This window comes from Notamacropus eugenii, chromosome 6, assembly GCF_028372415.1.
Source record: "Notamacropus eugenii isolate mMacEug1 chromosome 6, mMacEug1.pri_v2, whole genome shotgun sequence".
NCBI classification, from domain to species: domain Eukaryota; kingdom Metazoa; phylum Chordata; class Mammalia; order Diprotodontia; family Macropodidae; genus Notamacropus; species Notamacropus eugenii.
Window position 1 is genome coordinate 252,365,653 of NC_092877.1, and position 288,358 is coordinate 252,654,010.

Below are 288,358 nucleotides of genomic sequence, written 5' to 3' on the forward strand. Positions count from 1 at the left end.
AGAGAAAGAATTGACCATATCTGAATACAGATTGAAGTATACTATTTTTTTTTTTTTTACTTTTTTTCTTGAGACTTCTTCTTTTTTTGGTATATGTTTTCATTCACAACATGACTAATATGGAAATGTTTTGCGTGACTACATATATAGAAACTATATTGAATTGATTGCCTTCTCATTGGAGGTGGGAGGAGAAAGAATGAGAAAGGGAGAGTGTGGAATTGAAAGTTTTAAAAATGCATGTTAACAATTATTTTTGCATATAACTGGGGGAAATAAAATAATAAATCCCCCCAAATTATGGAAAAAATAATCACAAATAAGGACATCTTGTTTTTTACCTTGTTGCAGTAACTTTCTCCCAGAACATCCATACTCTGGACTTTGGAGAACTCTAGAGAATCTTGCAATAAAATTAGAGACATAATTTTACTAGTCAAATACAACAAAAATCTGTACATAATCGGAAAATGCGATTGAAAAATGAAGATGATGATTTATTTAAGCAGGGTTCCAACATCATATATTTTCCATTTTGGTCTATGTATCTTTGTGATTTATCTTTTTCAGCTATGACAGCCATTAAGACTAACATATCCAAATATATTACATTTAGAACCAGACATTTGAATCAATGTATCATAAAATGCAGAAAACCAATATTTTCAAAGGTAATCAAGCGTATTCATTTGTAGTGTTTTTACTAAAAATCTTATGTATGTGTACCTATAATGATATTTTGATGGTACAAAAATTACATTAATTATATTAATAAAATAAAATATCATCTATTTCATTTTAATGACAGTTCAACATTTCTATAAATTTGTTTCATAATTTATGTATCTACAAGTTTATGTTTCACAGTATCACAATGTATGTGATAATGTGTATTAATATGGTAAAATGGATATATAATTTCTGGAGAAATTATTTATGTGACTGTTACTAATTTTTTTTTTCCTGATAGGGTTCATGATTTAATATGTTTGGCAGTCAGTAGTCTAAAGAACTCATATTAACTAAATAATTTCCAGTTATCCTTTGTACTTTCTGTTGTCCAGAGCCATAGTTATAACGAGACATCTGGGGTTTCTCCAAAGGTTCCTAACCTCTGCTATTGGAGGAGTGAATCTTCCTTGCTTTTCCCTAGTGCTTTCTATGTCACTTTCAGAATCATAGTATCTTATCCCTCATTCCCAGGGTCTACCTTTCTGCTAAGATAGTCTCACAGCCCTTTTTTTCTCTCTGATTTTGTTGTGTGAGTACAACATGAAGGTCTTGTCCTTTTCTTTACTTCATATTTTTACAATAAGAGTTCCTTCTAGGAGTATGCAGGACCTACTTGAAGCAATCTGTACTATTAACATGTTCTCCATCATTTTCTTACATTTAGACAATTAACAAAATAGTAGGTGAAGCCTTAATTTGTAGTATTTGTTGACTTTGCTCACACTGCAAGTTTAGCCATCTCTCATGAGCTGGTACAAATGGGCTTCAGCACCACCCAGGTTCCAACTGTTCCCCTCATCTCCTGTTTACATATTCACTCAATCTTTATGCCTTTATACATGATTGAGCTTAATTGTCCTCTGTGCCTTGCTATTATTTACTTCCCCTAGAAGTATTGCAAGCTGCCATTTCTTTCTTCCCCCACTACCTCCATTCTCTCTCAACATTTCCAGATAAATTTATAGTATTTAGGGGAGAAAGAAGGGATTTCCTTATTTCACCACACACCCTCCCATCCTGCTTAAGGTTGTCCCAGGTTACTAGCCTGCAGCTGGGAACATTTTGTTGCATGCTACTAGGTAGATGTCATTTCATAAGCACATCTAGGGAGTACGGCCTATCTGTTTAATCAGCCTTTTTTGTTTTTAATTTTTACTTTATCACTAGAGTGAAGGATAAACTTCACTGTTATGTAGTAGATAATTTATTGATTGCATCTGGGTAGCAATTGTTAATGCATGAAAAAGCACATCTACATGATCTCTTTAAAATAAAATATTTCCCTCAAGAAATTAATCCAATTTCTAGAACTACAAATGTTAGGTACAGTTTAGCAGTGAAGGAATTTTGTTTGTTTTAATTTGCATGTGATGAAAAAATAATATATTTGCAGATGCAAATCAATACGTATGAAATAATATTTTTACTAAGGGTCTTATTTATTCTTCCTCTAAACCTGTATTTGAGTCAGCTGTTCAGAATTAAATTATATTTCTTAGTCTGAGCATACTCAAATATGATTATGTGATTTCAGTATCTTTTTGATACAGAATTAAAAATAAAATATTATTGGCTTACACAAACTATACAGAATAAAATCCCATTAATCTCATGTAAATACTTAAAATAATAGAATGTTTATGTAACATAAGTATGGTATATATTTTATATATTAAGTTTGAGAATCAGGTATCAAATTACTGTTGGGTAGTGGTGTATTATTTTCAAAGAAATAAGAAAAATTGATTAGCAAAATACAAACACTTGATTTTTGTTGTGGAGTGAACCATGATTTAATTTCTCATCTCTACTATGATAAAACTACATATAACTTGCCTGAATTTTATTATAAAAGTCAGCAACATCTTTTAGTTGTGGACTTTGAATTAAAGGAATTGTCATCTCTATGCACACATGCAGCCCTGGGGAAAGGACTTAGAGTTGGAAGGGGCCCATTTTATCTGTCTCTTAATTTTAGTGATAAGGAGAGATGAGGCTTAGGGAAGTTAAATGATTTACCCAAGGTCACACAGGTAATAAATGATAAGGGTTAGATTTAGACTCAAGTCCCTGACTTCAAACTCAGCCATCTTTCCACAGTATCACTATTTTAGGATATGAGTATTTAATGTTTCTCCTTTCAAACCAACAAGTACCTAGTTCACAAGTAAAATCCTGTAAGGTCTTAGGGTTATTATATAATATGGAAAGGACATCAGGTGTGCATATAAATCCCTTCATTCTATAAAATGTGGGAGACACAAGAAGTAGCTCTACCTTGCCCTGTCCATCTTTTCTTTTGGATACTCTTTTGTATTCATTTAGGACTGAGATGATGAAGCTTATGGAGGATGACTAATTTTTCCATTTGCTATATGGGTTTATTAAAAATTCTCCGAGCTATGATCTGCTGCGCTCCAGGTAAAATGAATTAAATGACTATGAAGAGATTTCAGTGAGAACTATAGCATGTTTTTAATGTATGACATCTTCCCTTTAAAAATATGGAAAAATATTTCAAAGATTCAAAGTAAAAGATTTACAATTTCTCAGTGATCTCAACAGCAGATACTTGAGGCCAGAAAGCTGAATCCAGCTTTCTCCTGCCCAACAGCACACAAAAGAAATAGATACTATTTATCCTTTCCAACAAAAACCTACACTAAAGGAAATAATGTTAGGAGTTCCAAGGCAGTTTGCAGCTCTTTTCCTACTATCATGGTCATATCAATTACTCACCTTACATAGAGACGTCAGAAGTGTATGCTGGATTTTCAGAATGCCATCTGAACAAATAGTCTCTGTCGCAATTGCTTCCATGGCTCTGATCAATAGAGCAAGAAATGATTTGATAATCTTGGGCACAGGAATGGCTATGTGCTTTGAGTTCTCACTCATTCAAAGGATTAGATCACTGGGGTGAGAAGTCTCATCTTTCTAAGTTGTGACATTAGAATAAACTTTATCATGGATACTATTATCATACTATCAAACATTATCATGATTATCATATAATTGGCATTCAAATGCTCATTCTATATTATTCAAGATTCAAAATTCCTTCACTTGAGGAATATTTATTAGGATTGTTGGATAGTAAAAGCTTTGTTTAATAAGTCTTTGCAGCCACCATAGTTCCTTGAACAGTGTTTTATACATACCTTATATTTCCATAATGTAGAGTTTGTATGGTACTTTCAACCAAATAATAATACTTTGGGATAGGTAGCATGAGTATTAATCTCTCCATTTTAAAGACAAAGCACATGAAATTAAGAGATATGAAGTGACTTCACTGATGTCACACCACTAGTAAGAGACAGCTTGGATTTAAATCTTCACACCATTCGCTGTTATCTTTGACACAGTAAGTATAGATGAAGGAAGATATAAAGAAGAGAGGTAGGGAGGAAAGGAGGATGCCTCTTCTGGAGATACGCTTATTTTATTTATTTCTAGTTAACTAAGAGTTTTAAAAATGCTTTTGGGTTATTTGCTTGTTGCCCAGGTTTTAAAAAACATCCTAATTTAGTATAAAGGATATTAGACTTAGATTAAGAAGGGTTCTGAGTTCCAATCCTTCCTCAATAAGTAAACTTTATTAAACACTTACTTCATGCCAAGCACTGTGCTAACTCTGGGGATATAAATAAATGCAAAAACAGTACCTGCTCTCAAAATGTATTCTAACAGAGGAGACAACATGGGAACCAGCAAAAAAACCCCAACTAATTGCAAATTATATCAACAGTAGATGAAAGTTGAATTCAGAGGTGAAAATACTAGGGAATAGGAAAGGCCTCCTACAGAAGGTAGGTATTTTGAAGGAAGCCTGAGAAGCTTAAAGGTGGATACAGGGAGTGAAAATATTCTACCCATGGAGGGGAACTGATTGTTAAAAGTCACAGGGCAAGGGGACACAGTGCTGTATACAAAGAACAAATAACAGGTTAGTGTAAATGACTTGGAGAAGAAGTGAAGGAGAATAAAGTCAGAAGATAGAAAATGTTTGAAAGAACCAGGTTATAAAAAGGATCAAAGGTCATAGAGGACTTATATTTAATTGTATAGGAATAGGGAGCCATTGGCTTTTTCTGAGTAGGGGAGTGGCATGGTTAGATCTAATCTACAGGAAATTCACTGTGATAGCTGAATAGAGGAGAAATTGGAGTGAGGAGAGATTTCAAGTAGGAAATGAAATTAGAAAATAATTCATTTGTTTTCAAAAGGAATTTACAGTTGTCTAAGAGAACAGATAAGAGTTTGATCATGATGGGGTGCTTGTGCTTGTGTCTCAGGTCTAAGACCATGTCTCTAGAAGTTTCCCAAATTTTCAGTAGGCCCTTGCCCTGTGAGAATTTTTTTTCCTTGTTGCAGGTCTGACAGTATAATTTTGTTATCAGAACAGACACAGGGAACAGACTCACTTTTTGTACCAGATCCCCAGAGTCCATGCCTCTGGAGGATAAACAAAAACTATCTTTTCTCTCTCAATATCTGGAATCAACAAAGTTATCTTGGCAGACTCCCTGAATTTTCCCATCCTTACATTATAGGCACCTGCTCCCAAAGACCCCTGGATCCCTAGTATATTCCCTTGAAGTCCTTAGATTACCTAATTAGCACCCTTGGCAATCTTTTTCTTTTTCCCTTTTCCATATAAGCCCACTGATGGGACTAATGGAGTGATGTGACCCCTAAAAAGGGTCCTTACACTTTCCCACAAATTTGGAGAACCCAGTCTCTGGTGTTCATTTGAGGCATCTGACCCATCCAAGTCTACCTTGATTACTTAATTATCTTACTTGGCACTCCTTAATCCCATCCAGGCCCCTTTCTCTGCTGCCTCCAGATCACCTCAGGCTATTTTCCTCTCCTTGATCCCATTCAGATGTTCCCACAGTCTTTTTGTATAAAAATTTCAATGTTATCCACATCAAAAGCTCATATTCCCAAGGTCTGGCCCTCCTGTATTCATGTCACAAATACTGCAAGCTCACTAGGAATCATGCCCACCCAAGTGATGACTTTTTGTTTTTTTGGCTTTTTTGCTGAAAGAAGGGTTGATTGGTTGAATTCTTTCAAGGCATACCCCAACCCTCTATTCTTGCATTTCTGGGTTCCTAGAATCCCTAGACCACAACACCAGCATCATGCTCACTAGCTTAAAGGTTCCCTGGGAATTTACACCTGTTTCCCTAAAGTGTTACAATAAACTTTGCCACTTGACTAAGAGATGACTTGAGTGTATGAATTCATTCTAGAGGCAATTCCTTGACATTCCCAGGGACCCAGCATTCCAAGACTCATCAATAACTTTTCATACTCTTATTTATTCCATTTTTAAAATGGGGACAATAATTCTAGTATTACCCAAACTTAGTCCATATCCTCTGTAAATTATTTCTTATAAATCATGTATATAATTTTGCTTTGTATTGCTTGTTTGCCTGCTGTCCTTACAATTAGATTGTAAGCTAGGGTATATGGGGTAATACAGGAGGACTGGCACCTCTGGTGAATAGACTTGCCAAGCACTTTTCAGGGCTGCTTATTAACCTTTGGTGGCAAACCAGCCACTTAAGAGAAATGATTATTAATAACCAATTGTGGGGGAGATCCAGGTTTTTACCCTTTTCTATTTCCTTACTCAAAGCCCAGCCTTTGAAGGACGTTACTGACCCCTACAAAAAACTGACTTCACGTAGACCATCTCATGTAAAGTAAATTCCCTCCCATTTTATTCCACTCAAGCAAGTTTGGGTCAAAGTATACCCTTAGTTTACCTTTCTCAAGGTGGGGGGGAGTCTGGGCTTAGAGAGAGTATCTTTGTCCAAGACATAGTGTCACTCTTTCCATTCCTTATTAGAATGAGCCTACTTTTCGTTGTAATATTCATCCTTTCATTAATTGTGTCAAGATATTAGTAGACATCCTATTTTCCAGAGCTAAGACTTAGGAAACAAACTATGCCCTGAGTTTAGCATAACAATGATTCTTTGCACTCAGCCTTTGGATAATCTCACCCTCAGCCAACAGCACCAGATGTTCTCTGAGATTGGACAAGCAACTTCTGTATCCATGTTCTGGACATGAAGTCCTGCTATGAATCAAAATTGTCCCACTGTTGCTGTTACTTTCCAACATCAGGGCTACAGCTCAATGTGCAGCCATTGTCATAAGTATTGAGATCTCCCAGCACTGCCTCGGCACCTTCAACTATGGATGGGGTTGCAGCACATGTGTCCTTGCTTGCAAGCCATTTTCCTCACTTTGAAATTAAACTTCTGTTTTATGCTTGACTCTCCTATCTCTTGCCTGCTTTGTTCATCTCTGGAAAACTGTAGGTTAAAGATCAGTTCTTGTCTGATTGACATTTAAATTGGTGTCAGAACTGGGACTGGACATGGAACAAGGCTAAGTGGACTTTCTGGTACCAGTAAGAGAGGATTAGGTAACACCAGAGATTTCTCAGGAGTCTGACAATCACCATCCTCAAATGGTAAATCCTCTGCCCTTATTTCTACTCCAATCCTTAGGCCTTGAGCTTTGGCTGAGTTCACCTTTGTGAGGTAAACTTCAGAGCCCCTCCTTTGATCTGGTTCATCACAAATCACTCTACTAAGGATGTCCTTTCTGCACAAGTCTGTTAATTGGGCTCACTTCCAGGGTCTGTAAATTTGTGATCCTGTGCCTCTGGCTGTCTATTTTTTCTGCATACATCACCACTGTGTACTGGAAATTTGAGACCCATGACTTTTTTTTTTTTATTATTCAGCATGTGTTTGCACTGTGTGCATTAGATCCAACCTGTTTACAATTAGAATTGAGTTCTTTCTTATGATTGTGTTGTCAGCCTTCTGTTTGTATTTGTCTTGTCATTTTGTCTGTGTTTGTGTTTTTGTAAAATGTCTGTGTCATGTTTGTCTTGTGAGCTAGATTTTGTTATCTTAAAAGATTTAAAATGCAGCCAATCATAAAAACTTCCAAGGGCTGTTGTCAGAGCATTTAGAACACTGGGAAAAATAAATGAATTTTCACAGTTGAAGCAGTTGTTCCAGAAAGCAGGACTAACTCCCACTTTAAGCATTCCATGGGACATAGAACATAAGAAAAGAGAAAAAAAACCCTGTAAGACCAATTTTTTTCTGCCATTTCACAATTGGTCAAATTGGAATTACAGAAATAAAGTGAGATAATAAAAGCGTAGAAGTCATATAAACATCTTAGCAGATTCTGGAGGTTTGAAGATTAATCATTTTTAAGATTTCAGGAGAGAACTCAAGAAACTTTGGGGTGAGTCCAAAAACTTACTCCCTTATGAAATATCTTAGTACATTTTGGGTAAAACTGTAGAATTCGTTTTAAGGAAAAATAAGGATTAGACTTTATAGAGATTTTAAAAAGTAAAATGGCATTTAGAACTTTTTTCCCCTGAAGATTAAAATGAACAGTTTCATTGTTCAAGGCAGACCTATTTAATCTGTAAACGTCTTCTGGCAGATAGGTTAGACTAGAGACAGACTGATGATGATTGGTTAAAGAAGGCCACATGACCAACAGGAGCGTGCACAGTGGCAAGCTTACATTTTTTGGGGCCACCTGAGGGTCATATGCTGCGCAGATCTCTTCTAGGGCAATGAAGGAAGGCAGCTAGTTTGAAAGTAATCCTAGAGTGAAGAAAGAAAAAAAAAAACAATAAGCAAACAGTTTGCAACTTATAGCACCTTATTAATCCTTCCTTGACTTTTCAGTTTTTATCCTATTTTGTCAATAATCTTCACCTCCCCATTTCTAAATAATCTCTAAACAATTAAGCTGACTACTTCTGACTGGGAACATTCTGACATTGGCTTCCTCCTTTAGACTGCAGCACAGCTAGCAGTCACTCTAGCAGAGGAGGATGGAATTAGTAAGAAAAGAGATACTAAAAATATATTTTTTTTCCTTGCAACAGCCCGTCTCTCCCCATGTCCCTTCTACACCATTATGAGAGGAAAGTATGGTCCCTTTAATCACTAAGAGATGTAAGCTAGGAGTTTGTTTCTACTTTCAAAAAAGGAAAACCTGGCCACTGGAAAACAGAGTACAAAGTAAAGGTTAGGGAGAATGCTGAATGAAAAATGAAAGCACCCCAGAGAGTATTAAGGGACCCTGCCCATAACGTGATCACTCAACCTGGCATGGCTCAATGGAGGATTAGTAGGAAGGGTGGCACAGGGAGGGGGATACTCAGATCTTGCCATCCGTCCCCATGACATGTTTTGGAGATGTCTTCTTGCTCATTCAGAAGCAAGAGGTACCCACTCTTGCTGACCTCAGAGCAAATTTTAAACCCCTCTGCCTTTCCCACTCCCTTCCCCACAGTCAGGACTGTATCTCAGTTGTGAGGACTGCTAAAAAGATCATTAAAGCCCATGTCTATTGGAGGGATTAGTGCCTTTCTTGCCTTCATCCTAGTCCCTAAGGACCCTTGTCATTTAGTACAGTGTGATCTACTGTCTCCTGTAACTGTCCCACATGAGAAATCTTCTTCCTCTCGGTTAACTCCTCTTATCTCAAACCAGACAATAATGCTGGAGAAATTTATTGAGACTTGAATTATGTTCTGTTCCACCTGATAGAGGGAGGGCCATAGCTGCAGTGTCCCCCCACTTGTAGTAATCCTAATGGCCCTGTGCCCAAGGTATCCTGCAGCCCACAAGCCTGGAGGTCACCCCAGTATAGTACCAGGAACTACCACCAATGGGAGGGTCCTGGCACCAGTCACTCCAGCCCCTATGCTACAGCTAGTGCCCTCCACTGCACCTCCCAAAGCCCAGTCAGCTTTTTTGGTGCACCCAACTCTTCAGCAGACTCTGCTCAGCTGCTGCCTAGGAAGATCCTGGTGCTCCTGCTATGCCTAAATTGGCAGTATGACATAGGGGAGCCAGATAGTCTCTGCCCTTGTTTGAGACCATCCTTCTCTGTTCTGGTTATAGAAACTTATTAGTTGTATAATCTTAGCTATTTTACCTCTGTTTCTCACAATTCCTTTATCTGTGAAGAGAAAAATAATAATGGTATCCACCTCCCAGGGCTGTGGTGAGATTAAAATAATATAATGATTGAAAAGTGCTTCATACAGTGACTGGCATATGATGAGCTCTATATTATTGCTATTTCGTTAATTGAATTTAATTGTTCCATACCTGATCACTCTAAAGTGGTTTTAAAATGTAAAAGATAATAAAATCTATGACTTTTTATATGGAATAATTTGGAAATGCTATTGATATCATCTCAAGTTTTGTTTCATGTTTTAAATACATGATATTGTTTGTGCTGTTATTGTACTTCCAAATTCTTTTATATTGTGAAATTTGAGAGACTATTGTAAAGCAATGCTGTTATAAAAAGCATTTTTTTTAAAATTTGGATGCCATTACACATGAAATTGTCATTTAAAAGGATGTGATAAAAATTAGATATTTTGTTATAAAATAGATGATGATAATAACATTTACTATAACAGCGAATTTTCATTTGAAATTCTTTACTATTATGAAAAACCATAAGGTGGTTTAAAGATGTAGCTCTGGGGGCTCAGGTTTTGGAAGAAGGTTTGTGTGCCAGATGAGACTCTGGGAAGTTGCTACACAGGCCCCTGGCTTTGAAAACCCAGATGTTGATGCTTCCCTCTCTGGTAATGATGAGGTTCAGACTCTGGGAGCCTCCTTGAACTCCCCTTGAATCTCCCCACTTAATCTGGCCTTCTTACTTAAATCTAATCTTCCCATTTGTTCTGGCAGTGTCAGGAAGCCCAAGGGCTTTTCATTATCATTCTACTCCAGTCTCTGTTGCACCCCCCCCACCCCATTCCCCAGGCTGCTGACCACTCCCATCAAGATCTGTTTCCATTCCCATACTGCCCCATCAAGATCTCTTGCCCCACCTGCTTCCCCACCTAGGCCCTCCATTGTCTGATATCTCCTGATAGTCTCCAGCTGTTTCCAGTTTTTGACCCTCCTTGGATTCCCTTCTTGGACTTCTCCTTAAAACCCTTCCTAAACCCTTCCTCCCATCACCCTGGACTACCAGACCACCCCTCCCTCCCCCCACATCCCTCCTATACTCTTTTCTGTATTTAAGTCCCACCTTGCCTCCATGAAGGCGCTCAGATTCAGTCCAGCTCAGACTCTGTCTAGCTGAGATCCTACCTGGCCCGCTTGTGAATACAAGCTTTACAAAAGCTTAGGCTCCTTAAGAAGCAACCCAATTTGGTGAATCTTTAATAAACTTTGTTTTCTTTGGCTTTAAGAAGGCTTGAGTCGAATTCATTCGAGCATGACCCGGACAGTCGGTATTTTGGGGTCCCCCATCACCCCTCAACCTCCTCAGTAACTATGTATAGTCAGGCAGTTGGATCTGTCTGTTGAATTGTGATGTATGTATTGCTTACTGTTAGACATTTTGGAAGAACTGTTTGGTGAGTTAGATTGCTCTGTATTTTCTCTGAAGTTCAGGGTATGGACCTTTTCTGCCTGAATATATTGATTAAAGTGATTGTTACCCCTTCAAAAGTTGCCTTTCCTTTTAGAGAAGCAGATCAAAGAATCTATGATAGCAGGCTCCCCTGTGTATGTGGAGGTGCTTACTGACACATTATGTTGATGAGGATGGGATCTGCATAAATTAAAAGGAAAGTCTGAGATTATGTGGGACTGGTATGATTATCTGTTGTTTCCCTGTTGTGCTGGCTATGATTCTGTGGAGCCCCAGGTGGTGGTGGTGACCAGAGCTGGGGCTTGAGTGGATTTGTCTGGCTCAGGACTGTGCTAGAGAAGTGAAGGTCCTGAAAGTGTATTGTATTCAGAAACAAGACCAGAGCAGTGAAAACTTGGAATGCAGCCCTGGAACCTGAGTGGAAAATTGCCTGCCAAACCACCCAGCAGAAGCAGAGAACGGCCTGTGTGCTGACCTTGGTGAAGTGAGAGGAAGGGGAGCAGAGAGCTTTCAATGCACAGACCCAGGCCAGAACTGGGAGTGGCTGGCTCCTGCTGGAGAAGGAGGAACCCAGGAGCTCAGAGTTCTGCCCTGGGGCAAGATTGGGACTGTGCATCAAGGTATTGATTGTGCTTTTTTGTAGAGTTCTCCCAGGACAGTTTCAGACCCAGGGGGTAGAGGTGCCTATGGTGGATGGGGAGAAGTGCCCTGTATCCCCAAAGACTCCACTTTCTTAGCTTTGTTGCCCAGTTATCCCTGAGGATGTGCAAGCAAGCGGGGTTGGAGCACTGTTAAGACAGACTTGGCTCGTTAGAGCCTGCACCTGAGAGTGCAGGGTGGGGAGGACACACCCCCAAGAGAACTTTGCTTGGACATTTCTGTTTGGGATTGAGGAAGGAGAAGCTGGTTGCTCTTTCTTCAAAGAATGATGCTATGTTTGGCGTATACCTTTGTGTTTCTTTAAAGCCATTTGGCCACTCTGGTAATAAGTTGCTATGTTATATATTCTGCATACGTGAGTTATGTTGTATTTACTTAAGAAATGTTCATGCCTATTTGTTCCAGGATTCATGGTCATTTAGATTGTAAGGGTGGAATGTGAGGCCAAGCAAAGTAGGATCTTTTGCTGTTTTTGTTTTAGTGTAATCAAGAAGTATAATGCCTGTATTTGAATGTGATTAAAGAAGATCTTTCCCACCTATTGATGATCCTGGGAAGATTTGTAGGAGGGTCCACACCTTTTGTTAATAAGGCCTTGGTTCTCAAGGAATATGATAACTTCTGGCTCTAAAAAGTGTATAAAGATTCTGAGATAAGGTTTTACTTTGGGGCTTAGTTTTTGGAAGAAGTTTTATGTGCCAGATGAGACTCTGGGAAGCTGCTAACAGAACAAATAAAAATGCTTTTGATAAAGAACAACACTCATTTCTACCAAAAAAGATTTGAAGATATATGTATGTTTGTTTTCTTAAATTGCCTAAAAGCATGTTTATCTAAAACTATCAGCAAGCATTATTTATAATGGGGATAAGCTAAAAGCTTTCCTAGTAAGATCAGGTGTGAAACAAGGATGCCCACTGTTACTAGTATTATTCAGTATTGTTTTGGAAATTCTAGTAGTAGCTTTAAGAGAAACAAAAAGAAATAGAAGGAATCAAAATAGGGAAGGAGGGGATGAAATGATCTCTTTATGCAGATAATATGATGTCTCTCATGTATCACAAACAAAACTCTGAAAGAGATGAGAGATGCCCCCATAGGTTCTCAAAATGAGATATAGCACCCCCCTGGGGGGTACTGGAAGGTTCAGGTTTGGGGAGCAATGGTAGCCTCGGGTACAACGGGGGGGTGTTGAATAAAAAATAAGTGGGCAGTGGAAGCATAAGGAAAGAAGATAGGAGAAGAAAATTTTGAAAAACTGTTTGTACATGTTTCATCTACTGTGTGACAGGGTTTAAGTTTTAGTGATTATGTTATTTTCCAAATAGTACACAAAATGCAAGTTATTAATGATCAGTGGTCAAGATGGCTGATAGGTCTTAACAAGCAAGCCTTGGCAGGTGAGCATGTTGCATATTGTCTGGAAGTCCAGCATACAGTCGAGGTGATATGTGAGTGTAATGAGTTGTTTACAATATGATATTATAGAGATACTTAACACAAATTTGTGTCACCAAAATTTCAATATAGAAAACACCTCACAAATTTACAATAAGTTATTAAATTTAAGATGAAACTAGAATTTCCTGAAGTTTCAAAATTTAAGAATCAAATTTAAATGGTTGTACTAAATTATATTGTCAGAATTACCTAGGAACCTCTGCATCTGGAACCAGAGAAGCAGAATCCCTATTAGAGCTGTCCTGAGAATAAAGCCTATTGTCCAAGAAAAGATATCTCTGGACCAGGTAACTGTGTGAGACCTCTGAGACTTAGAATGTGTTAATTAAATGGATACTGAGAATGGGTCACTAGGAAACAAGTAGACTTGATGTTAGTTAACAGTGGTGATCTCCTGGTATTGCTTTTGTTTTAAGATGTTTATGTTTAAGTTTTCTTGGTTACTTTGGCGATATGTAAATCTCACTTTTCAGTACTCCATTGTGATCTCTCTAAGTAACTTAAATAGTATTATATTAAATTAAGTAGTTTGATATGTATCTGACTTAATATAATTATGCAATTAATTATTAATTAACAAATTAAAATTTTGTTTGATTTCTGACTCCCCTGTCTCTAGCCTGTTTTGTTCATCTCTGACTATCCACAAGTCAGATATCTGTTCCAGTTGGTTGACAATTGTTAACTAATCAGAGTTAATTGCTAGGGCGTATAAATTTAATGGGTGTTGCCTCAGACATACTGAGACCTGGCAAAGAGTTTAGCTTAAAAAGTCCAAGGTCTTCCACTGTATCTGTGGTCATCTCCAGTTGTCCTGACATCTGGCTTGCCACTGGACTCAGAGGACTCTGGAAGAAAGAGTGAGGTGATGATGTTTCTCAGTCTTGATTCACTTCATTTGCAAGTCAAGACATCACCCTCCTGGTGTCATTTCATTAGTCCTCTTCAAGAACGAAGGACAAACCACAACAACTGTGAGTCCACTGCCATGAGAGAATCTTTGGCATTCAAGAGTGCCACTGACCCCATTTATTAATAAAATGCTAGCATCATTAATCAAATGATTAATTACCCAGAAACTGCATCACTTGAACTTTTTAAACCTTACACAGTCAAGGTAATTGAATTCTTTCTTTCTGGTTGCTTGCAGCATTTTTAAAAATTTTAAACCTGGAAGCTCTGAATTTTCTCTGTAATGCTCTTGGGAGTTTTCGTGTTGAAGTCCTTTTCAGGAGACGAATGGTGATAATACCCATAGGGACAATTTCCTTCTACAGTTCACTCCTAGTCTGTGACCCAGAACTCACTAGTGAGCAACAAAGCTACCCCTCAGTAGCTTTTAGGTTCCTCTGTCCTGGTTTTGAGACCTCTTGTTCTGGTACACAGTGTCTTCCTTTTCTTTTATATTCCATTCAGCTGTTCATGGCTATACTTTGTCACTGGTGTTTGCTGAACTTATTATTTTTTTTTAAATCTCCCTATATCTACATCATATAGATATATGATTCCCTGTACTTTATTCTTGAGTTTTCTGATCAGGACTTGGTCTAGAGCATTTTTTAGATGTTCAGAAGGACAGTGAGTTAGAGACTGAGGCACAGAAGGTGTTAACCAATTATTAACAGGGAGAAAACTCAGGTCTCCAGAATTCCAGCCTCAAACTCATTCCACTAAAGGCTTCTAAGAAACAATTGGAGTTGCCATGATTCAGTTAATAGTTTCTTCAGTATATCTAGCAATGTATTTTCTAAAAAAGAAATTACAGTTATAGTGCACTTAAAAGAAAAAAAAGTACTTTTCCATTCCCTTGCCATTAATTACTAAAGACATATACATGTACATATATACATATGTATGTGTGTATATATACACACATTTTAAGGGAAAAAATCAACTTGTTACAGTTGAGAGAATGGTAAATGATAATCATTTAATTGACTTAGGACAATTTCTGTGGGATAGTACAGGAATTTGTCTAGAAGATCAATTACAGGAATGCATAGTTGTTTTATTGGATTATATAAATTGACATAAAGTAATTTTACACCCTATTGGTTTTCAGAAACACACTATTACATATTGTAATTATATTCAAGGAATAAGAAAGGCAAAAAACCCCACAAAGGCACAACAACTCTGATTTGTAATTTACTTTCTTTTTTTATTAAGTATTATAAGTTTCTAGATAATATTACTACTTATCATAGTAGCATGATCATTAATTCTTTCAGTGGAGTCAAACAAAAAAAAAGACAAGCATAAAATTAAGTTAGCCTCTGTAGGATGTTTGATTAGCACACAGAAATACCACTTAATACCTCAGTGGCCAAACATAATTAATTTTACAAAGGCACTTAAAGTATCCTTGACTGTGGCTATGCCTGAACAAGGTGACTATAGTCATGTTCCCTGTGTAAGTTGTTCCAGGAGTATATATGTCTTAATATGGATTGCACACATAGGTCATCATGAAATGGAGTAAAGCAGGAATATGTCTCCCTACCCAAACATTTTGAGCTCACCTAGTAAGGAGAATTTCCTGTCAGAAGCAAGTTTTAATTCAATAGTTCTAAAATCGTGTATTGCAAATACTATCAATTGAAGGAACTACTAGATTTTGTGGGGGGTGGAAATGTGGAGGGAGTGTGTAGATAGAATGAAAAGAATCAAGTATTCTGGGAAATGAAGAAAAAAGAAGACTCCACAACACAGGGTGGACATAAAAGGACCTGGGCACCTCATTTTGCATGTCTGATTCTTCTACAGTAAATGTTTGATTAAAGTTTTACGTGTGCAGTGCATAGCCCGTTCCGTTTGACGTCTTTGCATCTTCCTCTCCCTGCCACCCTACCTCATGCATATATACAAACTAGTTTATTGGTGTTTGCACACTTATATTAAAATTTTCTATCTACAAACACATACACCTATGTAGTATATATATAAATTATACTATTCTTTCCCTTCTAACTTCTCTCAAGATTCCAATTTCTTTGTGTCCATTCTGGAATATGTTACTGTAGTACCATTGTCTCTCTCTGGAATCCTCTGGGCTTAGCATTTCATCAGGTTAAATTTCTGGGGTCTTGCAACATTATTAGAGACGTTTGTTAGAGAGATTTTGGTATCCATTTTCTCTCTGTTTTAATGTCTTTCTTGCTGTTTTATCTGTTTGTGCTTATTTTTAAACTGCATTTGTTTGCTCTTGATACCTTTGAGCTTTTAGCATTTGCCCTTTCTTTTCACTTTCTAACTATCTGCCTTGGTGAATTTATCCTTGTGACTGGACTGGGGAAATCACTTTTCACCGTCCTTGGTCCTTGATCCCAAGTAACTTCTGAGAGGACGGGATTGACCCCAGTTGAATGCCAGTCCCTTGTCTTTAACTCTTCTTACAGTCCCTAATTACCAACCTATGCTCCAGTTTCTTTTGTCCTTTAATCTTCTGGATAATAAAGTCAGTAGCTGATATTCTCTATAGGCTCTGTGGAGGGCACAGTGTATTCTCTGGCCTTGCAGTTCCCTGTCCCAGGTAGCTGCTCCAGGCAAAAGGGAAGCACAGTTACTCTACATTCTTTTGCTGGTGGCTGTACAAAGTTGAGGTCTTCTACTTTCTGCAACATTATGTGGGCATGGTGTATGTATGAAGAAACTGCATCAAGAAGGAAATTCCTAAGTGAGAGGCAAAGCACAAGGACGTAAGATTTTTCATTGTTATTTCCTAAAGCTATTACCTTGTTGAGCTTCTTGCTTTCTGGTTCTTTGGAAATAATTGTCATTGCTTTACCTTTGGTGCATAATTCCCTTTTGACTTTATGTTTCTATCTTTCAGAGTTAGTGAGGTTTGGAGAAAATGTCTCATCCTATTTCTTGTTCTTCACATGACTTGAAAGGAAGAAATAATGTTATTTTAAATAGTGAATTAAAACCAAATCATAGACATAATTATATTTAATAGAATAATAAAACATGTAGTAGGCTACAGTCAGGCTTTTAAACACAATAATGGAGTGAGCAGGCCTTCAAATACAGTTAGAATTTCTAGGTGTAAAATCCTTTGGCTGTGGAGCAGATAAGATTACAAGTCGCTTGGAAAGGGATTCTCTGCACTACTAACCCTTGTCAGTTGGATATCTAGAGCACAAAGTTATCTTTATTTCATGCGTAATTGAAAATTTTGCACTGCTGAATAATATCTGGAAGTCCCATAGTCACATAAAAATTCCAGTGACAGGGCCTTCAGGCTTCCAGGACTCCTCGTACCTGGTGAATTCTCCATACTGCACAGTCTGCACTTGCCTACGTTATGGTATCTCTGTGAAAAGAAATGACACAAATGGCCAAATGACAATGCTCATCATGACCAGTACCAGAACTGTCAATATGTACTCTTGTTCTGTGTTTGACAGTAATAAGCCTCTAAATTAAGTATATCTTTTATTCCACTTGCTTTTGTGAGTTCAGCCATAGACAATGTTCAGGGTTCTGGGTGAGATCCTACTAACACCCTTCCCAAGACATATACCCAAATCTGCAGGAAGCAGTCAAAGAAAATTGTAAAAGAGAGGTTTCTATATCTGAACACCCATACAAATAAATGAGAAGTAAAGGTGACTAATGAATTAAGGATCCAAATTCAACTAACAGAAAATTAAAACACTGACAAATTAAGAATGACAAAATAAGTAAAGAATAGTTGGAAATATCGCGACTTTGAAAAATTGAATAAGATATTTAAAATTAGAAATGAAAAGACTACTGAAATAATAAACAAGACCATAGATGTTTGTTGAAGCAACAAATAAAAAAAGAAATGTAAAAATGATTCACTGATTTAATTGCAGAAGAGAGAGGAAAACCTAATTGTCAATATAAAATATTGTGAAGGATTTCATAACAAATGGAGAGAAAGTAAAGAAAATTATCATAAATCCAATTATGTCAGAGCACACAATGCATTTATACAGTCCAAATGAGATTCATATAAAAATGCACAGATAAGTCAGAACTAGAAAAAAAAATGATTACAATTAAACATAGTAATAAAATAATAGTCATGCAATTCTATTGATAGATGGAGAAAAGGCCATTAATAAATTAGAGCACTCATTTATATTAAGTATCCTCCAAATCATATGAATAAATGGCTTTTACTGTTAGAATTATCTTTCCAAAACAAAATAATACAATTATTTTTCATGGAACAACACAAAATTATTTCCTAAATAGATTATAGGTGAAGTAACAATGCTATTCGTTCTACACTGCTTTTTAACACAGAATAAGAAATGCTAGCTGAAGTCATAAGACAAGAAAAATAAATGTCTGGGAGAGATAATAGAAGTAGAGACAGAGATAGATAAATATAAAGGATAGAGGTCTAGCTCTGAATGTAGGCCTCTAATGAATTAAGTGGATTATCTGCGGAGAATTGATGGAAAATCTCTTTCTCTAGAGCTATATCATCTTTACACAGAAATATAAATTTGTGAATTCATATTACATATAATCTTTTAAATGTCAATTCATGAAACATAGAACTAATGCTGGAAAGGATTTTTATTTTTAAAACCTATCAATTTTTAAACTAAAAACTTGGCTCTTACCTCATTTTCACTGGGTTTGCATTTCCCTAGCCATCGTAAATCATGTAAACTAATTAAATAATTCAGCCATAGATGAGAAGCAAGCTGCATTCTGCTGTCAAAATGCATCTTTTTAATAACTATTCTCTTGGTAATGATATATAGCTAAAAATCAGAGAATACCATCATCCCAGAGGAATCCAAATTATAGGTGACCAAAAGGCAATGTAACAACACAGTGGGGGTAAGTTGGCAGAGCTTATCAACAAGGCTGATTTACATAAAAGAGTAGGCATAAAAAAATCATGGACACATTATGGTGAGGAATAATAAAAGTATAGGCCTATGATTCCACTAGATCTGTGAAATGGCTTCCAGGACAGTGGTTAGATTTCCCATGAAGGATTTATGCAAACAAATGGATAAAAATATCAGAAAAGGAGGAGGCATGGATGGGTTGCTATCTGCACTGTTAGAGGAAGGAATGAAATCACACACTGACAGAATTATTAATTTGGCATCACTCTTTCATACTTTATGAAATGGTCATTTCTGCTATGTAGTGATAGATGCATCACATTTCTGATTTTAAGATATCTGCAGGTTAATAGCATGTGAGGGCAGGAAGTCATTTTAAAAAGATTTAAATATTTACGTAGAGCAAAATTATGGTATTTTAAATATAATTAATGTCTCATCCTGGTTTTAGCTTTTTTGAAGAAATTTTGAAAGTGGTCATCAGAGAATTAGATTACGAATAGATCTATATGTGCAGTGAATGGCACATTTCACAGAGTAGAATCTGCAGTCCCTATCAGCTTATTAAGATGGTTCTTTATATGAAATCAACCAAGGGGGCAGTTTTCAGGACAATCAGATGACAGAAAAGTGAAGTACTTGGAGGGACAGACAATGGAACCCTGTAGACATTCTTTAACTGGGGTTAGTTGACGAACAATGTGTTGAGCCTGAGGCTTGTGTGTGTGTAGACTATGAGAGCATTCACAAAGTCCTGTCAACTGTTGGTTATACTACCATTAGCTGGGTGCTACCAGGGGAGTTTAGAGATGAAAAAAGAGTGGAGACATTGTAAGTGCAAAATGTCCAAAGGGCTTGCCAGCAGCCATTTGTTCCACATTTTGCATGTGGCATCATCAGTGTTCTGAGGTATGGAGTGTGTAGCATCACACAGCATATGGTCTTTCCAGAATTAGAAATTCAGCCAGCAAAGCACTGTGGCTCTGAGGAGCAATTTGGGTGTGACTAAGAGAATCTCAGTGTAGTTATAGCTAAGATACAGATTAATTCAACAATACTGTCACATCTGGACACAAACTTGGTGGACTAGTGCTATATAAGAACCTAGTCAAATTGTGGACCTGATCACTCTTCTTCTACACACAAACCAAAAGAGAGTGGTATCAAAGGATTGCAACCCCATCTGTTCACAGTTTGTCTTGCCATATCTCTAAATAAATATCCCTTTGTAAAAGGTAACTAATGTTAAGTGGTTCCAGTGTACTAGGGTGCTAGTCAATGGACTCCTAAAAATGTCATGAAAGTCACCCGACAACTGTTTGGATCAGTATAAAATTATTATTTTGTTCATGATACCATAACAGTAGACTATTCTTTAAGTTGCCATATTAAATTCTTGGTTGTCTGTATGATAAATTGGACAATTGTAAATGAAAGCTCCTTGGGAATAACATTGGTTTCATTCTTTATGTTAGAATCTCCAGTACTGAGGATATTGTCAAGAGCAAAAGTAGGTACTCAATAAATGCTTGTTAATGGATTAACTGGTGAATATAATATTTCCCTGGAATATCCAAACAAACTATTTGCTTTGTAACTTGATGTTAATGCATCAACATCAGGCTTTACAATATTTATCCCATTAGGAAATTCATCAGGCAATCAAACTGGAGGATAGACTTGTGTTTTTTCCAGAAAATTTCCTACGGACATAAATTTAATTTTTTAAACAAAGTACATGCCCATTGAAATAATTTAGTTTAATGAGAATTAAAGTATATTTGATACTCCAAAGTTGATTCTTTTGTTTATTTTTAAATTTTATTATTCATTGTTAACATTCTTTTAAAAATTCAAGTTTCAAATTCTTACCTTTCCTCCCATCCCTTGTCACACACTGAGAAGACAAGCAAAATTATATATATATATATATATATATATATATATATATATATATATGTATATATATATATATATATATATATATATATATATACATATATATATAAATAAACTCATGCAAGATTTCCATATTAGCCATGTTGCAAAAAAAAAGCAAGAAAATGTACTTCATTTTGCACTCAGAGTTCATCAAGTTATCTCCCTGGAGATGGATAGCTTTTTTTTTCATCAAATGTCCCTTGCAATTTGAAACAAATTATTGTATTGATTAAAGTAGCCAAGTCTTTCAAAGATTATTATCATCACAATATTGCTGCTACTGTGTACAACAATCTTCCCAGTTCTTCTTACTTCATTTTGCATTGATCCTTTTTGATTTTGCCATTATTTTATCCTGAAAATAGCATGCTTATCACTGCTTATAGTGCAATGATATTCCATCACTATCATGTGCCACAACTTGTTCAGTCATTGCCCCACTAATGAGCATCCCTTCAATTTCCAATTCTTTGCCACAACAAAAACAGCATATATATGTATATATATATATATATATATATAAACACACACATATATACATGTTTATATGCATATATGTATGTATGTGTGTATGTATATATGGTTGTACATAATAGTTCTTTTCCTTTTTCTATTATCTCCTTGGAGCATAGACCTAGTACTGGCATTCCTGGGTCAAAGGTTTTGCAAAGTTGGATAGCCCTTTGTGCATAGTTCATCATTGTTCTCCTGAATAGTTGGACCAGTTCACACTCCATCAAGGATTTATTTTGTACTTTTCATTTGTTATGTATTACTGTTTTCTTTCCACTGGTCCCAGATGGCTCTGGAGAGAAAGTGAGCTTGGTGGTTTGCATAGTTATTCCTCATTTAAATCCAACTCACTTTCAAGTCATGGCATCACCTTCCTGATGTCATAGTTCTTTTTGAGAATGAAGGATAAACAATGACATTATGTACCTATTTTTCCTCATGTACTCCAGCATTCATCATTTCTGATAGGTATGAGGTGATACCTCAGAATTGTTTTAATTTTGCATTTTTCCAATCAGTAATCCTTTAGAGCATTTTAAAATGACTAAATAACTTTGATTTCTTCTTCTGAAAATTGCCTATTCATATCTTTTGAGTTTATCAATCATAGAATGGCTTTTATTTTTTATAAATTTGACCTGATTGACTAGACATTTGAGAAATGAGGTTTTTTATCAAAGGAACTTGCTGTAAAAATGTTTGATGTTACTTCATTATCTATGTTACCTTTAAAAAATATAGTTTCCTGGATTGTCTCTTTTAACCATGTCTATTCTGATGTTTGCTTTGTCTTAGGTTGCTACATCTACTTCTGTATATATGTCTCTTGTAGCCAACATATTAAATATGAAAGATTTTCCATTTAGATTACCATTACACCTTTACATATCCCTGAATTTTTATTCCCTTCTACTTTTATTTCTCTATTGGGTAAGATAGATTTCTACACCCAAATGGATATGTATGTATGTATACATACACATATGCATATATATATGTATATACAAACATACACATATATACACGTGTATATGTACATACACATATGTGTGTGTATTTTTTCCCTTTCCTCTTTGAGCAAATTTTAGTGAGAATGGAGTTCAAGCATGTCCCACTACCCCTTCCATTTTTCCCTTCCAGTCTCTTTTATTTGAGTTTTTCCCATTCTGCCCTTCCCTCCCCTCTTCTTTCAGTATCCCTTTTTCTCACCTTTGATTTTTCTTTTTCTCATTTTTGGAGATCATCTCAACATAATCATCATACACTCTAGTCCTCTGTCCATGTAGACTCCTTCTAACTCCTATAATAATGATAGAATTCTTAGGAGTTACATGTACTGCCTTCCCATAAAGAAATGTAAATAAATTAACTTTATTGAGTTTCATGATTACTCTGTCATATTTGGCTTTTTATACTTCTATTGAGTCTTCTCTTTGAATGTCAGATTTTCTGTTCAACTCTGGTCTTTTCATCAGAAATGATTAAGTCCTCCATTTCATTGAATATCTGTTTTCCTTCCTGAAGGATTACACTCACTTTTGCTTGATAAGTAATATTTTGTTGTAATCCTAGCTCCTTGGCAGTCCAGAATATGTTGCAAAACCTCCATTCCTTTTATATTGGAGATACTAAAACTTGTGTGATCCTGACACTAGCTCCACAATATTTGAATTGTTTCTTTCTGGTTGCTTACAATTTTTTCTTCCTGACCTGAGATCTCTGGAATTTGGCTATAATATTTTGGTTAGTTTTCATTTTTTTATCTCTTTCAGGATATGATGAGTAGATCCTTTCACTTTCTATTTCCCCTCTTGATCTAAGGTTCTGGGGCATTATTCCTTTCTTATTTTTTGAAATATGAGGTCTAGTCTCTTTGTTAGGTCATGCTTTTGGGTAGTCCAATAATTCTTAGATTTGCTCTACTGGATCCATTTTCCAAATCAGTTGTTTTCCCAGTGAGATATTTCATATTTTCTTCTATTTTTCATTCCTTTGACTTTATTAGATTATTTTGTGATGCCTCATGGAATCATTAGCTTCCTCTTGCTCAGTTCTGTATTTTAAGAAAATGATTTCTTCAGTGAGCTTTTGTACTTATTTTTCTACTTCTCCATTTCTTCTTTTTGAATAGTTCTTTATTCCCTGAGTTTTTTTACCTCTTTTCCTTTGTCCTATTCTGCTTTGCAAGGAGTTCTTTTTTAAATGAATTTTTGTGTCTCTTTTACCATTAGAGCAATTCTGTTTTTTGAGGTGTTAAATAATTTTAGGCCTCTTTTACTAGCTGCCAATTCTCTGTGCATGATTTTCTGGTATCTCTCATTTATTTTCCCAGTTTTTCCTTTAAAATTAATTACTTTCTTTAACTCTTCCAGGAATTTCTGTTGGGCTTACATCCAATTAGCGTATCTTTTTGAAGCATTTATTTTAAATGTTTTTTTACATTGTTGTCTTCTTTTGAGTTTATATTTTGGTCTTCCCTGACACCACAGTAACTTTTATGGTCAAGATTTTCTTTTGGATAATTTTTTCCAGCCTATTTCTTGACTTGGAACTTATCTTAAAATTGACCTCTGCTCACCTGGGAAAGGGGAGATACTGCCCCAAACCTTAGGCCTTTCTCGTTGCTTTTTTTTTTCAGAGATAGTTCTGGGAGCATACAAGTTGTCAATGTTTCCAAGATGGTGTGAACTGGAGAGGGTTGTGGTCATTCCTCTTCTGCTCTGTGCCAGAAAAGTCTTTGCCTGTTGTCTGAAGAAGAGTGCTCTTATCTACTCTGGAACTGTCACCCAGAATTGCTTATGGACAATAGAGCTGCCAATCAACATCACCTGCACCCTATGTTTTGTAATCTCTTTATGACCAGTTAGCTGACCCCCCTTTCCATTTCTTGGCCAAGAGCTTTCACAGCTGCTGCTACTGCTCTTTTAGCTACCTCCAAAGTCCACCTCAGCTGCTGCCTCAATGGGGACTCTGAGTTGGCTCTTGTACTGTTGTCACAGGCTTCTCCTGCTGTCTTCTTAAATTGTCTTGGGCTGGAAAAATGTCTCACTCAGACTTTTTTGTTGGCGCTGCAGCTCCAAAGTTTGATTTCAAAAGTTATTTTAAAGTTGTTTGGAGGGGAATGTTAGGGGAGTTCAGCTGAGTTGCTGCCTCTCCTCTGCCAACTTGGCTCCATCTTTCTGAATTGATCCTTTATCTAGAGTGACATTGCTAAATTTATGAACTGCTAAATCGACTTGCTCAGTTAAATGGCAAGGTTTTCTTTAGGCCACATTCTCATCTTGAATTACATTACTCCAGAGTTAAATTGACGTTAGTGCTTCCTTTAAATTCAGAGAGAACATTGCACTATGGGGAAACCAAAGAATTCCTTCCTTATACTTAACTTGTAATTGTTACAATGTTTATACTAATGAAATGGAATGTAATTGACTACTCCCAAATAAATTCAAAATCTGTTCCTTTTAAAGTGAATCTGTTACATTATATAGAATTCTCTCTTCCAAGTAATGACATAGCCTTCTTAATGAAAATTTAGATTAAAATTCAATTGAAATAATTTCTCCTACCAAAAATCCTCATGGTTGAGCTACATTATTTATTGAGCCTATAATTGTTCAACATGTCTTTGTACATGATTAAAGACCACTATCAAATACTTCTTAAACTTTCTTTTAGTGAGATAAAGAATCCCTAGTTCCTTCCATTGATCAGTGTATGGCATCATTTCCAGAGCCCTGAAGACGCTTAAGTTTATCAGTGCCTTTTAAAAATGCCATGCCCAGAACTGAACTCAATCTACCAAATATGTTCTGACTAGGGAAGAGAATAGAAAAGACACTCTTATTTTTGGACACTTTACTTAATTGGTTCAAAATAGTTTGGAATAGATCCTTTGGCTCCTATATCACATGGTTGTCTCATATTAAACTTAATTCTCTAAACTCTCAAATTCTTTTACACATGACTATAACATAACTATATCTCTTCTCTCCTGTTTATGTACTGATGATTTTTGAAAAGGTTGAGATTTTTCATTAATCTCCATTAATTTTTAACTTATTGACACTGACTTGACATTCCAAGATGTTAATAATTTTTGAATGATATTTCTGTTATGCAAAATAAGCCATCCTCCCCAACCTTCTCTTATTTGTTGGAGTTAGGTGTCCTGGGTTGGAATCCAGTCTCTATGACTTTAAAACACTGGAGTACTACCTTAAGAGAGTTATTTGATTTTCTTTTTATAGTTTTCTCATTTGTGAAATGAAAGAGTTTGGAATAGAAAATTTCTAAAGTTTCTTTTATTTCTAAATCCTATGTAAATATGATTCAAGTCATTGCTAAAAACGTTGAACAAACAGTGCCATTCACAGATCTCTGGTGTGCTTCTTTGGATGTTTCCTTCCAGTATACCAGTAGTAACCAGTTTTTGGATAATCATTCAACCAACATAGCATCTATCTGAATATACTTTGTTACAGGTCAGATATTACCATTAGATATACAAAGATAATATTAGAGACTTTATAAATCACCCTGTTGGTTTTTCAACATTTTTTCTAGTAAAAAAAATGAATCTATGACATCCTTCTGATTATAATTCTTATGATTCTGTTAAGAAGAGAATTTAGGGTAGTCAGCAATATTCTATTACTTGCTGAGTTTTAGTGATCACTATTCTCATTTCAAATAAAAACTCTTTGCATTAATAATACAAATTGGAATGCTTACAATAATTGCAGTTAATCAAAGAAATCTGTAGTTTGAAATATCATCCCCCAACTCCAAATTAGTGTAATATTCCTGAAAAATATTTTTCTCAATTTTTTTTTTAAAGATCACTTTTAAGTGGGTTGGCAATCAAATTATCAAGTTTTTTCATTGCTAAAAGTTGTAGTTCATTAGGTTTGATGATTTGAAATTAATAAGGACAGTTAGATTCTCCCTTAGTATTTTCTTCTTTGCTTCATTTCCTATGAACAATTTCATCCTTTCCAAATGCAGATCATTCTGTTTAGTAGAGAAGAGGAAGCAAATAGTTGAATAACTCTGTCTTTTCTCATCAACCTATCTTCCACAAGCAACGTTCCTGAATCTCTCCTTACTATTTTTTTATACATAAAAAAATATTCCCACACTGACTTATGATTATTAATAGTTGATAACATCACCAAATTGAACTGATTCTGAATTTTATCATTCTTTACAATATTGGTATAATACTGAGCCACTTTTTTGTATTCATTCACATTTACTTAATGTAACTTCTGACTACTGTACACATTTTTTTTCTTTTCAGATAGAAGTTGAGCACTGAGATTTCAGTGAATCTATTGGGGTCCCTCTAGATATCTCCCCAGTTTCTGGCTTCCAAGGACTAGTTTGTATAGTCAGTATTTTATTCCTAAGACTATCTCCATCTTTTTCTGCTTCACTTCTGTGGAATTTTAAATCTTGTTATCATACATGTCTATTTTCTGAACCCTTACAAATCTATGCTCTTTTTTTAATTATTAAATTTCCTTATTTTTTTTGTTTCATTTTAAATTCTGAATTGGCTCTCTCTCCTTCCATGCCCACCCAGAGAACATCACCATTTCACACACACACACACACACACACACACACACACACACACACACACACTTTTGTAAAACCATACTATGCATACATCTGTTTTTCAATGCTTTCTCTAGAAGTGGTTAGCATCATCCTTCATAGGTCTTTTGTAATTGATCTGAGTATTTTTAATACACAGAATAACTTAGTTGTTTACAGTTATTCTTTGAACAATATTGCTGTTATCATATACAAGGTTCTCCTCATTCTGCTCACTTCACTCTTCATTATTTCATGAAAGTTCTTTCATGTTGCTTTTCCCTAAAATGAACCTGCTTGTCATTACTTATAACACAGTATAATTTCATCACAACCATATACACAGCTTGTTTAGCCATTCCCCAATTGATGGGCTATAAATGTTTTAGAACATAAAGGTACCTTTCTTTTTTTTCCTGATTACTTAATTGTGGTATTGCAGGGTCAAAATGTATACGATTTTATAACTCTTTAGACAAAATTCTATATTGTTCTCCAAAATGGCTGAATTAGTTCACAGTTCCACCAAGACTGCATTAGTGTCCCAAAATTTCCATAACCTCTTCAATATTTGTCCTTTTCCCTCCTACAATTTTAGTCAATTTGATAAGTGTAAGACTATATTTCAAAGTTGTTTTAATTTGCATTTATCTAACCAATAATGATTTAGAATATTTTTATATGACTATAGTTTCATTTCTTGATTAGAAAACTGCTTATTCATATTTTTGACCATTTGTCAATTGGAGAATTATTCATGTTTTTATAAATTTGACCAAACTCTTTATAAATTTGGATGTGAGACTTTGAGAAGCTGTCTATAAAATTTTATCCAGTTTTCTGCTTTCCTTCTCATATTGCTCACACCAGTTTTATTTGTACAAATCCTTTTTAAATCTGATGTGATCAAAATTATCCATTTTGTGCCTCTGTGTTCTACATCTCATATTTATTCATAAATTATTTTTCTCTTCATATGTCTGATAGGTAATATATTCCATGCTCTTGTAATTTACCTATGATATTTCCCTTTATGTCCAGGTCATGTGAATTATGATCCCACAAGCTTAAATTTTATATTTGTCAAACACAAGGTCTTTTTAATGTAAAAGCTGTTAAATATTGTAAATCCTGATTACAGCTCTATAATGATTAAATTATTTCTTTCTAGTTGCTTATAGTATTTTCTCCTTGACCTGGAGGTTTTGGAATTTAGTTATAATTTTCCTGTGAGTTTTCAGCTTGGGATCTCTTTCAGGTGACTATGGATGGTTTTGTGTTGTTTTCAATTTCTATTTTAGCCTCTATTTCTAAAACTTTGGGAATTTTTTCTTAATATCTTAAAATATAGTGTCTAGACTTTTTCTTATTATAACTTTTAGGTAGTCCTAGAGTTCTTTTCTTTCCTCCATCTTTTCCAGATCAGTTGTTTTTCTGTTATGATTTTTCACATTCTCTCCTATTTTTTTATTCTTTTGATTTTGTTTTATTATTTCTTGCTGTCTGATAAAGTCATTAGCTTCCCCTTACCCAATTTTAATTTTTTTACAGCTATTTTCTTCCATAAATTTTTTGGCTCTCTTCATCCCCCACACACATTTACAGTCTGGTTCTGTATCTGGTCAGTGCACTTGTTCCCCAGGTCCAGAAAAAAATGAGAGCTCTGCAAACTTCCCTTGATCAGTCATCTGACCCCACTCTGTCCTAGGGAGAAAGTTCTTTAAGCTGAGGCTGCTGCCAACATAGCTCTTCCCAAGAGTTGTTGTTTGTTGATTCAGCTGTATATTCTTTGAGGTATTTGCACTTCAATCATTCCAGACCATGGTGAAGACTGGGGAAGCCGCTCTTTCCTAGCATCCTTTCCAGCTGTCTTAGGATGAACAAATGATTTACCCTGACTTTTAATTATTTCTCCCTCTCTAAATTAACTATGAGACATTTTTTTCTTAATGGTATTTTTTCAATTACATGTAAAAAGAGTTTTAAGCATTCATTTTTGTTAGATTTTGAGTTTGAAATTTTTCTCCTTCCCTCTCCAAGATAACAATCAGTGTGGTATAGATTATATATACATAAATAATCTTAAACATACTTCCACATTAGTCACATTGTGAAAGAATGAGAACAAAAAGAAAAAAATAGGAAAGAAAAACCAAAAAAATCCAACAAAGATGAAAATAATATGCTACAGTATACATTCAGATTCCATAAGTTTTTCTTTTGATGTGGTTAGCATTTTCCATCACAAGTCTTGCAATTGACTTGTATCATTGAATTGCTGAGAAAAACTATATCTATCATAGATGGTCATCTCACAATGTTGCTATTACTGTATATAATGCTCTGGTTCTGCTTTCTTCTCTCAGCATCAGTTCATTTAAGACTTTCCAGTTTTTTTCTGAAATCTGCCTGTTCGTTGTTTCTTATTGAACAATAATATTCCATTACATTCATGTACCACAACTTACTTTGTCATTCTCCATTTAATAGGAATACCCTCAATTTCCAATTCTTTGCTGCCACAAAAAGAGCTGCTACAAATATTTTTATATGTCTTTTCCCTTTTTCCCATTTTTAATGATCTTTTTGAGACACAGACCTAAGAATGCTATTTCTTGATCAAAATTTTTATGGCCCTTTGGGCATAGTTCCAAATTACTGAGGTGCTATTTTAAATTATTTGTGGAGGAATTTGAAGAGCAAGGTAATTTCCTGCTTTATTCTGCCATCTTCTCAGAAAATTTTTCTCTAAAACCATAATGTGTGTGCCAATTATGACCAGTCTCATTTGCCATCTTTAGCACAAACTCAAAGACACATAAATCTACATTGCTCTTGATCGTTATTTAATCTTCTTCCCCAGATTATTATGATTTTGTTTAGGGAAAAAGTGGATCTTTATTGTTCCTCTGTTATCTTCTATTTTTTGAGGAATGAAAATATCAGTTACAAACAATAAGATTTCATCAGAAGTACCACTTTTAGTAGAAATAAAAGTCAAGTGTCTTGGTAGTTTAGGGTTCTGATAATATATTATGTCCCTACATGAGTTTAATGAGTTGTTTCTGATCTCATTATTTATTTCCTTCCTCTGAATGAATGATATATAACGAATTACAAACATAATGTGTTCTTTTTCTGTCACCATTTATATTTACCCAGATATTCTGTACCAAACTTTGCTTTTTAATTTCATTATTTTATTCACATGAATATGGACAAAAGATCTTCACCATACCTTTTATTTAACATTTTGCTTTTTAACAAGATCTTCCTTGTCACAACTTTATCTCATGCAAGAGTTGCATCTTATCAAATCTCAGTAATACCTACATCAAATTGACTTCCTAATAAAATACTGCTCATTACTAACTATATTTGCATGGAACTCTTTTTTTAAAACATAAAATACAAGGACTTTTTTTATAGAAATGTTTTTTAGCAGGCAGGTCATGTAAGAAGATATCAAAGATCACATTTTTTAAGTACTTCCTTCATCACCTATAATTGTTTCTGCACATACATAACTTTCTTTGAGTGAAAGCTCTTAGGTAATTGTTAAATGTGCTTTACAAAGAAAGTCACATCATGGTAACTAATCCTTTGCTTTTATTTTTAATAAACATTCTAATATTTTGTACATCTACTAGTCTTTCCTTTCCTTCTCACTATTTCCAATCTGGAGTATTAAGTGTAAATTCTAATTACATAAGTAACAGTAGATGGAAAATGTTGCGAAGGAAATACATTTGTGCTTGAGATATGTATTGAACTTGAGAAAGAATGCCTTTCTTCTCTGTCCTGTCTATAATTTCAAGCTAATTGAGGATAAAAATTTGCACATCACTTTTGATTAACGTCAGAAAATATTGCAAATATCCTATGGACACTTTGGCTATTGCAGTCTCATGCTTCAGTGAACCATTTCCAGAGGAGCTAGAAGTCTGGCAAGATTACATGTGTCCAATCCACCCCTTGTTGCAAAATTATGCTTTCATCATTTTGAGGAATTAAAGACCTATAAAAGTGTAATAAAACCCTATGCCTAGAAATACTACTCTCAAATTGATGTGAATCAGTACATTAAGACTTCTTATAATTTAATTAAAAACAGTGTCTTTAATATATTGTTAATATTGAAAGAAAGTGAGTACTTTAGCTTAATTATAGTAATGAAAACAATATGGAATGAGTCGTATACCTAGACTTCAAAACTATGATCGATAAGGCCACTTTCACACTATAACAATTATGCAGTTAATAGTCTTAATGTAATCCTAGACATTTTGATTATGGCTAGGTTTATAATGAAGTAATTATCCGCTTAGCTGTTCTAGTGTGAACGTAGGTATAGTGATTTTCACAACTGTCTTGAAAAGTTTCTAAACATAGAAGATAAATCCAAATTATGATGTTACAATCTCCATGGAGCCAAAAAAAGAAGATATTACTTCTGAGTGAGACTACTGAAAGTTTTAAAATAGAATATATTGCATACTTTAAGAAAACAGGGTCATGAAGAGACACGCTAAAATCTGACTAGCTATCAAACCAAGAAATCCTTTGTGAAGAAGATTCTTTTCAAATTCAGATGCTTTCTGTATTACTAAAACTCTAAAGAAGGGAACAGAATCCATTCATATCATATAGAAACACCAAATAAAATTTTTACTGGACTTTATATGATCAATAAACAGGTTCTGAAAATAGTGGTTATACAAGCTAAATGTTCTTATTTGCTTGGTGCTTTCTAAGCTACTTGCTTGTTGTTCACCAATCAACAGAATATAAATTGTGTGCTAGAAAGAACACAATAGATGTAATTTTAATAATGATGGTTGGATGTAAGTATTCAATTCTATTTAACAGATATTTTATTTACCAAGTGCTGACTGTGTGTGAGACATGTTGCTAAGACTCAGACATATAAAAATATAAAACTCAGTTTCTTCCCTTGAAGAACTTAGATCATAATAATGAGTTCACATATGCACATGCACACACATACACATACATACACAATAGTCAGATTATGAAGAAAAAGGAGAGGTCTAATGTGCTATAAAAGTTTTGAGAGAGAAGACATTTAGGAAAGGAGATGAGTGGAGCTATTAAACAAGCATCTCGTAATCTTAGCTCTGAAGCAAGTGAGTTCTACAGGGAAAGATGTGGATAGAAGGAATTCTAGGCAAAAGGACAGCTTGTTCATAGTGATGGGAAATTCATAGAAAAAGAATGGGAGCTCCTATTTGCTTAGCTTGGCTTTATTATTGAACTCCTGAACCCACCCCAAGAAAGCTAATAATGATTAGTATTTATAAAATGCATTAAGATTTGTTGTTTGGTTATTTCAATAACTACTCTTCATTACTCCATGTGGGGTTTCTTAGCAAAGATACTGGAATGGTTTGCCATTTCCTTCTTCAGCTCATTTTACAGATGAAGAAACTGAGCAAACTAGGTGAAGTGACTTGTCCACTATCACAGTGCTAGTAAGTGTTTGAGGCCAGATTTAAATTCAGATCTTCCTGACTTCAAGCCAGACATTCTATCTACTGTGCTACTCAGCTAAGAGATGTATACTTTGAAATCAAATTTTGGCAGGGTTAGAACTAGCTACAGACAGCTGGAACTATACTCCAGCTGATAGCATCCATCTTAAAGAGTATGATTCTTCCCTCTACAGGGGATATCTTTCCCTTCTTCCTTTAATGACAGTCTTTAATGACAACTACCAGACCAGAACACTTCCTCTGTCTGCTGTGAGTTATTACCTTCAGGATTGTAGGACCAACATATCCTTGCCTGAGTGCTTTTCTATCATCTCAAAGTAGATTATGCTTCTCTAACCTTTTCTCCTCCTCCTCCTCCTCCTCCTCCTCCTCCTCCTCCTCCTCCTCCTCCTCCTCCTCCTCCTCCTCCTGCTTCTCCTCCTCCTCCTCCTACCCCCATAACTTTGGAGAAAATACTTGGTCTAGGTATATCCTCTCAGATAAGTAGAGTATCAGATCCATCCCTTCCTTTCAAAACTCATGCTTAAATTAACCCTCTAGTAGTCACTATCCTTCCCTGCCCCTTCCTTTATAATCTCTAAAAACTTTTCTCTGTTGTGGTGCAGTGGAATGATTGCTATGTTTAGAGTAAGAGAATCTCAGATTGAATCCAGTCCTTGCCACTGACTCTGAAGCTACATTCACCTATCTGGGCTTGATTTTCCTAATTTATACGATGATGAGGATGGACTAGATGACTTTCAGGTCCCTTTTAACCATAAATCTTCAATATATTCCTAAATTTCTTTCTTTTAGATTCCTTTGTATTTCTGACATTAATTAAAATCTAACTTTCTCCTGAAGATATCACATCTCTGTGACCATCTTCATGGGGTCCCAAGGGCACACTCTGGTTGCCCTTCACCCTGTCACAGAACCAGATGGAGGAGCTGGCATACTCTTTGTTCCCCAATATCCATTTAAGACTGACCCTTCCCTCTGCTACCATCAGTCACCTCTTCTCAGTTAAAGTTCACTCCATTCTACTTATAATTTAGTGCTGTCTTCTAAAGACTCTCAGATTGTAACACATCATCTTCAGTAAAATTGAGCAACTGGTACATAGTCTTCTTATTAGCTTTGATCAATGTATCAAAACATTGACCTCTTGCTTTCTTAACTTACACAAACCTCTGACCTGTCTCCCCAGTTCACTTCAACTAGAAATAATATTGATAATTTTTAATTCTCTGCCTTTCATTCACTTCCTTTAACCACCTGAATTTGCTTCAAGTGCAAAAAATTTTAATTGTAACTCAATAATAACCTTATATATTGAATCTGACGTTATTTTTTTGCCGATTACTTTTGTCGTCATTTATATTGCAACATACATGTTTTATATTGGTCTTTTGGTTCAACTTTCTTGATTGATTTAGGTCTTCTCATGTTTCTCAGAATTCTTTGCATCTTTTCTTCATTACATTGAGACTTCAGGAAGTCTGAGATTTCATCCATGTGGGTATTCCTTCCAGCTTTGCACATCATAGCTCATCCATGCCTTCTCATATTGTGTGATCAAGCCTTTACATTTTTTGATATTGGGTGAATACGAATGGAACATGTGGGCACATCTTTCTCACTATGTGATTCGTTTTACACTCCTTTTCAATAATAAATATTTATGTTGATATCTTTTATGTTACTTCTGTGCATTTATTCATTATTCATGAAAGGGTAAAACCACTGTACAGAAAGTCTGGTAAGAAATTTAATTAAGCAAAATCTTTCTGGTAGCATTTAAGGATGAAAATGGAAGGACAGCAAGGGAAAGAAAACATGGAAATGGTGGTTACAAGTTTCATTATGAAGTCAGGAAGGGATCAATTCTCAAAGCATCTGGAGCAACATAAAATTTCAAACTCTAGGAGGGGCAGGTAGTGAGGAGGAAAATATCCAAGATTATTAATGTCGGGAATAGCTGAACATCAGCAACTACCAACTTATATACGTATTTCCCATCTATACAAAACCTCTATAAGACTCTAGAGATTAAAATATATATGAATTGAGAATATTCTTAGGAAGATATTGGTAAGGCACAAACAGGCTTTTGTAACCACTATTAAACAGACCATAGGCTTACCTTTTCATATCTGACTCAATAGTGTAGACAGTATATGACCCCACTGTGCTTATTACTTGCTAATTATAAAAAAAGTGTATTTGATTTGGCTTAACAAAACACCACTTTAAAAGGCCCCTTTTATAAAATGTCTCAAATATACATCAAAATTACTCAAGATTGCTTAAATTTATGGCAATATACTTCTATTAACCCTTCCCATAATAAACATAAGGTTACCTTTAACAAAAGGAGAAAATTTTATTTATTATTTGGTCAGGGAGGATCCTTCAAGAAAGTATGACACTATTTTGCTAAAAGCAATTAAAAATCCAGAGGTGGGAGGAGCTTTCCTTTATATGATTAAGCTTCACATCATCATTCAAATTTGATACATACTCCATCACATTCAAATAATCAACAAAATAATTAAAGAACAAATAGATATAACGCTTCATTTAAGACTTCTCTCCATATTCAGACTGACCAGATCATTAATGGGCAGTTGTTCTTTGGGTCAAATCATTCAGTTGATTCTAAATCCACTTGAGTTATCTACTAGGAAGCATAAGAAAGTTGAAAAATTCTTTGCTGAAGTTCAGGTAAACTAAGTCTATGAAATTTCTCTTATTTGTGTGTGTAGCAAACTTGTCAAAAACTAAAATGAGATTAGTGGCAAGTGATTTCTATAGGATAAATCACCTTGCTTCACATTGCTGCAATGTGATTATTTGGTAATCATGGCATCTCTTCGAAAATCTCATAAATTAATATATTCTAGGAGTTTGGCAGAAATCTACAGCAAGTCCAATACCATGTATTATTTTATGCTTCAACCATTTGTCTCCCCCTTTGGAGAATTATGACAACTTTAGTCACTTTTCTATCCTTTCCTTTTCTGCATGATTATTCAAGGATTACCAATGATGGTCACAGTCATGTATATCATTTAAGAATGCAAGGATATAATTCACCCTGGTGAATTGAGCTCAGTGAAAGTCCTTAGGCACGTACTTATCTTTAAACTCAAAGAATACTGAAATGATCAAATGAGTTTATGCTTTCATGGTATTCTCTCCAATAACGCAGAACACAAAGTTTCTATAGCTGCCCATCTTATGTTATTCTTATCCATATCTTCTTGTGTTTGTGTGTTCATTTCCTCTCATTCTTTTTACCTTGTAAGGATAAGAAGATAAGCAGCTAAAGCAAAATGAGGTTTTAGTTCTGCCTTCTCTCTGCTATATACTGTCATAACCGTTTTGATCTCTGAACAGAGTACTTTCCTTTTCTATAATCTTCTTGGATTAAATTGAGCTGAGAAAGTCCCCAATTTTGGTAATTTTCATTAATTTCCCACCTCAACTAAATCAGAGCTTTAGTGTACCTGAAGGCATTCTTCCTAGAATATGCCATTTGCTTACATACATTCATCCTTCCTTACCTAATCTTGCTTCCATTTTCTACACATGCCTTTTTAAAATGCAGATTGATTGATGATTTGCTTATGCATTGACAAGCTGTTTTTACAATCACCAACTTTCTTCAGTATTAGAGTTATTTAATACTGGGATATTAAAATTATATTATTGAGAGATTTTCATAACTTTGGACTGATTTTCCCAGTAGAATTTTGGCCATAAGATCATCTAAAATTCACTGACATAGAATTCACTAATAAGCACATTATTAGATTAATTCTGTAACAGAAAGATTTTCGTATGAAAATTCTAGGCAAATGAGTCAAAACTTTCTAAAATCATACCTATGCCTAGGAGCATTAGGGTAATATAAAGGGGAAGAATAGGTGCAGCATTTTAAAGTATGTATGAATTTATTAATATCAAAATAAATTCCTTATGATACAACAATAAAATATTTGCATCAGAATGGAATTTTGTAGTTGTTCACACTTCTGGATACCATAGTTCCTTACTTTCAATTCTTTTATTTAAAATTATGTAGACATGCAGACATATAAATGTATACCTATACACATATGTAATTCCAGCATTTCTAGGATCCTTATTTCAAGTATGTTAGTAGATCTATCCATGTAGTATGCAATTTCCTACCATCACCATCATTATATTTACATGGTAGCATAATTTCTATCCCCACTCCAGTCAGTTGAATTTCTTCAATTTTATTTTTGTAGTCAGTCAATAAACATTTATTAAATTCTTACTATGTGCCAGATGCTCTAATAAGCATTGAGAGGAATATACACCATAGCTAGAGGCATATTAAAAATATTTCCAGTTAGCATATGCTAAAGTTCATATTAAATTTTAATAGCTCTTTATAAAATTGACATGATATAGATATGTAAGTATATACTATATATGTATATATACATTCATAAACACACATCTGTACATATGTGTATATGCACATGCATATATATAGCAAAATTTCAAATCCTTGTGTATATTGTTTTATTGGCACTATTCCATTTAGTCTTCTTCTTTTCATATAAACCTTCCAGTACTTCTCTGAATCACTCACTGTCACTTTTTCTTATTACATAATTACATCACATCAGGTGATGAATCACTGTTTGTTCAGTCAGTATTTAGATAATAAGCACCTTTTTTTAAAATTTGGTTTATTTGTTCCTTTGTTGCAAAGGAAGATCCAGTTGGAAGGGAGGGAAGAGGATGAAATTGGGAAATTATTTTGATTTTTTAAAAAGCATAAATAAATGTTCTTAATTGGGAAGAAGATGTAAGTACTGATCCTGTATTATTCAAGTTTAAATATGTGATTTGAAAAACATATGTCAAGTAAAAGGAAGAGTACAATGAAAAGAAGAGGTAAGAGGGCAAGAAAGGGACTCTTGAGAGACTTTCATTAGAAAAAAAGCAAAGAATAGAAATGGTCACAAAAAGCATTATCACACTGCTGTATCACTCCTTCTTTCAACGATTACCCAATGGAAAGATCTCTACTTTCATTATTTAACCTAAACCTATCTTTATATTTAACCAGAATTTCCACTGAGATTTGAAGCCAATTGCACAGACCATTTTATCTTAAATAATTTATGTGACTGTTTTGTTGTTCTGGTTACATAGAAGAGGTAGATCAAAATACAATGAGTAATACAAAACTATTTTAAATACCCAGCAGTTCAGTTAATTTTTGAGCAAGAAAGGACACAGTTACTTCAGCAAACCATTTAAAATAGGACAAGTCAATGAGCTTTTGAAATTGTCTATTATGTATAAATATTTAAAGTTAAGGCTCACTGTTACTAATCTGGCTATAATTCATCTGATATCTTGCAATGAAAGCCACATTTCTTTCCGGAGCTGTATCAGCTCTCACTTTCCCCTTCTTTGATGGTACCTGCAATATCTAGGTAGAGCTACTAAGGAATTCATGGGTTGGCCATGAATATTATCAGGGCTATTCTTAATTAACTTCACCCAGATAAAGTGTAGGGCATAGCTTGTAAAAATATTGCTGCTACTTACAGCACATTTTAATATATACTCTATCTTCACTCCTTTTCTCTCTTCCTCACTTTTTTTCTTTCCCTCTCTCTTTCTCTCTCTGTATGTGTGTGCCTATATGTGCAACAATGACTTTCATGTCACACTTTCAAGATCTCTCTCAAGAAATTTGACTTTGATTGTGCAACATGGCAGACACCAGCACAGGATTGCTCAGCATGGCGTGCCCACAGCAGAAAGGGTGCTGTGCTCTATAACTAAAGCAGAAGTGAGACAGCACAAAGGAAACGTAGGATTAGCAAATTTGGAATATCCACCCCACATGTTCACAAGGACTATCTGTGCCCAATCTATGGTAGAACATTCTGAGCTTGTATTAGTCTGATCAGCCACAGTCAGACACACTGAACTTGAGTTTATCATGGTGTTGTCATTTTAGTCCTCTTTGAGAACAAAGGACAACAGTCAATCAACCAACCAAGAAATCAACCAATTCCATTAAAAAGAAGGTTATGTTGCTGTTTTGCCTTATCACAATCTTACACCTGTGCATCTCTCTCACTCTGTCCCCAGGATTACCCTTCATTCCCCAGTTACTTACTTGCTCTATTTTTTTTTCTCAAGAACAAGTTAATTCCAGTGAAAATTTTTCAGAAGATGTAAAAAGGAATCAGAACATAAATTATTTGACAGAACTGTGCAATAAAAGTCTTGTCAACATAATCAGATGTAAAGAAAAAATAATATAGAGCAAACATTTTAATAAATTTCTATGGCTTTTCTTCAAATTTATTTATGTCTGGACTTTTGATTTCATCTCCTTAGGAAATTCTGTCCACAATGTAGATATGCATCTAATTATTACACAACTTATAGAGGTAGAAAGATGCTTGGCAACTAAGAGGTTTAGTGATTTTCCCAGTCATAAGTCATTATACGTCAAAGTCCGGATTTGAATCTGTCTGTCTCATTGAGGCCAACTCTCCTTCTATAAAGACGTTGCCTCTGAATATTTATTAGTATAATTTTCTGTATATTTAATAAAGATAACCTCTACAACTCTATATTTTGCATTGAATTAATGATGTTTTATTTAATAGGGTCTCTTAGCAGCTTATAAGGCAACCAGGCATCACAGTGATAGGAATTCAGTGAACTCAGAATCTAGAAGACCTGAACTCAAACCCTGACTCAGATATTTAATACACGGGTGACCAGGCTTAAGTCACTTTAGCTCTATTTGTCTCTGATTCTTCATCTATAAGATCAGGACAATTACAACATCCACTTTACAGGGCTATGAGGATTTAATGAAATTTTAAATATATATGTAAATATATATGTACTTATATATATTTACATATATAGATATGGTTATGTAAATCTAGCTATTATTATTATTATTATCTCAGATTCTAGCTCTGATGGGACATATATTTGATCCATATTATTCAGATAGTAATGATCAAGTGAGTATTATTATATATAATACATATATGGTATATATTATACATGTTTATATTTAGCATACTTCACAGTGAAAGTTCAAATTTCTGCTAATTTTTTTCTATATAAAGAACACAGGCTCTTTAAGAAAATTACTTCTGAAAAAAATTGTTTAAGAGAGCTTATAAACTACAGTTCTTGTTAGATCATCACTTAGAGAAATCCTTTAACCAATGATACCAATTAGGTCCAAATATTTTATTTAAATTATTTTATTCCCATTTAAAGGGGGAAATATTTTATGATGATGGATTTGGAGCTGGAAAGAACGTTAAAAATAATTTAGTATAAGTTCCTCATATTACACATGATGAAACTGAAGCATGAAAAAGTTAAATGACTTTTCCAGGTTACACAGCTACTACTGACAGAGATGGGATTTAAATTCCTCCTACATTGTTCTTTCTATAGCATTCTCATCACAGTATCCCCATGGCTCCTCACAACTCTCCTTATCTGGTACACAAAAGGCCTATTGAGGTAACTGTGAGATTTTCTTCCTCACATCTCTCAATGATTGGTTCCCAAACTTGTTGTTAATCTCAAAGAGCCATATCATACTAGTTACTACATCTCTTTGTTAAATTAGAGTGCATGAATTCCTTTTACTTTATATCTCAGAGTGCAGATAATGTGATCCTTCACCAAGATCAGTACCTCCCAGTGAGTCTTTTTTAGCTAGGATTAGGTACATGAAGACATTTCTGAATTCATTTTAAATCACAGTTGATCATCAGATAGCTAGCATTTAGACATGCAAATTGTCTTCCAATTTCAATAAGCCCCAAGATGTCATTAGTGACATTAGTGGAGAGAGGCATAAAATGACTGCTTTATGGCTGATTTTCTGCTCTCACAGCAAAATCTGCGTCCCTATAATGTAAGACATTACCACTTTTTGACTGGAAGAGAATAAAAAAGAACAGACAGATGCTTGTAGGTTCTTCATAGCATCATACTCCTATATGGATAATATAGTTAGTCTGTTACCTTTCTTTGCTTCATATAAAGAAAAGAAGCTGTATTTCTAAGAATAAGAGGATGGAAAAACAAATTAAGATCTTCCCTCTGTTTGATTTAAGAAACCTAGGCAAAGTGAATAATAATAGCTAATATCTATATATAGATATAAGGCTTGCCAAGCACTGTACAAAATAGTCTCTTTTCATTCTCACAATTTTGGGAGGTAGGTGCTATTGTTATCCTCGTTTTATAATTAAGGAAACTGAGGCAGATAAAGGTTAAGTGAATTCAATCGCACAGCTAGTAAGTGTATTGGGTCACTTTTGAGCTCAAGTCTTTCCAAATTCAAATTCCCATGAGACCATAAAATTTATAGGATTGTTGTGAAGAAAAAATGAGATTATATATATATACACATATATATGTATGTATATATATATATATATATGAGGTTTTCATAAACATTAAAATGCTGCAAAAATATTAGCTACCACTATCATTATTATTCATATTCAGCCTCCTAGCTATGGCTGATTCTCAGAGAATGAAGCTCTAGGCAGTTTGACATTAAACAACCACAGAGGAATACTGAAGACAAACCATACAGGAGAGTTTTTAACTTAGTATAAATTAATAAAGGAAAAGTAGAAATTAGTGATAGAAGGACAGTGGATCCTTAACAAGCTTACTGTGAAAGAATAGTCCGTTTTGCTAGCACCAGTAGCTTAGCCATTGTAATAGCTTTTTAGTGATAAAAATTGGAAGAAGAATATTGGTATTTCATCTTCTCACACGCATTGTATAGTTGAAGCTTCAGAGTTTGTATCTAAATTATATAATCTCAAGCAGTTGAATCTTGTGAAGAAGTGACATAGAGTGCTGTAAAAAGTAGTTGAACTGGGTTATATTCGATTTCTGAAATGAAATTTGATAAGTCACAGTCCTCTTCTGCATTAAGATTTCTCATCTATAAAGTGAGGGACAAACTAGATTATCTTTAAGGGCATTTCTAGCTTTGAAACTTTATGGTTCTCTAAATTTTATACAACACCATTACCTAGTGGTCATGTTCCTAAATTGAAAACTCATCATTTTGAAGAAGTAAATAATGCCTAGAATACTAAATCTGTAAGATCTGATGTCATAAAAGTAATAATAAATTGCCACAACTGTTTATTAGATTCTTTGTTAAATGCAGATTTTTCTAAATGTGATTTTATTTTGTTATGTACCTTATATTGACTATAATAGCAACTTGGTCATTGTATATAAAGTAGCAGTAAAACACAGGTTAATAATGACTGAAATTTACTTACAGTAAAGATGACCTGAAAATCTCCATAGTGATTAAGACAGATATTTCATTGAAAATATGTAGGAGTGATTTAGTCAACACTTTATCTGTCTTTGCAGAAAGAGGGAAGCTTATCACAAGTATAATGGTTTTTCTCCCTTTTTCCCCTTTTTTCAAGTAAAAGGTACCTACAATGTTTTTAAATTAGATTTTTAAAAAAATATTTATTTATATTATAGTAGAATGCCATAGAATCAGAATCTTAGAGAAAGAAGGAGGTAGTCAAATAAAACTTGCATTTACTCCTGAAATTATTAATCCCCTCAACAATATTTCTGGAGTACTTCATCCAAGACTCTGTTTCTCACTTTCTACATCCCTAAATATTAGGCACATTTCCCCATATTGAGCTGAAAACTTCCACCCTGTAAAACTTCAATTAGCCTCATAATTAAGTAAAACCAGTGAAATGGGAACTCAATTCAATTCTAAAATAAGGAACCAAAGCAGAGAATTAACTGCTGTCAGGAATTTAGGATCAGCACATATTAATCTTATGCTGATATATTTTCTAAAGACACAACTAGCATATATTATAATGGTAAATGATGCTTAGAATGATAAATCTGAGGCACTGTAAGATCCTCTATCACCAAAATAACTTTTTAACTAATGTGGGAATATAGACGAATGCACTTTAGAAAAGTTTTTAAGAGCAAGTGTTGGGGAAAAACAAAAAAACAACTGAGCAGGCTTTTGTTGGTGTTTGTTGTTTATTGTTAGCCATGAATTAAACATAATCTCCTGGATTCTAAACATTCTAGTTAATGATGGTTACTGAATTCAGATTATGTCAGAAGCATGAGAAGAAGTACTTGTATGGAATATTTTTCAAAAAGTACTTTATACAGAATATTTCATATAAGGTTCTGTGATCATGAGTATGCTCTACGTATGTTGCTAAGTATGGGACTGTTTTCATACAAAGTGACACTGATAATATATACAGTGGTCTATTGTTTCATTGTCATCAGGATTTTTTTAATGGTTGAAATGTTCTAATATTCTCATTTCTATCTTATCTCTATAAGAGAAATATTCTGGTTTTTCTCTCTATATAAATATTCTCTCTATGTATTCAGTATTCTGTATATTCTATGTGATAACATAAGACTATGTAATACTAATATATCCATGTAGAATAATTATGTGTATATATATGTATATATGTGTATATATATATATATGTATATATATATATATATATATATATATATATATATATATATATATAGAGAGAGAGAGAGAGAGAGAGAGAGAGAGACAGTTAATTTCTTTATACTGAAATTTAATAATTTAATGAAGGAAGACTTGATATATCTTTTTGACTAAGGGTCTTTAATAACCTTATAAGTACATTCCATATGTGTAAGCAAAAATTAGAACTGGGAAGGATTTTAGGAGTCATATGCTCTAGGTCCCTTATTTTACAGTTGAGGTAACTGAGTCTCAGAGAGTTTCAGTGACTTATTCAAACAACCTAGATAGTTAATAAGAGAGCCAGTATTTAAATTCACAAGGTATGATTCCAAGTTCAACTCTTTTTCCATTGCAACTCAGTTAAAGAACTTCTATGTTCTTTCATTGGACTTAGACATTAAATGTTTATAATTACAATTCAGATTATGCATGATACTATTTTAGTCCAGTTTAGCTAAATATATTAGGATCAACTTTTAAATAAACATAAAATATTCTGAACTTTATTCATTTAAGACCAAAATGAGAGATATTTAAGTCAAGGTATTATTATTATTACATGTGCAGAAAAAGTATAAAAATGAAAAATCCATTGCTGAAGTTATAAATAGGTACAAATGTATTTGAAATGTAGTAATTAAACAAATTATGGGCATGAATTAAATTGAAGGTGACATGAAGTACAAGATAATACCCTGTGATAATTTTGGTCACTGTTGGCTTATAAATCTTTTAAGTATCTATCATAGCAAACAAGGAATTTTCAAGTGTGTGACTCTTAAGGAACAGCTTAGAGAGGACACCAGGAAGTGAGCTGAACAGATTTTATTGAGTTGTAAAACAGGACCCCTGCTGTAACTAATTTGTAGTTAAGAGTCCTTTTCCAAAAAACCAAAAACAACAACAATAACAAAACCCCATCTCTTTCTTCATTTGTACTGAAATTGCTACTGAGAAATCAGGGTTAATCATGTTTCACAAATCTGAAGAAAGAGAAATGTTAGTAAGTTGTTGGAACACATTTCATAATACTATGTCCACCCTGGTATATACTGGGAAAGAATATTAGACTGAAACATATTTCTAACAAACACTTGGACTGTTATAGCTTTATTGAATAAATAAAGCTGACTGTTTAGAATGACTCTAGGGTGCACAATGCTGAGGTTTGGAAGAGGTGGTATTAAATGTTTCATCAGTCCCAGAGTTGCGATCAAGGAAGAAGACATGACCAATTTGAAACTATCCATGATATCTTTTTACTTTAGAAATAAATTACAGGAATTTAGAAGCCATACATTAATTGAGATCATATGATGAACTGAAAAAGTCCTGGCCTGGAATTCAGAGGGCTTAGTTTTAAATTTGAGTTCCTTTGCTTACTCCCTTTGTTAGTTTAGACAAGTCACTTAACCTCTCTTAGATTCAGTTTACTCTCCCATTTTGTTAAAAGAAGGGTTGTACTAGATCACCTGGCTAAGATCCCTTCTTGGGTTGTGATTCTGGGATACTCTGGAAAGAATGAAAGCAGAGACAAAAGAACAGCATTCAGATTTCCACCCTGTTACTTACAATATGTGAGAAGGTGGACAGAGTATTTCATATTTTTGTGTCTCAGGCTTTTTCCTTTACTAAAATGGATGATCTCTATAGCTTTTTCTAAATCTTCTGATGCAGAATTACGTATAGGACATATCTAGAATGATATTCTTCCTCCTTGCAACTTGTTGGAATCCCTAGGTCCAGGAGTATGCTAAAACCAGCTCAAATAATTTTCACTGTGAGCATTACACTTCAGAAATCATCAAGTGCTACAAATAATGGCTTGATTTATCATCTTGTTTATTGCTGGGACTTAATAAATGTTTAGAGAAAGTGTTAATAATGTGGATTAAGCATAAAAGTCTGCTGTGCATATACATATGTATTTACATGTATTTTCTTTTTTTTTTTTAATTTGGAGAACTGATTGCTAAACATGTTGTTTGAGTTCTACTTCTTGTGCGAGGCCATTCTTAGTGTTTTCCACTGGGACCTGAAATTATTGTATTAAATATTACAATATTAAATTGTATTAGTTCATATTTACTTATTTTATACATGTTGTCCCTCTCCTCCCCATCCCTCCAATAGAATGCAACGTTGAAACCATTTTGAGTTTCTGTCTTTAGGGCCAAGCAGAGCGTCTCCTTTGTGCAAGTGCTAGCTAAATCCTTTTGCATCTAATTTAGTAAGTACTATGTCAGCTGTAGCAATTTTCAAAGCCATAGGCTCATAAATTTTCTGCTTGACCATTTTACAGAATCTTAGACTTAAAAGAAATCATTTAGTCCAATGGATACCCAAATAAGAATATAGTCTAAAGTATATCCACTAATTGAACATCAAACCTGTATATAAAAACTTCCTAGGAAAGAGAACCCTCTGTGTTTCAAGGCAACTCGTTATGCTATTTATATAGCTCTACTGAAGTTATTAGGAAATTTGGAGAAGTTTTCCCCATGTAGGCAATTACTAAACCTGCCTCTCTGCAACTTCAACTCACTTCCTTTTTTTTTTTTTTTTGTGGCCAAGGAGAACAGGTTCAGTCTTTCTTTAGCTTGACAATCTTTTAAAATTTACAAACAGTTATTTTGTCTTCCTATACCTGCAACCCTTCTTTCTCTACCCCACAAGTCTTCTTTTTTCCAGCTAAACATTGCAGATTTCTGGGGGAGGAGCCAAGATGGTGGCGCAGAAAGACACACATATGCTAGCTCCGAACCCACAGCCCATAAAATATCTGTAAAGAAGAACTCCCAACAAATTCTGGAGCAGCAGAAGCCACAGAACAATGGAGCGGACAAGATTTCTGTTCCAGAGACCTGAAAACCAGATGCGAAAGGTCCATAGCGCACAAGACCCGGAGCAGAGCCTAGCCCTGCCTTGGCCACCCAGCACTGAGAGGAGCGGATCCGAGCAGGCTTCAGGGACAGAATCTCCAGTGGCCATGCAGGGCCCTCCACCCATAGGTGACAAGGGTCTGTGAGAGGGACTCTTTGGCTGATTGAGAGAGGAGTGGGATGTCCCCATAACTCAGGCCCCCTCGGGAGAGAGCAGTGGGGGGAGCAGCAGAAAGGGGCTCCCCAAGCAGGCAGGAACTCGGATCTATTGTTGAAGGTCTTCATAAACCCCCTGAGGGAACTAAGCCCTGTGAGGCAGCCTTGTCCCCCACCCGAGCAGCTGAACTTAATCTCACACTGAATAGCAGCCCTGCCCCCACCCAAAGCCCTGAGGCTGGGAAGCAGCATTGGAATCTCAGACCCCAATTGCTGGCTGGGAGGATCTGGAGACATGGTGGGTGTGGAAAGAAAACTCAGAAGTCAAGTCACTGGCTGGGAAAGTGCCCAGAAAAGGGGGAAAAAAAATAAGACTATAGAAGGTTACTTTCTTGGTGAACAGATAATTCCTCCCTTCCTTTCTGATGAGGAAGAACAATGCTTACCATCAGGGAAAGACACAGAAGTCAAGGCTTCTGTATCCCACACATCCAAAATAAATATACCATGGGCTCAGGCCATGGAAGAGCTCAAAAAGGATTTTGAAAATCAAGTAAGAGAGGTGGAGGAAAAACTGGGAAGAGAAATGAGAGAGATGAAAGAAAAGCATGAAAAGCAGGTCAACACCTTGATAAAGGAGACCCAAAAAAATGCTGAAGAAAATAACACCTTGAAAAATAGGCTAACTCAACTGGCAAAAGAGGTTCAAAAAGCCAACGAGGAGAAGAATGCTTTCAAAAGCAGAATTAACCAAATGGAAAAGGAGGTTCAAAAGCTCACTGAAGAAAATAGTTCTTTCAAAATTAGAATGGAACAGATGGACGCCAATGACTTTATGAGAAACCAAGAAATCACAAAACAAAACCAAAAGATTGAAAAAATGGAAGATAATGTGAAATATCTCATTGAAAAACAACTGACCTGGAAAAGAGATCCAGGAGAGACAATTTAAAAATTATGGGACTACCTGAAAGCCATGATCAAAAAAAGAGCCTAGACATCATCTTTCATGAAATTATCAAGGAAAACTGCCCTGAGATTCTAGAACCAGAGGGCAAAATAAGTATTCAAGGAATCCACCGATCACCGCCTGAAAGAGATCCAAAAAGAGAAACTCCTAGGAACATTGGGGCCAAATTCCAGAGTTCCCAGGTCAAGGAGAAAATATTGCAAACAGCTAGAAAGAAACAATTCAAGTATTGTGGAAATACAATCAGGATAACACGAGATCTAGCAGCTTCTACATTAAGGGATCGAAGGGTGTGGAATAGGATATTCCAGAAGTGAAAGGAACTAGGACTAAAGCCAAGAATCACCTACCCAGCAAAATTGAGTATAATACTTCAGGGGAAAAAATGGTCTTTCAATGAAATTGGGGACTTTCAAGAATTCTTGATGAAAAGACCAGAGCTGAAAAGAAAATTTGACTTTCAAACACAAGAATGAAGAGAAGCATGAAAAGGTAAACAGCAAAGAGAAGTCATAAGGGGCTTACTAAAGTTGAACTGTTTATATTCCTACATGGAAAGAAAATATTTGTAACTATTGAAACTTTTCAGTTTCTGGGTAGTTGGTGGGATTACACACACACACACACACACATGCGCACGCACACACACACACAGACCACAGAGTGAATTGAATAGGATCCGATCATATCTTAAAAAAATGAAGTTAAGCGGTGAGAGAGAAATATATCGGGAGGAGAGAGGGAGAAATGGAATGGGGCAAATTATCTCTCATAAAAGAGGCAAGCAAAAAACTTTTTTAGTTTGGGGAAAAAGAGGAGAGGTGAGACAAAAACATGAAGTTTACTCTCATCACATTCCACTAAAGGAAGGAATAAAATGCACACTCATTTTGGTATGAAAACCTATCTCACAGTACAGGAAAGTGGGGGAGAAGGGGATAAGCAGGGTGGGGGGGATGATGGAAGGGAGGGCAATGGGAGGAGGGAGCAATTTGAAGTCAACACTCTTGGGGAGGGACAGGATCAAAAGAGAATAGAAGCAATAGGGGGCAGGATAGGATGGAGGGAAATGTAGTTAGTCTTACACAACACGACTATCATGGAAGTCATTTGCAAAATTACACAGGTATGGCCTATATTGAATTGCTTGCCTTCCAAAGGGAATGGGTGGGGAGGGAGGGATGAAGAGAAGTTGGAACTCAAAGTTTTAGGAACAACTGTCGAGTACTATTCTTGCTACTAGGAAATAAGAAATACAGGTAAAGGGGTACAGAAAATCATCTGGCCTTACAGGACAAAAGAGAAGATGGGGAGAAGGGAAGGGAGGGATGTTAGAAGAGAGGGCAGATTGGTGATAGGGGCAATTAGAATGCTCGGTGTTTTGGGGTGGGGGGAAGGGACAAATGGGGAGAAAATTTGGAACCCAAAATTTTGTGAAAATGAATGTTAAAAGTTAAATTAATTAAAATAATTTAAAAAAAAGGTGTACTGCCAAAAAAAACCCAAAAAACATTGCAGATTTCTTCAGCCAACACTTCTATGACACAAACTGTAGACCTTTAACCATTCCATTCATACTCCTGAAATTAACAAAGTACTCCTGTTCTCATCCAACTATGTTAGAGAACATCAAACTGCTTCTTCTCTTTCCTTCACGATTCACCTCCTCCCATACTTATCCACTCATTTACCAAAATCTTCTCTATTTTTAATCTAGTACTATACTTTTGTCTGCACTCACATAGCCTCTAGCCTCCTTTATCCAACTTTCAGCTGGACTGGTGAAATCATCTCCTAATTCGTGGGTTTTTTTTTTTTGTTTTTTTTTTGTTTTTTTGCTCTCCTCCTTAATCTCCTATGCATTTGCCGCACAAGTGCTAAAATAAGCTTCCCAAGACACAAATTGGACCTTGATCAAAATTCCTCAGTGAACTACTATTTCCCTTATGATAAAGTAGTTTTCATCCTAGCATTTAAATCTCCTTGCAATCTTCTTTCAACCTACTTTTCCCTGACATTTAATATGCCTTCTATTTTAAAGGAAAAAAATTCCCTATTATTACACAGCTTTGAAATTCACTCTCCCTTCTTTCTTCCTTTGTGCAAAGTACCCCATATATACAGAATGCACTCCTTCCCAGCCCCTCCCTCTTTGAATCCCTGCATTTCTTTGAGGCTTAGGTGTCACTTTATACATGTAATCTTTCCCAATCCACTTCTTTCAATTTTATTATTCTCTCCCTGCTCAAATTGTGTTTTGTATATGCTTTATACCAGTTAATTTTAAGAATCACAACACAACAGGAATACTAAGTACTTTTGCTTTTCTTATTTATTTATTAATAGTACTAGAGTGACATGGTTTTATTTTAAAAATTAGATTCTCTTGTCAGATTACTTTGAAAGTCTTGCATGGGGCAAAGCATATTGTCAAACATAACTAGGTGGAGATTTCTCACTATTGGTTCACAGTTGCTGAATCTATTTTACAACTAAGTATAGTTTCATATTATTCAGCGTTCTCACACCATGCTCAATTGCACCATCTTGAAAAGCAAAGTTTTTATATTAGATTTGAATCTGACCCATGAGCTATTATTGACATAGCATTTCTATTATTACTCTCATTGTACTCTCCCACACATGGAAACAATCTGCCACTTGCTATTTCTCTATGAGGAAAGTCTTATCGCTGTTACTTCTGATCATCCTAGAATTGCAGCTATCACCCACGTGCCAGGAGCCACTTCCCTGAGAGCACCAAGAGTCTAGTCATTGTACCCCCGAAATATTGAAATCATATTTTCCCAGTTCCATAGCAGGTCTTGGACATAAATTAGGTACCTATCACTCTGACAGGATCCAATTATTGAGATGATAAGGTCATACAATTTAGAGAGAACTGTAACCATACGAATCATCCGAGTTCCATCCCCATTATTTTTATGGATGAGGAATATTTGGAAAGACTCAGTGACTTTTCCAAGGATATATAGGTAGGACTAAGAGAACCTAGATTCATATTCAATGTCCTTTATACAATGCTATAGCTTCTCTTTGCATCAGTCTTCTCCTTTGTTCTCTAGATTCAGTTGATGATCAAATCCTTTAAAAGCTGGTTGGAAATACTTTTTGAACAACTGGTCCTCTCATTCCTGCAGCCTCCACTCCAGTCCCCAATCCAGAAATTAGCAAAGCAGAAGAATTTGTCCTTCAGGATTTTTGCTGCCACTTTGATAAGAGAAGGATTGTGATGAATAAGAATTTCCATCTCAAACTTCTTCATATGATATCAATTTGTGAGAGAAAGCTATCTTTCCACTCCTTGTCTTCTGACTTAATCTGCATCCCTACATGTTTTGGTTCCAAATGCATGTCCAGGCACCTCCTTATCTCTAACATGATTAGATAAAAAATGATAAAAAGCCTTTCTATGTTATGAACCAGAACCATCCCATGCACTGCTATACTATTATAAGAAGAGGACACTGCATCAGTCTCTATTTTGAGTTTTTAGACATTGTTCCAGGAAACTCAAAGATTATAAGACCTGCGAAATCAAGACTAGGAAAGAAACTGCGGCTCTTGATTTGACAAACTGGTATATTTCCAAATTTTCTTCCTTCTGTTACTTGTTCCCAAACATGTATACCTTTATCATTTTCTCTTGATTTCTGTAAAACTCCACTTTTCTATACTACTTTTGTATTCAAATTCTACATAATGTTGCTGAAACTGATAGGCTCTCTAACTTTTCATACAGATGAGCCTGTTCTCTGAGCATAAATAAAATCTGCAGATAACTATCCCTGCATGTTGATTTGATGGCAACCATAACTAATCAATGGAGTCTGGTAATTCTGATTACATTAGGAATTAACAACTATATAAAGGAAAGCCTCCTAGTACCAAACACCATTCCTTGCTTGTAGTAGCTGTTTAATAATATTAATTTTTGAATAGTGTTGACTCAACAAATGTACTTAAGGTTGGGAGCGAGTATAAGAAAAACTGAATTTTTTGCCACATTTGCTTTTTTCTACCATTACCCAACCAACAAGACTCTCTCTCTTCTCCCAACCCTTATTTTCTATTTCCCATATTACTCTTAAGCTGGACCAGAGATAAAATCATGTTGGACGTGTCCTGATAACTTGCAACTATACATATAGATAGGTGCAAGAGTCAAAGAATTTAATGAATTAAGTGGCCAGGGAGTTTAAATTAGAAAGTGTAGAATAGAACAGAGGAACCATTCTAATGTATATTTCCTTAGGCAAGAGACAAAAAAGAGAAGGGAGGGGTAGCGCTTTGAAATTTCTTGCTAACTGCTTGATTTTGGAAGAATCAGAGTCCACCTGCCACAAAGGATTACTATAATGATTAAATTAAGTAGTTTTTATTATTTATCTTTGTGTCTAATCATGTCTACTAAGTTGGGAGCTCTTTGAAGGAAAAGATAGTGTCTTCTCTATATCTATATCCAGCTTCTCCTCACTCAAACATCCAGGAAAGATAATGATTAAGGCATGTCTTTGAGTTTAGATTGTTTTGCTTTGTTTTTAGGACTATGTCTCCCCATATTATTACACAGGCTAGAAGTGCAGTGAGCACTCATCAACTCAAGCCCAATACTGATAAATAGAAAAACTTAAACTTGCTCAGTTTTTTCTAACTAGCATAAGACTTGATAGCCCACTGCTCCTGGGGATTTACCATATTTATGCTAAATATATTGCATATATATTGCTAAATATATTGCGATCAATCTACTTTAGCCCTACTCTTAACTCTCAATTCAAGGGGACCCACTAGCCTGAGACTCCCAGACTATCTGGGATTATAGGTATGTGTCACCATGGCTGACTAAATAAATATGTTGTTGAAGTTAGAATGTTCAAAAATATGTATGGGAAATATGTTATTATTATTTATTCTTCCCCCCAAATAAATTTTCTTCAGGATTTTTTTCTTGATGTATGAGTGGGTGATTAGAGAAAAGGAGGGACCAAAACATATACAGATGTGCAACGAGTCAGAAGACAAGAAGTAGGTAAGTAGCTTTCTCTGGCAAACTGAAAACAGAGGACCAGATTGGGGACATTGGAGGTTTTCTAATTCCATTTAATATTTTGTCTCATACCTTAAGATCACATGAACACCATAAGGAAATGAATTCTCTCAGTAAATGTGTTTATTCAATTAAGGAAAATTTAACAATGACATTCCTGTGATTGGGTTACAGAATTGCTCAAGTATTTCAATAAGCAGAATGTCCTAAGATGTGTGAGGGAACGACATAAAGATAGACTGCTGAATCATACTGACAACCGACACAGATTTAATTTTGGGTGCTCCTGGCATGCTTGAAAAGAAACATGATCCTTCTGTTGGGTTTGCAGTCAGGCATCTCTCACGACATGTATTTTGGGAAAAATCAGGAATTAGAACAAATCTACTTGTACTTAGGAAAATTCAGAAGTTATTGAAATTCTCATATCCACTAAACTTCATGCAGATAGGAAAATGTCATAGGCAAATCATCCAGGCAGAGTAGTAAAATTGACTTTTCACTGAAATTTTGGAATGGCAATGGGACTCATACAGTCTCCAATCTCCTTCCCTAAGGATATGAATTATAAATCTTAAGGGGACCCTGATAACTAATTTAATATATACTTGTATGTCTAGGTAAGACTGCTTAAGGCTTCTGTCTGCTTTACCAAGGCTTTAAGGTTTTGATGGATTCCAGACTTTCCTAACTCAGTAATCTTTCTCACAGACACATATGTCTTCTTTGTGTGAATTAACTATCGTGCTTTTCTTGGGTTTTGCTTATATAAATAAATGCATTGAAAATAATGAAAATAACAATAACAGTACCTAGTAATTTTAGATCACTTTACAGTTTACAAAATACCTTCACATTTATGATTTTACTTCATCAATGGATCAGTAGCCTTATCAGACAGGTAGGTCAGGTAAGTCAATTTTGTTGATCAATCCAGTAATTAGCTAAAATATATTAGGTACCTCCTACATATCAGGCAATATACTATGATACAAAGATAAAATGGTACACTCTCTGCCCTGAACGAACCTAAATTCTAAAGGAGTAAAATACATATGCATTTTTGGTTTATGCAAAATAAATACACAGTAATTACTAAATAATTTCAAGAATGTAGATTTAGTAGAACTAGTGTACCAGGAAAGGACTTTTCTGGAATTTGTCCTTAAATTTGAAAGGAGTTCAGAATTTTAAAAGGTGAAGGTACATTCCAAGCACAGGGTTTGTTGCTGTTGTGTTCATCCGTCATTTTTGAAGAGGACCATGACATCAGAAAAATGATGACATGACTTGAACTTGACTTTGTTTGAGTGAAGGAGGGCTGTACAAGGTCACCAGCCCTGTTTTCTCCTCCTGAGCCATCAAAAAAATAAACACAGGGGACAGCTTAGGTGAAGGCTGATAGTATAGACATTGTGTAAAAAGATCAGGTTTTGACAAACCATAAATTTCAAGCCAGGTGAACAAACATAGCAAAAGAATGTAAGTGACTTCCTCAGAACCAATAGCCATCTTCAGCAAATTATGAATGACTGGAAATATTCACTGTTAATAATTGGAAAAATATAGACTAGAATCTCTCAGCTATAAGGTATTGTATTTAAGTATAAAAGTAGTGTAGCCAGATGAGAAATGAGATGTTATGAGCTCTCTCCTTAAATGGAGGCTTTAGAGTTCATAGTTCCATCCTCCAAGAGAGACATGGGATAGTGATGTGGTAGAGAGCCAAAAATAATGGGATCTTGCAGGGTTGTGATGTTTTCCCAGTAATGAGTTTCCTTGTTCATGGACTCAAAATCTATCCACCGATGTTGTTAATAATTTGACATTAGATGAAGTACATAAGTTAAAAGTCATTCAGAATATTCTTTTAGTGCTTAATATATTGGTCTTGTTTAAGATTGCCCAACAGAGAATTTCCAGGAATTAAGAGAGGTCTTAATACAAATGACCAATAGTTAGATGACTCAGGAATTCTTCTGCTGGAATTTCAGGTCTAAGGTAGATAATTTTCCATTTACACTCTACATATATGATATACATACACATATAATGCAGACACACATATACCTCCATAAAAATGCAATACATCCTTTTCTTTGATTCCTCTCATCCCCAACACTTGGGTCTATTTTATTGACTTATACCTTGTAATAACTAACAGTCACCTCTTCACCCTGGAGTCTTCCTCCCCTAGTACTAGCTAATCTCTGTATATGTCTTTTTACTCGTTAAGTGAAAAAATATTCCTTCCTCTTCTGTCCTGCAAAGAGTTGTCTCCCAGGTGATTGATTTTTCTACACTCACCACTAGTTATCATTTATTTAACCATCTATATTACCTCAGTCACTCCAGCCTTGGTATTCTCTACCTTGCCTTTCAGTTTACTCCTGTGCTTTGGACAAGAGATGAAAGCAAACTGGCTAGCTTTTCAAAGTTAGTAGAGGATAGGGTTGGTTTAGAGCATATTCATTTAATGATCTAGTATAGCAATAAAAGTTTCAAGGGACTATTCTCATAAAACTGGGGAATGTTTTCACAGAAATACAAATACCTTCCTTCAGTGGAAAGAATGGACACACATAGGGATCACATAATGCAGGTACATATGTAGGGAATGCAAATGACTAGCATACATGGGATGAAGCCATCATGTATGCCAAGGGCACATATATGTGAAACATGCATAGAAAGAATATAAGTTTGGAGTAATTACTCATTACTTCTGAAAATTCAGGACTGGACTGCTTTTACTTTCTGGTTTGTCACCATATTCCCTGATGGGTGTGCTCCATACTAGGTGTAATGTTGTATCTTTATTGCTTCCTTCTTTCTCTGTCTCTACCTTTCTCTGTCTCTGCCCTTCTCTCTCTTTCCTGCTTGTTTCACCTATTAGGCCTGTGAACTAGTCTCCAGCTGAGACACTGGTGCTTGCATTTAAGAAGAGTAGCTTATTTTAATATTTCTTTTATTTAACTTATATTCCAGATGCTAAACCATACATAGCTCTTAGTGAGAAAGGCAACTTTAACACAGTTTTCTTACATAAAACAGAGGTCTATCAGCTCCCTGTGTATTAGCTACAGGGTCTCATGTATTCATAAGACCCCTGATTTAGAGCTAGAGACCACCTTAAAAGCTACTTAGTCCAAAGGTCTCACTTTACAGATGAGGAAAATGAGGCCCAGAGTGGTGAAATGACTTCTCCAAAGTCAAATAGATAGAAAGTGTTATTCCTGATTCCAATCTAGGTCATTTGATGATAGATCTGGTAGTTTACCACATTTCTTTTTTCTTTGGGGCCCAAACCAGTCAGCTAGTTGACTAGAGGCCCTAAGTATTTAGTCTATCTCTAAACCTGTTTCCGTCTAATAGCAAGATCATTGTGTTATCTCTTCTTTTTTTTTTTAAAGGAGGGTTTTAAGAAGGCTAGTCTTTTATTCTCACCCCAGACCCAAACCATTTGATACTTCATCACCTGTGAGATGAGCCCAAAGACTCGAAATCCCACAATCCTGTGCAGATCAAACCACTCTTACTCAAATCTAGAGAAGGTGTTGACAACAAGATCAAAGGTCTAGGACTAAAAAAAGGTCTGAGAGTCCCTCCAGTCCAAACTCTTAATTTTACAGAACAAGAAACTGAGATTCAGAGAAGTTAAATGAAATATTTACCCAAGGAAATCTTTTTAATCTGATATTATCTACTTTGATATTTCTTTAAATTCTTCAGAATATTCTGTTATATTGTTAATACTGCTATGTCAACCTATACTGTCTTTTCTATCCAATATAATGACAATAACTCACATTCAAAAACAAAGATTTGGAAATCACATTCCTCATAATAACCTCATGAGACAGGCAGTGCAAAAATTATCACTCTCATTTTACAAACTAAGACTAAACTTAACAGTAAGACTTTATAGACTAAGACTAAACAGACTTTGCCAAACTAAGACTCTAAGAGGTTAAATGGCATGTCCATGATTGCTGCTAGTAAGATCTTGTGAACTTACTGGGATCAGTGAAAGAGTGTTATGGTGTAATATAACAAATAAGGATTTCTCTGAAATCTTTGTTTTGCAGACAGGTTTTTGTGGGGTTTTTATTTGGTGCATGTACAAACAGTTCTTGTTGTTGGAAAGCAAATATCATCATTACTCCAGAGTGAATTTTTTGAAACAATAAAAATGTTTCAAAATAACATTCTTGAAAAATGTATTTTGCCTGAGAATATAGTTTTCAAAGGATTTCAGAATTATCTCAGCTGGGCAGGGGTTATAAATAACATCTCTGGACTTAATGCCAACTCATGATAGGAACTGGCTTAAAATTGACCGCAAAGACATTCATTTGAAGGCTGAATGATAAATTTCACCAAAAACAGAAAGGAGATCATTATTTTCCCCTTCCCTCAGTCCAGCCTTTCCCTAACTTCCCTATTTCTGTCAAGGTCACAATCCTTTTTGTCTCTCAGGCAATCTTCATTTCTTCACTCTCCTCTTTCATCATATCCATTGAATTGCTAAGTCTTGTCAATTCTGCTTCCACAGTATCTTTCATATCCATCCACTTCTTTCTGTTCACACCACTCTAGTTTGGGGCCTCTTTAGCTGTCACTTAGATTACTGTATTATTCTTCTAATTGGTCTCTATGACTAATCTTCCCTATATCTAATTCATTCTCTCGTTAACTTTCCAATTGATATTTCTAAAGTATGGGTTTACTCATGCTGCTCCCCTTCTCCCAAACCTCCAAGCACTTTTTAAACATTGTTAACTAACATGAACATGCCCCCCACAAAGTCTCTATTTCTTTTGTTTCCATTTTGCCTTTACTATCTTTGTTTATATTGTTTACCCTTTAAGCTCATCAAATACAAATGATTAGTTTTTTCTTTTATCTCACAAAGTATTATAATTCTCCAGTAATAGTAGGTTCCCAATAAATACATATTGATAGAATGACTTATATAGCACTTAAGAAGTTATAAAATGTTTTGCTCAAAACAGTCCTAATTTGGATTATACTAGGGTTTCCAGTTTCCTAATGTGTGCATACACCTGCATGATTATCCCATTAAAATGACCCGTGGGAAGATAGCCTAGGTGTTATCTGTGTTAGTAGTTAGTAGTATTCCCCTACCCAGGATTTCCAGTATTGTGGTACTTATGCTTGACACCAGGTTTTGCAGTGGATAGAATATAGGGTCTGAGTTCAAATCAGCTTTAGACACTTTCCATCCATATGATCATGGGCAACTCTCTTAAGTCCCATCTGCATCAGTTTCCTGAGTACTTAGTACAGTGCTTGTCATACAGTAGGTGCTTACTATATCCTCCCTTCCTCCTTTCTACCTTCCCTCTCTTTCTTACCTTTTTCTTCCTTTCCTCCTTCCTTCTTCCATCCTCCTTTTCTCCCTCCCTTCTTTCCTTCCCTCTTTATTGACTAGATACAGGGCGGGGAACCTGTTTGGAAGAAATCAAGGAGACTCAAGTTGTTAAGTACTGAAAATAAGTTTCACAGAAGAAAGTAATTTGAAATTAGTCAATTTCAAAATGAAACCGATTGGTTTGAATGATACTGTGAAAGACTGCAAATGCCAGATGGAAGATATGGTCTTTTAGCCAACATTTATTAGGGAGATATTGAAACTTCTTGAGCAATAAAATAACATGATCAGATATTTTCTTTGGGAATTTCAATTTGCTTACCACAAAATTTGTAAATTGAATGGGATACAGAAGGGAGACAGGAAAACAAATTAAGAAGCTATTTTAATAGTCCAGGAGAGACCTTTAATAAAGAAGGTAGATGTAACTTCATTATAAACTGGCCTGAATCTCTGATATGGTAACTATATGAGACTCAGACTGTAATTTTGGGTGCTTATGAATGTCCTAGACATAGGAAGTGGCAATTAAAAATATTGTTATGCTCACAATGATTATCATTATCAATCAATGTTACTTGGATACCTATTAGATTGAAAACTATCCAAGAAAACACAACAAATTTATATAGTGATACTGTCAATTTTAGAAATTTTTGAGTTTAAATTTTTGTTCAGAATAATAAAGTGGCAAGTTTGGTCCAAGGAAAGATTGTTAAAATAGGCTATGTGTGTGTTTGATTTCTACCAAACAAATCCTCCTACTTCCTTTTCCTCTTCAACATGGTTTTCCCATCTTTCACCCTTATAGACATACCTCAACTGCTTCAGGTGACCCTTATTGGGTGGTCTCAGAAGTAGCACTAAAGGTATAATATTTTTCTGGTCATACTACCCTGCCATTATTCACTCTATTTTTTACTCCATCAAAGACCTGTCTCCACTTTCCAAGATGCTAGCTAGTTAATTGAATAAGCTAATCTATTTCATGTGTCCATAAATATTGAATTATTTCTTAAAGAGGACTAAATGCCCTCATGATCAGTAATGCAAATATATTTAATGGTGGCCTTCTGGTACAATGTTTTTAATTCAGATGATGGTTATTTCAGGTATGTTGACATTCAAAGGAGAGGAGGGGAAGTGAGAGGAAAGGAGATAGGGACTCTGGGTACTACTATCTCCAAATCACATTATGCTGTTAAAACACTTAGCTGTCTAACATGGTATAAAAATGACCTTATAGCCAATGACTTCTAAATTATAATAGTTTAGAGATGAAATTTTGAAAAGTAAATATTTTAAAAGCAAACTAACTTTTGCCTTCTAAGTACTTTAAAACACTGTCCAAAATAATTTAAAATTCTTCCACTGAAAAGTGTATTAACAAAAGGTAAAGAAAAAATGGGAATATGCATGATGTGAGATGACCTTTTAGTATGAGGAGGTTGTATGGTATAGATAACAACTAGGTAGAAAAGTGGGTAGAGTTCTAGACCTGGAGTCATGAAGACCAGAGTTAAAATTCAGCTTCATCACTTACTAGCTGTATGACTTCTAGTTGGGTCATTTAATCTCTCTTGCCTTCAGTTTTCTCATCTGTAAAATGGAAATGATAATACTACTTACATATTAGGGTTCTTATGAAGATCAAATGAGATACTATTTGTAAGACATTTTGTAAATCTCAAAGCATAAATGCAAACTATTATTGGTTAAATAATCCTGATTCTGATAATTATTACCTTTGTGATCTTGGACATGTCACTATTTCTTTGGGTTGTTTTGCCTCATTCGATTTAATGGATTGAACTAGATAATCTCTGAGGTCCTATGAGTAGAACAACTGAACTTTCCCTTCAGTACTATGATGCTATGAATTCTATTTAAATTCTAGTGGAGATGACATAGAGGAAGACACATAAAACATCTTCCTCTACTGAAATTACAGACCTGGGATCACAGTAAGAGAGGAGGTCAAAGTTATTGTAAATGTAAAGATCCCTGAAGTAGGTAAACAGAAAATCCAGTAACCTACAGATTTCCTTAAAAAATAATCTGACTTTTTCTCTAGAATGCACAGCTTCCTTGTCTTCTCATGGGATTACCCAAAGATATTGAGGGTAATTGAAGAGATGGTCTTTGAATTAGCTTGTCTAAATAATTGTAAAGGGAAAAGAAATGCCCTCCTATTAGGCTGAATTTGCATCATAAAATATATTCAGGTTACTTAAGGATTCTGCAAGCTCTGCACTCTCTTGTAATCACTGACATTGACTCAAGGACAGACACTTCAGAACCAGAAAAGATATTAGCCCCCTTTGGAGTATCTGAAAATAAGATGGCACCTTTTGGAGACCTCACAGAAGCTTTTATATGCTCAATTAACATCTTCTCTCTTCTTGAAAACAACCTTACTGCACATTTAGTTATCCTGGGTTTGTTAAAGTGGCTGGAGAGGACCCAGTGGATTTTCATATAAAAGCTGAGAGGGAATAAATGTGTATGTTTTCTAAGATCTGTTCATTCCTTCTAGAAATTCTAGATCCCTAAACTCCTAGGGTATTGTTAAAGGTAAATGAAAGGAAATAGTTCAAACCAGCAGGGCAGATTTCTCAAGTTGTAAAATGCTTTGCTAAAAGAAAGAGATTGAAACATAACAAGACAATCAAACAGGAGACTGGTATTACAGCCCTTATACTGCTACTATATTTGTATGTGACCTAGGAAGGTCAATTGACTTTCAAGGGCTTCAGGTAAAATCTGTAAAATGGGAATAATAAAAGCAGTAGTCCATGAAAAACAACCAGGGGATTTTAGGTGATCACAAACTCAGCAAGAGTCAAAAGTGTGAACAACAACAAAAAACCCCAAAACCCTGGCTTCAATTCAGCTAAAGTAGTGCAGTACACTACACCTCATACTGAGAATTTTATAACTGAAATGATGGAATTCTAGAACTGAAAAAAAAGCTCTTGGAGGATATCTAATTCAAAACACTGTGTACTGAAAATATTTCCTTTACAACATCCCCCCCAAATTATTCACGAAATCTTTTCTTGAATACCTCTAGTAATGAGGAATTTTTCATCTCATAGAAGAGTCTATTTCATTTTAAGACACATTTATGAAGTTCCTTTTTCCACCTCTCACCCTCCACTTCCTAGGAACAAGGTACAATCCAGAGATGACCAATCATGGGTGAGGAACAAAGGAGATTACTATTACCAAATTTTAAAGTACGTTTCACATTGATTCTAATTCTCTCTCCATACTGGCTGTCCTCATGTTCAATGAACAGTGATGTCAAATTCAAATAGAAATGCATTCCTACAGGTCACATATTAAATGAGATAATCACACATTAACAATGTTTTTGTTTTATTGTATTTTTATTGATTTTGTTAAACATACCCCAATTACATTTTAATCTCTTGGATTTCCCCACTCAGGAGGTTTGCCTACTGCCTGTAGTCCAGACTGGTTTGATACCTCCAATCTAGAATAATCTCTACATTTTATAGATAAATTGGAGAGATTAAGTGATTTTCCCAATATAATGCAGGCAGTAAAATGCAGAACTGGGATTCAAAACCATGTGTTTTGGCTTTAATCTAGTGTTTTTTCTTTCTTTCTGCAATGGGGTTTTCTATTGCTTCCTTTGTCACCTTGTTTAAGTAATCTTCAGTTAATTAATCCCTTTTTAAACTATGGTCTCTAGTGCAAATCATGGTATTCTATATATAGATCATTTGTCATGAGTTCTCTCTTATGCATTTGTGATCAACTCTTGATCTGTCTTCCTTTATTCTTCTTTCCAATGGATAAGTGTTCCCTCTCTTCACCACGGTGTACCCGTGATCTCATCTTCTCTCTAGCCTTCAAAATTCCATTATCAATTTGTTCCTTCCCTGTTCCCCATAAATATATTGACTTCTCCTTTATCTTAAAAAAGCTCTCATTTGACACTATCATCCTTTCATTTTACTATCCCCCCTTTATAGGCAAACTACTAGAAAGATGCGATCTATATTCATTGTCTCTGCTTCCTCTGCTTTTATTCACTTCTTAACCCCTTGCAATCTGAAATGTGACCTCATCACTCAACTTTAACTCCTCTCTACAAAATTACATGTTCTCTCTTGATTGCCAAATTTAAAGGCCATTTCTCAAGTTCTCACCCTATTAGATGTGTTCAATATTCACTACTTTGAAAACCCTCTCTTCTTGGATACTGCCTCCCGTGTGAGTTTTCAGGTCATCAATAATTCTTTGTTCTATTAGCTGCCTTTAATGATTTCAAAGTGTCTAGTCCAGATGAACTGCATGTACAGGTGCTCAATGAATTGATAGAGATGATGTACTATCAGCAATGTGTGAAAGATCATGGAAAATATGACAGCTGCTTCTAATATTGGAAATGAGAAACTGCTGTCCTACTTTTAAAAAAAGGAAAGAGAACAAAGCCTTCAAACTAAAGGCCAGCAAACTTGATTTCGATTTCTGGGAAAATTCTCAAACAAATCCTTAAAGAAATAGTTAGTGAGTATCTTTAGATAATTTTATGGAATTTCTAAATAAATCTATTTAAAGAGAATGCTGTAGATAGAGTTTATCTTTTAGGAAAGTTTATGATAATGCATCTTTTTTCATTCTTTTGAGGAATATGGAGAGATGTAGACTATATATTAATTGGATTCAGAACTGTTTGGGTGGCCTGACAAATTAATGGTTCAATATTGATAAGGAAGAAGTTAACCTTGGAGCAGACTCAGGAACTGTGATTGTACATGTGCTGCTGAACATATCTGTCAGTGACTTGGTTAAAGACATAGATTGAATATCCAATTTACAGATGACACAAAGTTGGTAGAGGTAAGTAGCGTACTGAATGACAGTGAAGGATCAAAAAGATCTTGACAGGGTAGAGTATGGGACCAAATTTAGTAAGATTAAATTTAATTGAGATTGGTGTAAAGTCTTGAATTCAAAAACTCAATTTCACAAATTGATGTGTGGAATCATTGAACATATCAACTGACTGAAAAGAATCTGTATATTATGATAGATTTCAAGTTCAATGAGATTCAGCAGTGGAACATCCTAGTCAATTAAGTTAATGTAATCATAGGTTGCATCAAGAGAGGCAGAATCCTCAGGAATATGAGTGAGAGTCCTCCTATATGATGATCTGGACAGACCTCATCTGGAATTGTGTGTTCACTTTTGGGCATCATGTAATATGGAAACTGTCCAGAGGGGGACAGTCAAGATGGCGAAGGGCCTTGAGTTCATGTCACCTATGGACAGTTGGAGGAAATGCGTATTTTTATCCAGGAAAAAGAAAAAAATCTAAGGAGTCATGAGAGCTAACTTTCAGTATTTAAAGATTGCCAAGTGTAGGAGGAAAAGCTATTGATATGTTTGGTCCAAGGACAAACTGAGACAGTGGATAGATGGAATTTACAGAAGCAAATTTTGATTAGATGTCAAGAAAATTTCTAACAATTAGAGCTTTCTAAAAGTGAAATGAAACACTAAAAGATGATTAGTTTTTACCCTCTACCTGCAACTTTGAGGTACACATGTTGTAGTTCCTTAAGCAAAAGTTAAAAGGCTAATTGTCATATGCAAATGTGCATATGTGTATATGCACATTTTGTACATATAAATGCATATAAACATGTGTGTACATGCATATGTATTTATGTCTCTGCAACTTTTTACTTCTGTGATTCTAAAAGAAACTCCCATGCCTGACCTATTGTCACTAGGATAAAATGCAAATTACTCTATTTGGAACTTAAAATCATAAACCCATTCCACAAATTATTCTCTTCAAGAAAGATTGACTTGATTTTCAACTCAAGGGAGAACAAGGAGTTTGACCAGGACACAACTATATTATTAATTTTTATAACATAATAAAAACATTAGTGAAATATGGTTCTACATATTTATGTGGATATTTTCCTTCTTGCTTATTTTCATTTCCAAGACTTCTTGGTCAAATTTGCAAATCATTAGTGAAAGGTTTTTCTCCCAGACCTCATTAGGTATTATCACATTTCATATTCTAGAAATTTATGCTATGATACAAAAAATCAAATTATTTAATTATATTCCACTTAAGTACAATTTTCCAACAGCCTGACTTTAAATTTCAAGGAGGGATTGAAAGTGAAATCTCTTCTCCAAAGTACTCCATTATAGAATTTCAAATTCATTAAGAGTATACCCCAGCCTTCTTCTAGCTATGTCATTTTTGCTTACTGACTCATCAACAGTATGTAGAAGTCTGTGGCTTCATAAGTTTTGGCAGATTCTTTGTCATATCTTCGATATGACACACTACAGGAACCAAATACACCTTCCTGTAATAGTGTCAGGTTTCCCTATGAATTTTTTGCTTGCTTTATTTTGTACACAATAGACATTACTATTGTGATACAATAACCCAATTGGACCCACCTCTATGACAGTGAAGAAGAAATAAAAATGACTGGCAAAATCACCGTATCTGAAAGCATATGCAACATTTTACTCCTCTATTTCCTTGACTTTCTAAAGAGAAAAGTAAAATAGGTTGACTTTTGGGATCAAGACTGATGTCTTTCTACAATAATCTGACTTTGCCTTTTAGTGATTTCATTTATATCATTGAAATCTTTGTCCATATTTCTTTTCTGGTTCTTGCCAAATTACTTTGCATCAGTTTGTATAAGTCTTCACATATTTCTCTGAATTTCTCATATTTGTCATTTTTCTTTGTGCAATTATGTTCCATTTCAATCATATAGTAAATTTTTTACCTGAATCTGTTTCCCAGTGGGAGCTCACCAAGTATAAAATGTCTCATATTTTTTGGATAGCGTATTAGGCTTTACTCATGAATCCTGTACTTATGAATCTTCCATGTATTTTGATAAATCTTGACCTTCCCACCTCTCAGGACTATAATGAGATAACATCGAAAAAATTATTTGAATAATGTGAAGAATGAAATTAAATATAATCAATTACAATTACTTTAAGAAGGCTAAGACTAAAGAAGGGGAGAATGGTATGGAGCAGTAGAAAAATACATCTTTGGAGTAAGAAAACCTGCGTTCAGATTTTACTTCTGATATTTCTGTGTATTTTTCAGCAAGTAAGTCATTCAGCCACCTAGGGTCTTCTCAGTTTTCTCATATGTAAAATGATAGGTTAAGAATAAATGTTCTTTAAAGTTACACCCAGCTCTGTATCTATGATCCTATGAGATTCTCAGGCCTCTGAGTTCTCTCCCAAATCTCTGTCTATAAATGTAGCACTTTCCATCACTTAGTAGATTTGGAATTGCCAATATAGCCACAGGAGATACATATTTCTTACTCTTATCTGTTGATGCATTTCTAGTTTATTCCACCAAGTGAAAAGTGTCTATATCCTTAGGCTTCTATTGGGTAACAAAACCATGGATGTCTAGAAGTCCATCCTTAATGTTAGAAAGTAGAAGCCTTAAAATAATTTTGGTACTAAAGCATTAAATATTGTCTTTATATTGTAAATACAAATATGAAGAAATCATTTTTAACTTTGTATTTTCATATCTTATGATAATATGATCTTCCTTTTTTCTAGTGTGAAATCTGACAAATGTTTTGAAATTCCCTATCATGGGCAAAGTGGAGCCAAGATAGCAAAGCATAAAAGCATTCAGGTAAGTTCTCCCAAAGTCTCCTTCAAATAGCTCTAAAATAATGACTCAAATACAATTCTGGAGTGGCAGAATTAGCAAAAGTTCAGGTGAAATAGTTTTCCAGCTCAAGATAACGTAGAAAATCAGAAGGAAAAGTCCAAATCACCATACTGGTGGCTAAACCTGGAATTCAATGAGGACCAAGTATAGTGTTCCACATTGCAGTGGCAACAACAGCTTCAGGAACTCTCAGCCCCTGCATGGTGCAGGGCATTGGACAGCTGGGCTGAAAGAGAATTGCAGAGGACCCTTTGTTGCTCCTGGGTTTAGGAGCCTGTTGCCTTACCCAGACACAGATCCAGAACCAAAAGGAGTAATACCACTTGCAAGTGAAGGGGACAAAGGACACTTGTCACAGATCCAGGGTGGAGAGGAATAGCTGTGGTTACTTATGGGGAGTAGGAAATCTAGTCAATTCCAATTCAAAGGGGATCACAAGTAATTGCAAGTACAGCAGAGTGAGGGGCCTGATCATGGTCCCACTAGCAGAGGTGCTAGTGCTGGTAACTATAGGGAACCAAGGTGTCTTGCTGGATAAATTCTGAAATACAGGAAAGGAGAGCAGTGACAACACATAACCTTAGATCATATCACCTTGGAAGAACTAATAACCCGCAGAATCCAAGAGCTAACTGTGAAAGCAATATTAAGAAACACCTGAGGCTAAGGACAGTGCTTCCCCCAGTCTGAAAACAGAGCCCAACTTTAAAACAATATAAAAAATAAATCAAGAAATAGTCTGGAAAAATGACCAAACAACAAAAAACAGAACCTGACTAGATAGTTATTATGGTGACAGGGAAGATCAAGACACAAATGTAGAGGGAAACAATGATGTCAAAGCAACTATATGCAAAACTCCAAAGAAAAATATGAATTGTTCTCAGGATAAAAAAACAAAAAAGAATTCCTTGAAGGTCTCAAAAAGGATTTTAGAAATTATATAAGAAAGTTAGAGGAAAAAATTAAGAAAAGAAATGAGACTGGTCTAAGAAAATCTTGGGAAAAAAAGTAATCAATGACTAAGTAAAGGAAGAAAAAGAAAAACTGAAGAAAATAATACCTTCAAAAACTAGAATTGACCAAATGGTAAAGGAGGCATAAAAATCCATTAAAAAAATAATGAATGCCATAAAAACAAGAATTGGCCAAGTCAGAAAATAGGTACAAATGTTCACTGAAAGAAAATAATTCCTTAAAAGTTAGAATTGGGCAAATGGAAACTAATGACCCCGTGAGATAGCTGGAAACATTAAAACAACAATCAAAGAAATGGAAAAATAAAAGAAAGTGTTAAATAACTCATTGATGAAAACAAAATAAAACAATTGATGAGGGAAAGAAATTGAGGAAAGATAATGTAAGAATTAATGAACTATCTGAAATCCATACTAAAAGTCTAGATATCATGTTCAAGAAATATCAAGAAAACCTAGATATCCTAGATCAAAGGGTAAAATAGAAATTGAAGGAATCTACCAATCACTTCCTGAAAAAGATCCCAAAATAAAAAAAACTCCTATCAATATTATAGTCAAATTTCAGAGATCCTAGGTCAAAATGAGCAATACCACTTGCAGGTGAAGGGGACCCAGGTCAAATAGAAGCAGCCAAAAAGAAATAAATCAAATATTGTGGAGCCACAGTTAGGTTCACAAAATATTTCTCAGCTTCCACTTTAATGGGTCTGAGGGCTTGGAACATGATATTCCAGAAGACAAAGGAGGTGGATCACAACAAAGAATAACCTATTTGGCACAACCTATCCAGTAATCTTCAGGAGAAATATAGATATTCACTGAATAGAAGAATTTAAGACTTTCTGATGAAAAAGCCAGAGATGAACTAAAAAAATTTACTTTCAAATATAAGACTCAATAGAAGCATACAAAGGTGAACATGAAAGAGAAACCATGAGGGATTCAATAAGGTTAAACTTTTTACATTCCTATATAAGAAAATGATACTTGTAACTGAGAAGACCTTTATCATTATTATGGCAGTTAAAAGAAATATACATAGATAGAGGATATCAGTGTGAGTTGACTATGATGAGATAATTTAGAAAAAGACATAAGGAGTGAGAAATAGGTATGCAATGGGAGAAAGGGGAAGAGAGAGGAAGAGTGAGGAAATTACCTCACAAAAAAGGTAGGAAGGGAAACATTTTTCTAATGGTGGGAAAGATGGGAAAGGCAGATAATATCTGAACCTACTCTTGTTGGTACTGGCTCAAAGAAGGAATAACACATTCAATTGGATATAGAAATCTGTCTTACCCTATAGAGTAAGTAGGAGAGGAAGAGCATAAAAGAAATTGAGTAGGCCTGATGGAATAGGTGGGGCACAGACAAAGGGAGATAATGGCCTGCAGCAAAACCTACTTTTCACGAGGAGTAGAGTTAAAAGAAAAAAAGAAGTACAAACAGGGGGAAAATGGGATGGAGTGAAATTAGTAAGTAATAATAACTTTGTTAGGGTAATAATAGTAATCATAACATTTAATGTGAAAAAAGTGAACTCACCCGTCAAATGGAAGCAAATGGCAGAATGGAACAAAAACCAGAATCCAGCAATATGTTGTTTATGAGGAGACACTTGAAAGAGACACACATAGAATAAATTTAGTGGCTGGAGCAAAATCTGTTAGGCTATATCTGAGGCAAATAAGGCAAAGAAAAGACAGATATAGCCATCATAATTTTAGCAAAAGCAATATTAAAAATAAACCTAATTTTAAAAAAAGAAAAGCACATTTTGATAAAAATGTCATGAATATTGAAGTAATATCAATAATCAACATATATGCACCAAATTACATACAATTCTAATTCTTGGAGGACCTCAACTCAATACTAGGTTAAACTAACCATAAGAAAATTAAGAGTGAAGCTAATGAAATTAATAGAATTTTAGAAAAAAAGAGAATTGAATGAAAATAGAACAGGAAGTATATGACACCTTCTCAAAAATTAACAATACATTAGAGCATGAAACCTCACAACCAAATGCAGAAAAACTGCAATATTAGATGCATCCTTTTCATGCTAAAATGCAGTAGAATTATATTCAATAAATAGTCATGAAAACATAAATTAAAAATTAATTGGAAAGTAAATAATCTAATCCTAAAGAATGAGCCAAATAACAAATAATCAAAACAGTAATTTCATTAAAAACATTACCAAAATTAGACAATACACCAACATTTATGGAATGCAGCCAAAGCTTCCTTTCCTAAGAGAAATTTCATATCTGTAAATGTTTAGATCAATAAAATAGAGAAAGAGCAGATCAATGAGTGGAGCATGCAGTTAAAAATAGAAAATGAAATTTAAAATCCTTAATTAAATACTAAATTGGAAATCCTTAAAATCAAATGAGAGATTAATAAAATTGAAAGTAAGAACACCATTGAACTAAAAAAAAAAACAAAACAAAAAAACACCCTCCCCCTGCCAAAAAAAAAAAAGTTAACAGTTGGTTTCAGGAAAAAGTAAAATACAATAATATAGATAAGCCAGTGGTTAAATTGTTGGGTTTTTTTTTTAAAGAACAAAACCAGGCTACCAGTATCAAAAATTAAAAGTGTGAAGTAAGAATTCCCATTATCACCACTAGTTCCCAGTATTGTACTAGAAATGCTTAGCAGCATAGCAAGAAAAAGAAATTGAAGAAATTAGAATAAACAAAGAGGAACTAACAAAACTATCATTATTTGCAAGTGATATGATGGTATGCTTAGAAAATCAACTAAAATAGTAGATCAAACAATTAACAATTCCACAAAGTTACAGACTATGAAAATAAAGTAACATAAATCATCATCATTTCTATATATGACCAATACAATCTAGTTGGAAGAGATAAAAAGAGACATTTCACATAAAATGACTGCAGGCAATATAAAATACTTCACAGTCCACTGCCAAGACAAACCCAAGGATTATATGAAACATATATTTATATGAATATTATAAACATTATTTGTTATTATAAATATTATTTATATAAATATTATATACAAATATATATTGATATATAATCAAAATTTACTTTTTACATAAAGTCAGATCTAAACAACCAGGGAAAAATTAATGGCTCATATATAGGCCAAGTGAAATAATAAAAATGGCAATTCTTCCTAAAATAATTTGCTTATTTAGTGCCATAACAAATTATCAAAAAATATTTTACAGAGCTACAAAAAAAAAAAAAAATCATAGCAAGTTTAAGAAACATAGAAAGACAAGAAAATAAAGAGAATCCTGGGGGAAGTGGTAGGGAGTGGAGCCAAGATGGTGCAGTTAAAGGACTGACCTGTAAAAGCGCTTCCCCATAGCCCATAAAATACCTGTAAAATTGACTCTAAACAAATTCTAGAGCAGCAGAAGCCCCAAAACTATACAGTGACTGAGATCTCCACCCCAAGACAGCCTAGAAGGCCTACAGGAAAGGCCTATTGCACCAGCACATATTGGAGCCCAGCCCACCTTTGGCCGTACACTCTGTGAGGCATGTATAGGACCCAAAAAGGCCTCAGAGCAGAATCCCAGGCAGTAGCTATGGTTTGCAGATTGCTTAACCCACAAATGTCAAAGACTGCTTCAAATGTCAGTGAGAAAGCTTTTTCATCTGAGTGAGAATGGAATGCACTCTGGCCCTGCTGGCAGCAACCATTACAGTGTAATGTACATTTATAGAGCCCTCTGCCTAAAGACTCCAGGGGAAATGACTTATTGATATGAATCTCAGGCTTGAGTGGCCACCCTAGGATGAGGAGTGCCTGCTTGGTGGAGCTGGAAGTGGTTGTACAGAGGGAATTCTATTTCCAGATTCTGGGCAGAAAAGGTTTTGGTGGCCAGTGAGCAGGCCAGCAGAGGAGCAAACACCTCTCCCTAGATTGTGCCACCTTGGAGGAACTGAGAACTTACAGGTCCCTAGAGTATATGCTCCTCTTGACAAAGGACTCAAAAGTCAAGCAACTTGTTGGGAAAATGATCAAAAAAGGGAAAAAAATAAGACTATAGAAGGTTAGTTTCTTGGTGAACAGATATTTTCTTCCATCTTTTTGGATGAGGAAAAACAATGCATACCATTAGAGAAAGACATAAAAATCAAGGTTTCTGCATCCAAAACCTCCAAAATAAATATGTGATGATCTCAGGCCATGGAAGAGCACAAAAAGGATTTTGAAAATCAAGCAAGAGAGGTAGTGGAAAGAGAAGAGAAATGATGGTAATGCAAGAAAATCATGAAAAATGAGTCAATAGATTGGTAAAGGAGACCCAAAAAACTGCTGAAGAAAATTACATCTTTAAAAATAGACTAACCCAAATGGCAAAAGAGGTCCAAAAAGCCAATGAGGAGAAGAATGCTTTAAAAAGCAGAATTAGCCAAATGAAAAAGGAGGTTCAAAAGCTTGCTGAAGTAAATAATTCTTTAAAAATTAGAATGGAGCAGATGGAAGCTAATGACGATATGAGAAACCAAAAAAAAAACAAAAAACAAAAGAATGAAAAAATAGAAGATAATGTGAAATATCTCATTGGAAAAAGCACTGACATGGAAAATAGATCCAGGAGAGATAATTTAAAAATTATGGGACTATCTGAAAGCCATGATCAAAAAAAGAGCCTAGACATCATCTTTTATGAAATTATCAAGAAAAATTGCCCTGATATTCTAGAACCAGAGGGTAAATAAATATTGAAAGAATCCACTGATCACCTCCTGAAAGAGATCCTGAAAGAAAAACTGTTTGGAATGTTGTAGCCAAACTGCAGAGTTCCCAGGTCAAGGAGAAAATATTGCAAGTAGCCAGAAAAGAAAAATTTAGTATTGTGGAAATACAATCAGGATAACATAAAATCTAGTAGCTTCTACATTAAGGGATTGAAGGGCTTGGAATATGATATTCTAGAAGTCAAAGGAATTAGAAATAAAGCCAACAATCACCTATCCAGCAAAACTGAGTATAATACTTCAGGGGAAAAATGATCATTCAGTGAAATAGAGGACTTTCAAGTATTCTTGATGAAAATACCAGAACTGAATAGAAAATCTGACTTTCAAATACAAGAGTCAAGAGAATCATTAAAAGATAAACAGGAAAGAGAAATCATAAGGGACTTACTAAAGTTGAACTGTTTGCATTCCTACATGGAAAGATAATATTTGTAACTCTTGAAACTTTTCTTAGTATTTGGGTAATTGGAAGGATTATACACACACACACACATACACACACACACACACACACACACACACACACACACACACATATATATATATATATATATATATATATATATATATATATATATATATATATATATATATATATATATATATATACATATGGAGAGAGAGAGAGACAGGTACATAGATACAGATATAGATATCTATAGATATATAGACAGAGGGCACAGGGTGAGTTGAATAAGAAGGGATTATATCTAAAAACATAAAATAAAGGGGTAAGAGAGGAATATTTTGGGAGGAGAAAGGGAGAAATGGAATGGGGCAAATTATGTCTCATAAAAGAGGCAAGAAAAAGCTTTATCCATGGAGGAGAAAAGCGGGGAGATGAGAGGGAAAAAATGAAATTTCTCATCACATTTGGCTGAAGAAGAGGTTTAAGATGCACATTTAATGTGGTATGAAAATCTATCTTACACTACAGGTAAGTAGGTGAGAAGGGGATAAATGGGGGTGGGGAGGAATGATAGAAGCAAGGGTAAATGAGAGGAGGGAGTAATTAGAAGTAAAAACTTTTCAGAAAGGACAAGGTCAAAAGAGAGAATAGAATAAATGATGAGCAGGACAGAATGGAGCAAAATCTAGTTAGTCTTATATAACATGACTATTATGGAAGTCTTTTGCAAAGCTATACATATACAACCTATACTGAATTGCTTGCATTCTCAGTGGGGATGGGTAGGGATGGATGAAGGGAGAGAAGATGGAACTCAAAGTTTTAGAAACAAATGTTGAGAATTGTGTTCACATGCAACTGAGAAATAAGAAATACAGGTAATGGGGTATAGAAATCTATCTTGCCCTACAAGACAGAAGATAGGGATAAGGTGGCAGTAGGGTATGATAGAAGGAAGGGGAGATTGAGGGGTGAAGTAATCAGGATGCACGGAGTTTTGAGGTGGGGAAAGGGGAGAGATGGGGAGCAAATTTGGAACTCAAAATTTTGTGGAAATGAATTTTGAAAACTAAAAATAAATAAATATTTAAAAAGAAAATAAAAAGAATCAGTATAAAAATGTGAAGGAAGTTAGTTTAGTAGTATCATATTTCTTTTGTTTCAAAGCATTAATCATCAAAACAGTCTGATACTGGCAGAAACAGAGTGATGTCTCAATGGAGTATATTAGACACATAATACACAATATTGAATAATCACAGTAATCTAATGTTTCTCAAACCCCCAAATTCAAGACGTTGGGACAAGAAATTGCTATTTTATAACAACTTCTGTGAATACTAGAAAGCAGTTTGACAGAAGTAGCTATGGTCTGAAATGTCATACTACATACCAAGATCAGGTCAAAATGGATATACGAGTTAGGTATAATGGGTGTTATCATAAGCAAATTGTCAAAGCATAGGATATTGTACCTGTCAGATTTAAGAGAAAATGAAGAATTTATGATAAAATATTGAGAGGAATATTAAATGAATTTTGATTACATAAAATTAAAATGGTTTCGCATAAATAGAAGAAATGCAGTTAAGCTTGGATAGAAAGGAAAAAATGGGGAGAAAATATATAGTCTCTGATAAAAGTCTCATTTTTGAAACATATAGAGAAATTAGTCCAATTTATAGTACTAGTCATTCCCCATTTGTTAAATTGTCAAATAATATAAATAGAATGTTTTTAGAAAATGAAATCAAAACTATCTATAATCTTATGAAAAATGCCCTAAGTTATTATCGATTAGAGAAATGAAAATTGAAACTACTCTGAAGTACCACCTCAAAACTTTGAGACTGTCTCATATAGCAAAAAAGGAAAATGGCAAATATTGGATGAAGGTATGGGAAAAAGGACACTGATGCACTATTAGTCGAGTTGTAAATTAATCCAACCATGCTGGAGAGCAATGTGGAATTATGCTGAAAGGGTCATAAAACTGTGTATATCCTTTGACTCAGCAATATCACTATTAGATATTATCCCAAAGAAATCAAAGTAAAATAAAAAAGACCTTTTGTACAAAAATATTTACAACAGTTATTTTTTTGCGTGTGTGGTAGCGAAGAATTGGAAATTGCGGGGATGTCCATCAATTGAGAAATGGCTAAATAAATAGTCATATATAATTGTGATGGCATATCATGCTATAAGAAGTGATGAGCAGGATGGTTTTAAAAACCACATGAGAAGACTTCTATGAATTAATACAAAGTTAGTAGAACCAGGAGAACTGTGTATACAGTACAAGTTATCTTGTATAATTATCAACTATGAATGATTTAATTATTCTCAGTAATACAGTGATCCATGACAATTACAAAGACCAATGATGAAAAATGCTACCCACCTATAGAGAAAGAACTGATGAAGTGCACATATTGAAGCATACCTTTTAAACATCATTATTATTTTCTGTAGTCTACATGTTTTCCCCAGCAACATGGTTAACATGGAAATGCTTGCATGACTGCAATGTATAATCTATTTCAAATTTCCTGCCGTCTCAAGGAAGGGGCAAAAGTTGTAAGGAAGGAAAAAATACGGAACTCAAATTAAAAAATATATATATATGTTAAACATAAGTAATTGAGGGATAGGATCCTGGGAAGATTGTGGAATTGGTCAGGAAATTCCAAGTTCTTAAGATTTTCTCCCACAAAGGAGTTGAACCTTCAGGCAAATAAAGGTGGAAATAAATAAGAATAGGGGGAACAACAGCATTTTCCTGAGACAATTTGAGAATATCTGAAAAAAAATCCCAGGAACAGGTTTGGTCCCTGTGAAGAGTAAACACCTCCAAGCTAGGTTCCATTTTAACAGCAAGCAGAACACCTTAAATAACAACTGCCAAGTCCTGTTTGTTTGAGAAAATACATCAACCCCAGCTACAGGAACTTTTACCCCTGGATAAAGAGAGGAGTTGAGTGTTTGAGACTGCAAAGATAAAGTGAACCTCTGCTAACAAGGAATGCCAGACACAGTAGTGCTGCAAAATGGAGGGGATAAGAAGGGACCATCACATGTTTGGTGAGTGCAGAAGGAGATGGGCAGAAAACATCTGCCTGTGGTTTCTTATAGGAGGTTGGAAGTTTGACTTTGGTCTCAGGAGAGAGGGGCGAACAGAAGATCTTGGCCAAGAGGCACCATTTCCCACAGTCGAGGGCTAGAGGTGATTACAAAAATTAAGCTATTACCATAAAAAAGAATGTAGAGGCAAAGGAGAAAGTAAACTACCATAGAAAGTTATTGTGGCAATAAAACTGACCAGTGTTAATCCTCAGAGGAGCATATTAAAGTAAAGAATCCCCCAAAGAGTAATGTCAAATGGTCCCCTGCCCCAAAAGAATTCATGGAAGATCATAAAAAATGACTTTAAAAATCGAATGACAGAGGTGGAGGAAAAACTAAAAAAAAAAAAAAAAATGGAAAAAAACAAGAAAAACAAGAAGGTTATGAAAGGAAAGTTAACCAATTAGAAAATGAGATCCAGAATCTTAAGGAAGAAAATGACACTTTGAAAATTAGAACTGGGCAAAGTGAAGCCAGTGAAATTATAAGAGATCAAGAAATAATTAAACAAAACATGAAAAATGAAAAAATAGAAGAGAAAGTGAAACATCTTATAAGAAAAACAACAGATTTGTAGAACAGATGAAAAAGAGAAAACATAAAAAGTAATCATCCTAACTGAAAGTTATGATGAGAAAAAGAATGTTGGTACAATAATACAAGAAATAATTAAAGAACATTGTCATGAAGCAATAGAACAAGGGGGGAAAGTAAAAATAGAAAAAAAAATCCACCATTTACCACTTAAAAGAAATCCTATGAGTAAAACTCATAGTAATGTCATAGTCAAATTCTGAAATCCCACCTTTGCAAGTCTCTAGGTTCCCTGTCCTGTAACCATGTTTCCCAGTTTTCATAGGATCCAATGTTTTTAGCCCATTCCCTTGTTAGCGAGGAATACAGTAAATTCTCCCATCTTGGGATATCTGTTTCTTCCTCTAAATCCTTTATGCCTCCAAATAGAGATTTTATACCCTGCAATCCTATTCATGACACCAAATGTAGTGCCCAGACAATATTTACAGCATGGAGGGTGACTAGGAATATGTTGGCATAGTTCAGAATTGCAAAGTATAACCGACTCTTCATATAGAAGACAGAAGAAAAACACTTATTCCAACACCAGAGAGCCAAATCTCAAATCCAAAAAGCCAAATCTATGATAGTAGCCAAGAAGGGAAAACACATTATCACTGCATGGGATAAAACCATTCTGAAGCCTCCCCCTACCTCTCCTTCCCGCAGACAAAACCTTAGGAGCTTGTTTGCCTGTGTTTTCACTCTACACCCTAACTACTCTCACTCACTTCCTCTCATTTCTGCCCCACCTTTGCTGTTCATCAAGTTCCTCTCCTCTACATATGACTTATGCTTCTATGTGATTTAAGCAGATCACGTAGGCCTATTAATGAACAGGAAAGATCATCCCACTTAAATTGCCATTGCACTAGCTTATAAGAAAGATTGTAGTAAATGTGAGTATGATTTGAATTTAAAAATAAAACCATTTAGGGACAGCTAAAAAGTAATTTTTTTTATACAAATGAGGTGCAAGAGGAGGAATAATAAAGAAGAATTAGATGGGGGAGGGATGGTAGTTCTGGTAACCTATTTTCATTGGGAATGCTTTTCAGAGGGAACAATATATGTATACATATATGCATATATGTATGTGTTTGTATACATGTGTATGTGTGTATATGTAGACATATATGTATGTGTATATATATGTATGTGTATATATGTATATAGTTAAAAGAGCATAAATTCTTCTAAATTCACAAGAAATAAAACAGTAGAAGCATAGGGAGTGGGGAGAAGACAAGAATGAATCTTTAGAGGGAGAATGAGGGAATAGGTAAAAGGGGGTATAGAATGGTGTTTAGATTTATGGAAATAGGAGGATAAGGGAAGGATCCTTGGAGGGGGGGTTGGCAAGTAATAGAAGGGCAAGGTAGTGGGTAGAAGTAGAGGAAGCAGGAGGGATAGGATACTAGAGATTTATACAAAGAGAAAAACAAAGATCAGGAGTAGAATATGTTTGGGAAAGCATATGTTCATATATGTATGTGTCAATGTATATACCTATAGCTGTAAAGAACCATATATAAAGTTTATTTTAGCTTCTGTGGGAATTGGGGAAGGGGTAAAAGAACAAAGTTAAAAAATACATAGTATAGAACAAAGGAAAACTCACAAGGAAGCAAAGATGGACAATTCCCAACATAATGTGTATCATTTATCTTACAGGCTTTGCTGAAAGGAAAATTTATTGTTACATATTTTGAATCTTCTCCTCCGTTCTGCTATGTATATGACATGCTTTTTCTCCTTTTCTTGCTTTATTAAATTCCGTATTTAGGTTGATGATATGTTTTTGTTTCTTTTCTCTCTTCTGTATTTGTGTCCTGGCCCAGGACACAAATTTTAAATAAATAAATAAAATTTAAAAAAAATGTAATGGAAGAGAAAAATTAAATAAAAAATAAATTCTCCATTATGATTCTTTCTCAGTCCTTATACCGACATTCTTTACTTTAAAAAAAAACCTAAAATGATTATCCAAACTTACACAAATGATTAATTAAGTTTTTATTTGATTGTGAAAATGTATATTCTATTTATAAAAGCATAAATTATAGGATTTCTTGACATAAGAACTTACCTTAATACATTTAAAATGTGATTCATATTTTCAAGACCACAAATAACTTAAAATAAGAATGAAAGCAAACAATGTTAAGTGACTTGGTCAGAGTCACACAAATGGCAAGGGTGTGAGGCATAATTTGAACTTAAGCCTCCCTTTCTGCAGATCAGGTACTCAATTCATTGCACCACCTAGATGTCCTAACTTGGATACCACTTTTTAGAGGCATTACAGAGGTGGTTTATTTTTACCTATAAAACTCTGAGACTTTGATTCAGTGACAAGAAAACTCTCAATGGGGTAGCTTTGGAATTCTCCAAACAGCAAAACAATAGTTGGAGCCTTTGAAACTATGCCCTACATGTACCCATCCATTCCATGAAGAATCAAAGTTGTCAGGAACACTGAATTACCTTAAATTTTGTCATTTTTTTTCAAAAAGGCTAGTCAATTTTGAAGAGCCACAACATAGTACATGGCTGCCAGATACCTCAGAAACATAACAATGAAGCTTATAAATCCTGTTTCTCACAAGTATGAACAGCTTTTTTCCCATTTACCCACTAAATATTATAAGAGGGTACTTTTTACCCTAGGAACTTTCCCTTTTTCAATTACACAAAGAAAGAGCTTTTTTCATATGAGGAAAAAATCAAGGCTATTTAGTAAGATATAGTTTTCATAGTTCCTAAAATATCTACGGGATAGAAAGACTGAAGAGGGAAATGGTTTTATAAACAGGTGATGGGGCAAATAGGTGGTGCAGTGGATAGAGTACCAGTGCAGGAGTCAGGAGGACTTAAGTTCAAATCTCACCTCAGACACTTGACACTCACTGGTCGTGTGACCTTGGGCAAGTCACTTAACCCCAATTGTCTCATCCTCAGTCATCTCCAGTCATCCTGATGAATATCTGGTCACTGGATTCAGATGGCTCTTGAGGAGAAGTGATGCTGGTGACCTGCACAGACTTCTCTCACTCAAAACAAAGCCAAGTGCAAGTCATGTCATCTTTTCTCTGATGGCATGGTCTTCTTTGGCAATGAAGGAGGAACACACATAAACAGGTTAGAGGTAAAGGAAATAAAAAGCTGCAGAAGTGACCAAAAAAGAAAGTGAAGAACTGATAAATAGATAAACAAAAGAAGAAAACTCAGACAAAGCATCAAGCAATAGTTTACAGTTAGGCAAGCTAAAGCTGCAGTATGACAGGCAAAAAAAAAAAATAGGGAAATATATTAATCCAAGTAATTGTAATCTTCCATCTATCACATAAAGGACCTTGGTCACCTTTGGGGATTTATCTGTTAAATGACTTAGTCTTTTTCTTTCAGAATACTAGGAAAAATTTCTGGCCTGGACTCTCCACATCTACCTTCAAAAAGAGGCAATTTTGTTATTGCAAAAACAGAAAGGAAAATGAATGAAAATCCCCAATGTTTTAATATCATCCCTACAATCACCATATTCCTAGATGAATGCCTTCTGCTAGTCATATTCTTAAAATCCTTAGTCTAGCTGAGGACATTCCTTTAGATACCTCTCTAAAAGCCTTGTTCTCCATCTAATCTCTAGTCACAAAACAATTTACTGTGGTTTTCTCCATCCTGTGGGCTTCCTTTGCTGAGAGTCAACATGGCATAGTGATGGACCTGGAGTCAGGAAGACTTGATTTTAGAATTATCTATTAGCAGTGTATTTTTTTGAAATTTTGTAACCTTTTAGAATATTAATTTCTTCCTCTACAAAAAGAGAGGATTGGTCTTGGTGGTCATTAAGACATCATATGCCTTTAATTTTGTCATGTTATACATGTCCTCTCACCTTCTAGACATTTAAGCAGTATCTTATCTTTACTATTTTTCTCTTACTTTCATCCCAAGGCTTCTCTTTATCCTCTGCCTTTCCCTTTGCAGATGCCTTAAATGAATTCCAAGGAAGGAACCTTAATTTTAAAATTTATTTATTTGTTTTCAATTTTCAATTATCACTTCTATAATTTTTAAATTTTCTCCACCTCCTTTCCCTGTCCCTCTCCAAGATGGTACACAATCTAAAGTGAACACATTTTTCACATTAGTTATGTTGCATAGAAGAATTAAAACAAATGGAAGCAAGCATGAATAAAACTAAACAAATAGAAACATAACAAAAGAGAAAATTGTCTGCTTCATTCTTCATTCTGACTCCATAGTTCCTTCTCTGGATGGCATTTTGTATCATGAGTTCTTTGGAAATGTTTTAGGTTCTTGCATTGCTGTGGAGGAATAATTCTATCAAAAGCAGTCCTTGAACACTGTGGCTGTTACTGTGTTTTCCTGGTTCTTCTCACTTCAACCAATAGTTCATATAGCTCTTTCTAGGTATTTCTGAAGTCTGCTTGTTTGTCATTTCTTATAGCACAATAACATCACGTTACATTTATATACCACAACTTGCTCAACCATTCCACAAGTGATAGGCATTCCCTTAATTTCCAGTTGTTGGCTACTACAAAAAGAGCTGTTATAAATATTTTTGTACAAATGGCTCCTTTTCCCATTTTTATAATCTTTTGGGGTACAATCCTAGAGGCAATATTGGTGGGTCAAAGGTTATGCATATTTTTATAGCCCTTTGGCTATAACTGCTTACAGAATTGTTGAATTAGCTCATAGCTCCACCAACAATGAATTAATGTTCCAACTCTCCCACATCTTCTCCAACATTTATCATTTTCCTATTTTGTCGTTAGTCAATCTGATAGGGATGATGTGGGATCTCAGAGTTCTTTTGATTTGCATCTCTTTAATCAATAGTGATTTAGAGCATTTTTATATGACTGTAGATAACTTTAATTTCTTCCTCTGAAAACTGTCTGTTCATATCCCAAGAAAGGAACTTTAAAATTCTTCAAATCCAACTTAAATTTGTACAGGAGTCATCTCTTTACCTTCAACTAAAATTTGTTCATTCAGATTTTGCATGGAGATTATCAAGACTATCAAGGAGGAATACCCTAGATCCCCCTTCCAATCTTAAATCCTTCTAATTATTTGGAAACCTTACACAGAGTCAAATTTTACTTGATTGAAAGTTTCTCCTTTTACATCTGATGTTGCAGTTTGGGGACAAGAAGAAAAAGTTGAATTATTTTCACAAGACTTCAGGAATTCAAGAAACTTTATCTATACCTCATTGATATCAGAGGAGTATAGAAGATAATTGAGGAAAGAATCCACAAAGTATTGCTGAGAAATGATGTTGTCCTAGACAAGAAAATGGAGACTCTAGGAATATAGATTTTATTTTCAGCACTAACATTGATCAAAATGTAGGGTTTCAGGAGGAAAAAGCAGATTTCTGAAGTAATGACTAAGAAAATGGAATCTGAAAAGCAGATTTATATTTCTAAACCATGATGCAAAATGTAAGTATGATAGTGGTCAGGTATGAATTTTAAGGGCTGGTAAGAATATATGTATCTGGAATCTCAAATTTTATGTAGAAGATTTCAAATGGTGAAGGAAATAGAAGGGAGAAAAGTGGTAATGTATATATCCACCAAGACAGATGCAACAGTTCTTAGCTAGAATGTAGAATGTTGAGTAGCAGAAGACATGCCAAGAAGTTTGCAAGATTTGATTTTAAAGCAAGCAATAAAACCTCATAGTGCCATATACAGAAATGAACAAAATCAGAGTAGCAAGCAAGGTGAACTAGAGATCTTAATTCAAAGAGAGCATTTGGCTTTATAAATAAGATGTGATGAAATAGTATTCAAAAGTGTATAAATTTTGAGAGATTGCATATTTTCTTACAATAACAGTCTTGGCAAAAGAGACAGGGCAGTGGAGTGCTAAATTTTATTAAGATATACTCATAGAAGGAAATTCAGGAGTTAAAGTAAATAAAAGCATTTGAATAAAAATGGTCGCTACTCTCTCCAAATACTAGTAAGGTGTTTCACACATATTTGAATATTTTGATGTCTGTGAAATCCCAATGATGTGGGAACCACTAACCATATGGACAAAAGAGGAAGTAGATAAAAAGTTTGGACAACAGACCACAGGCCTATCATGGAGATATATTATAGCTGTGATGAAGGTCTTCATTTATCCTACCTTTGGAAGCTTTCTCTGTAGCAATGATTTATTGATTTTGATGTAAGATAATTTAAAATCTTTACAAGGTGGAGAAATGAGTGATGAGAAACATCTAACAACAATGGAGAATACATATTAGCCAGAGTGGACATGATGGTAACCATCTTGATAAAGTAGGTTTCAAAGAGTTCAAATAAAGTTAGGTAAGAACATGTAGAAATAAAGTCCTAAAGGTAAATTCAGTCTAGAAGGAAGAGAAACTCTAAAGAATGGATCAAAAAAGGTAGGAAAAGCAAGAATTTGTGGAAAACCTCTGATGTGAATATGTAGTGAATACGTCAACAAACTTGAATTCATAAAATACCATGACAGCTTTCCAGTCAAGATGGGAGGATGAGAGCTTAGAATGGAGCCAGCTTTCTTATAAGCTACTTTCCTATTCAAAACCAAAACAAAACAACACCCCCCTCAAAAAAATACCTTAAACCACCACCAATAACCATAGCAATAACAACAAGTATAACTACAACAGAAAAAAAAAGATAAAAATGCCAAAAGGAGGGGAAAAATGGTTAAAACTATACACATACACACACACACACACACACACACACACCAAGCTAAGACAAAAATGAGCACAACAGAGAACTGGCACAATAAGTATCAGAAATGAAATAGGTAAAAAAAAATATGTTTCAATTTAAAATAGAAAGAAATTTAGAGAATATCTAGTATAATCCATCATTTTACAGAATAGGAAACTGATTACCCAAAGGTTAGGTGACTTATCATAAGTAAGAAAATTCTAAGACCCAATAAAATATGCACCTGAAAAACAGTTTTAAAAAGCACGGGAGCAAATAAACTCAGAATTTAAAGATATATTAAAAATATCTAGAACAACCAATGGATACAATAAGCAGACATGAAAGCCATTAGAATATATGAAACAGACTTAACACAATGGAAAACAGAATCCCAGCCAAGCTGGAATCAGCTGGAGTACATAAAGAGGGAGAAAGGCAACAAATAATTTAACATATTGGAACAGATACAGAATCGAGTCAAGATCTGAATGATAGATGATGACGCAGAAATCTCAGGATTGTTAACATTGTAGGAAGTTTGTAAGCATATAAGCTTCACATGTACATATGCAGATTTGAACATTATGTAATTTTAAAATATCTTCAGAGAACATTGCAGTTTGCACTGAATTATACAAATAAAGTGACAAGGAAGAGGTTAAGTTTCAGTTTTCTTAAATACAATACAGTTAAATTCTAATTTAGGAAAAGCAATAAAAATATTTCACTCTGCTAAAAGATAGAAATTACCTTATTAACTAACACTAAGATCATATTGTTTTATAGAACAAGGAAAATCAGATAATTTGGAGTCAAATATATACAAATTTACAAAGCATAAACCACGAATATAGCACTGGCGACTCAGCAAAACAAATATACTTTTCAAGACAAGAAATGAATATTTGCAAAGTCATTCAACTTTGAAAAATTTACAGGATAATGATATCTATTTCAAAAAAGTCTTTGAACAGCAGTGAAGTTTTCTAGTCAAAAAGACTAAGTTTCAAAACAAAGTAACACTTCTCAAATCAATATCACACAATTGCTAAAACTGTGATAGCTACCAACATAATACATTGGCTAAATCACTAAGCATTCACAAGGGTACTTCAGAGAGGCAGATGGAAAAAGAGGAGAGAAATATCTGAGAACATCAAGAAGAGGTGGAAAGGGAATGTGAGTAAGGAAATCTAAAAGTGAAAGTCCTATCCTTAATTAAAGATACCTATATTGCTCATAATATTCAGGGACCTTGTTTAGAGTGGTTTTTTTATGTTTTGATTAATAAAAGAAATAATTTGAAGAAAGTACATATTCTTTTCTAACAGAATGAATCAATACAAGATGAATTTTAAAAATATAGATGAATAAAAATGAACAAAACTCTCATAAAGTAAGGAAGGACAAAAAAATACAATTGTTTCAAACATAGAGAAAGAATAATTTTATCAATTGCAAGAAGAAAAGATAGGTTGTTACGTAGTTCAATTGTGTTTAAAATATTATTTTTATAACAAGAAGAAATAACTAAGACAAAAAAAGAAAAAATAGATTAAGGAAAAATAATATTACAAACAGATAAGAAATAACGCTAATTTCAGAATCAATAAAGATCAACTATGTATTTATAATGCAAATCCTGGAAGTTAGGGGGCATTACTAAAACCTTGTTGTCTTGACTAATAGACACTTGCCATTCCAACAAAAGTAAAAGATATGCAAAATTTTGAAGTTCGAAGTATAATAGTAGGCACAAGAAAAGGTGCTTCTGTCCCCTAATCACTGGAAAAATGCATATCAAAACTTCTTCAATAACATATGCCTACTAGAAAAGGAAAAAAAATGGGCGAGAAACAATAAAACAATGCTTATTGGTTTGGAGGTAACCATTATGGATGAGGTTGTGGATTGACATAGATATTTTGAAGAACATCTTTGCAATGACAGTAATTACAAAATTGATGTTACCTTTAACTATAGCTTTAATATTTTTAAAGCCTTAGTACAAAAATATTCACATCTACAAATGTGTGTAGACATATGTGTATACATATATGTATAGTAACTAGGTATAACAGAATAAAACTTGTAGACAACATATGCATCAAAGAAAATTGGAGAATGGATAAATAATTTGGGGTATATTAACATAATAGATGACATGATGTCATCAAAAGAAAAGTAGGTATAATTCCATAGAAAGATCTGTATGAAGAGATGTATAGGTCCAGAAATTAATGGATTTATCCACAATTCTACACACAAAGACAAAATAAGTATTAGAGAGACATTTTCTAGGGTGAGAAGGCTATTGAGGTGGAGACAGAGAAATCTGGAGAGTAAGAGAAGCCAGTTCTTGGAAGAGCTGATTATCCAGTTACAGAGGGAAGGAGAGGATAAAGGCTGGAACAAATGTAATTATCAAGAGTGGCATCATGATTATATACTTGCACACATACAAGGCAATGAAGTCCCTAGAAAACAACAATGTTGAAGTATAAAAAAAAGGACTCCTGCCTATTCATTTATTCTGTCTTTACTATGGCAATTAAAATTGTTTTACTCTCTTGATCATATCTCATCTCTATCTATTTGACCTTTTGAAGAGAAGAAAAAAACAAGGTGGCTTTTCTTTTATGTTAGTACTTAGGAACAGGAAGGATTGGTGGGTACTGAACAGAACGTGAAATAGTCCAGCTAGCGTTTCCACAGTAATCCACATGCTGTCAATGTACCTTAATTCTAATCCTTTTTTTTTCCTTTCCTTTTAAAGAGACCACCTGTGGTGAGGGGTTATGCTGAGAGCTTTATTATATTCACTCTTTTGTTATGTGATTAAGTGTACTCTGGAGATCAGACCAAGACTATGATAGCCATTTTGTATTCATATTCAGGTCTCTAGTGGTGTAAAGATAAAACATTATGTTGCTATAATATCAGTAAACCTGGAAGGCATTCTTTTTTTTTTTCCCCAGAAGTATCATGGAGCATGTTAAAGAGGTGGTACTCTAAAGACTCCACACCATTCACTATTTCCTGACAATATTTGGAATGGATATTTGACAAAAGCTCTCAGAAAAAGAGATTTTTGAACACTTTCTAAGTATCATTCTAGAAGCATTTCGGAGCTCTGGAGGATAGCATTTTGGCTCCCCCGTCCTGGAAGTGTAATATGGTGATCATTGCAGAGAAAATTTGCTTAACAGGAAAGCAAAATATAAGACATAACAAATCTGCAAACTTAATCTCAGATCTGCTCTGGTCCCCTGTTTTTCAGTCTGGATTTTAATGCTTAAAAAAAAAATCCTTTCACTCTATTTCTTCACTGAGATTTAGTACTAAAAATCTTATGTTGAAGTCAAAATGAAGATGCAATTCTTTAAAATTAATCTTCCTCCATCTACCTTTTTCTCTCTAACTGCAACCTGGAGGGAGCTAGATTCCCAATTTCAAAGTTAAATGTATTTAATATTTAGCAGAAATGCTAATAAAGATCACAAATTAAGAAAGAAATTGAAGCAAATAGAAGAAATTTAAATATTGACTATGTTAACCTGAAAACTTTGTTAAAGAAAAGATAACAGGCTAAATGCATACATTTTATGATTTAATTAATTAATTGATCAATTCCCTATTAAAGACAATGGTAACATAATGCATTATGGAGCCAGAAATGTTCTGGCTACCGATACAAAGAACTGGGCATCCTTAAATATGTTTTAGTACAAAGAAGTGTTCTGTGTCCTTCAGATTTATGATCTCCATGAATGATTAACTAGACTATTAGAAAGGAATTTCTTAATTGCATAGGTTGTAAATACAATAAGATAACAGAGTTTAATAAAGTTTTCACATAGAAATTACGACCCAAGATGTCTGTGTTTTCTTTACCATTAACATGCCATAACATAGTATATGTCTACAAATATTAAGATATGGAAAACGTCCCATTATTCAAGATAGTGTCTTAGGTTAAAGGTCTCTTAAGGAATGTTGTCAGCCCTGGCTGGCTTTTGTTGACATAGGAAGAGGCATTCTCTAAGTTTGCTTCAGAGAGAACAAAGAGATTATTCCAAAATTTTATATTAAATATTATCAACTATCAAGACCTTCATAAGGCATAGTTGGTAGTTTTGGTTTAGAAGCTTCTAATATGTGTATATTAAAGAAACATAGTGTGTGGGGTAAGAGACCCTTACTCAAACCAAACTCAGAGTCTTCTCAAAGCAGAAGGCAAAAAGGAATTTATTACAATCTCCTGAGAAGAGGCACTTCCCGAGAGACCATAGGTGGTGTAAGCAAGGGAGTGTACCCGAGCGGAGCAGAGTACAGCATTACATAGACCCTAACGTGCAAGCCCACTAGCCTATCTTCCCATTGTCTGGGAATCCAGACATACAGTCTAAGTGTGTGAATCTACTCCAGAGAGAAAGAACATGGAAAGCATACTTGCTCACCAATAAGGCTTTTTGTTACCAAATGCAGAACTTAAGGGAAGAAGGTTGTTTGGCAGTGGTGAAGGGGAAGGCTATGCCAGGTCACATGACCAGAACTTTGGTGGTTCTCCTCCATCCTGAAGCATTTAATTGGGTGGGGGTTTTGGGGAATTCTTGCCTGAGGGGTTTTCACTTAACCTGATTTCACTCAATAGTAACAGAAGAAGAAATGCATAATTCACCTTCCAGTCTCCACTTCTTTGTTCACAATATTCTAAGTGGAGTAATTTTCTCCACCATCTTCACCTATTGAAATCTTACCTGTTCTCCAGTTTACCTCAAATGCTGTCTTGCCTGAAGTTTTCCCTGATTATAGCAAAGTTAGACTATATCTCTACTCTCTGTGTATTCTAATAACATTTTTTTAAATCTCTTATGACATTTCAGTGTCTCATCATGACATGGAAGTGACCTTATACTGTTGAAAGCTATTTTACTGGGACAAAAGCTCTGAAAGATTTCACTAAGTTAGACAAGTATCAGGAAGAAATTCTTTCCCCTCAGTGTATTCTTTTTCTCCTCCCTTTCAATTCTTCTTTTAATATCATCAAAGCATGGAAGCACTTCCAACTTCTGTTAATTAAATGTCTGAGTCTGAGAGGACACACATCATCTCCCAATATCAAAATGTAAAGAGTTTACCTTTGTTTATTCTTTTATGATTGGGATTCATCTTTTATTTTTCTTTCAACTCATGTGCTTGAATTTATTTTGATATAGCTCTGGTCCTTTATCAGGAATGCTGGGAAAAGCTTATTCCCCCTCTGAAAGATGTTTATTCAATCTTGCTGGGTAAATTATTCTTCATTATAAGACTGTGTATTGTTCTGGAATAAAATATTCCATTCATCCCTCTCCTTTTTGATAGTGGAGGCTAAATTGACTGTGGTTCCTCAGTATTTGAATACTTTGTTTCTGACTACTTATGACATTTTTTTGTCTTTGACCTGGAAGTTCTGAATTTTGATTGTAAATTTCCTAGGAGTTTTCATTTGGAGGTTTCATTCAATGGTTGTCTTTTTTGTTTGTGCTACTTTTCCCTCTGTTTCTGTGAAATTTGGACAACTTTCATTTATGATTTCTTCAAATACATTGTCTAGGCTCTTTTTTTTTTCCTCTTTGATCACAGCTTTCAGATAGTCCAGGGATTCTTAAATTGTCTCCCATTGATATGTCTTCAGGCCAGTTTTTTTTTGTTGTTGTTGTTGCTGTTTCCTGCTATAAGATACCTTAAATTTTCTTTTAGTTTTTCAGTCTTTTAACTGCTAAATTTCTTAACACAAGGTGTCATTAACTTCTATTCCATTTTAATTTTCACAGTTTTTTTTTTCTTTTTGATCAGAATAAGGTTTTATTCCTCTTGGGTGAGGCTATTTATTGTCTTTCTGTTGTTTTCCTTCCAGAGTGCTCTTTTGTTTTCCATATCCTTCCCCGCCAAGTTAACCATTTGTCTTTTTTTTTTTTTTTTGATTCTTGCATCATCTTTTTCAGGCATTCTAGATCAACTTATACCCAAGCTACGGTTTGCTTTAGCCTTTAACTTATAAATATTTTGGAGTTATTCTTTTTTCCTCAATTTATGTCTTTGTCTATGTTACCATAGTTTTTTACAATAGGATTATTTTTTTTCTCTTTTTTTTGCTAATTCTTGACTTTGGACCATATCTTAGGTCTAGGGTCTGTCCATCCCTGGAGGGAATGTCTTAGCTGAGCTTATATCCTCTAGGGGCTAGTTACTGTTTTTTTGTTTGTTTGAAATGTGTTATTCTATAATCTTCAGTACAGTTCAGGCTAGGGATCTGCAAGCTTCCAGTACTCCCATGCTGATCTGAATCAGGGAAAAGCCTGATTGTTTCCTTCATTGTCTAAAGTCCACAAGTTCCTGACCTGTGTATGGATCTGAGCAACGTAACTTTGAACTTTACCCTGACTGATGTTCCAGTAGTCTACTGTTATATTCAGCTACTATCATCCATTTGGAAAATGGTACTGGTTCAGAGTGACAGAAGTGCAGCCTTCTCTTTGGTCTGGATTAGCTGCCTCAATTGTTGTGCCTCAGGCTTCAGATTTGACAGGATGGTGGAATTCAGATCATGTTCCATTCCTGGGCTCTAAGCCACACCGGTACCACTTCTTTTCCAGAACTTAGTGCAGTGCCTGGAGTATAGAAGGGACTTACTAAATGTTTATTCATTAATTCAATAATTCTCAACCACTCTTTCCCATTAGCTCCCCATCCCCATCAATATCAGCTTTTGGTGCCAGTCCTTTCCTCAGTTTGTCCTGCATCTGTAACTCAGAACCTGATAGCAAATTACGGACCTGCCATTTGGCAGGTATTTATGCACCGTTCACAAGTTCCCTCCTCTGTTCTGCCTCTGGGATTTTTCCTTGCCCTTCTACAAAACCTTTCTCTTTGCTGAAATGCTCTCCGCAGAGGTTCCCACCTAGACTCTGTTTTTAGTGTCTGCATACCTCTCTGTGTGTCTGAATTTGTGAGTGGGGCTAGAAAAGAGAACCCCTGTGATCTTTTCTTGTTTTTTTGCCCCTCTGATCAGAACTCAATCTGTTGTACTTACTAAATGTGTGGGGAGCAGTTGTTAATAGAACTTAGTTGCACTTCTTTCACTGCCATCTTCAATCTGCCTCCCTATATCTGTTTTTCAAAGACCAGCCTAGCTAATTCTTCACAGACATCCCTAAGAGGTTGGCCAACAGGTGTGAATTGCTGAGTGGAGTGACCCACATAATCTACAAAAATATAAGATGATCCTCCATACTGTGAAACTTTCTTCCTGTCATGATGACAAAAGTAATTTTCATTTTTATTTTTTTAAAATTTATTTATCTATTTTAAGTTTTCAATATCTATTTCCACAAAATTTTGAGTTCCAAATTTTCTCCCCATCTCTCCCCTTCCCTGATCCCATGCATTCTGATTTCCCCTTCCACCAATGTGCCCTCCCTTCTAACACCCCTCCCTTCCCTTATCCCCCTCTTGTCTCTTGTCCTGTAGAGCAAGATAAATTTCTGTACCCCATTACTTATATTTCTTATTTCCCAGTTGTACACAAAAGCAATTCTCAACATTTGTTCCTAAAACTTGGAGTTCTAAACTTCTATACCTTCTTCCCTCCTCATCCAACCCCACTGAGAAGGCTAGCAATTCAATATTGGCGATATATGTGTAGTTTTGCAAATGACTTCCATAATAGTCATGTTATGTAAGACTAACTATATTTCCCTCCATCCTATCCTGCCCCTATTTCTTCTATTCTCTCTTTTGATCTTGTCCCTCCCCAAAAATCTTTACTTCTAATTGCTCCCTCCTCCCATTTGTCCTTCCTTTCATCATCCCCCCCACCCTGGCTTATCCCTTTCTCCCCTACACTCCTGTAGTATAAGATAGATTTTCATACCAAGTTGAGAGTGCATGTTATTCCTTCCTTGAGCCAAATGTGATGAGAATAAGCTTCACTTTTTCCTCTTACCTCCTCCCTTTTCACTTCCATTGGAAAAGCTTTTTCTTGCCTCTTCCATGAGAGATAATTTGTCCCATTCCATTTTTCCCTTTCTTCTCCCAATATATTCCTCTCTCAACCCTTAATTTTATTTTTTTAGATATGATACTTTCCTATTCAATTCACCCTGTGATCTCTCTCTGTCTCTATCTCTGTCTCTGTCTCTCTGCTTCTGTCTCTCTCTCTCTCTTTTTCTCTCTCTCTATTCACCAAGGAAGTAACCTTCTATAGTCTTATTTCTTTTCCCTTTTTTGGGCATTTTCCCAATGAGTTACTTGACTTTTGGGTCCTTTGTCAAGAGTACAGTATACTCTGGGGACCTGTAAAATCTCTGTTCCTCCAAAGTGGCACAATCAAGGGAGAGGAGTTTGCTCCCTGACTGGGTTCTTGCCTGAGATACAGATTCTCATTTTCTCCAGGGGCTTTAGGTGGGGGAAGGGCTGCCACTCAGGGCTGAGGTTCAGATCAGGCTTCAACAATGGATGCTGGTTGCTGATCCTGCCACTGCTGCCTGGGGCCAGCGCTAAGGCAGGACCCTGCTCCCTTGTCCCAGACGTGAAAAAACTCTCTCAGTGACCTTTGAAATGTCTTTCTCACTTGTGGGTTTGAGGAATCTGTGAACCTCCACTGTTGCTAGTGGAGATTCTACCCCCCAAGCCTTCTCTGGTCCTGCTCTTCCAGGTGTCTTGCAGCCAAGTTGGGCTGTGCTCCGCTCTCTGCCTCTGGTGAGACAGACCTTTCCTGTCAGTCTTCCAGTTCATGCTGATCTGGAAATCTCCTCCACTCCGTCGTTTTGTAGCTTCTGCTGCTCTAGAATTTGTTGAGAGTCTTTCTTTACAGGTATTTTATGTGCTGTGGAGAAGGAGCTAGAGTATGTGCGTCTTTTTACTCCATCATCTTGACTGTGCCCCCTCCCTGCCAAAAGTAGTTTTTAAAAAGGGAAATAAAGTATGCACACAGTTCTTGACATAGCTATAAAGACCCCTTTGACTGATTACTTTCTAAGTGTGTAAACTTTGACCAGCAAAGAGGAAGACTGAGAAATGAACCACATAAATATTGACATTCTTTAAAAGAAATGAGAATATATACTTCAGTTGCAGTTCAATGAGAGAATGGCTCACTTTGAGATGTAACTAAAGAGTTTTGTTCTCAATGTTTAGCTGAAGGTGACTGGAAGTATTATTTTATGGTATCCTTATATGTCTCACCATCTAGTTCTAGTGAGCATTACAATAACAACATGAAAATAGCTGATTACGTGCAATGTGCACTGCAGGGGATGAAAATTATATGAGGAATTTGACAAAAACTTCCAAATACATAAGCAAAAATTTGAAAAGTACCAGTAAAGATTGCATTCTGGGAAGATGGCAGAGAAGGCCAGAAATTTCCAGCCTCTCTAAATTTCCTACACAGGCAGAACATCTTTATGAAACAAATGTAAAGCAACAAAAATTAAAGGGGAAAAGCACTTGTCTTCCTAGAATGTATTGAGAGGACTTTAGAGAAGGCTCCAGGATCTGAGGTTTTAGTCTTAGAAAAGTGTAAACACCTCTAGGCCAATTCCATTGAATCAGCAAACATTGGGTCCTGAGGGGAGTAAGTCGCAGAAATTTCACCTCAGGAACTTTTACACAACCAACTTTCATCTAAAGAACTGTAGACAGTTGAGTAAGGAAAGATTGAAAGATCCCCTGCTGTTTCTGGAAGTAAGGCCTAGTAGTACTGAGCAGACGGATCCCTGGGTTTGGCTGTGGGCAAGGACTAGTGATTGCAATGAGCCAAACGAGTTCAGGGAATGAGAACACTTTCTGGACTGCATTGCTAGAGCTTAGGAGAGGAAGAAAGGAGTTCCTGAGATTGAGTCATTTATAACTTTAAACAACATTAAAAGACTTAAGAATTCTGAACGATGGACATTTATCAGGATTCCAGAGGAATGATGATGAAATGTTATCTCCATACCTCCTGAAAGAGAGGTGATAGATTTTGGGTTCAGAACAAGACGTATACAATTTTGGACTTGATGAATGTGGAAATTTGTTTTCCTTGACTATGTGCATTCATTACAAGAGTTTTCTTTTTATTTCTTTTCTTTTTTTTCCAATGGAGGCAGAAAGGTGTGGGATTGAGAGGTAGAGAGAATAGATCTTTACTTATTGAAAAAGGTAAATAAAACCTTAAAAAGAGAGAAAAGAGAAAAAGTACTAATAAGTTTTATAACATTAAATTGTTAGAACATTCTTTAAGAAGAAATGTAGGATATGATTATTATATATACAAAAAAGATAGAGAGAGGGAAAGTGAGAGAGAGAGTGAGAGAGACAAAGAGAGAGAGAGAGAAGGAGGAGGAGGAGGAGGAGGAGAAGAAGAAGAAGAAGAAGAAGAAGAAGAAGAAGAAGAAGAAGAAGAAGAAGAAGAGAGAAGAAAGGACTGGTTAAGAATGTAACAGTCATTGAGGAAACATTTTTTTCCTATGCAAGAGCATCATTAATTGCTTAAATCAAACATTAAAGTGAATATTCAAATTAGAAAAAGATACACAAGAATCCCTGTGGGCCACATAATGCTTTCATTTTAAAATTTAATATTACCTATGTTATCTTGAACTTTTATCTATTTTATTAAATTTTTCCAATTACATTTTGTTAGTTTGCAGCACCCTTAAGCACTTTTAAAGTGCTAGATACATTACTAACCGGGGGCATTCAGGTGACACAATGGATAAATTGTTTGAATTGTACTTAGGAACTAAGAAATACTTATTTTCCTGGATTCAAATATGACCTCAGACACTTACTAGCTGTGTGACCCTGGACAAGTCATTCAATCCTATTTGGCTCAGTTTTTCATCTGTGAAATAAGCTGGAGAAGGATATGGCAAATGATTCCAGTACCTTTGCCATGAAAATCTGAAATGGAGTCATGAAGTGCTGTCCATGACTGCAAGAACTGAACAATAAATCATTACTAATTTTTGGAGATACAAATCAAAGCTAACAAGACATTCCCTGCTTTCAAAGTCTTTACATTCTAACAGAGGAAGTCAGTGATAAAAGGGTGCGTGAAAGTGGGGCAGAGATAAACATGGATTCGTGTGTCAAGGAGACTGCTGAAAGTAGCATTGCCCCCTGCTTCCTGACAAGATAAGTCAAAACACTCACCTTTGGGGGTTAGTGAGTGACAGTCTCTTTCTTTCCTGCTGCCCATCTGCTACTCCACACCACCGGCCTCTCTCCAGCACCCTATTCTTTGTCCCCACACCATCTCCCTCTGTCTCCCTCCCCTCTTTTTCACTGCTTGTCTATCTATTTTCTGTGCTGTTTTCCTTCACAGACTTTATGGTTATTAAAATGTGAATCGCTATCCCATTTCTTGCTACAATTTGTGGTATTTCCCTGACAAGGACCTAAAAAATGGCATACCTACCCCATTTCATAATTTCATGATTTAATTATTAATTCAGTATGGAAATGAGAAGAAATATTTGAGACCTGTAGTGACCAGCCATTGTAAGATCAGCCGTGCTAGTCAGTCTCATGGCATCCACTGGAGTCCACTTGAGCTCCATACCTGTTTGTATGGTCATCAATAAAGATGACAGAACACATGTGGTTGCTAATGATGCAGGTGACAGAGTCATGCCAGCTGTGGTTGCTTATTCAGAAAATGAAGAGGTTATTGGTTTGGCAGCAAAGCAAAGTGGAATAAGAAATATTTTCAATACATTTATGAAAATAAAGCAGATTCTTGGCCACACATGTGGTCTTTGGACCTGGTTCCACAGCAATTAATCCTGTGGAGGAAACAACTGGCTCTGAGAAATATACTGTAGCAGTAAGTACCCCAGCATACACAGGAGGGCATGCTGCACCACTTCTTAGAGCTACTTTTCTAAAAGGAAAGCAACTTTTGAGGGGTCAAAAATCACTTTAATCAAACACATATACCAACTGAGAAAATACAAGCAGGACCAACAGACAGGGCTTCCAACTGTCTGATCATAAGAAATAAAGCTGGACTTCTTAAAATGGGTGCCCAGATTCTCATCTGACACACAAACCTTCTTCCCAAAACTAAGCCCCAAAGAAAAACTTCACCTCAGACTATATATACTCTTTTCAGACTTGGAGGGCTGGACCCCTCCTGACATAGTACCGCATTAGCAATCAGTAAAAGGTGTGAGTTTTCATACCAAACAACTTTCCCCTAATCTATCTTCCCTTAATAGCTCCACCTGAGCCCTATTAGTGAGTGGAAAAGGTTTTTAACTTCTGTAACATTTACTGAGACCAAAAAGAGCTTCCCCCAAGTCTTCATTGTTGCAGCTTGATTCTCAGGAGCCTTTGATAGTTCCTCATTTCACAATGGCCACTACCAATAGTAGTGCAGGCATCTGCTGGTCCAGACAGGACATGCATACTCTTCTGGCCATGCTGGGTAAGGCAGAGTACACAGTGCCTCCAGACTGTCCACTATAATGCAGTTGTCTATCAGGCTGTGTTAAAACGAATGCATCAAGGTTTCCAACACAAAGAATGTCAGTACTGCTCCAGGTTTAAAGTTTTGAAAGCTTTATATTTAAAGGTTTATGTTGCCCAAGCCACCAGCATGGGTGACCATCCACACTGCCCATTTTATGATACACTGGATCAGCTTCTCCAAAATCAGGTATTGACTGACCCAGATAATTTAATGGAGAATGCTGTCTAGACCAAGTAATGTGATTAGAAGTTAGTAGCCTCTGACCTCTCAGGGGAAGAGCAAAACAGCAACTCGAAGGCAAAGAGGAACCAAACAGCTGATCATCAGACTATTTGCAGTGCAGCTAAGGAATCAGATGAGAATTGTTACCTAAGTGTGGGAATTGATAACCAGCTGCCTGAGATCAATGATCTGAGGATTCCTGGGATGAAGCCTCAGGGTCAGTTTGCTCTCAAGTAACCCCCAGCTTCCGCAGCTGCCATAGCCTTTACAGAGGTACAATTGCTCCCTGTCATAGCAACATCATGACCAGAATGGGTATGTCCAGTGGGCTGGATCCCTGGGCCAGTACCAGCTGCAATACCCTTGGTATAACCTGCACACAACAGCCCCAAGCCTCTTCCTCTAGAATCTTGTTTCTGGTGGGAATGAGACTTACATCAAATAACCACCTCCAAGGTGCGCATGGTGTAAAGGTGTCCAGTGGCCAAGACCATTGCTGTTGAGTTGGCAGAAAACAGGAGACTGACATGAGAACTTTCGTAGTGTGAGGAAGAAAAACTGGACAAGCTAATTGCTATTGGTGAGGCCAGTGCCCAGCAAGACACGACCAATGAGCTCCACAAGGATTCTGTCTTTGCAGTCAGATGTTTGGTTGGAGTAGTAAAAGAAGCAACTGGTTCTCTTCAGCTAGGACTAGAAAACTACTTCAAATGTTAATTTCGAGCACCAAAAGTTAGGAACCTCTTGTAAGAAAGTTATTTCCTAGATTAGCAGTAATAACATCTGCTTCCTAATGGCTGCCCTCACTGTTCCCCAACATCTTATCTTGTGCAACTGGCCCTCAGAAAGAGAGAAGATGAATCATATATTTGTGGAGCAACAGGAATGCATACACAGGTCAGTTCCTTTCCTGGAAGCCTATTAAGAATTAATGGATGACTACAGAAGTATGTGAGCCAGCATGGTATTCAGAAAAAGTCTGGGGTTGGAAGTCAGGAAATCTCTAGAACTTCTTCTGCTGCTGACTTCCTGTGAGTCCTCAATGTCTTAGGCAATTTAGATAATCTCCCTGTGCGTCAATATCCTGATATGTACAAAGGAGAATATCCCTGTCACACTTACCTTACAGGGTTGTTGTGAGTCTCACATGCATGGCAGCTGTGAAAGCATTTAGAAAAGTATATTGTGAAAATGTAAGGTATTATTCATAAATGTGATCTTGGCTGAGGTATGGCTGGGATGAGGCACATTAGACTGTCAGGTTTAACAATGTGTTTATTAGCAGTAATCTCTATTCTTTGAGCCCTGAATCCACCACTTTTTAAAAAATTCTACTTCACTGCTATATAGAGGGATTCCTTTCTTTTTTTAAATCCCTTTGCAAGCATACAACTAATATAATTGCAAACCATATGTACCCTTTTGAATACATTTTTCACTGCTATAATTATTCACATCTTGACATTATACAAACTGTAGTGACCAAATTCTTCACCTCTTCCCCCCTCTTTTTTCATTCAGCTAGTTCCTATTTTACCACTAAAATGGGTAAAATGAATGATTGACAGGAAACTGCTATAGTATAATATCATGTTTCCATATTGATTAATGATTTGTGGTGAAATGAAATATTGAATGCTATATGAAATTTTAAATGTAAGTAAATACTTTGCATTTCATATTATATAGTTACTTTATGTGCATAAGTAAATATTAGTAATTATCCTAATTTGGTTTGTTACCAACTCTGCTTTCTAGAAACAAATGATTTGGGTTGTTAGTTTCCCTGCTCTACTTCAAGCTGATATCATTTTTCTAGGCTAGCAGCTTTTCTGTCTAGTATGTGTTAAAGGACATGCCTTGGAAAACATGCCATCTAAGCAACCTGTCAAAATCATACTTTCTCCAAAGTTGGTTCACCTAGTTGAATGGCCAATAATGTATGAGAGCAAAGCATAATACCTCCTATACCTCTTAGAAATGAAGTGGTCTTCATTGGATACAGTCTGGAACAGATCACTGTTCTTTTGAAGCACAAACCCTAAAGCAAACTTTTTTTGTCCTTATTTTGAAATAATTTCTCTGTAATACTTAATATACCTTGAATTTCTGTCCAGTGTTATACATTTACAGGAGACCAAAAGATTGCAAAAAACAAAACAACACAAAACAGCAACAAAATATTTTGTGGTGATGTGCCTATATCTCTAAATTTGCTTTACAAAGGGAAACCTGTGATCATTAAACCTGCTAAAGCTGTTACATTTTATGAATTAAAAAAATTGTAATACTCAAAAATCTTTTGTAGCACAAGGGATTTGACTTATCACATCAGACAACAATTTAGCATAGTCAAAAGCTCTATTGCTCCATTACTTTACTCGAAACTGGTCCCTCTTTAGGTCATAACAAAGTATTTGCAATGTGATCCTCCTATGAAACATGGATGGTTTGTTATCCACATCATCACAGAGAGTACCTCTATCTGTGAGGTCACCATTCCATTTTAGTATCAAGGTATAACATTATCAACTTTTGACTTGAAAATAAGCAGATCAGTTTCTTAGGGTATGCACTTTTATTAAGAAGCCTCTGTTTTTCCCCCAAGTCTTTGTTAAGCATGTCAGATCTCTTGTGGATCACTTTGGAGACCTTATAGAATTTTGCTAACAGCTGAGACTACCTGATTCCCTCCCCAAACAAAATCACAGAGAACATTGCCACACTTAATAGTTTTCACTCATGTACATGAAATGGAGACTTGCTTTATTATTAACCATCTTTGTCTGTTTTGTTTTTCTCTTTCCATAAAAGCATGAGAAAGCATGAACTTTAAAAACAAAATGGCATTCTACTGCAATTTAATGAGTCTTCTTTATATATGTAAACTTACATGTATGAAATTATATGCAAATGTATATGAAAAGTAAAATATGCAAAATATGCATATATGATATGTGTATATACACATATGAAATCACACATGTGTGTATATAACATATATGCATGTGTATGTGTGTGTGTGTATATATATATATACATATATATATATATATACACACACACACAAACAAACATGCCACAAATCACCAACTAAGTCCTCGAACATTCTGCAGGGACCCCAAGGGAGTCTCTTCTGATAACTGCCAGTTAATTAACCTCATCCCTGCATGTTCCTCCCTTTCTTCCCCTGTCTTCTGATTTGGTTGAAGTCTAGGCTGATGGAAGTATAGATGGAGTTAGGGGTGGGAGTTAAAAAGGACTAAAGAACTCCAATAAAATCTCCAGGGAGTCAGATGAACATAAGGAGCTACAGATCAGCCTTCATTTATATATGCCATCTGTTCCCTAGGCTATCTGCAACACTACTAGATGATCATTATCTAGCAATCTTGGGAAAATAAATATGAGTAGAGCAAGGTCAATGTCTTCACATACCATTCTCAACCATAATAAAAGAGGAATAACTTTCTCTGTTATATCTCTGCAACTGCCAGGGTTGGGGGGTGGTGGGGAGCTCATTTCTGCTGCTCTGCTCCTATTTGATGATTTCCTTATCTTCCACAGGTTGAAAATGATTGAATCAAAATTTGTCCATGAATTTTTTTTTTATGCCAGTACTGAAGTCATTTGGTTCATAATACTATATTTGGCTAATTTCACAATATTCACCAGTAGAGAGAAGAGGATAATCAAGACTGAAAAGTGGAAACTAGATTTATAACTTTTCACAGTGCAAAAACAACAGAAATTACAGATACAAAATGATGAGTAGATGTGGTACTTTTGCCTTAAACTCTCCTGCACAATGGACTTCAATTTGTTACTAGAGAAATCCATTGACCAATCAAGAGGGCATGAATTGTGCATGAAATTGTGCATGAAATACAGAACAATGTCATGAGTAGGAAAATTCTCTCTCTCTCTCTCTCTCTCTCTCTCTCTCTCTCTCTCTCTATCTCTTTCTCTCTCCTCTCTCTCTCTCTCCTCCAACCCTACAATCCTATCATTCTTTCCTGATAAATGCAACCTTGGACATAACAGTGCAAAGAAAAGTTCAGCTGATATTAAAAGCAATACCTTCTACTCAATATTAGTGAAACATCTTTTTTGATTCTGAATGTCAAGCTTCCATCTCTCTTCTCTTTATGACAAATAAATTTTTCCTTGTCTATCAATGATTTATTTCTCCCTTTCATTTCCTTTTTTCTCATGAGCTAGGATTACTAATTGTGAGTGTTTTTACTATGCATCACTTGTGGAATTAATTTCCTTCACAATCATATCTCTGCCCTTTCTTCGTGACTTTCCTCTTACTTTTCCTGTATGTTCCCGACTAATCTCTTCCTCCTCTGATTTCTACTGACTCCTGCTCTTTTCTTTCTCTCTCTACCTTTAGGTAAAGTAATGAAGCAATAGATTTTTTTTTTACCTCACTATATCATTGTTTCATTGGAAAATCTAAATTTCTTGTCAATAATCTTTCAAGCAGCATTTTTTTTGTCAACAACTACCTTCCTTCATCTTATGTCCATACTCAGTCATAGAATGACAGTTTTATGACTATGGAAAGTACATATCCATGAGAAGGTACTGGAGCCTTTCTTATTCATCACATTTATTTACTTTTCAGTATTTCTAACAAAGTTTCACGTCAAATTTTTCTGACTCTTGAATCTTCAATTCTTCTATGAGTTATATTATCAGAAATTTGCTTGTGACATTAAGAGGTTAAGGTCATTTTTACAAACATAATGCGATAAAACATGGCCTTGAACTAGGGTCTTTAGACTCCAAGGACACCTTTGTACACATAACATTGTATCATGGTATATCCTAAAATTAAGTAAAACATAAATACATATTTTTTAAAAAAAACTTAATTAAAAATATTTAGGGTCTTAGGTTTAGAGCTTAAAGAAAGGTTAAGGGTCATCAATTTTATTCAACTGCTTCATTTTATGCATAAGAGAATTGAGTCCCCAAGAAAAGAAATGATTTCTCTAAGGTAGTATTTTGCCTAAGTAGCAAGTGTCAGAATTAGATTTGAACCAAGTTCCTCTGACTCAAAATCCAGTGCTTTTCTTAGTCTACCACAGTTGAAGACAGGAGGAAGAATAAACTAAATACAAGGCCATCACAGGTCCAAAGACAGAAGCCAAGGATTTGCCATGGTGACAGTGAAAGACAGACAATTTCCAATGAAGGGGGAAAAGCATCAGAGTTGAACTGAAAACTTCTCTATCTTAGTATAGGAGGGAATAGGTAGAGTGGACAAAAGGAAAAGGAAGTGAAAACATGATTACAGATTACAATTAGGTTTTGAAATAGCCAGATTTTGGGAGAGATTTCAGTACATATATGTAAAAACATAGAATTCTGTGCAAAAAGCAAACAACAAAAAGAAACAAAAAAAAACCATTCATAAGCACTCTGTAAAGACCTAACAACTTTTATATATCCAAAGGTGAAAAACATCAAGGCACTGAAAAGGACTGCAATTACCTGGACTGCAATGGTTCAATCAACATCCATATGTAATTATCCTGCCATTTGACCTATTGTAATCTTTCACAGAGCTGGAGGATAATTGTCCATTTAGATGCATCTCTTCCACAGAAAGCTTCCTTCTCAATATGGTGTGTGGAAAAATCAATTGTATTCCATGTGGTTTTCTGGAGAAAGATAAAGAAGATGGAATGATTAAGTACAAAGGTACTTTACACAACTGATATTCTCTATTGTCATTTCATATTTGTTTGCTAAACCAGCCAGGGGGTCTCCAGGTCCTGGTTGTTGCTCAGGTATTTCTTCCACACTAGCAAGGAAACTCAGTGCCATACACTAATATGGTCATTCTGGTTCCACTAAAACAACTTTATCAGTCCCAGAGTTGCTTTCTGAAGGGTAGATGCCAACTTACTACATCAGTGCAATTAATTAGCATGGTAATACCATGGATTCTTTGTATTCCAACTCCAGCTTCAGCAACATTCTCTTAGATGAGAGCTAAACTGGTGGTAACATACTATATTTTTGCCACCCTAGCACTCCTGGTCTTCTCCTATAAGCTCTCAGGTCAGTAAATCACTGGGAATCTTTCTATATTAGAGATTTTAAACACTATTAATGAATTATTTTCCTTGGACCAGATGTGTGATTTCACTGCTGTCATAAACTTCTAGTGAGAAAATTCCTTCTCCTAATGCAAATAGCTTTGCAACTAAATAGTTTTAGAGAACTGCCTCGTAACATTGAGGGGTTAAGTAAGTTGCCCAATATCACATTGCCATCCTATATTAGAGGAAGGACTTGAACTCATGTCTTTCTAACTCTAAGTCCAGTGATCTATCATTTAGACCAAACATTTTCTTATTTATATATTAAAAATGATAAAACTAAAAATTTAAATGTATATAGTGCTCAAGGCTTACAAAGAGCTATCCTTCCAAAAATACTAAATTAGATAGTTTATTATTTTCATTATGTAAATTATTACTTTAATTTTAAAGAGGAAACTGAGGTTAATTAATATCAGTTAACCATTCTGGTTAATTAACTTGACTATGATCACAAAGATAGTATCACTTCCTAAACCCAGGTATTGTCTGTCATATGTTTTGATATCTTTTCCTCTCTACTCTACTATTTTATTAATAAATAAACCAGTTCATTTCTGAGTGTCATTATATATGTATATGTACATATACGTGTGTTTAATAAGGCTATGCATTTATGCTCATATTCACATATTCATACACATAATATAAATATATATTTTTATACATGTTCCCCTCACCATATTCTCATATTATAGGAAAGAGACTGTAACGTTGAAGACATGACTGTTTGGGTTTTTTTTTGCCTTTGCATTTCCCAGCACCCAGTACAGTGCTTGGCATGTGGTAATTCCAAGAATAGTTTTCTTTCTCTGATATCATGCCACAAGTGAGATACAAACAAAATAATGTGCCATTTACAGAGGGAAGACAGATTATTTTTCAATGGGGAAAGCAAAAAAGCTTATGAGACTCAGGAATAAGTAAGGTCAATTGGAGAAGAGGTAGCAAACACACAACCTCACCATGGCTTACAGTAAATGAATTTCAGGCTCCTGATCAGACTAGAATACACTGAGCAAGGGGTAGTGATGTGTCTTTGTCTTAGAGGCTTAAAAATCTGATCAATAATCATCAAAATTATAACAATAACTAGAATTTATATAATACTTCTGTAGCACTAGCACAATATTCATAGTGCCAATGGTGACCATGAATATCCTGGTACAAATCTGAATAACGAAATACAACAGACTCCCCACATGGAAGACAGAAGCAAAACATTTATTCAGATACCAGAAAGCCAAATTCATCATAGTAACAAAAATCTATACAAAACAGCAATGCAAAAGACAATACCATCCCCAAGCCTTCCCCATGTTAGGGCCTTTCCAAAAACAAACAAGCACTCAGTAGCCCAGCTATCTGCCTCCTCCCTGTCCCTCAGTTCTGACTGCTCTCTGATCAAATTTTTCTCTCATCTCTGCTCTGCTCTACCTCTTCCTATTCCATATGACTTAGACTCATGTGACTTGAGCCTCTGTGTCACTTAAGCAGGTCACATGGGCCTATTAATGAATGAAAAAGATCTTCCCATTTAAATTACCATTACAATTTCCTACATGCCAGGAGCTGTGTTAATTATTTTACAATTATTTATTTGATCTTCACAATTCTGGGAATTAGGTGCTAGTACTTTCACCATTTTACAGATGAGGAAACTGAAGCTAAGTAACTTGCCTAGATTCCAACAACAAGTAACTATCAGGCCAGATTTGCTCTCCAGTTTTCCTGACTTCAGGACACACACTGTATTCACTCTGCCATCTAGTTATCTGATCAAGATGATGATGAGGACAGTGATAAAAAATATTTTAAAAGAAGAAAAAGGAGGTGCCCAAGTGGCATTGTGTTTAGAGTACTGAGTTTGGTGTCAGGAATGCTAGAATTCAAATATAGCTTCAGACACTTAGATTGTAATATGATTCTGTTTGTCTCTGTTTCCTCAAATGTAAAATGGTGATAACAGTATCTACGGGGTTGTTGTGAAGACCAAGTGAGATAATATCTGTAAAGTTCTTAGCAGTGTCTATCACATACTAGGCGCTAAATAAACACTTGTTCCCTTCTCCTCCTCTGAAAAAAAGGGAGGGAAGGAGAATTGGGAATCTGCTTATTAATGTTATCTTACAGAGCTAAAGATTTAACATGAAGAAGAAAAGTAATAGAGAGGATTGGAAATTCACAGAAAAAAATATCCAAGAAGAGAGCCAGCAATGAAAAGACATGGTGTCAGAGGTCTAGGCTCAAATTCACAAAGAAAGATCCTCATATAAGAAGGCAAACTCAGCTTCATAGGTATCCCTGAGAATGGGTATCAAGGAACTAATTACTGGAAGATGATTGTGGAAGGATATACTTACCTTAAGAAAGAAAGACTAGACAAAAAGTGTGGTGGATGAGAATTATACATTTCTCATTCATTACCATTCATGAACTAGAGCAGGACAGCATGATGAAGAATCTTTTGGTGTGGATATGTAGAAGAATAAAGAAAAGCAAGAATTGAGAATATATGAGAGACTGCAGGAAAACAGGAGATAAATGTAGAGTTCAGGAAAGAAATCACAATTCTGGCACAGAGCCATGATATAATAAGGATGAAGGACTTTAATTATGCAGACAGCTGCTCGATTTCTCTGTCTGCCAAAAACGAAGAAGCCTATAACTCCTTGACTCACCTTAAAAAATAATCTCTTTCTTTAAAACGTAAAGGAAACAAGATGGGGAAATGTTACTTTGAACCTGATTCTGACTGACATGGAGGAATAGGTTGCTTAAATAGAAATGATGGAAGTCTTTGAGGCAAGTGAGCACTGTATCTTAGAATTGGTCTTTGAAAAGCTAAAAGAAGGGAGGATTTCTCTCTCTCTCCATTTCTCTCTCTCTCTCTCTCTCTCTCTCTCTCTCTCTCTCTGCCTCTGTCTCTCTCCCTTATATACATACATACACATAACTATATCATTTTGTTTTTAAAAGTGCATAGAAATCAAGCATAATACCATAGCTTTAATGGTAGAAAACTTAACCATAAATGGCTGAGAAGCCCTTAGAAATGAAATTATGAGAACACCAGCAGAATCAAATCCAATACCAAAGAAAAGGAAAAGTCATCTAAAGAGATCACAATGGATGTAGAAAGAAATCACTAAGATTTTTAGAAGGCATATTCAGAAGTTGGAAACAAAGGGAGGACAAAAGAAGCCCTGCTATTTTAAAAGTAATGTCAGGAACACTAAAGCTCAGAATTCAGTAAATCTTGCAATGATTTATAAAGACAAGCAAAAGGGATTTGGGGACTATGCTGTGGGTACAATGAAGATCAAAAAGAGATAGGGTTTTAGATTAGTGAAGATTGGAAGATAACAGTTTCTGGACAGAAATCAGAATTACTAAACCCTTATTTTGTTTCTGTCTTCTCTATCAAGGAGAATGATTCTCAAGCTGGAAGGAAAAGAACAAAAATATTTATTAGCAAAGACCTGAGATGTAAAGTAAAAGATATTAAGAGATAACCTGCAGTTCTCAATGAGTTAAAAATCATCAGACCTGGATACACTATATCCCAGGGAATAGAAAGAACTGGCTCATGTTATTACTGAGCCATGGTATATTTGATTTTTCAAAGATCAGGAGTAAAAGGAGAAATAGTACAAAAGAAAGAATAAATGAGAGAAAGGGAGATAAAGGTTTATTGACAGACTGATAGACTGATAAACTAATAAGATTTAAATATAACACAGGTTTTGAGCCAGATTTGGATCATTTTGCATAAAATTCTCTTAATTTTTAAAGAAAATATGGACATGATTCTTGCTTGTCTGCTTGAAGAGGTGAATTTAACTCAAGAGTTTTGGATAGGATAGACAGTCTTGGAAAGTTACTCATGATTCCAGACTTCCCAGGACAAGCTCAAGGAAGTAGAAAGAAAAAGACTTTTGCAAGCATGAGGAACATCTTGCTCCTCAACATGTCCCTATTTTCCTTCTTGCTTCTCTGAGGACTTTCAGTATTTCCCCTTCGGTAAGATTAGTGCTTCCCTCTTGTTTGAGCTCAAATATCTTCCTCTCAGAGGGAGAGGTTGTTCACTCTGTATATTTCTTGATATAATTTAATCTCCATACTTTCTCTTTGCAATCTGTTTGCATAAATGGCCTTATTTGCCATTCACTATATATGATAATCATTGATACAATTAGTATTTGATAGGCTGCTACATTTGCCTTAAAACATTTTACTTTATAAGTATAGCATGGCGAGATAAGGTTAAAATAGAGGTCACTTAAAAAGGCAAAGAAAATTCAACAGATTATAATCTCAATATGACTCCACACTGTGCTATGATACCCCTCAAATACAATGAATTCTTAGACCTCATTGGTAGAGTAATTTTCAGAACCAGGGAAATGGTAGTCTTGCATTTAGTTTTATTCAAAGCATATCTGGATTGTCACTTAAACAATGTTCATCAAGGAAATCAACAACGGAATGCATCCAGAGGAGGGTGACCAATATGATGAGGGACACAAACAATGACATTTCAAGAGCAGTTGAAATACTAAGGATATCTGACAGAAGGTAACTTCAGGGGAAGGAACGAAAGCTGTCTTCAAGCATTTGAAGTTATTTGGGAATTTATTTGTTTAATAAAAAGGAATACATCTCAACAATGAAATTCACAAGAGAAGAAAATAATTAATCTTTGAAGACAAATGGAAGAAACCAAACTAAAGAAACCAATGTGGATAAGCAGGGAATTTTTTCACTTAGATTTTAAAAAAATACATATGTTAAGAAGGCATAAACAAGGAAAAGAAATGCAACATAAATATAAAATCACACCTAGTACTTGTGTAAAAATATGGTCAGGGACACTACAATTCGGAATAAGCTAGAACTGGTAAGAAAAAATCAAGAACTAAAGGCATTTTAAATCTATTTTTCTTTTTTTTTTTAACACAGTTTATAACAGATAAAGCAATTTCAACTTTTGGTCAGGTGATACTTCCTTTTAAAGCATTTACAATATGGAGCACAAAAGAAATTTTTTTTTTTAAACATTAACCAACTGAGACACAAATAATATTTATTTTGCTAGCTTCACAAGCTCTTGGCCTAATTGTCTCCAAAGTATTACTAAGAATTAAAGGACCCTAACTTAATGTTGTTGGTCTAAAATTCTATGCCTAATAGCTTAATTTTAGACTTAACCTCAGATGTTCCCCTACCCATCATCTATAATTGAATAGATCTGGTATTAAGCTTATAAACCTTTTGACTATAGGAAATTGTCACCAATAGTAAGGACACTGCAGGGATACAATATCTCCCCAGCTTCATGTCAATTCCAGGCAGGATTAGATTATCCACTTGCATTCAATCAGGCTTAAAGTCTGCCAGGTGTCATTGGGGAAATTTAGGAGAATCTCACTTCAGCCCATGCTGAACAGCCGCTCTCCCACCCTTCCTTTGAGATCACCTATGCAGTTCATACCAGCATCTCATCAGCTTATTGGCATCATGAATTGGAGGCTCAGATCACCTTTCTTACTACCCATACCTGGAGTTAGACTCAGAAGAACAGTCACTTAATAGTCCCATAGCATCTAAAAATGGCAAGTTCCAATAACCAGGTTTCAAATATGATTATAGTTTCACTTTGGCTAAGGAATATCTTTTGAGGCAAGTCTTAAGGGGCTTACATGCCTTTCTATACATGTTCTAGTTCCTGATTAAATGGCAATCATAAAATCAAATTTACCATTTAAACCTTGACTTTTCCATCAATGCCAAATTTTACCTGAGGTTAACCTCCTCTAGGAAATTTAGACTGAAATTCTTTTCTCCAAACTAAAGATGTCATTGATTTATTCTCAGTAATTAATTCAGTCTATTGTTTTAATACTAATTGCTTTTACCTCACTTTGCAACATGTCCAATTTTCCTCCCCATCACTCCCCTCCCCCTGCTCCCTAGTACCTTGCATTCTGATTACTCCTTCCCTCAAAGCACCCTCCCCTCCATCACACCCCACCCCTCTCCTATCCCCATCTTCTCTCTTTTCTTGCAGGGCAAGATAAATTTCCATACCCCTATCCCTGTAGTTCTTATTTCCCGATTATGTGCAATAAAAATTTTCAACATTCGTTTCTAATACTTTGAATTCCAACTTCTCTCCCTCCCCCTCTCTTTCCCCAGCCCTGTGGAGAAGCCAAGCAATTCAATGCAAACTAAATTTGTGTTGTTTTGCAAAAGACTTCCATAGTAATCATGGTGTATAATACTGATTATATTGCCCTCTGACCTACCTATCCCCTTTATTTTTCCTTCCCTACAATTGACCTTGTCCCTTCTTGTAAGTGTTTATTTCTAGTAACTCCCTTCTCCTATTTGCCCTCCCTTCTGACATTTCCCTCGCTCCACTTGTTGCCTCCTCTCCTACTTTCCTGTGATATATATAAATTTTCATATCAAATTTAGTGAGCATGTTATTCCTTCTTTCAGCCACATGTGGGGAGAGTAGCTTTATTTTTCCCCCTCTACCCTTCTCCCTTATCTTCTCCACTGAATAAGATTTTTCTTATCTCTTTTATGAGTTATAGCCTGCCCCATTCTATTACTCCCTTTCTCTTCCTGGAATTTTCCTCCTTCACCCTTAATTTTTATTTTATTTTATTTTTTTGCATGTGGATATCATCTCTTCTGATATAACATACCCTGTACTCTCTACCTATGTGTATGTGTGTGTGTATGTACAATCTCTCCAACTACCCAAATACTGAGAAAAGACTCAAGAGTTAAAATTATTTTCTTTCCATGTTGCAATGTAAACAGTTCAGCTTTAGAGAGTCTTTTATGATTTTTCCTTTCTGCTTACCTTTTCATGCTTCTCATGATTCTTGTCTTGGGAAGTCAAATTTTTAAATACAGATCTGGTCTTTTCCTCAACATGAAATCTTGAAATTCAACTATATCACTGAATAAACATTTTTTTCCCTTGAAGTATTATATTCAGATTTGTTTGGTAGGTGATTCTTGGCTTCAATCTCAGTTCCTTCGAATTCTGAAATATCCCACTCCAAGCCCTTCAATCCCTTAATACTGAAGCTGCCAGATCCTGTGTTATCCTGACTATTTCCACAGTACTCAAATTGTTTCTTTCTAGCTGCTTGCAGTATTTTCTCCTTGATCTGGGAACTCTGAAATTTGGCCACAATATTCCTAGGAGTTTCTCTGTTTGGGTTTCTTTCAGGAGGTGATCAATGAATTCTTTCAATATCCATTTTGCCCTCTGATTCTATAACATCGGGGTAGTTTTCCTTGATAATTTCACAGAAAATAATGTCTAGGCTCTTTTTTTGATCATGGCTTTCAGGTAGTCCAATAATTTTTAAATTATTTCTCCTGGATCTATTTTCCAGGTCAGTTGTTTTTCCAATGAGTTGTTTCACCTTATCTTCTATTTTTTCAAATTTTTGGTTTTGTTTACTAACTTCTTGGTTTAACTCATAGTCATTCATTTCACTGAACTCAGTTCTCTTTTTCAATGCATTATTTTATTCAGTGAACTTTTGAGCCTTCTCCTCCGTTAGGCTAATTCTGCTTTTTAAAACCTCCTTCTCCTCGTTGGGTTTTTGGACCTCTTTTTCCAATTGAGTTAGCCTCTTTTTAAAGCTGTTATTTTCCTCAGCATTTTTTTGGTTCTCCTTTAGTAAGCTGCTAACTTGTTTTTTAAGGTCTTCTATTGCCTGAGCCCATTTTAAATTCCTTTTGGAGGTAGAGACCTTGACTTCCTCTGACAGTGTGTCTTGTTCTTCCTCATTTGAAAGGATTGGGGGAGACACTTGTTCCCCAAGAAAGTGACCTTCTATGGTCTTATTTTTTTCCCTTTTCTTGGAATTTTCCCAGCCAGTTACTTGACTTCTGAGTTTCCTCTGCACAACCACCTTGCTTCCAGTTTTACCCAGTCAGCGCTTGGGGGCTGAGATTCAAATGGTGTTCCTAAGCCTTAGGGGGTTTCAGAGGGGGCAGGGCTGCTATTAAATGTGAAATTAAGTTCAACTGCTCAATCAGTTCCCTCAAGGGGTTTATGAGGAGAACTTCAACAATGGATGTGGGTTACTGCCTGCTTTGGGAGCTCTTGTCCACTGCTGTCTCTGCTGCTGCCTCCTGAGGGGGCCTGAGTTATGGGGACACCCTGCTCCCCTCTCAAGCAGCTGAAAAGACCCTCTCACTGACCTTTGGTGTCTATGGGTCAAGGGACCTGTGCTGCCCCTGAAGATTCCGTCCTTGAATCCTGCTCAGATCTGCCAGTGCCACATGGTCAAGGCAGAGCTGGGCTCTGCTCCATATCAGGTGCATGACAGACCTTTCTCATCAGTTTTTCAGGTCTCTCTGGGGTTTTTCAGGTCTCTCGGGAACCAAAATCTCCTCTACTCCATTGTTCTGTGGTTTCTGCTGCTCTAGAATATGTTGAGAGTTCTTCTTTATAGGTATTTCATGGGCTGTGGGGTAAGAGCTAATTGTATGTGTGTCTTTCTACTCCACCATCTTGGCTCCTCCCCCTTTTTAAATCTATTTTTCAAAAAAAAAAAAAAGAGGAAGATTGAAACTTCTCAGGCTGGATAGGATTATAATAATAGCTAAAAACTATCACTGAGAGCTAATCACTTCCTTGTTTGTTTTTTTTCTGTCTCAAAAAGAAGGATCTTTGTACTATAAAGAACAGAGTTAAAATGGTCAAAAGAAAGCTATTTCTAAGACATGTAGAAAGAGAGTAAAATAAAATATAGTTTCCTTGATGATTTCCATTCAGTAGTCTGAGATAACAATTTCCCCAAATACTGAAAGAACTTGATGGCTAAGTCACTGTTGGTGATCTTTGAAAGATTATAGAGAAGAAGAAAGGAATAATAAGTTTATTGTATAGATGTTACATCAATTAAAAATCAGGAAGGAAGTAAGGAAGGAAAGGAGAAAAAAAGGAAAATGTAATGATAGAGAAAACAGGAAAAAAAATAATAGAGTGTTTACTGCCAACTATAATGTAGTAAGCTTTATTTTTGTTCCTAGGATGGAAAATGTATCACATATTACAGAACGATAGTTATTAAGTTTGTAATAGGTGACATTTACTTGTTGATTTCAGGTTTACAAAAGTACTTAACATATGTCATTTTATCTCATTTAAACCTCGGGACAATCTTTTGAGCTCAGGGAAAATAGAAGCAGACAATCTAAAGAAGCCAGTATGCCTTCATAAAGAACTAGTAAAAGAAATTTAAAGAAGCCTAAAGGATCAACTAAAAGGTTATACAAACGCTGAACAAGTTTAGCAAAATTTCACAATACAAAATAAACCTATGCAAATCATTAGTATTTCTATGTATTACCAGCAAAACCCAGCAGGAAAAGATGGAGACATTCCATTTGAAATAACTGCAAATAATATAAAATACTTGGAAGTCAACCCGTAAGCACACATGTAGAAAGAATATGAATACAGTTACAAAACAGTTTCCATACAAGTGACAACAGATCTAAACAACTGGAAAAATATTAATCGATCATTGGTAGATTGACACAATATAATAAAAAATTTCAATATTCCCTAAAATGATTCACTTATTCCATGTTGTATCAATCAAACTATAAAAGAAAAATTTTTAGAGCTAGAAAAATAAGAACAAAATTCTTGTGGAGGAATAAAAAGTCAAACATATCAAGGGGATTGATTAAAAAATAAAACATCAAGGAAGTTGGTCTGGTAGTACCAGATCTCAAAGTATATCACAAGGCAGTAATCATCAAAACAATCTGGAATTGGATAAAAAAAAAATAGATTGGTTGATCAATGGAACAGTTTAGCCACAGCATACTCATAAGTAAATGACCACTGTAACATAGTATTTAATGAATCTAATAATCCAAGCTATTGCAGAAAGAACTAACAATTGCACAAAAACTTCTGGGAAAATGAAAAAGCAGTCTGACAGAAAATAGGTATAGAACAATCTCTCACATTATAGAAAAAATAAAAATGGGTACATGATTCAGACATAAAGGGTCATATAAGAACATAAGGGGAATATGGAAACTGTACTTGTCAGATCAATGGATAAGTTCAAGATCAAATAAAAGAGAGTATCATAGGAGATAAAATGGAGGATTATGATAAAAGATTTTTTGCACAAAGCCAATGCAGCCAAAATTAGAATAAAAACAGAAAATTGGGAAAAATTTATGTTTTTCTGATAAAAATCTTACTTTCAAATATGTAGGGAAATGATTCAATTTTATGAAAATAAGAACCATTTTCCAATTAACTGATAAAAGATAAAAGGACATGAACAGACTATTTTCAAAGAAATCAAAACTAGCAATAGTTATATGAGAAAATGCTCCAAATCACTAATAATTGGAGAAATGCAAAGTAGAACAACTTAAACGCACAGCCTCTTACTCATCAGGTTGGCTAACATAACAGAGAAGGAAAATGACAAATGCTGGAGAGGATATGGAAAAACAGACACACTGCTAGTGAAGCTATGAACTGGTCCAACCATTTTGGGAAACAATTTTGAACCATGGTCCAGAAAGCTATAAAACTGTCCTTATCATTTGACCCAGCAATACCATTACAAGATCTGTGTCTGAAAGAGATTTAAAAAATGAAAGAAACTTATATGTACAAAAATATTTATGGCAGCTCTTTTTGTGGGGACCAAAAATTGAAAAATGAGGGGATGCCCCTTAATTAAGGAATGGCTGAAAAAGTTGTGGAATATGACTGTAAAGGAATGTCATTGTGGTTTATGAAATGACAAAGTTAATTGTTCCAGAAAAACAGGAGAAGACTTACATGAACTACTGCAAAGTGAAGTGAGCAGAATGAAGAGAACATTATACATAGTAACAGGAATATTGTAATGAAATCAACTGTGAAAGACTTGACTACTTTGATCAATGTAATGATTCATGACACTAACAAAATATTCATAATATAAAATGCTATTCCGAGAGAGAGAGAGAGAGAGAGAGAGAGAGAGAGAGAGAGAGAGAGAGAGAGAGAGAGAGCTGGTGTACTCTGTGTAAAAATTGAAGCATATAATCTTTCATTTTTTTCTTTTTCTTTTTTCTTTGGCAGTATGGCTGATATGAAAATATAGTTTGCACAATTTACATGTATCATGAACATTGTATTTCTTTTCTTCTCAGTGGATTGGGAAAGGGCAAAAAAGGAAGGAGGCAATTCAGAACTGACAATGAAGTTGTTTTTTTTTTTAAATATCATAATAGCACTCTTCATTACTCTCTCCTCTCCAAGTATGCCTAATCTCATAACAGCACTCTTCATTACTCTCGCCTCTCCAAGTATGCCCTTCTCACTTTTATGTTCTCTAGTATGCTGTGCTCTTAAATGAGAACACTCTTTTAGTATTTTGCTTTCCTACACATTCTTTTCCCCCTTTTAAAAATACCATTTGATATCTCCTGCTTTTTACATCATCATAGTTATCTCAAGTAACCTTCTAACTCCCCTTCATGGAGAGCTATTTCATAAAATGAATAGTATTTTTTAAAGAGAAAAAATATCATCCCAACTGATCTATACGTTGAAAACATTGTAAAAGATACAATGTGAACACTGGTGCATGTCCTTTTTACGTAAATGGATAACTTGTCGATGCACTTTTTTATCTCTTCATTTTAGTTCTGCTTGAATTTTCTAATTTTGGTAAACTCACTTTTAAAGTTTTGGCACATTGTTTTTTTTTTTTTTCTTCTTTCCTTTTATATTGTTGCAGTTATTGTGCATATTGTGCATTGTTTTTTTTTGTTTTTTTTTGTTTTTTACCTCTACTAATTTCACTCTATATCAATTCACACTGATTTTTCCATGGTTCTCTGTATTCATAACTTCTTTCAACACAGTAATATTCTATTGCATTAATGTATCACAATTATTTTTTATCCATTCCCCAGTCATTGGACCTCTATTTTGTATGTAGTCCCTTGCTGTCATGAAAAGCATTGCTATAAGTATTTTAGAGTAGATAGGAACTTTCTTACTGATGGCTTGTTTTGGATATGACTCCAGTAATAAAGTCTCTGACTCAAAGGGTGTGGATATTTTATTAATTTTTTGTCATATTTCCATATTGCTTTCCAAAGTGCCTGTGTCACTTAACAGCTCCATAACCCTTCCAACATAGAGAATTATCCTTTTTGTTTTTACCAATTCAATGGTATATGGCAAAAACAAAATATTATTTCAATTATAATATTCACATTTTGAAATATTTTTTTCTTAAAATTGTGAATATTTTGCAGTTCTTTTGAGCACTTTTCCCTTACATCTATCTTTTACACAATGGGTGTGTGTGTGTGTGTGTGTGTGTGTGTGTGTGTGTGTGTATGTGTCTTAGAAACAAAGCATGTCCTAGAGAAATTTGATAGAGTCCCCTCCTCCATTCATAACCATTTTCCTACTAATATTCAATATGTTAGTTTTTTGTTGTTGAGAAACTTTTCAGTTTCATCTAATCAAAATTACTATTTTATCTTTTGTATTTGTCTCTGTCCCTTATCTACTTAAGAATACATATTCTACACATTGCTGTGAGAGTTATATGGTCTATTTCTCTTCCAATGTTTTTATTTCATTAAAGTTGTCAAAGTTGCATATTCATTTAGAATGTATTGTGGAATATGGTGTTAGGTGTTGGTTTAAATATTATTTTTGCCACATTGCTTTCCAGTTTTCCGGGAATTTTAAAAATTAAACATGGATCTTTTTCCCCAAGCAATTTATGTTTTCACCTTACCAAAATATGAGTTATTGAGCTCCTACTTAATATTTAAAAGCTGAAATGAAATGATTGCTCCTTCTTTTAAATTTTTCTTGTTCCCTCTCAGGCTTTATGTTTTAAAGGTTCATGTCTCAATATTATCCTAAGTTTTAGGAAATGTCTTCTATATTTCATAATTTATTGCTTTGTATTTATCTACTTTTATTTATCATGCAATATGGTGAATTATAGTTTTCTACATTAGTGTCTTAACTTACTAATAAACTATAAAAATCATTAAGTTCAAGTGCTTTGCCTTACCTCAAGTTTTCTACTGTCAGTTGTTAAGCAATTTACTGAATTAATGATTTAATGATAGGGTTCAAGATGTGGCAATGAAATGTGGGGTGCATTAAGTTTTTACATATTTCAAAACTATTTAAATATATTTATTTCCTCTATCATTCTATATATTTCATTTCATGCATTTGACACATTATTCTAAGAAAAGGCATGGAGATTTCACCACACTGACAAAGGGTACAGGACATACAAGAACATTAAGAACCCTTGGTTCTGGGGTAGAGAACCTGTGGCCTCAAGGCCACATATGGTCCTCTAGTTCCTCAAGTGCTGTCCTTTGACTGAATCCGAATTTCACAGATAATAAATAATATCCTTAATATCCTTCGTAAAAGTATTTATTCTGTAAAACTTTGGACTTAGACGAAAGACCACGCCCAGGAAGCTACAAGACCACATGTGGCCTTAAGGCTGCAGGTTCCCCACTCTAAAGTCTGGTCTAAATGTTGTATTCCCAAATTGTTCTAGTCTTAATTCCCATTGCATCCAATCATTTGCCCTATCATTCATTCAGTAAGCACACTGGATACTAGTATTATTAAAAGAGCCATGTAAAAACAAGATCTTAAATGGAATTCTAAGATATTTGGGCTTTTCTTTGACTGTGGAAAATTATTAGAAGTTTATCATTGATCAGAGCAGAGCTTTCAGAAAGTTAATCTCATGGAATTGTATTGGATGAGTTGGCAATGAGAAAGTTTTTTTTCTTTTCTTCATACAATCTTACTTTTAGTTAATTCTAATCTCTGCTTAGTCACAGACTCATGGCATTTTAATAACTACTTTAATTAAGTAGTACTATCTTTAACTTGCATTAGAATTTAATTAAGCATTTCTGGTCCACTGGATTTTGGGAACTAAATATTGACTTTGCATCCCTTTGTCCTGTTAAGTAGAAAGAAGATTCATATACAAAGAAAGAACAAACTACATGAAAATATACCAGAACACAGTAAATGTGCTGCTTCTATGAATTCCAATTCATCAGTAAATTAAAAGAGTATGAATTACCATGGACTTCACATAAAAACCTTTAACTAGAGAGCTATCTAAAGAGAGTGAAATTTATTGTTGGGATTGAAATTTTAGAAATTTCTTTGAAATTACCTCAGCTGCTATTAAAAAAAAAAAAACAAAAAAACAAGCCTCCCTTGCAAATAGAGCTCATCACTTAGAAAATGAGCATAAGCCAGTGACAGAAAAACAGAAGACTGAAACAACTGAGTCTGTATAAATCAATGATGTTTAGTTTTACGTTTTCAAACTGAAGTGCTATCTTTATCTTCCAACCAATGTTCCCTTATAAACACTTGGTGCTATACTCTTATATCAGAAAGAAAGGAAAGGTCATTTATATTTTAAATGTTGTCTTGGAAGGAAACATACCAGCTAGCAACTTATAGCATTTTTAGGTTTGCAGAATATTTTGCATAATATCTCATTTATATAATCCTCTCAAATTTGCTGTGCTGGTTAGTTATATGATGAGAACAAATGTCTAATAGTTGCTCTAAGGCCAAATTAAGTGAGTGGTAAGATGGAAAATTGTGAAATACGCAGTGGGGGTCTTATGCCCTTCCTTTATTTCATATATCTTTCCTGTGCCCTGATTGTGCTACCTTTTAAAAAGACTATTAAATGTTTTCTATGTCTTCACAGACAGAGGTATCAAATATGTAGTCCACTGGCCTCCTGCAGCCCACAACACTCTGGAGTGGAAGGAGATTAAAATATTATAGGAAGATATTTAACAAAATAAGTTAAAATACAATAAAACTCAAGTAATATTGCATTTTAAAGCTAAGTCATTATGTAGCCCACAATAATCCTTATGCATGGATTAGTGGTCCCACTTTTATTTGAGTTTAACAGCACTGAACTTGAAGATTTTGTTAAAACATAGGCAAATGAAATATAGTAGCCCTGTATGTGATAGAATCATGGATATTTAGAGTTCGGGGAATTACTTAACTTAATCTCTAATTACAGAACTCTTTAGCATTCTCATAAAGGGTTAATCTAACCTGCACTGGAAGACCTCCAGTAAGGACCTTCTAAGGCAATCCAGTTTTAAACAATACTGAATTATTAGAAAGGTTTTCTGTACAGAAAGCAAAATCTGCCCCTCTGCAGAGTAATTGCTGCTAGCAGTTACTTCCGATTCTTTCCTTTGGGGCAGTTGCCTTAGCTACAATAATAGCTACATGCTTTTTTTTTTTTTTTTTTTTTTTAGATCCAGTTACCTTTCTCTCAGTCTAGCCATATTTTCCCCTAAAATGAGCTGAGCCAAATATATTATATCTATTTTTACATCACTTTAGTATTTGTTCCTGTGACTTTTATTTGGTAAGTAGGGGTTGGTCCAGATGTGTGATTTCATTGGAGTGGAACTCCTGGTGTGGATGTTCACTTCACTGTTGTTGATCAATAGTCCATCTATTACTTATAGTCTTAGAGAGTTGTACCAGTCACTGAGAGGTTAAATAACTTTATTTCTACATCTGCTTTGTACCATGGTCCAGTGTTCCTGAGTTCCTGATTATTTATTCACTCAGGTATATTGCCTTTCTGGATAATAAGTTTCTGCTAGAACAGCAGTATATGTGACTCACATATCACACTGTTTACTCATATCAGGCTAATAAGACACTACCATCCCTAGATCTTTTTTATATAAACATAATTTAGCTATGCTTATCCCTGTCTGTATTTGAGAACTGATGCTTTAAATGTATATAAAATAGGATATTGCTTTATCTTGATTTAGTTCATCTCAAAAGATTTTCCATACTGTCTCAGCACTCAAGAACTTTGTTATTGTTTATTCTTCCGTCCAACATGTTAGCTACTCCTCTTTATGCCATTCACAAATTTGGAAAATAATTCACAGATTTGATAGTTGCATCTACCTTGATAAAAGGGAAATATTTCTAAAGAATTCTCTTTTCCACCTTCCTCTAAGTTGACATGAATTAATCATTCATTTTTCATCCTACTCATTCAGCACATTCCAAAATTATTACCACACTTCCTCATTTGATGACTATATTGTAGGAACATTCTTTTTCAAGTATAAATTGTATTGGATGGCCACTGAGGTCCCTTACAACTGTGATAGTTTGTGATTCTGCTGTTGAGTGGTATTATCAGTTGTTGAGATTAGTCAATTAACAAGCTCTTATTAACACAAAGAACAATATACCAAGTACTGTGAGAGGCAAGTGGGAGACTAAGACAATCTTGAAACATTTCCTTCTCTCAAAGAGTTTTCATTTTATCAAGAAAAAAGCAGAAGATATATATATATATATATATATATATATATATATGTATATGCATATTTGATTTATGTGCAAAATAAATTCAAAATAATTTTTGATGAAAGAAGGAACTATAAGTTGAGAGGATAAATAGACCACATAGATGAAGTAGTATTTTAGGTGAACTTTGAAGGAAGTTAAAGATGTAGAGGTGAGGAGGGAATATGTTCAAACATAGCAGACAGTCTGAAGGGTTTGGATTTATCCAGTCCTTGGCATGAAAGAGCCACTGGAACTTAATGAGCAGGGGAGTGACTTGATAAGAAATGTGCTTTAAGTGTTACGTTTTGACAGCTATGTGACGGATGAGCTAGAAAGGGAAGAAACTTAAAGGAAGGCTTCCAGGTCATATAACCAACAAGATGTAGGCTTAGAAATTTTCTCTAATCGTCATGACCTCTCAAACCTCTACAAAAAAGGAATTGGACACAAGTGATGAAGCAATCTTAATTGCCTTCATGATTGAAAACACCAAGAATGCTCATGAAAGTGAGCTAACAGCAGAGAAGGCTAATCCTTGACCAGCAAACTGGTAATTGCTAAGTCTAGCCACTATGTGTCTTTTAGTTTGCAGCAGTGTGTGTGTGTGTGTGTGTGTGTGTGTGTGTGTGTGTGTATGTGTGTGTGTGTGTTGAGGGTTGGTTTTCTCTTATATGGAGGTGATTTATAGATGCTTTTGACTGACACTTTGATTTTTGTGTTCAGACATTTTCAGTAATTTTTCTTTTTTCTTCAAAGTTCAGCCTTTTCACTTTGTCCTCTTCTGGTAAAACTAATCCTTCAATTGTCTCTATTTTTGAGATCATTATTTTTGTTTTTATTGATACAATATTTTATTTTAACAATATTATTTTTTTCATTTTCTTCTAGATTGTCCTTCACTTTTCTGTATTTGAATTCCCATTCAGTTATTCAGTTTTGTTTCTTTGTTGAGGCCTTTCACCATGGATTCGAATTTGTTTATTTTGTTAGTTATTTCTGCTGTGTAGGCCACATGTTGTGGTTTTGCAAACATTGTTTCCTCTTTTTAAAACATTCATAAGTATGCTATTATTCTCATGGTTTCTTGGGAATCTAGTGGGTCTTGTGCATCATTAAATACTGATTTATTTTCCTTTGTCTTGCAATGTTTATTCATAGATACTTGGACTTGTTCAGGAGAATTCTTCTTGTATTCACATCATTACAGTTGGTTTAGCTACATAAAATTAAATACTGTAATGGAATCTTTGTCCTCTTGAGATCTTTGGTTATTTTTTTCTCCCCTTTTCCTTATATTCTGCTACTATTCATTTTCTGACTCCTTCCTTTTTGATTGTAGTTTCTCTGGGGATTGGAAGTTGAATCAATTCTAACCTCCTCCCACACTGGGCAATTCACAGTTAATGGCCTTAGTCTCTGCTTAAGATGACTTCTGAAAGGGGAGTTTAGCAGGAAAGTCAAAACTGGTTACAGAAACATGCTGAACACTTTTCTTCAGCCTTACTGGAATGACACAGCTACAAATTTTGTCATCCTATCCCAGTTCCCTCTGTTTTTCAGCTATCTGTTGTGGCATAAGAGTACTAGCCTGCAGCTGTCCTAGTCAGCACAATCTACTTCTTGGCACTTCATGACACTAGAGGATATGTATAGGGTGGTGGCAGTGGTGGGTGCTGGTGATATGTAATTGAGATTTATTATAATTTGTGGTTCAGTTTATGCTACAAGAATGGGTAGGTGGTTAGTGGAGAAGAGGTGCTGAGTGGGTGGTTTGCACATTAGGGATTAGCCTTCTCTGCTGTTGGTTTACCCTCATTAGTGCTCATGATGTCTTATAATATAGACACAGTTAAAATTGCTTGATCTCCTTTGCTTAATTTCTATTTTGATCATGACACATTGATTATAATATCCTAAGTAAAAGAAATTGAGTGAAAAAATAGGAGGAGAACACAGAGTAGTGTCACAAAAACGTGGAGAGTAAAGACTATCCAAGAAGAATTAATGGTCAACAGTGTCAGACTGCAGAGATGTCAAGAAGGTTGAATAGTGACAAGAACCCCATTTCATTTGCCATTTAAGAGTTCAATTGATGATTTTAGATATAGCAGCCTTACTTGAGTGATGAACCTGGAAGCCTGATGGAAAGGGATTGCAAAGTAGATATGAGGAGAGGAAATATAGGCAATGCATGGAAACAGATTATTTTTTCTCCTAGGATTTTTGTTGTCAGTGGGATGAGAGAAATAAAATGAAAGCTAAAGAAAATAGTAAGGTAAATGGAGGGGCTTTTAAGGATGTGAAAGACTGGGAATTTCTCTGGAATTAGAAAGCAAGGCAACACTTAGGAAAAATATTGAAGCTTAGAGAGAGAGAGTGGATAATTGCCTTAGCAACCTGCTGGAGAATATACAAAGGATTGCATTCTGCTATCTAAGTAGCGGAATTGGCCTTGCTGAGGAAAAGGTTAACTTCTTCATCAGAGACATAATTGACTTCACATTTGATCAAAAGTATTATCAACAATTCAGGATTTCACATTTGATATAAAGTATTTTCAGTCTTTCAGGGATGCAAGGCACTTTATGGGTACCTATGCTATTGGGGAGGGCATGAGGGGTTTCTCATAGTCTTGCAAGAGCCCTGTCAGTGGTTAGCAGGATTTAGAAGGATAAAAACCAGTGCCTTTGGTAAAAGTCATGGTTGTGAAAGTGCTCCTGGGATACCAGTTCATCCCACGTCATCAAAGTAATGCCTTGCAGAATAAATGCCAAAGAGGATTCCAAAATATGAAATGAAAGAAAAAATCCAGGATGGATAGCAAACATAAAAGGGCATGAAGATACGAAGGAAAGTGGATCAAAGCAAAGGGGACAGAAAATTTTAAAAAATGTAGAATGGAGAAACAAGGAGTCAAAAAGAAATGGATGAAGCTGGATAGATGTATATGAAGTTAAATAACTATTGAAACAAGTTGGTGATAGATAAAGAGTATCCCATGTTGTTGGAGTACTAGATACTATTAGTCATGCTGAACTCAGTACCTTAAGTAAAGTATCACAAAAAAATTATAGGCCATCCTGATTATTAGCACATTTTTCCCCCTTACATCAAGCCCAAATCTGCCATTTCATATCTTCCACCTGATCCTCTCTTTTGGGGCCAATGAGAATGAAAAGAATTTCATAGCCTTTAGGTCTTCTCAAGTCGTTAGAGGGACATCTTTCATATTCCCCATAAATCTTTTCTTTGTCAGACTGAAGATACATTCACACTTTCTTCAATTCATCACATTGTATTTATATTCCTAGCTCTTAGCATAGTGCTTGGCACATAGTAAATACTCAAGGCATTATTTTTATTCATCCATCTATCTACCTGTTCATTAAGCATGGTCCCTGTTGTCCTTACTCTTTTAACTATCCTCATTAGAATGCACTTCAGTTTGCCGGTATCCCTCCTATAATGTATTGTCTATGACTAAATACAATAATCCAACTACAGAATGATCAGAGCAGAATATAAAATATATTACTCCCCTCACAATAAACACTATTCCTATATAAATGTATGCTAATATCATTTTAATTTGGGGGGTTGTAAGTGGCTGCTGTATTACATTGTTGACTCATATGGGATTGATAGTGTATTAAAAATGCCCAGATGGTTTTCATAAATCTATTATTTAGAAATATCTCTTCCATCCTATACTGGAAAAGTTGATTTACTTTCATTGTACAGTAGGATTTCACAATTATACCAATTTAATTTAATTTTATTTAAATTAGCCAATTGTTCTAGCTTACTGCAATCTTTTTGGCTTCTGATTGTCATCCAATATACTAAATATACCTCCCAACTTCATGCCATCTGCAAAGTAGATATGCATGCCATCTCTGCCTTCATATCTCCCCAAACCAGCTCTGTGCCTCATGGAATTCTAGTAGTGTCTGACACTTGTTTACATGCTGTTCCCTCCTGATTACCCAGTTAGCACTCAAGGAAAAGATGCTGGTTGTCCCTTGCTAAAAATGGTAAGATCTTTATGCTGTTCCCGCTTTGTCATTCTCAAGATTTTCTGTAGGTCAGGTATTGATCTTTGCAGTGACATTTACTCAAACAGGAAATTTAAAAAAATTACCATGATCATCTTTGTACTAAAAATCAATGAACTTCAACCCTGATATCCCACAGGCATTGTAATGCATAATACAAAATTTTGAAATGATTTTTTCAAATGTTAATAAAATGCCAGCATATATGAAAAGATCAATTTGTGAAATAGTAGGTGAACTTAAATATTAATATGTAATAGTATGAGTTAAAATATTTAATGTTTACTAAAATAGAGTGTACTGATTACCTCTAATTTAAGAAAAAATTGTCAAGAATCTTTATTGATTTTATTATGAAAAGCGTTTTTGGAGAAATCATATAGTTCATAGTCTTTCACTTCATGGGATGTTCAAACAACCTGTGACATTATCTCCACAACTAGTATTAAAATATTTCTAACTGTCTCACAGTTATGTAAGTGTATCTTGAGTTGGTTGTATTATAGGCAAGGGACTGTCATCAATCATGATTAAATCATAACTGCACATTCATAAGGTGAAGGCTCAATAGGGAACTTGTTAGGAAAAGTAGTAGGTTTTTCAGGGCCCAGATGCCTGAAATAAAGCAAGATCTTTGTGAACGTTCTAAGACTTTTCATCCTCAATCAAAATCCTCTCTACTTATTATGCATACTTTTTAAATTCTCGTTATAAAATTATATTGCTAGTACAACAAAGTAGGTATTCCACCCAAAAATAAAATGAAGAATTAGATGCTGCATTTTGCCATAATGTAATCACTTGGCATGCTACATTTTTTCTTTTCTCACCTGACTTATTTTGAATACTTCCCAGTTCATAAAATATTTAACTTACTAGGATTAAATGCATGGTCACCATTAATGATAGTATTATAAGTCAGAAATCAGTACAATGAGTGACCAAGTGTTATGCACTGGAAATTGTTGAAGGGAAAAGACATTCTAAGTGCTTCTAGAAAGGGAAGTAGGTACTTGTTCCTAGAAATTATAATGTACTAGAGTATAGGTTAAATGATCAACATTTTCTCTTGCCAATAGGTATAGATTGTTCACTAAAAGTAAAATTTATAGCTGGAAAAATTCCAGAAAATATCCCTTGCAAACCAACTGTAACACTTTTTTTCCTTAAGCTGGGGGAGGGGTGTTGGTTCCAGAAATCTAGTGTGTTTCATTATCAATGGAAAATATGGAATAAAATCAATTATATGTGAATGTGTTATTTGATTAAATGATCATTTTTAATGAGCATTTAATCAGAACCTATGTAAAGCACTATGCTAAAAATAGGAGACTGACTAAAAATATAAACTGCCTATCCATGTTCAACATTGTTATTTGTCACATGATGCCACTTTAATTAGACATGAAGACCTTAGTCTTCTTTGAGGGACATATTTAAGAATGGAAGTCACAAGAATCTCTATTGAAGCTCTCCTCATATGCTTCTTTCTTCTTTTGAAATAACCCAGGATATTCAAAGCCTATGAGCAGAAGGTAAAATCAAATGGTTGTTGCCAAGTTATAAAGGTTTTAGTTATAGGCCTGGCCATGGGCTGTCCTCAAATCATCATAATCAAACAAGGAAATAAAATAGGGAGGTCTTTGTTTATGGACAGTATTTTCTAGCAGCCATAGAAGATGTCCTGTGGAATCAGAAGAGAAAATGGATTTCGTATAACTATATGTTCTACATGCATCATTTTCATAATGATATTACATTAATTGCATCAAGTCTCCAAGAACCCATATCTTTCTTAAGAAATGAATGAATTGAAGAAAGTATTTGAAGAGCCAAGAGATTCTAGATAGATGCCAGTCCTCACAGGGAAAAAGAACTAAATGAATAACTTCTATTACCTAACGTAGCAAAGTCTTGGAAAGCCACTGTGAACGGACCATGCACTCAACTTAGAAGTTGAGGCATTTGAATCAATACTGTATGATACTTATAAAATTATGTCACTTTCTAAAACTCCAAGTTGCTTTGTGGCATAGAAGCTATTTTTAATACTAATATTCTCTTGATGATGCTATGGAGCTTCAAAATAGTGCATGCAGTTCTGAAGAATCAATTGTGGGCAGCACAAAAAGCAAAGGAGAAAATTTGCATAAGCAGATTCAATCAGAGACCAAGTGATAAATGACATGCAAGTAGTGCTGTAAACAGATCTGAAAAAAAGAAATAAGTGATTATAAAAGAAAGTCAAGTGCCTACGTAATGATGGAGAAGGACATAGGTGTTCATTAAATGTGGAGGACATTCCCCTGAAGAAACGTGGTGATGCTCCTTCTGAAAGAATGAATATCTACCAGTATATTCCTAAGAATGGGTTAAGTTCATCCTACCTCATTCCCTTTTTTGACAGAGAACAGTTGCTCCTAAAGGGAAACAAAAAGGTCCCAGAACCTGACCAACTCCTCTTCCATAGATGGAGTTTCTTTCTCCTGTCCACATTGTGAGGTAGATGCAGGTTCCTCCTCTTTCTCTCCTTGTAAAGATAATTGCTTTCCCTAAAAGTAGACAAAGTTGTGCCTGAGACCTAAATGACACCATATGACTGGATGCAGCTTCCTATTCATATAAGAAAAAAAATGTCTTAGACACATTGGAATTTGAGCTCTTCAAATGTAATGGTACCTGAGACAATGCAAGTAGCCATCCCCTGCCCTGATGACCTGATTGCAAGTTTTCATAAAGAGTTAAAGGAGGCTGTGTCTATCACAGCAGAGACTAAATTCCAATGTATCCTTGTTGCATATCCTTGCTGTATTAAAGTGAACTTCTGTTTTGTTAACTATTCAGTGCTTTTTTAAATGATACATTTCATTCTCAGATTGAAGCTGAATTAAAAGATACTAGCATCAGACATGGAGGCAGGTTTTGTATAGATTGCTGGACCTAAAGTTAGAAAGATCTGAATTCAAATTTGAACATCAGTACTTATTAGCTGTTTGACTTTTGGCAAGTCACATAACCATTATTAAGATTAAGACTATGGCAAATCTATTGGAAAAGGAAATGGCTAACCACCCCAGTATCTTTGCCAAGAAAACTCTGTGAACAGTATTGGTGTGCTGTGGTCTGCAAGGTCATAAAGAGAAAAGCACGGCTAAGAGACTGAGTGACAACAAGAAAGTATTAGGCATGCCTCATGCACTTATTCTGTCTATATCATCACCACATTTTTATGTTCTATGGAGACTTGTGGAGAACCAATGAACAAATATTTATCAAGTGCCTACTATTTTCCAGACATTGTGCTAAGCTCTGGGAATATAAAAAGAGGCAAAAGACAACCCCTACCTTCAAGGAGCTTACAATGTAAGAAACATAAATGGGAAGTGTGAATTCTGCACTGGTTATAAGAGGTGTTGGAAGATATAAAGGAAGACCTCCAATCAGGAATGTAGATGTTCTGTTGAAAAATTATGGGAGAGCATGAGTAAGAAAAGTATAGGAAGAGAAAATGTAGATGAATAGTGTTCTACTTTAAACAAGAGAGGACATTGATGAGATCATACATCCATTGAGCTATTGAAGTATAATGGAATATAGAATTATAAGACAGAAAGGATATAAGTACAGTGGGCTTCCAAAGTCAGACAAAGCAGCTTGAGTTACTTAATAGGCAATGAATAGTTGTAGAAAATCTTTATGTAGAGTAGTATCCTCACTGAATATATCCATAAGAAATATGCTGGTAGAGGAATGAAAGATGAATTAGAAGCAAGAGAAGGTGGTTGTGGGGAAACTTGTGAGGAGGTTATTTTGTAGTTCAGGCTGTTGGTAATAATGGCCTTCACTAAAGCAAGCAAGGCACTGGGAATTATGGAAATATAAGATTGGAAGGGCTGTCATCAACCAGCCCAACTATCAATTGTCTAAAAATCCCTTCCAAAATATCTCCAAGGGAACATCCAACCTTCATCTGAAGAAAGTGTTCGAAAGTAACCCACCTTTAAAGGCAACCCATTCTACTTTTGTATAATTCCATTATTTCTTGTTTAGTCAATCATTTGATAAATATGGGTTAAGCACTTAACGATGTACACCGGTACTGTGAGAAGCACTGGAGATGGAAGGAAAGACAAAAAGACAGTCCCTGCTCGCACAGAGCTCACAGTCTCATAGAGAAGAAAATATGCAAACAACCACATACAATTAAGTTATATTCAGGGTAAATTAGAGATAATCAACAGAGAGAAAGCACTAAAATGAAGGAGTAAGCCTATATCTATAATTGAAACATCTTGCTCTTACTCATGACCCTTGGAATATTTGAAGACAGCTTTCATGTCCTCCTTTTTATATTGAACATATGTCTTCAGAAATCTGTCAACAGTCTTATTCTCTTATGCCAGTTAAATCTCAAGGACAATTTCATTACCTTTTAAGGCAAAAACTAGCTCAACCTACTTGGAAGGACATTTGTATAGGTCACTTCTACCACAAAATGGGAAAGCATATTGGGGTGAAAAGAAAAACATATTTATAGAATTATATGATCTTAGAGTTGTAGTGAATCTTAACGCCTCTGTACCAGTTTCTTAAACTATACGACTCTTTTTTTTATTCTCCTCATCCCAGTGATACTGTTTCTCATACAGAAGATCAAACCTTCCCCTTCCCCCTCTGCTTCCATATTCCTATCCATTTCAAGTCTACCTATCTACCCACTCACCCCCCAAAGTCCCACTTCAAATCTGTCTGACCCTATCTCTGTGTCTTATGGAACTCCCACTACAGAATTAGACTTCATTTCTGCTCCTTCTCCCCTATAATTGTCACTAAGACTTAGCTGGTCATCTTTCACAAGATTGATTATACTTTCTTTCATATCCACTGACTCAGTGGTCCTGGTGAAGCAGTTGCAATACTCTTATATTCTCCCTTTACTATCACCTAGCAAATTCTCCTCCTTTGAGGTTAAAGTTATCCAAATTTATCTTCCAACCCAGACCATAGTGGCTGTTATCTCAATATAGATGTCTATGTTCCTTCAACTACATTACCTCCTCAATCTACTCAATTCCTATGGCCTGCTCCTGTACTACAAACCAGCTACATCCAGGGATGGTGATATCCCTGATCTTGCTATCAACCCCAAGTGGGTTAGGTTCATGTTTAAGAACTCTAGATTTCCTTTATCCCATGGTAGCCCACCTTTTTATCTCTTCTACCAAAGAAATAAACATGTCAGGGGCAAAATTTATTGGTCAGAAGAGAAATTTTCAGGGAGCAAAACTTTTACAATATATATTCACAGTCAAGCAAAAAAAATTTATACATTGTTATTTAATTGTTTCAATTGTGTCCAAGTCTTCATACCTCCATTCAGGATTTTCTTGACGAAGATACTCGAGTGATTTGCTATTTCCTTACCCAGTGGATAAGGTAAACAGAGGTTAAATGACTTGCCCAGTGTCACAGAGCTAATAAATACCTGGGACTGGATTTGAACTCAAGTCTTGCTAACTGCAGGCTCCACTGCACCACAAAGTTGTCCCAAATTCATACATTGGCCATGTCCAAAACTATGTATTTCCTTTTGTTTCTTGAGTCTATCACCTTATTGTCAGGAAACAGGTAGCATGCATCACGCCTGATCTCTTAGAATTGTATTTGGTCATTGCATTGATCAGAGTTCTAAAGTCTTTGTCCTTATAACGTTCTTACTAAGTACATTCTTCTCCTGGTTCTCTCCATTTTTTTTTATCAGCTCATACAAATCTGTCATTTCTTACTATATATTATTATATTACATCTACTATATTAAGTTTTGATAATGTGTTCAGCCACTCTGCAATTAATAGATACATCTTTTACTTTCTAGTTCAGTTCTATGAGTGTAGGAGTCAGGAGGGCATGAGTTCAAATCTTACAACAGACACTTGACACTCACTATCTGTGTGACCTTGAGCAAGTCACTTAACTCCAATTGCCTCATCCTGGGTCATCTCTAGTCATCCTGATGAATATCTGGTCACTGGATTCAGATTGCTCTGGAGGAGAAGTGAGGCTGGTGACATGCACAGCCCTCCCTCATTCAAAACAAAGTCAAGTGCAGATCATGTCATCATTTCTCTGATGGCATGGTCTTCTTTGGCAATAAAGGATGAACACACACATACACACACGACTCTTTACACAATACTTAATTATTATCCCCTTTTGAATTAAACATTCCCATTTTTAGGACAGATATAATTGTTAGAAAATTCTCCTTCTTTGATGTTCAAACCTGCCATTTGTCATCTGTGAAACAATTTAAGTCCTTTAACTTATACAATTTCACTTTCCTTGTTTATAAAATAAGCAGCAAAAGTATTTGCTTCACAGGTAATTGTGATCAAAAGAATTTCAGATGTTAAAATGATTGTTAAAATAATTGTTTTTTCTAATTATGGTAAGATAGCAATAATCTTTATGAATAATGCATACTTCATGAAAATAGTTTCTTGGGCAGTAGAACTTTTGACAGGTATCTTTCGAAAAAATTCTTTCATTTTTGTCCCCATCCAATATTTGGGTCATTTACCATCAGCATTCCACTATTATGTTTTGAATGACTAGATGGGAATTAGACTAGTTTGGTGTTTGACATGTACAGATGGTGTTGCCAGCTGCTCCCTTTTCAGTTTTGTGAGTTCAACTGAACACGTTGGTCCTTTTCATAGTATGCTTCAGGAAAGAAAATGGAAAGGAAGGTGAACTAAAGTACTGCTGCTCTTGCAAATCCTAGACTTGAATGAGCTTGACCTGTGAAAGACTAACTCCTTGGGAAACAAACCTTGATAGGGGACCAGAAGCCACACATGTGATGATATCTGGTTGCTCATTTGATCAGAAAATGATGGTCTGGTTTGTGAAATTTGACCTGTAATTTTTCTCAGTTAATTTTAAAATAAAGCATAAATACACAAAGAATATAAATTATCAAAGGAATTGCAAATTACAGTGAAGAGGGAGAAATAAACTTAGCATAGTGATAGGTATATACCAGGTGCTTAATAAATCCTTGCTGATTTGATATGGAATGGATAGGGGACATGTGAAAGAGCATTAAATTTTGAGATAGAGAATCTAGATTTTAATATTATCTTTCCTACTATCAGTTGTATGAGCTTGTCATTTTTTTCTCTATACTTGTTTCCTCTCTTTTCTGTATCACATGATCTCTAAATCATTTTCCATTGCTAAATCCTGTAATATGAAAACTAGCAATATTAATAGTTAATATATATGTGGTGTTTTAAATTTGCTAAGTATTTTATATGATATCTGATTTCATCCTCGTCACAATTGAACAAAAGGTACTATTACTATCCTCATTTTATAGATAAGGGAATTTAGGCTGATAAAGGCTAAAGGATTTTTAAATGGTCACACAGCTAGTATCTGAAAACCGGATTTGAACTCAGATATTTCTGATTCCAAGTTCAGCATTCTATCCATTGTGTCACCTTGCTAAAATAAGTTTTTATTTCAGAATTTTATACTCATAAGGTCAATTATTTTTATAATTCCAACTTCATGATTTCCTTTGAAGGAAGTCACTTTAAGAATTTTAGTTCAATTGTATTAGTCTGTGAGTAGCAAATGAATCTCCTTTTCTTTACAAAACATACATTGCAGAAAAGGTCACATTAATTTCACCATTTATAGAGCATCCACAGTTAATAAAGTCAAGTGAAAGATATGCATATTTCTGGCAGAACTAAAATAGAACAAAAGTTAAAATGTTCAGTAAAAACCCAACTTTACTAAGTGCAAACCTTAACGCTTAGAAGTCTTGACCCAACATAATTATATTATAAGCATATACAATAAGCTTAAAACATTGTGGGGAAATGATCATAACAGTATATCTGCTTACAATCTCATAAAAGTCATACATTTCATTTTATGTTCTTTATAGTCACTAGAAATCAAGGGCCAAAGAATTTGGATTAATTTTATTTTAATGAACTGAGATCATAAATATTTCAGCTAAGGATTCCTACAGCATGAACAAGTACCTGCGAGGGCACAAAGTATTAGTATTCTGAAGCTATAAGAAAGGAAATTATTGAACAATTAATGAGGCATCCTTCTCATCATCCAAAAATACCTTGGGTTTCTGTATATTCTTCACTCTTTCATGACACAACAGGGTATGCTTAATTGCAGCTTAATGAGATAGTATCATTTATTTTTCAATTTTCACTGTGTGACAGTAACATATTACTTCATACAATTAATTTATAACAAGAAGTTATAGCTTAAATAAACTTTTTGAGATATATATGTACACACATATGTATATGTGTCCATATGTATGTGTGCCTGGGTGTATGTACACATGCAATATGGTTATTCAAATGAACTTCTTGCAAAAGTTTATTTTATCATTTTACATAGGAAATAATATTAACGACTCAAAGTATTCATTGACATTTCCTCAGTTTTGAATTAGAAGTATTCATCTGTTTCATCAGCAAATAAAATGTTCTGATTATTTTAAGATTACCATGAATTTCTGATGTTATTTATTTAGAATACTCCATCTAATCATCTTGATCAGAAAATATTCCTGCTTTCTCTTCCTATGTAACTTCTTCCCACTTCTGGCAATTTTTTCATGAAAAGTCTACCATCTTGTTGCTTGGGGCCTTCTTCTAGGTCCCATCAGTAGCTTAGTACCAACAAGTTTGTTCAGTTGTTATCTCTTCCTTTAAATACATGATAGGAACCAATGCCTTTCCCATTCATACATTTTATGGTTTCTTTTATACCATTCTGATGCATAGTAATCTGTAAATAATCTACTGTTTCTTAATTACATCCACAGTGGATTTCTCTGTTTCCTTTTGAGTGGGCCACATTTTAGAGTTCAAATTCCACTCCTTAAGCTTGCGACCTATGTTACTTTAGAAAAGTCACAACCTCCCTTGATTTCAAATACCTTAACTTTAGGTGAGTGGATGAGATACGAGGGTATCTGAATTCCTTTCCAGATTTAGTTCTCAATGCTCATGATCCTTTTCATTTATTTATTTATTTAAATTTATTTATTTATTTCACTTTTAACATTCATTTTCACAGAATTTTTGGGCTCCAAATTTTCTCCCCCTTCGTCCCCTCCCCCCATTCCAAAACACCGAGCATTCCAATTGCCCCCATCACCACTCCGCTCTCTCCTCCATCATTCCTCTCTGCCCTTGTCTCCATCCTCTCCTCTGTCCTGTTGGGCCAAATAACTTTCTATACCCCTTTACCTGTATTTCTTATTTCCTAGAAGTAAGAACAGTACCTGACAGTTATTCCTAAAACTTTGAGTTCCAACTTCTTTTCCTCTCTCCCTCCCCACCCCCTCCCTTTGGAAGGCAAGCAATTCAATATAGGCCAAATCTGTGTAGTTTTGCAAATGACTTCCATAATAGTCATGTTGTATAAGACTAACTATATTTCCCTCCATCCTATCCTGCTTCCAATTATTTCTATTCTCTCTTTTGATGCTGTCCCTCCCTGTGAGTGTCGACCTCAAATGGTACCCTCCTCCCCATTCCCTCCCTTCCATCATCCCCTCCACCCTGTTTATCCCCTTATCCCCCACCTTCCTGTATTGTAAGATAGGTTTTCATACCAAAATGAGTGTACATTTTATTCCTTCCTTTAGTGGAATGTGATGAGAGTAAACTTCATGTTTTTCTCTCACCTCCCCTCTTTTTCCCCAAACTAAAAAAGTCTTTTGCTTGCCTCTTTTATGAGAGATAATTTGCCCCATTCCATTTCTGCCTTCCTCCTCCCATACATTTCTCTCTCACTGCTTGATTTCATTTTTTTTTAAGATATGATCCAATCCTATTCAATTCACTCTGCGCACTCTGTCTCTATGCGTGTGTGCATGTGCATGTGTGTGTGTGTAATCCCACCCAGTACCCAGATACTGAATAGTTTCAAGAGTTACTAATATTGTCTTTCCATGTAGGGATGTAAACAGTTCAACTTTTATAAGTCCCTTATGACTTCTCTCTGCTGTTTACCTTTTCATGATTCTCTTCATTCGTGTGTTTGAAAGTCAAATTTTCTTTTCAGCTCTGGTCTTTTCATCAAGAATGCGTGAAAGTCCTCTATTTCATTGAAAGACCAATTTTTCCCCTGAAGTATAATATTCGGTTTTGCTGGGTAGGTGATTCTTGGTTTTAGTCCTAGTTCCTTTGACTTCTGGAATATCCTATTCCATGCCTTTCGATCCCTTAACGTAGAAGCTGCTAGATCTTGTGTTATTCTGATTGTATTTCCACAATACTTGAATTGTTTCTTTCTAGCTGCTTGCAATATTTTCTCCTTGACCTGGGAATTCTGGAATTTGGCCACAATATTCCTAGGAGTTTCTCTTTTTGGATCTTTTTTGGGTGGTGATCGGTGGATTCTTTCAATATTTATTTTGCCCTCTGGTTCTAGAATATCAGGGCAGTTTTCCTTGATAATTTCATGAAAGATGATGTCTAGGCTCTTTTTTTGATCCTGGCTTTCAGGTAGGCCCATAATTTTTAAATTGTCTCTCCTGGATCTATTTTCCAGGTCAGTTGTTTTCCCAATGAGATATTTCACATTATCTTCCATTTTTTCATTCGGTTTTGTTTTGTGATTTCTTGGTTTCTCATAAAGTCATTAGCCTCCATCTGTTCCATTCTAATTTTGAAAGAACTATTTTCTTCAGTGAGCTTTTGAATCTCCTTTTCCATTTGGCTAATTCTGCTTTTGAAAGCATTCTTCTCCTCATTGGCTTCTTGAACCTCCTTTGCCAATTGAGTTAGCCTATTTGTCAGGGTGTTATTTTCTTCAGCATTTTTTTGGGTCTCCTTTAGTAGGGTGCTGATCTGTTGTTCATACTTTGCTTGCAAGTCTTTTATTGCTCTTCCCAGTTTTTCCTCCACCTCTCTAACATAATTTTGAAAATTTTTTGAGCTCTTTATGAGGTTTTCCCAGGTCTGATCCCATGGAGTGGGCTGGGATGTAGAAGCACTGACTTCCCTGTCTTCCCTTGATGGTGAGCACCGCTCTTCCTGATCAGAAAGGAGGGGAGGAGAAACCTGCTCACCAAGAAAGTAACCCTCTATAGTCTTGGTTTTTTTCCCTTTTCTGGGCATTTTCCCAGCCAGTGACTTGACCTCTGAATATTCTCCTCACACCTACCTCACCTCCTGATCCTCCCAGGCAGCGCTTGGGGTCTGAGACTCAAATGCTGCTTTCCAGCCTCAGGGCTTAGGCCTGGGGCAGGGCTGCTATTCAGTGTGAGATCAAGTTCAGCTGCCCGGGTTGGGGCAGGGCCGCCTCATGGGCTCAGTTCCCTCAGGGGGTTTATGCAGAGACCTTCAATAATGGATCCAGGCTCCTGCCTGCATGGGGAACCTCAGTCTGCTCCCGTCTCCACTGTTGCCTCCCGAGGGGGCCTGAGTATGGGGGCACCCCACTCCTCTCTCGACCCACCAAAGAGACCTTCTCACCGACCCCCATCACCTGTGGGTGGAGGGACCCGTGTGGCTGCTGGAGATCCTGTCCCTGAAGTCCCCTCGGATCTGTTCCTCTCGGTGCTATGGCCGCGGCAGGGCTGGGCTGGTCTCCGCATCCGCAGTGTGACAGACCTTTTGCGAGAGGTTTGCAGGTCCCTCTGGAACAGAAATATTATCTGCTCCGCTGTTATGTGGCTTCTCCTGCTCCCGAATTTATTGGCAGCTCTTTACTACAGATATTTCATGGGTTGTGGGTTTGGAGCTAGCGTATTTGTGTGTTTCTACTCTGCCATCTTGGCTCTGCCCCCCCTCATGATCCTTTGATATCTATAGAAGATTCACTGGAGACTACACTATTCCATGATTCATAGTTCTATGGAAGATTTTTGGTGTGGAAAAAAAAAAGTGTGTGTTTCTACTGCATGGAAAAATAAAAAAAAAAAACTTGGAATGATCCAAACATTGAAGAATTCCCTAAATGCAGTCAAATGCTCTTTTTTTCCCAAGTATGCTGTCCATTTCAATGTGGATGTCAGCTGCACAGATAAATGAAGCCACTTTATTTTTGATTCTTAATCCTTTAGCATTTCCTAAATATTCTGTTATTTGCTCTTTCCTGTGTGTATAGTTAGGACCAATACTTTTGAGTGATCATGAATCTCATTTGAGAAGCTCTGTAATATTCTGGGGTTTGATGCAATGTTGCCATCTCTATCAGAGGATCTTGCCATGCAGACCATGGAACCTTAAAGTCTTTTTGAATTGATTTTCTAGGATCCAAGAACTTAGCAAGAACAAAATTTGCATGTTTTTGAAACGTTATCCTGAGAAGGGCTCTCTAGATTTCACCAGATTGCAAAAGGTATTTCATGAGACACACAAACATTCAAAAGTTTAAGAATCCTTTGTTTCTGTGGAATTTCTCTTCAATTTGGGCTCTGTTCTAGATATTCTCCTTAACTCTGACAAATACTTTTGGTAAGCAGTCATTTCCTTATTTTATGCCTTGCTTCATCTTAGCTCATCAAAGACTTATTAAATAAAATTATTTCTCTTCCTACATCTTCAAGGAATTTTACATTACTGTACTGCATACAAAGGAGATGCTTTGTTGAAGAACAACCTTTCAGGCTAGATTCATTCTACTAAATCATTTTTAAAAATCAACAAAAATAAACTCAAAGGAATCTTATACTCTTTAAAGTTGTCAGTCAATTTTGTGAACATATAGATATGAACAGATATAGAATATTATTTGCAGAATTCCTTTTCAAATTTTGATCAAGAATTATAATATTAAATGAATTATTAAGAATTTTTTTCTAAATTTCAAATTACATTATTGTGAATCTTTTTGAAAAAAAGTTAATAGTGCACTGTCCTGCCTTGATGGACAATAAGAGATTGAGAGATACAAAATTTGAGCCGGGATCTTGACTTGATAGCTTTCTTACTGAAATTTTGCATTTGTTGTTGAGTCATTTTTCAGTCATGTCAGACTCTCTGTAAATCCATTGTGAGTTTTCTTGATAAAGATACTGGAGTGGTTTGCCATTTTCTTCTCTGGCTCATATTATAGATGAGGACATGAGACAAACAGGGTTAAGTGACTTCTTCAGGGTTATACAACTGGTAAGTGTCTGAGGCCAGATATTAATCATGCAGATGAGCTTTCCTGAATCCAGGCCCACTTCTCTATCCATTGCTAACTGGCTGCCCTTTACTAAAATTAATCTCATGAAAATAATTTATTTTCGCTGAACCCTTTTTCTCATCTTTACAAATTAGGATAGTAATACATCTTTACTAAGAGGACTTTTGTAAAAATTAATTGACATAATACATACATTTTTTTAAAAGCTTGCTTAACTATTTAGCATTATATAAATAAGGGTGTTGTTAATACTCAGTTGAGTTTAGCAAACAAAACTGAACATTTGAAGATTTTCAAACTTGAAATGTATAATTTTGAACATTGTTTCTTATTTCATAGAATTATAGCTGCACATTCAAAAGTAGATGTCATTACATAGGAATTCAAAATGAATATGTGCTAATTTGATAATATATATGTATCAACATAGTATAATAACATAACTAATAAAATATGCTATATGATAATATTTGGTATATGAATAGTGTAATATAGTACAGTAGAGCATAGCATGGTATAGTATGATATGATATGAGCATTATTAATAGATGTAAATAGATATAAATATTATATACAAGTATTTGTTTTTGAATAGATGGCTGGTATGAATTTGTTTTCTTGTGACTTTTCACTTTCTCCTAAGAGTAGAGTACGAGATATTATTGTACCATTGGTAATGCAATGAATTCATACAAGGACTGAGGAGAGTACATTGGGATTATTTTTTCAAATGTGATTAAAATGACCATTCACTTTGACAAAAAGATTCCACTAATAGGGAAATATGGACTATCTATATTTTATATCTTATTACATATGAAATATGTATATATATTATATAACTTTATATTTTATTATAAGTCTATAATAATATAGACTAAATATAGACTATTTTTGACTAAGGAGGTCAAAGACAGAAAAATAGGCAAAAAAATGAGTTTTTTTATGATAGCAAAGAACTAGAAGCAATGCAGATGTCTGTTGATTAGATGATGACTAAACAAATTATAGTGTATGAATGTAATGGAATATCACTGTCATGAGATGTTAATGTGAAAAATTCTTTAAAAAGTATATGATGTAATATAGAGTAAACAGAACCAGCAAAACAATATACATAATGACTCAGATGATAGGATTGGGGAAAAAAAAAAAAAAACTTGAATGAATTATGATTGCATCCACTAAGAAATTTGGTCCTGGAAAAAATGTTGGGAAAATGTATCTCCTCTTCATTTCAGAGGTCAAGGACTTTTAGAATAAAATATTCAATATACTTGGGGCAACTAAATGGAACACTGGGTAGAATGCTATGCTTGAAGTCAGGAAGACAAAAATCTGGTTTCAGACACTTATTATCGCTGTGATCCTAGGCAGCTTTCTTAATCCTGCTTGCCTCAGTTTCTCATGACCTAGAGAAGGAAATGACCAGCTATTTCAGTATCTTCAGCAAGAAAACCCAAGATGAGGTCACATGACATAAAAACAACTGGATAAAAACAGCATTACATGTTTTGTAGACATGATGAAGAACTTGATTAATTTTGATGTACTATTCTTTCCTTTCTCTTTAAATTTTTGTTAATATTTTTTTTTTCACAATCAAATCTAATATAATTAAAATTGGAAGAAACAAGTAGCTGGTAAAATAAAATCTTTGCACCAGTTGCTCTGATAAAGGCCTCATATACAAGATACATAAGAAATTGGTTGACATTTATGTGAATCAATCTCCACTAGGTAAATGGAGAAAGAACACAAAAAGGACACTTTCAAAGGAAGAAATTGAAGTTTTCCTTTGGAATAAATCCAAACCATATGAAAAAAATGCTTTATATCATTAACAATTGGAGATATAAAAATTAAATGACTCTGAAGCTCTGCCTCATATTCATCAGATTAGAGAAGATGACAAAAGAGAAAAAATCATAAATGCTTGAAGGGCTATGGAGAAACACTCATACTAATGCATGTGAATTGGCTCAGCAATTCTGGAAAGCAATTAGGAACAATGCTCTGAAAATTGTTCAACTGTCTATAGTGTTGACCCAGTTTTATCACTAGCAGGTCTATACTTCAAAGAGAACAGAGAAAAAAGGAAAGGAACCATCTAAGGAAATATACATACATACATACATATATATATATATATGTATGTATGTATGTATGTATGTATGTATGTATGTATGTCAGCTCTTTTCATAGTTGTCCCACTGCCAGAAACTAAAAGAATGTCCACCTATTGGGGAATGACTAAACAATACATGGTATATTGATGTGATTAAGCAATAATAATTGCATTCTTAGTACTACTCCCCCAAGGGCCCTTCTTTGCCTCTGACTGGAGAGGGTGAAGCATAGATAGTGGACAGTATAGAAATCCTTCCAACTCCTGCATTTAAAGAGATATCCAAGGCAACTATCTCTTCCTTTCCCACTCAGGTGTACTCCTTGGAACTTCAATTTCATTATCATAGTCTCATATGTACTGCTCCCTCCTTCGTATCTTTTTTTAAAAAAAATATTTCATCTTACCCCATTAGATTGTGAGCTCCTTAAAGGAAAGGAGTATATATTGCCTTTCTTATATCCCCAAGACTTAGCACAATGTCTCTCATGAAATAAATGTTTATTGACTGATTTTATAGACTTATAATGAAATATAGCATGTGCCCAAAATAAGAAAACTACACAATTTCAGAAGAAACTCTAAAGACAGCTATGCAAGGATGCATAGTTAAGTGAGTAGAAATGCCTAAATGATTTGTACAATGGCTATGCTATTTAAAATATGCTTTAAAAGATATTAGAACTTGGATCAATGCAGTGGTAACCTATGAACCTAGGTCATTGAAGTTAAAACATGCTGCCCATCCCATATCAGAATGGGAACACATTTAGAATGTAGACTTCATTTTTCTACATAGAGTCAATGTGGAAATTTGCTTTGTTGGACTATAAGTATTGGTTAATGAAGGTTTTCTTTTTTTCTTCTTTTAAATTGTTTAAGGGTGAAAAGGAAGAGAAAGATGAGGAATATTTATAAAAATAAACTTCAAAAAAAGGAATGCTTGCTGCTCATATTTCAATGTATATAATTGTCCCTGGCATTGTATGTATAATTGTCACAGATAGTAGAGGTGGACAGTGATCTGGAGGCAGAGTTGAAAACAAGAAAGAGAGTGAGCTACATTGCTTTTATGAAAACATAAAGGATTTTTTTTACTAACCCCAAGTTTCCAATAAAAGCAAAGACCCATCTTCTCAATGTTTGCATTTTGCCAGTATATGTATATATCAGTCAAACATGGAACATCATTACTTCTGAAGAAAGAAAGATGAATGTCACACAAGGACAATAGTGAGGCATATGGTAGATTTAAACAGGCTGAAACACATAGCCAACAAGAAACTCTGAAGAAGGAAAGGGTAAAGGAAGTCATCAAGGAATTGTATGGCAAGAAGAGAGAACAGGACAGTTACATGGCAAGAGTGAAGGATGATGGTTAGATAACCAAAGTGTTCTTCTTGTTAATTACTCCAAACTTAAAAAAAACCCTGGAAATTATGGTCAAATACAGACATAATATGATTTAGAATGAAATGTGGACACATTAATAAATGCTGAAACTAACAAGAATACAGGTTACTGGATTGAAAATAATAATACCTGAAATTTGCATAGTACTTTAGCTCAGAGATCCCACAGTGAGGCACATGCAGAGAAGAGGCTGAAGGTGGAACTTAATATCCCAACTTTTAAAAGACATGCATATATATATATATATTCATAGCAGATTTTTTTCCACAGATGCATATAATTGGAGAATAGTATCTCATTTTTAAATCTGAGCTTCACAAAAACCTTTGTGTGAGGGATTGCAAGTATTTTTAATTCTCAGTTTAGAGATGAGGAAACTGAAGCTAAAAGATGTCAAGTGATTTGCCCATAATCTCACAGCTAGAAAGTGTGAAAAGGAATATTGATCCTAGAACTTGCTGCCTTGAGGTCCAGCAATCTATGCTTCATACAGTTCTGCCACTCGCAATTAGATGAGGTGTAAAACTTTTACTCAGGGCAAGATCGGTTTACTGCCCTGTAAATGCCAAGGTAATATGAAATAATGATAAATATAGAGTTCATTGCATATCTAACAGTGATTGATAGTCAACAACAGCAGATACCATATCACCCAAATAAAAGCTCTGGCTAGGTTGGGAAATCTGAATCTAGGCTAAATCTGAAATTAATTTTGAGCATGGTCAATGACAGTAAAGATATTATTTAAGAGACAGTGATAAAGGAACAATAATATGTTTTACTTTGAATTCTCTCTCCATCTGTCTTTTGAGGATGGGAGCACTTTGCTTTTGTCATTCCTCTTAATCATAAGATTTTTTTCTTCTAAATTGGCATTAAAGTATCTTACTGTTTTTTTTTTTTTTCACAAAGACCATGATAGCAACTCTTTGATTTTCTGGTTTAAATTCTTCAGAGTTGTCATAGGATTAAGATATTTTCCCAATGATTTATTTACAAATTAATAATAGTGCCTGAACTATTTATAGGCTGTTAATCAAATAATTTTTAAAAATTAATACCCAGTGTTAGCCTGTTTTATAATGATTTATTTCTCTGTTCTAAATTTTGAGAATATTAAAAAATATTTCAGTTGAGAGCTTCTACTATTTTTCTCTTGATCAAAGTTTTACAGTAGTTACTTTATCCATCAAAATGATCCATTTGAGTAATTAATCTCAAAAGTAATCTCAGTGATGGCTAGATAAATGCTAAAAACAACATAATTTGTGATGAAAATGGCATATACTGACAAATAAACAGCAACTGCATATGGAAAGCCTGACAGGACCCAAGAAAGATTCTATCCACTTCTTCGAATATACATGGGCTACATTTTTTTTTTTTTGGAGGTGGGGAGGATACATGGAAAGTTGAACAACTCTTTAAAAATAATGTAACCACATATTAAAATAACAAAGCTAAGACTAACAATAATTCACATTATACAGCACTTTAAGGTTTACAGGCACTGTCTTAAATACAATTCTTTGAAGTAAGTAATTTTATTTTTGTTGAATGGCAGAGACTTGTGCTTTTATCCACTTAGGTAACTCCTAGTGTGGAGGTATTCCCTCTGCCTTCTCTTATAAAACTCTGTTCTTTCTTCACATCATGATCTTGACTCCCCCTAGGTCAGCTCCTCTGAACTGATGAATCTCCCTCTTTTCCCCATCTTTACTCCTTGGTGAAGCAATTTAACTCTATGCTCTCCTCCTTTCTTTAATTGCTAGTCTCTTTATCATTTCATCACTTTCGCCCTGCCTAACCTCAGACTTGGATCACTCCCACAATTCACCACCTTTGCTAACAAAGGTAGAGAAAACTGTTTTAACTGCGTTCACTATAAATTTATATTACATATTATCAACTGAGCTGTCATTGCTTCTAGACAATATCTCTATGCCCTCTTGCCTTATCAGCACTGTAGTCTATTCTCCACAGTGACTTTTCCAAAGTTTTTCATCCTTTCTCAAGCATTATATTGTTCCCCCATCCCTACCCTCTCTGTTGAGAACCTTGATTCAGAGAACAATAAATATGGAGGTCATTTTCCATGAGCTCCTTCTTCTCACCCCTTTCTCACCTCATATCACTCATACAAATTCTGCCACTAGTCCCTCCTTCATCCATGCCTAATCTTATACCTACTCAAGTAATCCCATTCTGCCCCTCTGTCATCCCCACTCTATTACTTATTTTAATATATCCTTTTCTACTTACTCATTTCCTACTGAGTACACATATGCTCCTATCTCCAACATCTTAAAAAAAAAGAGATTGTCCCATATCTTTTCTGATATTTGTGACTAAACTACTTGAAAAGGCCTTCTACAATAAAGTCCTCAGCTTTCTCTCCTCTCACTCTCTTCATAACCCCTTTTAATTTAACTTCTGATCTTGTCATTGCAATGAAACCCTGCTGTTCAAAGTTACCAACTGTGTTGCCATAGACAATGCACTTTCCTCAATATTTGTCCTTCTCAGTTTCTCTGCAGTTTTTGATACTATTGATCTCTAAAAAGGATGAATAGAACACTGTGAAGCTTTTATTACTTCATAGGTATCAATTTAATATTTTGTCTATGCAACTTTCTTCATTTCAACAGGACCATTCTACCTGCTTTCCCAGGTGTGTATGTAAATCAAATAATGATTAAATTGTTATATATACAATTAATTGTTCATAATGTACTCCAACCTTTATGTATCTATTATGAATCTTTCTATTGACCTCTGGATCACTAACAATACTGATCTTATTTTATAAGAAGATGACTTTCTCTAAATCTGAGACACCTCACCACTCTGAGAAACTATTGCTTGTAAGGAATGGACTTTGAAGAAAGGAAAAATTTGGAAGTTACAAAATTTTCTAAATGTGATCCAGTATATTTTTTTCTTCCTATTTATCTGGGTTCTAAGTATAGAAACACTGGCTATTTTTCCATTTTACTATTTCAAAATAGAAAGAATGCTAATCTAAGGTTTATAACATTGATTTCTTCTGTTTCTTTAGTTGGTTGTCAGTACTCAATTTGTTTCTTTACATATTTTGCTTTTTATGTTTTCAAAATAAATGGTTCAGGGTTGATAATAGCAAGAACATCATTTTCTATGAACAATGTTATACTAATGAGATATTTTTGAGGGTCAATGACCTATATCTATAAATAGATATAAAACATATTTGTATACATATACACATATAAAAATGTGTGTATAAGTATGTATGTAAGCACACATAAATATGTCACATATATATACATCATATATATGTATATCTATATATTAGAATATTTCAGGGTATTAAGGCATAATCATGTAAGAAAGATAGTCTAAGCTGTTTTTTCCTTTTAAAATTTTTTATCTCCTCTATAATTATAATTTCACTTTTCCCTTTCTTTTTATATTTCTTCATTATTAAAAACATAACCTTCAACCCACTCTCAGTGTCCATGTATCAATCTATTTTCTTCTCTGAAATCTTAATCATAACTCTTGCTTAATTATTTTTCTCCTAGAATATTTCTTGAGTTCTCTTAATCCACAGCATTTATGTTAGATTTGTGAATATGCAAGACTGTAATCAGTCTCAGTTTCATTTGGCTTTGCAAGAGTCATTGATGGGGTACATTTTGAGACATTTATTTGTAGCCTCTTGGACATTTTCCTTCCATGTAGCTCTAGCCTCTTTCCAATAGAACATTGTTCTTAGATGCCTATCATTAGTAACCACTATGTTCTACGATTACTATATATTGTTGTGTACTTGACCTCAACAACAGTTACATCCCATTTGTGCCATAGGCACAAACACATATTCAGTGGACCTGGACTCATATCTACTCTTTGACACCTATTTATTACTGATGTTGGACAGCTCTCTGATCTTCAGTTTACTCATCTCAGGAAATTGCTTTAGATGATCATCAAGGTCACTTTAATCAGTTAATCTATGATTATGTTATACCTTTAAATGCCTACTATGTTCAAAACCCTTTGATTTTCAAGAAATTTTATGCTTTCCTGTAAATGGCAAAGTTACAAACCATTATCCTTAGTAGCAATGACAGGACCTGTAATTTCAATAATATGAAGAATTCCCTGAATAAGTAAACTCCTTCAAATAATGTAATTTTGCAGTATCTCTGCAATTTAAAATCATTGAGATTTGCCTAGAACACTGAGAGATTTATTGATTTGCACAGGATTTCACACACAGTATATGCTGGAAATAGGACTTGAACTCAGGTTTTCTTGATTCTAAAGTCAGCTCTCTAGTCATTTTGCCATCCATTTTGATTCTTTCCATAATCGTAATCCTGTTTTTTAAGAGAAAATGCACTTTTTGTTAATTTAACTTGACAATTAAGCTCACAAAATGTCTCCCATTGGGCCAAGGCAAAGGGCCTTATGAACTCTGTACACTGTTTATGACATATGCATATATAGCCATTTAAAAATACACATGTACTTACATTTTTAGCTATATGGGAAGACAGCTCGCTGGTGTAGTGAATAGAGGACAGAACCTGAGGTCAGAAAGACTCAAATTGAATTCAAATCTGGCCTCTGATACAAGTTAGCTATGTGACCTTAGGCAAGTCACTTCACCCAGCTCACCTCAATTTCCTCAGCTGTAAAATGATCTGAAAAAGGAAATGACAAATCATTCTAGTATCTCAGCCAAGAAAACCCCAAAGAAGGTCATGAAAAGTTGGACATGACTAAAAAACAGATTAGCTGTATGGTGAAAGCACTGATGAAATAATACTGGGCAAAGAAAAAAGGAATTGCAGTGATTATAGAAAGTGATGCCTACCCAAGCCCCCTGTAGTGTATTGCATTTCATGGAGGGCAATGACCTATATTTTAGGTCAGTTAAGTTGTCACTAAAGATGGCTTTAGGGATAAATTCTATTAGAAGCCCTTTCATAGGTACTTGCTCTGTCTTTATTAAATGATTGGAGAGAGATTTTTCTTAAACAATCACAACCCTCCTACAGAGAATCCTTCCCCTGTTCCTCCTTTATCTTGTGTTCAACCTTTATAGGCTTCACAAAATTCTTCTTCCCTGAAACCCCTGCCTGCTCAAGTAACTCTTGCAAAGATGAGTAGGAAAATTTCTAAATGCAAAAGCATAATTCAGTGTACACAATTCACATTTCTCTGAGTGAAAGCCTGAGGAAGAATATGAATCTAGAGATCTCTCCTGCCATCCTCAGGCTATGTTTTTGTTGTTGTTGTTGTTAGAAAATCAGGAAGGGATGTTAGAAAATACCTCCTCACTTTTTACCTCATTCTTTCACACCTCTTTGAGTCAAAGCAGCTAATTTTCAGTTAAAAGAAGTCTCAAAAATCTCCTTTCTTGGCACTTTCATAGAAAATATGTTTTCCTTTGCTAAAAACAAAACAAAACAAAAACCACCTTGGTTTTCTCTATCTATACACTACCTAGGGGGTATAATATTTGCTTTAGAAATTCATAGTAAATATTAAAAAATGTAAATACACAAAAAGATGCATGATTTTTTTTCAATCTAGATTTATTTTTCAATGATGCAGATATCAATCCATCCATATTTGCACATATTGTAAGTCTATTGTCTGTATTGTCTCATAAGTTTGCCAAAAGGGTTCTACTAATAAAATGGAGACCTCTCTTGATTTATGTCTTTTTTTAAATTCCTGAAGCTCAAACACACAGTAAGAAAAGAAAAAAGAACATATTATACAATTATTAAACCTTAAATGCAGAATAAGGAAAGAAAAAAAAAACATGTGATGTGCACAGCCAAAGGTAAGAGAGGATTCAAAATATATAGCAATAATGTTCCTTTCAAGAAAGTCTATGTGTTTAACACTACGTTTTCTGTTGAGAGCTGTCCATATTCCTTTTTCCTTCTTTGTTAGTTTTCTTTTGTTCTCTGCTGTGCATTTTTTACCTTATTCTATTTTTCTCCCTTCTCAGCCCCTCCCCCAACCCTCAATGTGCACTACAATTAAATGTGGATATATTTATGTACAGATATACATATACATCTAGTCACACGCATACATACATAAATGGATATACTTTCTTTAACAGATTCTATTGCTTATCTTTGTTTTTGTTTGTGCACATCTCTTATTTCTTCTTTTCTAACTCCTCCATTTTAATTCCATATGCTACTTTGCTCTCCTATTACTTAACCTACCCCCTCTCCAAAAATCCCTTCCTTATCCTCCTTTTCCCATAAATGTAAACAATCTTCCATAGCCCTCTTTATCTTGTTCTCTCACCCTCCCATCTAAAGATCCCTCCCTTTTCCTCCCATTCACATTTATTTAAACATCCTTTTATACCCCTCCCTTAACCTATACTCTCACTCTCCCGTCTACAGATCCTTTCCTTCTACTCTCCCCTCTCCCTTTCCCCTTTGCATTTTATTTCTTTTACAATTTGCAAGATTTTTATACTCTTCTACACATACACACAAACACACACACAGACAAACACACACACGTATATCTTATTCCCTTTTGAACCCATTGCTGATGAAAGTAGGTTTCCAGAACTAACAGCCCTCCTCTGTCATCTAATTCCTCTGTGTCAGTTCTTCCTCCTGCCCCTCATTTGTATAAAATAATTACTCATTTTATTTGTTCCTAAATAGTTTTACTTTTAAAAGTCATATTTAGATCTATCCAATCTTTTTATGAACTACCCAATTACTAATCACAATCCTAGACATACATTTTACATATGTAAAAAGGAAACAGTCCCTCATTGAGTCTCTTGTAATAAGTTTTTCCTGTGTTCCTTATATTTCCTTTGGTTCTTCTATGTTAAATCTATTAAGTTCAGGGTTTTGTTTTGTTTTTGTTTTTTAACAAAATCCCAAAGGACTGATAGTTCATTAAATGTCTATTTTCTTTATTCACAATTATGCCAAGCTTTCCTGAGTATGATATTTTCAAGCAGAACACCATTTCTTTTGCTTTTCAATATATAACATTCCAAGACCTACAGTCTTTTGGTGTTGCCACTGCTAGGTCTTGTGTGATTCTAATTGTGGAACTGCCATATTTAACATTTTTTTCCCTTATTGCTCTTAATATTTTATGCATGAGACAGTGATTTGAGAATTTGACTATAATTCTCCTATTGGTTTTCCTCATAGTATCTCTTTCAGGTGGTGTTTGGTGGAATATATATATATATATGTATATATATATATACATATATATATATATATGTATATATATATATATACATATATATATATATATTCATCATCATGCTCTGTTTGAGAAGGCTTTAAGGTATTCCAGGGTTTACTGCAACTAAAGCAATGAAATTAAAACATAAAAGCCTCTGAAGGATTTTTACCATCCACCAGGAGCCTATATCCTGTTTCTTGTACTTTATCACTTTCATCACAGTGGGTAACATCTTGAGTGGGTGTATGCAACACTCATTGTGATGTTTATGATGATATCATTATATCAGTTAAATAAATGCACATTTGACACATATATGTGTATGTATCTAATGATACATATTTGTACATACATAATTATTGAAATGTACATAATTTCTTCTGCACTTATTTTAATTAACAATTATTTATTTAAACAGTTCAGGATTGGGTCCTTTTAATTGCATGCACATGATTTTACACTTTTCCTCTTTTTCTTCAGGCCCTTTCCAGTTCTAGTTTTTGTTCTAACAAATCAGAAAGTTGATTCAGGTATTGACTCTCTAATCAACAATGATTCTTTTGCTGCTTATTAAAGTATAATCAATTTCTTTTTTTCGTGTTTATGATTTTCTTTCTTATATACTCTGCTGTATATTTCTCTGCTTTCCCAGAGAAAATAGTGGTGATATATAGTTTTGAAACTTCTATAAAATTTTCAATGTTTTGGTCACTTTCATTCATTCTCCCTTATCTATGGCTTCTTGTGTATTTCTTAGTACCTTCATCTATTCGTGCAATTATGTTAAAGGTCCTGAGAACAGCAGATGCATGTTGGTTTTAGAGAGTCTTCACTGAATTCTTTGTCAAAGTCCTCTACATTTTCATTTTATGAAACCAATCAAATTTCCATGGTATTAAATAAATATGAATATGAATAGTTCCATCAATAGTCAGCAACCTTTAAGTTATAAATCGCTTTCAGTCTATTGTAGTAGAGGGAATCCACACAATGGAAGTAACTGGGTCCTTATTTTGTGCTTTAAATAGTATTTTTCTCCAATTTACATATCTAGAAAATTTTTAGCATTCATTTTTACAATATTTGGAGTTCCAAATTATTCTCCCTCTCTCCCTTTCCTACCTTCTTCTGAAAATGGTACACAGTTTGATATAGTTTACACATATGCTCTCATGTAAAACATATTTCCATATTCATCACAGTTGTGGAAGAAGAAACAGATCAAAAGGAAATAAAACCACTGAAAAAATACAGTAAGTGAAAAAATATGCTTCAATCTATATTTAGAATCTATCAGTTCTTTATCTGGAAATGGATAGCATTTTACTTTGTGAGTCCATTGTACTTATCTTGGATCATTCTGGTGCTGAGAAAAGCTGAGTCATTAATAGTTGATCATTCACAAAATGTTGCTGATAATTATGTACAGGCTTTTCCTGGTTCTGCTGATTTCACTTTGCATCAGTTTATACAAGTCTTTCCAGGTTTTTCTGAAATGTGTCTGTTCATCATTTCTTATTGCACAATAGTATTCAATCAGATTCATATACCAAAACTGTAAATAGTTAGCTCCATTGAATTCGTTATGTTTTCTTTTTCCTTTTTAAACCTGTTTATACTTCTTTTGGATCTTGATATTGGAGGTCTTGATATTTTTTATTTAGTTCTGGTCTTCTTTTTCTATAGCTGGGAATCCTTCTATTTCACTGAAAGACCATTTCTTTCTCTTGATATATTTTGCTTTATTCTGCTGGATAAGTGATTCTTGGTTGTAGTCCTAGCTCCCTTGCCTTCTAGAATATCATGTTCCGATAATTTTTCCTTTATTATTATAGCTGTCATGTCCTGTGTCATCCTGATTGCAACTCTCCAGTATTTGAATTTCTTTCTGACCAGTTGTAGTATTTTTTCCCTTTGCCTGATAGTTTTGAAATTTGACTAAAATATTCCTTGGGGCTTGTATTTCAGCAATCTGTTTCCTTAGGTGATTGGTAGATATTTTAATGCCTATTTTTGCTCTCTGGTTTTGTGATATCAGGACAGTTTTCCTTGACATTTCTAGACATTTCATAGAATTTCTATGCTGTTCAGGTCCTTCTTTTGATTACGGCTTTCAGATAGTTCAATGATTCTGTTATTGTTGCTCCTGGATCTATTTTCTGGGTCAGTTGTTTTTCCTGTGAGGTACTTTACTTTCTCTTCCTTTTTTCATTGCTTTTTATTTGTTTCATTGATTCTTGATGTCTCATAGAATCATTAGCTTCTTCTTGCCCAGTTCTGCCTTTTAAGGTGCTATTTTCTCCAATTAGCCTTTGCACTTTATTTTCATTTGGCCAGTTGCACTCTTTAAGGAGCTGTTTTCTTCAATATATTTTTATATCTCCTTTTCCATTTGGCAAATTTTGCTTTTTAAGCAATTTTCCAAGCTGTTTATTCTTCTTTTTTCATAATTCTCTTGCATTGTTCATTTCTTTTTCTATTTTTTTATTCTTCCTATCTTATATTATTTTAAGCTCCTTTTTGAGCTCTTCATGATTTCTTTCTGGGCTTGAGACCACTTCCTGTTTTTCTTTAGGGTTTTTCCCATAGATGTTTTCCCATTGTTATCCTCTTTGGAGACTTTATCTTGCTATTCCCTGGCACTATTTTCTATGGCGAGATCATTTTTGTTGCTATTTTTAAAAAACTTTTTCCCTTTATTTTAAATCTGATTTTTATTCCCAGGGTGGAAGGGGTTCAGTCTTAGGCTTCTTGTGCCAATGACTGCAGACCCTGGCTGCTTGCCTGTGTTTTATTGATATTGTCCTAAGGTTCACAGGGGACCCTTATGCCACGTGCTGTGTTCAGTGGGTGGTAGCTGGCACTGCTGGAGGTTGTAGGGGTCTGGCAGCTTGCCTGATGCTGAGTTGGGGTCTTAGTGCTGGTGTCCAGCATGTTTTGAGGCCAAGTGTTTTTTATTTGTTTATTTAGTTTTGTTTTTGCATTTCTCCCTGGCTATACTGTAGCACTTGGAGGTCTAGTCCCTAAAGGATGTCTGTCAGCCCTGAACTGTACTGAAGCACGGATATCTGGCTGCTAGGGGACACTTGCCTGCCAAGGGCTATGTTAAAACACATGTTGGTTCTTGTAGCTGCTGTATGAAGGTTCCCCTGGCTATGCTAAGACATATGAGGAATTCTGGTGTTGGTGCTTGCCTGATTCACCATATTGGGGCTCAGGATCTCCTGTTGGTTTGCTGAGGTGGAGCTTGCTGCTGGCTTGCTGGGAAGCTTCCTATCCTGGAATGGACTCCCCTTTTACCCAATAGAGATGAAAATTTCTTGTAGATCCTTCAAGTATTCTAGACCAAAGAGTTCTTTACTCAGTCTTTCTACTGCCTCCATTGTTACAAGATTTGTTCAGGGGCAGTATTTTATAGTGTTTGCGGGTAAATATAAGACAGTTACAGGGACTTACTACTTGCTTATCTTGGTTCCCAGAAGTCTCCAATACTGAGTTCTGACAAAATCACAGTTTCTTAAAATATTTCCTTTTTCAGAAACAATAAATAGGTGGCTATATTTATTGTTTCCACATCATGGGGTTTAGAAACATGGTATCTACACCGTCTAGAAAATTCATGTAAATTTTTTTGATCTTCCCTTTGTACCAGAGAAGACATTTGAATTATTATGGTATTAAAAATAAAATGTTGATATAATAAATACTATGCATATATTTATGCATTTCCGAAATTCTAAACTCTTTTTTCTGTGTCATCTGCTGGCATTTGTATGTTGTTTGTCACTTCTGAAGAACTCCAAAAATTAGCATTTAATTTTTTATGCTGACTGAAAGCACAAAGGGAAAAGTTGCAATTTGCAGGGATAACTAATTCATCCTTTTTTATAACAAATATTTCCTATTATCTTCTATATGCTGGGCACTGGCTAAGCTACAAGGATAAATCAGATCCAATCCTACTCCCTGTGAATTTACAAATTGTATGGGGAAGTGGTGAAGTGGGGATAAACTATTATAAAATAATGAGTCTATTCTTGTAATACTAGGATATTGCAAGGCAGAATGAAGTATGAGGAGAGTTCAGAGGAGGGAAAGAGAGTTTACTAACCGGGGCGATCAGTAAAAACTTCATGGAGGGAACAACCGATAAGTAGTCTCTAAATGATGGCTTGTTCTTCTTTCTTCCTGGTTGACGTGCTGTTTGTGTTTGTCCTTCTTCTTAAAGAGGACCATGAAATCAAGATGATGTCATGTCTTGTAGCTGACTTTGATTTGAATGCGGGAGGGCTGTGCAAAGTCACCAACCTTACTTTCTTCTCCTGTGCCATCTAGGTCCAGTGGCCTGACATTCATCAGGATGACTGGAGATGACCTAGGATACAATGGGAGACCCTGGCCCTTTCAGGCTAAGGTCTTATCACATTTTCTCTTTGATTAAGATACCTGCTGGCTGATTATTATAGGTAGAAATGATGATAGAAAATTTTAAATGAATGGGAATTGAATTAACAACATACAGAGATGGGAAAAACGTAAGATGTATTGGTCAATTACAAATTCCCCAGACTGATTAACTAAGAATGTCTGTGTGGACAAATAAGGGGACAAATGTGAAAATGTAGATTATAGAGAACATGGAATACTCAGGCTAAAAATGGGAGGGAAAGGAAAAGGAATGCATATTTATTAAGTGCCTACTACGTGCTAGGTGTTGTGCTAAGTATTTTACAAATATTACCTTATTTATTTCTTACAACAGTCCTGGAAGGTACGTTCTATCATTGCTCTTATTTTACAGATGAGGCAACTGAGGTATAGAGAACTGAAGTGGCTTGCCCAGGGTCACACAATTAGTAAATATCTGAGGATAGATTTAAACTCAGGTCTTCTTGATATCAGGCCCAGTGCTCTATCCAGGTCTTTAATAAATCCTGTGACTACTATTCTTTATAGCCTTTATTATTAAAGGAGTAATGAGAAAGTAAAATCCAGTGTAAGAGAGATTATATGGGAGAGGGCACTTTTTAGGCTCTAGAAGAAACATCACACTCCCTCCCAAAATGTTGGAGTCATGATGGTCTTTGCCATCAAGGAATTTGAAATCTAATGATATAGACAAGTGCTCAGGAAAAAAAAAATAAATTGGAATGACAATGGTTGGAAAGTGGGGGGATGGAGAATTCTGGGACACCTCCCCCCCCAAAAGACTGGAGTAGAGGGATGAATCATCTGGAAAGAATTTGCAGACTCCAGTATTCTTGAAGTCAAAATACTAAAGATTTATTCCACTTTTCAGCGTGCAAGAGTTGTAAAGAAACTTGCAACTTCAGAGAGGGATAGGTAAGATTTATATAGAATAGTCTATAGCAAAACATGTGCCAAATATGCTAACTAAGTGTTTCAGAGTGGGATTAGGAAGTGGTTAGTTCTTAAAGGAACATGAACTCTTACAATCCACTGCACAGGTATTTTACCTAGAGTTCATTGAGAAATAGCCCAGGGGGTAGGGGCTTACATGGAGGTGTGGTTTCAGGACTGAAAAATCACTAAGTCAACTAACGGTCAGGGCTGACTGAGAAATACCTATGTATTGATGGGAGCATCAATGTCTTGTCATACAAGATAAACTGAAGAGAATATACATATGTCTAAGTCTAGGATTCATATGATTGATCAGTGAGTAGCAAATATCTTTATGAGCCAGTACACAGTCAGTTCAACCAGTACACAGGTGTTTCAAACTAATAAACTTGATATATGCAACTGAATACAGTATAAAGGAGAGAGATCTAGGGCAAGCTGTCCTTGGACTGTGGAGAAACTGCCTGGGATAGTGTTTTGAGCTAGGGAGAAATGTGATTTTTAAAGAGACTTGTGATTTTAGAATTAGAATTGCACAGACAGGCAAGCATCCCATCAGGAACACATATTAAGAAATAAAGGACAGCTAGGTGGCATAGTGCATAGAATGCTGGGCCTGGAGTCAGAAAGACCTGAGCTCAAATTCATTCTCAGATACTCACTACCTGTGTGATCCTGGGCAAGTCACTTAACCCTGTTTGTTTCCACTTCTTCATCTGAAAATGAGCTAGAGAAGGAAATGGGAAACCACTCGAGTATTTTTGCCCAGAAAACTCTAAATGGGGTCGTGAAGAATCCGACATGAGTGAAATGATTGAACGATAACAACAAAAATCCAAGTAATCCAACAAAAGTACAATGTGCACTTAAGTGCTTAGAAAGTAGCGTAAGAAAGAGAACAAGACAGGAGCTTTTATAAGAACAAGCTTCTTGGTCAGTTTGTAACAGATTTTTGAAAGGAGGGAAATGCATTATTGTCAGATGATGGATTAATATACTGACTTGGCGTTCTCTTGACACCTACTCAAACCAAGGACACGAGCTAATCCATTCTCTAGAACTCACCATTATTGCTACTGAAGGTTCACAGAAATAATTTTCCCAGTCTTTTTGAATTATTTTTTTCTACAGTCTTTTAGCATCTTTTCTTATATCAGTCTAACAGATTCTAATAATCTTCTTTGCTCTTTGTTGAAAATCCAGTTGCAAGGAGCTTTCCAAATGAGTGTTTTATTCCCTAAGTTTCTTCTATGTCCTCCTCATCACTCATAATGTATTAATATGAAGCAAATTCAGTGTTCACTTTGAATATGATAAACTAATTACATTCAGTTTCACAGATTTATCCTGAATCCATATGATCCAATGTGGTTCATCATTTCTAAAAGTACAAACGATAGGAAATCAAAAACCATCCAGAAAAGACTGTTAAGAAATGTTCTTTCAACTGGAAAATAATATGAAGTGCTCTTTTCTGAAGGTAGATTTTTACAGAATAATTGAAAGTGAAGACAGGTTTGAACAAAAGGCATCAGTCATAGCCTACAATCAGAGAATTTCAATGAATGATCTTTAATTAGCATAATTATTCCTGCCTCTGTCTACCTCTCTATATGCACACACATACATGTACATAATATACATGCATGCATATACATATTACATATGTACATACACACCTATATATACCTAAGAGTTGTAACTGTCTTGAACCCTGGCACAATCACATGCTTGGCAATAATAGAAAGAGTTTGCAAAAGATTTGAAAGATTTCTACCGAGAGGAAATGTTCCTCAGCTTTGTTTGTCCTGAGAGGAGCAGTAATAGATAAATTTTTTACTAGTGAATGAAACTGTGGTTGGATTTCCTGCTGTAAAATTTGAAGAGAATGGTGTGGGAGCCCAATAGACACAGTTCATGTGCTGCTTTTACTGACAAAATTTTTTTGGCTCTTTCTCTGCATGTGATGGCAACGTTTTCCCTTGTAGAAAAGGCAGGACCTTCATACAACAATGTCTTTTGTACAATGTGACCTTCAGGAAAGTGTTATTTTTTCCCCCACTGAAAATGTGATCTAGCCCCTTAATTTTAAAAAAACCTAGATTAAAAGGTTTTAACTTTTAGGGAAGTTAAGAGAAACATCTTGAATGTACTTTGATATGACTAATACAAAAATCATACGTTGATTTTTCAGAATTAGGAAGTGTTTCCCCTTCCCACTTCAATTTAACTATGATCATTAGGGAAAACAAACAAAAGGGCCCTTGCAGGAAGAGCGGGGTCATAAAGGTGAAGTGGTTTCAGCATGCTCTTTGCTCAAGAGTTGAAAGAGATTGAGCAAGCTTACATGATGGCCCAGTAATAAGACTGGGTACTCCTAAACACCACTTCTCTGTCGTTTGTCTTTTTGAGTCTCTTTTTTGTTTTCTTGCAGGTAAAAGAGGTTTGCTGGAATGATTTTAGTCACAGTTGAAAGTGGCAGTATTAAAAGCATTAGTTTCTCCATAAATATATGGAAACTATTTCCAAAACCTAATTATTTACATGAGAAAAAATATGCATTTTGTAATCATTAACTAAATGGTTGCCATCCCTTTTTATTTAATGCTTCATCTCTTACCTCTGGTCCCATGCCTGAACATGATGCAATAAATCCCCACTTCTCTAGTTTGCAGTAGGAAATTGTGTTGAATGATAAATATAAAGGTCAAAATTTAACTCTACATACAAATAAGGTATTGGTAAGTATCTAGTTTCAAATTCGGTTCCTATAACATCGCAAAGCAGATATTTCTGTTCTAAAATAAATTGACAGCATATTTTGGTGAAGGGGAGGAGGCTAACAAAGACCTTGTCAATGCTCCAATGTGAACTGGAGACTTGTATTTTTACTTCTTGAGAAGAATAATTTTTGAAAGTCATACATATATATATATATATACATATATATATATTTCATTAAATTATGCAAAAATCTTCTCTTTTTAATTCTCCCAGAACTGTTTTGTTGAAAATCTCTGGTGTGTGTGTTCATCCTTCGATGCCGAATGAAGAAATGCCATCAGAGAAATAATGACATGATTTGTGCTTGGCTTTATTTTGAGTGAGAGAGGGCTGTGCAGATCACCAGCCTCACTTCTCCTCCAGAGCCATCTGAATCCAGTGATCAGATATTCGTCAGGATGACTAGAGATGACCCAGGATGAGGCAATTGGGGTTAAGTGACTTGCCCAGGGTCACACAGCCAGTGAATGTCAAATGTCTGAGGTGAGATTTGAACTCAAGTCCTCCTGACTCCTGCACTGGTGCTCTATCCACTGCACCAGATCTCTAGCCACCTAATCAAGACTGATATTACAGACAGTAGGAATGATAACCACCAGCACAAGGATAACAGCAACCAGAGCCATGATGGACTTTATTTCGCATCCATGCCACCATATTTGTCTTTGAACCTGCTTAGATCTGTTGCTAAAAGTTGTTGCATTATCTGATAAGCTTTCTGATTTGTGTTGCTGCTCATCCAGTCTCTCTCCTCTTTCAATCACTCTTGTAATAAAAAAAAGGGCAGAAAAGTGCAGCAAACTAAGAGACTGAGACTAAATCATTTCACAAGATAGGCTGAAGATGAGGTAATAAGCCATGAATGTTTGCATAGCCCTGATGAAAGTTCATTTAAGATAAGGTTTCCAAAAAGATATATTCAGATTAGGTTAATGACTGGTGACTAGCTCTTGTTTCCCCAAAACATGAGAGGTCATTGATAGTTCTGTACTCAGATGACATAGGAGATGCCACCATTGGTTTATTTACATGAATTCAACCTAAACCTCAAAGGCATGTATTGACTGTATATACAACTGATTTGCTCAATTTGATTAAATTATTTAGTTAATAAATGGTGGAAAGTATTTCAAAATTGATGTACTTAGTAATGGACATTTTATTGAATATAGACAATGTCTCACCAGTTTTCTAAGTAATTATCTTCTTTAATCTGGCCTCCCAAAGTTTATAATGGCTTTATTTTATAAAACCATTTCCATTTTCTATTTCTTCCTTGATCTATGCAATAATAGGCCATAGGCTACATAGGTAAGATTCATATATTTTTTTTAGAATCATAGATCATAAAGTCTGAAGTAATCTCAGAAGTCATCTTCTCTACATTCTCTCTTTTCACAGATGAGGAAACTGAAGCCCAAAGAGGTAAAGGAATTTAACAAACTTCACATAGGTAATGAGTATTGGAGATGGGATTTGAATCAGGGCCCTCTGACTTGAGAATAAATGCTACCAGCAACATTGTTTAATCGCATTAGGGCTCATAAAACCATACGTATGTGTATGTGGATATACACATATATACTCTCATGCTCATTATGTATATACACATATTCTATATCACATCATACTTGTGTATCTAGGTAGATGCATATATATATATATACACGTACATATGCACATATATGTATATTTACGCATATATATATATATATATATACATTTTCTACATGCATATACAATGTGCATGTGTGTATGTATGTATATGTATATACCTTCTAAGGATCTTTGACTCTTACACTCTATGGAATCCTCTCCATTAAGGTAGATTTATGAAGTCCATCTTTCATTTAGTGGAGACAGTCTGCTGAGCTTCTAGAAGCACAGAAAGATTGGATATTACTCCAATGTGGGGTTATATCTGATACATCATAAGTTCTTAAATTCTTCTTGAGTTGACTGGAATTTAAAAACTATGATAAAAAGAAATGGTACCTGATATGTTTCTTTGCAGCCCCAGGTCAGATACTAAAGCCTTTATTAGGTGGAATAACCTTGGGCCATTAGGGAATGAGCTATACTTTGACATTATTTAAGGTAACAAAATGAGGCCAATTAATTTAATATAAAGAGAATATGGCGTTGAAATGCCTTTTTATATAGCAGTGACCTCATTTTGAAATGTGTGGTTAGTAAGATATTTTCAGTTAGCTCTCAATTATCTGTGGTAGTAGAGGGCAAGTATCAATGTGGAAGACACAAAATGATTAATATTCTCATCTGAACTCCTTAGTGGTGCAAGTGTTACAGACTCACGTTAACAGAAGTAAGAAAATGTACGAAAGTGAGTGCTGAATTCAACTCTTTTTTTGCATCATTTGAAACTGCTCTCTCAGTATTACATAGTATAAAGTTTTAAGAATCTGAGGCCCAAGGTGTCAACCTGTATCAATCTGCTACTAAGTGTGGACGTTTTTTAAAAGCTTTTTAAAAAAACTTTCATGTATTTACCTTCCTCATTTTGAAATAATGCACAACCCTTTAAGTCTTATAAAGTGTTTTCCTAGTAACTTGCCAAAAAGGTAGCTAGCAGAAGTTTTATTATCTCCATTTTACATTTGAGAAAACTGGGAGTAAATGATGAACTGGACTATGGAATCACATAGCTAATAATGAGAGCTAACTTTTCTATTGCATTTGCTATGTTACCAAGTGTCTGAGGTGGGATTCAAACTCTTGTCTCTTGATGCTAAATCTAGCTCTACACTATACAATCTCTAATATAAAAAAGGAAGGGTTTGAATGAGGTAATTTATGAGGATCCTTCTAGACTTAAATACAGAATTATATGATTCTATGAATAGAAAGAGATGAAAGAAGATAAAGAGGGTGGGTGCCTTATATGAAAGACTGAAAATGGTACACTGATTGGAAAGCATAGGGAGAGACTGGGGGAAAAATGTTGCTAGTTCATTTATCTGGAGCATAAAATATGTAAAGGGGGAAAGAGTACAATAAAACTTTAAAGACAGATTTGCACCAGATTAAGGAAAGTCTTTCAGGTATGAGTTTTTACTTCATCCTATAATCAATAGAGAGTCATTAAAGGTTTTTTTGAGCAGGCAATGGAATCATCAGAACTATGAATTAGGACTGAAGGAAAAAAGGGATAGAAGGTAGTAAAGTTCTTAGAAAGCTACTATGTGAGAGATGATATGGAATATGTTGGTATGATAGCAGTATGAAAGGTGACAAGAGGAGAGCAGCAACTTGTGAACGATATTGTTAAGTTGGAATTGACAGAACTTGGCAACAGCTAGGCTACGGAGAGGAAACATAAATATGTAAAATAGACAGGATTTTACTAGAGTAGTTATCTAAGCCTTTTTTTCTTCTTTGGTCAGAAGAAATGGTTCAAAACAACATGCAATTTGAAGACTGGCTACATGATGGAGCATGTTTAAGATACTGGGCAAGCTGAAGTTTCATTTTGACTGATAATAATAATATTTGAGAATTTACACTGCAAACATTTCTAAAAAAAAATCAGTTTAGGTTGTGTGATATAGCTAATGTATCCGTTATACCTGTTCTACAGATGAGAAAATAGAAAGCTTATACAACTCGGACATGGTCACACAGCTAATAAGTGACAGACATGAAATGTAATCATGTCTTCACAATCTAAGGACAATGCTGTTTTCACAATGCAATTTTTCTTGAGGTTAAGGTAAGATATTTTAATGTCTTCTCAAGTAAGCCCTCAAGCATTATTGAAGCACCTATTATGTGTCATATTATGCTATTTTTCGATATCTGACATACAGCAAAAATCTTTAAAATTGTAGCATGTTGATGGAAGTGAATGGAAGAAAAGGGTTAATAGCTACATTATAGTTCCCAAATCCAAAGCTAGAAATATTTTTAATTTGCTGATTTATGATCACACTGGCCAGGTTATTTTTAGACATAGGGGTAGGCCCTGTATTCAGGTCTTCTGACTCCAAAGTAAGAGATACTATGGTATAGAGGATATGCAATTGGAATTTGAATCAAGAATTGAGTTTGAATTCTAAGACATTCATGGGCCACATAACCTTAGGCAACTCATTTTTAACTTTTCTGTATCTCAGTTTCCGCATCTAAAAAAAATTGAAAGGGAAGGGGTAGCGTCACTCAGTGAATTCTGAAGTCACTTCTAGCTCTAAATCCATGATCCTATGACTAGATGACCTGTAAGACACTTTGTAATTTTTAACCTATGATTTCTTTGCCATTATACCAAACTACCTTTTTCATGCAAATAGACTTTCAGTGAAGGTATGCTGGTCTTTCCTGGGAAATAAAGTGAAGTGACTTTACCATATGTCTTTAAGACAGGATTTTCATTGCTCAAAAGTCTTTATATGTTCTTAGTACAAGACTACATTCTAAATAGTTGAGGGTGAAAAAAATTGCCCTTTTAGTTAGTCAATTTTTATTATATTTAAAGATTTTGGAACCATAGATTCAGGAAGACAAGTAACCTCAGAGGTCATCTAGTTCATTCTTATGTTTTTGTTCAAAGAGGATCAATGACATCACAAGGGTGGTGTCTTGACTTTCAAGTAAATTTGATTTAAGTGAGGCAGACCTATACAGTCATCAGCTTCACTCTATCCTCCAGTCACCAGAGTCCAATGTCAAGACCTAAGTCAAGAAAACTGGTTGGTGATAGTTCAGCTCATAGTGGGAGACCTTTGCTTTTTTAAGCTATTTCCCAGGTCTCAGTTTGTCTGAGGTGATGCCTATTCAGTGATCAAGGTGTAGGTAAGGATTGAGACAAAAGATGGCTTCATTTGCCGTCACAAAAGAATCATTATGGAAGTGGAAGACCCTCAGAATTTCTAGTTATATCAGAAAGCAATTGCTATGTACACTCACTGTGACCCATCAAAATCCGAAGAGCAAGAGATGCTGGAGCTAGGTAGGATCTGTTATTGGCCAATCATTGACATCCAGAGTGATTTAGTCCATTCTTATCATCTTTCAGATGAAGGAACAGAGGCCCAGAGATGTTAAGTATCTGCCCAAGGTCACAAGGTAGTAAGTGAAAGAATCTTGATTCTAACTAAGGTCCTCTTAATCCAAATCTGGTGGGGGTCTTTTTGTTTGTTTGGTTTTTTTTTTATTTGAATCACCATAGTTGCCTCTAATGGGGTTTGATTCCATCATGCTCACTGTCCTGACATATTATGTACTATAAGGACATGAGAGAAGAAAATAGGTCAGACATGAAGAATAAAAGTTTGTCAGAGGTAGATTTCTGGAATTCTGTTTGCTGCCTAAGCAGAGGTACTCAAGCATACATGAACACAAAACAGATGCTAACACACAGGTACACACACTGAGGCTTAGCTTTAAATTCAGTCTCAGCAACCTGGAACCTTGATTCTCCTTTTCAACCAATCTTTAGGGGCCACTTATACTTGTAGTTCTTTTAGATGAGAATCCAGGTGTCAAAATTATGATGTGGCACTTTTTCAGGGAGAAAATGATCTGTCCAGGAAGTGGTTCATTGCAATTACAACTTTATTTATATTAAAAGGACAAAAATTCTTTTGATTTCTCCCTCAACTATTTGTCTAGTTAGAGGTGAATATAGTGATGTTTAATATTTCTGTACTCATTATCCTTTCATATAACTCACTTCGCTGGCTTGAAATCCTACTGTAATACCTCTAGGCACAAAAACAATATATAAGACATTCTCTGAAGTTGTCATAGATGGTTTAATATACCAGGAGGAGTCCTGAAGAGAGAAGCAATAAGATCTTTCACATACAGAGAATCTATTACAATTCCCTCTTCTTCTCTGACCCAAACAATTTCCCAACAGTGACAGCGCATCTGCCAGAAGCCTGCAGCAAAGCAAGTCCTCCCAAAACCAAGTTAAACTCACTGCAAATTACCTGTCTTCATTCATAGCTCTTTTCAGGTTGCATTATTATTTCTAGATCCTGGGGCAGTCCCCACAGAAAAGTCTTCTTTATTGTACTAAATTCTCAATGGGAAGATAGAGTGGGGTCTTCTAATATTCTAGGCATCAGATTGACTTCATGAGGTGAATTAAATTTGAACTAAAATGCTATATTCTTTCCAAATCATAAGTCACACTCAAGTAGTAAGCAAACTTTTTAATGTTTAATACCTTCACTCCTCCCACTTCTAATAATAGTAAAATATATATACATATATACATGTATATATATATATATATATATATATATATATACACACACATATATATGAATCTCTGGAGTCAGAGCACCTGGCTTTTCTTTGAACCCTTCCTCTCTTTCTTACTTCCTTTCTGATTCTTTAGCAAGCCACTTAATTTCCCTAGGCCTTGGTTGCTTTCTTTGTTTCTTTGTTTCTTTGTTTGTTTCTTTCTTTTTCTTTCTTTCTTTCTTCCTTTCTTTTTTCCTTTCTTTCTTCCTTTCTTCCTTCCTTTCTTTCTTTCTGTCATAAACAAGCGGGGGATTGGACTGAATGGCTCTTGAGAATTCTGTGATTCTTTAAGTGCTCCATTCATTGGGAGAAACTGCTACTTAACGTTCTAATTATTGAAATCATGCTATCCAACCAATGATTTTTCAAGACTATAATGTAGAATCAAAACTATCCTCATCAAAAATCTATTTTCCTGCTATTTACTGAAAAAAGGAGGGAGTTGATGATACCATAAATTGTATATACATTCTCTTGTTAGTAGAGCATAATTTATATTTTTTTTCTAGTTTTATTCAATTCATTTATTTCTAGATGTGTTGGTGCATAATCCTATAATAAATTTTTCCTCTTAATCACTTGAAGCAAGAACACAGGAGATTACAGTTAGTGTGTCACAAAGTGCTACAAACAAATACTGAAATGTTTGAGCACTAGACTATAGCACAGTAAAAATAGCTATGAAACGGATTGTAATAATTTAATATAAAAAGATGAAAAGCAGTATGGACTGATGATTAGAGGAATGGCTTTAGAATCAGGGTAACCTAGGCTCAACTCCTGACTTTTACATTTCTAGTGAAAATTATTTTAAGGATATTGGTGACCAATTGCCTGCCCTTTTCAGTGATGAGGGTTCAGGTGATAAAAATCTCATGTTCATCTCAGTAGTTCTAAACTCTTCACAAAATTAAGAAGTATTTAAGTGAAATGTCAGCTTTTCAGTAGCTCTCAGAGAACTGGTATGTTCATTGTCCATTTATGCACTTTTTGTAGGTGATAGAGTTTGTGCTATTAGTCAAGGAGTATGTTTTCTGAAGATTTCTCTTAACTTTGTTCAGAGAACAAACTGAACTTTCAGTCACTGGAAAAGTCTTCCTCCTTTTCCTCTGTATTTCATTGGATCTTAATCATCTCAGCATTGTAAAATGGAGTCAATCAAATCAGCATGGCTTTTATATTCATGATTAAAATAAGTAAAATAAAGGGTTTATATCAAATACATACATATGTGTCCCCCCCCAATCATACCCTCCATCTCTCTCAGAAGTTATAATTATATAAAATATAGCAATTGGCTCTAACTGAATGAATATATGGTCTCATATTTGATGAATTAGGTTTACTTGAATTGAAGTATTTGAGGGTCTAGTCACTGGCAAGAGGATGGTTAGAGTGATGTTTTGTTTAGTTTTTGTTTTTCCTCAGATGACAGAGCTATGGGCAATTGACTTAAGTTGCAGAGAGGCAAAAATAAAGAATTGCAGCACAGAAATGAAGTGAAATGCTTAAGGAGATGAGTTCATCAAGTGAAAACTGAATGATGACAGGATTGTTTGGAGAGGGAAGATGTCTCCTGATGAGTGAGTTGTGGGTTTATTTAGATAACTTGTGGGATCTCTTCCAACTTTAAGATATATGATTCTATAATGGGGAGTATTCATATAACTTCTGATCTCATGAATTGAGCTATTCCATAATATTTATGGATGAGATTTAAAACAATAAATGAGATTATTTACTCTAAAGAAGTTCAGTGAAGAATAACAGATTTGCAGTCAGATAACGTGATTTAAATTCCTAACTCTATCATGTTGAGTAAGTTACTTTTACTTACTGGTCCTCAACTTTCTCATTTATTAAATGAGGAATTTGGACAAGATGACTCTGAGGTGCTTTTGATGCTAAATCTATGCACTTATAACCCAATGATTATCCAAAGGCTTTTATCTTTTCTTAAATAAATGAAGTCAATTGCTTCTCTACGTCTAGTAAGAAAGAAAAAGAAATATAGTGAAATGTCTGAAATATACATATAAGTTAGATAAGAAGCAGAAAAAAAAGAACAAGTTACTTCATTGCCATTTCTCAAAAAAAAAAGCCTATAAGAAGAAATTAATTAAAGTGAGTAGATTGAGTCAGACTACATGCCAAGTTCTGGATCCATCCCAACATTGATGTTTTAAGGAGCAGGGACCTTAGGGACACATCAGTGGAGCTAAGTTAAGGACCTATTAGTCAGCAATGTCACATTTGGACATGAACATGGTGAAACTCAATCTATTCATGATATTTTTAATGCCAATCTCACCTACCAGAAAGGTCAGAAAGTAAGCTATCTGGGTGTCCACTTGCTTAGGCATCCAGGATGATGAGTCATGTTTTGTAGTCATAACAATATTAGTGCTGCAAGGGTAAAGGACTTTAGGGACCCAGCCAAGCAGAACCTGAGATGAGAATGACCAGGCAGCAATTCTCATATTTGTGTTGTGGCTTCAAAAACTGCTGTGGTTTCATTATGTGTTATGGTAGAACTGTCTTAAAGAATTCAGAGTCAGACCACCTCCAATTCAAGTAAAGATATTTATTGAGATGGACACCACTCATGAGGTGGGTTAAGTATCAAGAAGAACCAGTGACTTCAGAGAAAGCAAGATGAATTTTTATAGTGTAAAGATCCAATTACATAATAGGAATTATAACTATCAAAAAGGCAGGAGGGGTTTGTTAAGGGATTGGGGAATAGGGGAGGGGTCCTAGCCACAGTGGAAATGCACATGCAATTACACACAATACATGCAGAGAATCCTATTGGGTGGTATCTATCTATGATAATGACATTATAATAAACCTCCCTATGTCATAAGTTCACTCTAGGTCAGTTCTTTACTATTACTTCTCAGCTGCCTATTAGGGAAAAGTCTTCCTTTTGTTTTGGGGTCCACAACCTGCTTGGGCATCCTGGTAGTGCTCTTTTCTGACTGGCTGACTATTGTGGTCCTGTCTAAGACTACATGGATGTGGTTGTTGTTGAATGCATGAACATGCATTCTGTTTCTGTGGGAAATATGAGGAATGGGTCTGGTGGCAGTGGCTAATTAGAGGAAGTGGCTAGGATCTTATCACATGGACACATCTACTGTTCTGTGAGAAATACGAGTTCATGACCATAGCTGTTCTAGTGAGCAGTGAGAATGAGACATATACGAAGAAGTGAGGATATAGAGTAGGGGTGTGTGTGAGTGGCTAGGCAGGGGCAGTGAGTCTGCTGTTCAGGGAGGCCTGAGGGCAGCTTTACTAGGATCCCATGACTTGGAAAAGAATTTGCTGGAAGCATTGCTGTGTATCAATGATGGTAAGACGGAATTCACTCTCTCCAGAGACTTAGATGATTGAAGGGAGAATTATCCAAGGTTTGGAAAAATATTTGTACTTGTGTTCTTGCTATTTCTTTGAAACAGATACATTTAGAAATGAAATATAAGTGATATTAAGTAATCAAATACAACTGATATGTTAGTTACTCGCTGAGGGCTAATGTTGGAGAGAACACACTTGACATAGAAACTCAAGCTGGTGTCATTAGAGTAGGCACACAGAATGGAAGTTGAAATAATATTACTCTGAGATAGTATCCCAAGGTGTACTCTCTCTCTCTCTCTCTCTCTCTCTCTCTCTCTCTCTCTCTCTCTCTCTGTCTCTCTCTCTGTCTCTCTCTCTGTCTCTCTGTCTTTGTCTCTCCCTCTCTCTCTCTCTCTCTCTCTCTCTCTCTCTCTCTCTCTCTCTCTCTCTCTCTCTCCCTCTCTCTCTCCACACACACACACACACACACACACACACACAGTGCTTCCTGTTAGTTTTGAGGGTAATATAGCTTCCTGTAATAGTAACAGCAGATCAAGAATATGCATCCTGTACAGGCCTACAGAGGCTATTAACAACTTTCAACAGTCCATTTCTTATATTTGAAAACACTTTTCAGATTTAGATATGAGGTAGTAATTTTTCATGATTTGATGAAATTGAAGTGGTAGGTCAAGGAGTGCTTCTAGTAGCAAAAATCAGTTGGAGAGGAAACATTATAATCTGGCAACTCTAGAAGACACATGTTCCATCAGAATTGAAACCATAGTTCACCTGCAAAATGGAATGGCTAAATTGAAAGCATAAGATAAATATGATGTAAATCAACTTGCCTTGTGACTCATATATATTTTCTGCCTTTTTAATGATTTCTAAAGAAATATGTATGAATGTAAATGAGTAGAGAGGGAAAAGGAGAATGCCTTCTAAAATGGGCTAATTCCTTAAGGGTATATTTTTAAATGTGGCATGCTGTGTCATGTTGCACTTAATGGCATTCTTCAATAAAATAATGATGGAAAAATGAAAAATAAACTAGAGATATAACCTGCCTCTCAACTCCCAAAGATTCCATTGAAGTGATTACATATGTGGTTTTTCCACCCTTATGATTATTACTAAAAGACTTACTCAGCATTTTGACCTCAAAGATTCTACATTTAAAGAACTAAATGGAAGAAACAAAAATCAAAGAGACATTTTATTGTGTGGCACAGGAAATAAAATAATTTTGAAGAATGTATTCTCCAAATCAATCATTTTCTTCAAAATAAGTCCAAAATTGAAAGAGATCCATCAAACAATGGACCTACTCTGACAGCACAGAATTTAATTTGAGAAGGCCACTGTAATTTCTCTTTGCCTTAAGGGTCAAGAAAAATGCAATAAAACTGAGGTGTTCTTTTTTTAAGTGTTAAAGCTGAGTTCATCATTTTTTTTTAAATTCTAAAACAGATAAACTCTGTAGGGCAAAGTTATATGCCTTTAAATCTATCTAAATACCATAAAGTCAGCTGATAGTTTGAGGCATTTAATTTTTATTTATCCCCAAAGCAGATAATGTGTGTTGTAAATTTTCAACAACTTGAGAAATGAAGAAAAAAAGACATGAAAAAATACTTTGCTTTTCTACTATATTTAATTATGCATTAGTATTTACTTTCATAATATGAGAATCCCAGATATAGTAATGACTTCAGGATATCATTTAGTCTTTGTCTCTAGAAAAAAATAAATAACTGCAACTTAATCATACTAGAAAAAATAGTGACAATCCCAGAGACAAGAATTCTATAATCATCCAGTATCTTTTTATTCATCTTTATTTTCTAAAAATATAATAAAATAAAACTTTTTTTTAATGTATAACCAAAATCTCTCCCACTTCAAATTAGGTCATTTCTTTTTGTGTGTATTCTGAAGAGAAAAGCAATTGGCAAACATTCCCATTGTACTATTCCTTCATATAGTTGAAGAAAAAAAGAGAGATCAAATTTCTTTAAGAGCTTATGTAGTCATTAGGAAACTTGACAGGTCTGAATTCCCACTCTGGCAGTGACAAGAGGTATTGAGTGAAATCATGCTAGTATTTTCATTTTAGGTAACTTTCTAAATTCTCCCTCCATGAAGAAGTAACTTAGAGACTGCAACTTTTTTGTTATAGGTAGAATTACAGTGACATTCTGAACTTCCCATAATCCAAATGTCTATCCTCTATCAAGTTTTGTCTTTGTTTCTCTGTTGCTATTTCTATCTGTTCCTCTCTATCTGTCCATGTCTCTCAAATTCTCTCTCTGTCTCTGTCTTTGTATCTGACTCTCTATCTCTCTGTCTCTGTCTGTCTGTCTGTCTCTCTCTGTCTTTCATACACACATACACACACATAAACACACACAATTCATTGTTGATTGGACAAAGTTAAAAAAGTTACTTACATATTGATCAGCATCTAGAATCTTTATTTTTTTTGTTCTGATCATTGCTTCAAATCATGCGACTATGTCCCTATCTTGTTAGTCACTAAGATATATAACCACATTAATGAGTCAGAAAGAAAACAAACAAAACAAAGGGTGTGTTATAGTTCTGATTGAAGAGATCATTCTGCAAACTAGGTGAAAAAATTAATTAAGGCCATGTCACTTTTCAGTACAAGCAGGGAATGTAGAATGTAGATAAAAGAGAATTCTACAACCATAGGCAAGAGGAAATCACTGAGCTATGATCTTAGAAGTAGCATAATATCTCAGTGTTGTCTGAGGAAATGAAAAGCCCAAAGCTTTCAATATCTAGAATAAGTAGACCAGGAAAGCTATAATAAAATAAGAGGCAGTGAGCTGCCAGAACCGAGATGGGAGACCAACCGACAAAATCAATAGAATGGAAACAGTAGCATTGAAACAAATGAAAAACTCTCTCATGTCGACCTATAAATTTGCAAATGAGCATAGTCATGTTGAAGGACATGTGGAGTATGTAGTCTCAGCTTCCAGCAGCTTCAAGTAACTGTACCTACTACAGAAAACTATGATGTTGCATTAAAATAGCATCAGGAATATAATACATATATTGAAAAATGGCCAGGAAAATGAAAGAAAATTGGTCACCATAAAAGGCTCTTTGGTCACTGACATAACGTAATGCCATAATGGTTTGCATAACTCATATTCTTTAGAAAAGACAACTGTAGCTTCAGCCTGAGCAGCCTGTTCTTTATGTCTGGTTCCTATTATTCTTAGTTATCCAAAACACTGGTATAAACTGCTAAGCACAAGTCTTTCTAGACACCAAATGCTCAATCTACCTCTGTTCAAGCTGTCATAATCATCTTTCTGATATGTCCCTGTTTCTGAGCATGCCCAACCCACCTGGGTCATAAAACTTAAGTGACTCCCCACTGCTGATAGGTAAAATTAAAAGCTCCTCATGGAACTATTTAAGACTACCCACAATCCAGCTATTGTTAATTTTATCTCTCTTATTTTATATTAATTCCCTGTGTTTGTTCTGCATTTAAGTCCTGTTAGACTGCACATTATATCTTGCTATTCTCAGAAGACTTCCTATCTTCTCATTCCCCTATGTATTTGTGGAGGCAAATTCAAAGAATAATATTATTGAGATATTAAGACACTTACAAAAACATAATTTCCATTAGCATATGAAACATGTAAGAGAAATACAAACAGCTATCAGCCCATATAGAAGAGACAGCATCATGAACTAGGGTGAAGGGAGAGGGAAATATCATGAAGGAGATTTCATTTGAAGAATATATTGAATCTCAGTAGCTAACCCAGGCTTAAACAATGATGTGAGAAAAGTCAAAGGGAAGTGAAATTCTGGAATTCAAAATATGAAAGATCTTTCCACTTAGGTAAAAAAAAATAAAATATTTGAAGGGGAGTAACGTGTGAAATAATTCTGGAAAGACAGTATGGAGATATTGCCAAGGGCCCTGAATGCCAAGATAAGAAGTTTAACCTTTGTTTGGTAGGTAATGGCAAGCCACTAAAGGTTTCTGAGCTTCATGAAATGGAACAAGGGACAAATAAATGGAGGAATAGATAAAGAAGTGTCTATTAAATGCATTATATGATGGAATTGAAACCTACTTAGTGACAAATATTGATGAAAAGTAATATTTCCCATTGAATTATGAGGAAAGAAGAAAACCAAATTTAATATGAAGGTTTAACGTTATAAGATTCAATAGTAGGTTTATTAAATTACATTACTGCTAAAAGAAAAGCTATTTGGTGACATTTGCCAGTTAAACACACTACCATGCAGAAAATAAGTGGAGATATGTTATCTAAATACTTGAAGACTTAGGTGATGAAATTTAGATTTGGAAGGGTTAGGTCAAAATAACCTTTATTTTTATAAACTGGTTTTTGTGGGATAGAAAGTAATAAATAATAACAAACAAGAATAGCATATCATTCAAAATTATCTCATTTGGCATCATTGTCCATATTTATTGATAATTACTCTCACTTGTACTTTTTTAAACTAACACTATTGTCATAAGCAGCAGATAGTGACACAGTGGATAGAATGATTGTATCCCGTAGAATGGGACTCTAAGTCAGAAACACTCATCTTCCTAATTCAAACCTGGCCTCAGACAGTTGCTGGCTGTATGACCCTGAGCAAATCACCTAACCCTGTTTGCCTCAAACCCTGTTTGAGAAAACCCAGTTTTCTCATCTGAAAATGAGCTGAGAAGGAAATGGCAAAGCACTCCAGTTTCTTTGCTGAGTAAATCCCAAATGCAGTCACAAAAGCCCTGACATGACTAAAATGATTAAATAACTGCGAAGGTCTGGAATTAGAAATGAATTTTCTGACATGGGAAATGTGTTGATTTGTTTTGTTTAACTTTATATGTGACCTCTCTAGTGAATTTTGCATAATGGTCTCTTATGTATAAGTACTCTGTAGCTTGACTATCAACTTATCTTTCTCTCTCTATCTCTCTTTCTCTCTGTCTCTCAATAGCAATTATTTTCAACTTTAAAGTCAATTAAAATTAACTTTCATATCTTTTTTATCCTTCTGTACTCTAATTTGGCTGGTTAAAATTGTTTTATTTATTTTATTTTTAATTTTTTGGATAAAAACATTTCCATAATATAATTATGATTTTTAAAAAGGTGGTTGCACATGAAACTGCAACTCTATTATGTTCAAATTCCTATTCCTTTTAAATATATAACAGTTATAATCTATTTTTCTTCCCCCCCATCACCATAGAAATGACTACCATTAGATACAAATTTGTATCTATGTGTAAACTCATTCTATACATACTTCTATTTATCAGTTCTTTCTCTGGATACAGATAGTAACTTCCTTCATAAGTCCTTTATAGTTAATAATGGTATTCATAATAGTCAGAATAGCTTGGTCACTCAAAGGTGTTCTTAAAACAATATTGCTGTTACTCTCTAGCACATTCCCTTAATTCTACTCATTGTGTTCTTACTTATTTCACACAACTCTATCCATGTTTTGCTAAGATCATTGAGTTCATCCTTTCTTATAGCAGAGTAGCATTCCATCACAATCGTATACCACAACTTGTCCATTCATTCCCCAATTTGTATGCTTCTTGCAATTTTCAGTTCTTTGATACCACAGAGAGAGCTGCAATAAATATTTTAGAACACAGAAGTTCTTTTCCTTTTTTTCCCCTAATCATCTTTGAAAATAGACCTTAAAACTTATAATACAGTCTTTTCTGAACTTTTCTGAGTAGAACTGAAACTCTTTGAAGATAATTCGTGCTCACAACTATGTAATGTTGTGTGTCTTTATGTCCCCTACTAGGTATAGTATTTCCTACTTGAAAATCTTAAATGGGGTCCTGAAGAGTTGGACATAATTAAAAAAAGACTGAAATATCATTATAAGTACAGATTTATAGAATATCAAAAATAATTTTTAGAACTGTCTAAATATTACCTAAGCCCAGATTCATTGAATTATACATTACACAAAAATGTCTCCCTACACAAATACATTTAATATTTGAATCATATATTTAAGTGACAGACAGTTTCTGCATTTTAACAATTGCTTATTTAGAGAAAACTTATTCATTTTGAACTAAATAGAATTTGAAACTATTACACATAGTCTGTAAAACTGTCTTAAACACTACAAGGTGATAACCAATGACATGGGACAGAGTCTATGAATATCACATGGCTGTCATCTTCATGAGATATTTAGACAAAAGCAATGCTTCTTTCACTTAGAAATCATTAAAAATATGACAGAGATGTACGTGTTCAAAGCTATTTTGTATAATGTCATGTTTCTTCATATGAATATGTATGGATTTATACATGTATTAATAAATGTGTTTCTATATAGGTGGTACAACAGAAAGAGTGCTGGGCCTGGAGTGAGGAATACTTGAATTTAAATCCCACCTCAGATACCAGCTTTGTAACCCTTGGAAAACCACTTAATTCTGTTTGCCTCAGCTTCTTCACCTGCAAAACGATCTGGAGAAGGAAATGATAAACTCCTCCAGTATCATTGCAAAGAAAAGTATAAATGGGCTCTTGTAGAGTCAGACCCAAATGAAAACAATTAGACATGGATATGCCTATAAATCAATATCTAAATCTAACTTCAGTCTTTGTTTAATAGAAAATGGAAAATCATCTCAGGTTCAATTAAAAAGCATAGGAAAAGCAAGAACATAAAACATGTAGATCAGTGATATCTAAGAAAGACTCATTAGGCAGTGATGGCACATTTGTATATGAACTTGGGAGACCTAGGCTATGTGGAAATTATTCTAACCATAAGTCCACTATCCTCAGAAACCAAGGTGGGATAAGGGAGAATGTTACCAAGGTGTTGGAGGAAAATTTTTATACTTTCATTCTTTCTACATCTTCAAAATAAATAAATATTTATCTCACCTTCCTTGGAAGTGGGATACTAGTCACTTTCAGGATGTACAACAGTGGAGAAAACACAATTAGTGTGGCTTAAATACATAGTACTAAATAAGAGATACTTTAAATCTCCTAAGGTGCATGATCCTGGATAGATAGATAGATAGATAGATAGATAGATAGATAGATAGATAGATAGATAGATAGACAGAGAGAGAACGAGAGAGATACACATACATGCATTCATACATACATACATGGACTAGACTTCTAGATATAGGCAGAGAATCAAAGTTTCTGTTTCTTATGCTTCTACCACCACTTTATTTTTATTCAACACCCCTTAAGGCTACTACTGGGCCCTACATAGCGCCAGAGCCCTCCAGGGGGCAGTATCGCCCAATTTGGGAACCTATGGACTAGATCATTGATAAGATGTTTCTTTTTTAAATATAATTTATTTATTTTCAGTTGTTAACATTCACTCCCACAGGAATTTGAATTCAAAATTTTCTCCCCATCTCTCCCCACCTCTCCACCCCAGGACAGCATGTACCCCAACCAGCCCTTCCTCCAGTCTGTTCTCCCTTCTATTACCTACCATTCTTCCATCCCCCTTCCCCTCTATTTGCGTGTAGGGCAGAATAGATTTCTATACTACATTGATCAGATGTTTCAAACAGACAAATATGGCCAAAGGCAGTGCTTTTTAAACATTGCAATTTGTGAAATTACATGAGGAAAATCTAACCTAGGAATCAGAAGCAGAAAACTGAGCAATGAGGAAACATTATGTGGGCACTACAGAGTAGCCTGAATCTGCATGCTTAGGGCTCTGTGGCCTTCAGGCTATTCTTAAGCAAGCGAAAATACTAGTCCACTCTTTACTAACCTTTAGTGCTTTTATTATAAGTGGATCCCTGGACAAGATATTTTAAAGATTAATTCTGCATAAATTCTGTGTAATATTAAAATTAAAGCTTGATGGATTTCAAATACCAAAGAAATAAAAAGATTTTTCAGCACAGAGAACTATTGTAAATGATCTCCAGGGATGGAGATGCCAGAGGCTCTTTTACAAACACATTCTACAATCTTACCATATTTGCCAGCAAAACGCTTTTTCTCCTTTCTAATCTGAATCCTCCCTGATGACTACTTCATCTTTCTTTGCTAATGAAACATCAAATGTCACATTATCATAGAATTAGAGTTTCTGTGACTTGGAAGTCCCAGATAACTCTCTCTTTTACAAAGGAAATAACTCACATGTTCCAAGGCCAGACATCTGGCAACTTTAGCCTTAGAATAGAAAAGCTAAGCAAGGATGTAAAAGTAAGTGAAGAAGATGAATGTCATTTTAATTCCTTTTTCCCTTATTCAACCTCATAGGCATGTGAAGAAAGTTGGCTACATCTAGCAATACTTTACTCATGTGTATACTCATCCTATTTATTTTTTCCTTTATAATCCTCCCTGACAAACTAACTCTTCAACCTTTTGTAATCTATACTTTCTCACTCTATTTTCCTTCTCCATCCTTTACCTAATCTCCCAACCACTCTGGCTTCCCAGATTCTATAAGACTGTTGAGAAACTGGTCCCAAACAATCTCTTTCTTTTATTTCAGTGAGAGAACTTACCCTTCCAGCAAACTCCTTCATTATTAAGAACTGCCTAGATACAGTGGGGCAACTGAGTGAGAATACTATGGGACAATTTTTCCCACTACCATCTTCTTTCCTTTCATTTATTTCCAAGAAAAAAAGTCCTAGGCCAGATTCTAAGGGCAGTCAGTTTGAGAGAGTGTCATGACTCCTCATGCTGCTTATATAAAGGTAAATAAAAAAAAAAAATCTAAGCTTCTGGTGATGTCAAGAATCATTAGGCCTTATTTGTATTGCCACTGTGTGCTTAGATTCTCTAGGCTTTACCACTGAATATTTAGCTAATTTTCCTTTATACCCAGATGCCTAGGTAGTGTCATCTTACTGACTGATAAAAATGAAGAACCCCTGAGCCTAGTGAAACTCTATTTTCAAAGACTCCCTATAAACCTTTTGAATCCACCACTTTTTTTCTTAATTTTAAAATTCCTTGACCTCTATTGCATTTGACGCTGACCCTGTCTTCAGAATGCTCTAATCCCTTGGTTTATGAGACACTGTGTCCCCTACATTTCTGTTAATTCTTTGTCACTGAATTCCTTTTTTCCATCCATATGAATATTAATTGAAATTCCATTTTTGTTCATTTCTATCTATAAACCTTCTCTTGGTGATATCATTTCCAAAGGGTTCAATTGTCATCTCTTTGCAAATAACTCTCAAATTATATTTTCAGTTGTGACCTCTCTCATGTTGTCCAGAAAATTCACCTACAGTTTTCTGCTCAATAGAAATAGTCAGCCCGGTGGTGCAGCAGATAGAGTACTGCACTTGTCATCAATATGACTGAGGAGTCAAACAGTTGCTAGATCTGGGACATTGGCCAAATTGCTTAATCTCAATCTGTCATAGTGTTCTCATCTGTAAAATGGGGATAATAACAGCATCTATTTACCTGAGTTTTTGAGAATATAAAATGAGATGATACTAGTAGAGTGAATTTGCAAACATTAAAGCACATTGTTATCATTACCTTAATCTGGACAGTCTGACAGCAACTTAAAGTTAATATATCCAAATTCAGCATTTAATCTTCCATATCTTATCTTCCAAAATGCAATCATATTATTAATGTTCTGTTTCCAATCCTCCAGTCATCAATGTTTGAAATCAAACTCATTTTGACTCCATTTCCTTAACTCATATCCAATTGTTACCAAATTTTGTTTTTCTTTTGCTGATTTACCTCTTGATTCTTATTTCCTCCTTTCTATTTCAATTAAAAGTTTTGTTTCTCTTCTCTTCAGGGTCCATAACAAAGTTTTGACTTTATGGGAGCACGTGATAAGTGTTTGTTTCTCATCCAACAGCAGATTAGAGGTAGAAAAATACAAGGGATATATTGTATTAGGTTCCTCTCTCTCTTTCACTGGGATTCTTGCCAGCCCTGGGCTGTGGAAATAAAGCCACAGAAAGTGATGAAATAGAGTATTTACTTACTCTTCTTTCAAATAATTCCATTCAAAATAGAGAAAAATCTTCCTGCTCACTTTAAATCAAGACAGGGCTGGGTCATCTATACAGCAACTTGAGAGGAATATTGAAACTTGTAGGACTCTTTCTTTTGCATTAATTTTGATACTATCACATGGAACTTTTATCTTTTCTATCTGTGTTATCAGTTTTGGACTGACACAAAATCTGTATCAGGACTTGTATCTAGAAAGAGCCAAAATGGGTAGGAACAACCCAGCTGAACTCTCTCAATATTCCCCTCCAACAGCTTTAAAATAACTCCTCAAACCAAATTTTAGAGCGCCAAAGTCCTCTAAAGGATAGTGAGATTTTTTTTTTTTTTTTTTTTTTTTTTTTTTACAGAAGACAATTTAAGAAGTCAGCAAGAAGGGTTGCCTGACACTTAGGGTGGGAACCAGTCTGGATTAGGGCAAGAAGACCAGTGGTAAGCCTTAGATATGACCTTAAAAACACCATGACCACTAGCAGCCGCTTTGGTAGTTCTTACCTCAAAGACAGTATGGAGATTGGATAACTGGTCAGAAAGTTTACAGGGAACCATTTGCTCTCCCTAGGTGAAACTGGTGCTGAATAACACCTCAGTGGCCCATATGCAGTTCTAGGTCACAGTTCCAGCACAGAGAGGAGTTCTTGTGATTGACTACAAAGGAGCAAGGGCTTTGATTATAGCTCAAACACAGAGAGGAGCACTACTGCCTATGACTACAGGGGAACAGAGGCCTATCCTGGGTGAATAACAGAAGGTAGATCAGAAGATCAGTGACCATGCCTCTCCTCAAATCATTAAATTGTGGGAGGATGCAAATCTTGCAGACCTCCAGAGCCAGCAGAACAAAAAACCTTGATGTTAGGGACAGTGTCTCCACTCTCCAGGCAACTAGAACCCAGATTTAACATAAAATTCGTAGTCGATAAAGAAGCAAAATGAGCAAACAATAACAAAAAGAACCTGACCATATAAAATGATGTCAGTGAAGACCCAGGCATAAACTCAGAAGACAGTTTATATGAAAACTGTTACAAAGAAAACCTTAAAGAAAATGCTAATTGGATTCACATGACTTGTTCTTTGACTACTCATCTTTTTTTAATAGTATTTTATTTTTTTCTAATTATATGTAAAGACAATTTTTATCATACATTTAAAATTTCTGAGGTCCAAAATTTTCTCCCCCCCAAGACAGTAAATAACATGATATGAGTTTTATATGTGCAATCAATGTAAAATGTATTTCAATTGTATTCATGTTGTGAATGAAGAAATAGACAGAAATTTAAAAAAACACAAAATAGTGAAAATTGTATGCTTTGATCTGCATTCAGAACCGATGAAATCTTTCTCTGAATGTGGATAGCATTTTCTATCGTGAGTCCATCAGAACTGTCTTGGATCATTGTATTGTTGAGAAGAGCAAAGTCATTCACAGATTATGAAGGGTATTCTGACTATTTACTTTGCATCAGTTTGTACGTCTTTCCTTGCATTTTTTTCTGAAATCTGACTGCTTATCACTTCTAATAGCACAATAGCATTTCATTACATTCACATACCAAACTTGTTCAGCCATTTTCCTCAATTCCCAACTTTTTGCCCTCACAAAAAGAGCAGCTACAAATATTTTTGTGCCAACAGAGCATTAGTGTCCCAATATTTCCAAATAATTTCCAATATGTATTATTTTTCTGTCATGCTAGCCAAAATAATAAGTGTGTTGTGGTAGTTCAGAGATGTTTTAATTTGAATTTTTCTAATCAATAGCTATTTAGAAAATTTTTTTTTCACATAACTATAGGTAGCTTTGAGTTCTTCTGAAACTGCCTGTTGACTTCCTCTGACCATTTATCAATGGGGCAATGACTTATATTCTTACAGATTTGACTTAGTTCTTTTATATATTTGAAAAAATTTGATCAGTATCAGAGACAGTTGGTGTAAAAGTTTTCTTCTTTCATTGGTTGCTTTGCTTTTGTTCATGTAAAAACTCTTACATTTAATATAATCAAAATTATACATTTTATACCTTGGAATGCTCTCTATTTCTTGTTGAGTGGGATAGACTTAGTGAAGACTCCTCAGATTGTAATTTTTCTCCCAGGGGTGAGGTAAGGCCTAAAGGCTCAAGGTTACAATATTTTTAGAATAGAATAGTTCCATATAAGGATATAAAACTGTGTAGTGTATTAGGGTCTCAATGATTGGACAAAACTTACATAATTCCTCGATGTCTTCATTTCAAAAGGGATTGGTTAGATTTCGTGTCTAGAATGTAAGACCATATTCTCAGCTAATGAGGATAATGGTCAGTGGGGGGAGGAGGGACTTGCGTTAGGGTCTGTATAAATCACTGTCCTTTTCTTTGTCTTTGGCTTTCCTACTCCTACAGGTAAGCCCCGCTTCTCGAGAATCGAATAAATCACTTTTCTGTCATCACTTTGAGAGGCCTCTGAGTAATTAATTTATGTAGGGACCTGAGCCATCCCACACATTGTTAAATCAAAAATATTTCCATTGTTCTTAGATCTGAAAAACTAGTCCTTGATATCTTAATTTACTTATAGTATCACCCTTTAAGTCTAAATCACATACTCATTTCAAGCTTATCTTGGGATATGGAATAAGATGTTGGTCTATACCTAGTTTTGGTCGTACCATTTTCCAGTTTTCCCAGAAATTTTTGTCAAATTGTGAATTCTTTTATTAGAAGCTAAAGTTTTTAGGTTTCTTTCAAATATTAGATTACTGTGGTGTAAGGGCAAGCAAAGTCAGATCTTTTGCTGTTTTTGTTTTACTAAAAATGCCTCTGAATATTATAATTAAGGAGGATCTTTCCTACCCATTGTTGGGCCTGGGAAGATTTGTATGAAGTCCTACATCTTTTTTTTTTTTTTTTTAATGAAGCACTGGTTCTCAAAGGATTTGATGCCCTTTGGCTCTAAAAAGTATATCAAAATTCTGATGTGGGGTTTTATTTTAGTTTTTGGAAGAAGGTTCGTGTGCAGATGAGACTCTGGGAAACCACTAAGCAGTTTCTTGGCTTTGAAAACCCGGATGTTGGTGCTTCCCTCTCTGGTAACTATGTTCAGAAAGTTGGGTGTGTCTATTGAATTGTGATGTATGTATTATTTACTGTTAGACAGTTGGAAGTGCTATCTTCTGATTTAGATTTCTCTGTATTTTCTCTGAAGTCAAGGTTGCTGACTTCTTTCCCTGAACTAACTGAAATGATATGTGTGCTTGATTAAAGTAATAGTTAACCCCTCAAAAGTTGCCTTTCCTTTTATGAATGAAGATTTAAGAACCTGTGATAGCAGGCTCCACTGTGCGTGTTGGGGTGCTTACTCCTACATATGGTCATTTATTTTTTTGTCTTGTATTGTAATCTATTTCCCAAATCCCCTATCTTACCATACAGTTTGATGAATGCTACTTTACAATATAGCTTGATATCTAGTATGGTTAGGCCATGCTCATTTGCACTTTTTATTCCCTCGATATTCTTAACCTTTTGTTCCCCCAGATTAATTGTGTTATTAATTTTTTTCTAGCTCTATAAAATAGCTTTGTGGTAGCTTAATTCGTATGACACTAAATATAGTAATTACTTTAGGCAGAACTGTCACTTTTATTATGCTCAGCCTACAACATGAGCAATTGATATTTTTTCAATTGTTTAGATGTCACTTTATTTGTTTGAAAAGTGTTTTGTGATTGTGTTCACATACTTCCTAGATTTGTCTTGTCAAGACAATTCCTAAGTGTTTCATTTTGGCTACAACTATTTTAATATGCAGTTTCTTTTTTCTGCTTGTGCTGAACTTTATTGGCAATATATAGAAATACTCATGACTTATATGGGTTTATTTTATATCCTGAAACTTTGTTAAAGTTGTTAATTATTTCAAGTACTTCTTTAGTTGATTCCCTTAGATTCTCTAAGTATAACATCACATGATTTGCAAAGAGTAATAGTTTTGCTTTCTCATTACCTATTCTAATTTCTTCAATTCCTTTTCTTCTCTTATTACTAGAGCCAATATTTGCCATATATAACTGAATATTAGTGGTGATAATGGGCATCCTTGCTACATCACAGATTTTATTAGGAAGGCTTCTAGCATATCCTCAATACAGATAATTTTTGCTGATGGTTTTCAATACACACTACTTATTTTAAGAAAAGTTTCACTTATTCCTATGCTCCCTAGTCTTTCAGTAGGTATGGTTGCTGTATTTTATCAGAAGCTTTTTCTGCATACATTGAGATAAACACATCATTTCTGTTGGTTTTGTTATTGATGTGGTCAATTATATTGATAGTTTTCCTAGTATTGAACCAAGATACCATTCCTAGTAAAACTCCCATTTGGTAATAGTGTATTATCAGTGTGATAAATTGCTACAATCTCCTTGTTAGAATTTTATTTAAAATTTTTCACATCAATATTCTTTAAGAAATTTGGTGTACAGCTTTCTCTATTTTGACTCTTCCTGGTTTAAGTATCAACACCATGTTTGAGTCATAAAAGGAATTTGGTAGGTTTTTTTTTTTTTTTAATTTTAGGCTCATTTTTTCCAAATCACTTATATAGTATTGGAGTTGACTGCTCTTTAAGTGTTTGGTACAATTGACTTTTGAATACATTTGACCCTGAGGATTTTTTCTTAGGGAGTTCATTGATAACTTGTCCAATTAATTTTTAAAATGAGGTTAAGTATTCTACTTCCTATTCTGTTACTTTCCTTTTTCTTATCCCCTTCACATACTACTTCCTTGTAAGTTAAGATAGATCTCTGTACCCTAGTAGGTGTATGTTATTCTCACTTTGAGCCAATTTGATGAGAACAATTCACAAATTGCCTACCACTCCCTCATCCTCCCCTCCAATTTTTAAAGCTATTCCCTTTGTACCTCTTTTCATATGAGATATTTTTCTAGTCTTCCTCCTGCTTCCCCTTCTTTCAATGTATTGCTCTTTCTCACCTCCTTATTTGATTTCTTTTTGTGATCATCTCATCATAGTCATGGCAGACCTGTGCTTTCTGCCTAAGTATACTTCTACCTGTTCTAATAATGATAGAAGTCTTAGGAGTTATCATGATTATCTTCCTATATAGGTATTTAAGCATTTCAAACTTATTGAATCCTTATAATTTCTCTTTTAAATTTACCTTCTTTGTGCTTCTCTGGAATCTCATATTTGAAAGTCAAATTTTCTTTTTAGCTCTAGTCTTTTTATCAGGAATACTTGAAGGCCCTCAATTTCATGAAGTATCCAATTTTCCCTCTGAAGGATTATACAAAGTTTTACTGGAGAGGTTATTCTTGGTTGCATTCTTAGTTCTATTGCCTTATGGGATATCATGTTTTAAGCTTCCTGATCCTTTAATATGGAAATTGCCAAATCCTGTGTGATCCTGATTGTGACTCTATTATATTTGAATTGTTTCTTATGGAGTGTATGTGTGTGTGTATGTGTGTGTGTGTATGTGTGTGTGTGTGTTTTCTTCCCCAAAGAATGTGAACTCCTTAAGAACAGGAACTGTTTCACTCTTTCTTTTATATTCTCATTGTCTAGCACTGTGCCTGGTGCAGAACAGGTATGTAATTAATGAATTGTGATTTTTTTAAAGGGATGGATTATTCCCAGTAATTTAGTTTTTCCAGAAAATATATATATTTATGTGTACACATATATCCATACTTAAAACATACAAGGATATATGTTGTACAGCAAAAAAAAGTAATGTCTTCAGGTGCTACTATGTAAGGACATTTTCCCTGACACTAAATGGCCACATGCAATTTTTTTAAGTTGTCAACTACATCATTTCTCTTCTTTCTCTCAATGTATCAGCAACTGTTGTCTTCTCAAGCTGCCAGCCTGCCTACCTTTAGAATCCTTGCTCTTGATGCTTGCTGTCCACTGTTTGAAGTATACATGTATATATCTATTGTTGGATGTGGATAAAGTGAGGCCTACATATGGCAGAAGGTCTCCAGTGGAGTACTCCTGGGATCTTACTTAGCCTTCTGTTTAATAATTTGTTCTGTTTAATAATTTTCACAGTGATTTAAATAATGGAACAGTTGGCTTCCTCATCACATTTACAAATTATAAAACTGGGAGGAGACAACTAAAATACTGGATGACAAAGCCAGGATCCAAAGGGCTCTTGGCAGGCTATAGTACTGTACTGAATTTACTAATATGGGATAAACTGGGATACATATAAAGTTTATACATTTGGCACATAAAAGGAAAATCTTCACAAGTATAAGATGGGGAAAACATGAACAAACAGCAGTTGTTCTGAAATCTTTGTGGGTTTTGGTGGAGTAAATTTTTTTAATATGAATCATCAAGATGATGTGGCAACCCAAATTGCTAACAAGATGCTAGGCTACATTAAGAATTCTAAAGCTTCCAAGTGTAAGAAAGCAATATATGTGTAGTATCCTGACCTTGTGAGATGTTATATGGAATATTATGTTATATTCCAATTTAGGCTAGATTATGTTGCAGTCCTTCGTTATCAAAGAGGACCAAAATAACCTTATTGTTAAGGTCCAGGTTCAATGTGTCTGACTGTGGCAGATCGGACTAATATGAGCTCAGAAGTGTCTACTACAGGCTGGGCACAAATAGTCCATATGAATATTTGAAGAGGAGATTAACACTTTCTTTTGAGCTACTGCAATTCTGCTCATACAACACAATGCCTTCTTCAATTTAGGTATGCTATGCTAGGCAGTCCTATCCTAGTGTCTCCCTTGTCTCATAATTGATTCTCAAGTTCTTCAGAGTGACCTTTAGAATGTCCTGGTCTTCCTTCTTCTGACTTCCTGAGTGCTTGTTTTGTGTGAGCTCTCTATAAAATAGTCTTTTAGGTTTTCCTTACTCTGGGCACTACTATTTAAAAAGAAAATTGAAATAATGGAAAGTATCTGAAAAGGATAATTTGATGAGCATCTTGTAGTCAGTCTATGTCATATTTTGAGGTTAGCAATAGTAGGAACTTAGTAAGTAAATGCATTTTGAATGATTTGTTGCTCTCTGATTCCATTTGGTAGATAGTACAGAAGCAAATAGGACTCTTCTAGTCAAGGAAAAGCTATATTGTCATTATATAACCACACCATGACTATGTCACCACCAACCAGTAGCCAAAAAATGCCAATAGAGTGATCCCAACTAAGATTAACTTGATTCTTTTTGACCACTTCTTAGACTTATGTTCCCTGGCCTGGCTAAATTCCTGATTGTCAATCTGTATCCTCCAAACCCATTTTGGAAACTTCTTCACCATAGATCCCCAGTAATTCTAGGGGGAATCTGGGGTCAGATACTCCCTAAGTGCTCCCCAATTGACTTGGAAATAAATTCCATAAAGAAGAAATGATGATCTGTTGAAGCAATCAGAGAAAGTCATTGACTTTAACTGTTATTCCACATTCCTGCTTTTGTACACATGTATTTATGTGTGTATATTATTTCTTTATGTGCACAGATATGCATTTATGCATTATACATACACATGTTTGTATATATGTATACCTCCACATATATGTATATGTGTATGTACATATATGCCTGCATTCTTGATATTCATGCACAGTAAGCGTTTCTCTGACCCAACATCACAGAGTTAGGCTGCTGTATCTTTTTCCCTCTCAAGGCTCTGGGGACTTGTAAGCACAAGCAAGGTGGGAATTTTTGTTTTCTTTTTGGAGTTCAGTTTCCCAGTCTCAGGCTACATTGTAAACATCTGAAGGATTAATCTCCTTTGAAACCTGATAATTCACAGTTGTGCTGAATTACATGGGTTTCATGCCTTATGGCTCTGAGACAATTAAGAGCTAAGTCTTTGTTCTATATTCTGGGAGGTGGATATTTTGCTTTGGAGGCTCACTCATAAGAAGGACCTTTTGATTCCCTGGACAGGACTCTGAGTAGCCTTTGTTAAAGCTACCCCTCCCACTACTCAGATGTTGGTGTTTTTCTATTATAGAGGTGCAGGTAGGTTGTTGTACTACTTTGTTCAGACAGTTGGAGACTGAACTCTATCTGTTGAATCTCTATAATTTTTCTGCTTGTATTTTCTATATTCACTTCTTTCCACTTATATTTAAATAAAGTAAGATTGTCAAGTCCTTCAAAATCATCTTTCCTTTAGAAAAACACATCAGACAAGATACGAAGATTGTGGGGTAAAAGCAGGAACTCACTTGAACTCTTCTCTAAATTCCTTCAAATTCCTCTAAAAAGTGAATCTGAACAAATTTTAGAGGGTCAGAATCCATTAGGAGACAGTGTGGCAGATTTCCAACCCAGAACATACTGAAAGGTCAATGTAAAGGGTCTGTTACACTAGACTGGGGAAGTGCAGCATGCACAGGCTGTACCAGCATTGATTTGGCCATAGTAGAGCAGGAATGGCCCATGGCGGTCTAAGTCATCAGTGGCAGTCCTAAGTACCAAACATCTCAGCACAGGACTGGAGTCAGGCAGAGCTGGGTGAGAGAGAAATTTGGGGCCCATAGCAATAACAGCAGCTACTCTCATCCCAGAGACTGAATGTTTGAAAGTCACCTACTTGAACTTCTGGGAGCCAAGATGATACAGTAAACTATAAGTGCTCTCAACCTCCCTTGTTGACTTTGAAAACGCCAGAAAAAATTGCCCCAAGAAAAATCCTGGAATACTGGAGTCAGCAGAAAGGAGGCAGCATACTGTTTCCCATGGAATTTATTAATTTAGTTCTTTTCAGTTTTAAACAATCACTTTCATAAGTTCCAAATTTTCTCCCCTTACCTCCCCAAGATGGCATGCAATCTTACATGAGATGTACAGAAACATTTAAATTAAACTCTTTTTCACATTAGCAATGTTACATAAAAGAGTTAAAATGAGTGGGAGAAACCTTAAGAAAAACAAAACATAACATAGCGAAAGAGAAAATAATCACTTCATTCTGTCTTCTGACTCCATAGTTCTTGCTCTGGATAATGATGAAATTTTTCATCATGAATCCTTGGGAAATGTTTTAGGTCCAAACAATGCTGTGAAGGGTGAAGTTTATCAAAAACAGTCCTTTCACACTGTGGTTGTTACTGTATATAATGTTCTTCTGGCTCTTCTCACTTCACTCAGCATCAGTTCTTATAAATGCTTCCTGGTTTTTTCTTAAGTCTTCCTGTTCATCATTTCTTATAGCACAATAGTATCCCATTACTTTCATATACTAAAACTTTCTCAGTCATTCCCCTATTTAAGGGCATCCCCTCTATTTCCATTTCTTAGCAACTACAAAAAGAGCTGCTATAAATATTTTTGTACATGTGAGTTATTTTCCCATTTTCATGATCTGTTTGTGATACAGCCCTAGAAGTAGTATTGCTGGGTCGAAATGTAGGCACATTTTTACAGCCCTTTGAGTGAAATTCCATCTTGCTCTCCAGAATGGCTACATCAGCTCATAGCTCTATCAACAATGAATTAGTGCTCCAAGCCTCCCAGTTCTTCTACACCATTTATCATCTTCTTGGTTTTTTTCATGTTAGCAAATCTGATGTGATGCAGTGCCTCAGAGTTGTTTTGCTTTGACATCTCTCTAATAAATTCAGAGTATTTTTTCATATGACTGTGGATAGCTCTATTTTGCTTCTTGAAACTGTTCATATCCTTTGATAATTTATCAGTTGGAGAATGACTTCTATTTTCGTACATTTGAATCATTTCTCTATATATTTTAGAAATGAGGCCTTTATCACAGACACTAGTTGTAAAAATTCTTACCCAGTGTTCTGCTTCCCACTCAATCTTGGTTTCATTGGCTTTGTGTGAAAATTTTTCCATTTAATGTAATCAAAATTATCCATTTTGCATTTCATAATTCTCTCTATCCCTTGTTTGGTCTTAAATTCCTCCATTCCTTGCTCCCTCAGTTTGTTTATAGTATAAGTCTTTATAACTAGATTGTTTACCCATTTGCACTTTCTTCTGGTATATGATGTGAGGCTTTAGTCTATGGCCAGTTTCTACCACACTATTTTCCAGTTTTCCCAGCTTTTTTTTTTTTTTTGTCAAACAGTAAGTTCCCGTACAAGAAGCTAGGGTCCTTGGATTTATAAACCATAGACTGCTATAATCATTGACTACTGCATTTTGTGTACCTAATGTATTCCACTAATCTTCCCTTATGTCTTAGCCAGTACCAAGCGGTTTTGATGACTGCTGATTTATAATACAATTTCAAATCTAGTATGGCTAGGGCACCTTCCCTAACATTTTTTTTTCATTAAATCCCTTGCCATTCTAGGTCAATTATACTTACAGATTAATTTTTATATTATTTTTTCTAGTTCTTTAAAATACTTTTTGTTAGTTTGATCAGTATGGCACTAAGTAAATTAATTTAGGTAGAATTGTCATTTTTATTATATTAGCTTGTACTACTCACAAACAACTGATATTTTTCCAATTATTCAAATCTGAGCATTTGATGCAAAAATTGTTTTGTGACTGTGTTCATATAGTCCATGCTTTGTTTTGGCAGATAGACTAAAATATTTCATAGTGTCTACAGTAATTTTGAATGGTATTTCTCTTTCTACCTCTTGATATTGAACTTTGTTAGTAATATATAGAAATGCAGATGATTTATGTTGGTTTATTTTGTATCCTGCATCTTTGTTAATTGTTTATCATTTCAAGAAGTTTTTACGTGAATCAAAAGAATTTTCCAAGTATATCATCATTTCATCTTCAAAAAGTGATAACCTGGTTTCTCTTTGCCTATTCTAATTTCTTCAATTTTTTTCTTCTCTTATTACTAAAGCTAACATTTCTAGTAGCATATTAAATAACAGCAGTGATAATGGACATCCTTGTTTCACCATAGACCTTACTGGAAATTCATCTAGCTTATCCCTATCACATATAATGCTTGCTGATAGTTTTATGAAGACGTTACATATTATTTTAAGGAAGACTCCATTTATTCCAATGTTCTCCAGTGTTTTCAATAGGAATGGTTATTGCATTTTGCAAAAGCTTTTTTCTGCATGTTTTGAGATAATCATATGGTCTCTGTTAGATTTATTGTTGATATGATCAATAATCCTGATAGCTTTCCTAAATTTGAACCAACCCTGCATTCCTGGTATTAATTCTACCTGATCAAAGTGTATTATACTCATGGTAACTTACTGTAATCTTTTTTCTAACATCTTATTTAATAATTGTGCATCTATATTCATTAGGGAAATTGATCTATAATTGTTTTTTCTCTGTTTTGACTCTTGTGGTTGAGGTATCAGCACCATACTCCTATCATAAAAAAAAAAAAAATTGGTATGACTCCTTCTTTGCCAATTTTCAGAAATATTTGACCTATTATTGGAATTCACTGTTCTTCAAATGTTTGATTGAATTTGCTTCTAAATCCATATGACTCTGGAAGGTTTTTTTCCCCCTAGGGAGTTAATTGAACATTTGTTCAATTTATTTTTTCTGAGGTGAGATAATTTAAACATTTTACTTGCTCTTCTGTTAATATTGGCAACTTATACTTTTGTAAATATTCATCCATTTCACCAAGATTGTCAAATTTATGGGTATACAGTTTGGTAAAATCATTTCTAATTATTGTTTAATTTCCTCTTCATTTGAGTGAACTCACTCTTTTCATTTTTGTTACTTGTAATTTGGTTTTCCTCTTTGTTTTTAATCAAATTGAGCAAAGTGTTATCAATTTAATTGTTTTTGTCATAAAATCAGCTCTTAGTTTTATTTATGAGTTCAATAGTTCTCTTAATTTCAGTTTTATTCATCTCTCCTTTGTTTTTCAGTATTTTCAATTTTGTATTTAATTGGGGATTTTCAATTTGTTCTTTTCTAACTTTTTCAGCTGCATGCCCAATTCATTGATGTCCTCTTTCTCTATTTTAGCCATATAAGCATCCCGAGATATTAAACTTACCCTAAGAACTGCTTTCACTGCTTTCCATAAGTTTTGGTAGATTGTCTCACTATTGTCATTCTCTTGAATGAAGTTATTGACTGTTTCTATAATTTGTTGTTTGACCACTCATTCTTTAGGATTAGATTATTTTGTTTTCAATTTATTTTTGCTCTATCTTCCCATGGCCCTTTATTACATTTAATTCATGATCTGAAAAAGATGCATTGACTATTTCTGCCTTTCTGCGCTGGATGGTGAGGTTTTCATTTCCTAGTACATGGTCAATTATTGTGCATGTGCTATGTTCTCATGAGGAATAAGTATATTCCTTTCCATCCTCATTCAGATTTCTCCAGAGGTCTATCATATCTATCTTTTCCAAAATTCCATCCACCTCCTTCACTTCTTTCTTGTTTGTTTTGAGGTTAGATTTATCAAGTTCAGAGAAGGGGAGGTTGAGGTCCTTCAGTAATATAGTTTTGCTCTCTGTTTCTTCCTACAACTCCCTTAACCTTGACTCTAAGAATCTGGATGCTATACCGTTTGGTACATACATGTTTAGTAATGGTATTACTTCATTGTCCATGGTGCCTTTTAGCAGGATATAGTTTCCTTCCTTATGTCTTTTGAGTAGATCTATTGTTTGATTTTGCCTTATCTGTGATGAGTATTGCTACCTCTTCTTTTTTATTTTTACTTCAGATGAAGCACAATATATTCTACTTCATCCTTTTATCTTTATCTTGCTTGTATCCCCCTGTTTCAAATGTGGTTTTTGTAAACAGTGTATTGTAGGATTATGTTTTTTAATCTATTCTGCTATCTGTTTCCCTTTTATGAGAGAGTCCATCCCATTCACGTTCACAGTTATGATTGCTATCTATTTCTTTCTCTTCTTCCTATTCCCTCCCCCTCCTTTCATGCTTTTATTTCTCCCTTCCTTTCTTCAAAATAGCTTTATTTTTGTCCACTACCTCCCCCAATCTTCCCTCCCTTCTATCTGCCCCTCTCCCTTTTATTGCCCTTTTCCTTTACAACTTCTCTCCCTTCTAACCACCCCCTCCCTTTTCTTTCCCCTTTCCCTTCCTACTCTCTCTAGGGCAAGTTAGATTTCCATACTTAACTGAGTATGTTATTCCCTTCTTGAACCAAATCTGATGAGAGTGAAGCTCAAACAATGCTCATCTCGCTCCTTTCTTTCCTTCCAATATAAAATGTTATTTTGTGCTTCTTCGTGCAATGTAATTTATCATTTTCTGCCTCCTCCTTCCCTCTTCTCCCATTACAATCTTGTAATATCCCTTCATTAGTTTTTTTGTCATCACATCAGTTAACTGATACTCACACCCTTTATGTATATCCCTTTTAAATCTCATAATAAATATATAATTGTCAAGATTAACAAGTAGTATCCTCCCATATAGAGATGTAAATAATTTGCCCACATTAAATACGTATTTTTATTTTGTTTGATGCTTATCTTTTTATGCCCCCTTGAGTCTTGTATTTCAAGATCAAATTTTCTATTGAACTGTGACCTTTTCATTAGGAAGGTCTATAAATCCCTTATTTCATTGAATGCTCATATCCTTCCTTGGAAGATTAAGATGAATTTTGCTGGGTAATAGATCCTTAATTGTAGTCCAAGTTCTTTGCCTTATGCAACATTATATTCCAATCCCTCCAATATTTTAATGTAGAATTGGCAAGGTCCTGGGTGATCCTGACTGTAGATCCTAGATATTTTAATTGATTCTTCCTGGCTGTTGCCAGTATTTTCTTCTTGACCAGATACTTCTGGAATTTGACAATCCTATTCCTTCGTGTTTTCAATTTGGGATCTCTTCCAGGAGATGATCAGTGGATTCTTTCAATGACTATTTTGCCTTCTAATTCTAGGATCCTAGAATCTCAGGTTAGCTTTCCATGATTATTTCTTGGAAGATACTCTTCAGCATATTTTTTTTCTCACACCCTTCAGCGAGACAAATAATACTTATGTTTACTCTCTTGGATCTATTTTCCAGGTCAGTTGTCTTTCCAATGAGATGTTTTATGTTTTCTTTTCTTTTTTTTTTTTGTTTTTGCTTTTTTTTTTTTTTTTACTTCTTGTTTGACTGATTCTTGATGCCTCATAGAGTCATTAGCTTCTACTTGCCCAATTATAATTATTAGTGAATGGTTTGCTTCAGTTAGCAAGCTTTAGTTTCCACTTGTCCAGTTCTTCCTTTTAAGAAGTTATTTTCTCCAGTTAGGTTTTCTCCAGTTAGTTATCCATTTGATAAATTTTACTTTTTAAGGAGCTGATCGTATTTTTAAAATCATTGGTAATTTTTTCTTTTATCTCTCTAATTTGTCTTTTAAAATACTTCTTGAGCTCTTTCAAGAATGCTTTTTGGATTTGAGACCAGAGTATTCCTTTTTGAGGTTTCAGATGTAGGTATAATGTGGATGCTGTCCTCTTTTCAACTGATATTTTGAACTTATCTGTCCCCATAAAAATATTCTATGGTCTTTGCTTTTCTATTTTGCTTCTTTCTCATGGTAATTGCCTTTTCACTGGCTTTTGCAATGAATCTGTGCTTCTGGGCCACAGGAGCCTCTGCCCCATATTTCTTGTGCTGGGAGCTATAGGGCTGATTACTGGCTTTGTATGCTGTGGCCTCTGGTTCTTTCAACTGTATAATGCTGTAGCCTACCTGGTCCTGAGCTTACTGATGTGTGCCAAGGCCAAGGTCAGATGAAGACTATTTGAGTTTCCTCAGTTATATACTGAAGCCCACAGTCTGAGGTATGAGGGAGAGATAGCCCAGTCTCTGGTAGTCTCCTCCTTCTGTAAGGCTGTGCTAGAGCACAGGCAGGCTCAGTCATTGCTGAACCCTATCTTTGCAGGTGTCTTTTCAATTCTCCTGGCTGTGCTAAAGCATCCTTGGGTCCTCTTGTTGGTGATTATTAGTTTCACCACCTGGGGACTTGGAATGTACTTTGGTCTGCTGACTTGGGGCTTTCTGAGATGTCTCTGGTCTTGCATGGGTTCTCTTCAGTCACAGAAAAAGGGGCCCTTACTGTTATTCACCCCAGCCTCCTAAACTAAAAGACTGTTGTGCCCCTTCTGCTGGTTCCACAGAATGAAGCAGACAATTTTCTCCTTTGTAATGTTGTTTTGTTCTCATGGCTTCCCCCATTCATTTTAACTCTTTAATGCACATGACTAATGTGAAAATGTGTTTAATAGGAATGCATGCGTAGAATAAGATTGCATGCCATCTTGGGGAGAAAGATGGGAGGGACAGGGAGAAAATTTGGAACTTATGGAAGTAATTGTTGAAAACTAATATCAAATAAATTACTATGTTTTGGGGACAAATAGAAAAGCAGATGAAAGAACCTATGCTAGCAGCCCACCCTGTGTGCTACTGTGATTGTGTATTATTATGCACCCCAACACAGTCGGTATGGCCTGCTTGCATAGGAGAAACATGACAAACCAAAACATAATGCAAAAGAAAATTATCTACTACATTCAGCAATCGAATTCCATAGTTCATTCTCTGGATGTGGAAGGATTAAAAGATCATTGGGAATTTTTTTAAGTCCTTGTAGTACAATAAAGTTCCAAGTCTACAAGAAAGAAAACAAACAAAACCAAAAAACTTTCACACACTGTGGACGTTGCTGTGCACAAATTTCTCTTGGTTCTGCTCCCTTCACTCAGCATCACATCATATAAGTCTTTCCATGCCACTCTGAAGTGTTCCTATTCATCATTTCTTATAGCGCAATTGTATTCCATTCCATTCATACACCATAATTTATTCAGCCATTTCCCAATTGATGAGCATCCCCTTGATTTCCAGTTTTTGGCAACTACAAAGAGGGCTGCTATAAATATTTTTGTACATGTGGGACCCTTTTCCATTTTTATGATCTCTTAGGGATACAGTCCTAAAAGCAATATTGCTGAGTAAAACAGTATGCATATTTTTGTAGCCCTTTGGGCATAGTTCCAAATTGCTCTCCACAATGGTTGGATCAGCTCACAGCTCCACCAACAATGAATTAGTGTTCCCATTCTCTCACATTCTCTCCAAAATTTATCATCTTCCTGTTCTATCATGTTTGTCAATCTCATAGATATGATGTGATACCTCAGAGTTGTTTTGATTTGCATCTGTCTAATAAGTAGATATTTAGAGCATTTTTTCATATGACTATAGATATCTTTAATTTCTTCCTTTGAAAACTGCCTGTTTATATCCTTTTACCATTTATCAATTGGGGAATGACTTGTATTATTGTACATTTGACTCAGTTCTCTATATATTCTAGAATGAAGGCCTTTATCACAGACACTAGCTGCAAAAATGCTTTCCCAATTTTCTGCACCCCTCCAAATCTTCGTTGCATTGGGCTTGATTGTGCAAAAACTTTTCAGTTTAATGTAATCAAAATTATCTGTCTTGTACTTCATAATGCTTTCTATCTCTTCTTTAGTCAAAAAATCTTCCCTTCTCCATACATCTGACAAATACACTATTCCTTGCTCCACAAATTTATCCATAATATGGATCTTTGCACTTGGAATGTATACCAATTTGGACTTTATTCTTTATTCTTATTCTTTATTCTTGTGGCGTCAGGCATTGGTCTATGCCTAGTTTCCACCATACTATTATCCAGTTTTCAAAGCAATTTTTGTTGAACAGTGAGTTCTTATCCCAGAAGCTGGGGTGCTTGGGTTTGTCAAACAGGAGATTGCTATATTTATTTCCTTCAATGTCTTGAGTACCTAGCCTAATCCACTTGTCTACCCTTTTATTTCCTAGCCAATACCAAGTGGTTTTGATAATTGCTGCTTTATAATGCAATTTGAGATCTGGTAGCACAAGGCCACCCTTCCCTAGCATTACTTTTCATTACTTCCCTTGATATTCTGGACTTCTTGTTCTACCAGACAAATTTTGATATCACTTTTTCCAGCTCTAGAAAATAATTATCTGATAGTTTGATTGGTATGGTACTAAATAAGTAAATTAATTTAGGTAGAATTGTCATTTTTATTATATTGGCTCGGCCTACCCACAAGAAACTGATGTTTTTCCACTTACTTAGATTTGACTTTATCTGTGGGAAAATTGTCTTGTAATTGTATTCTTATAGTCCCTGGGTTTGCTTTGCCAGGTAAACTCCCAAATATTTTATAGTGTCTACCACAGTTTTAAATGGGATTTCTCTTTCCATCGCTTGCTGTTGGGCTTTGTTAGTAATATATAGAAATGTAGAAAATTTGTGTGGGTTCATTTTGTAACCAGCAACTTTGACAAAGTTGTTAATTATTTCAAGAAATTTTTTACTTGAATCTTTGCAATTCTCCAAGTATATCATCCTATCATCTGCAAAGAATGATAACTTAGTTTCTTCTTTAACTATTCTAATTCCTTCAATTTCTTTATCTTCTCTAATTGCTACAGCTAATATTTCTAGTACCATTTTGAATAAGAGTAGTGATAATAGACATCCTTATTTCACCTGTGATCTTTTTGGAAATGCATCTACCTTATCTCCATTGCATGTAATACTTGCTGAAGGTTTTAGGTAAATACTGCTTATTATTTTATGGAAAGTTCCCTTTATTCCTGTGCTCTCCAATATTTTTAATAGGAATAGGTGTTGTATTTTGTCAAAAGCTTTTTCTGCCTCTATTGAGGTTTTTGTTACTTTTGATGTTGATATGATTAATAATGCTAATAGTTTTCCTAATATTGAACCAGCCCTGAATTCCTGGTATGAATCCTACCTGATCATAATGTATTATTTTCGTGATAACTTGCTGTATCCTTTTTCCTAAAATCTTATTTAAAATCTTTGCATCTATATTCATTAGAGAAATTGGTCAATAATTTTCTTTCTCTGTTTTGTCTCTTCCTGGTTTAGGTATCACAACGATACTTGTATTATCCAAAAAAAAAAAAAATTGCGAGTACTCCTTCTTCTACCTTATCCAGAGTTTTATTCACCTCCTTAACTTTTTTCTTGTTTATTTTAAGGTTAGATTTATCAAGTTCAGAGAGGGGGACTTTGAAGTCCCTTACTAGTATAGTTTTGCTCTATATTTCTTCCCGCAATTCCCCAAATCTCTCCTCTCAGAATTTGGATACTATGCCTCTTGGAGCGTTAATGTTTAGTAATGATATTGCTTCATTGTCTATGGTGCCTTTTAGCAGGATATAGTCTCTTTACTTATCTCTTTTGATTGTATATCTTTCTGCTTTTGCTTTGTATGAGATTAGCATTGCTACCCCTGCTTTTCTTACATCAGCTAAAGCACAATATATTCTGCTCCAACTTTTTACCTTTACCCTGGGTGTATCCCCCTGTTTCACATGTGTTTCTTGTAAACAACATATTGTTGGATTATGCTTTTATTCCATTAGGCTAACCATCTCTGTTTCATGGGAGAGTTCATTCCATTCATGTTCACAGTTATGATTACAATCTGTGTCTTTCCCTCCATCCTCTTTGCACCGTTTGTGCTTTTACTTCTTCTGTCTCCTTTCCCCTCTTCAATAGACTTTTCATTTTTGACCACCACCTCCCAAAGTCTTCCCTTCCTTCTTTCAGGCCCCTTCCCCTTAACCCTTACTTCTTCTTCCCTCCCTTTTAGTTTTCCCACCCCTTTCTTCTCCCTTCCCCTCCTACTGCCTATAGAGCTAGTTCCATTTATATTCTTAATAAAGCTTATTGTTCCCTCCTTGTACCTAATTAGATGAGAGTATCTCTGAGAAAATGCTCATCTCCCTCCCCTCTTTCCCTCTACTATAGTATAATTTTGTACTTCCTGTAATGTAATTTATCATTTTCTCCTTCCTACTTTTCACATCTCCTGTTATAATCCTTTCGGATGCTTCAATCACATTTTTATCATCACATCATTTATTTTATACCTTTTCCCTCTATCTAGGTATATCCCTTTTATATTTCATAATAGATGTACAATTCTCAAGATTAACAAGTATCATCTTCCCTTACAAGGAGGTAAGCAGTTTGCCCAAATTGAGTAACAAGTTTTTCTTTTTCCTTGTTTGTCTTTTTATGCCTCTCTTGAGACCAGCATTTGAGGACAGACATTTCTACTGAATTATGGTCTTTTTGTCAGGAAAGCCTGGAAATCCCTTATTTTGTTGAATGACCATTTCCTTGCCTGAAATGTTATGCTGAACTTTGATGGGTAATTGATCCTTGTTTGTAGTCCTAACCCTTTTACTCTATGGAATATCATGTTCCAATTCCTTCAGTCTTTTAAAGTGGAAGCTCCAATGTCCTCTTTGATCCTTACTGTAGGCTCTAGAAATTTGAATGGTTTCTTTATGGCTCCCTTTAGTATTTTCTCCTTCACTTGATAGTTCTGGAATTTGGCAACAATAGTTCTTTGCATTTTTAGTTTGGGATCCCTTTCAGGAGGTGAATGGTAAGTTCTTTTCATGATTATTTTGCCCACAGGTTCTAGCCCTTCTGGGCAGTTTTCCTTGATGATTTCTTGGAAAATATTGTGCAGATATTTTTTCATCATGATTTTCTGATAGAACAATAATTCTTAAATTTTCTCTCCTGGATCTATTTTCCCAGTCAGTTGTTTTCCAATGAGATATTTTACATTTTCTTGTATCTTTTCATTCTTTAGGTTTTGACTGATTCTTGATGTCTCATAGAGTCTTTAGTTTCTCCTTCTAATTTTTGTCAAATTGTTTCCTTCAGTTAACTTTTGGATCCCCTTTGCCATCTGTCCAATTATTCCTTTTAAGGAATTATGTTCTCCAGTTAGGTTTTGTGCTTCCTTTTCCATTTGTCCAATTTTCCCAGTTAGGTTTTGTGTTTCCTTTTCCATTTGTTCAATTTTCCTTTTTAATGAGCTGTTCTCTTCATAGAATTCTTTTCTCATACTTTTGAAATCATTGGCCAGTTTTTCATCTATTTCCTTCTTCTGCTCTTCCAAGAGTGCTCTTTGTCCATGTGACCAGTTCCTACTCCCTTTGGAAGTTTCAGATGGGAATACAGTCTCAATTCTGATCTGTTTGGTGTTCTTATTCTGGTCCTGGTCCCCATAGAAAGATTCTATCATCTTTTCCTTCCTCCTTTGCTTGTTGCTCATGATTGTAAGGCTTTGTGTGTTGTGGCTCTTGTTCTTTCACCTAGAAGCTGGAGAACCTGATGTTGAGCTTCTGATGTGAGAAAGCAAAGGGTAAGTGCCTTTTTTTCTTTTTGTTTTGTCTTTTCCTAGATTAAACCTGGGGCTACCTTGTAAAGTGTGAAAGAGGGGTGGTCTGGCCCCAAGAGATATCAGTGGAGCTAGAGCAAAGGTAAGCTCAGCTTTTGGTGATCCTGGCTGCTCTATTTTCTTGCAGTTTTTCCCCGGATCACTGAGACATGCCTGGGTCCTAGTGTGAGGCTCCAGCCTCCCACCCCCCCGGGGCTCCTCTGCTTCCAGTTTGCCTCTGCCAGAGTAAGAGGAACATTCTTTAGCAATTTTCCTAGCTTCAGGTGCTATGAGACTGTTTGTCCCTTCTGTTGAACCCACTGATTCAGAATTTTTCTGGGGAAATATTTTATGGTTCTTTCCAGGGCAACCAGATAAGAGGGAGGGAGCAATTACTGATCACTCCACCATTTTGACTCCTTAAAATTCAAGTATTTGACTTACAGACATTTAATCTGTGGGCTGAAAGTCTCAGGATGAGCTGTGGCTGCTACCTGGGGCTCAGCAGCTGTCACTTGTTCAGCTCCCACTGGTCTCCTGCCCTGGGCTGCCACTCTGCTGTTCTGCCATGCTGCTTCTGACTGAGGTTGCCCTGGGGCTTTCATGCTAGGCCATGCTGCAGCAGGAAGTGCTTTGCTGTGTGCTGTAGGATCACCCTTGTGGAGCAGTTCTTTCCTATCTACCTTTCAGTCTGGCCTGGTCTGCGAATCTGCCATAGTCCGTCTCCTATTGGATTCTGCACCTCCAAAATTTGGTCAGACTCTCTTTTTAGAGAAGGAGTTTGTCTAAAAGCTTAGGTGAGTAGTTGCTCTCACTCTGCCACCTTGGATCTAGGAAAGATAGCTTTAAAGGGGTTTACAATTCTTCTTTCAACATAAAAACATCATTTGCTAGTGCATGATAAAGGTTAACAACGTGAATGTGGAGAAAATACAGAAAAAAACAAACTGAGAAATTAGCACAAAGATTCAACGGACAGGGCTAGAACTCTCTGACCAAAGTAACACAACAACCTACATACACCACTGGATAGGGGAGTACCAACAACACCTGTGTAGTTGGTGGACCTCTTAACAAATGACTACTCAGAATCCCATTCTGGTAATAAAAAGGTACTTCTGATAAGTGAAACCTCCGAAGCAAAATACCAATCTCCCAGTATGTATAACAACGAACAAAGTCTCAGCTCCTGATTAGCTCAGTGTCAGGATGCAGGAAATCTACATGACTCAGCACAGCTGTGAATCATCAGGGTTTAAAGGAGATTGAGCCTTCAGATGTTTCTGGTGAGTCTAAGCCTAGGAATGTGAACTCTGAGAAAACAACAAAATCCCATATTGTTCACACTTACAGGTTGCTGATGCAGAGTTCTTTCATAGTTTATTGGGTATATCTTATCTATTATTATTAGCTTACCCATTGGTTCTGTCCCCCATTCTTAGCCAACAGTTACTAGCATTCCAGGTCATTTTCCTAACAATATCAGTGAACTTTTAAAAAGAGATATTTATGTAGAAGACAGAGCAAAAAAACCAAATATAACTATTACTACCCCTAACATTTCAGAGACAGTTTCCTCTATATCTGCTCAGTCTCTGAAGGCAGTGGGCTGACTCAGCATAGCTGGTACATAACTTTGCTTCCATTCAGTCCATTTCTGAATGAAGCATGAAAGCAGGATGAGTGTTTATCTCAGTTATTACTGGACTGGATCCTGAAGTTATCTTCTTTCTCCTTGATGTACTAGTGTTGGTCTGTTTACAAAACTCATATGCTAGGATTGTACTGCTTTGGAGGCAGCCAAATGTTCACTAATTCTCCTGACTGTTAGAAATATCCAATGCATATCCAAAGAATATCCAATGACTTCCCTAATAATGGAGGGAAATGTAAAATGAAGAAGCCAATGATGATGGGTTGTTTCATGGGGCCATATGTTGATCCAGATGGGAGTAGAGGGTAAAGAGGACATGTCAAAGATCCTTCCTCTTAAAGCCTTGTATCTCATTCAACGCCTTCAGTGAACAATTCAAAAGTAGGAAATAGTAGCAAAAAAGAATGCATTTAAAGTTGAAATGGCTAAGCCTTTGGCTATTTGTGCCTTTATAAGGCAGTACCTGTTCTATCTAGGAAGCCCATAAAAAAAAAAAAAAAAAAAAAAAAGAAGGCTTCTCCTAAACACATTGTTAGCAGACTGAAATCAATCACATGATATCTATGTATAATCAAGTCCTTCTTAAACACTTCTCTTCACATGGGGAGACAGAGGCATTCTGTGCATATACCAGTTCTCATCATGCATATTATTACTTCCTTTGCTATTTATGTCCTTGTTTATGAGATAGATATAGTAATGGATCATCTCTACATCATCTATCCTCAGGCTACCTCTCCTATCTGCAATTTGTGAAGTAAGATTATGGGACTAAGAAGTGAATTGACAAAACTTCAAAGGAATCAAAATAAGTACTACAAATTTTGTTCACTTTACTCATAGTAAAACTCTTTTGGTCATTGTTCAAAACTCATTTACTATTGCAGTTGTAATGGGCTTGAACTTATGGTTCTTCAACCACAAATTGAAAAGAAGGAGAAGAGTTACTATAGGTAGGCCTAGTGACATCAGGAAGATACTGAATTTGAAAGAAAAGAAAGAAGGGAAAATGTTATAACAAAACATAGAATATAGAAAGAAATAAAAGCAAAATAGTTTAGAATCTTTAGTATAGTCTGTACACATCTGAAGAGGTACCAAAGACACATCTATTTTACAACACAGCATAATGAGTTGATAGAGTTAGGTCCCTGAATGCAAAATATGTTTAAATACATAATACTTCAGAAAAGGAGAAAAACATGAAATGGATTTAGAAAAAAAGTCATCAATGAAATGGTTCAAATTTGGAAGAAAAAAAGGATTAAGGTTTTAGCTATCTAGAAATCTCAGATATTCAGAATGATTAATTGACTGAGTTTCCTGGATAGCAACGGTTTTAATGGAACAGCATGACAGCATTTCATTAAGAATCAGACAAGAACTAATTGTTCTATCAACATGTGGCAAAAAAGGGGAAAAAGTGTTTGTAATGCCAGTCCATTTGACATATTTGAAGAAATAAAGCCTACTAAAAAGTCATGCCAAATACCTATGGTGCTCTTCTAATTGCTTTTTAATTGATTTCCTTAGACTGTTTGCTAACTCATTTTTCATAGTTCTGAGTCATACAAACATAAGTTTCCTATGTCATACCTTTTTATTGTGAACATAACTGTGTTAATAATGTAAGGGAATAAAATCTGAGAATTAATATCCTTTTTTTCCCCAAGAAAACTTTATTCATAGAAAATGGATACAACGTCATTGTTTATATACACACAGAAGTATGTGTTTCAAATTTGGGCATATAGAGAGCTAAATTATTCTATTTGCTCACTAAATACTCTAAATGCTCACTAAACACTTAACAGAACTTTTAAGTTTAGTGGAAATATAGAACTTAGTCTGAAAATTTTCCCTAAAAGGTGGAGAAATTAAACTTTTATGGTACAGATGCCTGGATTATGGATACCTCTGGCACAACCTCTGCTACCTCCCGCCTCTTAGAAATCAAATCTCCTCATCAGAAGTACTGGAATCACAAAATAGTCAATTCTGTGTTAAAATTGTATCTCATTTTGGTCCTCTTAATTACTGTGTCACATATAACACAAGGGAGGCACTGGAGTTTTAGGACTCCAGCGTCTAACAGGTTCACTCTTGATCTGGTCAGACAGAAAGGACAGAAAGACAGCTTCAAAGGAGTTAATAATCTTACTATATTTTAGTCTAGATTTCTCAAAGGGAGTTTGCTGATAATGGGAGCACCAACTCCTACAGTTTCCCCTACTCACCATTCTTGCAGGGACAGGAGAGAATATAGTAGGAACACTACCTCTTATGGAATTCCCTTATCTTCAACAGGAGTCAGTTGAGGTAAACACAGACTCCCCCTGAGCATTCACTGAAGACAATCAAGACACACACAGCATTATACTGTCATATTCCCCTATGGGTTCCCTACTTACTGACCAGTGCCCACCTGCTTTACAGGCATTGCTAGCAATAGCCTCACAGTTTTAGATTACCTCATCCCTACATCTCACTGTGCAAGTTTGAAAACTGTTTTGAACCATGATTGTAAGAATTGCTATCTAACACTTGGGGACTAGAGATTTTGTAGGCATGAATTCTGAGAAACTAAACTCTAAAAAGGATAACAAAATCTTTCTTACTTACTCAATATAGTAAGTAAGCTTTAGTAGGAAGTGAGATTGCAAAGAAGAACTTAGAAGTCACATGAAAACCGTCCCAAGAGAATGCAATCTATAAATTGTATCATATGTGAGCTAAAATTAACATTCTGGTGAAGTGTGCCAAATCAAGAGAAACCATCTAGGTGCTACTTGTCAAAATTCTGATTCTGATATATAAGTTCTAGACAAAATCCAATATGCAACTCCAGACTAGTAGAACATCAAAAAGATGCTGACAATTTTGACATGACAACCTCAAGGTTTTACCTATAACTTTTCCATGATGTGGATATGTTCGTGAATTAATCCCAAGGTGGCACAGATGGGAGTTGATCAGTTTCCCCTGCAAAAATCCTATAAAAATGAGACCTCAAAATCCTTCCTGCCTCCTCTTGACCCTGCCCCCCCCCCTCCCCCCCCCCCCCAGCACTCCTCTATCTCTAACAGGTCCATCTGGTGCTCCTGATCGGGTGACAGGACCTGGATCCCTAAAAGGAAAAAAAAAAAACATGTCTTTGAATACAGCTCAGTCTCTGAACTTTCATACACAACTTAGTCCCTTTCACCTGATGCATCTGGTCTATCCCAACCCACCTAGATACTCAATAATCCTTTTAATTGCTCTTTCACTGTGACTCTCTTTCCTAGCCTAGATCACTTAACTGCTCTCACTGTTTACACCTGAGCCCCCCAGATGATTTATCACTCCTTAATCCCATCCATATCTTCTCACATCTTTTTTTTTTTTTTACATAGATATATCAGTTCCTTTTTCATCAAATTCAAAGATTCACTAGGAATTCTGCCCACCATACAGGTGTTAAAATAAACCTCACTGCTTTGATTGAAGGAAGAATTGAGTGGCTGAATTATTTTCAGACAGACCCTTCTGCACTTTCATGTTTTGGGGTTCACAGTACCCCAAACCTCATCATACCCAGGACCTTTCTCAGGAGAGTAATAACTGTACTTCACTGACATAACACACCACCAAAAACAACACAAGACCACAACAAATGTATTCTTATGACAAACCATATGAGGACACCCATGTGTAGTTCTACTCCCGTGCACACAGTGTAAATTCTTACTCCACCTATCCTGACACCTAAATTAATTCATAAAGACTTCTAAAAGTATTCTGAAGCCCTAGTCTTTGTTCCATGGATTGAAGAAAAACAGAATCAAAGTGCACATCTTTCCTTGTGAACATGAATTTTGAGACTTAAAAAAAAATCTGTTTCAAATAATTCTCTGTTGTTTACAACTGACTGATTTGACCAGATCTGAAATTGGGGGTGGTTATTTTTAATATTTTCCTTTAGGGGTGCTTCATATATGACAAACACAGTTGACTAAGAACTGCCTGCGACTGACCAGACATAATCACTTCCAGCCTCTGTTCTGTAGTTCTCCTCAACTCTTCCCTTCAGAGATTCCCACACTTTGTTTGGCTAGTTAAAGTAAAACAAGTTACCTTAAGAAACTGTGAGATACCCTTTCACCTGCGGCCAGGTCATTCCCCCTCTGCTTAACCCCTCCTACCTGCAGTCTAATCATTCCTTTTGTCTTAGTACCCTTTATAAACCCTGTCCTTCAGTCCCCCGCTCAGTTACCTCAGCATCTGCTGTGTGGCACCCTCATGCTACAACTCTCTTGCCTGGATTATAAGACTCTGATTTTGTTCTATTGCCTGTTTTCATTTAAAATTCAGATTGATAAATATAGCTTATTAATAGGGCTGTTGTTTCTAGTTGGCTTCAATGTATACTTCAACAGGGGAGATATATGGTGAATTCTATCTGTCACATTTTTCTCAGTTTTCGATTTACCCTCCTAGAGTCATATATTTTGAGTGTACTTGTGTCTGCATAGGTGCTAACATCACATTTAAGGTAAAAAAAAACAAAAACAAAAAAAAACATTAGTTAAGACTGAATGAAACTGGCCTTGCCTGGTCCCAGGGCTGTGAATTGCCTGAGGGCAATTGAAACAAAACAAAACAGAACTATTGAAACCAGTTAAAAAAGAAAAGGGAGGAAAAAAGAGCCCCAATTTTTCTCTATGGACTTTTGGCTATTATGTAAAACAATTGCTTCTCATCCTCTCAAGGATGTGCCTCTCCCAAGACTTCTTCCCTTTTGAAATGTATTTAAACCTGCCATCCTCTGTTCTTCTTGTGCATTCTTATACCCTGGTGCTCTGAGGTGACCTGGCATTGCAATTCTCTTGCCTGGATAAAAGACCCTAGTTTTTACTATTTTGACAGTTGTCTTTACTTCAGGTTGACATATCTGGTGTCAAGAAGCGGGATGCAAAGACTCTTGCCCAGCAGGTTGCTGCTTTCAATGCCAGACCCTTAGTACCAGCAGTCTTCCTTTGTGATCTAGTCTGGATTTGACTCAGTGGTTTGGACTGAGTAAGTGAGTCTCTTAAAATTCCTGAATTCCTTTCTGTTTTTGTTTAAGTTCTTGGCTCTTTAGTGAAGGGTTTGTTGAAAGATCCATGGGCAATTTGGGGTCCACTCTGACAGGTCCCTCCAAAGGAATGGAGTTGAATAAATATTCTTAAATTATAGACCACGTATTTGCAAATGCTTGAATAATTGGCAGAATTTAACCAAGTGTGACTCCTGAAACTGCTGGCCACAGTGGAGCTCCTTTGATCCCTAAAAAAAATAATTTTTTGTAGTCTACTCTTGATTCTGCTGGTGTTTGGCCTTGAGGCCGAAGGGCTACCCAAGCCTTTTCTTACCTGTCGTCCAGGTCTTTGGGGATCAACCAGGTAAACGTGTTGAGAGAAGAGACTTTCCAGAGTTGAAAAAGAGTTAGGCTTTATTCAGGATCTTAGTTACATGTGCAGGGTGAATTCTTCCTCATGAGAGAGGAATCCTCCTCCTCCCAAGGGGCAAAGATCGTACAGCAAGAGGATGGGAGGGGGAGAGAGGGGAGGGACCTTCTGCCCTCTAAGGGCCCCTCAGCGAGAAGAGTGCCTTCAGGCTTTCCTGTCCCTATTTAAGCTCTCCCACCACATAGTTTGCACGTGAATACCATGCCTGCTCTCAGCCCTTAGCTAGTCAACAACAGGTGTGCTCAGACCATGGGCCAATCTCAAGGGTGGGATGCTCTCCCCAGCAAGTTTCCCATGGAGAAGAGGTGGAAATGCATGAGATAGCCCATGTCTCACACCTCAATTCCCAGCTGTTCCCTGGGGGGCCTCATGAGAACTCTGAGGTTTAGAAATCCTCACCTTTACCTGCTCGAGACTGTCCACATGAAAACTGAGCTTACACCCCCAACATGCTGGCCCCAAGATTATGGGCCCTGAGTGCTTCCTTTTCTTAATGCCTCTTTGAAAGAACAAAGTAGTGATCTAAATCTGAACTCTTTTTCCTTCAAGAGGATATCAATAATTGAAATTAGGAGAAAGGGAGGCCTAGAATAAGGTATTTGTCCTTCAGAAGGATTCTCTAAATTAAATAAGGAGAAAGAACAAATTAAAAGTCAGATTAAACTTCTACACAGATATGTAGAAAAACTCAAAGAGATTGTGAAAGATAGTCTTGAAAAGCCAGTTCCTTCAAAAAATCCACTTTATTGAACCCTCATTTAGTTTGAGGACCTTTTGCCCCACTTCCCTTGAAAGTCAAGAAAATATAAAATATTAAAATGTTCCAAAAAATCTTTCTTCACCTTGGATCAATGCCAAACTCTGTACTATGGACAAGTAGTTTCCTATGGTCCCCTAGGATCCTGTGGATTTTGCTCCTGAGTTTGATATTAACCTCTTAACCTACCAATTTGGCCTCTCTGACCTTTATCAGCTTAGATAGATCCTTGTACGCCCTGGAGATATTACCCACTGGTTTCCAACAGCCCATTGAGCTAATCCCTTTGAGCACATAGATTACATAATAAATGAGAAAGTGGGACCTGACACACATCTCTGGAAAGTCTGAAAATTTGGGGAAGCCTTATTAGAATCTATCCCCAAGTTTTCCCTCAGCCTGTGGATTGGGGAAAATGTTAATCCTGCACCCAAAATATAGGAGAGTCAATTTTTGTTTTTAAATAATAGATGCTTATCTACCTTTCAAGATAGTTCTGGACTCTCCTTTGATAGTCTGGAGCTCTTAATCACCTTTAACTCCTTGTATAAGGCACGATTGTTGATCTTATTAAGAAAGGCAAATTAGATTGGAAATAGTCTCTGAACTCTGATCTGCTTTACTTAGCTACTAAGTACTAACAAATCTTAGGGGAAGAAAGCATAAAGATAAAATAATAATAATAAAATAAAAGTAAATAAAAATAATAATAAAGTAAAAAATAAAATATAAAAAGTATAAGAAAAAAGAATCAGATCATACTGTTAGAAGTGAGCCCATCTAACAAGCCCCCAACAGTGAGAAAACATGCTCACCTTAAACAAAGGACAATACCTATTGTGCAGTCAGGAAAGCCTTTATTAATCTTTACGTCCATTCCACCTGAATGGCCCAGTAGCCTCCCCAGTAAGGTTACAGAAAGACTACAACATGTTCAGAAAGCTGAGGTTTCCAATACTGTTTTCTGAACTTTGGATCTCCAGTGATACTGTCTCCTGGCCATGTGACTCCATGTTCTCCTATCTGATAGGCCCTTCCTTACACAGCTCCTTGGGACTGTGCATTAGGTCACAACCCTTATCATCTAGGAATGTGGAAAACAGAACTTTCTTATTTCCCACACATACTTTCTCCTCTGCCCTTAGAAACTTCCCCCTCTTGAGTATCAAGAGCTAAGCCCACAAGGTAACAAGATATGATTCTATTGTAAAAAGTTAGATTATTGGAAGAAAGACTGCTGCAAGCTCAAATGCATTCAGCAAACTTCCTCCTCCTCTTGTGAGAGGCCCCCATAGAAAAATCCAAAGCTTGAGGTCCAGAAATTAGAGGGGGGTTTCCCCTGTGGTTAGTGTCTCCTGTAAGAGTGACTCACATTGTAGTAGCTTCTCCTCCTATTGAGATCATCATAGGTACTGGCATCATGATGTCTTCAGCTCTAAACCCCACGCCTTTTTCTGATCCCCTTCCTCAGAGTTCTAGAAATGTTTCAATAGTGAGGATCACTAACCATGTGCAATCTATCTTTGTTTCTCACATCTTTCCCTTCATTTGTCTACAACCCACCCCTTCCTCTTTTTGATTGATACTCTCCTCTACCTTCCAGGCCACAATTTTCTCTCAGGGCATATGAGGCCACAATTGAATTTTCTACCAAAAATGATGTTGATCTCCCTTTTCTCCTCCCTGTCCCTCTCCTTTCCTCCCTCCATCCCTCTTTCACTTCCTCTCTTTTTCCCTCTCTTCCCTTTGAAGTTACCCCTACTTTCCCTAATATTCTCTCCTCACCTTTTTTTGTCACTCATTACTCCTTTTGGTGGTTCCACACTCCCTCTGGGGGACTAGCAGTTCCCATATGTTATGAGTCTTTAGTGTACCCCCAATTCAGATTCATCTGGATCCCTTTTAAGCCTCTCCCTCATGTATCACAGTATCCCTTTTCCTGAGAGGCAGTTGAGGGCATGAGACCCCCTCATCAGTGACTGCTTATCCATTGGCATCTTGGTCCCTTGAACTAAAACTTGTAACACCTCAATCCTGCGCTTTCATAAGCCCATTGGCTGTAGATAGTGACTTATCTAAGGACTAACTCAGTGGCATTAACACTTGTATGATCCATAGATCACTTGTTGTCCCTAAATTCCGTACTCTCCTGAATCTTATCTGCCATGACTCTACCATTTTCAGCACAGTTAATTTGTGCCCCATCTTTTTCAGTATTCCCCTTGACTCTTATAGCCAGTTCCTTTTCACCTTAACCTAGGATGGCCAGCAGTATTCCTAGACTGCCCTAATTCAAGGTTAACCTAAGGACCCCACCTTTTTTTCACAGACCTTAAAAGTAGATCATGCTGCTGCTGAGTTTCCTTAAGGGTTCACAATCTTCTAATATGTACATGATTTACTTCTGTGCTCCTCTGAATTTGAAATTTTGAAGACTTGTTGCATTTTTCTCTTTACCTTCTTGGCCCACAAAGACCAAAAGCCATTTATTTGTTGATGAGGCACTAGGATTAAGTGACTTGCCCAGAATCACACAGCTAGTAAGTGTTGAATGTCTGAGATTCTCTTGACTCCAGGGCCAATGCTCAATCCACTGTGCCACCTAGCTGCCTCTGCCCATAAGGCATTTAAATAAAAACTGAAGTTTGCTAACTCCCTGGTTATGTTTTTAGGACATTAAATCTTTGCTGATGGTCTCTACCTTAATTCAACCTAGTTGACTTTAGGATTCCAGCATGGGCACCTCAGCCAGTTCTCACTTAAACAAGAATATCAAGCAGAAGTACATAACCCTACCTCAAGGGAACAAAGTCCTGACCATGTACATTTGGATCAATGGCACCAATGAGAGACTTCACAGTAAAACTTGGACTCGAGACAGTGAACCAAAGAGTACCAATGAAATACGTGAATGGAATTTTGATAGCTCTAGCACTTCTCAGTCTGAAGTCTCTAGAGTGACATGTACCTTATTCCTGCTGCTGTGTTCTGAGACCCCTTCTGAAAGGACCTAACAAACTGGTTTTCTGTGAAGTTTTCAAGTATAAACACAAATCTGCAGAGACCAATTTGAGGCATACCTGTAAACTGATAATGGATACAGTGACCAACCAAAAACCCTCATTTGGTATGGAGCAAGAGTGTACTCTCATGGGAACAGATGGACACCCTTTTCGTTGGACTTGCAATAGGTTCTCTGGCCTCCAGGGTCCATGTTTCTGGGGCATGGCAGCCAATAAAGTCTATGAAAGATATAGCAGAAGCTTATTACCATGCTTGTCTATATTCTGGAGTCAAACTTGGGGGTACAAATGCTAAAGCAATGCCATCTTAGTGGGAGTTCCAGATAAGACGGTATGAAGGGATTGAAATAGGAGATCAGCTCTGGATTGTCTGCTTCATCCTACATTGATTGTGTGAAGATTTTGGAATGAATGTAAGATTTGACCCCAAGCCAATCCCTGGAAACTGGAATGGAGATGGTTGACATATTAACTTCAGTACCAAGACCATAAAAGAATAGAATGGTCTGAAGTTTATTAAAGAAGCCATCGAGAGACTAAGTAAGAGACCTAAGTATCACATCTGAACTTATGACCCCAAGGGGGGTGTGGAAAATATCCACTGCCTGCCAGACTTCAATGAGACATCCAACATCAACGAATTCTGTGCTGGCGTAGCCAACTGTGGCACCAGCGTCCAAATTCCCCCAATGGTTGGACAGGACAAGAAAGTCTACTTTGAAGATCACCACCCCTCTGCCAACTGTGGCACTTACATAATGACAGAATTGCTTATCTATACATGTCTCCTCAATGAAACAGGAGAAGAGCAGTTTCAGTATGAAAACTAATTGGCCCAGACCTACAGATACCTTCCATATCTCCTACCCTATAACCTCTTTCTCATGCCCTCTTCCACCTGACCTCTCCCCTTTTTCAATTTCCCCTACTAGATGTAACTCAGGGCAGAAAAGGCCATGTATTTTTGTACCCACAGATAAAAAATAAAAAGGCTCTGCTCCTAAACTTCTCCCATGGGTCAATCTTTGAGGCTGAATTTTTACATTTCAAAGTGGCCTTCTTATGTCCCCAGACTTTTCACCACCCTAACTAATCCCTCCCCTTCCCCTTTTCTCATTGGAAGAAGGGTTGAATAGCCTTGGTATCCTGTGATAGAAATATGAGAACAATTTCCAAACACTTGGGTGCTGTAACAAGGTCCTTGACCCAGCCTCCAGAGTCTCCTACTGTGCCTCTGAGTTGCTGCAGCCCCTGATCATTTGATCTTAGTTGAAAAGGTGACTCTGGACTCCCTTATAACCTTGCATATTCCCCATGCATTTGAATTTTTTTTCTAGTCTCTCATCACACTCACCCTTTCTCAACCAGCTGCCTTGTCAGATTAAATTTCACCATGTCCCATTGTAAGACTCTTGACTGAGTCACCTTCCTCTCTGACACAGAACAAAGGGAACTTGACTACACTGAGAATCATGATTGTATTGAAATTGGGCATCAAGGAAAATAAGTTGGAAAACTCAGATTATTCTTGGTACACCTACAGCGCATGTCTTCAAAACAGAAATGTCTTCCTGCCTTATTTCTGGATAATGCACAATGCTTCAGCCCTTTCCCAGTCACCAATGGAGTGAAACAGAAATGTATGCTTACTTTCATCCTTTTTAACATGATTTTTCTCTGATGTTGTCAGGTACTTTCTTTTTTTTTTTTTTTTTTGGAGCCATTGGAAGTTTATTGACACAAAAGTAAAAGGCCTGAGATTTAGCCAGGAGCTAAACAAAGGCAGTGATATAGGAAAAGGGTCAAACTTACTTAGGATGATTTTAGGATTTCCTTGGGGGGTTGGACATCTAGGGTAAGTCTTGCAAGATAAAGGCACAGGGTGAGGACTGAATTACATATGATAAGGAAATTCCATTCCCCAGGATGAGGGGTGGGAACAGGGAATTTTATGGTCCCCCCAGGATGAAAGATGGGGCCAAAGAATTATATGTTCCAGGATAAGGGAAAGTTTTGTGGTAAGGGGAGACTTTAGGGTACTAAGAGCTTCACAAAGTCAATCAATATTATTTTAACTCTTAGGGTGCTGTTTCTATCCACATCATTTCCCTACTCAACCACTAGGTAGAAGAATTCTTTCAGAGAAAATGAGCAAAAATCATTGTCTTCAGTAACTGCTTCCTACTGAACAGGGATGAGGATTCCACTTCAGAGACCAGAATAGGTTGAGAGGGTTGATCAGAGTGGGGTGTAGACTGCAGTGCCAACTGAGTCCAGGGTGGAGAGAGGCAAGCTACTTGGTGACATCAAGGGCAGGGGTTGGTATCTTAAAAGTTGCTGTGGGTGAGAGCAAACCAGGGGTTTAAACAAGTACAGATCAAGTATGTATAAGAGTAAGTAAAATGACCAATGACAGGGTCACAATGAGGGGAAAAAAGGGAGAGAAACTATGACCTCTAGGAGGAGGTAGAGAGAGAAATCAAGTTGGAGTGGATGTCTTACATCCAAGAGTTTCCTGTAATGTCCTTGCAGTACTCAAAGGAAAAATTCCATGCAGGATCTTCAGGGAATAAGGGGGAGAGCCATGGGGAGTAAACTAGTATCCTGGTCATGGTGGTGACACATCCAGCAACCATGTACTCTGCCTTACCCCACAGAGTGTCCTATTTGAATTGAGGCATTAAACTTCCAGTCCTGAGGAAGCAGGTTTAACCCTTGGCATAGGGTGAGAATCAGGAATCTGGTGGGCTAGGAGCAGAAGTGGTTCAAGGTGGGGCCCAGAACCCAGCATAGCTAGAAAGCACACAGGCCAGTCCCTAAGGTGAGGGGCTTCAATGCATAATCTTTTCTGTCTAGTTATGCTCTGCATCTTATCTCACATCTCACATCCTGCCTCCTACTTGCTTTTGTCTGCCTCACCACCCACCCAAATGTTTTTGGGAGAGGGACAAAACACTATCCCTGCCTGAATGGGGGTGGGGAGGAGAGATCTGAGGCTGAAGAAATGTGAGATACACAAATTTGGAGACATCTCTCCAAATGCTCATGTGGATTATTTGTGTCTGACCTGTGGTAGAACCTTCTGAGCTTGTATTGGTCTGCTCAGCCACAGCTGGACACACTGTACCTTTGCCCCAACATGGTAATGTCATTTTAATCCTCTTTGATTTGTAGTTGTCTTTAGTTCTCAATGTGAAAAACACTCTAAGCTTTTCAAACTAACTACTATTCAACATTTCTTGAAAGTTGGAGTTTTTGAAGTTATATAAGTAGAGGCTTTTAAGTGTCATTATCAAGTAGTAATTACAAGTATTGTTTATAAGGAGACTGCAAGTTCTCAAAGCTCTTTCCTTCCTGTATTTGTAAGTTAGGAAATCTTACTGTACTGGTGACATAATTGTAGAATGATTGCCCTTGTGGCAGGGCAGAAAATGGCTTGTTTCAAGATGAGGTGGCTTGGTTTCCTGGAGTGCATATGTAAAACATTTAGCAAACCTTAAAACACCATATAGAGGTTGTATTATTACTATGTTATTATCAATTTTTTATATCTATTCAGGAATGACCTCCAATGATTCAGTTTTGAGGATGGAATGAATTAAATATCTAACAATGCAAGGCTGAAATTGGGCAGGGATGAAGTTGAGAATATATTGAATGTAATCCCTAGGCTCAAAGCTCTTCCAATCAATCAGAAATGACAACATGTGAATAACTAAAAAGTAAGAAATATTGGTCAGTGAAATCCCAGCCTTTGTGAAAATGAAAAGCTTCAGATAAAAGATAGTACCAATTTGAAGGAAGCATTTATATTTGTTCATCTAAAATCTTTATGCTTTGCAAATTGTTTGAAGCTAGAATGGATGATCCAATGTAAAGGGAAAATTATAGAATACTGTAAGAGACAAGGATGCTTATCTTCAGTGAAAATCAACCATGTCTCCCATACTACCTATTATACTATCAAAAGTTTGTGATATGTCCTTTGCTCATTTTCCTGAAAAGATATCCTGCATTAATTAAGAAACTCTAGTCCTTTTATTCTTCTCTTCATGTCTTCAGTGGATCAGACCTGAGTAGTCACTATTATTAGGCATTTGAGAGGAGCTCCATTTGAATAGTGGAACTTTTGATGGAAGAGGGAAATCTGTTGCTAGGAGATTCTAAGCATTTTGAGTCAAAGTCCCCCCAAAGAATGGCAATGCTGTAGTTTTGTAGTTAACATATAGAGTAGGACAACTAATCATCCCTGGCATTAATATAGGAATTCTACCAGCTGGGAACTCTATTGCACCTTGGAAAAAGATAGGCCTGGTGGGTATTTTAATGAAGATTTTTAATGAAGCAATCCAATATTACTTGGCAGGATGCTCCACTATGGATAATGCGGCATTGATGAGCATATTCTTGCATTTTATTGATAGACTGGAACACGAGAAGTAGAGACAAACAAAAAAATGAGAGCAGACAGGGTGAAATGTATCCATGCAAAAACAAACAAACAAAAAGCATTAAGATGGGAATGGCCAGCTGGTAGTGAATGGCAGGTTTACCAGTCTTGGCAATGGAAGACACACCACTTCCTTTCCTCCAGTCCTAGGTCATCTGGTTTATCAGTATATAATTGTCCTGAAATAAAGGGGAGACTTCCAGAAGACAGGGGAATAACAGTGCCACAGAATCCCTGAAGAAGAAGGGGGTTCAGAACTCACATAGTCCAATCCATATCTGAACAAGATTTCCTTCTAGAGTAATCCCTAACATGTATCTAAAGGTGAGATAGGAAGAGCAGGGACTATGCTAGTAGCCACAGATGTCAATCAAGCACTACATGATTGTTTTAGGGCTACTGCAACCCTATTTTGGGAATGATAATACCTGATCACCTATCCAAATGGGACATAACACAATGTCTGCTTTTATGGGAACTCTGAACGTGCAAATCAATAGACAGTACTTTGGGAGGCAGGCTAACTTTGAAAGTCAGTCAGAGAAGAATCCTCTTCCCTTTATGTTTATTAGGTCACCAAAGGTTTCTGTAGGGAAGTAAATATAAACCTCTCAAATATGAATGATAAATGAGGGGGGGGTCTCTAAACTAGGCATATTGGGAGAACCTTTAGACAGAGAATAGGAAGGCAATACTGCTTGTTAACAGAACTACCAAGGAAGACCTCTGCTCCTCCACCAAACTGAAGTTTCCTAGAGGAAGAACAATCGATATAAAACCAGGAGATTGCCTAGGGCTCTGGTCTAGTGTTTCTAAACTGGTCCTCATTCAGAAGCTGTAAGGTACATTATGGTGCAAGAAAAGAAAAATGGGAGCCAGTTTTAATCTTATAATAGAGTAGTTCGGTGACTTGGGTTGCTTTCTTTATGTGTTTGTACTTTCCATTGTTTGTGGGTCCTGGAAGGTTTTATCCACTGGGTTGTATGAGAAGTTGCCTAAGGTTTTAGATATAGAGTACACCAAAAACCTGAATATTGAATAAAGAGGCTATTGATAACATTTGCAGAGCCTGGTTGTATCTAGAGTCTGAGAACCTTTTCATGTAGCCATCTATAAGGCTTCTTAGACATCTTTCCTTAATATAGGAAGGAGGTTGATCAACTCTATCCCAATCAAGTGCTCCTCCTTCATTTAACCTCATCTTGTCAATTTACAGTGCCTCCCTGAGTAGATTTTGGAATTAACATGGTATTATGATGGACTTATGGCAGGTATTGCCAACATATCTTTTACAGGTTGACTCAGGTAACTCAGGATTAGCAGTTGAAGACCACTAAAAGCTTGTAATATGTTTTTCACTGTTTCTAATTTGAATATTTTTTTTTACTCTTTGAGTGGAATTTTCCTTCTTTCTTTTTAAAGAATTTTTTTAAATTTTTTTGTAAGCTAATGGTATTTTTACTTATTCCCTCTGCCTCCTTTGTACCTTTGAAGTATCCACTAGCTTGCCTTTAGTACTGTCCCCAGGTAGAAACCTGTGTGAGAATAATCATAGGAAATTAATTTCCCTGGGATTTCTTTCTCTTTCGTTAGACCTCTTGCCAGACCAGAATTTCCCTCAGTTAGATAGGAGAATACATTTATAGTTCCTACTAAAGACCATTCATCCCATTATGATTCCAGAATACCACCCTGTTTTCAATAAAGATAATAAAAAATATCCAGAAACTGCCTATAAAACTGCTGATAGCTCTCTAGGAAGTATAAAAAAAATCAATAACATTTTCACTGTTCATGGGATATGGTGAGAAAAAAGAAAGTGGCCAGCTCAAGCATCATCTATCCCTCCATATTTAAAGGGCATTAGTGAAATTGCCACAGGTACCTGAATGCAATTTTTCTGAATCACAAGCCAATATAATATAATCTCTTGCAAACTCTGCAGCTGTTTTAATGGCTTGTGTATACCTCTACAAGAATGTCCAGATTTATGGTGCATGTGGGTGTGTGTATGGAGGTAGAAATCATATTGAACATTTTGTAAATCTTGGATGCAGATTACAAATCATAAAACACCAGACCACGAAGACACTCCTCAATATAAAACCAAAAAAGAAAATATATACAATAAACTCATTTGAGTTCTGAATGAAAGATCTTGCATTCTTAAAAGACTCATCACAAGAGCTCCTGTTCTCAGCACATAAAGCAGGTTACAGACAACATTAAGCAACTTCTTTAAAAAAAATAAGTGAGTTCACTGTCATTAACCAAACTCAGACACTGTCTTGGCTTCCCTGACTCTTTGGGATTTTACTGTAGATAAGTAAACTTTCCAGAATGAATAGCTGTCTAGGGTTGCAAGCTATACAAAGATAATCAGTGCTCATTCAGAGAAACGAAAGTACATTACCAACGCGAAACAATTAATTTCTGTGAACTTAAAGATCAGGTAACACTGAGATTGAAGAGAGAATGAATAAGACATAAAAAAAACATAAGCATCAAACTGGTAGAATGGAAATAATAAAACACTGTAGAGGTCATTAAAATTTTGCAGAGTAATGTACAAACATCATTTCATTTGATCATTGAAACTCAAATAAGAATACTGGAGTTTAAATCACAGTTCTGCCAAGAAGAAACTGTGTAATATTGGGAAAAACTTTTTATCCGTTTTAGTTCTCATGTAGTTTCCTTAAAGGTAAATTAAGGATATTAGACTAAATGATCTCTAAGGTCATACATAATTTTTTGTCATTCAAAATATATTTCCATATTATCCATGTTACAATAGAGAACACAGAAAAAAAGCAGAAAAATTAAACAAAAAATAAAAGTATGCTTCCATCCACATTCAGACCTCAATTTGTTCCTTTTCTTTTTTCTTTTTTCTTTTTTGAGGGGGATAGTATTTTTAATCTTAAGTCCTTTGGAACTGTCTTTGATTACTGTATTGCTGAGTATGGTTAAATCATTCACAGCTGATTCTTGCACAGTGTTGCTGCTGTTTACAATGTTCTGGTTTTGCTCATTTCATTTTGGTGCAGTACAGATTAGTCTTCCCAGATTTGTTTATTTGTTTTTTGAAAACTTCTCGCTCATAATTTTTTTTTTAAAGCATAGCAGTGTTCCATCACAATCATATACCACAGCTTGTTCAGTCATTCCCCAATTAATGGGAATCCTCTGTTTCCAATTCTTTGCCACTATAAAAGAGTTGCTATTAGTATCTTTGTACATATAAATCTCCCTTTCTTGTTGATTCCTTTGCAATGCAGACCTAGTAGTGGTATTGCTGAGTCTAAAAGAATGCATAGTTTTATAGCCCATTGGCCATAATTCTAAATTATTCTCCAGAATGGTTGGCTCAGTTCAGAACTTCAACAACAATGCATTAGTGTCTCAATTTTTTCATATTATTTCCAATACTTATCATTTTCAATTTCTTTCATATTAACCAGTCTGAGAGGTATGAGGTAGTACCTCAGAGTTTTCTGAATTCACATTTCTTTAATCACTACTGATTTAGAACATTTTTTCCATGACCATAGGTTTTGATTGAGTTCTTCTGAAGACTCCATGTTCCCTTCCTCTGACTATTTTTCAGTTGGAGAATGACTTGTATTTTTGTAGATTTGGTTGAGTTATCTAAATATTCAAGAAATGAGGCCTTTATCAGAAACACTTGTTAAAAAAAATCCTACCCCCCACACCCCCAGTTTTCTGCTTTCTTTCTAGTCTTGGCTATATTGGATTTATTCATGCAAAAGCTTTTAAATTTAATATAATGCAAATTATATATTTTACTTCCAATTATGCTCTCTATCTCTTTTTTTTTTTCAGCACAAAATTCTTCCCTTATCCATAGATCTGACAGGTAAGGCATTCCAATGCTCCCCTAATTTGCTTATAATATTGCTCTTTTTGTTTGAATCATATACTCATTTTGATCTGATCTTGCCATATGATGAGAGATGTTGGTCTATGTCTACTTTTTGGCAAACTGACTTCAAGTTTTCCAAGCAATTTGTTTCAAATATTGAGTACTTGTCCCCAAAGTGCAGATCTTAGCATTATCAAATACTAGATTACTATGGTCATTTACTGCTGTATATTGCATACCTATTTTATTCCATTGGTCAACCACTGTATTCTTAGCTAGTTCCAGATTCACTTGATGCTTAACTGCTTCACAATTTGAAATTTTCTATTGCTATACTCTGTTCTTTCACATTTAAAACAAAATTTTTCCTTTGATAGTCTTAACTTTTTATTTTTCCAGATGAATTTTGTCATTATTTTTTTACAGTTCTCGAAAATAATTTTGACATTTTGATTTGTATGGCACTTAAAAAAGAAATTAAAGTAGAATTGTCATTTCAAATATATTGGCTTGGTCTACCCACAAGCAGTGAATATTTCTCCACTTGTTTAAAGCTGACATTTTGTGAAAAGTGTCATGTAATTGTGTTCATTTCCTTCGTGGGTTTATCTTGGCAGGTGGACTACTAAGTATTTTATCTTGTCTACGGTTATTTAAGTTGGAATTTCTCTTTCTATCTCTTAATGTTGTGCTTTTTGGGTAATATATAGAAATAGTAATGATTTATGGGAGCTTATTTTATTTCCTGGAGCTTTACTGCAAATATTAATTATTTCAAGTAGTTTTTTGTTTTTTGTATTTTTTTTTTAGTTTATTCTCTAAGATTCTCTAAGTATATGGACTTGCAAAAATTATTTTTATTTACTCATTCCTGATTTTATATCTTAAAATTTCTTTTTCTCTTATTGTTATAGCTAGCATTTCAACACAATATCGAATGATAGTGGTGATAATGGGCATCACTGCTATAGCCCTGATCTTGGGAAGACTTCAAGTATATCTACCTTACAGACAATGTTTGCTGATGGTTTTTGATAGATAATATACACTATTTTTAAAAGGGCCTTCTTGGTTCCTGTGCTTTCTGTTGTTTTTAGTAGGAATGGGTGCTGTATTTTGTCAAAAACTTTTTCTGCATCTTTTGAGATAATCATAATTCTGTTGATTTTGTTTTTGATATGGCAAATTACTCTGACGGTTTTCCAAATATTCAACCAGCCCTTCATTCCTACTCTAAATCCTATCTTGCCATGGTGTATGATCCTTGTGAAATATTTCTACAATCTCCTTCCTCATAATTTATTTTTTTAAAAAATTGCAGTGGTATTCATTAGGTAAATTGGTCTCTACTTCTTTTGTTTTTATTCTTCCTGGTTTAGGTATCAGGATCACATTAGTGTTGTAAAATAAATTCGGTAGAACTCCTCTGTCTATTTTTCCAAATAGTTTTATATAGTATTGGAATTGTTCTTTAAATGTTTGGGAGAAACACTTGTAAATCTATCTGCTTTTCAAAATATTTTCTCAGGGAGCTTATTGATCAGTTGTTCAATTTCTTTTTCTCTAAGATAAGATTATAGCATAAGAATTCTTTTTCTGTTAATCTGAAATATGTATAAATATTCATCCATTTTACTTAGGTTGTTACATTTATTAGCAAATAATTAAACAAAATAGCTCCTACTAATTGCATTGATTTCTTCTTTATTGGTGATGAATTTGGCCTTTTTCATTGTTGATGGTGGTTCTTTGGTTTTCTTATTTTTTAAAATCAAATTAACCAAGGATTTATCTATTTTATTTATCCAATAAAACTAGGTCTTCTTTGTTTCATTTATGACTTCAGTGATTTTCTTTCGATTTCATTAATCTGTCCTTTGATTTTCAAGATAACAAATTTGGTGTTTGAGGATTTAAATTTATTATTTTTCTAGTTTTTTTTTCAGTTGAATGCCCAATTCATTGATCTGATTTTTCACTATTGTAGTGATATAAGTATTTAAAGATATAAATTTACCCTTAAATAGTGTTTTAGCTGCATCCAATAAGTTTGGGTATGCTGTCCTATTGTTGTCTTTTTCTTTAATGAAATAATTGATTGTTTCTACAATTTGTTCTTTGACATTCTTTAGATAATTTAGTTCTAGATTTAGTTCAGATTACTTAGTTCTAGATTAATTTCCATCCATATTTCTGTTACCCTTTACTGAATGTAATTTTAATACCTTTTGATCTGAAAGGTATGCATTTAATATTTCTGCTTTTCTGCATTTGGTTTTGAACTTTTTACATCCTAAAATATGGTCAATTTTTATGTAGTTGCCATGTAACTGAGAGAAAAGGTATATTCATTTCTGTTATGATTCAGTTTTTTTCAGAGGTCTATCATATCCAACTTTTCTAAAATTTTATTTATTTCCTTAACTTCTTTCTTGTGTATTCATTCGTTGGTTACTGACTGTGTTTCAGTGATCATATTTGCCAGTTTATTGAGTACTTTAGAATATAGTTTACCTGAAATAGGGTCATTGGGTACTTTCATACAATGTCCTTACTTATTTTAGGTATCAGCTCCCTATGTTCTGTTTTTTCCAGTCCAATTCTGCCAGAGAAAATCCAGAGAAACCAGAAGTTGAATAGCTTTGTCTTTTCTCTCTCTGTCCCATGCTAAAGTCTCATCCCTTCTTTTTCCTTCTCCAGAAAAATAAACAACAGCTACTACTACTACAACAACAAACCTTTTCAAATGTTCTGTGAAGTATTTTACAAATATTATCACATTTTATCCTCACAACCCTAGGGAGTAGGTGGTAATATACAAATGAAGAAATTGAGGTAAAAAAATGTTAAGTCACTTTCCCAGGGACCCCTGTCTAGTAAATGTCTAAGGTCATGTTGGAATTCAGGTCTTTCTGAATTCATCACTCTATCCACAGCACTACTAATCACTTTACAGAGGCATGAGACCACGGTAATGTCTGCCAATATGTCATCATGTAGTCATAACTATGTTATTGAATATTGTTCACAGGTGTCTATGGCAGTGTATAGTCTTAGATCATGGTATTTCAATATTTATGTACAGTGTGTACCAAGGAGGAGGTGATGGATATCAAGTCAACTTGAGTATAGCATAGTCTATCCCAATTTATCAACTGAGCACTTACTATCACTCCCTTATACTCAGTATCATTAGACACATGTAATTCAGGTAGTTTCATAATGAGCTAGATAGTTATGGACAGAGAGTTAGAACACAGTTCTTATGATTTTGAGTTCAGTGTTTTTATTATCATACCATGATTCCTGTTCCAATTCATCTCATTCTTCTTTCTCTTTTAGAGGGATAGGAGAACCTAGAAATATACCCTTTCTTTCTAAGTAGATAACCTTTTATATAGATAATTATATTTATAATAATGACATTCCACATAACAATCTGATACAAATGTACAATGTATGAAATTAAGCCCAAACTTGAGCTTTTAATTGATTTGTTACTACATGTTCTCAAATTCTCTTACTATCAATTTTACTCATTATCAATAGCTATCAGAAGATCTTTAACCTTTTTCCATTTGCCCATTGTAAAAAGTTCCTTTACTTTTTTTGTTTTTTGATTTTTTTGCATTCTCTTTCTTACATATGGAAATCCTGCCTTGAAGCTTGGATGGCTTCATATAATTTTCTCCATATTATTTTCTCTAACTGTTGGTCTCAACTTATGGACTACACTCTATAAGAGAAAAATAAATTATCATCATTGAAACTTATGCAACTTTCAGAATTTGTTAAAGAATTTACGGAAATGTAAAAATGTACAGAAAATTATGTTTGATTTTAATACTTTACTATAAAATAGTCAAGGGACTTGCAATTGAGAACTGGCATCAGGATTTTAAACAGTGTATTATAGGTTATTCTGAAAGTTTGCTGGCTTGGTCCAAAAGAAGTATGCTGCTTTGTAAAGAGTAACTTGAGCACTATGTTCCATGGATATCTCTGACACAAAATGCTAGTCTATCTAATTAGAAAATGGTCTTCAATGTACCATTAAATCTCAAAGTTTACCTTCCAAAAAATTATGAAGTAGATATTATTTGTCTTTAGTAGCCAATTATCTCTGGCATTTCTGTACACCAGATCTCTGAAAACTGTCCACTCCTTTTCTACTCCACTGTTGCAAACTCTGTGTTGGCTCAACTTTCCCTCCAAGTCAGCAACATACTGTTCACACTCATAGAAGAGCTCTAATTTGTTGACATTAATTCTTCTGGTAGTCATTTTGCCTTGGGGGCAATGCTCTTGATGAATGCAAATATTTAGCTTGGAAAGGATAAGTCTATGATCAGTCTAGCACTCTGCACCACACGTTGCCTTTGTCACTCTCACATCTTATCTGTCTCTTCTCCTTACAATCCCATAGTCTATTAGATGTCAGTGTTTGCTGTGAGGGTGCATCCAGAAAGTTTTATTGCATTTAGGTAAATGGAAGACAGTGTTAGTGATGAGAAAGTCATACGATGCACAAGTCTTCAGCTGAAATGACCATTGCAGTTTTTTTTTCCAATTCCATTCTTCCCTAGGACTCCCTGACAAGTCTGGTAGTCTGAGCCTACTCTAGCTTTAAAGTTACCCAGAATTATAAGCTTGTCCTCTTTTGGCACATTGACGACAAGGGTCTCTAGGTCTTCATAAAATTTTTCCTTGACTTCATCAGTGTTTGTTATGGTGGGAGTACAGGCACTGACGATGGCATGATGTTTTCCTGCGAGTGGCAATTGCATTATCATGAGCCTGTCATTCACTCCTTTTGTCAGCCATACCAGCTTGCTAATTACATTAGTTTGATTGCAAAACCCATGCCAACTTCACCGCCCTCCCCTTTACTGCATCCACTCCAAAGAAAGGTGTATCCAGTTCCAACTTCAGTAAGCTGGCCTTCATTCGCCAACCTTGTTTTGCTCAGGACTGCTATTTGGATGCGATACCTGTTGAGTTATCTTGCAATAAGAACAGTTCTTCTTTCAGGTCTACTGAATTTTGTCTTGTCTATTAGTGTGAGCACATGCTTGTGCTGATGGTGAGTGGAATCACATTTGCAGGTTTACACACTTTTTTTATTTGCATGTGTTTTGACCACATAGTGGAATTTTCTGCTTGCCATGGTAATTAGACCGGGGTTGAGTAAGTAGACAATATTTAGGGCACCTCTTTTAGCCCCCTTCCTCACACCAGGAGATGAGCAGTGTGATCCTTAAAAGGTTACTCACACACTCAGGGTACTGCCGAGTCCCACTGCTGCTTCCAGTGAGAAACGACCCTATGGCCTGGACCACCTGTGTGCAGTGTTGTGACTACAGCTCCCAGTGTATCTGCACTGGCTGCTTCATCACTTGCCTGTTCCCACAGGATTTTGAGGTATAATAGTGAAATGATACAGGTGATGTCTTTTGATTCATAAGTAAATTGGATTTAAGTGAAGCAGAATTACACAAAGCCATCAGCCTCACTCTTGCCTCCAAAGTCATCATAGTTCAGTGACAGGACAGAGTCATGACAGCTGGCAATGGCTTAGGATGCAGGGAATGACCATGAAATCTTCAGTATCTAACCAAGTGTTCCACATCACCTGTGTCATTTACCTTCATGACCGTTGGAACAAATTGTTCTCATCTGCCCATTCCACCAGAGGAAGTCTTCACATGCTTGAGGTAGAAACTCTGCTATCTCACCAAAGGGTTTGAGAACCCTTGGTTACCCTCAACCTGGTTTGGCCTGTCTGTAGAAACAGTTTACCAGGGTATGGCTGCTGTGTGTGCTGCAGCTTCTTGGAGCCACAGGTGAGAGTTAGATGGAACAGGTGGACACTAAAGGTGGAAAGAGCCCTGAAAAAGGCTCAGTAGCCATCACACCAAAGATACTGGTCCTACACCTCATGCCAGATATAATAGGCTGCTATGGCAAGAGGAGATTATCCCCCAGGAGTTCTGGGATGCCTCTATTTTCCATCTCCATAAGGGTAAAGGGAATAGATTGCCCTGTGACCATCATGGGGTATCTATCTCTTAGTCATTGCTGGCAAAGTTCTCACTAGAGTCCTCTTTAATAGGCTAATCCTTCACCTGGAAGATGGCTATAAACCTGAGAGTCAATGTGGCTTCAGAAACGGTCGAGGAACAGTCAATATGGTGTTTGCTGCCCGACAACTTCAGGAGAAATGCCAGGAGCAGATCAGAGGTCTGTATACAACATTTGTAGATCTCACGAACGCCTTTGACACTCTTAGTTGTGAGGATTTATCTAAATTATGTCAAAATTTGGTTGCCCAGAGAAGTTCATCAATATTGTACATCAATTTCATGATGGCATGTTTGCCCAGGTTCTGGATAATGTACAAAGCTCTCGTGCCTTTCCAGTCACCAATAGAGGGAAACAGGTCTGTATCCTTGCTCCCCTGCTTTTTAGCATGATGTTTTCAGCCATGTTGAAAATGCTTTCAGTGAAGATGAACACAGCTTCAAGTTCAACTACTGTACTGACAGCAAGTTCTTCAATTTGAAAAGGCCGCAAGCCCAGACCAAAGTGAAGGGATTTCTGGTGCACAATTTTCTGTTTGCAGATGATTGTTCACTCAATGCAACCTCTGAAGCAGAGATGAAGCAAAATATGAATCAATTCTCTGCTGCCTGTCCTAATTTTGGTCTAATAATTAACACCAAGAAAACACAAGTGCTCTATCAGGCACCACCATACCTCCATGCATGAAACCACTGGCTACAACAAATGGAGAAATTCTGAAGACTGCAGATAAGTTTGCTTACTTTGGTAGTGTACTTTCCAAGGATGTACACATTGACAATGAGGTTGATGCATGTGTTGCCAGAGCTAGCTCAGTATTTGAGAGGTTCTGAAGAAAAGTTTGGGGGAGAAGAGGTATCAGACTAACTACCAAACTGAAAGTCTATGGAGCCATTCTGCTGAGCTCATTGTTGTATGCTTGTGAAACATGGACAATCTACCAGCACCATGCCAGGAAATTGAATTGCTTCCGTTTGAACTGTCTTGGGAAAACTCTGAGGCTCACTTGGCAGGATAAGGTACCAGACACTGAAGTCCTTGCTCATGCTGAACTGCCAAGTATACAAACTTTGCTTCAGAGAGTGCAACTCTGATGGGCTGGCCAGGTTACTTGAATGCAAAATGTACACTTGCCAAAAAGATTGTTTTATGGAGAATTAGCATGGGGCAGGCTATTGTATAGTGGCCAGAAGAAACGATATAAGGGCACTCTCAAGGTCTCTCTCAGAAACTTTGGATTTGACTGTGCAACATGAGCGACACTGGCACAGGAACCCCCTGCATGGCATGTCCACATCAGAAAGGGTGCTGTACTCTTTGACCAAAGCAGAATTGAGACAGCACAAAGTAAATGCAGGATGTGCAAATTTGGGATATCCACCCTAAATATTCATATGGACTATCTATGCCCAACCTGTGGTAGAGGATTCCGAGCTTGTATTGGTCTGATCAGCCACAGTCAGACACACTGAAATTTCACTTTATCATGGTGATGTCATTTTGGTGCTCTTCAAAGACGAAGGACAATAACTAATCTCTGGCATAAGATAATATAATTTTATTCCTGGAGGAGGATATAGAAATCATTTAGGTTAATTTCCTCATTTTCAGATGAGGAGACTGAGGCATAGAAAGTTGAACGGCACACAGGGTGTTTTTATGAGAATTAAAACTCCTAACTTCTGAGCCTCCCTAGTTAAGCAAACCCTGTCATCTTATTTCTTTTCTAACTCTAAAGCTATGAATTGATATCCATTTTCTGGCATAAAATATTAAGTGATTAAGGTTTAAAATTATTTGTGACCCATCAGAGAGATCTATATTTGTTTTACAATGCTGAGACTAAAATTAACTTCAAGATTTCATAAACTGACTTGCTAGATATAATGAAGTCATGAAACTGAGTAAGAAACTTTTGAATAAACTTTTTCTTTTCTGCAATTAATATGTCTTATTTTTTTTCCAATTACATGTAAAGAAAGTTTTCACCCTTCACTTTTGTAAGATTTTGAATTCCAAATAGTTCTCCCTCTCTCCCTTCTCCTCAAGAAAGCAAGCAATCTGACACAGGTTATATGCGTACAATAGTGTTAAACATATTTGCACATTAGTCGCATTGTGAATGAAGAATCAGAACAAAAGGAGAAAGAAAAACATCGGAAAAGTGAAAATAGTATGCTTCAATACTATTCTGACTCCATTGGTCTTTCTCTGGATGTGAATAGAATTTTCCATCATGAGTCTTTTGAAATTAGCCTGAATCATTTTATTGCTGAGAAAACTAAGTCTGTCATAGTTGGTCATCACATAATATTCCTATTACTGTGTACAATATTCTTCTGATTTTGCTCACTTCACTCAGCATCAGTTCATATAAATCTTTACTAGTTTTTCTGTAATCTACATGTTCATCATTTTCTATGCCACCATATTATTCCATTATATTTATATGTCAGAACTTGTTCAGCCATTCTCCAACTAACAGGCATCTCCTCAGTTTCCAATTTTTTGTCACCACAAAATGTGCTGCAATTAATGGTTTTGTGCATGTCATTCCTATTCTCTTTATATGATCATTATGAAATAGAGACCTAGTAGTGATATTGCTGCATTAAAGAGTATGTACAGTTTTACAGCCCTTTGGGAATAGATCCAAATTGCTCTCCAGAATGGTGGAATTCTTTCACAAGTCCCCAAACAGTGCATAAGTGTTCCAAGTTTCCCACATCTTCCCCAATATTTATCATTTTGCTTTTCTGTCACATTAGCCAGTCTGATAGTTGTACCTCAGATTGCTTTTATTTCCTTTTCTCTAATCAATGTGATTTAGAGAATTTTTCATATTACTATAGATAGTTTTAATTTGTTCAACTGTTCATGTCATTTGACCTTTTGTCATTTGAGGAATGACTTTTATTCTTACAAATTTGAATCAGTTCTCTATATGTTTGAGAAACGAGGCATTTATCAGAAACATTGACCACAAAAATTGTTTCCAAAGTTTGTTTTCTTTCTAATTTTGGTTGCATTGTTTTGTTTTTGCAAAACCTTTTTAATTTAATCAAAATGATTCTTTTTGCATTTCGTAACAATCTCTATATCTTGTTTCGTTCTAAATTCTTCCCTTCTCAATAGATCTGATCAATAAACTATTCCTTGCTCTCCTAGTTCCATTATGTTTGAATCATGTGTCTGTTTCAAACTTATCTTGGTATTATTGGGTGTGAGACGTTAATCTGTGGCTTGTTTCTGCCATACTATTAACCAGTTTTCCCAGCAGCTTTTTTTAAATAGTTCTTATTCCAGAAGGTAGAGTCTATGGGTTTATCTAACAGTTGATTTTAATAGTAATTGATACTGTGCCTTATGTATCTAATCTATTCCATTTGTCTACCACTATTTCTTAGCCAGTAAGAGACAGTTTTGATGCTTGACTCTTTATAATAAGTTTTACACCTGGTATTGCTATTCCACTTTCCTTTGATTTTTTTTCATTAATTCTCTTGTTGTTCTTGACCCTTTGTTCTTCCAGATGAAAGTTGTCTTCATTTTTTTTCTAGCTCTATGAAGTAATTTTTGGTAGCTTGATTGGTATGAGGTTGAATAAGTAAATTAATATTGGTAGACTTGTCATTTTTATTGTATTAGCTTGACCTACCCTTAAGGAATTGATATTTTTCTAATTGCTCAGATCTGACCTTATCTGTGTGAAAAGTATTTTGGATTTGTGTTCATATAGTTCCTGAGTTTGTCTTGGCAGGTAGCCTAACAAATATATTATATTCCCTGCTCTTATTTTAAATGAAATTCCTCTTTCTGTTTTTTGCTTCTGGGCTTTTTTGGTAACATAGAGAAATGCTGCTGAGTTTTGTGGGTTTTTTTCATATCCTGTATCTTTTCTAAAGTTGTTAATTATTTCAAGCAGTTCTTTAGTTGATTCTCTAAGATTCCTTAAGTATAACACCATATAATATACAAGGAAAGATAACTTTGTTTCCTAATTGCCTATTCTAATAGCTTGAATTTATTTTCTTCTCTTATTGCTAAAGTTAACATTTCTAATATAATATTTTTCTCCTCATCTTGAGGACGTTTCTAACTTATCCTCATTACATATAATGCTTGCTATTGATTTTAGATAGATACTACTTACCATTGTAATGAAAACCACATTTATTCCTAAGCTCTCTAGTGTTTTTAGTATAATATGTCCTGCCTTTTATCAAAAGCTTTTACTGCATCTATTGAGATGATCACAATTTTTGTTAGTTATGTTATTGATATGACTAATTATGCTTATGGTTTTCCTAATCTTGAACCTGCCCTATATTCATGATATATTACCCACCTAGTTGTAGTGTATTAACCTCATGATGAATGGCTGTAATTTCTTTGCTAATATTTTATTTAATTGTTTTGCTGCAGTGTTATTCAGGAAAATTGCTATATAATTTTGTTTCTATGTTTTTACTCTGCCTGGTTTATATGTATCAGCACCATATTTGTGTCATAAAAGGAATTTGTTAAGATTCCACCTTTTTTCCCAAATACTTTATATCATATTAGAATCAATTATTCTTTAAATATTTGGAAGAATTCACTTGTAAATACATCTGTCTATGGAGATTTTTTATTAGAGTTGAGCAGACAATCTTAATCAATAACTGTCTACCACATATGTGATTCCCTATTGTACCTACTTCTCAGCCAACTCTAACATCATTAATAACTTGCCATAAAATTATTCAGGTAGAACTCATATGCAGGGCCATTCAAAAATTTATTTGTTACAACTGATTTGGATGTTGTATGTTTCCCCCCACACTATAGATTATAAAGAAATAGCTGTGTCTGACAAACATCTACAAAATATATTTTGTAACATTGTGGTGAAAAACACCTTGTTTCTGCCTTGAAGATGGTAAAGTGGACAGTTAGTAATTATATAGTTTAACTGAACAATATACAGTTAAATTAGATAATGCAAAACAATTCATAACATTTAAGTGAGCTGTCCCTCACACTAACACTAATAGAAGTGCCACACTTTATTTTTTAAACAATGGGACTATGTTAATCATCAAACCCTGGAAAGTCTGTTCATCCACATATAAAAGTTGGCAGGAGATCCCCCTCTGGCACGTCTGCTACCTTGGCATGGAATGGCTGGAGGAGGTTAGTACTTATAATTTACTTAATTATCTCTGAAAGAATGAGTTGAGTGTCAGCAAATAAAGATGCAAACCCAAGGTTGAAAAGGCAATGCAGATATGATCACAGCATAAAAATTAAAATTTAGCCATTTTAAAGGACCAAGAGGCCACATGGAAGAATATATATTCAAAGGATTTTTTAAAAATAAATCCCTACTGCTACTTTACAATGCTAAATTATCTGATCATTTCAGTTAGTTCAGTTTGTACTGTAGTCAGTCACCATGATGTTTGGCCTATTTGCCAAATAAGCATTTTTAATGGAGTTTTGACTGCAGTGACTGAAGTGATTAGATGCTTACTCTCCTTGCAGGCAGAGGAGCACAGTGAATGAATATCAAACAATGACATTTTGATATATCAGTGTTTCAATGATATAATTGATGTAGGTGTTCCCTTATATATTACTGATCACAACTCATCCATGCTTACATTGGGTGCTCAGCATATTCAGTAGTTTACAAGCTTAATGAGTGGACTGACAGTAAGGCCAATACTTATGAGAATACACAGTGTACTCTGCTTATATAATCCTAATGTGAGCTTTCATAGGTGTTTCCTTGCTCCATGAAGAAAGGAACCTTTTTAATTATTTGCTGAGCTGGAATAGGAACATGCATCAAGAGCTCAAAGCCTTTTTGCTTTGCTAATCTAGAAGAGCTATACAAATGAAATATTTTGTGTCTCTTGAAGAGGACTCAACCATCATCAAAGCAGATTCAGGCAAAGGGGCCTTATAAAAAGAATTACTTTCCCGCTAACACCTTCACTCCTAGAAAGTGCTCTGATTTCTGGTTATTTAAGCCTGCTCCTTTTAGATTAAGCAGTCTGTTCCTATGAGTATGCTATTTATGTGTTTTCTGTCTTTTTCAAGGTATATCATGTCTCTATATATTAGCTCCAAAAGCTTGATGGTCCTTATCCTATTCAGGTAGGTAATAAGTGTTGATGGCACTTTACACTGAACGCATTGAATACACTTTCAGCTTTCTATGTATATCTGATGCCATATTAAAATATAGAATTCTTTTAATTGAAAGTTCTCTCTCTGCATATGTGTTCCAAATGATAAAAGAATACTTTTATAACCATGGATCAGTAGATCTGGGTAATAAAAAGAACAACATCTTTTTGTATCTTATTTTGTATTACTTATTGTCCAGTACAGTTCTTCCCAATTCAACATCAGAATACCCTCTGTATAGTTAAGGTCAACTCACTAAGAGTAAATTATTTTTAATTAGCATGTGAAACTTCTCATTGACTAAGAGAGTAACTGTAGCATGATAGACTATCATCCAAGGACAATCAGAAGTAGACCAATTAGTCCAAATCTGGAACCTTCACAGAAGAACCTACAGATTCATCATTTCATATTATTTAAAATTATATTATTTGATTGAGGATTTCACTTACACATTAATGTGTGTGTTGCTATTTCTGGGTAGTGTTAAACATAACCTTTAACTCATCCTCCTCCAAAAAATGATATATTCATTATTTATTTATTTACATTGAAATTATTGTTTGAAAATCATTATAATTATGTTTCTTAACTGTAGGTATAAATTTAATTTTCACCCATACCTCATAAAGCCACATAAATATGAATGTGAAAGATATTTATTTTTTTATCCTAAGGATGTAGAAAAGAATGGTCATTTCAAAAATTTAAAGTGAATTAAATTAACTTGAAAGTATTTAATAAATTATGTAGTTCACATCCTTATGATTAACAGTGGGTGATCTTTAGCTCTCCTGGGTCATCTTTCTACAAAATATCGCATTGTGAAATAATGTCATCACAATTCTGAGACACATGTAAAGCAGAGATGTACAGAGTAGAATAATACTTTTGGAATCATGGAACCTATTAGCTAGAGAAGACTTGAGAATTCATCTACTCCAGTGATATAGAAATTCACTATTCAATATTCCCAATAAAAAATAATTTATTCTCCACTTAGTAAGCTCCAGAAATATAGAACCCAGTACGTCTTAAGGCAGTCTCTTTTTGTTTTAGAAAGTCTAAGTGTTAGAGTTCCTCGCCCCTCAGATTTGCCTTAAATTTACTCTGTATTTCCTCCCTTCCCACTGAATTTTGCCTTGTAGAATGGTCATAATATAAACTGACAAAAAAAAATTGATGAATCTGAAAGGAAAAGCAAAGTAAAGAACATAAAAATTGAGGCAAAACAAACAAATAAACAACTGAGGTGACATCACTATGGGGAATGCATTCCAGACAATGTCTATGTGCAAGAAAGGGTAATTATCCCACAAAGTATTTTTTTAATCACACAAAGAGAATATACTGGATCAGTAAAGGATTTCATTTACCTGAATACATTCTGGTAGATATCTTTCCACTAAATAAAGAACTTCTGAATAATTCTAAATTAATCAATGAAGGAACCAGATACTTTAGAAGTGATTCTGAACAATAAATTACAGTTAGTTGAACTAAAAACTATCACAAGGGGGAAAGGAATAAGCACTTACATAGAATCTACAATGTAACTGACACTGTGCTAAAAGCTTTACAATATTATCTCATTTCATCCTGGGAGATAGGTGCTATTATTATTTCCATTTTAAAATAGAAGAAACTGAGGCAATTAGAGATCCAGGGACTTGTCCAGGGTTGCACAGTTAATTAGTATCTGAGGCCAAGTTTGAACTTAGATTTTTGTGACTCCTGGTCTAGTGTTCTGTATGCTGAATCTCCTTCGTGCCTTATAAATTTGACTATACTTGGCGATGTCATTTTATTAAAGTTGATTGCAAAGTAAGACTAATGTGTAAAATTATTATGTCATAGATGTTAGGGAACTTCCCCTTCTTAGTCAAAGGAAATAAATATTCCATTAATTGTAACTGTAAAATGAAATATGTTCCAAGAAAGACGGAGGGAAAGAATTCAAGGGTTACATCCTGATAAAACAACATTAATAATCCTTAACATTGAAGAAAAGGGACAAATATCTATAGCATGTATTTAAAATTTTTGAGGGGTAATATACCTCTTTGGCACTCTTATAAAGTGTAAGGATGCCTTTTCAGGATATGGGTATAAAATACATCAATAAATGCATAGGATTACAAAGGAAACCAATTATATTGAAATATATTTAGTAATGGAGGGGGGAGTATGGGCAGCAAACCAGTCAACTCTCCAAACATTTCCCTCCAAATAACTTTAAAACAATATTTCAAGTTGAATTCTGTAGCAGCAGGGCAAGAATAAAAGTCAGGGTAAAATATTTTCCCAGCCCAAGACAATTTTGAAGACTGGATATGGAGATCTGTGACATTGAGGAAGGCACCAGTCCAGAATACAAGTGGTGACAACACCAACAGTGGATCATGGAGGAAGATGTGACAGTGGCTTAGCAGAAGCCACTTTCAGGAACTTTCAGGACAGAGATTGAAAAGGTTGAACAGCAGGTCAGAAAGAGATTACACTGACACTGGGCTCAGGACCTTGTTGCATTGCCAATCCACAATAATGGATCACAGTTCCAGGGTGAGAGACACCAGTGTCTATAAGAGAGCAGGAGCCTTCCTGAGTAAAGATCAGAATACACACCATGATAGCAGTGATCATACTTCTCCTCAGATCACACCACCCTGGAAACACCAAAAAAATAAAAAAATAAAAAAAAAAAACAACCCAAAAAGAAAAAAGAAAAAAAAACCCTTACAGATCCCCAGAAAAGGTCTGAATTATTAACAAGCAACATGAAAGAACCTAAACTTTTGGAAAGTGCCCCTCCTTCTTTCTCTTCCTTCCCCATCCTATGAGAATAGAATTCAACTTTAAAATAAAGTTAAATATCAAGAAACAGACTTGACACATCAGCAAACAACCACAAAAGAATCAGGCCATAAAAAGTCACTGTGGTGATCAAGATACAAACTTAGAAGATGACAAGAGAGTTAACAAGCTACAAGCTGAGCCTCAAGGAAAAAAATACAAATTGAACACAATCTCAAGGAGAAGAGCCAAAGAAAGAGATAAGAGAAATAGAGGGGTAATTATCAAAAGACATGAAAGTATTGCAAAAAAAAATTGAAAAGAGAATTAACAATTTGGTAAAAAAAAAAAATAGTGGAGAAAATAACATCTTAAAAAACACAGAACAGACACATGGAATTTCTGCTTAAATTCTATATTATTGTATAGATGACATCCTGGTTTTCAAAGACTTTGCTGGCAAAGCACATCTTATAAAAATTTATGTCAAATTGGAAAGACTTTCAAGTAAAAGGTGTTCTGAATTAGAATTTAATATTAGCTCTACGTTGCTCTTCCAGACTTAGCAATCAGGGCATTCTCTTTGAAATCAGAGGAACAAGGCTCAAATTGTATCTAATATGTATTGGCTGTATAATATACAAGAAAATGCTGCATATTAGAAGATACTAAGTGACAGGCCCATCCTTATCATAATTTTTGACAGGGAAGCCTTTCCCGTTTCTCTAATTTTCCTTTCCCTCAGTGATTACTTTGTATCAATTTTTTTTTGTATTATGTATACATTTGTATAACTACAAGTTATCTCTTCCACTAGAATGTAAATTTGTTAAGGACAACTGCTGCCTTTTCTTCTTCTTTGTGCACCCTGTGCTTAGTGCATTAATAATTGATTTTTGGATGATGATTGTTCAAGATTGTTTAACACAGTTGACATTTAAACCAAGGCTCTATGACTCTAAATCCACTGTACATTTGTTTATACCATGTATCTATCTTTAAACTCTTGAACTGAATTCAGATGAAGTATATACAGCAAAATCAAACAGATATTGTACATTTTCTGCTTGTCTTTAATAAATGATACATGACTGTGGGGACTTAAAAGGTTATTTCTGTTAAGTACTTAATAAGGCAAAAAAGTCAGTCTCAAAGAAAAACACACTTTTCTCCGCATTCCCACAAAGCACTTCTACATTCATAGTATAGGGAAAAATTCATTTTTGGCTTCTCTATCATATTTTGTTGATAGTAGACAGACATGGATATTCATTTGGAAAGCTAATTCCTAAAGGCTCATTTAAAATATTTTTATACTTGTGTGACCCTTTCCCATTTTTATGATCTCTTGGGGATACAGTCCTAGCCACGATATTTCTGGGTCAAAGGGTATGTACATTTTTGTAACCCTTTGGGCATAGTTCCAAACCACTCTCCAGAATGGTTGGATGAGTGCACAGCTCCACCAACAATGAATTAGTGTTCCAATGCCCCCACGTTCTCTCCAGCATTTATCATTTTCTTGCTCTGTCATGTTTGCCAATCTTATAGGTGTGATGTGGTAGCTCAGAGTTGTTTTGATTTGCACCTCTCCAATTAACAATGATTTAGAGCATTTTTTCATATGATTATAGATATCTTTAATTTCTTCCTCTGAAAATTTCCTATTCATATCCTTTGACCATTGATCAGTTGGGGAATGACTTGTATAGTCATACATTTGGGTCATTTCTCTATATATTCTAGAAATGAGGCCTTTCTCTCTGAGCTTAGCTGTAAAAATTCTTTCCCAATTACTACATCCCTTCGAATTTTGGTTGCATTGGGTTTGGTTGTGCAACAACTTTTCAGTTTATGTTGGGGGTGGAAGCTCAATTCCATGTGGACAGTCTCGGGTGGGTAAAGGTGGGAACTTCTAAATCTTAGAGTTCTCATGAGGCCCCCCAGAAAACAGCAGGGAATCGAGGAATGAGACCGAGCAATCTCGTGTATTTCCGCCTCTTCCCGTGAGAAACGTGATGGGAGGAGCATCCCCCTCGAGACTGTCCCGGATCTGGGCGCACCTATTGTTATCTAACAGGCACGGTATTCAGATGCAAACTATGCGGCCGAGAGCTTAATTAGGATCAGGAAAGCCTGAAAGCTCTCTTAGCTCTGGAGGGGCCCTGACAGGACAGAAGGCTCCGTTTTTCCTCTCTTCGCTCTCCCCTCCCCCTCTCTCCCCACTTACACTTCTACTTCCAATCTCTTACCGTAAGATCTTTGCCTCCTTGGGAGATTTTCTCTCTCCCTCCTAAGGAAGAGCTTCCCCTGCACATGTAACCGAGACCCTGAATAAAGCTTAACCCTTGTTCGAATCTGGAAAGTCTCTTCTCTCATACGTTTGGCCAACTGAAGACCTGGGACAGGTAAGGTAAGACTCGGGTAGCCCTCAGGCCTCTAGGCCTGGCAAGTTTAATGTAATCAAAATTATTCATCTTGCATTTAATAATGCTTTCTATCTCTTCTTTAGTAAAAAATTCTTCCTTTCTACTTAAATCTGATAAATACACTATTCCTTGCTCCTCCAGTTTGTTCATGGTATCAATCTTTATACCTAAATCATGTACACATTTGGACTTTATTCTTTTGTACAGTCCGCCACACTGTTATCCAGTTTTTCCAGGAATTTTTGTCGAACAGTGAGTTCTTATCCCAGAAGCTGGGGTTGTTGGGTTTGTCAAAAAGGAGGTTGCTATATTCCTTGCCTATTGTGTCTTGAGTGCGAAGTCTATTCCACTTGTTTACCCCTCTGTTTCTTAGCCAATACCAAGTGGTTTTAATAATTGCTGCTTTATGGTACAATTTGAGGTCTGGTAGCGTTGGACCACCTTCCCAAGCATTTTTTTTTACATTAGTCCCTTTAATATTCTGGACCTTTTGTTCTTCCCAATGAATTTTGATATTATTTTATCCAGCTCTAGAAAGTAATTATCTGATAGTTTCATTGGTATGACACTAAATAGGTAAATCAATTTAGGGATAATTGTCATTTTTATTACATTAGCTTGGCCTTCCCATGAACAATTGATGTTTTTCCACTTACTTAAATCTGACTTTATTTGTGCAAAAGGTGTTTTGTAATCGTGTTCATATAATCCCTGGATTTGTTTTGACAGGTAAACTCCTAAGTATTTTATAGTGTCTGCCCTACCTTTAAATGGGATTTCTCTTTTTATCTCTTGATGTTGGACTTTGTTTGCTAATATATAGGAATGCAGAAGATTTGTGCGGATTTATTTTGTAACCTGCAACTTTGCCAGTGTTGTTCATTATTTCAAGTAGTTTTTTGCTTGAATCTCTGGGATTCTCTAAGTATATCATCATATCATCTGCAAAGAGTGATAACTTAGTTTCTTCTTTGGCTATTCTTATTCCTTTAATTTCTTTATCTTGTCTAATTGCTACAGCTAACATTTCTAGTACCATATTGAATAATAATGCTGATAATGGACAACCTTGTTTCACCACTGATCTTATTGGAAACACATCTAGCTTATCCCCATTGCATATAATGCTTGCTGAAAGCTTTAGGTAGATACTGCTTATTATTTCATGGAAAGTTCCCTTTATTCCTATGTTCTCCAGTGTTTTTAATAAGAATGGGTGTTGTATTTTGTCAAAAGCTTTTTCTACATCTATTGAGATAATCATGTGGTTTTTGTTAGTTTTATTGTTGATATGATCAATAATGCTAATAGTTTTCCTAATATTGAAGCAGCCCTGCATTCCTGGTATGAATCCTACCTGATCATAATGTATTATTCCCGTGATAAGATGCTGTATTTGTTTTGCTAAAATCTTATTTAAAGTTTTTGCATCTATATTCATTAGAGAAATTGGTCTATAATTTTCTTTCTCTGTTTTGTCTCTTCCTGGTTTGGGTATCAAAACCATATTTGTATCATAGAAAGAATTTGGGAGGACTCCTTTTTCCCCAGCTTTCAAAAATAGTCTGTATAGTATTGGAATTAACTGTTCTTTAAATTGTTTGATAGAATTCACTTGTGAATCCATCTGGCCCTGGAGATTTTTTCCTAGGGAGTTCATTGATGGCTTGTTCAATTTCTTTTTCTGAGATGGGGTTGTTTAGGTATTCAGCTTCCTCTTCTGTCAATCTGGGCAATTTGTATTTTTTAAAATACTCATCCATTTCACTTAGATTATTGAATTTGTGGGCATAATGTTGGGCAAAGTAATTTCTAATTATTGTTTTAATTTCCTCCTCATTGGAGGTGAGTTCACCCCTTTCATTTTTAATATTAGTAATTTGATTTTCTTCTTTTTTACATCAAATTGACTAAAGGTTTATTAATTTTATTAGTTTTTCGTAAAACGAACTATTGGTTTTATTTATTAATTCAATAGTTTTCTTAATTTCACTTTTTTTAGTCTCTCCTTTGGTTTTCAGTATTTCCAATTTGGTATTTACTTGGGGATTTTCAGTTTTTTCTTTTTCTAGCTTTTCCAGCTGCATGCCCAAGTCATCGATCTCCTCTTTCTCTGTTTTATTTATGTAGGCATTCAAAGATATAAAACTTCCCCTAAGAACTGCTTTTTCAGTATCCCATAAGATTTGGTAGGTTGTCTCATAATTGTTCATTCTCTTGAATGAAGCTGTTGATTGTTTCTGTGATTTCTTCTTTAACCCACTCCTTCTTTAGGATTACATTATTTAGTTTCCAATTGATTTTTGGTTTCTCTTTCCATGGCCTTTTATTACATATATTTTATTTATTGCATTTTATTGCATTATGATCTGAGAAGGATGCATTGATTATCTCTGCCTTTCTGCACTGGATTGTGAAATTTTTATGTCCTAGTATATGGTCAATTTTTGTAAATGTTCCATGTACTGCTGAGAAAAAGGTATATTCCTTTCTATTCCCATTCAATTTTCTCCAAAGATCTATCATATCTACCTTATTCAGAGTTTTATTTACTTCCTTAACCTCTTTTTTGTTTATTTTGAGGTAAGATTCATCAGTTTCAGAGAGAGGGAGGCTGAGGTCCCCCACTAGTATAGTTTTGCCGTCAATTTCTTCCTTCAACTCCCCCAACCTCTCCTCTAGGAATTTGGATGCTATACATGAGCATACACATTTAGTAATGAGATTGCTTCATTGTCTATGGTACCTTTTAGCAGGATATAGTTTCCATCCTTATCCCTTTTGATTAGATCTATTTCAGCTTTTGCTTTGTCTGAGATTAGGATTAGGATTGCTACTCCTGCCTTTATTACATCAGCTGAAGTACAATATATTCTGCTCCATCCTTTGACCTTTATCCTATGTGTATCTCCTCGTTTCAAATGTGTTTCTTGTAAGCAGTATATTGTTGGATTATGGCTTTTACTCCTTTCTGCTATCTGTCTCCATTTTATGGGAGAATTCATTCCATTCACATTCACAATCATGATTGCAATCTTTGTATTTCCGTCCATCCATCCTCTTTCCCACCATTTGTGCTTTTAGCTCTCCCATCTCCCTTCCCCTCCTCAATAGTATTCACTTTTCACCACTTCCTCCTGCAGCCTTCCCTTCCTTCTTTTAGCTCCCCTCACTTTTACTCCCCTTTATACTTATTGCTCCTTCCCTCCCTTTTAGCCTCCCTCCCCTTTCTTCCCCCTGCCCCTCCTACTGCCTATAGAGCTAGTTAGGATTATCTACTTAAATTTATTGTTCCCTCCTTTAAACAAATCAGATGAGAGTACCTCTCAAACAATGCTCATCTCCCTCCACTCTTTCCCTCTAATATAATTTTGTACTTTTTCTTCTGATGTAATTTGCCATTTTCTGCTTCCTCCTTTTCACACCTCCTGTTACAATCCCTTCTCCTTCTTAAATTGTATTTTTAGCATGATATCATTTACTTTATACCTGTTCCCCCTATGTATATCCTTTTTATATTTTGTAATAGCTGCACAATTCTCAAGATTACCAAGTATCATCTTCCCTTATAGAGAGATAAACAGTTTGCCCCAATTGAGTAACAAGTTTCTTTGTGTTTTTTTTCCCCCACTGTTTGCCTTTTTATGATTCTCTTGAGACCTGCATTTGAAGATCAAATTGTCTATTGAGTTCTGGTGTTCTGATCAGGAAGCTCTGGAAATCCCTTACTTTGTTGAATGACCATCTCCTTGCCTGAAATGCTAAGCTGAACTTTGCTGGGTCGTTGATCCTTGGTTGTAGTCTTAACTCCTTTGCCTTATGGAATATTGGATTCCAATTCCTTAGATCTTTAAATGTAGAAGCTGCAAGGTCCTGTGTGATCCTGACTGTATCTCCTTGATATTTGAATTGTTTCTTTCTGGCTGCGTGTAGTATTTTCTCCTTCACTTGACAGTTCTGGAATTTGGCAACAATATTTCTTGAGGTTTTGAGTTTGAGATCCCTTTCAGGAGGGCAACGGTGGATTCTTTCAATGACTATTTTGCCCTCTGAATCTAGCACTTCTGGGCAGTTTTACTTGATGATTTCCTGGAAGATATTGTCCAGACTCTTTTTTCCATCATGGGTTTCTGGCAGGCCAATAATTCTTAAATTTTCTCTCCTGGATCTATATTCCAGGTCAGTTGTTTTTCTAATTAGATATTTTACGTTGTCTTCTCTCTTTTCATTCTTGAGATTTTGTTTCACTGATTCTTGCTCTCTCATAGAGGCTTTGGTTTCTACTTGCTCAATTCTAATCTTCATCAAATTGTTTTCTTCAGTTAACTTTTGCATCTCCTTTTCCATCTGTCCAATTTTTCCTTTTAAGGAGCTATTTTCTCCAGTTAATTTTTGTACTTCCTTTTCCATTTGTTCAATTTTCCTTTTAAAAGAGATGTTCTCATCATTGAATTCTTTTTTCATAATTTTAAAATCATTGACCTGTTTATCTTCTATTTCTTTCTTCAGCTGTTCCAGGAGAGCTGCTTGTGCTTTGGAGAAGTTCATAGTCCCTTCTGAAGATTCAGATGGAAGTACAGTCTCAGCTCTGACCTCTTTGGTATTTGTGTTTTGGTCCTTATCCCCACAGAAGGATTCTATGTTTTTTTCACCCTTCTGCTTTTTCTTGTTCATGACGTTGTTTGAGTGTTGTGGCTTCTGGTTCTTTCAGTCAAAAACTGCAGGACTTTGTGCTGAGCTGATGTGTGAAACAGCGAAAAGAGGGTTTTTGTTTTATGTTTCTCTGATCAACCCTGGGGTTTGTTTGTTAAGTGTGGGGGAGGAGTGGTCTGGTCACAGGAGATCTTCTCAGCTGAACTGAGGCAAAGGCAAGCTCAGGGGATGGTGATCTTAGCTTCCCTATTGTCTTTCCATTTCCACTGCAGTGCTGAGGCATGCCTAGATGTTAATGCATGTTCCCACCCCTCCTGGCGCTCCTCTCCTGACGCTGAGGCTTGCCTGGGTCCTAGTGCGAGTTTTCTCTGCCCTGGGTCCTCTGTCCTTCTGGTTTGCCTCTGCCACAGTAGGAGGAATCCCTCTTAGCTATTTTCCCTAGCCTCAGGTGTTATGAGACTAATTTCCCCCTCTGCCCTTCCCACTGATCCAGGATTTTTCTGGGGAAATATTTTATGGTTCTTTCACAGTCGTCAAGGGGGGAGAAGAGAGCATTTACTGATCACTCCACCATCCTGGCTCCTGGATGTTTAAGTAGGTGACTAATCAATGTTTAATCTTCAGGCTGAAAGTCTCAGGAGCTGCTGCACTGATATCTGGTGCTCAGTGGCTCTCACTGGCTCAGCTAGGCTTGTCTCCCACCCTTGGGTGATGCTCTGTCAGTTCTGCCAGCCATTCTCGGGTTTCCTGGGCCCCTTCCACTCTGCTGCACTGGACGCACTGCATTGTGCTCTGGGGGCTCATCTCCAAGGAACAGATCCTTCCCATGGACCTTCCAGTCTGTCCTGGGCTCTGAATCCGCCACAGTCTGTCTCCCACTGGATTCCACACCTCCAAACTTTGGTCAGATTCTCCTTTCAGAGGTATCCGAATGAGTTTATCCAAGAGCTTAGGTGAGTCCTTGCTCTAACTCTGCCATCTTGGCTCTGCCCCACTTAAAATATATTTTAATAAAGTATTGATTACTTATATATCATGGTAATTTGTTGATATGTAAAAGCTCTCTCTCTCTCTCTCTCTCTCTCTCTCTCTCTCTCTCTCTCTCTCTTCCCTTTCTCTTTCCCTCGCCCTCTTCCTCTTTTTTTTTCCTCTCCCTCCTCCTTTTCTTTCTCCACCTTCCATGTGGTTCAAAGAGAAAGTACATTGGATTATATTCTAGCCTTACTTGTTCCTACATGTATGACCCTGGCCATTCTAACAACAAAAGTTATTAATTGTTTACATATGCCAAGTGCTACTATTCAGAAAAGCATAAGCAGTCCCTGCCCTCAAATAATTTATATTCTGATGAGGTAGAAAATATGTACCTATATAAGAATATACAAGATTTTTACAATACAACTTTACAAGGGAAGGTACTGACGTGCTGGGGATAAGGTGAGGGATTGGGAGTCTCCTGTAGAAGCTGACACATGACCTGAGTTTGTTATTTAATGCCAGTGAAGGGGACTAAAAGAGGGGTGAGAGGAAGAAGGATGTCTTATATAAACATGTTATCATGACATGTCGACATTAAAGATTTTATTTAAATCTTTCAAATGAATATTCATGTCCATTTGCTATCAATAAAATGTCATGGAGAACCAAGGAATAAATTTTGCCCTATGTTTCATGAGATTGCTTCCGAAGTCTTGCTGAGTTTTGTTTTGAAGGAAGGGATTTGGAATAACTTTGTAGAACTCTGAGGAAAGTTGTGATTTCTGTCCCAGAAATGATATTCTTGCTTTCCTAAAAGATTAAATGGCAACAATACTTTAATTCATTGTACACATTTGTAATTTATGGAAAATAATAAGAAAGTATTTATACGTATCACATTGGTAATTCTCCAAATAGAATTTTTAGTGAGGCAGACGTTAAAAAGAGATAAAACTATGAATTGCACAGAGGTCATGGAAAATAAATGCCCTTAGTAAAATGCATAGGCCCACCGGGAGATAAATAAGGAATGTTTGGAGAGGTACATCAAATTTTGGCATTATACTATGTTAATATATATATTGCTAATGTTTTATTTATGCACACATGGATATGATGTAATTAGTACCATATTGAAATTGGAATACTGAAAAGGATATATTGACATAATAATGTGAATATGTGATATAAATTCACCCTAGTATTTTGCCATGTGTTCCAAAAACATATAACCAATGCCTCATAATCTCTAATTTAACACTTTTAAAAAGACACAACTATGAGTTAAAGAATGTGACATGAATTTCTATTTCTTTCTTTTGACATTTTCCAAGTTAAGAAGGTTTTATTAGCTATTCCATTGAAAAATGTCTGAAAACTGTATTTCAATAATCCTTAGGGAAAATTAAGCTATTATAATAATGTCTTAAGTAATGTTTTCTTTAAATAAAAGGTGTAAAAAGTGAGTTTTGGCACATAACTGAATTTGAGGAGGCAGATTCAGCACTTGATCCAATTTAGCTATTATTAAGACAGAACAGCTGGTACATGAAGTACAGTGCAGATAATCAAGTTTTTTTTTTAAACTCTTGTACTTTTTTAAAGTCCATCAGTAAGCATTTATTAATCACTTATTACATACTTAGCATTTTGCTAAGTACTGGAAACACTCATTTAAATGTAAAGTGCTATAGAGAATTTTCTCAAAATGGTAAGATAAGGAAGAATAAATAGTTGATTCTCTTTAATGTTTGACATCAATTTCAGTACTCCTCCTATGCTTTCACTTTCATGGTTTATTTTCTTTTGCTACCTTGAAGTCAAAGTATTTCAAAATTTTATCACATTTTTCTTTAAGTAAGACAAACTGATTCTCATCATAATTATGAGAACCTCGCTTAACTCTTGAATTTCATGTCTAATTAAGTTCAATGCAGAAATCAGATTCTGCTTGTGCACTCATAGGGTAAATTGTCTAGTTCCAAATTAGGAATCATTAATGAAATTACAACATATAAAAGAAATAGTAGTAAAATGAATAACAGAACGATTCTATGGAATAATTCTCAGATTTACTATAAGAAAATAAATATAATTCTTCATAGACATTTTTTTCCACTGGGGAAAGTAGTATCTTTCAAGCTAGAAAACTCAGTGTCCCATTGTCATTATACAAATTTCCTCCCCTTGTTTCTAGCCCACTATCATAAGTAACATCTGTTCACTCTTTGGTTGCTTGTTGGTCATCATAGCTCTTTAGACTTTACTGGCTTTGTTCTCTCACCATCCTGCATACTTGCAGCATTTGAAGACCTTGGTTCAGTTATACCTCTGATATTTAAAGCCTATGTGACTTTCAGCAAAGCAAGTCAAGAAAAGTAAACAAATATTTATTAAATGATTCCTAGATGCCAGGTGGTGTATTAAGTACAGCAAATACAAATGTAAAAACATAAAAAAAAATGCAGCCTGCCTTCTGTGAGTTCACATTTTAAGTGAATTGGAGTGGAAGATAATGCATAAAAGGAATCTAAAAAAAGAAGGAAGGGACAAAGTACCCATTATAGATTATAGTGTAGAAAGTCAACAGATTCATGAGTAAAACTCAGAGAGGAATGAAGACATGGCTGGTCTGAGTACTTTCCTTTAGAAAGAGTTTCTGGAAAGAACCAAAAAATCAAAAGAAAGCACTCTAAGGATGGAATGTAATCCCAGGATGAGAGCTCATATAAACTCTTTCTTCTCATTTGCAGAGATGAGAGGCATATTCTTTGACGTCTATTTCAGGTCTGGATCTATAATCTGATGAATCTCATACACATCTGTTCCAGCAATTACTCCAACTATCACCACTTAGGTCTATCTACTTGTTAAACTTATTAATAGAACCATTCTTATGCAGCACCTCCGCCATTTTCCTGTGCTGAAATTTGTCTCCTCCACCTCCATTTGGGTATGGGCAGAAACATATCTTCTTTTACTTCTATGCAGCTGTTCCAAAATTCTTCTACTACCCTCTCTCCTCTGTTACCCATTCTTTTAATACCTTACCACTTGAGTGCATTTTCCTTGATCTCCTCAATCTCTCCACACTCCCTTTGGTTTTCTTCCTGTATCATTTCTTCTATGTTGTCCTATAATGCTTTATCCTATCTGATAAGCCAGTGGTATTTCTCCAGCTCATTTGTCTTTTATTTTAGTTGAGAAACTAAGTTTTAACAACTTTCCATATAATTGTGGTTCCCTGTTGAAAACACAAAACTTCTCAAACAGTACCAGGTAGGTGGTGACTGGGGAACCTACCTGTTACTGATTTAGATGGAAAATGAAAACTCAAATTCTATTGTTCAGATCTTCTGCTCTTCACTTACTATTTTCCCTACTGATTAAGGAAGCGGTATTCCTATTATTTACTCTGATCATCAGGCTCATGCTGATAATCTTGAGAACATTTTTTTTCCAATTCAGTCAAGAATTGGAATTTCTTCTTCTTACTCTAGCTAGGGAAATTATTTCCTTAAAAGCATTATAGTTCCAAGACATTTACTATGCCACAAGCCTTATCTATTCCTGGCTCCAATTTCATTTCAACCATTTTAGTGGTTTCTCTTAATTCAACTATGTAATGTTTTATTTTCCTGGTTAATCAAGGACTCGAATTGATAGTAACACTGAGTGGAAAGGGTGTTTAGAAAGCACAGGATATAATATATTAATGTTAGAAATTTCATATGTTCAAACTGAAATAAGATTATGCTATGGCACAGTTTATCAATTAAAGCAAAGTTATAAGACATGAAGGGGGTTTTATCCATGTTGTGCTCTGCTAGGCCCACTGTGTATATATATGTATATATTTTTTAGAGCTGGTAATTGTGGTGTGAGATACAACTAAAACTACTTCTACTTAGGTCTTGCACTAGATATTTCTGTACATAAGACAATATTCATAGGTCATGTATTACTACAGATAAGATAATATTTATAGCCCATATCTTTTTCATCCTGCTTTTTCTCTCTCTAAACATTACTCCACAGAAATCTCTCAATTGACTCCATGTAGTTCAATTTCTTCTTAGAGGAAGAAATGGCTACAAATAACTCATCTATGCTTTTTCTCTCCTCTGTCATTAGAGGATATATGGTACGACAGAGAGATCACTCACTATTCCTATAGTTGGAAGGCCTTTTTTTATTTACTATGTGTGTGCCCTTTGCGAATTTACTTAAACATTCTGCACCTCTGTTTCATTTAATAAGTTGAGAGAAAAGTGATTGTCTTTCATTCTTGACTTTATGGTCCTCTTTCATTTTCCTGCATCTCCTCACCCCTTCTTAGAGATGAGCATAATTTAGATTTAGTCCAAGATAAGACCATAGAAATAACATAATCCAGGGATTCATAACTTTTTTGTGTGTCATGGTCTCCTATGGCAATTTGAGTCTATGAATCCCTTCTCAGAATAAAGTTTTTAAATACTTAAAGAGACCAAAATTTTGCAAAAGAAACAAATTATATTACAATATGTTTATCATAATATTTTAAAAACATCAGTTTCACAGATCACAAGGTAAGATTGCCAGATAATCAAATCAACCTATTTTGTTGATGAGAAAATTCAGGCCAAGAGAGATGGAGTGATTTAAGGGAACAGAATCCCTGGCAAGGCATTGGCTGTTCTCTAAACCTGCTGAGATTTGATATTATTCCAAGTTGAGGAAGAAAAGCAACTATCTTAAATTGAACCCTAATACTAGGGGGAGAATGCAGAGATTTGTCATATGTCCTAAATGAATCAAAGGTCAGAGTTTGGTGGATTCTTGAGAATGAGGAGACAAATGACAAATCGCTTAGATGTAGTTCCATGTTAGTGGTGTTATCATATTACACTGCCTGTCATACTGCCATGCCTGCCATATCTGCAGTTCCCTTCTGTGACAGATGATTTTTATCTAAATAGATGAACTGAGAGATGAATATGATCGTGTTTGTTTTATCTTGGGTCCTCATTCCAGTAGCAGGAACATTGAGAGTAAGAGGCCATAAGGGTGTGTCCCACCCTCCTCCATTCTTATTTCTATTCTGTTTTTATTTTTTCCTAAATTTCTTCTGTTAATAAATACATTGGGCAGATTTAACGCTATTTTTAAAATAAATACCTATTTTTTATTTCATCATATAGCTACTACCCACCCTGCTTCCATCTTTGTCTGCAGCATGAAGGCACAATGTCAGCCACAAAAGAGGGAGTGTAATTCCTAGACTGGGCTGGAAGCTCCACCATTAGCTTATTATTAAAGAGTTTTGCTCTCTAACTGAGGCCATAAACACTAAGTTTTTCATATGTACCCTTCTAAGTGCAGAATTACTATGAATTTGGGCCCTATTTTATAAATCTGCCTCATAGATGCCAGTCAAAGGCAACTTGAGAGAATCTTATGCTAGGACTATTTAGACACCATTTTCCCCAAATTATCCCCAAACTCATTATATAAATATTGTGAGAGTTTATTCCTTATCTGGATTTTATTTTATTTTAAAAATTTTACAATTTTTTTTCCATTATGATCAACAGTGGCTAACATTAAGGCAAATGTTTAACTGGCATGAATCTTAAACTGTTTGGGATTTTTTCTAAGTCAGTATACACTTTTTTTCTGCTGATTTTAGAATTGATTTGTTTCAAAGTTTAATATAACAAGATCCTTTTCTGCTGCACAAAAATTTATGAATTTATGCTTTTTATTGGACTACCAGTGAGAATGTTGCTTGTTCTGTCACTGTTTTCATTATTATAACTGTCACTAAAATGTTGTTTACTCATGACTAAGTTTAATGCTTGTTATTATTGCTGCTGAACTGTATTGGATTTGGCTGAATTGCTTGGCCGATTTTATGTTGTTACTTGGTAATTAGTTAAATGTTGGCCTTATGCAGTGATATTTTGATTATCCCAAAGTACAATTGGCAAAATATTTCCACCTTGAACATATTGATGTCCATGAAGTTTTACTCATAATTAAAGTAAATCATGTTTATGAGACTGAGAAAGATATGAAAGTTTTGAAGGACAATATAATCTGTTAGGAGACAGTATGATAGTTTGCTTAAGAAGGGGGTTAAAACTAGTATAGATTATTTAGAGCAAGGAAAGATAAAAAGAAATAAATGTTAATTAAGCATTTACTATATGGTGGATACTACAATCAATATTGGGGATTCAAATATAAACAAAAAAGAAAAGCAATCCTCTCAAGTATATTATATTTTAATGTGGAAGTACATAAAAAAGGATACTTGGCAGGAGAAGGAATCTTATGTGTTGACCTGGGTTTTGAAGTGTGGAAGTGAAGAACAGGCTTATAGAAGAATGAAAGTAAGCTGGTCAATTGTAGATCCGAAGAGCAGCCTCATCAATGGAAGAGGGAGGTGGAAATAGAGGAAGAATTTCAAAAGTTTTCTTTTTCTGTGTTTATGTATTTATTTTTAGTTTTCAACATTCATTTCCACAAAATTTTGAGTTCTAAATTTTCTCCCCAACTTTCCCCTCCCCATCTCAACATATTATGAATTCTGATTACCTTTTCCCCCAATATCCCTCTGCCCTTCTATCACACCCTTCCCTTCCCTTATCCCCTCTTCTCTTTTTTCTTGTAGGGCAAAGATAGATTTCTACACGCAATTACATATATTTCTTATTTCCAAGTTGTATGCAAAAATAATTCTCAAAATTCCTTTCTAAAATTTTGAGTTCCAACTTCTCTCCCTTCCTCCTTCTCTACCCATCCCCACTGAGAAGACAAGCAATTCAATATAGGCTATAGATGTGTAGTTTTTTAAAAGACTTCCATAGTAGTCATGTTGTGTAAGACTAACTATAAGTCCCTCCATCCTATCTTGCCCCCCATTAATTTTGTTCTCGTTTTTGACCTTGTCCCTCCCCCAAAAATCTTTACTTCTAATGACTCTCTCCTCCCATTTGCCCTCCCTTCTATCACCTCCCTACCCCACTTATTCCTTTATCTCCTATTTTTCTGTAGTGTAAGATATATTTTCATACCAAATTGAGTGAGCATGTTATTCTCTCCTTCAGCCAAATGTGAAGAGAGAAAGCTTCATTTTTCCCTCTCTCCTATCCTGTTTTCTCCTCCATTGAAAAAGCTTTTTCTTGCCTCTTTTATGAGAGATAATTTGCCCCTTTCCATTTCTCCCTTTCCCCTCCCAATATATTCCTCGCTCAGTCCTTAATTTCACTTTTTAGATGTCATCCCTTCCTATTCAACTGACCCTGTGTTCTCTGTATATGTGCTTGTGTGTGTGTGCATGTGTGTGTGTGTGTGTGTGTGTGTGTGTATGTCTCTGTGTGTGTCTATAATCCCTCCAACTACCCAAATACTGAGAAAAGTTTCAAGAGCTACAAATATTATCTTTGCATGTAGGAATGTAAAGAGTTCAACTTTAGAAAGTCCCTTATGATTTGTCTTTCCTGTTTACTTTCTCATACTTCTCTTGTTCCTTGTGATTGAAAGTCAAATTTTATATTGAACTCTGGTCTTTTCCTCAAGAATGCTTGAAAATCCTCTAATTCACTGAATGACCATTTTTCCCCCTGAAGTATTATATTCAGTTTTGTTGGGTCGATGGTTCTTGGTTTTAATACTAGTTACTTTGACTTCGGGAATACCATATTTCAGGCCCTTCCATCCATTAATGTAGAAGATGCTAGATCTTGTGTTGTCCTGATTGCATTTACACAATATTCAAATTGTTTCTTTCTAGCTGCTTCAATATTTTCTTCTTGACCTGGGCACTCTGGAATTTGGTAGCAATATTCCTAGGAGTTTCTCTTTTCAGATCTCTTCAGGAGGTGATCTGTGGAGTCTTTCAATATTTATTTTGCCCTCTGGTTCTAGAATATCAGGGCAGTTTTCCTTGATAATTTCATGAAAGGTGATGTCTAGGCTCTTTTTTTTGATCATGGCCTTCAGGTAGTTCTATAATTTTTAAATTGTCTCTCCTGGATCTATTGTCCAGGTCAGCTGTTTTTCCAATGAGATATTTCACATTGTCTTGTATTTTTCATTTTTTGGTTTGGTTTCTCATAAAATCATTAGCTTCCATCTGTTCCATTCTAATTTTTAAAGAACTATTGCCTTCACTGAACTTTTAAATGTCCTTTTCCATTTGGCTAATTTTTCTTTTTGAAACATTCTTCTCCTCATTACCTTTGTGGACCTCCTTTGCCAATTGAATTATCCTATTTTTAAAAGTTTTATTTTCTTCAGCATTTTTGGGGTCTCCTTTAGCAAACTATTAACTTGCTTTTCATGATTTTCTTTCATGACTCTCATTTCTCTTCTCAGTTTTTCCTCCAGCTCTCTTACTTCATTTTCAAAATCCTTTTTGAGATCTTCAATGGCCTGATATCATTGCATATTTATTTTGGGGATTTTGGATGCAGAAGACTTGACTTTTAGGTTTTCCTTTGATGGCATGCATTGTTTTTCCTGATCAGAAAGGATGGAAGAAAATGCCTGTTCCCCAAGAAAGTTGCCTTCTATGGTCTTATTTTTCCCTTTTTTGGGCATTTTCCTAGCCAGTTACTTGACTTTTGAGTCCTTTGTCAAGTGGAGGGTATACTCTAGGAACCTGTAAGTTCTCAGTTCCTCAAAGGTGACACAATCAAGAGAGAGGAGTTTGCTCCTGTCCTGGCCTCCACACTGGTCTGGGAGCAACCACAGGCACTCTGTTCTGCCCAGGATCTGCCTGAAGGGTTCTCTCTGCATAGTCCCAACCAGTTCCACCACTAGAACTCTTATTCAACTCAGGAGAGCCACTTAGGGCTGAGATCCTGGTCAAGGACTCCATTCCCCCAAGGTCTTTAGGCAGAGAGCTTCAACAATGGATGCTGCTGCTGCAGTGGCTACTCCTGGCAGATCCAGACTGCATTCCCTTTTCATTCAAGTGAAAGAGCTTTCTCACTGACCTTTGAAGCTGTCTTTGACCCTGTTGCAGGTCCTGTTTCTGCCATGCTGCACAGCCCATGCTGGGGTGTGCTCCACTCTGTGCCCAGTTATCTAGACTTTCCTATCAGCCTTCCATGTTGTTTTGGGCTAGAAATCTCTTTCACTCTGCCGTTTTGTGGTTTCTACTGCTGTAGAATTAGTTTAGAATCATTTTTGCAGGTATTTTATGGGCTATGTGGAGAGCTGCTACAGGTCCATATTTCTGCTCTACCATCTTGGCTCTGTCCCCTTCAGAAGTTTTCTTATTGATTTTCCTGCATCTAGTTCCTCCTTTCTTCTAAACATATTCCATATCACATGAATATTCCCAGAATGCTACTCTCCTGCTCAAGGATGTTCATTGATTCCTTATTACATTTAGCATAAATCAAACTCTTTTGACTTTTAAAGCTCTTTACTTTGTCTCTACACTGTATTTCCTGGCTGTTTTCACATGATGTTCCCTCACATACTTTTATCTCCAGAAAAACTGAACTATGTGCTATTCCATCTCCAGATTCTATGCATTTTCGTAGGCTGTCCTATATTTCAAACATTCTCATTTCTTGACAGATTCTTCAAGAAGTCTTCCATCAGTCCCACAGATATCAATACCACATAAAATCACAATATATTTGTATACATTTGTTGATTTTATTTATCTGTAACACATTGCATTATTTATTTTGTACAATATAAGCTCCTTGAGGGAAGGAGTTCTCATTTTTGCTTTTATCCTTACAGTGACTAGCACAATTTCTGGTGCATAGCAAGTGCTTAATAAAAGGTTCCAGTTAATTGAATTTAAGGTCCATTTCTTCTTTCTCAGATTTAGGTGACTCCTTTTATAATCATCTAATCTACTGATCATGCTGACATTTTCTAGGATCTATACATTTGGATCTTCTGATTAGTTTTCATCTGTTTTCATTACGACCATTCAATTTGCCTGAAAAAAAGCTATTACTCTCAGTTGTCACATCTTAGCTTTCATTTCCTACTTCAACAACCTACAGAGATTTTTTTAAACTTAAAACCATCCCATGGTCTTTGAAAACTACAAATAGTGTCAAAGAATGCTATTCTTTGATGATGGATGACAGAGTAGGCTAAAGGACACAACTCCTATTTACTTATATTATTGCTGCAAGAAAAGAAGGATCTATAGACTAGGTAAGGTATCCAAATCACTAGTAGAGAATTAAAATACAAAATCAATAAGGTAAACAATCACCAAGTTAAATTTTAAATTCAAGTCACTCGACTCAGATGAACTCCATATGGCATGATATCACCACTGGCAGATGTCATTTCAGAGCCATTGTCTGTGATTTTGAATGCATGTAAACAATAGAAAAACAGGTGAAAAAGGGATAGAATGGATAAAAGTTGTTTCCATTTTCAGGAAAAATGAAGAAAATATTTTATAAATTTTATTTAAATTTATTTTATAAATTATTCTTTGTAACGATGTCAATTTCTGCAAAAAATTCCACAACAAAATATGAAAGAGATACTTTTTGAATATTTACACAGAATAGAAGGCATTGATTGCTAACAGACAGCAAGACACCAAGAGCAAGTCATGCCATGTTAACCTGATTTTCTTTTATAATAGAGTTATAAAACTAACAGGCAAAGAAATTATGTGTATGAAATTTACCTAGCATTCAAGAAAGCATTTGACAAAGTGTCTTTTTGATATTCCTGTAGGCAGGATAAAGAGAAATAATTTAGACAATAGTATGATTAAGCAATTTAAGGGCAGTCATTAGATGCTGGATCATTAATAGCAGAATGTAGTTAGCTATGCTTAGCCTTGAATTATTTAATGTTTTTATCAATGATTAAAAGAATAGATTGCTTATCCAATTTGTAGATAATACAAACCTGGGACAGGTAATTCAAATGTTGCACGATGGAACGAGAATGAAAAATTATATTGGTAAGTTGCAATACTGAGTCAAATCTAAAAGACATATAGGAAAAATGTAGATGACTACAAATAAGTTAAAAATTACCAAGTATATTATCAACATGAGAGGATATCATGATAAGGAAATAGTAATTAACTAACAAATACTTATTAAGCACTTACTATATGCCGTGCATTATGAAAGATGCTGAGGATAAAAAGTAAAAGCTTAACATGACAATTGTCCTCAAGGAGCTTACATTATATTCTATATAAATATGTATATACAAGATATAGGCACAATATATGAAAGATAACCACAGAGAAGAAGAAACTAGAAGTTCACATGAGGAAGAGAGTATACTAGAAAATGTCTCCTAAAAAAGGTTATATTTGAGCTAAGTCTTGAAGGAAATCATGAATTCTAAGAGACATAAGAAAACAACAGTTCATTGGATAAATCTTTGAAGATTTTAGTGGACTATGCCTTCAATATAAGCCACAGGACAACAGAACAGCCAAAATTCATCATGAAAACTTGGACATCATTAACATACATTTCCGGTATGTACACTATTAATCTCTGTGCTGAATAGGCCCATCTAAAGCACTGTATTCAATTATGGACTCCACATATAAGGAATGATATTGAAAAGTTGGAGAGAATTAAGAGTGAGAGAATGAGTTTGGTGAGCTGTCTTTAGGTATTCCCTCTAACAATTGATAGAAGGACTGAGGGAACTTATCATGGAGGAGAGAAGACAGTGTAGAACAGTGATAAAAAAGTTGATAGCCACTTTCAAGTTACTGAAGGGCTACTGTGTGAACAAAAAAAATACATTTAATATGTACTTCTTGGTCCCAGCACACAGATTTAGGAGGAATTTGGAGATGTGGGAGAGAGGAAGACTTTAATTTGATGTAAAGATAATCTTGGCGAAAATTTTGTAAAGGGAATTCTTGAATTGGTGTAATTCTATTCAAAATCTGACATTTTGTGATTCAATCCCTATCCCACTTACCCTAGTACAAAACATCCTCTTTTTCTCCTCTTCCCAGTTGTCTCAAATAAAATTAAAAAAAAAAAAAACAAGAAAAAAAGATTTTACTATACCATTTGTGGAAATTAAATGAGCATATTAGGGGAAAAAATAAACCTCATCTGTATTTAATTTAAGTTCAATTCTCCTTACTCCAGGCCATCTAATCCTCCCAAATGAGACTGATATAATTATTCTGAGAGGTTGTTAGTTTTGAGGTGAGTTTTCAAATTGTTTAGAAATGTAGGTGGTGGGGGCTCATTCACTGGTATACAAATGGACCAAGCATCTCCACATTGTTCCCAAAATGTTATTGCTCTCTTCATAAAGTAATAATAATCTAGGTCTTTATTATTTTATATCTAATTCTCCAATTCTTTATTGCTCTAAATTTATAATCTGTGGTGCTCTTCACAGTTAGAAATACTGAACCCATTCAATAGGATCAGGACAAACATTTATAGGGTTTTTATTTAAAAATACTACATCCTATGTGAGAATCTCAGTTGCAGGGTTTCAACTTGGAGAAGTCTACTTCTGTTATTCACATGGAGATATACCCTAAGTCCTGAAGGCTCAGGTTCCACTCTCAAAAAGAAAACATTAATGATTTTTCCTAAGTTGATGTTTGTGGGCTGCTTGGCCAGTCCTGTTTATAATCCACCTGGTAAATAAGCAACCAGCAGATGCTCCCCAAAATTCTTTTTGGATTGATTTGAATATAACATTTTAGTTTATGCACAGTGATCCTTTCATTCATCTCCGATTGGCAATGGCTCTTCCAAACCTTGTACCTTGCTTACAAACAAGTTCAGGCTTCCCCTCTTTTGTTTTTCCTGGGCAGGATGAAAAGGAGGAAAAATTCTTGTTACCCAAATAATTTGTATCCACATCACAATTATACTAAGCTAAGAACTTGAAAACTCTTTCCAGAAAAGGTGGTCATTATTTAGTTCACAATGTCAAAAAGTGAAATTAACATGGAAATGATTCTGGTTATCATGAATATTAGAAAATATTTATTAAATAGCTTGACTTTTTGTTTGATTTTATCTTTTGGTCACTTTCTTCGCATAAATAAATGGGTTCCCTGAGGGCTTAGTGTAGGATTGGAACCTTTTTCTGATCAGATTAAAATTTCTGTAAAATGGGAAGAAGGATTTGTTCATTTGGGATGATGAGAAAAAGAATTCAGTTCTTATTCCAGTCCATTAGCATTTGTAATCCAAAAAAAGGAATAGTAAATAAATTTGTGACCCTTATGTTTTGCCAAACTATGCGTATACATGAAAACAGGATCTGGAGTCCTCACATGCGTTCATATATCACTATACAAGTTCACCAAAATCTCCATGACCTTTCATAATTAATATTATTTTGAAATATACCTCACCTACCCACCTCTTGGCCAGACATAAGGAGATAAGCCAGCTACTAATCTATAATTCAATTTTTTGAACTTTAAGTGCTTAAATAATAAAAAAAAAATGAAACTGATTCCACAGTGATCTGAAATATCTTATCTCTGAACTGTTAGTATTTTTCTCCTTCCCTCCCTATGTCTGCCACAACATATACTGAATAGTAGCAGTCTCATCTCTCCCCCACCCCCAAGTCCTTTTGGACTTGAGAGCTTGCAAAAGACATGAATAATTAATTCTAACCCATCTTAACTCCTAAATCACCTTTGAACATAAGTAACATACAAAGAAGGAATTCATATTGTTAAAATTGACATACACAAATTGGCAGAACAAAACTTTTTAAATGTGCCTTGTTACCTCTTTTTACTTCAAGCACACATAAAAACACACCTGAACAAGTAGGGAGAACCAGATTAATACATACTGAATAAAGCTCATTTGTTTACTTTTGTTGAATTTAACTTTGTTTACTCTTTTGGGGGGAGTCTCATTCTGTTAACACTCTAAGTAGAGAGCAATTATTTCTGAACTCTCCTCACTCAAAAGAGTTTTGTCACTTTTACATTTTTAAATGTCTTTCCAAATCAACCAGCTCATTTGCCTGTACTTGTACCTTCAATTCAGATTCCCCAGCATTCTATTAAACCTCTACAAGGAAAGAGTTGCTAATTGTATGAGCTTTCCCATATTTTTCCAAAAATTCTCTAATATCACTGTCCTCTCAACTTCAAGCCAAATTTCTTTGGGTTGAAATATTATTGTTCTTTAATAAAAGTGACTAACCACATATGTGATCTCTATAGTACTAATGTGCTCTGTTATTCTGTTAAGCTGTCTCAACATCTCTGCTAATGCCAAGAAACAGTCATTGTAGCCTGTGTTTCTGATAAATGCCTCATTTCTAAAATATATAGAAAACTGAATCAAAGTTATAAGAATACAAGTTATTTGCCTGTTGTTAAAGGATATGAATAGTCAGTTTTCAGAGGGAGAAATTTAAGCTATCTATAATCAGTTGATTAGAAAAATGCAAATTATAATACTTCTGAGGAACCACCTCACACCTGTCAGACTGGCTAACATGAGAAAAAACAAGAGTGATTAAGTGTTGGAGCAAATATGGGAAAATTGGGACACTAATGCATTGTTGGTGGAGTTGTGAACTTATCCAACCATTCTGGAGAGTAATTTGGAACTATGCCCAAAGGGCTATAAAACTGTGTATGCCCTTTAATCTAACAATACTACTAATAGGTCTGTATCCCAAAGAGAATATAGGAAAGGGGAAAAGAATTACACATACAAACGTATTTATAGCAGCTCTTTTTATGGTGGCAAAGAATTGGAAGTTGAGTAAATGTTTTTCATTTGGGGAATGGTTGAAGAAGTTGTGGAATATGAATGTAATGGAATACCATTGTGTTATAAGAAATGATGAGCAGGCAGATTTCAGAAAAACCTGGAAAGACTTAAACTGATGCTGAGTGAAGTGAGCAGAACCAGGAGATTGTATACAGCAACAGCACATTGTGTGATAATGAGCTATCATATATTCAATTCTTCTCAGCAATAAATGATCCAAGAAAATTCCAAAAGACTTGTGATGGAAAATACTAGCCACATTTGGAGAAAGAATTATGAAATCTAAATGCAAATTGAAGCATACTATTTTCAGCTTTTTTTTGTTTTTCATTCTTGTGGTTTTCCCCTTTTGTTCTGTTTCCTCTTTCACAAAATGATTAATGCAGACATATGTTGAACATTGTTCTACTTATATTGAATTGTACCTATATTGAATTGCTTGCTGTCTTGGGGAGGGTAAGAAGGAAGGGAGAGAGGGAGAAAAATTTGGAACTCAAAATCTTACAAAAATGCATGTTGAAAACTATATTTACATGTTGTTGGAGAAAATAAAATACTATTAAGAAAAAAAGGAGCACATATCTGCCAATCTTCCTTCCTACTGCAAGACATTCTTCAACACATCCAGCTGTAGGGGGCAGTTGTGTGAAACTATTTGGCATTATTCATATCATTTTGACAGCTATGAATACATTCTTTGCCTATTCTAAAACTGACAAGTTCATGGAGTAGCATTTGGGAATTCTAATTCATTCTGTTGCATATATTTGGGGATGCGATTATAGGCTTCTGTTTAAATGATTTTTATGATGCTCTTATATAAAATTTATGTATTATCCTCACAGAGAAGTAAAAAATATAACTACATTTCATTTTAGGTAGTTATATTTTTTAGAATATAATTTGCGAGTAATTCTGCAACTACTGATTTAGAGCACTTGTTATTAATGACTTGTCTTCATCTAAGCTAGTTTTGTTGAACCACTTCTCTCCTTTCCCTCTGTCATCCAGGTAGAACTGAATACCTTGGCTTCATTACCAAGAAGCAAATAGCGAATGGCCTTGGAGGTAGAGAGGATGTAAAAGCTGTATGTTTTCTTCATAACTGTTTAGAGTAATGAGTCTGGATATGTTTGTATATACTAGAGAACAGTTCTCCTGGCTTCTAGGACTGTGCAATCATATATTAAGTTTGAGAAAGTTGTTGAACCATTTATAAATGCAATGAACCAGGCTATCTACCATAAGTTCTCTTATACTAGCAATGAGCAGTCAATTAAGGAGAAATTCAGAATCTTATGGTATTTCTTTGGTATCAGGGAGCTGAACTCGAAATCAATAAATCACTGAATAAATGTTTATTATGTATATACTATATGTCAGGCACTGTGGTAAGAGCTGGAGATACAAAGAAAGGTCAAAAACAGCCCCTGTTATCAAGGACTTCATAATCTAGTGGGAGAGATAACATGCAAATAACTGCATACAAATTCTCTCTCTCTCTCTCTCTCTCTCTTTGTGAAATTATAGAGAGTTTCACAGAGAAGAAACTAAGATTAAGGCGAATTTGGCAAGGCTTGTTGCACAAGAAAAGATTGAATCTGAGACTTGGAAGTCAAGAAAGTTAGGAGGCATAAGGAGGGAAAGCAGTGTGTTCCCAAGAGTGGAAAACAGCCAGTGAAAACACTTAGAATTAAGAGATACAGTGTGCTGTGCTCTAGTAATATGCCCTCCCTGTTATTTCTAGGGGAAAATGTCTACTATAACTACTCTGTGTCAGCTAGTAAGACAATTTTGTACTAAATCCATACCAAACTAGCCTCTAAAAAATGAAGCTAAGTAGCTAGTAATGCTTACTTTAAACACATAGACTCAGAATTGTTGTGAAATCATTTCCTCAGAAATACCACAAACACCTAAAGTAAAAAGAAACAGCAAAAAAAATTGACTTGACTTGTTTAATCTTTGAAGTTAATTGGTAGTTCAGTATACTATCATTTCAAAGTGCTCTCCTGTAAATAAAAATGTACACCATAGCGTGCAATGAAAAGAAGCTAGAATTTGCAAATTATTTTGTATTGTTTTATGCGTTTTTGAAGTATAAAAATAATGAATTCTGAATAAGAACGTCATACACAGATTCAGTTTGTGTGATTTTTAGATAATCACTTTTTCTCCCCAAACATACTTCTTCATATATCAGTTGCAGATAAAAAAGCATGTATTATACAATTCACTTAGTTGATATGACTACACAATGGGCTACAATTTTTTTCTTTTAATGTGAATGAGTATACTTATAGCCAAGGGAAAATTCTAGAAGATCTTTTTTTTAAAAAAAGTGGTTCAGATAATATTTTTGTTTTATTTATTTATTTTAAATTAGTTTATTTAACTTTTAACATTCATTTTCACAAAATTTGGGGTTCCAAATTTTCTCCCCATTTGTCCCCTTTCCCCACCCCAAAACACCGAGCTTTCTAATTGCCCCTATCACCAATCTGCCCTCTCTTCTATCATCCCTCCCTTCCCTTGTCCCCATCTTCTCTTTTGTCCTGTAGGACTTTCTCTACCTCTTTACCTGTATTTCTTATTTCCTAGTAGCAAGAACAGTACTTGACAGTTGTTCCTAATACTTTGAATTCCAACTTCTCTTCATCCCTCCCTCCCTACCCATTCCCTTTTCTTTCCACCCCCACCTTGCCTCCAGATCCTCCCAGCCAGCACTTGGGGTCTGAGATTCAAATGCTGCTTCCCAGACTCAGGGCTTTGGGCGGGAGTAGGGCTGCTATTCAGTGTGAGATTAAGTTCAGGTGCTCAGGTGGGGGCAGGGCCACCACACTGGGCTCACTTCCCTCAGGGGGTTTATGCAGAGACCTTCAACAATGGATCCGAGCTCTTGCCTGCTTTGGGAGCCCTTGTATGCTGCTGCCCCCTCTGATGCCTCCCGAGGGGGCCTGAGTTATGGGGACACCCCACTCCCCTGTCGACCACCCAAAAAGACTCTCTCACCGACCCTTGTCACCTCTAGGTGGAGGGACTTGCATGGCTGCTGGAGATTCTGTCCCTGAAGCCTACTGGGATCTGCTTTTCTCGGTGCCATGCGGCCAAGGCAGGGCTGGGCTCCGCTTCGGGTCCCATGCTCTACGGACCTTTTGCATCAGGTTTTCAGGTCTCTCTGGAACAGAAATCTCCTCTGCTCCATTGTTCTGTGGCTTCTGCTGCTCCAGAATTTGTTGGGAGTTCTTCTTTACAGATATTTTATGGGCTGTGGGTTTGGAGCTAGCATGTGTGTGTCTTTCTACTCCGCCATCTTGGCTCCTGGCCCCGATTCAGATAATTTAAAGGAAATGAGACACCCCTTTCTACCTCTGCTGTCTTCAGCTTAAGACATGAAGCAAAGAAAAAGGTTCAGTTGACTAAAGAAACAAACATGTTCAAGGGGGCCTGTCTTCTAAGATGCTACCTATTTTGTGGATGAGAATAGTAAGTGGCATGAGTCATTCACAACTAAGAAGAAATTAATACATTGAAATCTTGCCTTGACATGTTAATAACATTCAATAAACAGTCAAGGAAACAAATTCTTTTTTTATATTTATAAAACCACCAAGATTATTTTCCTTCTCTTGATTTACAACTTATTTCAGAAACATAGTAAACATATAAGAAATGAAGAATGAAACAGCGTATCAGAATTTCTTTCAGTTTTGTTAAGATTGCTCTTTGTCCAGGTCTGTAGCTTCTAAAAGAATGACTGTATTTAACCTACTTTGCATTAATATTTTCCCCAAAGTTAAGCTTAAAGGACACTTACAAAGATAGTTTGAGAGGTAGGCACTAAATATTCAGAGCTGAGTTTTTACTAAAGAACTCCTGACATCTTTTATTATTCATAGTTTTCTGAGTGCATTCAGAAGTGAAAAGGGGAAAACATGCAGAAGTTGGAGAAAAATACTGAAATTTTAAATGTTAATTTACTACATGGGTTAACTTTTCAAGTAAAAATACCTCCAGGGTTATCTGATACTGGAGGATATTCTCCTGTACTCTAATGGGTCTCTTAGACTGTTAAGACAGAGACAAAATCAGCCTGACCTAAATACTTTTTATAATTTCCTGTAATGTGTTGCATATTCAGATAACTTAACAGTTGCTGTCCCTGTGGTTCCCCAAATGTTTCTCTACTGGAAAGAAATTTTCTCCCTGGTTAAATCTTTCCTGCTTGCATGAAATTTGCAATAATATTTTTTTCAAAAAGACTTAAGACATAATCAACACCATCATTGTACAAATGAGGGAAATGAAACTTAAAGAGACAAACTGATTTGCTTAAGTATATAGTCCTCATCTCTCCCTTAGCTCTGATACACTGCATCAGTACAGATCTGGTCTTCCATGGTTATAGCAAAGAATAGAAATTGACCAACACAAGTAAATAGAACATGTGCAAAATCCAGATATTTCCAAAAGTATTTTTAAGTTTTAATTTTGGATTAGCAGTTTTTTTAAGAGAGAGAATAGGAAATATTTTATATTGTCTTTTGATTTTTCATTCTTTTAGTTTCATTTATTGTTTCAAGAATTCTTATAAAGTTATTACCTTCAAATTTCTCAGTTCTAATTTTTAAGGATTTATTTTCTTCAGTGAGTTTTTGTACATCCATTTCCATTTGGGCATCTATTTTTTAAAGCTTTTTTTTTATACAGTGAATTTTTGTGACTGTTTCCATTTGGTCTATTTTGCTTTTTAAGATACTCTTCTCATTGGCTTTTTAAGTCTCTTCATCATTTTCCCTACTCTGTTTTTTAAGGTGTTATTTTCTCCAGTATTTGTGTGTGTGTGTGTGTGTGTGTGTGTGTGTCTCCTTTACCAAGTTGTTGAATCACTTTTCATTATTTTCTTGCATTACTCTCTTTCCTCTTCCCAATTTTTCCCTTAACTTTCTTACTTGATTTTCAAAATTCTTCTTCAATTCTCCCATGGCCTACGACCAATTCATGTTTTTTGTTTTTCTTGGAGGTATTGGATGTAGGAATTTTAACTTTGTTTTCTTCTTCTGAGTGTGTGTTTTGATCTTCCTTGTCATCATAGTTACTTTTTATGGTCACATTTTTTGTATTATTTGCTCATTTTGTTTGACTTTTAACTCCATTAAAGTAAAGCTCTGCTTCCAGGGTGGAGTGAACACTGTCCCAAGAACTTCAGTGTATTTTTGCTTGTTTGTTTTATTTTTTTGCAGCTCTTTTGAGAGATAGTTCTAAGGGCCTATGTTTTCAGTTCTTCCAAGGTGGTGTGACATAAGGAGAACAGTTTACTCCTCTTCTGACCTGTGTTCTGGTCTGTGAGTGACCACAAGTCATCTTTTCTGTCCTGGAGCTATGAGTAGATTCTCTATTGCACTGTGGTCACAAGCTCTGGTGTGCTAGTGCTCAGCCACATCCTGGGACTGCCCCCCAGGACTGAAACCTGGATCTGAGTATGGGCAAAGCAATAGTCCTGCCTCAGTTCTAGCAAACAAACCTCTCTAATCTCCATCTGACCTTCCAGTTGTTTGACCTTCTTACCATTTTGGGCTGATAGCTCTGGAAGAAGCTGCTGCACTGATGCTTCAGTCACTCCAATGGTCAGCTTCTGGTTTTCTGGGGCCTGGTCTGCTCAAGTGCAGCCTACACTGTACAGCTCTCCTCTCTCAGTTCAGTGCAACAGACCTTTCCTGCCAATTTTCTAAGTTGTCTTGGGCTAGAAAATTGTTTCACTCCATCTTTTTGTGTATTCTGCCCCTCTAAAATTTGTTTAGTCATTTTTAAAGATATTTGGAGGGCTTTGGGGAAGAGGTAAGATGAGTTCCTTCCTTTTCTCTGCCATCTTGGCCCTTAATGACAGGGATCCAGTGTTCCTCTGCATATTTTCAGGCAACAACCTGCACATAGGATTCCAAGAATTTTAAATAGTGATAGCTGGCATCTTTTTTTCTTTACAATTAAAAAAAATGTCTAAAGTTGTTAAACAGCCTCTAGATTAATATGTAATTGGGAAATGTTAACAAAGAAATTAAAACTACAATGCAACATATAAAAGGTTAATTTGTTGTTTTCTAAGGGAATATGCAATTTCCGGGATGGTTCTGTGTGAATTTGACACAACTCGGTAGACATGTTAATCCATTTTATCCTCAAAATCCTTTGATGTTAGTACTGAAACAATGGCCTGTTCAAGTCAGACTTAACTAACTTGTGAGTATTGACTGATTTTGTTTGTTTGTTTTCAGTGTGGGCATTTATATGTTGGAAATAAGGGAATGCTTTGAATCAAGGCTAGATTTTCTGTTGTGTTATCTCTAGAGTTAAGATAATGATGGAGATAATAATGCAGTTTAAGCTTGAAAGTTTTTTTTTTCTTCTGGGTTTTGAAAAGCTGGTTGCCATATGTGCACAAAACTGTACTGAATGTGTTATCATTATCATTTTGCATATGGGGAAACTGAGGCTCAAAAATTTTAAATCCTTGCTTGTCAAGGATCACACTATATGTAAACATTTTAAACATAGTCTGAATCCATTTCTTTCCAAAGTCCATCAGGTTCCCAAAGTGAGTAATATGCCCCCTGGGGGTGCTAGAACAAACCAGCAATGATGTAAATTAAAAAACACACAACAACAACATTAAAGCATTAAGGTAAGTAGATTTCTGGGGATCAGGTGGGGTGGGCTGTGCTGAATAATTCTGTTTTTTTTTTTTTTTAAGAGAGTGCTAGGCTAACAAGTTTGGTAACGTCTTCAGCAGTTCCTCTATATCATTCTACCTCTAAATGACATCACAGATAAACTAATAAAAGTCCTTCATTTTACAAATCAAGACACTAAAGTTTCTAGATATGTAATGAGTTACTCAAGATCCCAAAGTGTAATAACTGAAAGAGAAAATATATGCCAATGTTTCAAAAATAATTTTAAAATCTAATATAGATTTGTTGCTCTAGGACCAGGAAATAGAACTAAGGAGTACAAATAAATTGCCAAGAAAAAATAAAATTTAAACATATTAGAAAATACTATAATAATCACAGATATCATAATGGTTGTCTTGAGAAGATATGCATGACTTCTCATAGAAAATCTTCAAATAGAAAGTGAATAATCATTTGTTGTTAGTGTTTTAGATGATTCTTTGTCAGCTAAGGTTATACTAGGGGGTTTAGAGTTCATGCCATATGAAGATTAGCTGAAAAAGTTGGTGACAGTTAGACTAGAGAAGAGATTTGGAGAGGGAAAGAAAGGGTATTCTGGATTTGAGGGACTGTTATCAGGTTTTATTCATCTCCAGAAGGAAGTTTGAGGTACAGTGAATGAACTTTTTAAAGATGAAAATTTAAGCTTGATTTAAGAAAAAATATTCCTAAATATTACTATTATCCTGAAATGGAATGAGATTAATCTGAAGAAACTGGGTCCCCTCTCACATCAAGTTTTGGTACAGAGGCTTATTTACCACCTGTCAGCTATGTTATGGTAGAAATTTTTTTGTGCTTTTATAGATAAGTTGGATGAGCTGGCGTATGATATCCTTTCTAACAGATTCTGAGAATGGGTTCACATGTAGATGGGCCACATGATTAAAAGACATGTATTGTGAAGCAATCCAAGCATAAAGAGTACCCAACAGAAAGATTAAGGCATTTCATATTCCATTTAATGTCATTCACTTCTAAATACACAACAAACATTTTTTTAACCATGTTAAATATACAGTAGTATTTCAATTACTGGCTGATTGCACACATAACTAATTGCAGTTGCACCATCATCATTATTGTGACTTTGATTTATTTTTGTCTTTGCTTTCAATATTTTCTCTGTGCCACAACATCCAATAATTTAGATTGATTGCAAATGAGACAGCAGATGTACAAATGACTCTGTGATTCTATGAAATGCCAGGCACAGTGGGGTGAAGGCTGTAAAGGCATGTGTGTTATTTAACATTTCTTGACTACTTAGTAGTTAGAGGAAAATGAAGTTCTTTCGTTATGAGGCATTCTTCTAAGCAAAAGAAAATCCATATTTATATCACTTTGCAAATTAGGTGAAGAATTGCAGCGAAGAAAAGCAGTAACTTTCCCAAATGCTAAGAGAAATTAAAGTCATCTAGAACAATCTAGGTTGTCAAATTATGTAATATGACAATCTATATCATAGGTATAGGCAAAAATAATGACCCGAACATTTTGAAAAGAAAGAAATAATGTTTAGCCAATATTAAAAAAAAATATTAAAAATCCCCTTCCACTTTTTCTTTTGTTTTAGAAAACTGCATGTGATAAACTTATCCCCAGCCAAAACCATTTCTGTCCCAACTTTCACATAGTAATTAGATTTGTGCTTTGTAAAGGAAGGTGACCAGTTATTCCCTTACTAGCTAAAAGAGAGAACATTGACTGATTAACATAAAAAAACATAAAATTAACTATATAAATATTGAATATGAACTAAAACTGAATGATAAGTTCAGCAACTAATGTGGAGCCTGACTTTATCTAGGATTTCACTGTCATTAAAGAACTGAAGGGTTCATGTAATTAAACAAACAACTTGACTGGTTATTTTTAAGGAATTTCTCAATTGACAGTAATGACAAAATTCAATTAATTATTCTGAAATCATACACTTTCGTTGTTTTTTGTTTATCGCTTAGCTGTTTTCAGTCGTGTCTGAAACTTTGTGTCTTCTTTGGGGATTTTCTCTAGGAATCTAGCTTTAGATAGCATCTTGGACTGCCCTGCTGAAGCATACATGTAGAAAAAGCAGAAGATAAAATGACTTGTAAAAAACCTGAAGAAAATATGTTAATAAAGATCAGGATCTCCTGCAGAGCTTTGGGGTTTGGTGAAAGTTGGTATGTAGGGACTAGGAGTAAGGGGTACTTTCTGCTTCTGCCTGATTTCTACCATATATAAATTCAGCTTAATTTCCTATAACCCACAGGAGCATCCTAAGATGAAAGTGGTTGTACTTTGGTGTAATTGTCAACACAAAAATGATAGAAAACTTCTTTTACTGCTAATTGGATGGCACATTGTTGAAAAGGAGTCAACGTCATTATGATTATTATAATAAAATTATCATAATTATTAAATGGCCACAGGTAATATATTATTTCATGTTCATTGCTGTATATCACAATAATATGAAGAAATAACTATTCTAGGAATATTTTGAAATGGTTCACTAAGCGCCAGTTCAATTAATTTGATAACATTAAGTGTCATAGATATGTAAGATATTGTGCCAGACATTGGAAAAATGACAGCAACAATAAAATAGTCTCTTCCTTCAAGGAGCTTCCCAAACCATGTAATCTTTTAATTGTATTTCTTCCTTATAACCATGGGACAGCCTGGAACCAACTGAAAAGTTCCTCACTTCTTCAGCTCTATGTATAAAAGTCCATCTCTCATGACCCAATAATGATAGTCCAATGTGAACTGCCTGTGTGCACATACTCTAAGTGATTGGTATTTGTTGAACCTCATAATAACGCTATTCTAACTTCCCTCTAACTTTGTCAACTGGGTTTGGCCCTCCAGTTCTGGAGGTAGTGATGGGATTTATGTGAGATAGTTAAAGGCCAGGAAATGATGAGGTGATAAATGGTCCACACACCAGGTAAAGAACGGATTCTACAGTTTCTGAAAATATCTTCAACTTTATCTTTCCTTGTGAGGTGCTGAGACCGAATTGCAAGAACACTAGGTAATTGAGTGAAAGAATATTTCTTGTATCAATCAGAGTTCTGATGCTAGACAGTTTATTGCTAATGTCTTCTTTGTCACTAGTGATTGAAAAATATAATAACTCACGGACAATATCACTAGACACATCACTAAGATTAGTACAGAACATGTGATGTAGACTGGGGGTAATTATATTTTGTAGAGAATGAGAGATTTATGTAGAATTACCAGCAGAGCAACAGTCAGGTTTATTACCCAGTCAAAGGGCAAACCCTGGTGGGTAGGAACTTCCTTGGAAGAAAAATTTCCTGATGCTGCAGTATATATCAAACATTGAGCTCTTAGTCCAAATAGTATGACAAAATTGGGGTGAATCCTTTAGTTATTAAATATTGACCAAATGATAAGCAATGCCTGTTGTCTGAAGACCAAATTGAGAAAATAAATTCAATAATTCAGATGTTAGAAAAGACAGGGGACAATTAAAAAGGAACATTCCAAATGCTGTATCCCTATCTTGCTGGTGAAGAAAAAAGAAAAAAAAAACTGATAAGAATGGTTCACCTATTTATTAGGTTTTAAAGGATTTTATCATTTTCTCTTTGCCTTTATGTATTCTTGGAATTTGGACATTCAAAAGTATCTTCTGGTACTCATTCAGAGGAATAGATTTTTTTTTTTAATGGTTTACTTTATCAATGAAATAATATAATAATGTATAATGCTTAGCATAGTGCCTGATGCATGATAAACACTATATAAATATTAGTTATTATATTAAAGTGTAATGACTCTGTGCTGATCTTGAATGGAATAAGTATAACATGCTAAAATTATAAAAAATGGAGTTATATTCTTTATAGAATAAATTAGAGATGAATTCAAATGAATTTAGGTCATTTGACTGTCAGTAAGTTTTCTTTCAGGGCAAGTAGATTGTTCAACAGATAGAGTGCTGGGTCTGGAGTGAGGAAGATTTATTTTGGTAAGTTCATTTTTTTTCTCTTTTAAAAATATTTATTTTTAGTTTTCAACACTCACTTTTATAAGATTTTGAATTCCAATTTTTTTTTCTCTTCCTTACCTCTCCTTTTCCAAAACAACATGTAATCTGATACAGGCTATCTGTGTACAAATATATTAAGCATATTTCCATATTAAGAATGTTGGAAGGAAGAAACAGAACCAACGGAAAAAAAAAAAAACAAAGAAAGAGAGAGAGAAAATAGTATCTTTCAATCTGCAGACTCCATTGCTCTTTCTATGGATGTGGATAGTATTTTCATCTTTAGCCTTCTGGAATTGTATTAGATCATTGCAGTGTTGAGAGGAGCTAAGTCTATCAAAGTTAATCACTGCACAAAAATGTTTTTATTGTGTATAATGTTCTCGAGGTTCTTCTCACTTCACTCAGCATCAGTTCATGTAAGTGTTTCCAGGTTCTTCTGAAATTTGCCTGCTAATCATTTATTTTCTTAAAATTTTGTTTATTTGTTTTTATTTTTTAATATTTACTTCAATAAAATTTTGAGTTCTAAATTTTTCCCACTTTCTCCACTTCTTCCTTCCCAAAGTGGTGGACAATTTGATATTGGTCATACTTGTACATTCTTATTTGACATATTTCCACATATGTCATGTTGTGAAGAAGAAATAGAACCAAATGAAAAAACTATAAGGAGGAAAAAAATCATGAAAATAGTATGCCTTGATCTGCATTTAAACTCCATCATTCTTTCTCTGGATGTGGATAGCTTTTTCTATCATGAGTCTTTTGGAAAGCCTTATATCCCTGTATTGCTGAGAGGAGTTGTCTATCAAAGTTGGTCCTCACACAATATTGCTGCTACTTATACAATGTTCTCCTGGTTCTGCTCACTTCAATCAGCATTCATTCATGTAAGTCTTCTCAGGTCTTTCTGAAGTCTGCCTGCTCATCATTTCTTATAGCCAAAAAAATTTCATTGCATTCATATATTTCAACTTGTTCAGCAATTCCTCAATTGATGGATATTCTTTCAATGTCCATTTGTTGGGCACCACAAAAAGAGCTGTTATTCATTTTTTGTACATGTGGGTCCTTTTCCCATTTTTGTGATCACTTTTCAACTAAGTGTGTGTACTTGTCCTTTGTGGCCAAAGGAGAAGAAGACCATGCCATCAGAGAAATAATGATATGACTTGCACTTGACTTTGTTTTGAGTGAGGGAGGGTGTGAAGGTCACCAGCCTCACTTCTCCTCCAGAGCCATCTGAATCCAGTGACCAGATATTCATCAGGATGACTGGAGATGACCCAGGATGAGACAATTGAGGGTTAAATGACTTGCCCAAGGTCACACAGCAAGTGAGTGTCAAGTGTCTGTGGTGAAATTTAAACTCAGGTCTTCCTGACTCCTCCACTGGTGCTCTGCACCACCTAGCTGCCCTCAACTAAACATATTTGAAGTGGTATTGCTGCATCAAAGGATATGGATAGTATTGTAACTCTTTGAGTATAGTTCCAAATTGTTCTCCAGAATGACTGGATCAGTTCACAACTCCACCAAAAATGTTTTAGTGTCCCAATTTTTCCACGTCTTCTCCAACATTCATCATTTTGCTTTTTTGTGATATTAACCAATCCAATAGGTGTGATGGGGTACCTCAGAATTGTTTTGATTTGCATCTCTCTAATCAATAGTGGTTAAAGCTGTTTTGTTTTTTTTTAGCAGTTAAGTAGTTTAGCAGTTAGCCATAGCATGGAAAGAATACTCAACAAGGACACAACAGTTATTCATTTCAATGAAAGTTCCTTGTCTGTGTCAGTCATGATGACACACTGACCAAACCTGACCAACTAACTCCTAATTGACTGACTTTTTGTTCTTAATCTTGAAGAAGCTATTTTATGGCTAAGAGATTGCCTTCAGGGCCAATTAAGTCTTAATGATGGTTATATTTTTTTCATTAATTAATTAATTTATTTTTGTTTTCAACATTCACCTTCACAAGATTTTGAGTTTCAAATTTTCTTGCCATATTTTCTCTCTGCTCACCCAAAGACAGAGTGCATTATTCCTTCCCACAATCTGCCCTCCCTTCTATTACACCCCTCTCTTAACTTAACCCCTTCTCCTCTATTGTCTTGTAGGACAAGATAGATTTTTATACCTCATTGCCTGTAAGTCTTATTTCCTAGTTCCATGTAAAAACATTTTTTAACATTCAATTTTAAAACTTTGAGTTCCAATTTCTCTTCTTTCCTCCCTCTTCACCCATCCCCATAGAGAAGGCAAGCAATTTGATATAGATTACACATATGTAGTCAGGCCAAACCCTTCCATAAGTTATGTTGTGAAAGATGGACTATATTTCCCTCCATCCTATCCTGTCCCACATTTATTCTATTCTATTCTATTCTATTCTATTCTATTCTATTCTATTCTATTCTATTCTATTCTATTCTATTCTATTCTATTCTATTCTATTCTATTCTGTTCTATTCTATGGTAGTTTGACTGGTATGGACTTAACAAGTCAATTCTGTTGGAGTTGTCATTTTTAGTATATTAGCTCAGTGTACCCATCAGCAACTGATATTTTTCCAATTATTTATATCAGTCTTAATTTGTGTGAAGAGTTTTTTAATTGCGCTCATTTAATTGCTAAGTTTTTCTTGGAAGGTAGACTCCCCAATATTGTCAGTAGTTACTTATAATGGAATTTCTTGACCTCTTACTGTTTAGTTTTGTTAGTAATATATAGAAATGCTGATGATATATGTGGGTTTGTTTTGTATCCTGTAAATTTGTTAAAGTTGTTAAATATTTTTACAATTTTTTAGTTGATTCTCAGTAAGGGACCCCAGGGGGTGCAGGTCCCAGGACCATGGCTATAGCAGAGGCAAAGCCTATTCCTGTGGGACTTCTGCTGACTCACACCCTGGTAGTAGCTCTGTATGACCCTGGAACCTGATGTTCCTGCAGATACTGATGTCCCATACAGTAAAGTAACAAGTGGGCCTGGGAGCCCAGGAATTAGCTGGAGGAACAAGATAAGCTTCGTTACTTACTGCAGATGCAGGAACGAGGACTAGTCACGTCGTGATTCTGTAACAGTCACCAGATGGTGAGGTAATGGTCATAAGAAGGTGAAGTAAGGGTTGAGCTCAGCCTGTATGTGATTGGTGGATACAGCCTTTATAAACCCTGACATTCTGCCTGAATAAAGAGACTTGCTTGGCATAGCATTTCTGCCTCCTGCCTCATTCATACTCACAGCACGCTCACTGACAACAGGCCCTGCTGGTCAGAGGCCTGTTAGTCTGGGGGATCTGGGGGGCTCGGGCCCCAACCTCACTGTACCTGAGCAATTCTCTAGGATTCTCTGAATATATCATCATATTGTCTGTTTCTTCATTGACTCTTCTTACTCCTTCAATTTCTGTTTCTTCTCATATTGTTAAAGCTGACATTTCTAGTACCATATTCAATAACAGTAGTGATAAGGGATATCCTTGTTTCACCCTTGATCTTCTTGGAAATATTTGCAGCTTATCACCATGAAATGAAATGCTTGCTGATGGTTTTTTCGATAGACACTACTTGTTATTTTAAGGGAAAATTGAGTTATTCCTGTGCTTTGTATTGTTTTTAATAGGTAACACCTATTACCATGAAATGGTATTACACATTGTTTAGAGCTTTATTCTGAAACTCTTTAGATAATCATATGATTTCAATTAATTTTGTTACTGATATGGTCAATTATGCTAATCATTTACCTAATATTGAATCAGTATTGAATTCCTGATGTAAATCCCCCATCTCATAATGTACTATCCTTATGATAAGTTTCTATAGTCTCTTTACTAATATATTATTTAAATTTTTTGCATCTATTCCACATCCAAAGAAAGAACTATGGAATTCAATTGCAGAATGTAGCAGATCATTTTCTTTGGTTTGTTACATGATTTTTCCCATTCATTTTAATTGTTCTATACAACATGACTACGGTGAAGGTGTATTTAATAGGAATATATGTATAGAACTTATATAAAATTGTGTGATATCTCAGAGAGAGAAGATGGAGGGAAGGTGGAGGGAGGGGGAGGAAAAAAATCTAAGTTATATGGTAGTGATTGTAGAACACTGAAAAAAATAAAAGAAAAAAATATAAACAAAGAAAAAAAGAAAGTTAGGAGGTTGAATACAAGGGTAGAATATTGAATTTGTTGTTAGACTCAGTCACTGAGTTGATTGATTGCATCACAACGAAAGACTGAGTGAGGTATAAGGAGAAAAAAAGACAATTTATTTCCTGAGAAAACTCTTTTGCCAATTATCTCCTGAAGAAACATAAAGAGAATTCTTGAGAGATTTTGGAAACCGTCTTGAGAACTGAATTTGGCAACTGTGTTTTCAGAATTGAGAAGGAATTTTAGCGATAGTTAAAGGTAAATTTGTAAGTTTTACAGGTAATATTCCTTAGTGTTTATAGTTTGGGGTCACTTTCAGGGGGTAAAAGGTGGATTCTTTCAATGACAATTTTGCCCATGGAATCTAGCACTTCTGGGCAATTTTGACCATGTTTCTACTTGCTCCTTTTGTAACAATTTAAACTGTATGGACAATAAATAGTAAATGAGAAAAATATCTGTTTGATTTAGGCATCATTAGACCTATATATCTTTGTTTTGTGTATAGACACAAACTGGGATCCTTAATTCAAATAATCTCTTTTATTTTATTAAAATAGGTGAGCAAAGTTTAACTAATATGCCATTTGATAATGTGGCATGATTGAAAAATTCCAGACATTTTCTCAGTTCATTTAGTTAGTAGTTCAATAATTTCTAAATAATTTCTTAATATCATTTAAACCAGAAACAAAAATAACAGTAATATTCTTATTCCATGACACAAATATTTACTAAAGAAAAGCCTTTCTAGATATTGCATTTGACCAATTCCTTTAAAACAATATTATTTTGCATAAACAATAAACATAATATCAGTTATGTATTAGGTTTCCCCTAACAAAACACTTCTCACAACTTGATGTGGAGGTAAGCCTATTTTCTTGAACTCTAGGAGAATAGTTCCAAAGGTTTAACAGATTCTATCTCAGCAAAGTTTTTAAATACAGTCCTGGTTACAGAACATTTCTTATTTTTGTGTGCTAACATAGTTAAGCCTAAAGAAGCTAATATCCAGGAGACTGGTTAGGAAGCAATAAACTTGTTGGGTTGGGCAACTACCAAAGGAAGTAAATAGATTTAAGTATTATTCATCCTTTCATATTTCTGCATTGATAGTAGAATGGAAGAAGAGGAAGAAGCAAATTAAATATTTTAGATGATCTATACTCATTAACTTATAGTCTGGTGAGATACTTGATTAATTTATATTGGAATATTAACAATAATGAAACCAAAAGACAAAAGGAAATTGCTGTAAATGGAAGGACAGTTTGCTGAAAGTCCTTGGAAAGATGAATTGAGGAGTTGAAATTAATTTTATTGTGGGACCCAAGCCAACAAGTAACAGCATTTAATGAGAAAATTAGTCTTCTCTTGTATTTCTAAAAAGACAGCCTTGATGATATTTTCAGTAAGATGTAGAGGATGAAAGGGTAGAGGAATTCTAAAAAGACCTCAATAAGATCCTACAAATTAAATCAATGTTAATGAACGAATAAATGAATGAGAAAGAATTTATGCATATATATACGTATATATATGTATATACATATACATATATATATATATATATATATATATATACATATATATATATATATATATATACATATATATATATATATATATATATATATATATGTATATATATATATATATATATATATATATATATATATATATATATATAAAATCTGGCACTGAACAAAGAGTTGTGGATATAAACACAAAAGGAATACAGCTTCTGCCTTCCTAAATGCTGCATTCCAATTGTGGGAGGTGTTATATGTAGGAGAGTGGTGGAGTGGTAAGAGTTGTTGATTTGTAAACTAATAGGGATGGTGAGTTGAACTAAAGGAGAGTTTATTGATATGCATTTTCTCATTAATAATGGAAAAATATTGATTTGATTATATTTCCAGAGATTGAATTTGGGAGTTAGGTATTAGGTACATAGAGGACAGGTAGCAAGACAATGCTTGGTAGACCTATATGTGGGGGCTATGTGTTAGACTCACTTATCAGTACAGTGCAAGGTTCACGTAGGAATTTTATAAGTGAGATTATTAAATCCCCAGAGCTTCGCTTCTTGAGATCTGGTAGTCAGTAACATAAAGTGGCAGGCAGGGCAGATGTCAAGAAGGTTGCCACTGTGAGATGTAAAGAATAATTAAATACAAGAAGGTAAAGCTAGATGAAGAACACCTGTGTTTCTTTTGTACCAAAACAATATTCAAAATTCTGGAGGAAACCCACTCACCGTCTAGAGGAAGTAATAAAAGTAGAATAGAATGATAAAGTTTGGCTATGTTTTAATCTGTAATGTTGGAAAAAGTATGTACATCAATGAAATCATAGATTCATCAAAATAACAAACCACATATTTCCTTAAGTATATAAGGAAGTAAATTATTTCTGATTCCTAAGCTATTTCACTGCAAAAAACAAACAAACAAACAAACAAAAAAAAAACACAGTTTTAAAATTAGGTTTTAACATGTGGTCATAGATGTTTTTTTTTTTCAGTCAGTATCAAGGAATGCAAACAAAAAGTAAATGATCCTCAGAAAAAGCCATTTGGTCTGCACAATGCTAATCATACCATATACTGGGATGATCAACTGCTTCACATTGCGTAGACCAAATGGTCAAATAAATACTTTTCATTTAAAAGTTTAAGTAATTGTTTCACCATCATGTGCTATAGGCTGCCCACCTCTATGAACTTCTCATGTTAAACCAGAATAGCTCTGATTTTGTTTGTTTTGCTTAATGGAATGTAAAACTCTCATAAGGACTATTTCAGTTTTGATTTTAAATCCCCATTGCTTGGCATAGAAAAGGTATATAATACAGTCTTGCTGCTTGAGTTTAGCACTATGGGAAATTCCTATGAATTACACATTTTCTGCTAATAGACTTATGAGTTCATTGTTATAGGTAATTTTTAGAGAGAAATTCCCTCTATCAATATAGGTACACACCTGCTCTTCAACTCCTAGTCTCTTGAAGTATTTAGGGCTGTGAGAGGTTAGGTGACTTACCCAATGTCAGAGTCAAAATATAGACAACAATGAGAAATTTAAATCTGATAATCCTCCAGAGTTCCCTAGCCCTTTCTCAGGTCAAGGGAAGGGGAAGAAGAGACAAAGGCTTAATTTATCCCTCTGATCCTTTCTAACAATTCTTTATCAGGGGCTTGGCTGGAATGACACTTTTTCTAACTTGCTAGCAAATTAAATGGGCCTCTAAAATGACTTGCTATTTATAGAAGATACACAGGGTGTGACAGGGTATACATTAGTTTAATGAATCTGATTGATTGATTTTTTTAATGGCAGGGAGAAGCTTGCACTCATTGAAATTACTTAACAATTTACCAAATATAATCCATCTTGTTCTTTTTCATTTCAAGTCCAATTTTATGTACGAACATGCGTGTGTTTAATTCAATGGGTTGCTCATCCAAGTGAAAATCTTAATTTAGGTCTATGCTTTTCCCATGTAGATTAATTGACTAACTTTTTTGAATGTGTGTGACTCCCACCAAGTAAGTTTGGCAGTCTTCCTGGTACAATGTTACCTTGTAAACAACAGCATCTAGATGACCTTACTATATCTGCATAGAAATTGTATTTGACTCTAGCATAGAATATTCTTCCTGAGTGTTCTGAAGATTTTGATGACCTTATATATACTTGTTATGGTTTGTTTAATAATGACAACCAGAGGATTTTTGTACAAGGCTAAATATTTCTCAATTTACATGGAGTTAGTCTGTTTTGGGGGCCTGGTTCAATAGATTATTCTCTGATTTTTATTTCCCCCCCCTACAATTTTCTTATGGAAAATCTCAGAGTATAACTTATGTCTAGGTGTCAACAAATGTGTAGAATAGGTCCCTTATTCTGATATAAACATTTATAGAAATAATACATTTGTCATATATAGTATAGCCTTTGTCTTATGCCAGTTGGAGGAATTAACAAAAGTAGAACAGAATGATAAAGTTTGGCTAGGTTTTAATCTGTAATATTAGAAGAAATATCTACATCGGTGAAATGATACATCTATCAATATAACAAGCTATATATTTCCTTAGGTATACAGATAAGTGATTTAATTCTGATTCCTAAGTTATTTCACTACAAAACATGACAAAGTAACAGTTTTAAAAGTTAGATTTCAAACATGTGACCACAGACCTTGTTCATTTTTTTCAACCAATCCCAAAGAATGCAAAATAAAAGTAAATGATGATAAGGAAAAGCCATTTAGTCTGCACAGTGTAATCATACCATATACTTAGATGGTCAATTGATTCATATTTCATAGACCAAATGGTTACATGAATATTTTTAATTTTCTTACTCAATTGAATTAGTGATACCATTAATTAGAGAGTTCATCCCAATGCTACAGGTTAGAAATCATTCCATTTAAGGGAACCAGTGGCTTGCTCATCCCATGTGAATCTTTGCCATGTTCTCCCAAAGGTTTGCTCAAGGGAATCTACCCCAAGCACTGCAGGTCCTCTTCACTGTCTTTTGAAAACAGGGAGCATTAGTATACCATTCTGATGGTCCACCTGTCTTTCCTTGGTCTTGTTGCATGACCAGGCTATCTTCTCTTATCAAAAAATTCATTGATTACATGTTTGATCCCACTCACATCAAACATATTCTTATCCATTGTTCTCTTTGTGACCTATTTTTATGTATGTATGTGTGTATGTATGTGTATGTGTATGCATATACACATACATATACATGCACACATGTATAGGCATATTGTGTGGCAATGCATTGTGTCTTCTTGTCATGTAGCAATACTGGTATGATATTATTGAAAAGATGGTGCTTATTTTCATAGGGAGGTCCACAGTCAGTAAAGTCAACAATGATTTTCCAAAGCAATCTAGCTGTCTCTCTCCTTTTTCAAATCAAACTTTATTCATTATTCTTCTGTACTATCTGTCATGTATATACATACATATACGTTTGGATAAACAAAATAGAGGGTCTATCCAAGTGCATATTGAAATCTGGGTAAGAAATACTATTTCTTTTTTATTTTGTATCAACAGGATAAAAATTTAAATATATGGATTTCTTTCAATATAATCTAAAGTATTCTGGTGCTAGATACAGTCAGCTCAATGCTATCAGCAAACAAGTCTAAATCAAATGACTCCTATAAGGTACTGGAAAAATCTAATTTTTTCTGCTTTCTCCATCATGTGAATGCATCTGTTGCACATGCATCTCTCTTTTCCTTTTTTGTGCCATTTTTGATGTTTATTTTCAGAGAGCTGTTGAACAAGATTATGTCTATTGTTAAATAGTCCAAAGAATATTGAATGATTTTGATATTTGGATGGGAGACAGCTTGTTGTAAAAGAGCCCCTAAAAATGTTTTCCCATAATCAACAAACAATAAGCTCAATTGGATGTTAAATTTTCTGTAGCTTTCAGTTAATTGTGAAAAGGTAAACATATGTCCCCTGAAATATCATTTACCAAAATTTTCTTGTTTCCTTCTAATACAAGCACTGGTGATTCCTTTGATTTGGGCATAAATGACCCTCTGTAAAGATTTTATATAGATGGAGGAGTAGATATATTGATTAGTAATTATTAGTGTTCTTTTGGTTCTGATTTTATGTATTATTAACGTCTGAGATATCTTTACATGCCTTTAAAATTTTCCTTTTCATATATACCTTGATATCAGTTCTTCAATAACCTAACAATTATATGAACTGTAGGAGACTTCTTTTGTATGCATACTTGGTCTAATAAAACTCTTCATTTCTGAAAGAAGAAACAGATTCAAAGGATAGTCAGTGCCTACAAAAATCTATCTATCTATCTATCTATCTATCTATCTATCTATCTATCTATCTATCTATCTAATCTAACCATGTCATAGCATCTCTCAAAAGTCTCAGCTAATGAATTGCTCCTGGGATTGTCCCTAACACATTGGTCTCTGAGACTATCTCTATAAGAATAATGAAGTGAAATAATTCCAAAGTCTTACATTTCTTTTTCTAGGATAGTTCAAATGGATAGATCCTCTCACAAAGCCCTTCCAAAAGTCTAAACTCATTAATTCATCTTCCAGCCCCAGCCCTTCTAGTTCCTGAGATTTAGTTATATGATGTGTATACTCTCAAGAAGATACTAGTCAATGGGCATGTCTATCTTCAATAAATTAATCAAATCAAAAACTTCCAGTAATACTAAACAAAGGTCACATAACACATCAAGTTTTTGAGAGAACACATGTATGGCAATATCCTATTTGATGTGAGCCTTGAACATCACCTTTTGCTAATATCAAGTCAAACTCTTTTTTCAGTAGGCCGATATATTGTTTGCCATAACTTTTTAATCAACTGTGATTATTAAGATCTGATCACTTATAGAAAGTTACCTGTAAGACTCTGCCTGTTTCTTTCTTAGAATGCAATATAATGCAATGAAAGTATGTTGCATTTAAAATCAGAGGACTTGGGTTCAAACTCTGGTTCCAACACTATTATATATAAGTTAGGGAAAGTCAGATTTTTATGTGCCTTTTAAATTTTTCCCTTTCATAGATACCTTGTTTATCATTTTTTTCAATAACCTAGCAATTATATCAATTGTAGCTTAGACTTCCTTTCTATGTATATTTGCTCCAATGCAGCTCCTTTTTTCCCCCTTTCTCAAAGAGGAAGAAGAGGATTTGAAGGACTTTCAGTGCCCACAAAAATCGGGCAGCAAAGGAAAAACATACAAATGAACTTTCGGACTTCTAGATAAACAACATGTTGACATTCCAGGGAATCACTCTCTCACCTTATTATGGCCTTATAAGACCTTTTCGTCTTATGTTCTTCAATTGTAAAACAAGAAGAATGAACTAGGTAAGTGGTCTCAAAATCAAATGGACGCAGGGGTCACTAATATGTACACAGGATCTCAGCAGGCTGGAATATGAGTTAGTTTGAAAATGAAATATTATCTATGTCTTATCGTATTTTTATTTATTTTGTCAAATATATCTCAATTGCATTTTAATTTGGTTTGAAAATCATCTGGGAATGTTGTAGGCTGCATAGAATTAGGGACTGCCTGTTTGAAACCTCTCTACTATATGACATTGTTGGTACTTTTCATCCCTGAACAAATCTGTTGCTCCGTATAAATGCCATTTATTAACTTTGTCTTGTTTCTCAACAATACCTGTGATACATATGAAGATAATTCTAATATAAATTTTATTGATATGAGAAGGGTAGTATGTTATTCAATAATTGTTCATGTCTTCTCTTGTTTTGTGTGTTTGTTGTGGGAAGGAATAATATAAGCTACAATTGTTTCCATATTTTTGTTTTTTTTTTTTCTTCTTTGAGCTATCTGACAATCCTTTAGCACCTTAAACTTACATCATCTCAGTGACATAGTTTCTTCTTTGTTTAACTGTTAGCACTGGGATATCAACTAAAACTCTATGTATTTTATCTCATTGCCAAATCAAATATTAGATTCCAAATATGACAGCTGCATGGTCATTGTAGAGAACAGATCATCACAGTAATGCCTGCAAAACTGTTCTATTACATGTCTAATTATTGTCTTCCTTTCATTTCTAAGTGTTCTTGGAAGGGTAGATATGGCTTACTTGAGATTCAAATCAAATTTCCAAATGGCTCTCCTTCTACTGCCTTTCACTGAATTATAAGGCAATATAACTCATAAACTTTAGAAAGCATCTTATCTAATAATTTTCAAACCAGTCACTAAATCAATAATCATTATTTAAGCACCTTGTGGGTGTCAAGATTTTTGGTAAATATGTTAACTAATGTTTTTTAAATTTTTTTATTAATGGAATAGAACATGCATTTACACAAGATAGGGCAATAAAAAAGATGGTCGCCCAAGAAATTGCAAATCTACTATGCACAACTTTATATTCCTTTCAAATATATGACATTATCATGCAAATTTCACAAAATTCTCATGTAACTTTTACAGGTACATTACTTCATCTTAAGGAGCTTACTTTCTTTAGGGGCAAAAAATATGCACATGTATAAAAATATTCAGTATACACAAAGTAGGAAGAGACTAAACATTTATTAAGCACCTATTATATGCCAGGCACAGTTTTGTTTTTTACAATTATCTGATTTGCTAGAATAAATAGGAGGTAATCTTTATGGTAGAGGTTCCTATGAAAAACTTCAAAATTGATTTTGAGACATGGAAGACACCATCACAGGATCACCTGGAATGGCATGCTTGCATTAAAAAAGGTAGTGTACCTTATGAACTAAACAGAATTGCAGTAGCACAAGGAAATGTGAGTTGTATAAATCTAGAGACATCTCCACCTTAAACATTCAAATGAACTATATGCTCAAATCATGGTAGAGTTTTGCCAACTCCCAATGGACTGATCAGTCATAGCTAAATATATTGGAGGGTGATGCCAACATTATGATACCATTGCCCTTTTTGAGTATGAAGGACAAAAAGGATTAGGGTAGAAGAACCAGCAAATGAAGGGGTCAGGAATGGTCTCATATAGGAGAAGGTGTGTGAATTGAACTTGTGAGGGAAAGTGGAGATTCTCAGAGTCATAAGTATGGAGTGAGTGTATTCCAGACATAGAATACATATATAAAGGTGCAGAGATGATGGATGCAGTATCATCAGTGAGCAACAGTAAGGACAGTTTGATTAGACTACATATTGAGTGAAAGAAAGTTATATATAAAAAGACTGGGTATGGAGATTATATCTCGTTTATGAAGGATCTGAATTACCCAAAAAGAGAATATTCCATTGGACCCTAGATGTAATCAGGCACTGGAGTTTATTGGACAAAGAAAGAATCTGTCTGACCTGTGCTTTAGAAATATTAATTGGGGGAGAGGGGGTGTAGAGCCAAGATGGTGGAGTAACAGCATGAATTTTCTAGAGTGCTGCCCCCAAGTCCAGGAAATTTCTGTAAAATACAACTCTAAACAAATTCTGGACCTGCAGAACCCGTGAATAAAGGAGTAAAACAAATCTCCATCCCAAGACAGCCACAAAATTTCCAAGAAGTGTCTATCAAGCCATGGCAGTGGCAGGGTACAGTACAGCATGGACTACGTGAGCACAAATGAGACCTGAGTAGGTCAAAGGGGGACTGAATCTTGGGGATCTGTGGTGGTTTCCAGACTTCATGAAGCACTGAGGACAAAATGGAAGGTCAGTAGAAAAAACCTGTGAGGCAAGTGTGGGAGAGTGAAATGGTCCAGTCCCAACCCCAGGGTGGCAGAGAGTGAATGGGGTGGGCTAACTCGAAGCAGCCATGAAAGCAGCACTGTTTCTGGAACTCTAAGCCCACAGATTGTGGGGGAATTGAGGGACTGACAGTCAACTCCCCACCCCCACAGGAAGCAGAGATCTACCTTGCCAAAGAGCTCAAAAGTCAAGTTAAATGGCTGGGGAAATGTGGAAGACACTGGAAAAAGAAACAGACTCTACAATTTACTTTGGAGACAAGGAAGAACAAAACATGCAAACAGAAGACAACAAAGACAAAGCTACTCCATCCAAAGGACCCAAGAAAAATATGAATTGGTCTCAGACCATGTAAGAGCTCAAAAAGGATTTTGAAAGTCAAGTAAGAGAGGTAGAACAAAAGTTGGGAAGAGAAATGAGAGTAATGCAAGCAAATTGTGAAAAATAAAAGAGTTTAGACATTGTCTTTCAAGAAATTATCAAAGAAAACTCACCTGATATTCTAGAACCAGATGGTAAAATAAATATTGAAAGATCTCCTGAAAGAGATCCCAAAAGAAAAACTCCTAGGTAACCAAATTCTAGAGCTCCCAGGTCAAGGAGAAAATATTGCAAACAGCCAGAAAGAAACAATTAGAGTATTGTGGAAATACAATCCAGATAACATAAGATTCAGCAGCTTCCACAATTATGGGATCACAGGGCTTGGAATATGATAATCCAGAAGTCAAAAGACCTAGGATTAAAACCAGAAATCACCTACCCACAAAACTGAGTATAATACTACAAGAGAAAAAATTGTCATTCAGTGAAATAGAAGCTTTTCAAGCATTCTTGATGAAAACACCAGAGCTGAATAGAAAATTTGACTTTCAAATGCAATACTCAAGAGAAGCATGAAAAGGAAAACAGGAAATAGAAATCATAAGGAACTTACTAAAGCTGAAATACTTATATTCCTACCTGGAAAGATAATATTTGTAACTCTCGAGATTTTTCTCAGTATTTGGATAATTGGAGGGATTATGTACATACATACATACATATATACATATATACCAATATATGTATATGTGTGTATATAAATATATATATATAGTGTGTGTATATATATATTATATAAATGTAAATACACACACACACAGGGCACAGGGTGAGTTGAATAGGAAGGGATGATATCTAAAAATAAAGTTAAGGAGTGAGAGAGGAATATAATGGGAGGAGAAAGGGAGAAATAGAATGGAGCAAATTCTCTCTCACATAAAATAAGCATGAAAAACCTTTTTCAAAAGAAGGGAAGAGAGGGGCGGTGAGAGCAAGAAAGTGAACCTTAATCTCATCACCTTTGGCTGAAGGAGGGAATAACATGCACACTCAATGTAGCATGAAAATCTAACTTACACTACAGGAAATGAGGGGAGAAGTGGATAAGCAGGAGGGGCTGGGAAGATGATTGAAGGGATGGCAAATTAGAGGAGGGGATAGCTAGAAGTAAATACCTTGCAGAAGGGATTGGAATAAAAGAGAGCATAGAATAAATGGAGGTACAGGATATGGTGGAGGGAAATATAGTTAGTCTTTCACAACATGACTTTTATGGAAGATTTTTGCATAGCTACACATGTATAGCATGTATTGAATTGCTTATTTTTTCAGTGAGGATGGGTGGAGAGGGAGGAAAGGAGAGAAGTTGGAACTCAAAGTTGTAAAAATGAATGTTAAAAATTGTTTTTACGTGTAACTGGGAAATAGCATATGCAGGGAATGGGGAATTGAAATCGATCTTGTGCTCAAAGAAAATAGGGGGGATGAGGATAAGAGAAGGAAGGAGTGTAGAAGGGAGGTCAGATTGGGGGAAGGGGTAATCAGAATGCATGCTGTCTTAGAGTGGTCAGAGGAGAGAGACAGGGAGAAAATTGGGAACTCGAAATTTTTTGGAAAGGAATGTTGAAAACTAAAAATAAATAAACAAAAACCTGAATGAATGAATGATAGAATGAACAAATGAATGAATAAATAATCGAATATTATTTTTCACCCCCTGTAGATGTATTTGAATTGAAGTCACAAAGAATTAAAATTATATATATACAATTTATATATGTATATATGTATATTAAGATTATATATATAATTTATGTATGTATATATATCTACATATAATTTACAATGTACATATTTATATGTATGTACACACACATATACATAGAGAATTGACTTGGAGGAACTCAAGTTCTTTATATTTTTTCTACTAACTATAAGATAAATTATGTTGTCATTGATCTGTTTTGTTCATTTTAATCATGAGAACTAAAATGTAAAATTATTGTTATTCAAATTTAATCTTGAGAAAGAATATAGAAAATATATGATCCAACCCACTTATTTTGCAGATGAGGAAACTGAATGTTAGAAAGTTTAAGTGCTTTTCCAATGTCACACAGCACCAGAATTTAAAGCTAGGCCCTATTATTCCAAATTCAATATTCTTTTCACTGTAGCTTTCTGCCAAATATCCCAGGAAGTTATATTTCTTATTGCTCTGGGGCAAAGAAGATAGCAACTCTGACAGATCCTTTATTTGGCTATGATAAAAATTTTTGAATTCAACTGTATTCCTATTTAGATGCAATTTATTTGAGTATACTTGTTTCATTTAGAGCAAGTGTCAATATTGACGTACCATAATTCTCCAGTAAATACATTACCTCTCTGGACATAGGATAAAGAATACCAATAGTTAAATTAATATTTTAGATAATGTTCAGTTTCATGTTATAAGTACCCTCTTTCTTCTGTTTTGCCATTCTGCTTCAGTCACTTTAAGAAACTGAAGTGGAACCTATAGGAATTATTTCACCTTGTAACTTCTTTTATTTCTGAATTACATAATCAAATTATCACTGAGTGAACAACCCACTGGCAATGGGTCTTTCTACACTTGGCACAATTGGTCCTCAGACACCTGGTATGTAGTCTCTCACTGGGATCATAGTCAATATCTTTGAAATTTGATAGAAGATACCAGAAATTTCTTTCTACTGGCATAGCATTTAAGACTCCACGTTCATTTCCAATCTGTGAGGAAGAATCAGAACAGACTTTATTGAAGATGAATTAGAAGTCAATTATCACTGTTGGGAGAAAAACACACAACAAAAGAAAAACTTGAGGCACATGCCTACCATGTGTTTCAGTGTTACACAGACATATATATACACATATTTACATAGATATGTATTACATTTATGCATATATGTGTATGCATGTATGTGTATGCATATATCATGTGGTTCAGTATTTCTCACATGTGTATACATTATATATACACATATACTCACACATGTATATGCATGCATGTATATTATATACATATGTATGCATGTACTATATGTCTTAATTGTTTTCTGCTGTGATCCATTTCCCCCCCATACCATATCATTGGTAAAGGAAATTGTCACAATTAGGAGGTCTCTACACTACTGAAATGAAATATCTATACCTTAAAAAACTCCACTAACAATAACAAGCTTTCTTCAAGCAAGGTAGTATGTTCTAACTTGTAGATGGGGAATTGTTTTTCTCTATGGAAAGAAAGTATCCTGTATTTTCCCCTTTTAAGAACCTTAAAAACATTCTCACACTTATCTAACATTTCATTGTTATTTAGCAATTGAAATTTAATCTCCATTATTTTGGCCAATTCCACTACTTGATGTGTTTAGTATGTTTTATGAATACAATCCATTCTATCATCCAAATAATTAATGAAATAATTAATTGAACCAAATTTAATTTGCAGAACATAACTTGATATGCAATCAGATTGGTGCTAAACTACTTTTTCAATATTGCTGTTTGCCTCATATACTATCATTTAACAGGAGTATGACTCAAAATCTTTGTCAATTGTTACTAGTATGTATATTGCTAATGTATTTTTTATTATTTTATTTTTTTTTAGTGTTCTACAATCACTTCCACATAACTTAGATTTTTTCCCATCCCTTCCCTTCCTTCCCCCTACCTCCTCTCTCTCTCTCCCTGAGACAGCATACAATTTTATATAGGTTCTACACATACATTCCTATTAAATATATTTTCACCTTAGTCATGTTGCATGGAAGAATTAAAATGAATGGAAGAAATCATAAAACAAACCAAAACATAATACAAAAGAAAATGATCTACTGCATTCTGCAATCGAAATGCATAGTTATTTCTCTGGATGTGGAAGGCATTTTGCCTTAAGAGACCATTGGGAATTTTTTTAGTCTTTGCTTTGCAATTAAGTTCTAAGTCTACCAGAAAAAATCCTCACACACTCTGGTTGTTGCTGTGTACAAAGTTCTCCTGGTTCTTCTCCTTTCACTCAGCATCAGCTAATGTAAGTCTTTCCAGGACTCTCTGAAGTCTTCCTGTTAATCTTGTCTTATAACACAATCGTATTCCATTACATTCATATACCACAATTTATTCAGCCATTCTCAAATTGATGGGCATCCCCTTGACTTTCAGCTTTTGGCCACCACAAAGAAAGATGTTGTAAATATTTTTTATATGTGGGACCCTTTCCCATGTTTATGATCTCTTGGGGATACAGTCCTAGAAGCAGTATTGTAGGTTCAAAGGATATGCACATTTTTGTAGCCCTTTGGGCATAGTTCCAAATTTCTCTCCAGAATAGCTGGATCAGCTCACAATTCCACTAACAATGAATTAGTGTTCCAACTGTCCCATATCTTGTCCAACATCTATCATCTTCCTGTTTTGTCATGTTAGCCAATCTGACAGGTATGATGTGGTATCTCAGAGTTGTTTTGATTTGCATCTCTCTAATCAATAGTAATTTGGAACATTTTTTCATACAGCTATGGATAGTTTTAATTTCCTCCTCTGCAAACTACCTGTTCATATCTTTTGACTGTTCATATCAATTGGAGAATGACTTGTACTCTTGTACATTTGACTCAGTTCTCTATATATTGTAGAAATGAGGCCTTTATCACAGACACTAGTTGCAAAAATTCTTTCCCAGTTTTCTGCTTCCCTCCTAGTCTTGGTTGCATTGGGTTTGTTTCTGCAAAACCTTTTCAATATAATGCAATCATAATTATCCATTTTGCACTTCATAATGTTTCTGTCTCTTGTTTAGTCAAAAATGTTTCCCTTCTCCATAAATCTGATAAATATACTATTCCTTGCTCCACCAATTTGTTTACAGTATGAATTGTTATACCTAGATCATGTACTCATTTGGACTTTATTCTTGTGTACGGTGTCAGGCATTGGTTTATGCCTAGTTTCCGCCACACTGTTATCCAGTTTTCCCAGCAATATATTTTTAATGGAAGTGATGTGTTTTTGATGGAATGGAAAGATCTTTCCCATCCATTAGTAGACTTATGATGTTACATGGAACTATGAGTCACATGAGTCTAAGTCACATGAAACAGGGAGAGGTGGAGCTAGAGCGCAAGTGAGAGAAAATTTGATCAGAGCAGTCAGAACTGAAGGAAAGAGAGAAAAGCAGGCAGCTGGCTAGCGTGAATGAGAGAACTTGTTTGTGATTTGTTTAATGGAGCTGGTTTTGGGGAAGCCCAAGAGAGGGGTAGGCTTGGGAATGGTGTTGCCCTCTGCATTGTTATTGTGTATAGATTTCTTTGTTACTATGGGGTTGGGATTTGGCTTTTTTGGTGTCTGAATAAATGTTTTGGTTCTGTCTTCCATGTGGTGCGTCTGTTTTATTTTGTGATTCAGAATTGCACTAGCATATTCGTGACCACTCTAGGCACTGTGAGTATTATGTTAACGATAAAGTATGTCATGCAGAATTGACTCACAACCCTTACTAATGAATTAATGCATATATTATGTTGACATGGCAAGAAATCATGTTACTGTGACAGGAATAGTCCTTTATAAAACCTCATTATTTTTCATTCAAGATCCTAAGATCTTCCAAGTATTTGCAAATAATTTTTTATGAAAACTTCAAATATTTTCAGGTTTTCATAATGTGCTTTTTGTCTCTTTGGAGCTATATTCCATATTTGCTCTTTTCTAAAGCTTGGAAATTTTCCTTGTGTCTCCTCATTTCTCAAAACTAATTAGTAGCCCTACAATGACTTTAGTAAATTCTCAAAATACCTACACTGTCATGAAAGTGATTTAGAATGCTATACTTAAATATACCTAATTTATTTAAGTAATCATTTGTGGCAATAAACTTCTCTAGCTTTATTTTGCTGCTTAGTTATTTCTTATATATGTTGTCAGATTATTGTTTACTTTTTTTAAGATCCACAAGTTTAAAAAAGTAATGAAAAAACCTCTCTATTTTCAGAATTGACTTTCAAACAACTTCTTAATGTAATATAACTTGGTTGAAAGCATAAATGCCATATTTGTCACATTGTGGATAGCATGAAGTTGAGGAATATAGTTAGAGTTATAGAAAATAGAAAGTAACTTCAAAAGAACTATGGCAGATTGAATCACAGAACAAACTGAATATGATAACATTAAAAATTGAAATGGAAAATTCTGTTCTTTGGTTCAAAAATCAACTTAAAAATATAGGATAGTGAACATGCGGCTATAAAGTTTCTTTCGGGAAAAATGAGAATTTTAGTGGATTAAAAGTCCAATGTGAGTTAATGTAGTAATTTAAAAAAAAAGAAAAACTAATGCTATTAAGGGCTATACTTGAAGGTGTTTTTTTTGTTTGTTTGTTTGTTTTTTTTCACGGAAGGTTATTTTCAAGTCAACAAGCAAGTCAAGTCAACAAGCACTTGTAAGAACCTTATATGACAGGGACTTTGCTACGTGCTGGGGATAAAAACCAAAGAGAAAAAAAAGCAACCAGAACCTGATTTCAAGAAGTTGATATTCTAATGTAGAAAACTACATGCAATGAAATGTGTATGCAAGATACATACAGGATAAATTGGGATAATTCCTGAGGGAAGATGCTAAAATTAAGGAAAATTGGGAAAGATTTCCTGCTGAAAGTAAAACTTTAATTGCAATTTGAAGCAGGCCAGGGAAGCCAGAATTGGCATAATAGCAGCTTATCTTTTAAAAAATGTAGATGTTAGCGGACTTTAAGCTCAATAAGAAGTGATGTAGAATGATATTGAAGGAAGCCAAAGTATCTCTAGGACGTATTTAGACAAGTGTTAGTGTTATAATATCTCCTCCCATCACACTTTTCCCTAGCCTGACTAGAAGAGCAATGTAAAGGTCATTGCAATATTAATAATAAGGACAGTGAAGAAAATGAGACATATTTAAAGGAACTGGGGATATTTAGCCTGAAGAAGAAAATAATAGGGAAGCAACAGGCAATGAAACTTTCTTCTAGTATATGGAGAAATATCACCAGGAAATTTTATTAGGCTTGGCTCCAAAAGAATGAAATGGAAGTAAGAAGTTAAATGTGCAACAGATTATTTTTATGTTCATGTCAGGAAACAAGAACACGGAGCTGTCCCTACAGGTGGAATAGATGGTTTTGAGAGATGTTAGATTGTTTCACACCTAAGGTATTCATTCAAAGTCTGGATTGCCATTAATTATTATGATATAGATATGATTCCTGTTCATGTATGGTTTGGATTTAGCAATCTCTGATGATTCTTCCATTTCTAAGATTTTTCTATTACATAGTTCAGTGAAGTATTGGCTTATATACCTAATTTATAAACTATTTATAAATGAGTATATCAAGGATACTCCTGAGGAAAACCTGAGAAGGCATAGGAAAGATTTTAACCAAGATTTTTCTATATTAGAACACATCTTACACTTATATAACTGGCTGAAACACACAAAGAACACAAGATTCTCTATATTTATCTAAAAAAAATAATTTTCCCAGTATAGAGCAAAATGGATCATTGAAGGCTAATCTAAAAAGAAATCTTTGTTTTAAAGATCATACCAAAACTTCTGTTAAGATTATATAAGATTCCATGATAAATATAATCACAGAGATAGCTCTGTTTAATATGCTTAATATAAGGCAAGACCAGAGTCATGGAGACATAGGTTCACAGAAATTGCTTGTCACCATCTTGCATGATGTTCAGTTCAGAGACAAAATAGAGGAAGAATGCTTTATAAATGAAGTACACTAGATGATTTTGTTTGAGATGGAGTTGGAGTTATTGTATTTTTAGCCCCAGAATATTATGAGGCCACCTGAGTGAAAAGTATGATTTTCCAAACCAGGTCAGCTTAATAGACCATCTAGGAAATAAACAAATGGATGAAAAGAGTCTACTATCCAAATTATCACATGCAATTGGACTTTCCAGCCCAATGAATTTGTGTGTGTGTGTGTGTGTGTGTGTGTGTGTGTGTGCTTAAGACTGGCATTATATAGATAGATAAAGAACTGAATCTAAAATCTACAAGATGAAAGAGACTGGGATGACAAGAATTTGGCAAACTACACTACTCTTTAAATGATCCTGAGTCATATATCCTAGCATATATACACATAGAATGAAGAAACAAAGAATAAATAAGAACTTGTTAACATTAATGTTGTCCATGTAATGCTTTAACATTGTAAGTCTTAGAACATAGTCCTGAAAAATTAATGTTGTAGACTCAGGGGGCAATGGAGAATAGTTTGATGGACATAAATAAAATATGACATATTCCAGTTATGATGCACACAGATGCAATGCCATTAAGGTTACTGTTCAGTACACCTATGCATGGTCATAGAGACAGAGATTGAGACAGTAAGTGAAAGCAAAAGTGAGAGGACACCATAATCAAGGGGACGATCAGTTTGAACAAATTATGTTATACCTCTGTTTATTATATGCACTTGAATTTGGAAACTGAAAGGACTTTATAGATCACCTAGTCTTATCACTGGAAAATCAGTTATTTTTCTCAAGAGCTATTACTGAATTTAGGATTAGCTAATACAATTAATGTTTAATGAGAAGAGTACCAAATTCTTTAATGCACTTTTCAAGTTGCATAATTAATTTATATAACACTTTAACATTAGTGATCAGTTATATTTTAAGTAAATGACCTATTGCATTTAGTGATTTTATTCTATTAATAAAACATAAGGAATGCAAAAATACTATATAATATATACATAATATAATACTAAAATAGTGAAAACTGTGGGGTATTTGCCAGCTTGTATCATAAGGCCATGATAAAAAAAAAGGTCACATTTATATAACACTTGAAGGTTTACAAAGTGTTTTCATTACAAAAATATTATGAGAGTTGAGATATGAAGATTATAATATCATATATACTTTACATGTGAGGGAACTGAGGCTCATAAACATTATATAAAGTTTATAAGGTCTTGTGAGCAGCAAGTATCAAACCACAGATTCCACTTGCCACTTCCTGATGTTAAATGCTGTGTGTCTGTCTACTATATTGTTCTGACTTTTACTCAGGGATCTAGTTCATCTTAGTATAAGTTTCCCACCTTGCAGTGCCTAGAAGGAAAGAAAGAATCTCATACTTACTAATTTTACAATCTCACATATACAAATTGATTACAAGTATCATAGCAATAAGATTCTTTGAGATTGAGTCCAATGGTGCACTGGACAAGTTGATGAAGCAGACAGTTGACAAGCAACAGTTTTGATGAGAAACCCAAGTGACCTGAGGTCCAAGCAGAAGAAATAACACAGACCTTACTCCTTTTGCTCTTCTAGGGGTCTAGAGAAGACTAAAGTAACTTACCCAGCCTTGAACAGGATACTAGGTATAATGTTAGACTAACAAGAGATGCATGATCCCAGGGATCACAACCTGTAAGAGCAATCTTGGGACTTCTCTGAAAAGGATAGTAAAATTGAAATGTTCTTTTCTGGCAGGCGGCATTTGATACCTTTACGTTAACCTAATGCCAAGCCAACTGCGTAAGGTGAGACTTTTTCTGTAACGGAAAGAACCAGGGAACAGTAAAACTGACCCTAAACCCAACATCAAAATGCATGCATCTGGCTCTCACTTCCATACTGAATTGCTGTCTATGGAAAAGTCACTGAGTTTCTCTGAACCTCAGTTTTCTCATACGCAAAATGGGTAATATTTATACTTGTACAACTTACCTCATAGAGTTGTCATGAAGAAAGTTCCTTTTAAACCTTAAAACACTACAAAAATCAATCAACAAGCACCAATGAATGTGAGAATCTATTATTTTAAAAGCAATAATTAATGATCAACTACTATATTCTAGGTTCAGTGTTAAGTTCTGCAGATTCAAATATAAGAATGGAACAATCTTTGTTTTTAAGAATATTGTATTTGTATAAAGTTACTCTATGTAATTGAAAAGAGATATTATACTAATATGCCTATGATTATTTGTGATTTTTCTCAGTTAAATAGAGTTTATATTCCAAAAATCCTACGACATTTTTGTAAAGCTTATGTTGCACACTTTAAATAGCTATATTCTGGTCCACTGCAGTAAACAGAGTGGATAAAGAATATTCTATGGAATAATTAGAGTAAGGAATGTCAGTACCAAATATCTACCGAAGAGTAGACACACATTGACTCATTAGATCTTTACCCTAGCCTTGTGGCTTAGGTAGCTATAGTTTTGGGTTTTTTTTTTTTCACAATTTTACAAATGAGAAAACTATAGTCAGAGAGATTAAATGACTTGACTAGTTGTATAGCTAGTTAGTGAAGTGGGATTTCCATCTATCTTCCTGAATACATGTCAAGCCTGTTGTGCACTACAATATGTTGCTTATATTGAAAACATGTCACTATTAACAGAAAATACTCCTGCCCACTCCTTCTCTTTGAGTAGACATTAAAACATCAATCTAAAATTCATTTATCATCTCCACAAATCTGGTAAGCATTTGAAGGACTGTTGACAGGATTTGGCTATGTGCCATGTTTCATCACCTAGTTAAGTGCATTATTTAAAATATTGCAAAATAGAGTACTGTAAATTTCAACCACATACTGTTTATTACTATATTTTTGTGCTGTAGCCTCATATTTTGTTTGTTTGCATGCTTATTGGGCAGAATGAAAAACAGAATGCTGTAAAGGATTTTGAAGAGCCTAGATGAAGAGAGGTAAAGAGAAAATTTGTTTCAGGGTATAATTTAACAAGTAGTTACTCCAAGGTACTAAGTAATAGACCAATACTCTAAAATAATACTGTAGTGTGCAAAGGTTTCTAGCTCTAAATAGACAGCTTAGGATTTCCATCAGAATTGAGTGATTCTGGCTCGTGGTTTTTTATTTGACAATAGACTAACCAAATCTGTCACTTCCATAACTATGTGGATTCTAGATGTATCTTTTGTGTACTTCTTGTCCTCCTCTACCTTCTAGTTTTAAATGTTCAGTTGTCATCACTGTCAAATGTATTTTCTTTTCTTGGTTAAAAAAAACAACAACAAACTAAAATAACCCAGTTTTACACAATGATTCCCTCAGATGGTATATTTGATACCTACCAGCTTTCTGATGTAGTTTTTGACTATTTTCTTTCTATGAATTCATTATATATGTATATATATATATGTATATATATATGTGTGTATGTATATATATATACGTATATAATTAAAAAGCAACAAAACACTTGATTACATAATTATGCTATCAATACTTTCCTACCATCTCTTATATTTCTTCAAGGATGTTATGACAAAGCACCTGATAAAATTCAAATAATTTATGCCCACAAAATATCCTTTTTTCTTTGAAACAGCCTTTCATGAAGTGACAAACCAGTCATAATCATATTCCAGACCAAACAGTATTACAATGATAAAATGCAATGCATTGTCTTTGTTATTTAATAAGTGGTTTCACTTCTATTCTTTATTTCGAACATGTTATCATGATGTTTATAGTTTTCTAACTGTTAGAGTGGAGCACAAACTGCAAGGCAGCAGAAAGATGAGGTTCTTGAAACACAGAGGAATTTTAAGCCAAAACCTATGGTGTTTTCACAGACACTGATGATAATGAGCATGGTTATATTGACAACTACAGACAGAGGACTCAAACACAGACATAAGGAAACCTATGGACAAGAATCCCTTGGCACTGTGGAATTTGACAACCCTAATTACTTTGACTGCAAGAAGAATGACTAAAAGCTTTTCTAGGCTTGTATTTGTATGCTATAGCTAAATTATTCTATCTTGTAAAATGGTCCCTGTCTTAGAGTATTTCAGTGTAGGGCTTGCATTAATTTTCATGCAGCTACTGGGTTGTAAAAAGCTATTTTTTTACATTTCTGATGTTTTCATATGAAAAGTGCCACAACTGTAGACATCAATAAACATAAAGAACTTCAGGCATTTGAGTTAGAACCAAATAGCCCAAACAGTTATGCAAATATTTCAGAAAGGAATGGTGATTGTCACATTTTAAACTATATAGGCTAAGAGCTTTCATATGATATCATGTGAAAATTTCTATTGTTCCAAAAAGAGATGCTTTTATTTTTTATGGAATCTTTTTTACTTTTTTCCTCAATTACATGTAAATTATACATATGTACATATGTAATTGCATATGTATATTTAAATTTTACCTTTGAAATTTTCTCATACCCCTCCCTCTCCTTTAGAAGGCAAACAATTTGATACAGATCATACGTGTGTAATCATGTAGCTTTGGAATCTTTTGAATCCTAGGACTGTCTATTCCATAACATAAGTTACAATGACTTGTAATTATTTACAGTGGCAAGATGAAAATTGATCACTTCCTTGCCTCTGATTTTTTTTCTTTTTAAATAATATTGTATTTTCCCCCACAATTACACATCAAGAAAAAAATTAGAATTCCTTTTTACAAGATTTTAAATTTGAAATGTTTGTCCCTCCCTTCCTCTTGTCCCCTCTTCTGTAAATGGCAAACAATTTGATCTAATTTATTCATATGCTATAATGTAAACTATATTACCATATTAATCACAGTTGTAGAAGAAGAAACATTCATAGTTTTAATTATTTCCAGTGTACTTCCCTTCATACTGTCCTTCCTCCTGTTTGTCTTTTTTCTCGTTTTACCCTTTCCTATCTCACCAGTGTTTTGCTTCTGTCTACCACCTCCCCTAATTCCCCTTCCTCCTTTACTTAATCTCTTCCCCTCCTCCTGCCCTGTCATTTAAGATAGATTTCTATAATCAGCAGATTGTGTATATTACTCTCTCTTTGAGCCCATATTGATGAGAACAAGCTTCAAGTGATGCCCATTGGCCACCCTCCCATATTCCACTCCTCTGTAATAGGTCTTTCTGAAGTTATTAAAAATGCAAAATGACATTAGTTTTGTAGTTGTCTTTTTTGTTGTGGATAAACAAATGTTTAAATATCTCCCTTCTTACTGCAAAATATATTTAGACCATTCCTTGAAGGTAGTAAACTTCTGATTCAGAGAATACTAGTAAAAAACATTGAGTTAAGGATTTCACCTCTT

At 35.2% G+C, this 288,358-nt stretch overlaps 1 long non-coding RNA gene and 3 pseudogenes across 1 annotated transcript; all 4 read left to right on the top strand.

The window, feature by feature from the left end:
* Nucleotides 1-11,582: 11,582 nt before the first annotated feature.
* Nucleotides 11,583-213,183, top strand: LOC140512796 (uncharacterized). The gene is made up of 3 exons (XR_011969920.1): nucleotides 11,583-11,837; nucleotides 65,432-65,510; nucleotides 212,780-213,183. It is a non-coding gene; the product is annotated as an uncharacterized lncRNA (long non-coding RNA).
* Nucleotides 94,029-96,142, top strand: LOC140511330 (myb/SANT-like DNA-binding domain-containing protein 7; annotated as a pseudogene).
* LOC140511334 (glutamine synthetase pseudogene) lies at nucleotides 204,132-205,313 on the top strand (annotated as a pseudogene).
* A 71,784-nt stretch (nucleotides 213,184-284,967) lies between the features above and the next one.
* The window catches only part of LOC140512319 (DEP domain-containing protein 1A-like), an 8,482-nt pseudogene continuing 5,091 nt past the window's right edge, over nucleotides 284,968-288,358 (top strand).